The sequence below is a fragment of the Chlamydotis macqueenii genome, chromosome 1 (assembly GCF_036417535.1).
Source record: "Chlamydotis macqueenii isolate bChlMac1 chromosome 1, bChlMac1.mat, whole genome shotgun sequence".
Classification (NCBI taxonomy): domain Eukaryota; kingdom Metazoa; phylum Chordata; class Aves; order Otidiformes; family Otididae; genus Chlamydotis; species Chlamydotis macqueenii.
This window is the reverse complement of record NC_141556.1, coordinates 41,069,475-41,357,832: the sequence shown is the minus strand read 5'-3', so window position 1 is coordinate 41,357,832 and position 288,358 is coordinate 41,069,475. Positions and strand designations below refer to the sequence as shown.

Genomic DNA, 288,358 nt, shown 5'->3' with positions numbered 1-288,358 from the left:
CCCAGTTGTGCACGCACAGCACATGGTTTCCTATTTCCTGAAGGCCTCAGACCCCAAAAGCTACATTTGCGCCTGTACAAACTTATTCTTAGCACAGCTTCTAATTATATCTATATGTGCTTCTGTACGTGTGCAAAACGGAAATACAAAAAGTCACTGTTTTCAGATGAATTCACATCAGCCTGGCTTGCCTAGCAGCCAGTGTCTGAGGTTAAATACCGCTTTCTAATCACAGGGCCTAATTCCAGCAGGCACACAGCCTTCCTTCCCCGAGATGCTCCTGCTGAGCAGTCCCATCTCCGCTTCTCATTCTCCCTCCCCAAATCAGCGGCCTCCATCTAACCCACGTTACAAACTGCCAGGCACACCCTGAGCATGGCAGGGAAGTGGGGATGGAGGTGGTGCTCCCAGCACCTGCAGAGAGGGATGTCTCTGCCTGCTGTCCATAGAGTTCCTGGAGAAGCCCAAAATGTTATGTTTGACACTGACCATATCTTGACGTGGGCATAACTGTGGTGCTGATGCATTGCAAAGCAGGCTGGTGGCCAAACACCTCTGAGGGCAGAGACCTGGTGTCTAGGTGACCCTCAGCTCAGTGGGGACCTGAAATGAGAGTTTCCACAGCTCAGCATCTGGACAGCTGTGGCCTCACTGGACAGTAGAAGCAGGAAGGAGACCGCAGGGTAAAGACTCCAGTCATGTCTATTTAAAACTTGCTTTATATCATCTGTGTTTTACGGCACATTCTTGATCTCACAAACAGCCCACTTTGAGAAGCTAAACAGAAGCTCTGCGAGCACAGATCAATACCTGTGCTGCTGCTTCATATTTTACTGCTCGTGTGTAGTAATTAAATGACTCACCTTAGGTGCTGAGGCAGCCACAGTTTAGGCCAATTCCACTAAACCTTTTTCATTTTTCACTGCTCTTGCAATGGTCTTTTATCCTGACATGCAAAATCTCTCTATCGGGCCAGTCATGGGCTCTGGAAGAGATTTTTTTACCTCTGCCAACCCGCACTCTGACTGCTTATGCATTCTCTCTGCCACAAATTGTGTTTGCATTACAAAGCAGACTTTTCATTTGAAAATGTGTCATCTTCCGTATCCGCAGATGTAGAAGGTATGTTTTAATGAATAATTCAAGCCTACAATGAGGCTGGAGGGAATATACCTTAATAATGTGCATAAGCACAGAGCCCTGAAGCACCCTGAACTTCGTTTTTGGTATTAGAAAAGCAAAGCATTAACCGATTTGACTTTGGTTTGATATTCAGGGAGCATTTTATTTGTTCAAATACTTAGCAAATTCAAAACTCACAGAACCCAAAGCACTTCCCTGCTAGCAGGACTTTGAGCATAAGCCTTCCCCAGGTGCACAGAGCTTACACCGCACAGTTGGGCTGCCAAGAGGGATTTGTGTGACTCAGGCAGCATCAGGAGTAACATCTGGATGCAGAAACAGCTCCTGTCCTTTACAGAAGTTGTTGGCTGTTCGGAAAGCTTCCTTTTGAAGAATATTTTGACCACTTAAACATGTGCCCATTTCAATGGGGTTGAAATGGCACCTTACCTGATGACTATTTCCAGAGCAACATTCTAATTGTTGTTTGCTGTCAAAGCTGGAGGTCATCCTAACTCCTTATGCTATGCTGTAAGACTGAAACATACCCGCTTGCTCATCCTGTTCCCAGATAGCCACACCAGAGATGTTGAGGACAGTCACGACTGTCATGACTAGAGGAAAAACAAGGACATAACCATCATGAAGAGGAGCTTTCTCATTCATCACGAATATTTCAGATAACTTCCTAATACACTTGCCTTTTATCATAGTTTTACCTTTCGTGTTCCATGTTTTGTGCTATTTTTGAAACATTTTTGTTTGGCATAACAAATGTTTACAAAGGTCATTTACTATTCCAAAAATACAGGTCTCTCAGCTCTGCCCTCCTAACCTGAGTTCGCAGTGTCACCAGTTATGCTAGAAGTTATGCGTTCACTCACCTCTTTCATCCGTGTCAAACTTTCATACGTGTCAGCAAGATCTGGGGCATAGTTTGGTAAAAAGAGCTTACAGTTTCTGTGTAGGTGTCAGCTTAGCTGATTTGAGAGGGCACTGGATGCAGACTTCCCAATATTACATAACTTTATTTGTCCTGACCGCCAAGGTCTTCTCAGCAGGGTGCAGGAGACCAGCACAGGGACCTCATATTGTCACATCTTGAATAATTCGTAAATACCATAGGATGAAATTCAAAAGATGAAAACTGCATTGTTCTTTATTAGCATGAGTCTACCACAGCTATTCTTTTTGATTTTATTCGCTTGCTATCCCCTGGAAGTATGATTTATAAAACATTTTAGCAATGCAGAAATATTCATTTTCTCCATAGCCAGAATATTGAAAGCAACAAGCGGAACAGTAGTAGTCATGCCTTCATGAGCATAATAAATCACCATGTAAGCAGCTATCTAACTAGGAGGTTTGAGAATACATTTAAGTTTTGACATTAAATTTAATCACATGTCTTATCCAGCGAGTACTACCTAGAGGATCAGATTTACAGAACATGAAAATCAGTCATTACTGAAAACTGAGAATGAATGCTTGCATCAGAAATCACTTGCTACTCTAGACATGGTGTCTGACTGTGCATTTACACAGTCAAATCAGATTTCTCACCCTTCTTGTTGAACTGAGGAAACGTGCAATTAAGTATTTGTTTAGATACTTCTAAACATACCTAAAACTGTGTACGCAGCTAGCCCATGGAAAGCATCCCAGCCTCACTCTGCCTCTTCCTTTGTGTTGGCCGTGTCTTCGCATCTCTTACTTCTCAACTTAATCTGAAATTGTAATCTTGTAGGTAGGTGATTAACACCTACTGCTTCTAGCACAGTACTCCTGGCATAATTTGGGTCTTTAGGACTATGGGAGCACAAACATTTAAAGGACAAGATCTAATGAGAGATTAAGAGTGCTAGGAAATTATTTCCCCCCTCAAAGATAACTACAGCAAGAAGTAGAAGAGTTTGGCTTTCCCTAGCTAGTCCGACTCCTAAAGAAAAGAGCCTTTCAGGGGAGGAATGTATTTACTCTGCTTTTCCCGGCTGTCCTCTGCTGAGGAAGGTTTTTCCAGTGGCCTTGGAGAAGCAGCTGGTCCCTGCTAAGAACAAGCTCAGGACAACCAGCCTTGAATCGCTGAGCACAATTGCAGTTTGTTAAGATGAGGTTCAGTGAAGCTCTTGCATATCGCTCAAGGTGAATGACATCTTTGGACAACGACATTAGGAACCTAAATAAGTGTGAGATCTTCAAGGCTGCAGGATACCTGCCACTCAGATTAAATTTAGACAGTGTTAGGCAGGCCTTATCATGTCTGAAAATCAAATTTGGGCCCTTGGATATGGTTTAGGGAACTGAAAGGAGGCTCCATGACTTAGAAATGTCCACTCTTCCCTAATTGTGGTTTGTGGAGATGTTTTCAAAAACTCATCAAAATGAATCATAGAATCATAGAATGGTTAGGGTTGGAAAGCCTCTTACAACCAGAAGCGTAGTATTTTTTGCTTGCAAGTGCTTTTGCCTTTTTTCCTTGCATCCATCCACAGCATCAAATTGAAAGCCACTGGACAGCAACTCCAAAATCTGCAAAGCGGTATGACCATATAACAGGTCCAAACCTAGCTGGCTTCCCTCTGAGTGGAGCGCACAGCGTCTGAGAGCAGGGGACCCCCCTTCCTCCGCTATCTCTTCATGTAGGGCTGGCTGATGGGAACAGAGTGCCCTGGGAAGTGTGAGGAGGTTTGACTAATCCATGGCTGTGCCTCTATGTTTCTTGACTGTAGCTAGTGTGGAGCAAGCAAGCTTTCTCAGTCCAGCCAGCAAATGTAATGCCTCCAGAAACTTTCCCCATCTACCCACTATTTTTTTCCCAGTGCAACATAAGCAAGTTGAAGTTTTGGAGAACATGCATGTGTAAGAACTCCTTTACAGAGATACACATGCTATTGCTCTGGCTCCCTGGGCTGCAGTAGCAATTAGGCAATACCAAGTTACATTGCTTATCTCTCAGTTGGGGGAAGGAGCTTCAGAAGCCAGGATATCAATTACACACAGGGATTAAGGACGTGACCCCAAACGAACCCCATTCTTTTTCTTGGCAGCTCAAATGTCATCAGTCTTAAAAATCAATATGTAACACTGAATTATGAATAGTTTTCAGCTGGAAAGTTTGAGAAATATTGATGTGGCTCCTGAGCAGTTGGTACCACAATATTAATGTGAGCTATGAATCTAATTAGAGATACACACAGTAGAAAATTGACAAAGACAAGGTTAAAGTATTGCCTGCTGCCTTTCAGAAAGAACTGGGTGATTTGCTTTAAATTTCAGTTTTTATATTCTCTAGGTAGGTTAAAAATGAAATTACAAAATAAACTAATAAATCTAAAGCTAAAAAGCTGTGTGCAAAGTCTGCACTCTTTTCTTCTCCAGAAGGACAAAGTATTTATATGATTAAATTTGAGTTTTCTTTTCTCTTGATGGTGTCCATGTCCTTCCATCAATTGAAGTAACTTTTATTTTTCATCTCTCTTTTCAGACTTCTGCCTGTTCCCCAATTAAATTTTCTTTTTTTTTCTTTTCAGTCCTAAGTGCATTTATACTGTCCCAGTCTTTCAATATCTCTATGTTGACCACATGTATGTATAGCCCCTCTGTCAAAGAATATATATCATGCCTCTCTACCCTCTTCTAATACAGGAGAGGAGCTTCTTGTTTAAAACACTTTATAACAGAGAAGTAAATGACAAGTAATTGTTGTACTCAGCCCTTTCAGATGCTGGTGAACAGTGGGAGAGGTTTTTCCTGGGAGGCACAATTACTGGCACAACATAGCACGAGTCCTACCAGCTGTGGTGTGGCCCTGCTGCCTTGCGAGAACAAAGATGTAAGCACGCACTGTACATGCCTCAGCCCGTGAATACCTTAGGTTGTTACAGCAGAGGCGATAGGAGGAAATTCGATTATAAATGGAGACTTGTTTTCTTACCATTGCCCACAATAAACATATTTGTAATTCAGCGGTATAAGAAATCGTGGATGCTGAAGAAAAGCCTGTTTGTATCTCAAGCATGGTGGACAATGGGTGAAATTCAGCCCCACGTTGAACGCATTGGAGTCAATGGAGTTTGTTCTTCTTTGGGCTATTATTTAAGGCCAGTTATCTTGTCTTTATCTTCAGATGACTTCTGCGGAGCAGCCTGTGGTGGGAGGGCTGTCAGCTCGGTGGCCATGCTGGTGCTGCTTTGCCTGACATGGCACGGCAGGCAGCACCCACCGCTGTAGGGAAGGACACTCCTGAGACCCCTTAATGACATCTTTCCATGTGATGCTCCCACCTGGCAAGGGCTCACCAGCCTCTGAGGACAGTTTGACTCGGGAGCTGCTAAACATCACCTGGAGGTTCATGCACATGGAAGGGAAGTCCTGTTTTCTGCAACCGCCCAGTGCCCTCGTAGGGCTTATTTGGAAGGAACCAGGCTGTGTTTGTGCCCTGCATGGAATGGAGGAGTAAAAAGTCCTGTATTTGGACTGAACTGGCCACTTTTTCTGCCTAATCCCCCTCCACTCTGGCTGCTGCTTCATCACAGGAGCTGAGCTCTGTCAGAGCTACAAATCACCCTGCAGCCAGTGGAGGGATGTCTTGGCTCGGTTCACAGAAAGACTCAGATGGGCTCACATCCAAGTAACATTCAAGGTGCCTGCAGTTCTACTCTTGGAGCCCCGTCCCCATGCTCTGTCACAGTGGATGTACTGCATCCTTCTGAATGGATGCGGTGCCAGCTGATACCCAGTTTGCAATGCACAGATATTGCCATCATAACAGTGCTCTGTGTCATCCTGTGCAATTTAGCCTGATTCTATTTTGCATTGTACAGATCCACTCTGCCACATTCATTACATGTCTGCATGTCTGTGTACTCGAATACTGGACAGTCAAGTGTCCCGGAGTCATCAGAGGACATAAGCCAGCATGTTCAATAAGATTTTGTTATTTCCTCTTTCAAATATCAGTCTCAAAATTAATGGATCCAATAAGGTTTCTCTTTTTTCTTCTTTTTTTTTTTTTTTAATTGTCCTTATTTTATTTCCCTGCAGCAGAACGCAATATATATGAGGGCATGCAATATCCACTTTCATGGCCACGGAATCACAAAAGGCCGTAACTCTGGGTTTTCAGGTTCACAGAGAGTGCACTTGGGAATTCATAGCTGCCCACAGCTTGGGAGAGTGAGGAGCTGGCAGACAGTGACATTACCAGTCACTACTGAGAAATAATTATTTTAATGAGGTAGAAACACGGCTTTTAAAGTCCAAGAGGAAATATGAATATCTCCAGAGAGAACACAGAGGAAAAATTAAACAGTGGCATTGTGAGTACTGTTGTGCACCTGCTTTGTTCCCCAGTTTATGTTTACCTGAAGTGTGATAAAATATTTCAAAAATCTTGCCTTTGAAAACCAGAGTCCTACATGATTTTCCCCAAGCCAAGCAATGTGAAACGATCTTCACCGCTCAGGCATGCAGCTTTGGTGGGGTTATTACTGAGTTCACAACACAGATGGGCAGTCTCCTTATATAGAGCAAATGGGAATTGTCTTTATTACAGTATTTAATTGTCCATCCCCAGATAATACAAGTTAGGGTAAGGCATGCTTCTGCATAACAAATATTGACATTGGAGAATGATTGCCAAGCTTTCAAAGAGCTGTCCTTTTGTCTGAGGACCGACTTGCATGAACATGCTCCACTCTCATCCTCTGCCTTTTCCAAGGGACCAGCTTCCCCTCCTCTCCCTCTTCCCCTTGCGTGCTTTAATCAGTGTTTGATATCATTGAGCACTAATTCTGCCTAATGCTGAGTGCAGAAAATGCTAGAACTGCCAATAAGCTGTGTGTCAGCATATCAAAAAAGGAAGAGCTTTCACCCAGCTACCTACAGCGCTGTTGCTTTCGGGCCCCTCTCTTCTTCATTCAGCTGAGCTGGCACGGGGGCGCCCCCTCCTCACAACCAGCCCACTGCTGAGCCCCCAGCACAGGCTCTGCTCAAACCCTGCTGTGTCCTGAGCCCCAAATCACTCCTTCCTCCACAGGCAACCTGCTTTCATGGGGAGGACAGAAGGCTCTGTCCAGAGCAGGAGGTCCAGGCAGTCGCATGCGAAGCAGGAGGAGATTTCAATGCTCCCAAGGGAGCGAAGGGAGCTCAACTCATGTGCTTCAGGAGGGAAGCAGGCTGCCCTGCACCAACCAGCTCTGCTGGTTCCCAACACAGGAGCAGTTGCTGGGACTTTCCTTTTTAAAGAAAAAAAAAAAGCTGAGTGCTCAGGGATGCTGGCACTGCCAGCGCTAGGCAGCAGCTGCGCTCTGGCATGGCACTTTTGGATTTCTGTGCCTGCAACTTCCTTGCAGCCCTCAGTTGAGTGCCATGACTGGGGTTTTTGGTTGTTCTCATGCAGTTGCACCCTCTGAGCAACTCGGGATCATCCTTTCAGGCATACCTGCACTTTGTTGTACGTGTCCTTGGCTGAAGGAGTCTGCATAGAGGCATGAGGGAGCCACTGTCTCAGGGAGATACCACTGCTCATTGATTGCTACTGCTGGAGTGCAGCCTGGCAGAATTAACCTAAAAGATCACAAATTATGCACGTTGCAGCTAGGAGTGTAATTGTGCTACTATTATGTACCCAATTTCTGTAAAATAGCATTATTATACTGTTTAGAAAGGTGCCCTTAGCAGCAGCTATAAATATACTTGCATTCCACAACAGGTTAATTAAACATTGAATTAAAATATTTATTGAATAACTTATTAATTGACTATAACTACCATGTTATATGAAAAATTGTTTAGGGATTTGAAATTATATCTTAGACTTGTGTAGATACAACTGATGAAACTGTAATTTTATGTTATGTTGAGAAGAAGCACTCATACACTCTTTTTAAGCCCTGTAATTTTTAAGCCCTCCTACCTTATGAAACACAGCTATTTGTTTAGATAGTATTTTCAAATATAAATTACATTAAAATGCTGCATAAGGATTTTCCAGGTTACACTTTTAAGCAGCAGAGGTGAAGCAGGAGGTGCAGCATCTTGATCTCTGTAACATTACAGCTCCTCATCTGTTTTTGTGGGGGAAGCGTTTGGTATGCACAACGCCCTAAAGAGCAAATGACAAAGAGGAATTCATCTTCCTCTAGAAGGAGGACTCATAAATTATGTTCCCAAACCCCTCCTCTTGGTGACATCCTCACAGTCAAGCTGGCCCTGCCTTCATCGCAGAGGTGGGAAGCATCCTCAGGGCTACACAGCTTTTGGCTGCCAGCCTCTCCCTCCCCTCCCCTCAGCATCCCTCCAGTCTGCCCCTTCCTACCCTCATTTTTCCTGCCTTTCAACTTCTCTCTTTTTTTTTTCCTTTCCATACCACTCACCTAACCAAACTTAACTCAGTGATGATTAAAATTAAAGCAGCAGAAACAAATCCCACCACCCTTGCCAAAGCAGTTGGCAGGTAGCTGGGCCGGTCACTAGCTGCTCCTACTATTCCCCCTGCATCTTTTGGCAGGACTGTATTTTCAGATGTATAACCCATAGGCTATTTGTGAAAAGAAACACAAAAGCAATAAAATCAGTGAATGCTGCTATTCAACAGCCATGCGAGCAATTACTTCTGTAGGCTTACACCTTTTCCTTTCCATCTCCAAGCACAGAATCACCCTGCTCCTGTTGCCGGTCCAGGTTTCTAGATTTTATTTTGAAAGCATTACTGGGAGTTATCTCCTGTAAACGTTGCTGCTTGTCAGCTGCCGCACTTTTAATGGTGAGGGATGTCCACAGGAATTAACACCATTTGCACAGAAGAAGCGTGGGCACTGCGTTTGCAGCTTGCCAAGCTGCACCAGATTGTATGTGAGCGGTGATGTTCTCCAGAGACGCACACACGCTCTCCCTCCTGTAAAAGATGTCAGTACCTCTCCGCACAACTCAAAGCAGAGCATTTTGCTTGCTGCTGGCTTGGGATTCCCCACCCCACCCCCCTCCTCCAATAGCATCAAGACAAACAACAAAATGACCTTTATAATGAGAAAAAAATGACAGGCAATTAGTATTCTAGAAGGGAAAATATGATGCTATTGCTGTTTCTTTCTTGTTATGCTTAATAGATTAACTATGCCTGTAATTTAGTAAAAGGCTGTTTGTGGAGGGCATGTGACAGGGAACAGATGCAGTGAATACCGTTTTTAAATTCTCTGCTTTATTCAGTTACTGAGACTCTGAAAGAGATTTCCCCCCAGACCTCCATGGGTTTGATTACTGCATTCTGGTATTTTCACATACTTTAGGCTGTAATCACACTACCAGGCAGATTTTGGTGAAAATCCCCCTTTTTATGATGCTTTTTCCATTACTTAACATGAAGGACCCCGTTTCTTGTAATGCTTTGTCATAAACTGGGGGCAGAGACGGATTTCCTCATGTCTGGCTTGTAATTCTGTGAGTGTCTCCAGAATATTTAGAAAATTAATTTAGGTAAGTAAGCATCGAACCCCTCAACTTTTATTGAAACCTTGGTGCCTTTGAGATCAATGGAATTCCCCCCCTTCAGCAGGGCCAAGGCTTTCTCCTTAGATCCTTTTGGCTTTCAGGAGGTATGAGGTTGGCTCTTTGGTTTTTTCAACAGTACTTCTTGTGATGAAGGTTTGTGTCTCTCTGATCCCTTGGTACTCATTTCCATTGCAGTAAAATGACTCTCATACAAGCAGCCCACCAAGAGGCTTCACCCCCTGCCCAGTTCCCCCCCACCCCCACCCCCCCTGAAATCACCAGAGGAAGGTATCAGCATGTCTCTAGCTGTTCAGTGGGAAAGAAGGTTTTGGTGTGGGAAATACAGAGAGCCCCTGATGAGTAACCTGATCTTCTTCACACCGGCGCAGGAGAGGAGGAAGGGGGTCATTAGGACTGCAAGCAAGTGCCATTGGTTTAAGCAGTTACTACATGCTACTTGAGCACTGTGAGAAGAAAAGGGCGGCTGCTCTCTGTGCACACATGCGGAATTGCTTGTGAGGGTCCCCACGTGGCACGACTTTGCTCGCGCAGTGCCGCAGTCAGCAAGCAGGCGAGGAGTATTCCATTCCAATGCTGAGCAGCACCCTTGGGAGCCAGCCGGGAAGGAGAAAACTTCTCCAAGCTGCTTCCTCCTGACCTCCTTTCAGCTTTACGATCCGTATGCATGATGGACGGCTTGCAGAAGCCCAGCAGCAGCATTGCAGGGGCTGTGACCAGCAATTTAGATAAAGGAACAGTAACTCCCTTCCTCTTTGGGTGCCTTGTTAGATGGCTCCTGGTCTGAAACAGGCCCTCTGCAATGGTCTTACAGAGCTGGAGGTCCCAGAGGTCACAGCCCACCCACCTGCCATAAGCACGGCTGCCGTCTGGAACGAGGATGCAGCATTCGTACCTATGCCCAACCTGGCTTCATCTGGCTAACCAGGGTACCAACAGCAGGGCAGTGTTGAGCCTCCCTGTGTTTTGCAGGAAAGGGAGAGTTGTCTTTTTGTTCTCTTCCCAGCTAGGGAGAGGAAATCCCTCCTCATCCAAAGGAGCGGTGAAACTGGAGGCTCCCAGGCGTGGAATCCAAGCAGCAATAGCATGGTATGGCTACTTGACCCCTGTTGTGGGACTGGAAGGTAAGAGAGGCCAACTGCTTTCTAGCTCTAGCTTGTGTTCCTCCAGGGTGACATCAACTGGGGGTCTGATGGTCGGCTCTCTCCACGTTGAGCTGAAGAATGCCAAGCTCCCAGCTAAGCTGGCTGGAAGAGAGCATACACCTGCAAAATGTGTGTCTCTGGTTTCTTCCATCTCACTTCCCCCTCATCTCCTGCCTTCCCCACCATGTTTTCAAGCCCCCTTCCAGTAAGGCTCAGCAGCAGTGGGCACATCTAGGCTGGACACAGCGCAGCCCAACAGCGGGTTTGTCTAGATCCCCTCATGAGCAAGAGCAGTATGGCAGTCCTTGAAGACCTTCTGCCAATGTGTTTCCTTTTCAGTACAGCTCTCCTGAGATGGACAATCTGCTAGCTTGGGCCCTGGCTGTTTCCAGCCTGTTCAGGATTTCCCACTTCTGGTTTGTGGGGTCTACAGCACCACGTCATGCAGCATTGCTGCTCTCCCCTGACCTGAGCTTCTGTGCTGGATGCTTCCTCCCAAGTTCTTCCTGCTCTCTGCAGGTATGTGGTTCTCACAGTAAATTAGGAGAAAGGAAAAAACAATTGCCTGTGCCTTCTCTTAAAGATGCTGTTTGACATGACTGTGATACAGCTGGCTGCCTCTCTTAGGAACTGGAAAGAGGAACCATCATTTCAGGATCTCTGTTGTGCTTAGAGCTTGCAGTAACCTCTTCTACTGCTCTGGGATTTTCTTCTGAAAATGAAGCTGATGGTTTCAGGTGATGAAGTTTACTAGCCTCAAGAAAGATCAGATGAAGAAGTATCCAAGCTTTAGGATCAGACAAAAAGCCAGGAAAGGGGCAGAAGGACGTAGCACTGCAGCACCTTCTGTCTCTTTGTTTCAGCTTGATGTGGGACTAGGGGATGCAGTATATAACAGGGCTCTGTCTTTCAGCCCTATGCGGTATCACCTGAAGGACCCCAAGACCAGCAGCTGAGAGTCCTAAGGTGTGCGGTTATCAGCAGAGTGCATCCCGCTCCCGTAAGCACTTCATTAGCCTGGGCTCTGCCCTGCGGCCTCCAGAGAAATTCCAGGTGTGAGGGAAAGAGGGCAAGAGATGGGAGGCAAAGTCAGATTTGGGGAGAGGAGGGGAAGGGATGAGGGGGCAGCGGTGGGACTGCCAGGGAAAGGAGGAGAGGGGTGAGGAGCCCACAAGAGCAAGACTTTCCCTGTGCTCCGGTGTGCTGAACTAAGCATGCCACAGTTTATGCTGGTGGGGTAATGCCAGTTCATTTATAAGATCTGCTGACTGGAGGATTCTGCATGTGCATATATATGTGTGTATATATATATAGCTTTTGGCTTCTGGGGTGTTTTTCCCAAATAGCTGAACAGACAGAAAAGCCCTAACAACAAAGGGGTATTTACACATTCAGATGTGCCCTCTGACAGTTTCCTAATCATAATCTGGCACTCTGCACATTTGTGTAATATTTATGGATAGGAATCAGTTATATTTTGGGAAAAGGGAGCTACTAGAGCAGGAAGAATAACCACAAAACGGTAAAACATGACAGAGAGGGGGAAAAAAGGAGAATGTGAACTGTATTACCACAGTAGCTAACAGCTTTATCACACATGCTGGTAAAAAGAGTTTAAAAAGCAAAACAGCCCCACTGCCAGGGTGATCTGAACCCCTGGTTTAGCTGGGATGGGGCTGGAATACAAGACTGAAAATAGAAACAGGCTGTTTTGTCCCAGACGTCTGTCTTGTCCTCGTGTCCCCCGTCAGGTCACGCCACGTCACCCAGCACAAGCAGCGTGTCCCTGCCACATCCTTCCTCTCTGGTCGCCCCTTCTCATCCTTTCATCTGCATTACCTTCTCCAATCAGCTGGCAATGCTTGGTCTTCTCATCCCACAGGAATTCCTTTCATCTCAGCTTAGGAAAAGAAGCATACATCCTTAAGTAAAGAGATAATGTACTTAAATAATACTGGTATGTTTTAAAAGAAAATTCCAGATGCCAGTCTCGCTCCTCCTGCCCATGTGTTATCTACATCCTGCCTGAATCACACACAGCACAAAAGGGCCCCTGTCTGATTTTCCTCGGCTCTGTCATAATAGAATGTTAATGACAGTGAAAATCATAAACCTAAAAATCCTCCTAGCTAATGACATTTATGTATTTAGCTCAGAAAAATAGCAAGGTACCTTTCCAAGCAAATGCAAATGAGCTTAATTAAAAAATCCTGAAGAAGACTGGTGTATTTGCTCAGGCCAATGAAATTCAAAGTATTGCCATACTACCTGCCTTATACAAATGCATGCATTTCTTCAGCTGTGTGTATTTAAACCTTTCAGCAGTTCTAATGAGCTTTCAGAATGAAGCTACTACAGCAATCAGCTTCTGTGTAACAAGCAACATTTAAATATTAAAAACGTAAATTAGCTAGGCTGGTTAATTACAATTTTCCAAATATTGCAAAAGTGCAAGTAAGACTATTAACCGCTTTGAAATTCAGATATCAGTTCCTCCCACTCAGGGAACATTTAGTTCAGCAGCGAAGATGAAGTTACAGAACAGTCTCCTGAGCTAGCCAAAACAATATCTGCTTACTAGAACTAAAAGCCTCGCATTTCAGATGCCATTCAGAGACGTTAAAGTACACAAAAGGCTTTGAGAAAGGGTTTGGGTTTTTTTTTTTCAGATCACAGTGTACCAGTTTGTGGAAATAAAAGTATCTTCCAGGAAGCATCATTTGTGGTGAAACACAGGCAGATTTCTACCATAAAACCTGGCAAGTTTCTTCCTTGCTCCCTGTGCCCATGCCTGAGGATGCTCTGACGCGGGGCAAGGTGGCTGGCCATGCCAAGAGCTGGACAGGCTGGGTCCCACCTCCGCAGCCTCCCGTGCCTGTGAGGACCTTCCCCTCTCTGAGCACATGGAGAAGCATTTGTGTGGGGTTTCTCCACAGCTAGAAATGTACAGCAGGCAGCATTTGAGCTGTGATGGCTTCTGTCCCAACTTCTTCATAAAAGTGACCCTAGCATCAAGTGTAATATCAGCACAATATTCACAAAAGCCAACTGATGAGGACAATCTCTTCCTTTTCTTTTAGAGAGCATGGATGATTGTAGGCTTCCACTTAATCTCATCCTGGGAACTCATTTCCTTTAGCAGAAAAAAAAAGTAGCCAGAATCCTCTTAGGAATGTCCCCGAAGTCCCAGCCTGGCCCTTAGACCGCCTCTGCTCTGCTTACAGCAGTCAGCCGCTACGCACACCTCCATTGACTGAAACGGGTGCAGGCACAGAGTAAATGGCCTAGCAGGAAGATGACAAATGGATCCAAAACTATAAATGTGCACACCTCTGGGTGTGTTATCTGCTTGTGCTGCTTCGTGCTGGAGAACGAAGAAGAGACGCAGAAAATTCCTTCTCCTCCTCCGTCTTCACTGGAACTGACCGAAACCACAAGCCAGTCATCCCTCTTAAAAGACCTCTGAAAAATATATATTATTTTCTCATTTTTTACTTTATACATTGCTGCAACTCAAACGCTTATAAGAGACAGCATCTCGCAGAAGTGGGGAAAATGTCTGTTTGACTACACTTCTTCACAGGATTGAAGAAATGGGTGGGTTTTGTTGATGCTCAAGGAAACTGCTTTTCAGTGCTAGCTCTGTAGAGATTATGTGAGCATTTATGTTTCCAAGGCATCTCAAGATTTTGCATATTGCCTTCGATTCCTTTGAAGTAATCTGTAATTTTCCATCTGTCTCTGACCCACCCTGGTTTTGGATAAAATCCCGGCTGGCCTGTTCAGCTTTATCTAAGGTGGAAACGAAGCTCCAAGTTATTTCTGGAAGATACTGTGTTTTAGAAGCCATCAACACTTGGTGGTATTTTTTCACCTGTAAACCTCTTTTGGCTTAATTTAGAGTTAACTCCAGGCAGTGAGAAAATAGAAAGGTTTGCTCAACTGACTTTCAACTGCTTAGTAAGAATTGAACTGAGCAACACTTGTGTCATTCAAGCATACTGTAGACTAGGACAATTGTTACCGTTAACATCTAAAAAACACGTAATACTTTGGAACAGCCAACAAAATAGCTGCTTTATATTAGCCTGAGTAATCTTTCAGTGGAATTAATAGCAAGCAATAGCAAAAAGTCATTGCAATGATAATCTCCTATTTTTATTAGCTTAGTGTATGCAGGTTCCCAGTCCTGGAAGACCCCCTGGTTCTCGGCATTGCACATAGTGTAAGAGACTGTCTTCCCAATAAAAGTTATAAACTCTTAGGGACTGAGACAAGTGAAGGAATTAGTATTGTCTCCTTTTCACAGATGGGAAAATTACACTTAATTGTATGAGACCATATTAACAAGAAAGCCTGTATCAGACCTGGAGGCAACCCCGTTCTCTTGAGTCTTACTGTCCTAAACATCTCTCATCTCCTGATATCTGCTAGCCTTTACCTTGTTAATATATGGAAATGAAGATATATTTGAAATGCCATTAAATATTTGTTTTCCCTTAACAATGCTTTTGTCATTATATGTTTTTTGTTGTTCTTGAGCACCTGAGAAAAGAATATCCTGGTTGTAAAATGCCGCTGTTCAGACACCGGATCAGCTTTAATTTTGTGGTGTAAAAATAAGGTTGTTCTAGCCAGTAAAAGGGAATTCAGTGTCTCTCAGCTGCAGAGAAGTGATTTTAAAGGTTATCTTTGTGGTTACTTCAAACCGTGAGGCAAGAAGGCCTGTTACTGAAGTAAAGTTCAAAAGGACTAGACTCAAAAGGGAAATAATTGAGCTCTATAAAAGCAAGAGCTGCAACAATTGTGTTGATTTCTCTGCAGAACAGATTTCATCTAGTCTTCCCTGTCAGTTCCCTTTAAAAGGATAACTTCAAAGATGCTTTCTGCGATAACAGAGCTTCAGTGCCAAACTGCAGCAGCAAGGAGACATCAACAAGTTCTCTATATGCAGCAGCGGTATTAGTATGAAAGCATCCCCCACTCAATGTCTAAGTGAAGCCCTTAAAAAAAACCCACCTCCTTATTTGTACTGAAATGTTAGCTTCCTCATGGTGCTCTTTGTGCCTTAAAATTTTGTAGCAGGCATAAAAGCAACAAAACCTTTAATAAGCCCATCAGTGGGAGGGAGAAATGTAGAGATGGATACTCGATGGCTCTTTGAAGCATTCCATGAGCAAACTAACCTGCTGACCAGTGCCAGTTAAAATTGTTGTGGTTCTCCTTCCCTTCTCTCAACCACTTTCTTTTATTGACTTGACTATGATTTCTTTTTCTAGGACAGACAACTGAGTGGGTCCACAACTACCTGCCATATAAGTCATGTTTGTTCTTCTTAGCCAAGACCAGAATTATGGTTTCTTCCAAAATACCCCCAAGTTTCTTTACAGCTGTATTAGGTTAGATTGTCTTTTACTTTCTGTTTCTGTCTGTGGAAAGCATTTCACGTCTGAAAATTACAAATCAACACAAAGTTCTCTGGGACAATTGCTGCATGATTTTGAGCAGTGAGTACTTTAAGTTCATTTCTTTTGTGAGTGGAGGGGGTAGAGGGGCAATTGCTGGTTCAAAGTCAGAGACGCTTGCTGTAGTTTCTTGTTTACAGCAAAAGTGGGGTTTCTCTGCCCACGACATGTCTCTGTCTGGAGAAGCTATGCTTTGACATACATGCATACGGAATATCACCACTTCAGCAGAACAGCCGCTTTTGAAGGATTTTGTGTTTTCAGAGGGCTGACTGTGTGTAACTAATAACAGCTTTTTAATCAACAGGCCTGTTGACCAGAGCACAAACACTTCAAATCCTATTTGTTAACAGTTTGTCCTCTGTTAGCAATTCCAAGTCAGCAGTCTGCAAGGAGAGCCCTTGTTTTTCCTGAGCCTGATTGATGGCTCACCATCAGTGGGCTCAGGCTGTTTGCATTTTGTTTGCTGTTTAGGTCTTTTGAGTCACCAAGAAGAGTACAGGCTAGCTCCAAAGCCCATCATTTTACGCTCTACTTAAGCCTATGCATACGATACCTGTGCTATCTGTCTTCTCTCTGCTGAGAGAAACCTATTGCTACCGGAATAAGATATTTAAATTACTTTGAATGGGATCAAGCACAGTGTGTATGGCTGATGCCCTGCATCCTGAAAGGAAGAAACCACCCAGCTGGATGGGTGGAAGACACATCCGCAGCATAAGGCTGGCAGAGGACATAGATTAGGGACTCTCAGAGAAAATTATTTCCTCTCTCTTTTCCCATCTTGGGAGGCATGGGAGACCCCTGCAAGTTGGCTGCTTTATCCTCTTTGGGGGGAAGCCTGGCAGTTCCTGTGTTGAAACAAGAATGGAGGGAGAGCGCTGGGGACCTACATCCTCACCAGCATCCTGGGGACCATGGTAGCAGTGTCCATGTGTTCCTCACGATCCCATCCCAGGAAGTGTAGCTGTGCTGCGCAGCTGAGCCGGAGCCCACAGAAGGTGTCCGGCATCACGGTGCAGGCCCAGGTCAGCTCTGCAGTGTGCACAAGCTCTTTTCTCCTCCCCTTGGGACTCCATCATTGTACAAATGGCATCAGTCAAGGGATTAAATGCTTCCAAATCATGTCAGCAGCACCTGACATCGCTTCCCAACCCACAGCAGCACAGTGCTTTCAGAGCACGGGACAAAGGAGAAAATATTCATGACCAGAGTATTAAAAAACTCTGCTACATGATGTTGGGCTGGGCTGGTGTGTGCACTGTGGAAATTATGAGAAGAAAAAATTCAGGAAGGAAAAGGAGGAGAGAAGAGAGAAGAAATTACACTACAATTATCTTCAGCGTTTTTTTAGGACCCAACAGAAGAACTGCGACGTGCTGTAGCATCTGGATCACCAAGGAAATCAATAGGATGCTGAGGAAATATATAATGAGTACAGAGAAGAGGAGAATTGGTCTTGTATGTTGTAGATAAACTTGAATAATAGAGTCACATAATGCAAGCTTTGTAGTCCAATTTCATTTCCTTCACACATGATTCAGTTGTGTAAAACGTATTCATCTAGTTATCTCCTTCTACATTTCCTTCTACTCTGCTGCAGCCGTTGATAGCTTTTATCTCATTACCATATGCTTCTCTCAGTCAGGACCCATCCTGTTGTTACCCTGGTAACAAAACAAAAACTAATAAGAAAGGACAAATACGTATCATTCAACATGGACAAATATAATACTTGATTTTTAAATTATTTTTCCCCCCAGGAACAATTTTCATACTGTACAGTAAACAGTGAGAAGGTAGCTTGAAGTTGGTATTTGTTACATGGTACAAATACTCACAGAAAAAGGTGTATTTGTTTAACTAAGTGCAGGAAACAAAATTTTGACTTTGCTGATGATTTTTCCTTTCTCCCCGTGCATCTTGGTATCAAAGGAATGGTCAAAAAAAGAGACTCCAGGACCAATTCCTGTAACTACACAAACCAGCAAGTTAATGCCACAATCCCTTTTTTATTTTTAGTTTTTTCTGCATAAGACCTGAGTTTATTATGTTACAGTGTGAGGAATGTTGATATTGGTAGCAGTTCTCTGATGAAGGAAAAATATTAGTTCAGTTACAGCCCAGGTAGTAAGTGAAATCTGAATCTGACCTATCCTTGACTAAACATCAATCCTGTCAAAATAAAATATCTTCAAACTTTAGCATAGCCAGCTTTTCAGATAAAAACTGAGGAAATGTCTTGACAGTGTCCTTTTAAACAACCTCCAGAACTGAACTGAGAGTCTATTTAAATTCCTGCAAGCATCTGAGCGAGGAGGGGGAGAGCAGGCAGAGGGACAGATAACAAAAATCAATACAGACTTTTAATAGAGGACAGTGGTAAAGGAGAAAAAACATGAAAAAATATAAGAATGGAGAATTGCTGTAGCCCTGGTAGTATTTCAGTCGCCTTCATCTGGTTCAACCTGCTGTTAAACCTTCCCTAATTAGGGTAGGGGAGTGTTAAACCTCTTTCCAGTCAAGGAAAGGAGTTGAGAGGAGATGAAAGGAGAGAGTGGAAGAAAGCAACCTGCTTTCCTCCATGTGTGTGTGTTTTTTTTAAGCAGAGAATAATTGCATTTAAGCATTTTCTGGCCTTTTCAGGTTTTGAACAGAGGCTTATCAGGAGTGTCCGTGATTCTTGAGCATCTGTAGGCCAGCAGTAAAAAACTGCTGTACGTGTAGAGCAATGCATTCTCTTGTAAGGGTGAAAAATAACCAGTGGCTCCCTGGCATCCTTCATGCCATCATTAATCAGAGCAGCCCTTCTTGTCCAGGACTCCCTGGACACTGACCTCAGAGCTTACGATGAAGGATGCTTGTAGTATTGCATGTTTAGCGCTTGGATAAGAATGAATATGGTTTACACTGAAGTTTTGCAGCTATTTAAGAGTAGGGGTTGCTTTAAATGTAAATAATTTGGTTGTTGGATTCACAGGGATGGCAGCAAAAATGATGAGAGGTGGAACGGTATGTGCGTTAAATAGGGTTGGCAGAAAGGTCGGGAGAGCTTGTGTATTTATTAGCTCAGCTCTGTGGGGAATATGAAGCATAAGAGGTGGTGCTTGAAAGTTACAGACAGGCTCACTTGACGCACTGGTCTCCTCCATTCTCATCAGGGCTCTTACCGATAGCATGTGCTCAAGCACTTTGTCCAGCCCTGTTTCACCTAGGGGACTCCAGGCCTACTGCACCCTGTTCAGTTCATCTTTTCCTTTTTTTTTCCCTTTTTCTGGGATCTGACACATGTGGCTGTGAACCCTGGCTTAGACATTGCTGCCCTTCTGTGTCACTGTATGAACACAGACCAAGCAGGACCAGAAATGTGAGGAAAGTGCAGACGTCTTGGCCTCTGAAAGCGCCCACTGATGAACCTCTGTGCCACTGGCTGCTGTAGCCGTAGGCTGCTGAAGCCCAGCCAAGCCTTGCGTGGGTTCAGGTGTGCATGGAGGAGACCGTAAGTTGCATTTACGCCACTTCAGCCTCCTCCTCATCTTGGAATCAGCTGGAGATGGCCTTAATCCTGGTGCTGCTGGTGAACCAGACCTCCAGATGGCCCGCAGTCAGCCACCACTGCGGAGGTGCTGTGCCAGGCAGCTCCCCATGGAGTAGCCCTGCGTGCTGGGCTGGGACCAGACCATGGACAGAATATGCAGAACCATGCATGCTGCCTGGCTCGAGGTGGGTTTCTGTTCCCTCTTCTCTTGCCAGGTTGGAGCAATAGCTCTGGAGCCTGCTCCTGTGTCCTGCTCAGTGCTGGTGCCTCAGCATCACCGTTGCAGGCTGCACTGGGCTGGTTTCCACTGATGTTTGAAACCAGACGTGTTTCTTTTTCCCTAATAGTTTAAAATCCAGTATAAAATGACGTGTGGAGGCGGGGCAGGAAGGGTGGTCTCCAGGGTTGTGGATTTTGTCTGCATGTGCAAAGAATAAAAGCTTTTTCCTCTATTAGTCATCCCGTAATGAAATGTCTGGCCTCCAGAGGCGTCGAGGATGTCATGATCTCATCGGAGTTGCAAGGTGGGTTTCTCCAAAGACACTTAACAGGATCAGTTAAAGCTTTTAAACCAGCACCAGCTGGAAAAATCTTGCCGTACAGCGGCTCGCCCGAGTGATGTCAGGTGCCATGCGTGTGTGCACCCAGGGGGTAGGAAGGGGAGAGCACAGGCACCACAGAAGCTCACGGGGATGTGATGCACGACTGCTGCCTAAACAGATGATACAAATTGCCCCTAACACTAATCAGCACTTCTGCTCACTGACAGTCAGCCAAACAGAAAAAGAAATAATTGAATTTGGGTGAAGCTGCTCGGTGGGCTGCCGGAACTGCCCTCCGCGCTGCTGGTGGCCATGTCTGGGCGCAGTGAGCCTCTCCATGCTTTCCCAATGCAAGCCCTCAGGAGCAAGGTCCTGCCGACTCCTCTCTCCCCGGCAGGGACTCCCTTTTGGCACACCACAGCAAATTGTGTATTTCTTATCACTATTTTGAGTTATTTTCCCTAACTGTACTGAGAGCTGCAGCTCACGGTGTTCATCCAGATCTGTAAGACTTCCCTTGCCTCCAGCTGGAGGGTCAGCAGGCATCCTAGTTTTTGGGAACCCAGCACAGGGCTCGAGTGATGGCAGCATGGCTGCTTGGCGGCAGAGGGTGAACTGGCTCTTGCTCCCCACTGGGAGAGGTGATAGTCCTCCCGTTGGGTTTTGGTCATGCCTGCTTCATAGGCTCTGTGACAGGAGGGCTGGGCAGTGCTGTGGCGGGTAATATGTCAGGTGCAGGGTGATATCAGGCTGACTGGGGTATCTCCAGCAGGATTTGGCAGGTGATTGCAGTTTGGTACCAACACGGAGATGCTAGGCAGGTCTGCAGTGAGCTGAGCGCACACAGGTGTACCCAAGTCCAATTACGGCATCTAGAGACAAATTACAAGTTTTAAACTGCTCTTTGCAGTTTGGAAAGCCACAATTATAAAGCTAATAGAAGAGTGCCATAAGGATAAGAAGTAAGTAGAAGAAAGTAATTATTAATAAGTGCATGCAATCTCCTTTGCTGCACTTACACTGAAGGGACCATAACAGCGCTTTCCCGTGAAATGTCAGTAAGTGGTCAACATCCCTTGAGGAGCAAAGCAATGCCTTAACATCTTGGCCAGTGATTGCTAGACACTTCTTTGCAATTAAGCGTTCTCATCAGCTAGAATTGATCCTTTGCAGAACTAAACCTAATCTGGACACAGCTTGACACTTTTGCTTATTACCATTTGGTGATAGTATGTAGGTCAGTGGCAACGGACCTGCAGTGTGACAGAAGAAAAATGGGAGAGAAGAGATCCCCAGATAAAGAGCCTGTGCTTGTTCCTGGAATAGAAATATGATCCTTTGCTTCAAAGGAACATGAAATAGGTTTTAAAGCTTGGTCATCTTCCTGAAGGTTGCCAGTGAGGTACAGAGAGGAGACAAGGCAAACAAGGCACAGATAGGGCAGTGGCACACAGCAGTTCACATCACCTGATCGTCTGGCTGATGTCAAAAAACGTGCACTTACTGCAGCCAAGCTCAAATCCAGACATCTGAGGAGACAGGGTGCAGAGCATCCTTCTGGGGGAAAGGCAGTGCTTCCTCCCAGGAAACTGTGACAGACTGGAAAAGAGCTGGAGGCCAAGCTCAACGTGAGCTGCTAACCCAGCCCTTCTGCCAAGTGATTAAAGGCAGGGGAATATTGAGTGGGAGTAAGGAGGATATATTACCTCCATGTTTGGCAGCAGCACACTGCTGCCATGAGTCCATTTCTGGTGTCAGCAATTCAAAGAGGATATTGAAAAATTGGAGGGGATTCAAGTACGAACTACCAGGATGACAAAAAAATGGAAAACATGAGGAAGATTCAAGGAGAGGAGTCTGTTTATCTTATCAAAAACAAGGCTAGTGCAGCCTGTGAATATCTACAGAGAAAACAAAAATTTATTAGCAGATAATCCATCTGCTCAACAGACAAACATATAGCATCATCCATCAAGAAAAGTTGAAGCCAGGAACACTTTAGATTAAAAATAAGGTGCAAGTGTCTAACAATAAGAGTAATTAACAATAAACCTCATTAATAACTATGGTAGAGTGTTTTTTTTTTTCCTGATGAAAGACATGCTCTGGTCCCAACAGGGGTTCACATGGAAGTCTGTGGTCCCTGTTCTGCCAATGTCAAACCAAATGATCTCAGTCAAATCCTCTAGCTCTGTCTCTGAATCTTGTAACATATTGTGTTCCTAATTCAGTATGGGGAAAAAGGTTTTGTTTCAGTGTTTTTAATTTCTACCAAATGCTTTTTGCATTCATCTTCCAGTGTTTTCAATTTCCTGTAATGAAATTTTGGCTGATCTTTAGCTCTGTGTGCATAAACACTGCTGGCAGATAATGGGTAAGGACTTGTTTCACAATCGGGCTGCAATATGCAAAGCTTCATAGGAGCACTCCATAACATAGCAAGCAATTATGAAAATAACTGATTAGATTATGAATCTGCTTCTGTGTCCTGAGGGAATTTCAGCCAAAATCCCACCCTTTTTTAAAAAGAACAATAAGGCCTTTTACCAAGGGCTTGCAAAGAGGGACGGAGGTTGAAAAAACAACTGATTTGAGCCCTATATAGCACCTATAACCATATTTTATTGTAGTTGTACATTGTAGATGTGTATTCAGGAGTACATAATTAAAAAAAAAATATATATCTTTCATTGTTAGTTTGTGTGAGATTTTAGTTTTTCAAAGCCGTTAAGTCCCTTTCTTCCAGTAGTCACGTTGCTACAATGCTGGAAGTTGAACGCATCTTTCAAAAGCTGCGGGATCCAGCCTGGTACCAGGTACTGCAATGAGCCAAAGCAAAAGGGAGCAGTGGGGTGGCATCAGGAGAGAGAGGACCTGAGAAGAGCAAGCCGCGAAGACAGTAACAGCTGTGCTGGATACTGATTTTCCCACTGGAGTACTAGTCCTGTGGGGACTCCACGGAGTGGAGCTGTGATGGTCCCCGTGGCTGCAGAGGTGTGTGACAGCATGCGGCAGGGCTACCTCGCAGCAAAGCTCTGCTCACTCATATGGCATCAAGGCCTGGTGGCATTTTTTGACATGTTGTGACACCTTGTTTAAATGTGGTGCTTGCTGAAATCCGTCTCTCTAACCTGGTTTTGCTTAACTTTGTACACCGTAAAGTCCATGCCAGATGGATGTTAAAAGCTACTGAGCTACAGGATGAATATTTCACATGCATTTTCTGGGGGAGGGAAAGCAGGGCGAGCATCTGAGCTAAAAGATACTTTAAATCAGGCCTTGCTAGGTACAATGACTCAGTTATTCTACTGCTTGACACGTCCTGTCTATGCCTAAAATTTCTTTTTTTTTGAGGGATTTCTGAGTTAGACCATTCATTAGTTTTAGTATATCACTGTCACTGTTTTATTACAATGACACTGGGGTTAGTTCAAGGTGTTGGTTTAAATGTCTGTTCAAGCAATTTGTACAACTCACTTTTCTGCTCGTGACGTGGAGCAGTGAGAAGCTCTTCTAGTTTCCATTTTTTAAATGGCCTGGTACATGCAGACACAGACTGATAACCCAGATCAGGCTGATGAATTGAGGCACTGAACTGAAATGCACGTGTTTTCTCCATGGATTTTGAAGGGGCAGGCACACTTGTTTGATGAGCTAACTTTGTATTTTTTTCAACAGTAGTGGAGGAAGTAGAGGGGAAAATCCAATGCAAACAGCGCAGATTACAGTCTGGACTTCAGGGCACCCATAAAAGGATTTGATATTTACAGGGGTTTAGATTCAGAGTTTTGGTGCTATGAACTCCATTATTAAAGACAAACTTTGTTTTTGGATTTACCATGCACAAATACGCAGTTAGTGCATACCTCTGTGTTTAATTGACAATAATTTGAGGCACCACTAAGCACAGACAAATTCTACTGAATTTCTTTCAGACACTTTTTCCATGCTTACTTTAGAATCACCACAAAGCCTTGGCTCAGACTTGCATTTCTGCTCCTTGGAGAAGTCCAAAACCTCACATATTCAAAACATGCACACCCTAAAATCAGAAGTTGAGGCAAATTTGGTCTACAGACACCTGGGGGCTGAGATTGAGTCTTCTGCTCGCAAAAGATGAATCAGTTTGGTTTTGTTAGGTAAGTAACCAGTCTGGTCTGGGTTTCTCAGTCCTGTCATATGAAGGCAGATGTAGTTTTGTTGTTGCTTCCATTTCCTTATTTTTGTTTCTTTTTTTTCCTTCCTTTTTCGTAAAAGGTGCCTCATGTCCACGGCTGTATTTCAAAGTAACACTCCCCACTACAGGTCAGCAGTGAGAAAGAGGAAGAGCCACGGCCATCCCATGAGGAAGGCAGATCATGATTTGGAGTTTTTAATCAAGTGCTCTTTCCCTCAAGATGACTGACTCATTGGGAACTTAAAATGAAATAACTAAACCAGAAAATTCTGTACTTTTATAAATTCACAAGCAAACCAATTTACTAGTAATGTTTTTCTAGGTCTAACCACTTAAATGTTTTTGAATTTTTGAGACTAAATTAATGCTAAGCTTTGAATGAGCAAGGGTACACTGCAGAATTAACAGGGATAAGGGATAAAGTCAATAACTGTCTGTGTTCATTCTGTAATTTATCAGCTCCTAAATGCTGAGCTCTGCACGAGAAGCTGCTCATACTTCTGAATATTAAAATTTGGGAGGTGTAATTTCATTCTCAGCTTGCCTTCCAGTTGGCTTCACTGCTTCTGGTCCTGGGCAGTCAGCAGCCCTTTCAGTGTCCCCGTTATGGCAGGCGGCTTTATGCCGACTGCTTTTATAATTTTCATAATGCGACCTGCTTCGAATTTGAATGTGTATGAGTCACTAGTTCAAAGCAAAAATGTATTTGGCCCCTTGCATTTGGGGGAAGAAGAAAATGCCGGGATGGTCGTGGCCGTAACTGGCTTTTGTGTGCTCCAGTCACTGAAATGTGAAAGCAGGAAGAACAGCAGAAGTAAGCAAAAATGCCAGCCCAAGAAAGTCTATTCCTAGAAACTCCTACAGATAAAAAATAGGAGTATTAATGAATGCATTTTTGAGGCATGACTTTGCACAGGACTTTGTTCTGCAGGTGTGCAAGTCACTAAAGTTGCTCATATCGAATTTTCCACCAAAGGCGTTGTCATTTACTGTGAGGATACCCACGGGAGGTATTTCAGCCCCTTTTATTCAGCTGTATCTTCCTAAGACTGGTTAATATTTCATATGTACTTAAATATACATATGCTGAAGGTGGGATTATTTCCTCAGGACTACCACTCACCAAAATGTCCTCTATTATTAACTGTAAAAAGTGCATTTAATGCTCCTCGGTACTTCCCAAATCAGTATAGGAGTATGAGAACCAAAATAAAGACATGGTTGAGCATCTGTGTCTGTAAAGACATGGCTAAGCTGCTACTAAGAGGGTTATATCTGTTAAAAACAGACAGAATTCAGAAACATGGCTTTGCTCTGTGTTCATGTTTGTATTGAAGGAGGCTGAGGTAAATCACAAGGAGGCTTCATTTATCCAGTAATGACTCAAGGCAAAAAAAGAATCTTTTAATTACACCCCAGTGACAGAAAAGTATGTAAGCACTGGAGACCGTGTGATATCTTGGTGGCAGTTGTTCTGTTCAAACAAAATCATATAAAGGGAAGTATTTACATTTTGTCTAAATACGGTCTTCCAAGGATTAATATTTACAGGGCATTTGGGAAAAAAATTGGTTTCATATCAATGCAAGTTATTTAAATGAGAAACTGGACATTACAGTAAAGAATAAAGGATCCCAGAAAAAGGTAAAACCAGTGGCCCTGTTTGCTAGCACAGAGAAATGCAGGTGTTGGCCGTCGGTCTGGAAAGCTGACTCTGAGGGGCTGGGTTTTAACCAATGCTGGCGTGGTGAGGATGCAGCTGGGCCATAAGCAAAAGTGGCCAGACCCCAGGGAGATGAGGGGTCATCACTGCTCTCTTTGAAGCAGGACGATACTGGGTTTTTGCTGTTGCTAGTTTGGTGGAGTTGCCCCATTCCTTTGTTTGAGAGAAATGAAGATATTTTGAATGTACGTACCTGAAATCCTGTGGCTCAGAATTGCTGGCCTGGCTGCCAGGGAGCTGCAGCAGCCCACAGAGCTGGGCATTTATTTTGTCACGGGCAGTTTTGTTCATACACAAAGCTGATTTTCATAAGAAAGAGAGGAAAAAAAAATGATAGGTGCTACCTTTTATGTTCTTTACTAGGTTTGCATCATGCCCTGTGGGGGTTTTGCATCTTTTTCTCGGAGGGAGCTAGGACTGGTTACTGCAGCAGGCAGGATGCTGCTCTACAAGGAATACAGTGGTGAGCTATTTTGGTAATTTCCCATATCTAAAATGTATAGGTTTGTCGACATTTTTTTTTTTTTCTAAAGCCAGAGGGAGAGGGAGAGAGACAACGGTAGCCTTTCAAGGAAGGAAGCCCAATGGGAATTTTTGGTGTGCTCCCAAGTCATTAATTAATATCAGCTGATGACTCAGAAAAATGTGGCTGTCTGCTGACTTGCAACGTGTCTCAGTAACAAAACAGGTTCCTGTAGCGGCAGCTCACCGTTACTAATGCAGAGCCAAGCCCTCTGCCAGCCCCACATCCAAATCAAGGGCTGCTTTTTCCCTTCCCCTTCGCTTCTCCGATCTCTTGGTCCCCCTACCGACATCAGCGGGCAGCCTTACCAAAACAGCGCTTCCACAAACACGCAGCACGCTGTATGCAAATATATACACGTTCAGAATGAATCAATAAGGACACCACATTGTGCCATATTCAGTGTTTTTAATAAAATAGCGTTCCCTGTTTTGAAGACTGACTGACCCTCGGCGCTGAAAACTTGCAGGGGATTTGTGAAGCCGTTTCAGGTCGTGCTTGCGGCAAAGCACTTGAGGCAGTTGCTGAAGGCATCCCTGCACGGCGTGCCCCTCAGCAGCCCAGCGCTGCTTCTTGCTGCCCGGAGAAGGCAGCAGCTGCAGCGAGTGGGATACACCGCTGCAGGGACCCGGGGCTGCATCTGCTGCGAGACAATCTGCTCCTCAGGGTCAGCTGTGAAGGAGCGGAACTAGGGAAAGGGAAAGGCAGATGGCACAGGGGATGATCTTGCTCTGAGCAGGGTTGGGCTACAGCAACGACCTGCTGAGAGCTCTTCCTACCTGAATTGCCCTGGCATCCGCTGACCTACCCCAGGATGCCTGGCAGGTCTCAGTCCCCTCATGCCCGTAGGTGGCATGTCCTCCTGAAGCCCATTAGTTTTCAATATGGGAAGTTTTTAATCTGTATTTTAATTATATCCTTTTGGTGATCATCTCAGCCACAGTTTGACAGGGGGAAAAATGGGATTTCAAAATGTTTGCCCACATGGTGTGTCTACAACATCTGTATTTCACACTGGGATTTTGAAATGCAGTGTCCCCAGTCAAACAAAGGCGCTGTAAATCTGTTCACTCTTTCATATAGGATAACAACTGCACGCTAATTATCTACATTAGTTAATAGCTCTCAAACATGTTTATCTGCTGGGCCACAGCACTGTATAAATGATCACTTAGCAAAGGTAGCAGGGTTCCAGGCACCTGCCAGTCATTTCTAATAGTGTTTCAAGACCTAATTGGCTAACAAATTGGTTTTTAAATATGATCTGTTTTTTTTTTTTTTCTTCTCTGATTAGGCTTATTTTCCTCCTGGTGAAATTCTTGCTAGATGAAAAACAGTTAAGCTAAAAATCAGCTTATGAGGCTGTTCTGTTTAGCTTCACAGATTTCTGTCTTGCTTATTTCCAGCTAGTTGCATATTTTTAATCACTCATTTGACAAGCTCGAAGGTAAGGACCTAACTGTCTTTTCTTCACATTCAGCAGAAAGTCAGGCACATCTCAGTTTAATCATGATCATTGAATCTGTTTTTGAGGAAAAAGGCTGCTCACAGTATGTACAGCGTCATGATGCTGTGCACTGTTTCCTGTAAATATAAAGTGAACTAGGGGAGAGGGTAGGAGGGACACCAATGTTTTGATACAAATAAACAGAAGAGCATTTTTTCTAGTAGTTGATTTTCAAAATAGAAATGCTGAGGGATTTCAAAATGGAAATAACTTCTACGTAATTAAATCTTTTGAGAGGTCCACCTGCATGCTTGTCCCTGTTGTGGGACTGGTGCTTTACTGTACATGATTAGGCACAGTTGGTCCCTCCTGCAGCTCCCAGTGAATTGGTGGTACAGTCAGCAGCTCCCAATGTGTTTGTAGGGGATGTGGCTGCAACTCCAAGCCACCACATGCCTGGGAGGGCCTCCAGTTCAAGAGGACTGGATAAAATAATGAGAGAAATAATCACATCCCTCAGGGGCCAGTTTTTCAGAGATAAGCATAAAACTCCCATTTCCAACAGTGTTGCATGTGCAGCCAGTATCGTGCACCCAGTCTTTCAACCTGGAAATACATTATTCAAGTGTAAAGAAAATGGAAATGATGAGCTATTAAAGAGATTTATCCCCCTCTCTGCCTGGACTCAGGATGGGAAAAAAAAAATATGCCTGAAAAGATGAGTAGTACTCTGCACTAAAAATAACAGGGTAGTTTTTGAGCAGACTGCTTTCGTGTGTGGGTGTCTCCTCTTCCTTTCTGCTTTGGTCATTAGGCTCCACGGATTTCTCCACACAGCAGAGAACAACAGCCTGCTATCTTTCGGAGTGCCTCCATGTTTAGGACCTCAGATGCAGGTATCTCAGATACAAATTATCCCAAACACACTGTGCCTGAGCCTGCAGAAGCATTGCAAATGCCCCTGGGATGAGCAGTCAGCGTCAGGGTGATTCAGGAAATCATTTTCTCCCATGGCCAAGGCAACGACTGGCAGGCAGCCCTCATCCCCCGTGCAGGGAGGGGGAACGGGGGTGAGATGCTTACGGAGGGGTGGCAGAACCCTACACAGCCAGCTTCCCGAGCACCCTGGGAAGCACGTGCCCCATGCTGGGAGCCAGGTCAGTGCTTGCACGGAGGCTGGGGAGAGCGGAAGCAGCTCTCCAGCCCAGTGCGCTCTCCTGAGAGAGCCTCAGACCCGGAGCGAGCGGCTTTATTTATACAAAAATATGCAAAGTGCTTCCTAGCATGATGGGCATTGGACCTCCCTCGGTGGAGAAAGAGGGCCCAGATGCCACCAAAGGTGCTGATGTTCACAGAGCTGTGCTGCTGCTGTGGGGTGGATGAACACCAGACAACTATGGCGTTGGAAAGCTCACGGAGGTTTTCCACCATGGGGATGCCCCACAACAGTCCTGCCCCCACCAGGTGTCTTTCCCCGGGGCGGCTCCACCAAGGCAAAGTCCCACCAGCACCACCATGCACTGGCTTTGCCCAGTGCCCGCACAGGCAGGAAGGAGCCGCTTGAGCTCTTTGTGTTAGGGCAGGGCTGATTTTCACTGGTGCCTTTTACATGCTCCAGGAGCTCGGGAGTAACAGATGGCAGCGTTTATTGCGTTGCAGTGGCGTCCCCTGCCAGCTTCGCATTGATCTGAGCCCAGCAGTGCAGGACAATGCCCCTCATTCATAAAACTCTGGGATTTTCATTGTTTCCTTTGCTGCCCTCAGACGTTTGGTTTTTGAATGATACTGATTTATGCCTAGGAACGTCTTAGCGATCTTGTGAAAAATAACATGGTGGTACAGGGTCAGGGGCAGGGAGGTAAAACCATTTTTCTTTTTGCTCCAGTTCTCTCCTAAGCTGAATGTGAGCTATGTCCTTCAGTTAATGATGAAGTGCTGAGGCTGCTGAGGCATTCTGCTTACCCGACAAAAAGAACAAAGCACATCTTTTAGCAAAAAGCAATATTTTTTTTTGTATCTGAAAGACTGATGGCGCTTGCAAAGCACCGAGGCTTTGAAGCTGGTGTTTGGGGGAAGGTTAAGTGCGTGCGGCAGTAAAGCTAACTGACAGCTTTAGAAGGACACCCTAAAAAACCTTCTCAAATAGAACAGCAATGCATAGAAACTGTCCTGGATGGGGCTTTCATCTCTTCATGTGCTATTATTTTACTCTTGTATTTGCATTTCAAGCTTACAAGGAACAAAATAACTTACAAAGAACAAATAACTTCTGCTGCCATTGCTTTTTAAGCAGAAATTAAAGATTATATTAACCATGCGTACAAAGTGTGCAGGCTCTTTTTGAGTGTTTTCTCAGAGATTACTTGAAAGAAAAACATCCTCTTCCATAGTGTGTAGGTCTAACTTCTGCTTGTAGCTGTGGTTACAGCAGAGAGCAAATGACTGTCAGAATAAAACGCTGTTATGGCATGGTGTTTACACAATCCCTTATGCAGCTATAGCACAGTTACAACCTAAACTTCTGGTGATCAGGGACTGTAAATGTCAAGACCAAAACGCTCTTGACAATATAATACAATTTCTCAGTACTAAAGCTGCGAGTCTGCCCAGGATTTCATAAACATATGAATTGGTATCTTCTGATGCTGTAATTCAGAGAAACCCTAGGCCATCAGGCTTCTCAGCCAGTAGCAGTAGCCTTGGATGCAGCCAGTATCCCCTGAAGTGCCCCAGCACCTTGTAGGGAGGGGTGCTTGCTGCCCCCCCCACGCCTCATTCCCCCTCCAGAACTGCCCAGCTCCCAGAGATGGGACAGCTGGGAAAGTTGCTGCCCCCACAACACGCTAAATACCCACATCCTACCCATTCGGCGTCCTGCACGTGGTCCCTGCCACGTCTGTAACTGCGGATCCAACCCTCTGGTAGCCAAGCCCTGTCCTCCTCTGTTCCCCGAGCACGCTGGGTCATAAATTTCATTACATGGCAGATGCAGGGAAGTACATAGCACTGTAACGCCTACCATGGAGGGATAATAAGTAAAATTAAATATGATTTATAATTCATATTGCTTTCCAAATATTACTAAATACAATTTTCAATTTACATATTGACAAACTCGCGTGTTTTTTTTAACTTCACTTTTTTTTTCGTAAAATGAGTATAGATTTGAAATTTAATTCACAGTCACGATGGCTTATTTTAAGGTTATTATAGGATATTAAAATAGCAGAAACTGAATAAACACTGATAGATAATATTCAAACAACACTTGTTTGCTTTCAAAGTCCTTGAGACAGTTGGAGCTCTAGAAGGAGAGTCACAGCTGACCACGTTGAAGCAGGGTTTTACTGAGATGTACCCGCTTTTGGCGGCAGCAGCCTCTTCTCCAGGTACAGACAGAATATCCGTTTTGTTTTCCTTTAGTTGTTTAAAATCCTTGACCATGGATAAGGCTTTCAGTAACCAAGCCATTCATTTCTACTGCGAAATGTAATTTGAGAAGAGTAAATGATACATATGAAACTAATTGACCATAGTTTTCAATTTCTGCGCTTTTATGAAATCCCATTTTCCACCCAGAAACAGCAGGATACAAAAACGAGTTGGCTTTTTCAGTTTTCATTTGTTGTTCTCTGCCAAACAAAATGAAGAACCTAATCAGGGTATGTAAAGTTGTGTAATGGCTTAAATATGTTCTCCATGTGTCCTCCTAGATAGCAAAAACAAATGCAAAATTCTATGCAAAGACCATATACAGCTCCAAATCAACACATCTTTGTCGCTAGTGATCAGCGAAGTCTACCTCTCCCTGGTGAAAGACTCAAAATGAAGAAATGCAGAACAAGATTCAAATCAATTATTTAAAGGAAGATGTCTTGCTGCTAATTTATATTGCAATTAAACCACCAATTGTAACCACTTTGGTTGAAATGAGTCTATTAATATGTCCTGCCGCTGTCTCCCACAGCTAGAAGTCACAGATCTGGCTGGACAGAGACTTTGAGAAAAAAAAACAATTTCCCTTGAACCCTCTGATGCAAGTGGAATAAACCTGAAAGCGAAATCTGAAGCAGGACCTGCTGGATAGGCAGGGCAGACAACCTGGGCTTCATGAGAGGAAATGTTCTTGCTGTAGGGGTGGGCAGGAATAGTCACACTCTCTTCTCCTAGTTTAAGGAGTTGGTATGAAAATGTTCCTGCGCCAAAATGTCCCATTACAATGAATGGCCTGACTTCTCCAAGGCAGAGAAGGAGCTATGGTCCCTCCAGAAGGGATGACAGAAGGCCTACGTAAAATGTCCTTGCTGCTCCTTCTCGTGTGCTACAGGAATTAATCATGAGGTGGAATCTGCTCTAAGGTTCCTCATTCCCCATCGAGAGGTCACAGCCTGCTTGTTACCAAACACAGTCTCATAAATTATAGAGAAGTTTCCTCCTGGATGAGAAGGAATAAATAACACATTGCAGCATTCAAAACATCATAGGAGTCTTTCTAACCATGCAGAGCTTTGTCCAATGGGTAGACGTTGCCTTGCTGAGATTTCACAAAATCCCTTTAGCAACTTGGGGTCCCTTTTCTGACTTGCATTGCTGTATGCAGAAACCAGCCCCAGCCTGCTTCTTTGTTTACCAAAAGACCAAGAGATGCTGAAGTACTCTGGAGACTTTCAAGTGACTGCAGAACACTGCTGGGTCTCAAGCACACCGTGTCACCTGACCTTCTGGTATTTCCCATGGTGTTTATCCCTCTGATTCTGCAGTCACAATGACTCCAGTGCATCACCCAGCGCCTGCCCTGAAACACTATGCTCTTCCGGAGTTTTACCTCAGGCACCGAGAGCTTTACAAATCTGACCCAGCTGTCGGATTCAGCACAAACTGAAACCAGGTGAATTTTGCCTTGGTTTGGGAAGCAGAAGGCTCTGGTGAACATTTGGGATAAGGCTGTCTGTACAAAGCCAAGCTACTGAAGGAGAACTTTTAAAGCTTAATTTTCCCTTTAAAACTGATGAGCTGAAATAGCCATCACTTACCGTTCCTGGTGAACTGCTCCTCTGGATTTTGAGGAAGCAGCAAGAGAGAAACTGCGGGGTTTTGTGACTTAATGCTTGTTTGCTAGCCGTGCATAAAGAGATCCTTAAGATAATGGAAAAGCATCAGCCCCAAAGTGGCACAGTACCTTCCCTGTACCGCAGGGGTTTTGTTTCCCCATCCTTCATCCAGTTCTAAGGATCATCTGATCTAAATAAACAGTTCAAACTCTTTCACATCTTTATCCCATTCCCATTTACTCTCTGGTATAAGACATTTTACACGTTTGAAGTACTTTTTCTCAGTGATGTAGAGTTACTATTTAGCCATTCAGCGCAGATCATCTTTTGACCATCACCCAATTATGGTCTGATTATTAGATTCCTGCAGGGTAGATTTTGCTAAGTGTGCTTGACTTTTCTCATTTGAAAAACAATTCCCTCTGCAATATTATCTTCCTTCTTTCTCTCTTCTTTTTCTTTTTTTTTTTCTTTTCTTTTTTTTTTTTTTTTTTGGTGATGAAGCAGCCTGTGGTGTCAATACGAATGCTGTGACATTTATAGCAGTTCAGCTGGGAACATGCTGCCTGCTTGTTCCTTTTATACCTAATTTGCTGATGATTTCCAACAGTGTAAGAGCACAAGCAAGCACTCTGTTTGATAGCAGTGTCTGCTGGTGCCCTCTTGGGTTTTTTTTTAACCCTTATCTAATTTTGGCAGGTCCACAGTTCCTGCTCTTAACGCTGATAAAAGGATAAGCACGCAGCCCAAACCTAGGCTAAAAGGCTCTGAGACCACTTAGGCAGGATGCCTTGGTCCAGCACATGCTGAAATGGGGTCATCTGACCCGCGCGACTGGCAGTGATCTTGCTGGGTACCCACGGCCCTAATAATCCCAGCATTTACTACTGCTATTGGCACCTCTTGTCTTTCTTGCTGACTCCCTTTGTTTTCACTCTCCTGATTTGAAAACGGTCTCAAATAAGAAATACTGTGTAACCACAGTGATTTACAAGGGTATTTTCTACTCTGTCTGTGGTTTCCACCGCACAGGCCTTAATGTGCAGAGCAACGTGGTGAGAGAACTGGAAGGGTCACGGCTCTGAAGGCAAGAAAGGACCTTTAGATGTGGCACAGTTGCCTGCAGGGAACAGATCATTACATTTTGTTTTCATAGCTGTATATTGAACAAAATAATTTGTGTTAGACTAAAGCAAATCATTCAGAAAGGCACCAGATATTAAGCTGACACCATTTATATCTCAACCCTTTGATAATCATTCTTCTTTTTGAAAAATGTATTTGTGTAAAAATTGCATTTCTTATTACCATTACCTAAAACTGATAATTAATATCTATAGATAATTTCAGTATTACCACCCAAAATCTTTATTTGAATTAATACCTTCTTAATACTAGGTATTCTGAAATCCTACAGGAGCATTCTCTACAGATTCTGACGAACAAATGATATTTTTCTTGGCACTTTTGCCAGTTTTCCTATCTTCTGGTTATTTGGTGGGTCTCTTCTGCAAGTTAATTTTATTCTGCAAGAAATGCAGTCACTGACTTGACATGGGTTTCCAAGATCACCTCACCAATGTTGTATATCAGCATTTGTGTCACTGTGCTGATCTTTTTTTTTTTTGTCCATATACCGTTATATCTTTATGTGCATGTATCACATATATCTTTTTTAATCACACTTTTTTTTGGTCACTTTTTTTTTTTGTTGTTGTGTGCACTTCAGTTGCACTGCTTGTTCTCTTTTAATTCTTAAATGCTACACAGAGCTGTTTCTTTCCAAGGTCCTGTTTCCCACCGTGTGGGTCCAGCAAGCACTCCTCCTTCCTAGATGTGTGGTTTTGCATTGCCTTGTGCTAAAATACTTCTTGTTTGGCCGACTTGAGCTGAGCAAGTGCCCCAGCTCACTCTGCGTGACTGCTGTATCATAGCAGATTTCCTTTGCAACCTGGGCATCTCCCACACATTGGCTTTGCAGTGTTCTTGAAATTGCTTTCAGGTGCTCAACAAAAGCACTGCCTTGGTCCTACACTGATTAAGTCAGAAATCTGGCTGTTCATTTCACGACTGTTCTTCATTTTTAATCAGCAAGGTCTTAATCCACTGGCTCTGGCCTGTATTATGTAGTGGGGATTTTTTGTTGATGTTGGTGGGGTTTTTTTTTGAGATAACACTCAGCTAGCCTGTTATGAGTTAGGAGTCTGTCATGTGTCCACAATTGCCTTTTATCAGCCAAACTTGTAAACCAGAAAAGTGCAAGATATATTAAATAATACCAGTTCTTATAAAACATTGGTGTGAGTGATTAAATGTACATCTTCTTGATCACTGAATTGTGCATCAAGCTTCACCTAGAATGAAAATCAGCCAGCCAGTCTACAGCTTTCAACCACTGAGCTCCTACTTGTCCTGTCCAATTAACACATAATCATCTTGCTTTAAATTTTCTGTAATTCCCCTGGTACTTAAGAAGCTACTGAAAAATAATTCCCTTCTCAGCCAGCTCTTTTGAGACACTTGGGATGCACAAGACGCACTCTGCTTCTGTTACAGGAGCATCTTGCCTCTTCCAAAGGTAGAGAAAAAGCACTTTACTGAATGCTTCTGATCTTTTTTTGTCTCATTTGAAACATTCTTCTATCTCCAGCTACTGGAGGTACTCACTAATTTTCAGTTCTTATTTTGAATATATTTACATTTAATAATTGTCGTAGTTCAGCCCTGATCAGGACCAGACTACGCAATCTCTCTCTCACACCCCCCACCCTCCGAGAGAATAGGGAGAGATAATATAAGAAAAACGGCTTGAGGTTTGAGATAAGGACAGGGAGAAAATCCTTAAAGTTACCGTTATCGGCAAAACAGACTCGACTTGGGGAAAACTATTCATTTATTACTACAAACAGCAGGATAATGAGACAGAGAACAAGATAACCTCCCTCCACCCCTCCCTCTTCCCAAGCTTAACATTATCTCTACTACCTTCCCCCACTGCGAGTGGCACAAGGGGGAAGAGGGAATGGGGGTCACGGTCAGTTCATCACACATTGTTTTACGCCACTGCCTCACAGTCGGGGAAAGCACTCCTCACATTCCTCCCCTGCTCCGTTGCGGGGTCGCCACAGTCCTTCGTGGAACTGCTCCGGCGTGGGTCATCTCTTCCACAGAGTTCAGTCCCTCCAGAACAGCTGCCCCAGCGGGCCTTCCACGGGCCACAGCCTCCTTCAGGTATCCACCTCCCTCGGTGTGGGGTCCTTCACGGGCTCCAAGTGGATCTCTGCTCCTCCGTGGACCTCCATGGGCTGCAGGGGGACAACCTGCTCTATCATGGTTGTCACCACGGGCTGCAGGGGAACCTTGGCCAGGAGCCACATTACTCCTCCCCCTCCTTCTGAACTGACCTTGGCATCTGCAGCCATTCGTCTCACAATAAAAGTTCTTCACAACAGGCTGGCAGACACCTCTCAGAATCTCTTCACATCATCCGTCTCATCTCCTCTCCACTTCTTGCAGTGGGGCCAGGCTGAGTTGGGCCCAGTCGGCTGCCTGGCAAGAGGTCAGAGGGTGAGGTCTGCAAGGCCCGTGAGGCCTGCACCTCCCCCTCTCTGCCTCTGCCCCCGCTCAGCTTCTTCACATCTTCTCTTCTCTTTTCTTTTTTTTTTCTGTTTTCCCCTTCTTAAATACATTATCACAGAGGCGTTATCACGGAACATTCTGCTACCAATCGGCTCGGCCTTGGCCAGCAGCGGGTCCGCCCTAGGCCCGGCCGAGTCCACTAAACAAAGGGGAGCGACTTCTAGCAGTTTCCTACAGAAGCTGCCACCTTAGGCCTCCCTCACTAAACAAAACCACAACAATAATATTCCTTGAACAAATCGTAGATTCCCACAGTAAGAAGATGCATCTCTCCTGCATTGGCCATGAGATGTACCAGAGCTACCAGGACGAGCTGTCGCTCTCTGAGTTTCTGGAAAATCCTAGCACATCACTCATGCAGCTATGGAGTGATGGGGACTAGGACTGTGGTTTTTTGGCATGGGTGCAGCTGTGATGCTCTGTGTGGGAAGCTGTGTAAGGTCACCCCTTCCCTATAACTTGGTGGTTATGCCAAAGGAAGGCTGGAGCCCGGCACTCACTGCCTGCCCCGCGCCTGCCTGCTCACTCTACTTCTTACTTTTCTTTGGAAGCTGCAACGGCCACTTCACGCTTTACAAGTGTGAGTTCATTTGAGAGATTTCCAAAGCATCCCGCAGCTTTTCCAGCCTGCTCAGACTTGGAGTCTCCTTGTATGACAGCCTTTTGAAATGGCCACAAATATGTTTTCTCGCTACCCATTCATGTATTAAATACTCATCTCAATGATGAAATGTTCGCCTGGGTCTCTCTTAATGAGCAAGTGTCAGATGTTTAGCACCAGTAGACTTTACTGTTCAAAGGCACAGGCTTCTTGGAGCTCCTCTCAGTCACTTCCAGCTCCGTCTGACTGAAAGTAAAGGGGAGGGGGGAGAGGGAAAGGAAGAGGCTGTTCCTGTCAATGGGATTCCAGCTGGTTTGTGTATAAAATCTTTCCAGGACACCCAAAATGCTTCATTCACCATTTGGACGTCATATTCTAAATAAAACCAATTATTTGGTTGACATCTACAACCCTGCTGAGGTATGTGATAATGGTGCCCCTTGTCTACTAAGACAAACACATGCATTCTCCCTGCAGCAAGCAGCCAAGCAGCCCTCGCCAGCCTCGCCGGCAGAAGAATGCACCCCTATTCCCCGCCGCTTTCTCTCTCTGCCTGCCCGTCCCGGCGAGCCAACCCATGAGAATACCCTGGCATAACTTCCTGGCAAGAACCATCATTTTTATGTTGCTTTTGGGTAAACTTCAATGACTCATCTTGTATTCATGCTCATCTACAGTTGGCTTTTTTTTTTTTCTTCTAATGTTCTGATCTGCCAAGCTGCAAGCGGTTTGCTTTACAATGTGCAATGCTTGGAGAACAGATGGGCTCTTTTCTCCCTGCCGGTGGCATGCAAAAATGAAATTTTATCAATCAAAATTCAGTCTGTGACATTTCATTCAAAATGGTTGTTTTAACAGCCATTTTTTACTTTGCCACCCACCAGCTCTGTTGTATTTCCTTCTGCATCCGGTACGGCTTTATGACAAACTCAACTTTCAGCAGCCAGCGGTCTGTGTTGCAGCTGTACCTCACACCAGATCATCTCGAATCACCCTCCTGTACAAATGCATACTTTAGAAAAAGTTCCTGCCCTTGAAGATTTACAGTTTAGGCAAGGAAAGTGGTTTGTCAAGCTCAGTGGCAGCTCTGGTAATGGATACCCAGGTCCCTGAGCTCACTGTAGCGTAGACTACACTTTGCCAGGGCTGGTGCAAACTCACTCAACCTTTGCTTCCTACTGTTAGGAAACAAACAGCCCATCACTCAAATGAACACTGAAATATGGAATACTGAGAGGAACAGCAAAAATTTGAGCTAGCCTAGGACATCATGACTACTCAGAAAGTCAGATCTGGGAGTTCTGTGGTGACTGTACTCCATACGCTCAGTCCAAAGCACTCTGGAAGCCTTTATTGCCATCTGTGCAAGAAGAAAGGGTTCGCTCCTCGGTTATCTGAAAGACTTACTTCCCTGCAGGTAAAAGAAAATGGAAGTCACAGCTTGGACATTCCCATACGGGGGTGGTGGAGCTCAGCGTCTTGAAGCTGTTGATGACTGGCACAGTGCTTGCCTAGAGCAAGATCAGTGCATGGACATGCTAGGCTTTTGCAAGCTTTAAAGATGGATTAAAGCGGAATATTCATAAAGGCTAATTAAGCGACAGCAGCTGCTCTTCACAGGTCACTCTGTAGGCAGTGGAGGGAGAGAAGCTCACCCAGGAGTGACTCACAGCATCTCCCTACATTAAACCCTTGCTCCAAATCAACCCCTGGGACAGCCTCTGCTCCCCTCCTGGATGCCCCTCTCTACCATTTCACATCGCTATCCTTTACAGCTGGGTCCCCTGGGCTTCTCTGCCACCACCGGGGATCCGGGCCAGGGGAAATTGCTGTAAAATCCATTGCGGGTGGAAGGATAAGCATGTTGTAAATGACTTCACAGATTCAAATGGGGTTTGATCTTTCCAATTATGAAACACAGCTGGCTAAATTCAGGGTTTTAAAACACGCTGCTAATATTTTAAAGTGAAAAACAATGACCATATGGGATTTAGCAAGTCACAAGCCAGGTTGCAACAAGCTGCTTGGTTTGTCAGTTCCCAGCTGCTACTTTGATAAATCACTGGGGGATTTCCTTCCTGGCTGGGCTGCCGGCTATCCCGGGGTGAATACAGCAAACAAGTAGTTTTGTATTAGATTTTATGGGCTGAAGCCTTCAGCGTGCCGAGTCCCCTCAGAGCCACATGAACGTGAACCAAGGACAAACTGTCTCCGCTGAATCCCTGCATTTATGGAGAGAGCGAGCTCCCCATGGGCTTGAAACCAGTGGAGATACTGTTCCAGCTCTGCATTTCAGACACATGTCCACTGGCACAGAGAGGTAGGAGGAAGGGAGATACGCAGGAACTGGGCTCCTCAGTGCCCCAAGCTCTGCCTGCTGGTTCCCTCTGAGCCTGAGTTACAGCTACAGCAGGAGACAAAAGCTCGTAGCTGCTCTCACCACTCCCAGGGCCAGCTGGCCCTCACCTACGATGCACATAAGCACATTTATTGATACATACATCTAACCAGGACAGGAGCTGAGGACTTACATGCTCTCTGGCATAGAAAGCATGAGAGTGTTTTGAGGATGAGACAGTTGACCATCATTGTGCCCCTCGCCCAAGAGACACCTGTCAGACTTTGCCCCTCGCGGCGCCTGGTGCCATTGGCAGCGGTGAGATTGTCCACAGAGCCTGGCCAGACTCAACGCAAGGAGCAGTTGTGCAGTCGGCTGTATGGAGCTCGGTATCTCAACATTAATTTGCCTGTGGTTCTGCTGACATCTTCTGATTATGCTGCTATCTCAGTGAAATAAAGGGTGTGCTGAAATCAATTCCCCACCCCCAACTCCACTGCAGACAGAAGACAAAAGATATATTGCTAATTAAAATGTTCTTATCTGCTGGAAAGCAGTTTGTGGGATTGATTTGAATAAAACTGATGATGCAGCCTACTCAGAGCACTGGGAAATGACCTCTCTATTATAAAGTCCCAGAATAACATAGCAAAGCAATCTTGATTTCCTAAAATCTATCAAAGGAAGAACTTCTCAGTTAGTTACAGCATATAATATGGATACTCCTGAAATGTCCTCTGCTTAATGAACAGCTGATATTGGCTAACCTCGTAGAAATAAGAGAGAATTAGTACCAGCTGCAAAATGCATTCACTGGATAGTGAAACTGGCAGTTGGTATTATGCCTGCTATAAATATTTTTAATTAAAAATTGTTTTCTGTCTCTTCAATTGGTATAATAGCGATGATGCTTACTGAGAGTTACTGAAGATGTAATAGGATTCCCCTTCGTGTATAGCAGAGCTATTTATTCTGCCGTAATTTTGCTATAGTGGAAATCTGCATAATAACCTCCAGATTCTAGTACAAGAGAAAAAGAAAGCGAGGGCGTGTTTCATCTGTGTGTTTCAGAATAATGCACACAAGCATTTTTGCAAATTTCTAAAGAAAAGCCGTGCTCAAACTCTCGCTGCTCAGGTATGACTTTAAAATGGTTCTAGCAACCTTTATTTGGAAATCCCAGCTTCAATCCACAGCCCTGTGGCACCACATGCCACTGAGAGAGGGTCTGCTCTTTGCAGGTTTACAGGGAGCAGCACAGCAGATGCCCTTGCAGCAGAAGGGAATTTGCCCCTTCTGCTTTCCCAAGCACCCACTACGGAGGGGCCAGGAGCGGTGCCAGCAGAGGAGACCCCCAATGCTGCCCTAGCCCCCCAGGTGATGAGGCACATCTCTTTCTTTGGTATCCAAGAGCCATTAGACCCGCTCTGCCCTGGCAGGCACAGCCCGCGTTAGGCATTTCCTAAATAGGATGGATACTGAGACTGCTGGAGAAATCTCGCTAGCCGTCCCCGCGGGGCCTTTGGGAACATGTGATCACTCTCCACACTATGTGGGAGACTTTCTAAAGCAGACGGGAGCAATCGCTTTCTAATCTCTGCTTGACTCTCATCCTCTCTGAGGCTTTGGACCAATATTCGGATTTAGGCATTTCCTCCCACTGCCTTCCTCAGCCCCCTGCCTTCCTCCTTCACAGCTACCAATACATCTACCCCCGAGCTGCACTCGCCTTCACCATCCCATTTTTATTCTCCCCTGTAGATCTCGGAGGTCCTGGCGCAGCTTGTCATGGTATGGTGTTTGTTTTCTGACAACTCCCAGAGGCTCAAGTCAAGACAGAAGCCTCATTCTGTCAGTCACTGTATGAATACATGACGAGGCACACCCCCTGCTCCAAAGACCTTTTGAGCTAAACCTGCTGCTTTGATTTCATAAGGATAATAAATTCCTTTCACAGTTTGGCTCTTGTCCCTTTCTTGTCCCCAAAGTGACAGCAATTTTAGTGTAGCAAGTCTTTCCCCAAAGTCATTATCTTTTTCATCCATTGGTTCTTACTTCTTATCCTGGGTTCTTCCTCCTGCCACAAATTATCTTTGCTTTGCTTTTCCAGCTAGCCCTTTCAGAGGCTTTTACGGTTTGCAGTCCTCTCATTTTCCAGGTCCTTGTTCCATTCAGGGTTCAGCATGTGTTCTCTTCCCCGCTTTCTTTCAAAAGGAAGCTCTTGCTCTCACAAACTCATCTATCCCTTAGCTGAGCTGAATATATGATGGCCACCGTTCCCTCTTCTTTTTCTTTTCATGTTTAACTTCGCAAGTGTCTTCATAGTAGCTACATCTAAAAGCTTTGCTACAGAGTCGGTGACATTCCTCTCCATTTCTTGCAAAATCTTCCTCCTGTCTTTCCAGCCTCAAAACATGAATAGATATCTGACTGTGTGAGTGCCTGCTTTTTTCTAGGTTTTAATGCCACTAACAATGAAGGTGAGCTGTTATTCGTCCATCGTGTCCTTGTGGTAAGGTGCAGATTTGTTAACTGGTGAAAAGAGAGCTCAAAAGGATGGGAAATAGCATATGGTCCTGTGATTCACTATTTCAACCCTTGCTTGCCTGTTCTTACCTATAAAAACTCTGCCTGCCTGGGGTTTTTCCCAGCTCTCCACGGAGAAGGCAGCAGCACACTGCAGTGTGGTTCTTGCCTGACAAGCTTTGCGATGGGCACCGTCACCTTCATCTGTCGGCACCTCTGCAGATCACTGGATTCAACAGCAAAGACAGGAACAATCCAAAACCAGGGAAGTGACTTACACCACTGCTCAGAGAGAGGAAGGGAGAGCGGAAAGAGAAATAAAGAGCACAACCCCATCTGCCTGAGGGCACAGAGGTCACATTAGCCAGATGGGGAATGAATCAAGAGGGACTTTTCTGGAGGTGGCTGAGGCAGGGGGAGTTTGTTTGATTATTTTAATCCCGCCAGGCTACCTCCCAGCATTGGCTCACTCAGAGATCTAATTTCGTTCCAATAATTTCTTATATATTAACAGAAAAAGGACAGCACATTTGTGTTTTTTTTTCTCTATCCAGTCCAATTAATAGGTTTTGGTGGCCAGTTTGAACTGTATTTTGATCACTTGAGATGTTTTTAATGAAAGAGCTGATACTGTAAGAGCCAGTCACACCAAGAGAAACTCACTTGCCCGTGTGCCTGTTTCCTGCCCTGTTGTAAACTAAAAGAATTAAGAACACCCTAAGCCAAGATAAATTCATAATACAATTCTCCAGTTATTTGAATCAAAAGGCAGTATTGATTATTTAATTATACAGACATGATCCAGATGCTGAGCATTTACTATGGATTAATGACTGTCCCAGAGCAGTTAATGGCCCTTCTCGCTGCCATCAACACAAGCTGTTATTAATCCCTGGAAAATGGCTTGCATAACAGTCATAACCTGCTGTTAAAAGTTTATAAATAGATAAAAGTGTCACATGGATTTACGAGTGCTGAGGCTGAATGGGATCTGCGTGGCATTTCTAGTGAATGAATGCCATGTGCATGAGCTCATCTGATTGCTTGAATTATCACAAAATCCCAAGTTGCTCTTTTGGATTGGAAAACAGCATGCAAGAAAGTGCCAAGTGGCTGGAGTCCTATCTACTGACTGGGAAATAATTACTTTGCTGCATAATAAAGAGGCACCTTCATTCTAACAGCAGTGATCTGCCCTTTATGTCACATAGCCTGAAATGCATGTAAGGGAGGCTGTGCTGTTTCATTCTGTTGCTTTGTTTTTAACAGGAAAAAAAATGCTTGCATGTATACACACGCACAGAGCTGACTCGGGTCTCCCCAAAGCCCAGCGACGGGTTTGGCAAGCAGAGGGGTCTTGCTAGGCTGGGATATGTATTAATTCAGACAAAGGTCTTCAAAGGAGCCCTTTGCACCTAGGTGTCTCCATCTCGTACTGGGCTGTTGTAACAATAAAGATGGTATTTGGTGCCAGCGAAAGCTGCTTGCAGAAAACACGTCGCCCCTTGGTGCTGGCAGAGCTGGGAGGATGCGCAGACCCCGGGGACGGGGGCGGCTGAGGGAAGCAGCGGCGCTGCGGGAGCTCAGCTGCCAAGCCAGCGTGCAGGGGACCCCGCTCCTGCAGGGATGCAGCATCCCCACCATGGTACAGCCCAGCTGGAGTCACCTGGACTTCAGCCCCCCTGTCCCCTCAGCAGCCACTGTCCCCCAGCTCGCTGTCCTCACCCTCCTAAACCCACCAGACAAGCGGTGACTAATAAAAATGATATAAGCATGCTGTTGTCTGGAGCCTGAGAAAGCTCCCTGGAGGAGTGCAGCAGGTCTGTGGGAGCATCCTGTCCCTGCTAGGAATTAGGGAAGTGGCTTCCCCATATCCAAGGTAAAAGGAAAGGTGAGAAATCATTGTCTCCTTCGAAGAATCAGACAGGAGGAGACATGAGGGACCTTCCTGAATCACAGCTTCCAAGTCTGTTAGCATGACTGCCTTTGTTTTCTCTTGTTTTCAGGGGACCTATCTCGATTGGGCAAAGACACGCTTCACTGTGGCGCTGCACCAGAGAGGGCTGTCCATCCTTTGATTCAGAGAAGTTGGGTGCCATGAGGCCCCAGTCCCTTGCCCCCTTACACCGTGCACCACTCCTTCTCCAGCACAGAAGCTTGTGGGGCTCGGTGACCCCCACGCAGCAGCAGCCGGCACAGGGGCAGGGATGCAGGAGAGGAGTGGGAACACGAGTGGGCTGTCGCTGCCACTGCAGAGGTGCGAGACGTATATCCAGAGCAGATGCACCGCCCGAGAGGTCTGCAGGGTGGACAAAAAGGTGTATCTCACCAGAGACCTTTCCTCTGACCTTCAAAACTGCTCATGGCCAGAGAGTGCACTGCTGCAATGATCCTTTCTCCCATCTTTTGCATCGACCGGGTGCCTGCACTTGGGCAGGACCCCCGTCCCGCGCTCGGAGGCTGCGCAGCGCCGAGGGACACCAGCCCGGGACGCAGCCCCAGGGACTTCTGCGCCCGAGAGCTGAGAGAAGCAAGTTTGCCTCCCTGTGCTCACTCGGGGGCACTGCGCCTTTCTCGCAGTCTCGCACAGCATCCAAAGCGCGGTGTCAGGCGAGGCAGGAGCGGGACCCCAGCCTCTCCACGCAAGGCAGGGCTGCGTGGGCCGAAGGAAGCACGTTCCCCATCGCCTCCATCTCTCCCCACCTGCCCCCTTAAGCAGAAACCACAGGGCGGACGGCAGCTCCGATTGGGATGCTTCACTCAGCGCAGCGGTTGCTGTCATCTCGTGAGATCGGGGATGGATAACCAACCACCCCAAATGGACAGAGGGACCCACTAGCACCCCTCTGCTGCAGGGCCTTGCCGATTCCCCTTCTCGCTTTTTGTCCTTTTGTCCTCAGAGCAGAAGGTGAATACTCAATGCGCCGTTTCCGAGCAGAGACGGTGCGCCCCGCCAAGCCCCACGCAGCCCCGCGAAGGAACGCTCTGTCCTTCCCAGGCCCACACACAGTCCCACAGCGACCTCCCTGTTTGAAGGATGTGGACAGAGGGAAATTAAAATAAATTACTAAACCCAAACATCATCAACTCAACAGTAAGCTTGCAGGTGGAAGGGATCCTAATGTCCTGCTCATTTTGGGAGGTGGGGCTGGCGCAGGGCTGGGAGATGGAACAGGCTAGGAAAGACAGCACTCAGGTTCAAATAAAAGTTTTTTTTGGGGATCAAAATTTATTTTTTAATTAATATTTTATTTATGTGTGGATCAGATGATAATATTATCTTTCTCATCATGATAGTAATCAAACACCCCAGAGTGCAGGCTTTTATAAACAGTTCTGACAAACATCTGCCAAGGACAATGCTGTCCTGACTCAGAGATGCTGGTGGTTTTGCTCTTAGAGGTATCTTCCAATTCTTCCCTCCACCGGCTTTTCACGGTCCCCATAAAGGAGAGCGAAGGAGACACGTTCTTCCTTTTTTACTGAAGAAAATACCCAGGTACAGGGAGGGGGAGTGAGGAGGATGCAGAGCATCCCCTAGAAAACCTTAAATTATGTTATTCAGCTGTATAATGAAGTCTCATCAGGAACATGCGTTTGTAGTTACAAGCATGGAAGTATAAGAGAGTATCCTGAGTTAGAAGGGATCTATCAAGGATCCTTGAGTCCAGCCCCATATATGTCTGTATTTTGAGCTGCAGACACTTCAAGTATTTATCACTATACTCCAGTTTACATTTTGATGATACTAGTTCTTTTTTTTTGCTTTGCGTTGCATAACACCGATAGAAAATTCAAAGCCGAAGAACGTGGGTAAAAAGGATGTTTCACATGAAAGAGGAAGGAAGGAAGGCAGGCGCTTGGCATATGCCTGTCACCTCAACCGCAGCGTTAAATTTTTCAGAGCCTGTGCGTGTGGTCAGAAGAGAGGGACAGAGCGGAGAAGGGGCTGCAGAGAGAGGCCTCCAGCAGCGCGGCCGCCCACCAGACCCTGTCGGTTTGAGACAGGCCGCGCTGTGCTGGCAGGGGCGGCTGTCCCCGGGTGCAGACACACCTTGCGACACAGCCACCCCGACGGAGCGCGGCGGGAGCTTTCTGTGCGCGCAGGCTCCAGGGAGACGCTTCGGGCTGGGGCGCGGCCTGCAACGCCCGTGACCCACAGAGCGGAGGCCGGGCCCTGTCCCTCGCTGGGAGGCAGAGCAGCCCATCCCTGCCAGCTCGCTCCGGATTTGTTTTCACCTTTGTGCTCCCAGGGGAAGGGCAGCCCGCTAGGAAAACGCGCATTGTTCTCAACACAAACGATAAACCCGCTCTCGGGGCTCCAGCGGCCGCCACTGACCCCCACCCTGGCACTACCACTCCCGGCGTGCACCGCGCCCACGGCCCCGCCCCCTTCCGGTGCGTGCTGCTTCCGGCGCCGGGTGAGGAGCAGAGGTGTGCGGGCAGAGATGGCGGATGCCTCCGAGGCGGCCGAGGCCGGGGCGCAGCCAAAAGAAAAACAAAAAAACAAGAACAAAAAGAAAGCGGCGACAGGTGCGGGTGGGGTGAGGGTCTATGCAGGGCTGGCCGTCTCTCCGGGAAGCCCTCGGGTTGAGGGTGTCCCCCCCCCACCCCCATCCCGTAGCCGCGGGCCTGGTTCCCGGCGGTGGGGGTCTCTCCGGTTTCCTAACCCAGCCTGGGGCTGAGGGGCTCGGCCGCGGTACCGTGTGCCCGGGGAATGCAGCCTGCTCGCCGGCCTGCGGCGCTGGGCAGGACGGAGGCGGGGGCGGGGTCCGAGGGGCGCGCAGCGCAGGGGCCTTGGCGTGGTGCGCCGGTTCCACGGTGCGCGGGTTGCTCGTCTCAGCCTGCTGTGCCTCGTCCTTGTGTAGTGCCCTGCCCACAACGCGTATCTGGGTTGTGGGTGTTTATTTTTTTAATAAATAACTTCAAACAGTAACTTCTCTAAGGTCAGAAGAGGTGCAAAATGCATTCAGCTGAGCATTAAACTGTATGTCCCTGCTTTCAGTTACTGTATCTTTCATAGTTAAATGGGAAGGAGAAATAATACTGATGAAAGAGGAGAAAAAGAAAACAACTGGGTTTTTTTTTTAAATACCTTTAACAGTTGATGAGTCTGAACTTCTCACGGTGCCAGATGGATGGAAAGAGCCAGCCTTTACAAGAGAAGATAATCCCAAGGGGCTCCTGGAAGAAAGCAGTTTTGCGACACTATTCCCGCAGTACAGAGAAGCGTACTTGAAAGAGTGCTGGCCGCTTGTCCAGAAAGCCTTGGGTGAACATGTATGCGCGCTTCCTGACTGTGATACCATGTTTTTATCTTTTTGGACATCCAGGTGTTACTTAAGCTTGTAGAAATAGTCCAAGTTGCTCTTCTGATACTGTATGTGTGTATATTTCTACTGTGCTTGCATTCAGAAATGGTAGTGTCATTTTTTTTATTGGCATCAAAATCGGTGAAAATCTGCATAGCCACACCTGCAGTTCTTTGCAGATGTTGTCAGCAAAGGTCTTTGCAGCAGCAAGTGTCTTGTCATCCAGGCGCTGACAAATTTGTTGTACCTGGATTCAAGGAGACAAGGGAGGTGGTGTTTTGGGCTTTGTGACACATATATTGAGTCTATTTTGTGCATGTTTGTATGTGAATTTCCTTAAGCTGACAGTTACTTCAGGAATTTTGGAAAATAGATTTGCATTCAGTACGTAGCGTTCTCTTTGTTAACTTCTTACTGACAAAGATGAGTTCTGAGGTCCTTCTTTAGAGATTGGTTCACTATTTCTTTTTAAATATTGCAGTATGTGAACGCAACTCTGGATCTAATTGAAGGAAGCATGACTGTCACTACAACTAAGAAGACTTTTGATCCATATGCAATCATCAGGGCTAGAGATTTAATAAAACTTCTAGCACGAAGCGTTCCATTTGAACAGGTCTGTATTAAATCCTGGAAGTTTGTATGAAATTCTGTGATAATACTTGGGGATTTTCAAGTGAGTCAAGAAATTAAAAAAAAAAAAACATTTAAAGTAAATATATTCACACTGGAAGGGAGGTCCCCATCCAGAGGGACCTTGACAGGCTGGAGAGGTGGGTCTGTGCCAGCCTCATGAAGTTCAGCCAGGCCAAGTGCAAGGTCCTGCACCCAGGTCGTGGCAGTCCCAGGCACAAATACAGGCTGGGCGGAGAATGGATTGAGAGCAGCCCTGAGGAGAAGGACTTGGGGAGGGCTGGTGGACGAGAAGCTCAACATGAGCCAGCAATGTGCTCTTGTGGCCCAGAGAGCCAACCACATCCTGGGCTGCATCAAGAGAAGCGTGGCCAGCAGGTCGAGGAAGGTGATTCTGCCCCTCTGCTCTGCCCTGATGAGACCCCACCTGGAGTACTGGAGTACTGCATCCAGCTCTGGAGCCCCAACATAAGAAGGACATGGACCAGTTGGAGAAGGTCCAGAGGAGGACAGGAAGATGATCAGAGGGCTGGAGCACCTTTCCTATGAGGACAGGCTGAGAGAGTTGGGGCTGTTCAGCCTGGAGAAGAGGAGGCTCTGGGGAGACCTGATAGCAGTCTTCCAGTACTCAAGGGGGCCTACAAGAAAGATGGGGAGAGGCTGTTCAGTAGGGCCTGTTGTGACAGGATAATGGTTTTAAAATAGAGGGAGGTAGATTTAGATTGGATATTAGGAAAAAAATTTTTACAATGTGAGTTGTAGAACACGGGAACAGGTTGCCCAGAGAGGTGGTGGATGCCCCATCCCTGGAAACGTTCAAGGCCAGGCTGGATGAGGCTCTGAGCAACCTGATCTAGTTGGGGATGTCCCTGCTCCTTGCAGGGGGGTTGGACTAGATGACCTTTGAAGGTCCCTTCCAACCCTAACCATTCTAGGATTCTATGATTCTATGAAGCAAGAAGAATAAACTGCAGTATTCTCTTGACTGTTCTGAATAATACATTTGTGTTCAGATAATATTGCCTGCTTCTTGTTTCTGTAGGCAGTCCGTATCCTTCAGGATGATGTTGCATGTGACATCATTAAAATAGGCTCTCTGGTGAGGAAGAGAGACACTTTTATAAAAAGAAGAGGGCGACTTCTTGGGCCAAAAGGATCTACTCTGAAGGTACTTCCGATACGTGTAGTAACCAGAAAATTCTTAGACCCAAATTTGTGTCAGGTCTTCAGTTTACACTTACTTAATTTCTTTTTTTGGTGTAGGCCCTGGAACTGTTAACAAACTGTTATATTATGGTGCAAGGCAACACTGTTTCAGCTCTTGGACCCTTTAGTGGCCTAAAAGAGGTAAGGGAAGGCAGGTGAGCAGTTTGTGTAGCATACTTCTGTGCCCAGCTGGAGGGCACACAAGAGCCAAAAATCTAGCAACCTCAGGACTACCTCCCTGACTTTTCAGCTTTGTGATAGTAAGGTACATTTACGTCAGTGTCCATAGTCTTAGCTACTGAATTTTTTTAGACTGTGAAATCTTTCCATTTGGCAGTAAGAAAATATTTGTAAAATAGTCTTTAGCAAGAATTTTTGTAGTTTTGAATGAGAAAATACTGCAGAGTTAATGATACATAACCTTAAGGAAGATCTAATGCTTTTAGTAACTGTGTAGGAGAAGAGTGCTTGACAAAAGCAAGAGTTTCTCATAACACCATAAAATCCAAGGTAACGTGGAAGCAATGTTTCTGAGGTGTGCTGGAGTGTAGTAGAAACACAGCAATGTTATTTATAGTTCTGAAGTGCTGTATCTTCCAGTTAGCCATGTGTGTCGGCTTTTTAAATCTGCCTACTTTGGGGGGCAGGGGCGGGGAGAGGAAGCATGATAGTATACCTGGTATTTTATTTGATTAGAGTATGAAATACTGGCTGAATTTTCTGTTCTTTTTTTTCTTTTTTATTAAATACAGGTTAGAAAAGTTGTTCTGGACACAATGAAGAATATACATCCCATATATAACATTAAGGTTAGCATGGTCCACTGTGCACCTTTGTTTACAAGAAAGTACTGTTTCTTCTCAGAGAGTTGTATGTTAATAACTTACATGTTTCTGTGTGGTAATCTGTTTTTAAGAATTTCTGTGGTGTGCTTCTTTAAAAGAACCCCGATTCTGGTATCCTCCATTTTACCAGCCTATATTCCCATAATATTATTAACAGTATTTGAGAAAACATCAAAGGAAAAGTGTGTATGAACTGTTGTCCCTTCAGCTGTTTGCTTGATACTTGCTCATTTAAACTGAGACACCTTCTCCAGTGCATTCTGTCCCCCTTTTGAGACATGTATCTTTTTGATCCTACTGTTCATAGTTAAACCCCTCTACTCTTACTGAAGTGAGAGATGGAAGATGTGGATGTAGCATATTCACTGTAAGAAAGTTTAGTAAAACTTGTAGTTTGCAGCTCTTGGCTACTACTGTAATGCTATTTTTTAATAACTTCTTTGTGACACTCTAAAACTGCTGAAGACTTTGATGATCAAAAGGGAGTTATCAAAAGATCCTGAACTGAGGTCACAAAGTTGGGAAAGATTTTTGCCTAAGTTCAAGCGGAAGAACTTGAAAAAACGCAAGGAGCCAAAGAAGAAAAATACTAAGAAGGAGTACACACCGTTCCCACCTCCGCAGCCAGAAAGCCAGGTCAGCTGAAACTTTTATTAGGTTATGCAGGAATATGGCATGAAATCTTGTTCTTGATAACAAGAGGTTGGGGGGCCTTTTCTCTCAAGATCTGATTTCCTGATACTGTACAGCTGGCTTATAATACATACTTACCTAAAGCTTCTGGGTGCTTGTCTTGCGCAGATTGATAAAGAATTGGCAAGTGGTGAATACTTCTTGAAAGACAGACAGAAGAAACGAAAGCGAATGGAAGAGATAAAGGTAAAGTTGTTCTAACCCACTGTTCAGTTAAAAAAAATTGACTGCTGACTTGGATTTTTTTTGTCCCTTTTGCCCTGCTCTACTGATACTTGGCCTTTTTATTGGTAACTGTAGGCAAAGCAAGCAGATGCAGTCAAGAAAAGACAAGAAGAAAGAAATAAAGCTTTTATCCCACCAAAGGAAAAGCCAGTTGTGAAAACAAAGAAAGGTGACCATTTATTTCTCCTGTTCTAAAACTTTATGCTGTTGATTCCTAGGCTGAGTGATTTTGCAGGGGTACAGCTGTAGGAAGTAAGAAAGGTCACGCAAAAAAATCCTAGCGGTTAAATCCATGCCTGCCACCGGACTTGCCAGGGCCGGTGGAAAGATCATGCAGCCCATGATTCTGTACCTGTAAAATGACAGTTCTCTGTGGAACGTTTTCCTGATGGAGATACTGGGATGGCCATCTCAATTGGTTGTGCTGTTTACTTCAGTTTTTGGCTTTCAGCCTTGTAGTGAAGTTGCCATAACTTTTGCACTTAAATGGCTTTCTGTTAAGAAAAAGAAGCCCAGAAGAAATACTTGCTTGGAAACTTAGGCCATGAGTAAGTATTGGAATAAGATGGGATAAAAAGCTTTTCTAAAAGATAAGCCACACTACATGCAGAGTAAGAACTTGTATTCTCAGATGATTTGTTTTTTACACACTAGAGAAACAGGTCTTCTCTTTTCCAGGATTAATTCATTATACTACATATTAATTCATTGTATTATATATGCTATGTACATTTTGTATTAGATACACTACCTGCATGTTATTACACTATATATTGCACAGTTTCTTATGAACTGAAAAGTTTGTGTTTGTTACGCAGCATCAATTTAGTACTTCTTTGTGATGGCAGTAAATTTTCAATAATCCTACTACTGACTGTACTGAACATAAGGAGATTGTTCACGTTGCTCAGCATGAAGTGTTACTTATGTACCCTGGCACTCCCTGTAGAAGTCTCTTATAAAGGTCTTCATGCAGGGATCAGATCAAAGATCTGTATGATACCCCTCAGCCCACCCCATCCTGTTTCCAACAGCAGCTGTTAACGGATGGCCAGGGAAATAATGTAAGAATGGGACAGGCATGTTTGAGATCTTACCACCTTGGTTACATGCAGAAAGACAAAATAGCATGAAAGGTTATCTGGCTGTAAGAACTGATTAATTTCTTCTCTTCTTAAGTGAGACCAATAAGCCCATGTGTGTATGTATTAATTAACCCAAACTATTCTATGATTCTATAAAATGAGTCTTAACCAAGCCACAGGATGCAGCTTACTGTGTTTGCATATTAAGTCATCTTGTAGACTGTTAAAATTCAGAAATAGTAAAATTCATATCTGTTATCTTTGTGTTTTTTACTACGTAGCCTCCACTGAGAAAAAAATTGATATTGAAGCCATCAAGGAAAAGGTAAAGAATGCAAAGAAGAAGAAATTAGGAGCACTTCCTGTGGAAGAAGTCAAGCTAAAAATGGAAGCAGATGAAAAGAAAAAAAAGAAAAAGAAGTAACTCACCATCCGAGATGCTCACTTTTCTCCCACATTAATGAACATTTTCACACTTGGAAGATTTGAGACTTTTTGCTGTCAGTATAATGTGTACAAGAAAAGACTAGGTAGAAAGACATTCTCTTTCCATAAGTACACTTTAATTAGTGGTCCTAAAGCAGCTGTGCAAAATTGCCAAAGTTGGTGAAGAAAATCTGCACTGCTGTGTTGCTTGAGAAAGCAAGAGAGTGTATGTGCATAATACCCAACTGCCTAAAGGGAGGGTTTCATAACAGAAACATTGAGGAGTTTGATGCTGGATGTTAAACATTAGGGTCAGAGAACTCGATGGAGTTCAAGGTAAATCTTCTGTGAAAGACTACCAGACTGTACCCAGTCTCAGTTAGGGTGATAACTTTTGCCAAATGGGCAAGATTTATTACTATGTTACGCTTTTGTTTCTGTTAAAGCTAATTATTTTTGTGTGTCTTGTCTTGGTGTTAATAAACTATTTTAATACATTGTTCTTAAACCCTTTTTTTAGTAATCTGTTGCACAACCTACGTGTTTTCCAGGAAACAAGCTTGCAGAGAATTAGGCAAACCATGATCTTAATTGAATGCCGTTAAATAAACTGTCATGTATTAGCATTATCGTGGAGGTTGTTAGACACAATGTGGTACAAAGCAAGTGTCTTTCTACACGGAATGTACTGCAGGGAAAGCATAAAGTCTTGTTACTTTAAATATGTTCTTACTTTGTTTCTTGCTTGCAAGCAAGTCTTAAGAAATTGTGTGAGGTTTTTTTGGTTTTTTTGGTTTTTTTTTTTTTTGAGGCCCTTCCCCTCTTTTAAAGGAAGTTTAGTGGTTTTTACTTTCCTGAAAATGCAAATTGTGATGAAAATAAAGTTCACCGTAAGAGCAGATGTTGCTTATTTCATACATCTGAGGTTTAAGAATCAAATATGATGATTAGAAGGTGATAGATCCACACCAATTTCATGACTGTGTTGGGGTGCTTTTGCCAGGTTTTGGAATTTTGCTCACCTACACATGCAGTGGAAGCGATTGTGCTAGAACATTGCAACTTGCAGCTCTTGGGTTGGTGACCTTCTATTTGAAACTAGTAAGTGAAAACACAGCTGTTCCCTTTTTTGCATATATAAATAAGAATTCAGAATATATGTGGTTAAATAGTCAGTACATGCGCATTGAGAAATAGCTGATAGCCCTTTGGGCTCAGGGACAGCATTAGCCTAAGCATGCCTTTCACTTATGTGATCGCTTCTTGGCACTTAATTGTTAAGGAAAGAACACTCAATTCTTTTAGGGACTGCCTTGTTCATAAATGGTAGTTTAATTACTTGTGGAATCAATCAGGAAAATGCTACTTCAACAGGTAAGTTCACTGAGAATATGATCTGTAAGTCACAAACACCCGTCTCAAAAATTGTAGTGAGCTGATGGGTTTAGTGATAACAGTGCTGTGAAAAGATTTTTAGGAACACAACTGGTGCTTAGCAGTTGATGCTGTACAGGGGTGACCGAAGTTTAGTACTGGTCAGGTAGTTCAGACCTCATTCAGTGAAAGGACTCATTTCAACAGGAGGCACTGCAATACTTCCATTTAAATGGCTGTTCTCACACCGTGATCCCACGAATCCGTGCTTCAACAGGAAAGTCTGCAGAGCTAGAAGCCAGTGAGGAGAAGTCTGACTGCAGACAGGGAAGGAGCGCGAGTGTATTAGGGGAGGGGGTGTCCTTGGTTCTCATCTGGACTGGAGGAGGCCTCTTTCATTGCAGAGGGCTGGCACAGATATTCCCTTGTTTGTTATTTAAAAAAATAAATGTTGCTCTACACCGATGTTACGGGTTGACGTTTCATTTCAGCACACTACAAAAAAAAGTGTTTTCCAGCTGCATCAGCTAACTGCTTGGTTGCTTGAGTTGCAGTGCAGGAAAACAGAGCACAGCTTGGTGGCAGCCTGGCCTTAAATTATATAAACTTCCATGGAGGCGTGCTTTTTTAATTTAGGACCCACGGCTCAGGCATCTGTATAGCTTTTGCATCAAATCTCTATCCATAGTAAAACTCTGAACAGACTTCAGGGAGCCTTGTCCTTCTGTTGTTATGGGGTGAAAAGGCTTCACATTGTGTTTAATCTTTTTCAGTCGTTATGGTTGACAGATCTCAAGGATTGTTAGTTGGACACTTATTTACTTAAACTGGTAAATGAAGAAAGCCTACTCATATTCCTGTAGGCAAGTTAGACTAAATTATTTGCTTAGAGTCTGTATCTGAATGGTAACTGGCTGCATGGGCTCACTGTTGGTGCTTTTTGCACCTGTTTTCTCAGAGAATAGGGCTGTCCAGTTCTAACACTTGTATAAAAAAATAAAGGATAGAAAACAAAATGGATTTGGAAGGATGAAAAGGTTTTTTTTGGTATTTTCAGAGCAGCTTGAACTATTGCAAATTATCTCATCAAACTGATCTTGGGGTTTACAGACTTGCAAAAAAAGTACCTGAAGGCTGTGTTTATATATCGGTGTTTTACATTTATCATATGGAATTCATGGGCATATGCCCTAAGATAAATGTGGACAACTCAAAGTGGTTTGATCGGCAGGAGTTAAATATCTGGATTTTTGGATGTCCTTAAAATGAGATGCAGTACTTGTTTAGCTTTGACTTCTTGACTTTCAGGCTTTTTTTGTTTGAAAGGTGCCATGTTGTTAAGTTTGACATTTTTTCCCCTAAGCCCCAGTGATTTACAAGTTTTTTAATGAAGCATTTTCTATGATATTTCCTTAGAGTTGCTGAAGTATATAGTTGAATGACAACACTGTGAATGTTTTGAACTTTAAGGGCTCTGTGTTCATTCTGTTTACTCTCCTGGAGACCAAGCATAGATTAAACTAAGCAGGGGAGGATTCCTGCTGAGCTCATTTTTGCTCCCTGGATGCAGCAGCATATGCTCTTCCCTTTCCTGCATTTCTCTTTGCAGCAGTAGGATCTAACTGCACGTGGCTGCAGTGGGGCAGACACCATGCCAGGCTCCGTGCTGGGACGGGAGCCCTATGCATGAAAGCATACACAGAGTACGTCCTGCTGCCCATGTGCCGCTTGCCGTCCCGTTTTCAGATGGGACTTTGCAATACATGGAGCTTGAGGCTTGGGTCTTGCAGAAAAGAGTGGCAAATAGATGAGTGGGGAGGAAAATAGCTGCTCTTTTTAACATAGAGACCCATGGTCTTGCTTTTGTAATGTTTTTTTTAAAAAAACAAAAAACAAAAAACACCACCTTATTCTGCCCACTTTGGAAAACACAACCAAGCTTGGCTCTCTCGCAAGCAGGCCAGCATGGGTACTGGCACCCTGGTCACTGAAGTGTGGAAAACAAACTGCTCATCTTCTGTCTGCAAGTGTGATGTGTTGGCAACAGTTTATAAAGATATATCAAAGTCAAAGTTCTATCAAGGGCAAAAGTTTGGAATTTTGTCCCCAGCCATATTTGCATTTTGAAAAATGATTTATTCAGGGAATGCTGTGATGCTGAGATGATTCGAGTGCAAGCAGTTAACTACCTGGAAGAATAACCTTTGGGTCCCCGCTCCAATGTTTTAAGTTAAGATCCACCACAGCAGTGAGGTCAGGAGAGGGCACTCAGAAACACTGACAGGTACTGCAGAGGCAGCACCCCAGAAATGAAGCGGCGAGGGGAACTTCCTGGCTTCCTTTACGGAGGTACGTGTTTGTGCCCTGCAGCAGGGCATGGTGCAGAGGCACCTAAACCTGTCTCCGAATAGATAGGGATCGCTCGAGCTGAGCGACTGCGGTCGGTAGAGGACGTGCCCAGCTGAACACAGCAGCTGCTCCCCACCGCTTTCTGCCTGCTCCGGATGTGCGGGATACAGGAGACTCATCCCTTGGCAGCTGTTGAACCAAAGGCCTAACTGCAGGCATAGCATGGTTTTATTTGTAGTTTTATGCCACCTTTCCCAGCATTGTATTTCTCAGTGTTGTGCAGGTTGGAGCTGAATGTGGAGGTTTTTTTGTGCACCAGCAGTTAATCTTTAGATCATGTTGCAAATACACGATTGCCATACATGGGATGCAGGATATAACGCTTTATTGTTTGAAACGGCAGTCAAAAACTGAGCTCAGAAAAAAAAAAAGAGAAAAAAACCAACAGACAGGAAAGATTGTGGTGAAACATTATCATGTGCAAACACAGGTGAAACTATGTCTTGGAACAGATAGTGTGTGTTTAAAACCAAATTCTAAGCAAATAGAAGTAGCAGTAGCCCCAGTGCGCTGCAAGACTGGGAAAGGCCCTGCCTGCCTTTGGATGAAAATGCCAGAGCTCAAAAATTCTTAGAACAAAACGTTTAAATGGAAAACCTCTCCAGGCTACTCTGCATCTTGCTAGAGGAGTGTCCAAGGAAAGAGCACAAGAGGAATGAGAGAGGTGTGTGCTCTGCCTGGAGCCGCGGCCGGGGCTCGGGTCAGGCTCCTGGGCTGGGCACCCTCCAGCCCTTCCCAAGCAAGCGTGGTGGGCAGCTGCCTGCGCCTCTGTGTCCTGCCTTACCCACCAGATCCCACTCACACCGCTCCACTGGGAAAAAACACATGGGTCAGGCAAAACCAATTACTGGTTCTGAGCAGTGAAGAAAGCTACTTATTAGCCTTCCTGGCTGCTGCCTGCAATGAATATTTCTGTATTTCTAAATCACCTGTGAGTGCAAACAGTGTCTCTACCAATCTTTGGGCTGCCAGTGACTTACGCGCAGTTGACCGAAGTTGACCAAAGCGCTCTTGTGGTCTTCTGCGCATATGTCACTCGCTGGCGGGTGCTATAGGCCAGCGTTTCGGTAGCAGCCAGGTGGCCAGAACTGTCAGTATAAGGAATAACAGCCTTAAAACGATAACGGTGATGCAGTACTCATCACATGCAGGTCTGTCCCACTCTGGGTACCACTTGGAATCACCTGTGAACAAAACACGTGACTTGTTTTCAGATATAACTGCACCAAGGGCATCAAATGGAAGCAGTAATTCTGGTGGTACTTACTAATGACTTTGTCACGCTCTGCATTTCCTGGAGAGAGAAAAGAAATGAACGTCAGCAGACTTACATGTTATGAACAGTTTGAGTCTAAGCAAAAGGGAACGAAGTGTGAGCCTCACAGTGTGCTCACAGACACGGCTATGGGAGCTGCGTTTCTTGCCAGGAGGAAGCAAAGGCCTGCTGACTTCGGGAGGGCCCTGCAGTGGCTCTCAGGGCTTTGCCAAGGAGCGCTTGATCACGCTGTGTTTACTTGACCCTCCCACCAGTGGTTGGCATAGAGAGACCTCCATCGCCCAGGCGGGCTTCATGAGATCACTTTGGGTTTTGCCCAGTGCCTTGTGTTGAAGATCCTCAGCCTGTAGCTAACATTAAACAGTCCCACGTGTCAGGGGCTCCCTCTCGTTCCCACAGTGCTGCTGTTTTAAGGCCACCTTTCCACTCTGTTAGTTCAATGATGGTCAAGCGCTAGGGAAAAGTGGGACCGTATCCTCAGCTCCCCTTGGGCAGATGTCCACAGCACAGCACCTTGTCCTTCTTACAGGAACTACAGAAGGTTTCCTCCCCTCCTGACTCCATCCAGCCATTGCAAAGCCAAGTGCAGGAGAATCAGGTGGGCTGCTAGGGGCTCAGGCCAAGCACTGCATCCCCATGAAGGGCTCTTGCACGTCAGCCTGGCTCTCTCCCAGTGCTTAGGGGAAAGCAGATGGCCTGGCTGATGTTCAGTGGAGCGAGCAGCTTTGGCAGGGCCAGGGCAGCTCTCCTCCCCTGCAGCGGCACAGTGCTGGGCAAGGCTGCCTTGGACCTGCACCCGCTCAAGCCACAGCTCATGCACCAGGTAATAACCTGAAGCCTCTGGGAGGGAGTGTGTGTCCCCTCCTGTGCTTCCCATTTCTGCAAGCAGTAACTTCTGGCAGGAATAATGACACCTTAAACTGCAGCCACTATATCTCCTGTGTCATACCCTCCAGCACCTGAAGAGCAGACCCCAACCTGGGGAAAAACTCTTCAGCAGGACTTGTTGCAATAGGACGAGGGGTAATGGTTTTAAAATAGGAGGTAAATTCAGACTGGATATAAGGAAGAGATTTTTTACAATGAGGGTGGTGAAGCACAGGAACAGGTTGCCCAGAGAGGTGGTAGATGTCCCATCCCTGGAAACATTCAAGGCCAGGCTCTGAGCAACCTGATCTGGTTGGAGATGTCCCTGCTCCTTGCAGGAGGGTTGGACTAGATGGCCTTTAAAGGTCCCTTCCAACCTAAACCATTCTGTGATACTATAACCTGTCACTCCTAGGGGCAGAAAACAGATTCTTTCCGCCCTCCTCCCCTCTCTTTGTGCATCACCGCTCACTCAGCTTCTGACTGCAGTTTTTCGGACTATGTTTAGGAGCAGGAGAGCGCTGTGCCTGCCTTCTGCCACTATGTTTCATGCGCTTTTTCTCTTTCTATGTGTGCTTTGGGATGAGAGCTGTTGTCTCCTACTTACGACACAGCTGGCTGGCACACTGCTCGCGGTTGCAGTCGCTACACGCTGCTCCCGTCTTGTACGGTTTCCTTCGGTAATTCCCACTGCGAAGGAAAGTAACACTGCTCTCAAACTGCCCTTGTGAGGAGAACGTTAATACCTACCCCTAATTAGTTTTTAACCTGGGTTTTGCTTCACTTGTGTTGATAGGGAGATGGTTTTTGGATGTTCCCTGTCTGAGTGCCCTGTGCCTGAGACACGCAGTGAAGAAGGAGAGGCTAAGTGTAACAGGGCACCCTGTTTAGGAACCTAGCAACAGCAGTATTGCAAACCTGGGAATTAAAAAAGTCTCAATGCTGGATAATTTGTGTATGTGGCAACTGTGGGCTCTTGGGGCTGGCTCTAGCTGTGGGAGTAAAAGCAGATTCAGTTACTGTGTATATGTGTGCCTATTCAACCTTCAAGAAGAATCTCTGGTGCTGGAGAACCTCTCACAGGTAGTCCTTTCATCCATTTGTTGGTAAATATTTTAGGAGTGTTGTGTGTCTCCCCTGCTCCCTCCCTCTGCCTGCGGCATGAGTGACACCAGCTACCTCTGCCCGGGCTCTTGGCTCAGTGTCACCTGCCCACCTCTGATACGGCACCAAATGCATCTCGGTGCTTCGCTTTGCTTGGAGCATGGCCAACGTGTGACTTATGGCGTGCCTCCAACTGCCTGTAAACACGCTGAAAGGGTTTTCATATGCACGCAGTCTCAGCAGTGCTAAATTTCATGGTAAAACCTCATTACTTGCAGCAAGCTGAGGTTTTCATTGCTTGGTCTAAGCCGAAGAAAATCCTTTGGTGTATATTCACTTTAGGAACCAAAATAGTGCATGCATCTTGCTTTGCCCCTTGGCAGAAGGCTGCTCCGCTGGGTGCTGCTGAGGGTAAGGACACCCCTCTCCTTCCCCATGGGACCCCTGCTGACACAGGGCAAGCAATCCAGCATAATTTTTGTCCTCTGCGTGATACAGATACTGGCTAAGGGGCAGAAGGAGGAAGGCTTGGCTCATGTCTTTTGGAGATCCAGCGTTGAGGGACAGAGAGCACCTCTTGGCACCGCTGGGGGCCTGCTTGCCTGCACACAGGGTTTCTGCATCATCTAGCACGATGGGGTGCACAGCAAGTACCAAGAAGGGAAAGGAGAGGCCGCTCTAGGTTATCAGTGGCTTTTGGCTCAAGAACCAGCAGAGGCAATGGTTGCCCAGCATTTTGGGTGTGGGGCTTCTGGGCAGAGCGGTTGTATTGCTTTGGCAGCACAGCAGCTGTATCACTTCAAGGTGTCTGGCCAGGGGTACATATTCTTCCAAGGATGAAGCACAGGCAAGAGGAATGCAAACTTGCTCAAGTTCATGGGCTGCCCTTGGCCCAACACAGTACACGTTGCAAACTTTTAAAGCTATATTTAGACTGTGGTGGCATTAATTAGCTGGAGAAGGGTAAAAAACTTCCATCCTAGCTGGACATCCTACTTACTGTGCATATGAAGGACCTCTGGGTAAAATTTTGCCTTGAACCGCCCCAGCCTCACAAGCAGCCCTCAGCTGCTAGGACTGCAGCTGCAAGCATTGCACACACCAGTATTTGTACAAACCATTGCCCTGCAGGCTTGATTCTGCAGGCACACGTGGAAATATTTTCAGACTTTGGGCTTTCCCCTTGGCAACCATCTGGGGCCACCTTGGCACTCAGGAGCAAGGGATTAATTTTCAAATTATCACTTCAGTATTTTCATGTCAGTGTCTTATATTTTATCCTTTCTACCAGTGCCACTGCTTTTTGGCTACAATACACAGCCCTCATCTAGAAAAAAAAAAAAGCTGGTTGTACAGAGGTATACCTCTTTTTCTGTTTTGGGGACCATTTCCTCCCACAAAATACATGAACAGGTGGACTGATCTAATAAAGTTGTGCATTGCGGGAGGGAAGGGGTAGGACCCAAACCCCGTGAAATGAAAAACCTTACCTTGGCCCGTAGTTGCAGATGAAGTGCGCTGCGTTGGTTATGGAGGAGTACGCCACTCTGCGACAGAAGTGGACAGCACAGCCAATCTTGTAGCTTGCATCCCAAACAATCTGCAAAGACAGACAGGTACACCGGTGACAAAAGCTTTGCTTCAGCATTTGGGGAAGTGGTTGTGGTCACTGCAGTTAATAGTACCCATGGGATACTTTTCCCCACAGCTGGGAAGGAGGGAGAGGAACGAGGGGTTCCCTGAAGGTGCAGACCCAAGGACGCCTCCCAAAGCTGGGCAGACTTGTGGCTTCTAGCTACAGTCACCATCACCACTGACTCCAAGTGAGAGTCATTCTCCCCCATGCAACCGTCTGGGCTGCCCCCTTACAAGCAACGTGGCAAACAGCACTGCGCCTCAGTGCCAGGTAAGGCACGTTCCACCGCAGTTGCCAGATGCTGACTCTTGCTGTGTCCTTGTGAGCGAGGTTAAAAAGCAACACGCTGTCACCTCTCACAGCTCTTGCATCCAAATATTGTCTCTGCAAGCAAGAACCTGCACATGTTGTTCGGACACCTCACCAGCTTCAGCTCATCCCTTCAAGTCCCAAATGCATGTATATCTCCATAGAAAACATTAAATAGCTTCAGGTCAGAATCTAATCTGTAAAGCCACTGTTGGAAGCTGTCCTGCTCTCCCATAGCTGTGGTTAGTGATTGCGGGGTGGCATGGAAGTCGCACTCTTCTCCCTCACTTTGCCCTCTTTCTTTGGGAATCATGATTGGGAAAAATGTTTGCAGAGCTGCAGACATCCCTCTATGTGCCAGTATTTCCCCAGCCCTTCCCGGAGGCTGCTTGGCAGAGCCGGGACCTTGTCCCACCATGCACTGCAGCGCACAGCCATTGCTGTTGCCTGGTTTTTGGCCACTGCTCAGCTAAATCTGACTGCTTGACAGCTGTTCTGCTTTCTTTCTGGAAACAAAATAAAACTGGCATATTTAAAAAAACATAATGCAGTGACTTCCCCTCCCCCCCCAAATGAGCACATGAGAACATCTTGTGCACAAGAAAATAAGAGTACAGCACTTGGAAAACAGTTCATTGAACCTTCAACAGAAATCTAGAGTTTCTGTGTCGAAATGGCAATGCTGGTTCATGGCTTAGATGGAGAAATGCAATGCCTACCTGCCTATAGTGGCCACACGTTCTGCTGCAACTATTGGTGTCATAATTGTAGTTGCTGACCTCCTTGTGCCAAAGGGTGATGGCTCCTTGCACAGTAAAAAGAGAAATTGAGCCAGTCCAGATGTTTTCTCCAATGGCAGTAAATTTGGGGTGAGCTTGCCCCGGATCTCTGAGGTACGTATTATGTTTAAACAGGCATTTCTTTGCCCAAGCTTTCGCGGTCTTTGCCAAATCTGGATCCCAACTCTGCAAAATAAAGATGATGAAAAATCACTTTGGTATCTTAGCAATGCAGTAATTCAGAGCAACTTTCAGGACAAGCTGGGTCTCAGTAGCATGTATGCTTCAGGTTAATTTGTTTTTTGCTTCTACTGAGACTTACAGAGCGACATGGTAAATTGGCTTGTAGGTTTATTTCTGATTTGAACTTAGTCACTTGTTAAAGTTCACAAAGTTTTCGGGGTGGTGGGTGATCTTGGCTGACTGGTTTGTTGGACACCAAGAGTGGCAGGTCAGTCAAATACCGTATTTGGGGCGCAACATGCATTTCCAGGCTGTGCCAACTGTGAGAGAACATTATTGTAATTTAAACAGGGAACTTAGGGGAAATCTGGAGGTTGAGATGTGTGCTTGCCGTACCTGTCAGACTGGAGTCTTGTGCAGCCTCATGCACTAAGACCAGTGCTTGCAGGTCAGTTCACAAGCCTGCTGGGATTTTTGGGACAGTTTAAATTCAACTCCTTGGTTTGCATCTTTGTGTTTGGTGGCTTCAGATGTTAGTGCTGAATTCATATTTGTGGAATCACTCATTCACTTGCAATTCAATCCTACCGAGAGTATTTATTTAAGCAACTGAGTTATATAAATATATTTTGTTTGCACTGGAGGTGGTGTCTGTTTTTGCTGGGTTTTCTTGTGCACACAACTTGATTGAGCAAATACAGTATTGGACCTCCTGGAAAATGCAGAACCATGAATTTATGCCTATAGTTCTAGTTACACTTTATGTCATGTAAATGAAGTTGTTCAACCCTGCTGAACTATTTTCGACTGAGCTTTAAAAAAAAAAACACAACTTTTTTTTTATTTGTCCTTCTCTATATGGATTAAAATATCTCAGTTGCTTCTGCAAACAATAGAAACACTAGAGAAGTTGTTTTGAATGGATCAGTAACAATGACTAAGGAAAAGGTAGTGGTTAGATTTTATGGCTATATTTTACATAATATAACTTTTTTAGCATAGATAACTCTGAAACAATTTATGTATTTTTTATGCTACCATTAAGTAATTAAAAATTGCAAGTTCATACCAAAATAAATCTACAGAGATTAGAAAATATTTTATAACTGATGTCTTCCATTTCTTCCTATGGCTCACACTTCTGGGGGAATGTATTTTCCCACAAAACTAACATAAATAGTTTGTCTAGGAACTCAGTGTATCAAAAAGTAAAGGTAACCTTGGGGCAGGGGGTCTTATTTCAAATGAGCAGTCGATATTTCCTTAGAGGATAACTTTAAGGACAATGAACAAAACCTGGTATTGGGCAGAAGTTATCTACCAGTCCTAGAATTGCTGCAAGTTAGGACAGAGGCTGCAGTTTACATCTTGGCAATGCTTTGAGGTCACATGGAGAAGACCATGATGAAAGATGTATGATAGCGGTAGATGCATCCTAGTGCTTCATAGTCTTGCTTATCACATTCTGCTTTTTAAGCATGTCTTTTCTCCTTCATCCTATAATATTATTGATAATAAGTTGAAAGTTCCATAAAGGTATACATAATAATAAGTGTAAAGGTAAATTAGTAAGTTTAAATGTACTTTCCTTTTTTTTTTGTGTGTGAATGCTTAAACTGGCTGACAGTTGAAAAAGTAATGTGCAGAAACTGATAGTTCAGAATGGTCTTTAGTTTATCTACAGTTATACTCATTATTTTATTATGAAACTGCATTTATTCAAAAAGATGATTGTGCAAAAATGCATGGGTTAAAATGCACAGGACAGGGAGGTTTGCACATAGATATCACTGCTGTTCGAGAAAATAATAATTACAATTTTTTTTCCTGTAAACGATTTCTCCGTTTTGATTTTAAAATTCAGATGAGTTGATTGCTGATTTAGGGAGGGAAAATTGAATGTATGATAAGTGAAAAGTGATGCGATGCAGCAGTAAGTCAAGGGAGACTCTTGTGAAGCCCTGATGAAACTGGTGAGCCTCTTTCTGCTGGTTTTGAGGAGCCTTGGAACAGACCTAAGCAATGCTTTGGATGAATGGGAAAGGGTCACATTTGACAGGTAAAAAGTGTTAGATGAGCATTCTCATTTTATAATAAATGTATTGCAAGTACAGATGGTTGGGCTTTGTTACTTGCAGTTAAAGGAGTTTCTATCTTGTTTGGTTTTTTTTTTTTTTTAAAGCTATTTTTCCAAAAGGTGGAAATGCCCTGAGTTCATAGTCTTCATTTTTACATATCTAGGTGGAAGTTGCCTACAGCAAACAGAAGTTCCCTGAGAAATAAAGAAGTCATCTTATTTTCCTCATTTTTGAAGTGCTAAAGGCCATTCAAAAATGAAGAAATATGCTCTTTTCAATTCCAATGCTTTTACTTTCATAATAGATTTTATCATGTATTGTACTGCTTTCTCCACATTAAATTCTTCCACAGAGAGGTCATACCTAAGACTAGGGTTTTTGCAGTGCTTTAAAAGAAATTTACCATGATTTAGTTCCTGTTTTATCCGTAATAATCTTTATTTGTTTGTTTGTTTCTGGAGCCTTTTTTTTTTTTCAGATTTCAATTATTTAATTTTTCAAAAGGAAAAAACAGATATGATTTAGAAAGATGAATACTGCTCATTTAATACATCATAGCAAGATTTTGTAGTGTAGGCCCAATAAAGCAATGTAGAAAACAGTGTCTGGAGCAATATGTACTGGAAGTTCAGGACGCCTGACTAAGAAAGCTGAAGTAAAAGACAGACCTAGAAGAGAAACTAAATTGTTTCCTGTCAGGCTTGCAAATGGAGCTTTCTCGCTGCATCACTTACCCCTCCCTAATGGGCACTTCTTTAGTGTTTGACAACCAGAAATGGAAAATGAGTTTGCTTTTTCTTTTTTGAACTTTGGTTGGGGTGTTGCTAATTACAGACATGGTTATGTCCTTTTCTGGTGGTGACCATGCAAGATAGTAAGAAAGAGGAGTAAAATTAAAGCGATCAGAATTAGGATGATCGCTATGGTCCGTCTGAGAGATCTGTGGAGATCATGCCAAGAAGAAACATGATATCTCAAGTACTAGCCAGTCAAAGCACAAAAGCTGACAGACATTGCAAGAGACAACTCCTAAGCTACCGGAACTGAACATCTCACAAGTCAGAGATGGGCTTCTCCGCCATAAGCCCAGCTTTGTGCATGCATTTACTTCTTTCTCCTTGCTGGGTTCTCCATGTGCCACCCAGTAGGGAGATAACTGAGGCAGCCACTTTTGGGTATATTTTGAACCATGACAGGCTGTCTTTAGCGCAGTGGCTGTAGATATTGCCCTCTGATGTGGACAGGGAGAAGACAGTGGGACAGAGCGGAGCGGCGCAGTACCTGATGCCTCCAGCACTTACTCCTGCTGCACTTCTTGCTTTTCGGCTTCCCCTGCAGCCCCAGCACCGAGGAACAGCTTCTCTGTTGGCTCAGTTCGTGAGAGCCGTGCAAGGAAAGTTTAGAGAAAGCTCTCCAGCATCATTTGGCAACAGTCTCTGCCCTTGCCGACTCAAGTACGAAAGGTTGTGCTTAGGTCTGCACATAAATCACGCCACGGGCTGTTGAGCTGCGGTACCTTGGAACGAGGAGGCTTTTCACAACACAACACGACAGCGTTAGGTTGAAATCTTGGATTTCAAATGAGGAAATAAAACCATCTGATAATCAGAGCCTTTTTCTCTGCTTTAAAAAGAAATAGCTCTTATCACACCAGGAGGTTGTTTTTTTTTTTCTTTTTTCTTTCCGTTGTAGTTTAGCCTCAGTCGGGGCCAGACTACACACTCTCTGTCTCACTCCCCCCACCCTCCGAGAGAATAGGGAAAGATAATATAAGGAAAAAGGCTCGAGGTTTGAGATAAGGGCTGGGAGAAAATCCTTAAGTTACCATTACGGGCAAAACAGACTTGACTTGGAGAAAAACTATTCATTTATTACTAAAACAAAGCAGGATAATGAGACAGAGAACAAGACAACCTCCCCCCATGCCTCCTTCTTCCCGGGCTTAACATTATCTCTTCTGCCTCCCCCCGACCCGAGCGGCACAGGGGAGAAGATGGAATGGGGGTTATGGTCAGTTCATCACATGTTGTTTTACGCCGCTGCTTCGTTGTCGGGGGAAGAACTCCTCATGTTCCTCCCCGGCTCCAGCATGGGGTCCCTCCCATGGGCCACAGTCCTTCATGAAACTGCTCCGGTGTGGGTCATCTCTTCCACAGGGTGCAGTCCCTCCAGAACGGCTGCCCCAGCGGGCCCTCCATGGTCCACAGCCTCCTTCAGGCCTCCACCTGCCCCGGCGTGGGGTCCTCCACGGGCTGCAGGTGGACCTCTGCTCCTCCATGGAACCCTCCATGGGCTGCAGGGGGCAACCTGCTCCACCATGGTCTTCACCACAGGCTGCAGGGGAAACTTGGCCAGGAGCCGCATTACTGCTACCCCTCCTTCTGAACTGACCTTGGTGTGTACAGCCGTTCCTCTCACAAGAAAACATTCTTCACAACAGGCAGGCAGACGCCTCTCAGGATCTCTTCACATCTCATATCCCCTCCACTTCTTGCAGCCAGGCCTGGCCGAGTCAGCCCCAGTCGGCCGCCCGGTGGGAGGCCAGAGGGTGAGGCCTGCAAGGCCCACACGGCTCGCGCCTTCCCCTCTCTGCCCCCCGCTCAGCTGCTTCACATCTTCTCTTTTTTTTTTTTTTTTTTTTTTTTTTTTTCCCCTTCTTAAATACATTATCGCAGAGGCATTATCATGGAACATTCTGCTACCAATTGGCTCGGCCTTGGCCAGCAGCAGGTCCGCCCTACGCCCGGCCGAGTCCACTGATCAAAGGGGAGCGACTTCTAGCAGTTTCCTACAGAAGCTACCACCTTACGCCTCCCCCCACTAAAAAAAACCCAGAATACTTTATTTTGTATTTGATCAGAAAAACAATCTTTGAGAATCATAAACATCATCACAATGCTACACACTTGCACATAAGTTGTGAAGATCCCCTTACCATGTAGAGCATGTTGCTGGCTGGTGGATTCACTTCAGACCGGAATTTGTTATGGGTTTGCACGCATTCCTCAATAAACTTTGCATCTCCAACATCAGGCAATACCGGTGCTTTGCTGGAATCAGAGGAACGACAAAAGCACAGTAAGGCCAGCACACAAGCAGAAAAGCTGCTTCTCATAATTCTCAGCCTCTGGCCTCCCAGCTTTAGAGCAGAGTGCTGCAGCTGTACCAGGTGGTTTCAGCTCCACCAGCAGTGCCTGGCCTGGACGGCCTGTGGGCCGGACTTACCTCAGCCGTGGCAATCGCATGCAGCACTGGTCACAGGAAATGAATCATATTTCAGGAGCGTTGCTATGAGAATAAGGAAATTAAGCTACAATTTCACATCAGAGCTGCGGCAGCTTTGTCTCTCTCTTTTTCTTCCCCTTTCTTTAATTGTGCTTCTTCTCTCCTGCCCTTTGGGGTTCTTTGTTTTTGTTTCTTTGGCCCCCACCATCCCATCCATAGCAATCACTGTGGATTGCAGTGAAGTTTCGGATAAATGTTCTGCTTTTCATGAAAATAGCAATTGCTGTTAAGGCTGTTACGCTGAGCCAAAATGCTCAGAAAGAATTTATTTGAACTCTGACTTTTACTACAGTATGAACAGTCACTTTGGTTGTACATTTTGTTATCGGAGGGGTAAGTTTGGCTGAGAACTGCAATTTAAATATGCTGCAGTTATTTGATGTGTTTCTCCTGTGATCACATGCTTGTGCTATGTGTTGCTATCAGTTTCTCCTCCGAAGCTTTAGCAATTCCTAATTCATTCTTCGCAACCCAAGCCCCAAGCAGACCTGGGTGCTATGAACGTTGGTGCTGTCTCGTGCCAGGTGCCCAGCACCCACAGTGGGTTTCACAGCCAGAAGTGGGGAGCTGATGTCCCATACACATTGCCTTGGGTGCCCAACACTCCCTGCTCAAACCTACCACCATCACCACCCTCTTTCTCACACTGCCTTTAAATATCACCTGTCTGTCAAGCTCAAGCCCTTTCCCGCAGTCCCAACCCAGACATTTCTGTGGGGATGAGGTTGGGTTTCTTCCCACTCCAGGTTTTGTTTCTGGAATCTGCATCCTTTGAACACCTGGTTGTAGGTCCCAGTTGTCACTTCCACGCATGCAGTCCTACAGGTGTTGGGGCTGCTAGCAAGGCAACATTCAGGCTAGTGGTCCATGGTCACCCTGTCAGCCTGCAACAGCAGCCCCACCAGCACACATTAAGTCCTGTGGGTCACACACCTCCAGATGTTTGTGGGGAGACTGCTTACAGGAGAAAAGGGTCTCTGAGGGAAATACTATGTTCACAGCTCCCTTGCAGACCACTTTTTAGAGCAGAATAATGTGGTAGGTTAACCCCTGCCAGCAGCCAAGCACCCACACAGCTGCTCGCTCACTCCCCCTTCCCCAGCAGGATAGGGGGAGAAAATAGGAAGAAGAAAAGTGAGAAAATTCATGGGTCAGGATAAAGACAGCTTAATATGTGTGGAAAGAGGAAGGGGGTAACAAAGAAACAAAACCCCTAAGTGATGCAAAGGCAATCACTCACCACCCACAGCGGCAAACAGTCTCTGAGCAATGACCACCCTGGAAGCCAGCCCCCCACCTTTCTTCTTCCTCTACTGCATTTTTTTTTTTGCTGAACACGATGTTATATGGTATAGAATATCCCTTTGGTCATTTGGGGTCAGCTGTCCCAGCTATGTCCCCTCCCAAGCACTTGCCCACCCTCAGCCTGCTTGCTGTTGCTATGTATAAAAGATGGCAGCACACAAGAACTGGCAATTGTGAAATTAAATATGTATCTTCTTATATGGTGACATTTTGCAGCGTATGACAAGAGCCCAAATATTTGGGGCTCATTTTTATTCCATGAGATGCCATGCTCCTTCAGAGCTGCCATGTGGCTCAGAATTTGAGTCACTGTGTTCTTAAAACATTAGGACCAAGATAAAGGAGGAGAAACAGCTTTAGATACTGATAGCACTGTTATGCATTGCTAATATCAACCACTATCTCTCAGCTTGAAAGACAGGTTTGTTTCCCTTACTAACAAATTTATATAGGAACAACAGGGGTCAAGGGCTAAAATCTCTAAAACCAAATTGAATCCATCAACATTTTGGGGTTTTTTATAAGGCTGAGATCTTCCATTTCTGAATCAGAATCTGTCCTGGGCCCATTTCATCTTCTCTCTCCTGTTTTTTCTCTCTCTATTCCCCTCCTTCCCTCCCTGTAAGCTCAGGATGGCTGTCATCTACTCTGCATTTCAGATTTTGTTACCATCTCACATCCTAAAATTAAGCTCTCCTCTTTGACACCCCATCTTAATCCTTGCTCTGTCAAATTTCCCCAGTATTCTTCTAGCTATGGAGGACAAAGCTTAACTGGGAGAGGAGGAGAATAAAATAGTACAACTGACAATAGAGTAACTTTAATGGAGACTGATAGATATTGGATAAATATAGTAAAGGACAAGCTTTACTCCTTCCGCTCATAAAAAGTGATACGTACAGTTAAATCTCCATTATCTGGGGAAAACGATGTCTGGGATAATTGAAGGTCATGAAGATGAGTTATTGTTTCTTTTGGATACAGCGTGCTGCTTCAGACATCTTTATGATGCCTCAGCTTTCCAGGAGGCTTCTTAGCATATATAGCAATATACAGTCTATGGGGTCCCTCTAGCAATCTACCCCTGAGCCAGCGCTGAGGCTCGTACAGACATAGAAGCCTGTTGCAGCTACTGCCAATAAATTACACTAACTCTACACACAGCCATTATATCTTGCCTTGAGTGAAGAAGCCTTTTCTATGTTGGATAAACATCACAAGGATAATGGAGAGATGACCAAGTGTTTTTTTAAATGTGTGCAATTCTCTGAGAGTAATACTGCAGTACGATCACTATCAGTATCTTAATTGATCATTACTCATAAAAAAATGTGTGTGGAAACCACCGTTGTACTAAAAGAACAGCAACAATACTCAGTACCAAAAACAGTGGCCTTAAAATTGAAACAGTAAGGCAGTATTGGTCACAAGAGGGACGTGGATGCTCAGCAGGTGGGATGTACGGTGGCGTGGGAGGCCTGGGGGGACGAGGCCGTGGTGGCTGGGGCTGTGTATCCCAGTCTGGATACCAGTTGGTATAATCTAAAAAACAGTGAAGAAACGGGTGTTAAGACACATCAAACTTATCCATACTTATAGGAAAGCAATTGAGAACAATTTGATACGTACTTCTCAGCTTCTCACGTTCTGTATTTTCTGTAAAGAGATCAGAAGAGGAAATAAATGTGAGTATCATTCAGTGGTGGTTCTTAGTGTAAAAAGGTAAGCCGTTGCTGGTGCCTGGCTGATTTCACTGATGATGCCAGTCAGCACCTCAAAAACATCCTGAAAGGGGGAAGCAGGCCAACAAAAGCAGGTTCCCAACTGGCGTGGGGCTCATGTTTTTTATTGTATTGAAAGAGAAGCAGAAAAGCAGCAGCTGTATTAGGAAGAATTTGTGTCATGGTGTCATGGTCTAAACCACGACACATGAGGAGGAGGGAATAGCAAGTAAAAAGAAAACATGGAGATTTGATTGATACACAAACCACATTTAAGTAGTTACAGACAGACAAATGTAACTACTAAATTTATCACAGAAGTACACTTTTACTAAGAGCTTTGATGCATTTGGAGGATTGCCTACGTGCATCCTGGTGGAATGGCTGATTTGCCCTATAGGAGAATATGGTAAAACGGGTTGTAGGATCTAGCGCTTGATGTTTAAAAGCCCTCTTCCTCCTCTCCCTCCCCCTGGTCTTTGAGATGTTGCTAGTTTTCCTGCCATGCATCAGTCTGAGACTTCAAGGTGAGTCAGTCAGGACGTGACAGAAGGAAATAAGAGTACCAAATACTCGATTATATCAACAGCGGAACCTATCCAGACTCTCTCTAGTACAGACCATCCGCATTAAAACCCAGTATAAAATTCAGACAAAATTTAGATTTTGTTGCATGTCCTTTAATCTCTGTTTACTTGAAACACTGTTTCTGACTGATTTGGTACTAGGTGTAATGACATAAAGGTCCACAGCTGCAAACTGCTGTGGAAAAAGAAGCTCTCACTGCTGTACTTCAGAAAATTGTGAAAGTTAGAAACAAGTCTGCTTTTCAGTACAGTCTTATTATTGGTCGAGAACTATAGTTGCCTGGAAATTTTGATACGACATACTAAACAAGCAAGAAACCAGAAGTTAAATGTAGTATTTTTGCTAGGAAAAAACCAGACGGGGAACATTTGTTGGGGCTATAGTCTTAGATTTGACTTCCTGATCAGATAAAAGGTGGAAAGTTGTCTAACTGATACTTCTCTTCATCAGAAACTCTGGCTTCTACCTCTGAGAGCCTTCAACAGCAAAGTATTTCAACTAATTCCTTCTTATACTATTCTTAGCAGGGTTTGGTATTGCTGCTGTGTGGTGGGCTACAGACCCACGATGTACTTAGTGCAAATTGACTCAGTTTTTTATTTCCACTGACGATTATGCCACTTTTTTTTTTTCTATGCAATTTTCTTAGTTGATCAGTTTGGTCTTACCACAGAGGTTGTCTATGCACTTCTCATTACTGCATCCACTGCATGGTTGTCCTGCTTTATATGGTTTTCTCGGGTAATTACCCCTGCAAAGCAGAAGAACAGTATTTTGTTAGGTCAGTTGTTTGTAAAGCAATTTAAATACATGGTTTCATCAAATTTTTAGAATAAATCATCATGAAAAGCTGTTACGGGAGTGAAAATCCCTTTATCCAAAACGTGATCATTGCAATCGTTTGAAATTCCTGTTAGATCAGATTAAAGCTCTTACTGGCATGGGGAGCAGCTACCTGGTGACTCTTGCCACTTGAAATTAATGAGACTTTGCAGGCAGTACTGTATTATTCAGTGTAAGCATACAAGAATCTGCCTCTAGTTCCTCACTACCCACCTGTATTTTAAAAACAAGTCTGTAAAAGGTACGTCCAGAAACTGGACTTACGAAACTATGATGAGAGAAACTAGAGGACTGACTTCCTTTTATTTCTTCAATTAAAATGTCTTGTTTGAAGTTCAGGAGGGGCCATAGAAAGATATAATCTTTCTGAAGTGGAAAGCTTGCACCTTCCCCACTTTTCCTGCAGAGATTAAAGTTAAAACAGATCTTATTCCACCACTATTGGTTATGATGAGTGCTCTCAGCTAGGATCTGCTCACTTTTTACAAAGTGATTTTCTGCAGCTCTGCATATGTCCAGCAGCTTCTCCGCTCAATGGTCAGGGGAAGTTTCCCTTTGAACTGGTGACATGTGGATGTAGCTGCTTCTGAAATTTTTTTACAACTGTTCCCATCATTGTTGGCATCTGATATCAGGACAGTTATAGGATATTTAAAAAATAAAAAAAAAACCAAACCCAAATGCCATAATTAACTTACGCTGGCCCGTAGTCACAAACAAAATGTGCTGCTTTGAAGAGTCCTGGAAAATTTTCAACTGTATTGCAGAAGTGAACTGCGCAGCCAACTTTGTAACTCTCTGCCCAAACAACCTGAAGGGCAAAGGGAAATACGTGACACACCAGCTCAAAGGCTGAAAAAGCAACAGCGTTAAGGGAGGAAGGAGAAGGGAAGGATCTTGTGGAATTTTAAAACAGCTGACACAGGAGCATCCCTGGGGCACAGAATATTTATTTCCAATCTCATGCAGCAATAAACTGGGGGGTAGAAACCCTTGCTGTAATTCCTGTTCCAAAGCGATCTGTTCTGAGCCTGTACTTGGATTTTCTATGAAGCCATGACATTATAAACCATTTGGTGTGTAAGTCTCACCTGGGTGTAGTGACCACAAATGCCAGTACAGCTACGGGTGTTGAAATCATAGCTGCTGACTTCATTAAACCAGTCACTGAGAGCTGCATCCACGGAGAAGATGGTGGCTGTGCCAGTCCAGATGTTTTCCCCAACAGGAGTAAAGGTGGGGTGCACCTTCCCAGGCACTTTAAGGTAGATATTGTGCTTAAACTTGCACTTTTTGGCCCACGCTTTGGCGGTCTTAGCTAAAGCAGCGTCCCAGGACTGTAGAAAAGGAAGAAAACATAATATAACCTGCAGTGCAGTGACTTAGCTGAATTTAAACATTTTTAAACAGAAACTTTTAAGGATTCTTTTCCCTTTTTCTGTTTCCCATCACTGCATTCAGGTTCTTTCTCTGGCTTGACATTTCTACTCCCACAGCAATTGTTTTTTCCTTCTTTCTTTCTTAGATGTTGCAGGACATGTAGTATGTATCCACTGTCCTGTGGCATCTGACTTGTTAAAATATTTAGAGCTGGATTGCAGTCTTTAAGCTGCCAGACCTGAGAGGAGGCAACTGGGTGAAACCCTCAGCCTTAGAGGGGCTTGAGGAAATTTATGCCCAGGAGCTGTTGGCTCTCCAGGGATTTGCAGTTTGCAATTATTCCTGAAGCAGACAGGCATTCTGCTCTGCTAGCTGGGATGGAGAGGAGAAGAGTCACAGCTGCTCCCTTCCCCAGCCCCTTCTACCTCTTTGCTCTTCTTGCTCCTCAGCGTGTGGCCAAAGCAAATAAAAGGCTTGCTCATCTCTGCTGGGCTGAGGAGGAACCATTCCCATCCTGAGTGGCACAAATGATAATTTGAGAAACCCATCTGTGAGACTTGCAGGAAGATTTTATGCCACTGAATGACCAGGCAATAAAATGGCAGGTAAATATAAGTTAAGGAATGTGTTTAAAAAAAAAAACAAACCAACAAACAAAAACCAAGCAATTTTGACTTTGTGTTCATAATGACAAATTTGGAGCTGGCTATTACCACTTGTAAATCAATGTTTAGAACTAGTCTAAAAAGCAAATAACATGTTAGAAATTCCTTGAGAAGGAATGGAGAATACAAGCAGGTATATAATTACACCACTGTAGAAATCCTGTTAAACTCTGTGTGCAGCAGCCCGGCTCGAGAAGGTGACACTAGGCCTGGAAAGGGCAGAGAGAACATGGAGGAAAACGGTCTTCCTCAAGTATGGAGGGCTTTCATAAAGCAACAGAGAGTGCTCTGCAGCTCTGATCAGAGGCAGCTGGACATCTTGTCTGAAGTAGGTAAAAAGCAGTGATGTCTTGCTCCTTCCAGTACAAAGATCAGAGACTATCAAACAAAGCTAGGAATTAACAGATCCAAATCAAACGCAAGGAGATATCTTCACACAGCTTGTGGTTAGGCTGTGCAGCTCTTTGCTACGTGATGCTAGAGATGATAAAAACTTGCATGAGCTCAAAGCTGAAAAAATATCATACAAGAAAAATCCATCAAGAGCTTTTAAATGCTTTTAAAATCCATCAAGAGGTTTCTATATATTGGTCCTGCTGTTATTCTAGGCTTGCTGGATCTTTGGTCTGAGCAGCTAAATTTGCTCTTGTGCACTAGCATTTTATATTAAACATTGTTGTTTTTTTTTTTTTTAATAGCAAGAAATTAAAATCACAAGGAGTCTGAATTTTACTTCTCTGCTATGAACTTCCCTTCATAGAAATGATTCATATTGTGCATGCAGTTATGCATTTAACTTCCTTTCGATCTATGCAGCACTGCTGGAGGGCTCAGAGTCATTAATGAGACAAACTGACTGAGATTTCCTCCCTCAGCTATCCATCTATCTACCTTTTTCCTTATGTATTCCCCCGAACAAGCTGAGACCTATCCATGGCCTGTTGTACTTACTGGAAGCTCTGCTTTCCAGCCCAGATATTAGTATCCCTATTCTTCAAACCCTGCCACAGCAAATGAAGATCAGGTGTCTAAATGGGTGTCCTGGCAAATCCCTTTCTTCAGCACATGTTCTAGGTCGGAAGAAACAAGGGGAGAGGATAGATTTTCAGGAAATCCTGTTGTGCAGATCGCCTATTCAAGAGCTTTTTAATAGCAAACAGCTTTCCTGTATGAAACCTGGACTAACAGAAGAGATTACTATCTGTCTATCTTAGAAAGAGGTAAAATTATTGAAAATTGAATAATTTGAAAATTATTTTTTGCAGTACAGCCCTTTGCTCTGGTTGAAGTTTAGAGTAGCAATCCATCCCTAAACAAGGAATTCCCTTCAGATTATTAAAACTGAACAATACTGTGAAAATTAATGTCTTTTATATTTCCTACAAAGAACTCACATATCTAGTACAGAAAAAAAAATGACAGAAAGGGAAAGAAAAGCACAACTCAAATTAAGAGTAAGATGGGCTAAATCAGCAGCACAATCTCAATTAATTTTCAAATAGATCACAAACACCGCCTTACCATACGAAGCATATTGCTGGCTGGTGGATTTACTTTGGATCGAAACATGTTGTGAGCTCTTACGCAGTCTTCAATGAACTTTGCATCTTCTATGTCAGGCAAGGGATATTGTAGATAAGCATGACAGCAAATGAAGAGATCCAGTAGGAACAATGCAGCAGAAAAAAAAGTGATTTTCATAATTCTTCAGTGCTTTCAGGTCGGGTTTTTTTTAAAAGTTTTTAAAAGAAAAATCTCTTAGGTGAAGATAATACCAGCAAGCAGTTCTTCAGAAGCAGTCGTCTGGGTGTGGAAGGACTTGAAAGTCTCAAAGCAACAGGAAGTGAAATTGCTTAGTAAAGTACAGTTCTATCTGACATCATAGCTGGCTGTCGATGGGTGAACTGTGCAAGAGGCATACGAGCGAGGAGCATCACTCCAGGTACACTTCTGCCTTTTCTCTGAGCTTGCTCCATTCTGGTTGACTGCCAAACCATGCAGCGATTGTAGGTCTTATCTGAAAAGACGTTGCAGAACAGCTTTCCTAAAACCTGCATCAACCATAAAAATCGTAGCTTTGACAAAATACAAATCTGCTGTTCAGGTGATTTTCCTACAGTATTGCTTAGTTATACCAGCTTGGTTACAATTATTATTGTTCAGGACCTTGCTTCCTTTTCAGAATTTGCTCAAGGAATAAATAGAATTAAGAAAACTGCATCTCAGCAGGGGAAAACAAAAAGTTCTTGAACAGCAGCTTGCTGCAGCCCTTCTGGTTTGGTGTGTAACCAAAGTACGATTTGGAAAACCCAAACTTGAGTATGTGTTGATTCTCTGCTTCCTCAGCCATTTGCCATTATCTGATAGCCTGAAATCACTCGAGGACCTTCCTGTGATCTCAGAGAGGGGCTATAGGGTTAGTGCTCCTGGTGTAACATTCCAAGTCTGATCCCTTCTTGGGGCGGTAGGATGGGCTGTGTTGGGATTTGCATTGTCTCACCAAGTACTCTACAAGCTGGTTGAATTTTTTGTCAGACCTAAACCAAATTGTACAAATATGCAAGAACAACCATATGTTTTGAGAGCTAAGGTCTTGTAACTCAGATTTAGATAGAAGTACAGAGAAAATATGTTGTAGATTGTAGATAATGTTCATGGGTCTGATTCCCTGCTCAGTTTTGCTGATCGGGCCTTATCCTGCTGAACATTTGTGGAAATTATCATTCTGGTGTTGCCTTCTCTGTTTGCATGATGGCTTTTCCCTCTTAAATAATACCTTTGATTTGCTTCAGAGACTCCTGTAACAATCTGTACACCTAATGCAGATAGGCTGAAGGAGCTGTAGCCCTCCAGCACCACCACAGCTATACCTATCTAGGCTATTAACAGGAGGCATATAATTAAATATTTGCCTGTGTACATGTGTTTATGGATGTCCATGCATTACTAACTCTCAACAGCCTCCTCTTAGCCCTGCCATGATTTGTTGACCAATGTCATGAAAGTAGGGGCAGCTGTAGGGGGCAAAAAAGCTGGGGAGGGAGCTTCTGGTGTATTTGACTGTTTGGGGAAGAAACAAAAAGAGGGTCTCCAGTGATTCTTGTTGGACAGGCTTAACACAGACCTTACCAGTAAACATCCCTCAGAGTCACAAAAGACCTGGACAGGGAGGGAAGTGGACAAGTATTACAGTTTCTTCCTCTTTTCTTTTACAACAGTTTCCAGTGCTTTGAAACTCCTAGTAAGATCACCAATTTTTTCCTCTAATACATTTTTTGTTTAAAAAAGAGCCAAAGTGGTCAGTGGGAGGAGACTGCCATTTTCTCTGTGGGCACAGCAAGCTGAGTGCAAGATGCTTTTGATCCTGTCCTATCCTTGATTAAAAGATGCATGAGCCACTGCCGATCATCTCAAACTCTCACCTCCCTTGGCAAGTAAAGGGAAGCTGGAAGTGACGCACACACCTGGACACAACCTCGGTCCAAGGTGGTAGTCACACTCGCAGCCCAGCCGTTGCCTTTTAGCTCTCATCACTTTACCTGTTCCTCTACCAGTGGCTGGCTGTGGCTTCATCTGCCTCCAGAACATGCATGTGATGGTCATCACCTCACCTACGTTTACTAGATCCACCTGCTGGCTCTGCCTCCTGGTGCACTGCTAACAGTGCCAAGGTCCCTTCTCTAGCAGACATAGTTTCTATTCTCTTCTGCTGTCATGCTCTGTCCCAGAAACTGTGCCAATGCCTGTGATAGGGCCCTCAGGTGGTCGGACATTTTAAGATATAGGGGAGGATGGCCTCTTGCTGTCATGGTGACTGCTGGGATGGTGAAGGGGACCTTGGGAGGTAGGTTTCTTCCTGTGGGTGCCATTACCTTTTGTCCTACCAGAAGACAGAGGTTGATCTCTCCTGTCAGTTACTTGCTTCTGGGCTACAAGGACCCTCCAGTCCACCATGTGCATTCCTAAAGCCCACAAGATACCATCCAACTGCCACTGGCAGTATGGTGTGTGTGTGGAGCACCAGGTGATAGAGAGATCCTTAGATCAAATTATGACAGTTTAGATCATTATAGTGAATGGGCCTCTCCCCTGCTTCTAAACTGAACATAGAAGGCCCGTCCACTGCTTTGTTCCTTTGAAAATCATATTGCCTCTTTTCTAAACCAGGGCCACCTGAGTTCAGTTTACTGCCAGTTATTCTTCCTCCAGCTGAATATTACTTGGAAACTAGAAAGTAAGTATGTTTTCTCTTTCTTTTTCTTTTCCAATAATACCCACGCAGGCTATGAGACTCTAAAGCCTTTGGTCAACTGGACTTAATGTAAAAGCATGATTATATTACAACTACATGCAATTTGCACAAAAATTATCATCACACCAGAACTGCACCATTAATTTAGCAATGCAGTGATCTTGCAGTTATATATACCTGCAGTTGAAATTCCGTGCTTAGAAACTGAACTGAAATCTTTGAAAAGTAGGAAGTTTTGGCATATCCAGGATAGTCCAGATTGTAAGATGCTTTCCTGCAGAGATGACTCTGGCTCCATCTAGTGATTCTGTCTACAATCAAAGCAGAAGTCCAGCTTACCCTCAAGCATCTATAAATGATGGTTTCACAAAAAGAAAGTTATAATCCTTACCCCACATGAATCAGTGGATCTTGTAAACAAGATGAAAGTTAAGCTTTGGGATTTGGATATCACATTGTATTTGTCTGGACAATACAAGCATTGCCTGTCCCTGCATACATCTCAAGTGAAATCTAGCACAATGACCTGGGTATGGGCGAGAAGCGGCACAGCCCAATGCTTTTGAAAAAAATCCCCATGTTTACATTCCCCTTTCTCACTTTTCACCTGCTTTTAGTTTAAAATGGCTGGAAAAAATAAGACCTCAGGTTCTTAGTTTTTCTCTAATGTACGATTCAGTCAGAGGACTAAAGGCTGGTGCATTACAGACTATTACAGAAATCCAACATGCCTGGGAATCTGTAAAATTACATTTAATTTTTTCCTCAAATCATCAAATTCCCCACAGAGTCCTGTTTTTTGTGTTGGGGAGAGAATCTGTTTGTCCTTGACTTACTAGGTTCAGCTGAACAAACAGGAGTGGATCTGCTGAGTTTTCTCGCTCCGTTCACAGGATTAGGCAGCTGCAAGATCACTTGGCCTTCCAGACCTGTGAATAAACTAATATTCTGACATACGTTGCTACTTCTATTACACAATTTCACCTCAGGGCAGAAAACACATTAATTCAACGGACAGTGGTGGTACTGGATTTTCACAAGGATTATTTGCAATAAATTATTTTGTAATTGTTCATGAGAATTTTTTAAAATCTTGCAATTATTTTTTTAATAATAAGGCTGTAAACAGCCTCACAATTAACAGGGGAGGCCATCAGTACATGGTGGGACTGCAGGTAGGTTTACTGTAGTTCTGGTTAGGGGAATTTGTACAGCGCTGCTTACTGCAACTATGCCACTTGGCCTAACCGAGCAAAATCACAATGCATTGCTTGCAGCATTCTCTGAGCGAAGTACTGGGATGTCATACAGACCAAAGTGCAAGAGGTTGGTAGGTGTTCTTTCCCCTGTGGTGCCTACCTCCTGCCAGTCAAGATGGCCCTTTATCAGGTCTACTTTGCCCCTCAAGGACAGCCTGTTTCAGTCCTTCCTCTCAAGCTAAGGATAAGGGAAGTGTGAAACACTTACCAAAGGCTGGCTCCTCCCTTTGGTGATAGCTCTGCTAAAGATTGTGAAGGGAAGATGGATAGGCAGTGATAATGCTATGGGACACAGTGGTTTCTTGAACCATAGAAATACCTGACGGGAGGGTGTACTGAAGAGCCAAGCTCTTTCCAGTGGTGCACAGTGACAGGACCAGAGGCAATGGGCACAAACTGAAACACAGGAGGTTCTCTCTGGACATCAAGAAACACGTTTTTCCTGTGAGGGTGACTGAACACCAGTACAGGTTGCCCAGGAAGGTTGCAGAGTTTCCATCCTTGGAGATATTCATAAGCCGTCTGGACATGGTCCTGTGCAACCATGTCTAGCTGTTCCTCCTTGAGCAGGGGCGTTAAGAACAGATGACCTCCAGGGGTTCCTTCCAACCTCAACTATTCTGTGGTTCTGTGATTCCTCGGAGGAACCAAAGCTTCAGTAGGTTGTGCAGGATGGAGGATTTAGCATGACAGATAAAGGAAGATACAACATGGGTACTGGAAGCTTGTTACAGAGTACGAGTGTATGCCTAGCTGGACAGGATCTCTGCTAATCTTCCTTGTCCTTCACACATGATCTAAATTTCTTGAACTTAAATTACTACCATTTGTCATATTTTTTTAATTTCTTTTAAAATTCAAGGCATTTGAAAAATGAGAAGGCTTTTTTTTTACTGTCCATCATAAGACTCTTTTCACAGGATAACACCAGAAATGGTTGGTGCACGGCAGCAGGATGGAAGTGTGAAAATTCAAAAACTGCTACAATACTATTGGAATATTACAGAATAATACTCAGGAATCTCCTGAGTGAAGATACAGCGAGACATTACAATCCACATCCATGCTGTTTTTAAAAAGGGGAATCTTGGAATGAACTATCTTCTCAGTCAGTCATAGATTTCCTCCCAAAGACACCAAATAGGGGACAAGGGCGAAATATATGTATTTTGTGTGGCCACCACAAGAACCAGCACTGAGAACACAAACTTTGTATCACAAGTTCAAGAAAGCAGGATGAAAAAATAATTTAATGGATAGAAAACTACTTCATTTATTGAAACAGGATCTGACGGCATCACTATCTGCACATCATTCAGTGTTGCAAATTCCACACTGCTTAGCTCAGGAAAAACACTAAAGCTATGTCTCAGATGAAAGGCCTGCTATCAGCCTGGCATAAATATGGCCAGCAGGAACCATGGTTTTTCTAAACCTCTGGGAGACTGCAGAGCTCTTTTTTGACTTTGCCTTCTCTCCAAGGCATACGCTGATTGTCACAGTCCTAACTGTCATGGCATTACTAAATGACAAGGACAGTTATTCTCAGGGATAGGAATGACTGTGTTCGATAGGAATTTCTTCCAGGCTATGTCACAGCTACAAGTAGGAAAACTTATGTTTTAATAATTGAATGTAAATGAAGGGGTTTGTTTGTAAAAAAGCAGCATCCTAAACCTATGCAATATTAACACTTTAAAACTTGGAAGAGCTTTATTGTAGTATTGAATTTTGTATTTCAGGTACTAAGGAAACTTTTTTTTTTCATTACAGATGTCTGAAATTTAGCATCTAAATAATGATTTTATTTTCAGGTGAATTTTTTTGCTGGTGAATATCAGCAAGTTCCAGGTAAACCAATGGGAATAGCTGCTGCTCAGCAACTTTCATACTGCACAATTTTGCATGCAGGAGTCACTTATTTATGGTTTTAGGTATATGTTATTGGGCTTCTAGATTTGAGAATGTAATCCAACTTTTAAATAATAAAACTTGTATTTGAAAAGTCTGTTCTGTATTTTAGTAATTTTAGAATAGAAAACTTATAGAAGAAATAGCTAACACATGCCTAATTTTAAATTAATCTACAATAAAAGTCTAGCTTATTTTCTTTGAGACTGTTTTATAATAAGTATTTTTTATATAATCAATGGAATTATCAGTATATATTTAGATAATAAATTGGAATGTTTTAGACCTAAATTGTCAATCATACGCAGGGAAAGAAAGTACAAGCAAATTAGTTCCTCAAGTTGAACAACTGAGTTCTGAGCATTAAGAAAATAGCAGAATTTGACTTTGTTTTGTTTTTTATTGTTCATTTTACAATAATGGTGAAACATTACCTAATAATAATGAACTTTCATACAGTCCTATTGGCATTCACTAAACAAGACTAAGATATAATCAGGAAAAAAACTAGTTTGCTATACTGGTAAGAAAAAAAGCTTCAGAATCTTGTATGAATTTGATCTGTCTTTGGAGAAAGTGAAAATAAAGCATATTGAAAGATTTCACATCTTGGATACAGAAGAGTAAAATCTGCATTGATTAAGTGGACTTGAGCAAGTTTCAAGATAAAATAAAATTTATTATTAAAACTTTAGAACATTTACAAAACAGGAAATATGCTATATGTATGTAATGGTACATGTTAAAACAAGGAATAAAAAAAATAAAATTAAGCACAAGGTTTAGAGGGAGTTAGGAAAAAAAATAGTAAATCTAAAGCTTCAGATTTTGAATGAGGAATGATAAATGCATTATCTTATAAATAGCAAGTTGTACTAACTTCACAAACATCAAGATTTCTAAAGAACTACCTTTCTATAAAATCTTCTTACTTTATACGTTTTATTCAGAACATTCTGTTACTCTAGGAAACAGGACTGAGTACATAATATGATGCTAGCTTTCTCTCATCATCTAAATTAAGCAGTTGTCATTTCTAATATTGGCTTAATATAAATTGTAACAGTTGTTTAATTGACACACACTTTTCTCCTTGATTCCAGGAACAGAGCATGTCACAGTTTTGGGAAATTTGATATTTAAAAATAAGGCTCCAAACCGTACCACATACAATTTTTAGCTTAATATTTTCTCAATATGGGTTTTACCCAAATATAATTTAACATTTTTGGTACATTAGCTTTCTCTCAGAAGCATATAATAATAGCAGCACAATTATTTTCAAATAAAGTTTTCTTTAAAGTCATGTCAGTATGACTTTTTTGCTTAATTCACCAGTGAGTATCTTCAGAAGATATTATGTATTTCAAATGCAATTAGGTGGATACATGCATGTTTGGAAAGTGGTTTTTTTTTTTTTTGAAAATAAACAGCTACAAAAGCAAGAAACATCAGCAATGCTCTCAAAACTACAAGTGATACAAGCTTTATTGCATGCAATTCCAAACTCCCAAGAGAGGCGCCATCTTGAATAATCTATAAATAAGCACATAAGATTTACTGGGAGTACATGTATTTAAAGTAACTGAGAAATATAAGTAGCAGTGTAAAATTGTAATTGTACAGGTAATTTTATCACGTTCTGGATATCATGGAAAAAGAGAAAAAATAAACAGTTTTGCCAGCCAGCCATGATTTCTTTCCTTAAATCTTTACTAGCTAGTTAAAACAAACTCATGAGATTTACAGTCCACAGAATTTGAAAAACTCTTGAGAATTCTCATTCATAAACCTTACAAATAAAAGCTAAAATGTTCTGACAAAAACGAAAAGCAATACTTCATAATATTAATGTCTCCATAAAGTTATTATTGTTTATAATAATAACATTGATGGGGAGAGGGATATATTATACAGCCCCTTTATTTTCAGTCTGAACCCTCTCTCCTTTGTCTTTCTCAAAACAATAAGTAAGGTTTAATATTCAGAATATACACATGAACTAATAAATACTATCCAATACAATTTTATGGATGAGAATGGGAGACAGCCAGTTTCCTATGTGGTGCCTAATCCTGGGATTAAATATAACCTGGTGTTCCTTGTATCTATTTTTCAGAGGTGTCTGCTACCTAAAAATTAAGACCTACAGGATTGCTGAATGTTTTTAAAGCTATACTGACATATACATTGAGTAAAGATAATAACTAATTGTTAAAGAGAAACCCCAGTCCTTACTCCCTGTTTGTTAAATGAAACTTAAAAACATATGTCCTAACTTTAGCCACAGGAAACTTCTAGCTTGTGACTTCCCAGTAGGTGGAAGTTGTGAGGTCTAAAGCTTTCTCGAGAGACTACCTACTGTCTCTTGATGTTTCACTCCATCAAAAGACGATGCATACTTAGCAATTCCTGACACTAATTCATTTTCTTGACAGGAATAGAGTTTAAAAGAATTACCCAGTTTAAGGAATGAACCCTGTTCACCATAGAGAAAATACTTTATAGCTAGAGAATTAAATCAATATGCATGATATCTTTTCCCACAGACATAACCAGGCGAGAAAGACAATGTGCCTCTGAGAATAATTTATTTTACAACTTTAACAAGAATTACAGAACCAGAATGACTTTCCCACAGTTACTGTGACTGCTTACAAAGCATGTAAGCATCAGCTATATTGATCCTTGAACGTAATTTTGCTGTGGCTGCACAAAACAGTCACAACAGACTCAGTAACTGCAATTTTAGTATTTTAGTCTAAGTACAACTGATTAGTAGCTTTGCAGTTTCTGAAGGCCTATGAGACTACTCAAGAGCTGCTAAATGCTACTTTGAAAAGTTTGTAGCTAGATGCTGATTTCTTCAGTATGATTAATGAAATCAGGAGAACATCAGAGTGCAATAGAAACAATAACACATTTTACTACAATAATGGATTATACCTGTCTATAATCAAACAGAGACTTCATAATGATCACTGAGGCCCAGATGCAGTAAAATATGAACTATATTTGTTTCCTGAATGGATATGGCCTTAAAAATAGTTTCAAATTACTTGTGAATTGGACTTGAGAGAGCACCATCGAGGAGCAAAACACAGTCTGAAGCATTCTTTATCAAGTAAGTGGTTGTATTTTTTCCTTTTACATATTGCATTTTACATTTGCTTTTACTTACTACACAGTTTATTTTCACAGGTGTCTCCTTTCGCACAATTACTGCATGATTTTCCTTCTATATATGGACGTCTTGGAAAATTATCACTACAAAGGAAAAATAAAAGTTTCATACATAATTTTAAATTATTTGTTAAATTTCTTAAATAATTTGTTGAAGTAAATACACTGAAAATAAAATTAATTGCTGACAATTCCTTTAAAACCTCAGAATAATTTTGAAATATTTAATTTCATTTTAATTGTTCTGTCCCTGTGAAAGAAAAGAGTATTTAAAAGCTGTTATTTTTCTTATGGGAAAATATGCCAGCTTTTTATTCAAAATTTACATTGGTATATGAACTACTAAACCAGAATATTCTGGATGGAGCTTTAGCTCAATTTTAACTTAGGAAAAATGAGGATTTTGGTGTGGAAAATATAAAGCTGACACACTCCCAAATAGCTCAAAACAGAAGTATTTAGAAAAAAAAAAATAAAAATCTTGTGAGCTACTTACTGTTGAATTACAGCCTTGAGAAACAAGACCTTCATTCCACAAGTCTAAGAGTAAGTATGCAGTCTTAGCAAAGACACTGGGATCCATACGTGCTTAAGCACCTCATCCACGCAGAACAGGAGTGGTTTAGTATAGAGAGTGCTATCGTCTAATCCTGCGAACGCAGGGGCAGATTTAGTCCCCTCAAAGGGCTGTGGGCTATTATAATTAATTTGGTTTGTCACTCTACTCAGCTCATAGTGGGCACTGTGGGGATTTTTCCTCAAAGGAGATAATCTGCATCAAGACCTGTGATAATTTCTTCAGGATTCTAAGTCTCTATTTAGACCCTGTATCATCTTCTATATTTATGCACCAAACATAGAGACATAAAAGTTAATATAATGTTGTTGTAGGGGATGGGGGGAGAGGAACACTCCAAAAGATTACCTGCTACTGTTCTTCTCTGAAATGTCTTTTGTATGCATTCGCACACGGATATACTCTCGGCCTGCGTTTTATCCCAGCAGTATCTACAGTGGCATATTGCAACAACATGACCTGACATGGAGTCTAGGCAGTCATAAAACAGAAGTGAGATCTTCTGATCCCAAGAATCAAACACAAGCTTTGAACTTGCCAGTGAAGAGCAGGAAAGAGCGTTGTAAATATATGTATGTATAAATATCTCAGAAATAAAAGTTAGAGGTTAAGTAACATATCTTTGGGGTGATTATCCATATATACACTCACAGCATGAGTGATTCCAAACAGCAGCCCATATGATTATCTTAAAAAGGGTCTCAGAATCCAGAATAAGAAAAACTGAAGGACAAAGCATCGCTTCTAGAAGGTCTGGCAAGAGCATAATGCCTCATAAGGGTGTGAAGACAAACGCACTTGGTGACTGTGCACATTTCAATTGCAAGAATGGAATACAAAGCAGCCACAGATGTTGTCTGAGCTGCAATTCAGCAAGTCTTTCTTGGTATCAAAGGCTTCCACTGTAAGTGATAATTACACTATTACTTCACACAGTTCATAATTCACTGTGAAATCCTGTCTGAAAAGACTCATAGAACTCAGCCACAGATCCAGAGAGATGAAAGGCCTTGCCTTTTTCCCTGAGAAGCCCTGTCTTGTCATTACAAATGAGTAAATCTATCTACCTATCCATGTCTATCTATAGATTGGTTAACACTTAGGTTGCAGAGTGCTGCCTCATTGAGAAGGTGTAAGGAATGGGTAAAAGGCACAAGTTTACTTCTGGAGAGAGAAAAAAAGTCACTCTCACAAGGAACTCGAAGTGGCTTCTGAAGCCTATGTCACTTAAATTAAATAAAATATATGGGAGACTATCACATGGGCTTCAATTTCACTTGTCTTGCTGGTTTAGGGCACATGAACTAAAAGGCTATCTCAATGAAAAGTGTCATTACTGTGTTTTATGTTTTGCTCTCATTACTACTGTTTCATTTGCTTCTAACAGGTAGTGAGTATTGAGCTGACATTTTCCATGGTTTTGTAGGTGACCACCTTTTCCCTCTTTCACTTCATATTTACTTACAGTGATTTTCATTTACCACGTTACTGACTAGCCACTGAGGTCCTCTAACATTGCAACTCCCACAGCTTCTTCAGGAGAAACTGAGTCCTAAAAATGGCAGATACAGCCACCTATTGAGGACTGGATGTCACTTATATTTCTAAAGAGGCGGTGGAGACCTGGAAGGTCATATTCATGGAAAGGTACAATAACAAAAAGGTAATAAGATGTTATTTGTATTCCCAGAAGCACAGAACTATCACAGATCATATTTTTTTCTTACAACATAAGAATTGAGAGGCATCAAATGAAGTTGGGACAAGGAGGTAGTTTTTCCACATCTGTCGAAAGCCATGGGACATCTCATGTTTTGAGGATGCCATGATCTGCTGAACAGGAAAATAGGGATATCCTGTCCCTGCCAATATCCAGGACCTCAATGAATCCTCTTTTGATGTGAAAAGGTGAAGTGACAGCACTTGGATTGACAGCATTTAAAACTCACAAAATACAGATACAGGTACTACCTGTAAGACAGACTTATAGAAATATGAAAGAAGGTATCTTGCTCTTTAAAGGCATCTTATTCTTTTTAACAGCTTTGGGATAACCTCAACCACCATAAATCCTAATCTGAAACTGTAAATGCAGTTGTTCTAGTTCTGTAAGATCTGAATGTGTCACCATCAACTCACAACTGAAAGCAGTTATAAAGTCCTTTGCTCTAAAATAAGTGGAAGCTTACAGCTCCAAAGCCAGGACAGGTTTCTGCTTCTATTACAGCAGACTTAAGATGAAGGTTCCTAAAGAGCAATAAAATAGAAACACAAATAACAGCAACAGTCTGAATTGAACTGAATAAATCTTCTCAATGGCATCTACAGTCCATCTAACTGTGATAGTATTTGGTATTTCTAACCTCACTGTCATATTGTCGTCCTGCTAATTTTGATATACAATTTCCAAATGTGTGAGAGAAAATGGAGCATGAAGATGAAGACTTGCAGCCAGGCTATCTGATTTGCATGTATTAAACTAGTTTCCCTAGAAGCCAATGTACGATTAATCACTGTCTCCTCCTGTGAAAGACAAATGAAATGAACAAACTTTAAACATGAACAGAAAATAATTAGATGAGAGTTTAGAATAGGAAGCAGAGCTGCCACATGCTAGTGTCTAAGAAGGCATTTTTAAGTGTCTCAACAGAGACTTTCTTCATAGTACAGAGTGGAAGCTGTGTGATTTCAAAATTACTTGAATGTTTGTCGTGGTTTTGTTAGTAAGGGGGGGCCTAAGGTAGTAGCTTCTGTAGGAAACTGCTAGAAGTCGCTCCCCTTTGTTCAGGGGACTTGGCCAGGCCTAGGGCGGACCCACTGCTGGCCAAGGCCGAGCCGATTGGTAGCAGAATGTCTCGTGATAACGCCTCTGCGATAACGTATTTAAGAATGGGAAAACAGGAAAAAAAGAGAGAGAAGAGAAGATGTGAAGAAGCTGAGCAGGGGCAGAGGCGCAGAGGGGGAGGCGCAGGCCTCATGGGCCTTGCAGGCCTCACCCTCTGGCCTCTCGCCAGGCAGCCGACTGGGCCCGACTCGGTCCAGCCCGGCTGAAAGAAGTGGAGAGGAGATGAGAAGTGAATAAGATGTAAAAAAGATCCTGAGAGACATCTACCAGCCTGTTGTGAGGAACGGCTGCAGACGCCAAGGTCAGTTCAGAAGGAGGGGGAGGAGTAATGCGGCTCCTGGCCAAGATTCCCCTGCAGCCTGTGGTGACGACCATGGTGGAGCAGGTTGTCCCCCTGCAGCCCATGGAGGTCCACGGAGGAGCAGAGATCCACTTGGAGCCCGTGAAGGACCCCGTACTGGCGGAGGTGGATGCCTGAAGGCAGCTGTGGCCTGTGGAGGGCCCGCTGGGACAGCTGTTCTAGAGGGACTGCACCCCGTGGAAGAGATGACCCACGCCGGAGCAGTTCCACGAAGGACTGTGGCCCGTGGGAGGGACCCCACAACGGAGCGGGGAGGAATGCGAGGAGTTCTTCCCCCAACCATGAAGCAGCGGCGTGAAACAACATGTGATGAACTGACCACAACCCCCATTCCCTCTTCCCCCCTGTGCCGCTCAGAAGGGGAAGGTGGTAGAGATAATGTTAAGCTTGGGAAGAGGGAGGGGTGGGGGGAGGTTATCTTGTTCTCTGACTCATTATCCTGCTGTTTGTAGTAATAAATGAATAGTTTTCCCCAAGTCGAGTCTGTTTTGCCCGTGACGGTAACTTTAAGGATTTCTCCCTGTCCTTATCTCAAACCTCGAGCCGTTTTTCCTTATATTTTCTCTCCCTGTTCTCTCGGAGGGTGGGGGGAGTGAGAGAGAGACTGCGTAGTCTGGTCTGATCGGGGCTGAACTACGACAATGTTATAAATACAGAAATATTGATTAGTTTCAGAACAAGCTGTAACTCAAACAGAGGTCCTCTGCTATGTCTCTATGGGGCTGATGAGTGCAAACCCTACCTGGTACCTTAAAAAAACAATGCTAGCATCCAACGTGAGACACCAGTGTTTCACTGGATCCACTTAATCCAGTTCAGACTGATAGCTTGCCTTGACAGTGCTGTGAAGACTCCAGAAACTGTTAGGAGTTTTCTGACATCCTGTAAATGTCCCAGCACCCTGTATTCACATAATGCATACAATACCTAGTAATTGGGTAGCTGCAACTGATACAGTATCTTGCGAAGTGATAAATCACCACAGTATCTAGCTAGTCTTCCCTTCAGGATTCACCAGGGTGTTTACACTTCTTGCCTTTAGCCATGATTTTCAGAAATTAGACTGAAATGTGAGCGAGTGTTCAGTTTTTCTAATTTGGACTTTTTGCCTATGGTGCAGAAACTGAAGAGCTAAAATAGAAAAAGAAACTAGGTAAATGAAAACAATTAGGAAAATAAATGACTAGTTGGGAAAGCTCACTAGGATGGTTGAGAAGAATGTCCAGTAACATATGTGACATCCTGCTGTAAGCTTAAATCTGAAAGCACTGCACATTTTCAGACTAATCACTGTTATCTGCCATACTTAAGAGAAGATGGGCTACTGTCACAGTTTGAGCATCCTCTGCTTTTTCTTGGAGATTCTTCCTATACTTTCTGCATATGATTAATGTGTATAATAAGCTGTACTGAATTAAGGTAAAAATGTTTAACTATATACATAGAACACCTGGATGATCATACATTCCGCATCCAGAAAGCTTAAAGACATGGTGGATTACTCTCAGTATCTCCCCAGCACGAAGAGCACAGGCCTCAAATTGACAAACGTATTTGAACATCCCCAAAAGTTCCATCTCTTCAACCATAACTGCAAGAAGTGGTTATGTTCAGAAGATATAACCTTTCTTAGAAAAGGATCTTAATGTTTAATCCTTAAAGACTAAGCATTTCAGGGGCCTTTACATAACAGTCTCATGTTTTTTGGAGATTTCTACCATTTTGAGATTTCTGTGCTGTGGTTCTCTTAGCAGATCTACACTGCCTATCCACTGATGATTTGTAAATTTTACTCCTTTTCAATTTTGTGTCTGAGCCTTCAAGATCATGATGGCTTCTGGATCATGCAGGGTCTTTGCGTAGCAGCTCTGAAGAAACATGTACTTTTACATGTTCATTGGTGTTTAGCCCATGTACTCTGCTTGTTTTTCCAGTGATTAGTTTCCTTTGTATTCCTGCCTGAAATACTGTCTGAATACATTAATATTTTGATACAACTTAACTATGTCTAACAAGAAAGAAGCAAGCAATCTTAATCAGGAGAAAGAAAGCTTACAAGTGAACATTGCTCAAAGAGAAATGTGCAAAAACCTCCAGAATTCTACGCAGATAAAAATGAACAGCAAATTTTAAGATGCTAGGAACCACTTTGTTATGTAACTTTTAATAATTTATTATGCCAGAGAAAAAATAAGAAATACTTTATTGAGATATTATCTAGTTCTAATCTTCCAAAGATTTATTGCCCAATAAAAAGCAAAACTTCAGTCTTGCTCTTGAGTTTGTAACAGATAGAACCAGGGGCAGGAAACAAGAATTAACACTGATGAGAAAGTGAGAAAAGACAGAAAAAGAGGTGCAAAAAGTCCCAAACAGAAAGTGCTTTGTAAATTATTCTGGTAACTTGAAGTATATTCATTTTGCAATCCAAAGTCCACTCAAAAAGAACCTCATAGCTACCGTTGTGCCTGGTAACAGTTTCACTGTAAGTATACTGCACAGGATTTTCACCTGTAATTTGCACAGAGAGCAGTCTAAGCATCTTTGAATACTGAGATAATAAATTAAAGAGTCACTTCTACTAGATAAGATCTGACTTGACGTTAAAATCCAACCCTAACCATTCCATGATTCTATGATTCTGTTTTACATCAGTGAAATATTATGTGCTTGGTCATAGATGAAACCAATTCTACTGCAAAGCTTATTTTTTAAACATGGAAAAGAATAAATCAATTTAAAATAATAGGTGTTCAAAGAAACGCTTTACTTTCTTAGCAGAATTAAGTTTGTCAGAATTATCACTGAGAAATCAGAACTGTATCATAAATTGCCTCTTCGGTTGTTGACACTTTTTCCCCTTCCTTTTTTACAAGATTCGTAGAGAATACAATTTACTTTCTCTGGATGTTCTCCTTCTGTTACAATTTCTACAGAGGAGTTCCCACAGACATTCTGCAATTACTGTGATTATTTCAAACAGCATCTCCAAACTTACAGAATTCAGAACACTGTGGCTTTGCAGCTAGAGAACTTGAAATGATTATTTTATAAAGTTCATGTAGTACTGATAGAATGAAATGAGGAGTGAGGCTTTCAGTGAGGCCAATATTATGGACAAGAAGAATGTATTATTACACAAGAGAAAGAGGTGAATGAGTGCAGGGGTAACCAGCAGTACAGTCATTGCTCGAGATTACAGAAGACATTAAGCTGTCAGTCACTACAAACTATACATACAACTCTATTATTTGCAGCCACTACTGATTCACAGGGTAGGCACTATATAGGATATTTTACCAAAGATAACTCTTACCTGAATGCAATGACCACAAACCTTAGTACATTTCTGCACTGTGAAAGTATAGAATCTGACCTCATCATACCACGATTTAATGGCATTAGCAACATAGAACGCTTGACGACTTCCAACACAAATATTCTCTCCAACATATGGGAAATTAGGATGGTACTGATGTTTCTTACTTAGGTATATGTTATGTGCAAAAAATGCATTTATTTGCCCATGCCCTTGCTGTCCTTGCCAAAGCTGCATCCCAAGTCTGCAAAACATGAAAGGTGAAATAGTTGTGCAATGTTGTTACAACCAGATCTTAAACAATCAGATAAAACCAGTCAGGCAATAAAGTACAGACAGATATCACATGCTGAAGTTTCACAAAGAAATACTTTCCCTTATTTAGGTAAGTACCTGTGTTTTATTTTCATTGACTTTTCCTGTTGCAGTACAGAAATATGAATTAATTTCATTAGACAAGGTTTTTCCCTCTTCACTATTGAAAATTAACTTTGCAAGAGCACTTGCTAGCAACTGAAAAGATGTTTGAAATGCACTTTTTATCTTCAGATAAAAAATTACTGTCACATTAATTAATTAAAGATTAAACTTTTTTTTTTGTTTTTTTTTGGTTTTTTTTTTGTTGAACAGGTCATTAAAGTTTTCTATTAGGTACATAAAAACTAATTCAAAGTAAAAATGCACAGCTACTGTTGATCCAGATGTATAAATATTTTAAATACTTCCACGAGAGCCTCCAGAAACAAATCCTTACTCTTCCTACAGTAAAGATTTAAATACACATTGCAGCATTTTATGAAGACAGCTTCACAAGGTAAATATGTCAATGTTTGGCCAGTAACTGCTACTTCTTACTTTGTAGCATGTCATTGCTAACATAACTTCTGATTCCTGAATATGAATGGTCTTTGGTATTTGTCTTCCAGACATAATGGTTTTTCAGCAAGCTGCTTCTATCATTAAAGCACCTACTTTCATGTCTCAGGTAAAAGATCCTGTGTTTTATGGCCTACGTTTATTGATGTTCATACATTTCAGTTCACTCTTAGTCTCTCTGTGGATCTTACAATAACTCCACTGGCTGACGATACTGTTTCCTCACTAAGGCCTTCAGTTTTTTTCTAACCATATTTTTACATGCATACCTTTATTTATATTTTTTCCTGGTTTTCCTATTCCTGAGTACTCAGCCTGGGTATGGTGTCTTTCCCAAGCTTCTTCACTTCCAAGGTTACACCCTCTTATCTGCCATTCTGGCTTCAAATCCACCCAAGCAAATGGCATTCTTTGCCATCAGTATCTGACTATGCGCACGTTCCCAAGACTTCCTCAGGGTACTCATCTTTTAGCTGCTCATTGCTCACAACATCACTTATTGTACAAAGCAGACTAAACATCAAACATACATTTCTTCAGCACCTTCTTTAGTTTTGTTTAACCCTTCCCAGCAAAAAAATTCAGATGTGATTTGTTTCAGTTATGACAAGCAAAGATTCTTCCTTGCCACCAAAAATCCCCTTCAGCTCTGGTATTGCAGTTCATATCCTTGCTTTTGATGGAGAGCTAACTCTTCTGTATCAGTCCTGCTGCTGGACGACTGTTTTTTCCTAAGGGGAAATTCCTTGGGGTGAAATGTGAACACCTTCAGCTCGCCCATGTCATTGCATCCTCATCCTGCATGCCTGTTGTTTCTGGACTCACCTGTCTACAACTGACTCAACTCACTACAGCATTTGCTATCCATAAACGTGATGATATTTGAACACAAAGCAGTGACACCATCCTGGTTGCCTCACTCAGGGACCAGCAAGAGACCCTGATCTGCTGTCCTATCACCCCTGACAGGGCTCTAGAGCCAACAGTGCACCCCCAGGCCTGTCCCTCCCATGTACTGCATATTGCTGCCGGCTGGCTGGACTTGGGTACAGAGGTTGTTGTAGATGCACACAGAGACGTTGATGACACCCCACGTGGGTCGGGCAGTCCCAGGCACAAATACAGGCTGGGCGGAGAATGGATTGAGAGCAGCCCTGAGGAAAAGGATTTGGGAGTGCTGGTGGATGAGAAGCTCAACATGAGCCAGCAATGTGAGCTTTTGGCCCAGAAAGCCAACTGCATCCTGGGCTGCATCAAGAGGAGCACGGCCAGCAGGTCCAGGGAGGTGATTCTGCCCCTCTACTCTGCTCTGTACCTGGAGTACTGCATCCAGCTCTGGAGCCCCCAGCAGAAGGACATGGATGCGTTGGAGTGAGTCCAGAGGAGGGCCACAAAGATGACCAGAGGAGCACCTCTCCTTTAAGGACAGGTTGAGACAGTTGGGTCTGTTCAGCCTGGAGAAGAGAAGGCTCTGAGGAGACCTTATAGTGGTCTTCCAGTACCTAAAGGGGGCTTATAAGAAAGATAGGGAGAAACTCTTCAGCCAGGCCTGTTGTAATAAAACAAGGAGTAATGGTTTTAAAATAGAGGGAGGTAGATTCCGACTTGATATAAGGAAAATATTTTTTACAATGAGCGTGGTGGAACACTGGAACAGGTTGCCCAGAGAGGTGATTGATGCCCCATCCCTGGAAACCTTCAAGGCCAGGTTGGACGGGGCTCTGAGCAACCTGATGTGGTTGGAGATGTCCCTGTTCCTTGCAGGGGGGTTGGACTGGATGATCTTTAAAGGTCCCTTCCAACCCAAACTGTTCTGTGATTTTATGATTCTATGAAGGTCTTGTCCACCATGCTTGGTAAGGCAGGCGACGACCCAGCTGCCGCCCTCAGCACCGGCCACAAGGGCCCCAATTGCCGGGGCCTCGCCTGAGGGCTCCCCGCCCGCCCCAGCCTCTTCCAGAACCTTCTCCGCCATGGAACCCGCCGAGCCCCGGAGCGGCGTGGCGCCACGCCCGGCGCCCGCCGGGGGGCGCTGTGTCGGCGGGAGGGGAGCGGAATCCGCGCGGGCGCCTCTCCTTCGCGCCGGGCGGCGGCTCTTTGGCAGGACGGCGGCGGCGGGGCGGAGCGGGATCGGTTGGCGGCGGCCATGGTGCTGTCCGGGCCGCAGCAGGTGGTGATCTCGGTGGTTCTGGTGCTCTGCGTCTTCATCGTCATGCCCAGGATGTTCGGGGGAGGCGGCGGGCGAGCGGGTCGGTCGCTGCAGGGCGGTAAGGCCGGCCCCGGCCGTTACGACCCCCGTCAACACCGCAGAGGTAGGAGCCGTGGCGGTGCCCGAGGCCGCGCCGCGTTTGGGGCTCTCGGAGGGAGCTGCTGGGAGCCGACCCCAGTTTGGGACGGGCTCGAATGGAGCCCCACCGGAACGGAGAGGGCTGTGCCGCGGCTGCCTGCCTCTGGCGGGAGGCGCCGGGTGTGTACGCGGGCTGTGGGCGGGGAGGCCTCGTCCAGCGGCTCCCAGCCGGCCTGTGTGTGGCCTGAGCTCCTCGCCTTAATCTTTCACAACACTCCTCTCCCTCTTTAATGTTCTGCTTTTCTAGTTCATTGCTGGTTTGATTTTTCTCTGTGTTTTCTTAAGAAAATGACTTTTAAATGCAGATGACACCATGTTACTGGAAGCCAGCCTTATGGGGGCAGTTTAACGAATAATGGCTGCAGGGGCACAGTTAGGTGCGCTAACGTGAGCAGCTGTGAGGGGTCAGAGAAGAAGAAAACCACTGCACGTGTTAGAATCGCAGTAAGGAAGCCGAGTGTTACTGGTCGTAAACATTAGCACAGAATTGTGTGAGATTTGTCAGGTAGTGTATTGGAAAGAGCCTAGGATGCTTGTTTAGGAAAGATACCACTGAATGGGCTAGAGACATTACTGCCTGTTAAAGCCTGAGAGGTGTAAATGTATGTTAAGCAGTGTCAGCTGAGGATTTTACCTCAAGGTCCAAAGGTCCACTTTTGTTTTGGAAAATAACAAAAAGCCTGCTTTCTTGAGGTAGCTCTGTGATTCATTGATGATACCTTCCAACGCATTGTAAACCAAGAGGGTAGGTGGTTGCTGCAATCCTCTAAACTGTGTGTCTGTGCTTTTCCCTGGGAGTACCTTTCGAAGGCAGAAAAAGTGAGACTTGAGCTGCTAACATGTTCCCATCCCAGCAGCTGATGTCAAACTTAGTGTGCTTTGTAAGCTCTAGGCCTGACCTGTTTTGCTTGATAACTTTTAGTTTATATAGTGGCTGTCATTTCCTATAGATCAAATTCTTTTAAAACCAAACCTTAAAAAAAGCAACACTTCACATCCCTCTGATTCTACTGATGTATTGGCCCACCACTGTGTAAAATAAATTTCAGGCAGATCTTCTGTGCTCACCTGCCTGGATTCTTCTTTTCTTTTATTTGGCCAGTATCACTCTGCTGTTTCTTCTGTGGGATAAACCAGGACACTGGACTCCATTAGGATTCCTCTATGCCAGGAAGATGTTGTTTCCCTTGACCACATTCTTATTTGCATGACCTGTGGAAATTTGGTCGTCTGTGCTATTAGATATTTCAGTAAATCTCCTCATTTACATTAAAAATAGAACTGAAAGTAAGGACAAACTTAAAACTAGTAATCAATGGGAAACATTCTGAAAGGAGGAAAACTATATGTGAGATAAAACATGATTTTCTGATTAGTTAGTGCAGTTTTAATAAGTCTAAAACTGCCTGTGTTGAAGGAAGAATGTCTGCCTGAACTTGCATTAAATGATGAAGGTAGCTTGAGTTCTGCCTGTATCAGCTAGGGCATTTAATTTTTTGTTTAACTGTCCAGTTCTGTTTCAAGTTCCAGTGAGGAAACATACAGATAGAAGGTCTGCGCGCATGTTGCAAGCTGATCAATGACGCATGGAAGAGCATGCAGTAATGCCTGGCATGACCTGACTGCAGAGCTGATAGTAGGCATCGCTAGGGTCATCCCTGGAGGTCTGAAAAACTTTCTGGCTAACTCATTTTAGATAATTCTAAAACACTGTTTGAGATCTCTTATCACAAAGTACCAGCTTATGTTAGCAGAATTAGATTCTTTTTTTTGGTCTTATTTGGCTGCAGCTTCTTCCAAATACAGTTGTTTCACTGGGAGTTGTAACTTATGGTAATTTTTTTCTCTACCTGATTGTGGCTGTCTCTTGCACACTCAAGTTATGTTACTGTAAATTCTTGAAACGCCACTGTTTCAGTATTAACTGGCAAGGAGTGATTTGGGTAATCGTCTTTTGTTTAGGAGTTTTTCTGGAATGTGAATCTTGTTTTACCCATACTCAGTTCTGATACATTAAATTATGATGACCTAACTGTTCAAAGGGATTTGAAAATATAAGTCTAGGCAGTCAGTTGAGACATCAGTGTAAAACTTCACACTCCTGCAGTCACCTGCTGTCTGTCTCTGTATCTGCTTTCTTTAGCTGATAGCACTGTTTCTCATGTGCATGTCCCATGAACCACAGATTTAACTACCAAATAAACTAATTCTTAAGTCAAACAGTGCAAGTGGCAGTTCTTTCATCTGGTCCCTGTTCTGGCAGGCAAATTACATGCAAAAATACTTCAGACTTCCAAGGTCGCATCTCTTTGCTATTTCGTAATCTTTTCCTGATTAATATTTGATTTTGCGGAGGTACAGCCCTTCTAAGCCTGTGGGAATATCCACATAACACTGAATTTATTGTCAAAATAACAAAAGCAGCAACACAGCATATATATTTCAGCAAAATGTTTTTTTTTTTTTTCCCTAGGACTAGACAATTCAGTTTCAGTTTAACTCCTTTCTTTGTGTTCTCTGAGTATGTTTTAATTTCAAGATTTAAGTTGTTTCTCGTTACATCTACCTTTCTGTAGTTTGCCATGGGTTTGCCAATATTACTGTAAAGGAAGAAACTTAAAACTTGTATCTTAAAGAAACATAGAAACATAGTCTGACAGTCTCTGCTACCTAGGTATAGCTTTGCATTCTGTTAATGAAAGAGTAATTAAAATACTTTTTTTTTTGTTGTTTCGTAACTTTGGATGCAGAGCTGACCACACCATCTTAGAAGAGTAATGAATAATAACGATCACACAGAAGAAAATTGTTTAATTCCAGATGTGAAACTAATTGGATTCTTAATTTCCTTTCTAACTTTTGTCTTCTTTCTCTCAATTTAATTCTTTAAGGTAGTACTCAGACAGCTCATCAAGTTCCCCTGAATCCAGGAAATTCTGAGAGAACTACTTATCAGAGTATTCAGCAGATGAGAAACGCAATGGAAAAAGAGATAAAGAGTGAGAGAACAAGAGGAAATGGTAGAGAGTTGGCATTCACCCTCATGCCGTTGTATGCTCTTGGAGTGGGAGTGTTTGCAGCATACAAATTTCTTAAGGTAAGCCATAAGAAAAGCATTAAAATTAGTAGGAAATGTCCCTGATTCTGAGCTCCAAAGTTAAAATTACAGCATATCTGATTCTTCCTTGTGAAGGCTTCTGACTTACCTTTTTTTAGACACTTAAAGAAGTGAGAATCCTACACTCCTGCCCCAGCCCCGACCTCAAATAAGAATCTGAGAACCTAAACAGTGCTGTTACCTGAGGCTGTAACTTAAGCCTCATCAGTATTTCACTTCCTTTTCATTCTTCAGAATGAGACTGAGTATGGGAAGGAGATGGATAACCCCTGCAGAGTAGTAGTCTTAGCTTAGCAATTAGACTGGGGAGTAGTCTATTGGTCATGCAGCTGCAACATAGGCTTTTATCCATGAAATGTGATACCTTTTGTACCATTAATAAATTAAGAAAGTGGAACACAGGATTAATTGTTGGTTTTTGTTTTTTTAAATATCAGTCCTGGTATGTATTATAGTAAGAGATATTACAGAACTTGCAATGCTGGGAGTGCACCTGGAAAGTTGTTGCTTGCCTTCAGGGAAAAAAAACCTTAAACCTGAACAGGAGATAGCATCTTCATTTCCATAGTCAGTTTCATATCATCTCCTATGTGAAAAAAAATACAACAGCTTAGCAAGATGAATGTAGAGGCTGACCAGTTTGGTTTTTAAAATAAATGTAATTAGGTTGTAAATAAGATTTAAACATCATGAAAGCATTATTTTGGGCATTACAACTCTTTACGCTTGCACTTGTGGGATTTAAATGTAAGTATTTTTCTAATAGCATCTTTATTACTTTAAGAAAGTTTTTCCTCCTAGTTAATGGTGGGAGACTGGATCCAGTAACATAGAAGGTTCCTTCCTCCTTTTTTGAAAACTGGAGTTGAAATAGCAACTGCTTGTTTTTACAACTTTTGCCAGTCAAGTTGTCATTGCCTCTAATCAGAAGTGTTAGTTTAAGATAGGAAGAAGGCATGTGTCATGGTTTTGTTAGTGAGGGGGGGCCTAAGGTGGTAGCTTCTGTAGGAAACTGCTAGAAGTCTCTCCCCTTTGTTCAGTGGACTCGGCCGGGCCTAGGGCGGACCCGCTGCTGGCCAAGGCCGAGCTGATTGGTAGCAGAATGTCCCGTGATAACGCCTCTGTGATAACATATTTAAGAAGGGGAAAACAGAAAAAAAAAAAAAAGAGAGAAGATGTGAAGAAGCTGAGCGGGGGCAGAGGTGCAGAGGGGGAGGCGCAGGCCTATGGGCCTTGCAGGCCTCACCCTCTGGCCTCTTGCCAGGCAGCCGACTGGGCCCGACTCGGTCCAGCCCGGCTGAAAGAAGTGGAGAGGAGATGAGAAGTGAATAAGATGTAAAAAAGATCCTGAGAGACATCTACCAGCCTGTTGTGAGGAACGGCTGCAGACGCCAAGGTCAGTTCAGAGTGAGGGGGAGGAGTAATGCGGCTCCTGGCCAAGATTCCCCTGCAGCCTGTGGTGAGGACCATGGTGGAGCAGGTTGTCCCCCTGCAGCCCATGGAGGTCCACGGAGGAGCAGAGATCCACTTGGAGCCCGTGAAGGACCCCGTACTGGGGGAGGTGGATGCCTGAAGGCAGCTGTGGCCTGTGGAGGGCCCGCTGGGACAGCTGTTCTAGAGGGACTGCACCCTGTGGAAGAGATGACCCACGCCGGAGCAGTTCCACGAAGGACTGTGGCCCGTGGGAGGGATCCCACGATGGAGCAGGGGAGGAATGTGAGGAGTTCTTCCCCCGACCATGAAGCAGCGGCGTAAAAGAACGTGTGATGAACTGACTGCAACCCCCATTCCCTCTTCCCCGCTGTGCCGCTCGGGGGGGGGGGGGGAGGTAGTAGAGATAATGTTAAGCTTGGGAAGAGGGAGGGGTGGATGGAGGTTATCTTGTTCTCTGTCTCATTATCCTGCTGTTTGTAGTAATAAATGAATAGTTTTCCCCAAGTTGAGTCTGTTTTGCCCGTGACGGTAACTTTAAGGATTTCTCCCTGTCCTTATCTCAAACCTCGAGCCGTTTTTCCTTATATTTTCTCTCCCTGTTCTCTCAGGGGGTGGGGGGATTGAGAGAGAGACTGCGTAGTCTGGTCCTGATCGGGGCTGAGCTACGACAGCATGGCAGAATAAAAGTGTAATTAATGGAGCACATTTTTGTGGTTGCTATTTCAGCAAATTTCTAAATGCATTTTTATTTTTAATATACAAATAGTGATGAAGTCTTTTAACACAATTGTATTTATTAAAGATGAAGTCACATGAAGAAAGTCTATCCAAAAAGGAAAAAAGTACAGAAGACAAGGCAAAAGAAACAGGTAAGAGACCCATTCAAAATGCATATGTTAACCAAAAATGCCTATTTCCTGCTGGACCAAAGCTACATATTTTCGTTGATGCAGTCTAGCTAAATAAGAACAGTCTTTGAAGTTACTTGTTTGCAGTTAGGAATCTGCAAAAAAACACTTTGTTATGTATATTTGAAACACTTGTTAGAGCTTTGTTTGAAAACTCCAGATGGTAATATTCTTTAAAACAGCTATAATATAGTGTAGTATGGTTCTCTGCCTTTTAATATCTGATGGTTTTTTTCACTTAAGACCTGTTCAATTTTCTTCAGTAGAGTAGGATTATTAAATAGGATATAGAATCATAGAACGGACCTTCAAAGGTCATATAGTCCAACCCCCCTGCAAGGAGCAGGGACGTGCCCGACTAGATCAGGTTGCTCAGAGCCTCATCCAGCCTGGCCTTGAACATTTCCAGGGATGGGGCATCCACCACCTCTTGTAGGTCCCCTTGAGGTACTGGAATACCGCTATCAGGTCTCCCTGGAGCCTCCTCTTCTCCAGGCTGAACAGCCCCAACTCTCTCAGCCTGTCCTCACAGGAAAGGTGCTCCAGCCCTCTTATCATCTTCGTGGCTGTCCTCTGGACCTTCTCCAACAGGTCCATGTCCTTCTTATGTTGGGGGCTCCAGAACTGGACACAGTACTCCAGGTGGGGTCTCACCAGGGCAGAGTAGAGGGGGAGAATCACCTCCCTTGACCTGCTGGCCACACTCCTCTTGATGCAGCCCAGGATGCGGTTGGCCTTCTGGGCCTCAGGGGCTCATTGCCGGCTCATGTTGAGCTTCTTGTCCACCAGCACTCCCAAGTCCTTCTCCTCAGGGCTGCTCTCAATCCGTTCCCCGCCCAGCCTGTATTTGTGCCTGGGACTGCCGCGACCTGGGTGCAGGACCTTGCACTTGGCCTGGTTGAACTTCATGAGGTCGGCACGGGCCCCCCTCTCCAGCCTGTCAAGGTCCCTCTAGATGGCATCCCTCCCTTCCAGCGTGTCGACGGCACCACACAGCTTGGTGTCATTGGCAAACTTGCTGAATAGAATTAATAGGGTATTTAAAAAGGATATAATGATCTGCTTTAGAATTCAAGTGTATTGAGAGTGGAACAGTATGGATAAATAGTTATAGAGATTGTTGAATTTTTGGGCCAAGTTAGAGACCTGTCAAAAACATTAAATGTTTATAGAAGAGACAGAATAAATGATACCATCTTTTTCTTCACGATACAGAGTACTCTTGACTGTGTGATTCAGTCTGTTCTGCATGTGCCAAGAAGTGGGCTATCCTTTGGAGAAAAAGTTACAGCACATCAAAGCTGAGCTGTTTCCATACTTTTTTAGCCCCTTGTGTAGACGCATTTTTAGTTAATTAAACAACTAGCAGCCTCTTTTAGTGTCCCTGTACACCAGATCTGTAATCAGGTTCAGCAATGATTTGCTACACTGCCTACTCACCACCCTTGCATGTTGCATTCTTCTTTCATCCAAGTTTAATAGTATTTTAGGAGGAGTTACTCCTCTCAATTCAACAAGTGCCTTAAGTGTTGAATATAGTTGCAAGGTGTGAGTGGGCAAGTTCATGACAGTATATTAAATATAAATACACTACTTATACCTCAGGGAGTCTTGGAAGTGCTTAGTTTTTGGGGCTGGGGAGGTGAGAGACGCATTCTCACTCAGTTTCTACCAAGATATCCTCTGTTTGGGTACTACTGGAGACAGGTTATTAGATGGGAAAGCCTTCTGCTCACACATAGTAAGGCTTCTGCTCTTACCCCCACCACTCCCTACCACTCCCTTTTTCATATGCTAGAATTTTATAGGGAAAAAACCTTCCTATTTTTTCATCTGCCCAACCAAAAATATAAATTACTATCCTTTTGGTATTGTAAGTACATTTCTTACAATGTTCCCTCTCTCCTGCCCCCTCTCCCATTTCTCCTTCCTCTGCTTTTTTCTTTTTTCTTTTTTTTTTTTGTTAGAGCATCAGCTTTTAGAACTGGAGCAGCATCTAGCACAGACAGAGAAAATGTTAAATTCTTTATTGACTCAGTTGGATCCACTGTCAAACTGGTGAGTGTTTGTAAAACATCTCAGCTAGTATTTTTTTTCTGTAAATTGAGATTCTCCAAAATGTTAACAAAGAGTTCTTAAAATGTTCCTTATGTACAGGTAGGAAACAGTGTTTAGGAACCTTCTTTAATTACTTATTATTTCTGTACCTTTTTGGAGGTAATACCTCTTGTGCAGTTGGCAGTCTTTCTGGAGAAACCTCCCGTTTCTTATTGACCAAACATAAATGCAAAAGCTCAGACTTAACAATCACATTACTGTGGCTTAACAAGTTAAATTTTAATATTGACCAAGGAGACTAATACTGAAAAAATACTTAATCCAGTAGCATTTGAAAGTCCTTGTGGGGGTTAGATTTCTGGGAGCAGAAAGAGTTTCTTCCTTTTGATATAATTAGAAGACAAAATTAGTTATCAAGGTATAGCTGCTTCTTTTTGTGTTTTGAAATGAACCTGTTAAATGATTGTGTGTGTTTTGGGGAAATAAAACTTCTCTGTTGTAGTGTAACAAGGGAATAAGTAATACAACCTCCTTGTAATTTTAGAGATGTCCTTTTCTTAAGAAGCTAGGGCCTTAGCCATCTACTGGAAATAAAAATATCCTTGCAGTCTGTTTTGTGTAGACTGATGCCCTTCATGAAGCCTAGTTTAAAACATGCAGAATTTCATGATTGTTCCTTTAGTGTACTTATAATTTTCATATGTGCTGAAACTACTAAGCAGCAAATTCACTGACCAATTTGCCGAACAAATCTCTAGTAGTGAGGGAGGACAGAGAGTAAACAAAATCTGAAATAAATGAGAAAATCCTCTAAACTGTGAAGTTATGTATTAGGCCTTGTACTAAAAGTAAAATTACTTTGGATAATTGTTTCTTACAGTAGTCACTACTCAACCTTGGCCCCTGGGGCTCCAATGTTAGGATTCGGTGACTAGTTTATTCAGTAGGTGTATGTGATGGGCTTCCCACTTCTCAAGAAACTTCTCAAATGAAAACTTGACGTAAATGTGTTGCTAACTTAACTGTGGTATTGATCCATGGGAGGAAATACTGCAATCTTGTGCATTATTATCAAGCAGTCACTCTCAAGATAATCTTTCAGCTGTTGACATCTGTCTTTTTTTCTAGTGTTAATGCTTTAGCTTGTGAGCAGAAAGATGAAATAATGACACAGCTCCAATCAATTAGACGACTGATGAAAGAAAGTGGATTGGATAAATCAGAAAACAAAATGAAAGGTACTTTGATTTCCAGCAGGAAAGATAACGAAGTAGTTTATATTTAAAATAATAAACATATGTTACTGTAACATTGTTCAGCTCCTGCATCTTAAGTAATGTGTGTGTAATTAATTTTATTGTGGAGGAGTACCATTCTTCCTGTTTGAGGTGTATCTAATTTCACATTTTTGATCCATAAAGATGTTTTTTAAGAATAGGTGCTAAAAGGCATTGAACTGGGACAGGACACACAGTCATGTTCTGCCTTGTTAAAATAGGCTTCTTGAAAGTGAGTTCCTGAGCAGTCAGTTAATACTGGACTAACTTCAGCCTGAGGATTCCCAGACAGGGAACTCTGAGGCTATGGGTAATGCTTGCATAATATACTGACCAGCAAATTCTGTATTAGTTTCAGCTGGAGACTTCCAAGAGGTGCATAGGAGTCCAAGAGAAATCATAAATGTTAAGAACGGTTCACTAGAAATTTGGGGAATTTTTGCATTAGTTGAGCCTTAATAAAAGAGAGAAATAAAAATTAAATATTCTACTTCTGAACTGATCCTGAAATGTGAAGCCTTTCTAGTAATTTAAGCTTTCACTTTGATTTTTTTTTTTTTTTTTTTTTTTTTTTTTTTTTGTTCCTGTGAATTACAAGATGTCAGCCACATTTGTAATGAGAAACTTGAAGATCTCATTCAGACATTTGCTGGACACTCTCAAGAGAAAGAAATGGATGACAGAGACGATGACAGTAATGAAGATTTGCTTGAGGATGTTGATAGTGATTACAAAATAGAAGAGCATGAATTATATGATGAATGTGAAGTACATCGGTTTGAGCCAGATGTGGCAGAAGAGCAAGAAATGATAAACAAAGATGCCGTTGAATCAGAAGAGATAGGACTGAGGAGACGGAATAGATGTGAATGAAATCTGCATATGTTGAACTTTCAAAAGCTTATGAACTGTTTTTTTTTTTATATAATGTTGTATGCACTTTAAACTGTTTTGAATGAAGTTATGTGCACTGCTATATGCTTTAAAAATTTGAGGGGTGAAATACTGCCTGTGCTCCTATCTGTGATGGTTCTGTGACTGACTTCAGTGGCAGCAGAATTTCACTCGGGATGTTTACATATTTTTTTTATTTATTTTTTTCCCCTATAAAAATATTTCTGTACTCTGTATATAATGCACTGTAATTATATCTGATGCTTCACTGAAATATTAGAATATCTTGTAATTAAGACTATAAAGAATAGATGTTTTGTAAGTGTTTTGTAACTAGTAAGCATGGTGCCACTGGAACTGTGACTTTCTTGAGTTCATTAAAGAGCATGCACTGATGAATTTAGCTCTTTGTGGAAAACTTTACTTGGGGCGGAATGAAAAGCAGTATGGGTTAAGGCTTAGAGATGCATTCATAGTCAAGTTTATTTGGAGAGAGAAATTTAGCCACAGACACTTTAAAAGTAATTATGAAAGAGTTTGCTGTCTCCATAGGAATGATGAATAGTTTTGTATGTCAATTTTAACCTTAATGCATTACACTGCATCACTTTCTTTCCCACTTGTCACTGGTTAAATTGAACAGCTGCCTAAGAATTGATCGATACCCATTAGTACCGAATCCCTGTTTCATATTGATTTTAACACAACAGAATCTGGCCTTTTGATTCATTGTAATACACTTTTTAATACATCTGTTAATAGTGATGTTAATAGTGATCTGTTAATAGAGAATAATCTGTTAATAGATGTAAGGCTATGTGTCAGTGAAGAACTGTGGGCCTTGCGGGTTTCTTTTTTTCAATGTATTATGCCGAGTTGATAGTGGCTTTTTCAGGCTGGTGTTAAGAAAACAATTGATTTCCTTTGCCAGAATAATTTTTGTCTGTACCTTTCTTTTCTACTCATTTTTTTTTTTGTTTGCTTAACACACATGCCTATGGAACTGCCACACTTTAATGACAGGAATTATATTAGAGGCAGATCTGACAGTACAATGCTGTTAAATTTTCTGTTTTATAATTGCATAGCTTTTAAATAGGCCAGTTATAATGCCTGAACTCTTTTGCCATCTTTTTTTTTTTTTATTACGGGAAAATAACACATGGATTTATTTTTATGGAGGAGATGTAGTGTAGTTAAAGGGACTTAAACTATTACTGTGTCACTCACTGAAACGGAATGAATTGTTCATTATTGTGTAGGAATTGTGATTTTGCCTAACTTTGGAAAACCGACCAAAAAGGCAGGGTTTCTCAAGAGGTGACAGATTTTTTTTTTTTTTCCTCGAAACAGAATGGATGAATTGGAACGGGTGTTTGGGCACAATTTGATTTTTATAAATAACTGGCACTGGAACGGTTTTAAAAAGGCGTTATTGCATAGGGGCTATCCCGTGAGATAATGAATAAGGATAATTAAAGTTAATTGAAACTAATGTCGAAGCCTCTGATCAGAGGGGATGAAGGAACGGGAGCCCCGCGCGGGTGCGGCGGGGCCTGCGGAGCCGGGCCGCCACAGTCGCGGGTGAGCGCGGGGAGGGACGTTCGGCCGCGCAGCCGCACCGCCAACGGGCTGCGTCCTCGGGGCGTGGGGAGCTGGGGAGCACAGGAGATTCCTCCTCCTCTGCGCTCAGCTGAGGCGGCAGCTGGCGAGAGTACCGTGCGCGGCCTGGCTCGGGGCGGTCCCTCCGCGCTGCTGTACCCGGCAAGGCCCCGGAGGCGGTGGCGGGCAGGTAGGGCGGCGGCGGGAACTGCCTCTGCCCGCTAAGGCTGCGGCCGTGGCGGCGGGGTAGGGCGGCCGGCGGGGCGCGGTTACCATGGAGACGCGTGGGGCGGGCCGTTTCCGCTAGCCGTGCGCGGCCTGTACCGTGAGACCGCTCCGGCCACAGAGAGACGCCGCCGGGACCCCGCCCGGGCCTCTCCTGCGGCCTGCCCCGGTGCGCTCCCGGGAGAACGCAGCGCGTGAGCCCGTAACGTTTATTTCTCCCGTTACAGCATTGTTGTTTGCGATAAAGTTATTCCAGCGTGTTAAGGGTTTAATGCAACAGTGCTCTCTTCCCCTCACACCTTTAACTGGGAGGGTACTGCATTTCAGTGAGAGGCTTGAGGGCGTGTGAAGGCAGCAGCTCTTCATTTAAGGGTCCTGAGAGAGGGGGTACGGCTGGAAGGCCCTCCTGTCCGGCCAGCTGCCCTATGGCCACCTCCGACTAGGCCCTTGGTAAAGGAGAGGATACTTGGGCGTTAAAACCCGCTCGGTAGGTGGAAACGGGGTCAGCTTTTGTGGATGGCGAGTTGAAAACGGAATGTCTGATTTCTGGGAAATAAGTGATAGGTTTTTGTTTCAAAACTGGCTGGGTGGAAGGAGGAACATAAGGATAAAACATCGCTCTGGAGCTCTTGGAGGCTGACTGCATGCCTTGCGTCTTCCTGAAAATACCTGGTCCCAGCGCACGATGTAGCTGAGAGCCAGGCAGCAGCTGTAAGTGAAGAGCAGAAAATATTTGATGTTGTCAAGGGGTAGCAAATCAGTAATGCTGGTATGAGGAGGTATCAAGAAAAGTGTAAAGGAAAAAGAAAGAGTTAAATTTGAGGCAAAGATGCAAATTTGAACAGGAACCTGGTTAAGCATTAGTAAAGACTGAAATTAAGAGGTGGTGAAAAAGGGAAGCTAGCAACATTTCATATTTCTAATTCAATAATGTTTATTTGCAGAAGTACTTACATGAAAAACACATTATTTTCTCCATAGCCTTTTCTGTTTCTCAGTTTATTCTGAAGGCTGTCATTGAATTTGCATGGATTTGGAAGTTAAAGGAGTTGCTGCATCCCCTCAAAGGCAGAGTCAGCTGTCATTGAGGGAGAAGAAATGTCAGGTATGTTAACAGAAGGCTTGTGCTTGTTTTCCCTCCTTACTTTGACATTTAGCCAAATATTTAAATCATACTTCAGGAGGTTTTTACATTTCACATTTCTATGTTTTGAGATGTTAGGTGTGCAACCCTCACAAGATCACTGTAGCAGAAACTTTCAGGCTAACTTTCGAAAGTCCGATTAGTACAAATACGATCCTGGATTCTGAGGGCCAGTGTTTTTACTAGAGCTAAGATAAATATTAATATTTTTAATAACAGTTGATTTTTCTCACAGACACTGTGGACTTTATGCCTGTGAAGTAAAGTTAATTCATAATCTTCCCTCAGCCCCCAAGCAGCTGTTTGACTTCCTTATTGGATGATCACATCAGGAATTCTTGCCGTTTGACTGCCAAATTGCTGTTTTCCTTTTTTGTTTGGTTTGGAATGAGGAAGGATCTTTCGTGAACGATATCACATCAATTTTATAATGTTAATTTTTAACCAGTTTTTTGAGAATGAAATACCTATATACAACAACATCACTTGGGGAATTTAGTGTAGGTTGTAAAAGAAAGGAAATGCCCATTTTTCTCTAATCTCTCACTCCTTTTTTTCTTCTCTTTCTCGTGCTCCTCAGTTTCCAAATTTAGACTCCCTAGTGCATCTCATTCTTGGTGGCTTGCAAAAATAAATCATAGATTAAAATTATATTGAAGCTATATGCTTCACCTCGTGAATGCAGACAGTCTTCAGGATGATTTTTGTTTACTTTTTAGTCTTAAGACTAAATTGTGTTAGATCTCTTAACTGTTTTTTACGTATTTGACCACAAGGTGGTGGTGTTTATTATGTGTGACCCTCCTGGAGGGGAACTTTTTTAAAAAAAAAACTTTGTTTTTTTTTTTTTTTTAAGTCACTAGAGGGTAGTGTTGCTGAACTGCGAACTTCTTTTTCACGAGCAGGCTACAGGGGTGTGTGGCAGGAAAAGGGTTACAGTTTTATGACTGCTCTCAAATCAGAAAAGGTGTTAGGTCAGCACTGGAAATAGGATGTCTGCTCAATTCAGACTGTGAGGCTGAGATCTCTGAGCTGAAGAGTGAAAACCAAGATTCTGCCTCTGGTTCACAGCATCCACGCTTTTTTTCAGACTGGGAGACCATTTGGGGGAATTGTTACTATGTGCTTGCCCCAGTCATACAGTCTTTCCTAGGGAGCTGCTGTTGGCCGTTTTCAGAAAGCTGTAGTGGGGTAGATGGAGCTTTGGCTCGAGTCTTTTCTTCTTGCTATGTTCTTGCTTAGTTGAGTTTGGATATCTGTAAACAGTGTGATTGCACAAGCTGCCTAGTCATCATCAGGTGCTGCTATACTAAAAGAAAAAAGCAGAAGTGATAAATTTACACCAAATATCAGGACTTCTTTGGGGTATGAGCTAGCTCCGTGTGAGCCAGCTGGCTGTTGGTATTGTGGTTTTGGTTTAAGGGTTGACTGAGGGGTTGGTTCCCAACCAACAAGGACGATGTGACCTAAAATCTTGTGAGCGGTGACTGTACAAAGTCTCAAAAACATGGATTATTTTTAATGCATTATTAATAGCTGATGTGGATACTATCTGAATTCTGTATTCTTAATGGCTGGAAATCTTTCTGTCATGATGAATATTCAGTCTTTTAGTCTCATGATCTATAAGAATCAACTTTCAATGAAAAGTTTTTGTTTTGTCCTTTTGTTAGTATCATCTCAGTCAAATAAGTCAGACAGATGCTTTGAGGCATTGATTTTAAATATTCCAGGGGAAGTTGAGAGAGAGAACTATGTATTTTAATCCTGATCCCTGTAGGTATGTAATAACGTGTCACTCTTTTAGGGCTGGAGACCAGATACACGGGCTACTCACGGTCCTCGCCCACCAGAGTAAGTCTGCTTCTATTTCTGATCAGTTTGTGTAATTGTGTGTTATTAATGCAATTCATTTGCATTTGTGTTGGTATGCAACTCAGTGTTCCATGAAATTTATCACCATAGGTTTGTTTTCTATGATTTATATTTAAAGTAGAATATTTGAGGCATTATTTACATTTGAATTAATTTGGTCTATATTTGGTTGAGCTTAACAGTATAGTTGTACTTAGAACTTTCGTATTTATACTTAGTCTTTCTTGAATATTTTTAATATAATAGTCTGCAAAAAGAGAAAAACATTTTTTAACTATTGACCTTGTTTGCAGGTGTTACAGTAAAATGAACTGTTGTGAAGGGTTTTTACAAGCAGTGAGAAGTTTTGCACAGTGCTTATAAAATTTAAAACCTTATAGTGACTTCAGCAGATAAGCAACATCTGCTATTCCAAGAACCATGTTTGATAGTTCAGGCTTTTTTGTTTACTAAAATGCCTTACAGCCAATGTATCTTTCTACATTATTTTACAAGTATGTGTGACCATGACCTTGGACTGTTCATATCAAAGTCAAAGAACTTCAGTTTCTGAGTACTGACAGTCATTCTCTAATGAAAAAAAGGTTGGAAATTAAAGAGCTCTTTTATTCCAAGAAGTAATCTTGTTATAATAGGGTTGTTTGGAAATATTGGTGGGAAAATATAAAAAAAAATGTATTCGTGGTGCTCCGGAGTATACCTGGAATAAAGGCAGAAGGCACAGAGAAGCTTTGATGAGTTGGAGATGTTTTCATTTCTTTAAGCAGAATAAAATACTGAGGTGTAGTTAGTTTCCCCTGTGTTAATCTCTTCCAAAAAGTTTGGAGGGTTTGCATCCTCAGGAGCTGTTGCTTCCCTGTTGCCTCTCTGGTGATTGATTATAGAGGGTTGTTGACACCGACTTGCTGTAGAAGCCAGGAATAAGGAATCCCTGATTTATGATCTTGTTGCAGCAGCAGCTCCTTCGGGACTGTCGGGGTACTCTGCAACTGGGGAAGAGAAGAAGCTCACTGGCCAGTTCCTGAGCTGAAGCAAGAAGGGCTAATAGGGATTTGCCAAGTAGACCACATCCAGTTGTAGTGAAACTGTTCATAGCAGGGAATTTTTTTGTGAAGGAATTAATAATAATAGCTAATAGGCAGTTTGCTTTTACTGTAATTGAAAAATGAGAGAATGTATTGCTATTAAAATAATTTTAACTTTCTGCAGGGTGCCATGCCTAGATCTAGGGAGCCTGGGAGATTCTGATGAAGAGGTAATTATAAATTAATTTTGTCTTCAATAGTTTTAAAATTCATAGGTTGCAGGAGTTTATAAAAATTTCACTCTGAATAAAAACCAATTATGATTTCTTGTCCTTTTGTTTTTTCTTTTATTCTCTGTAATTTTAGGATGGGGACTCTTACATACCATACAGTGGAAGCAATCCTCATACACCACCTCTAGATTCATCTTCAAACTGGAGAATGTCATTACCAATGCCATATGCACAGCATCATCAAGCTCAACAGGTCAGTCTGTTGCTACAAATATCTTTAAAATATGCCTCTTTAGCAGTAATTTAGAAAAGCATACTTAGCTTTATTATACAAGTTATCTTTTTTTCTTCTGGTTAAACTCAAATCACCAAGTGCTGTTGGTCCAAAATATTTTTGGCAAAGTACTTTTTACTGGGAAGCCTCTAGAATATTTTAAAAATCCTGTTTTCTTATATACCTTAGCTCTTCTTTGTTTTTTGATACACACTCATCCTTTTCATTGTACTCATTTTGAAGTGATATATTAATAGTTTGATTAACAATTTGTCAAAGCAACTGAACAATGTAATACTTTTGAGGCAGCATGTGACTTTGGTTTGTATTTCTAAACTAAGTGTAACTTACAAATAATAAAGATGGATAGTAGTCAGTAAGTGTATGATTGAAGACAAAACCCAAGGTTACAAAGATGAGTGTTATTTCTATGGAAGAATAGTTGCTTTTGGTGAAAAATAAACTTTTGGAGTTACATGCAGCCATTTCGCAGGATTTTTCTTAAGTCTCTTGTCTTTAAAACAGAACTGTGACATTAACTTTGGAATTATGTGCAATTTGTCAGAGCACGTTTATTGTTAAAATTTTCTGATGACATATCAGCATTATTTTTCCCTGGATGACTAAGAAACTTAATCACCACTAATTTTAGGTGCTTTATAAGGAAAATCAGTAATCCAGATGCTACCGTTCTGGTTTACAGTACAGTACAGCACTGTTCAGTATCAATATCCACTATAACAATTTTAAGAATTAATTTAATTACTCAGTTATTACAGTTTCCTGAATGCAAGAAAAGTTTTCCTTTGAACTGTCATATCTGAATTAAAATTGAACAAATGAATGTGATGATAGTTTTTATTTGATTGTGATACATACTTAATTTCTCTTCTCTTTTAGTTTAAACAGGTGTCTAGAAAATCTTGTCAGAAGAAAATAGAGGTAAAGTAGCTGAAAAAATATGTGCTGACAAAATAACATTAGCAATTCAGTATTAGAGTACTATAGTGTATGGCCTGAAAATGTAATATGTTCCTGTTACAGAAAAGAAGTTAAAACTAGCTTATTGGAGAGACTATCTTTAATCTGCTGTCATTCCATCAGTATTTTGAATGTTTTAAATGTGATAATTAAAGGAAAAATTCTGAAGTACTGCAAACAGTAGTCTTCTGTTTGTAGTCGCTATGTATTCAAGAGATTAGATATCTAGAGCTTTAAACTAATTCAAGAAGAATGCTACCTACATGATTATTTTCTGTCATAACTGTGCACTGTACATAATCATTGTAAAAATCTTCCTAGTAGTGCTATGTTTTTCTTTAGTCGCAGTACAGGAAATATCCCTACTTATCAATGTTACCTCTTTTTGGAAGCACTGGAAGATATATAAAATCTATTATTTTAAAAATATTTAGTTTATGTAAACCTAAGAAATACTCTAATGAGTGTGTTTAAAACAGAAGTGTAGTTAGAGGGAAAAACAATTATTATTTAGTTTGTACATAACTTGTGCCCCTTGAAGCAAATAATATAGCGACTTGTGTGGCAGGACTCCAAACTCACTGAAGCTCAAGGTGAATCTGCCAAGATCATAATTTTATTTATTTCCCTATATAACCAAATGGTTTCTCAACTTAAATTTTTAAAAATGCATTAAAATAAAAACATAAATGGTTAAGGGTTTTTTTGTTTTGTTGTTTGGTTTTTTTTTTTAAAATAATGGACTAGGAATGTACTGCTTCTCAGAATATCTGTGTGCCCAACATAGATATTTACGCACATTTTAATATGTAACTCTAAACATGTAAGTGTGGATAGGTTGTTTTCCCCTGTACTGCATTGTAAGTGTGCAGTGCAAACATATGTGAGTTGCTATACTCTTTTTAGGTCTGAATGCCTATAATTTCACCGCTTGCTTTAGCTTTTTTAAAAAAATATAATGTTCATACATATACTTCTTGTCTAGCTGCAGGAAGGCTAATGGAAGGTTTTGCTTTGTCTGTTTCTCAGGGTCTTTCTCCCTTTCTTTGCTTTCCTTTATCTCTTGTTGCTTCTTTTCTGCCTTCATTATGTCTTAAATACTGAAGTGCTAAATGTGCAGGAGTGTATCTTTTGTTCACTTACCCTCTTTTGCTCTACTTCTCTCTCTTTTTTTGCCTGATTTTTTCCCCTCTCTTCTTTTTTGTGGAGAAGATTTTCAAGCTGTTCTGAAATATTTTAATGTATTCCTCTGAGTGGCCTTTATTTCTGCATTGCTTGCTTCTGGGGCCCTGACTGAGCATTCCTTTAGCAAGATATATTCTGGCTTCTTCAATAACAGACTGTGTAAGTAAATCTTCCCAAAATAGGTCACTTTTGGAAGAATAATTTAAATGTAGTCTTATCATTCAGGATTTAACCAGTGAAGGGATGTGGATCTCTTTTGAAAGGGAAAGCTGCCATTTCTCAAGAACATAAATCTTTTGGGTTTTTGAGAAATGGTTTTCTAGAACAGGACTGTTACACTGCTGAGGCAAGATGAGTCAAGAAGAGATGCTAGATAAGGCCAGCTTAGTTTTGTTAGTGTTGAAGAAATGTCACTTAAACATTGAAGGTGTTAGTTATTCAGGGGGAGAAAGAAGAGTGGAATCTTGGCTTTCTGTTACTGCTGCTGTTTCTACTGATCCAGCATCCGTTGTGTAGAGCACTGAAATGGATGTAAAGTTAGGAAAGTACTTAGCTAGCTTCACAGCCTTTTCAGCTGATGTTGTTCTAGGGAAGTAAGTCCCAGTACTCATCTGCCATCCAAGAATATTAGAACTTTTGGTGAAAAAATCCATCAGCCCATTTTCAGCCATCCAAAATCAAATGTCAGAATTCCCATTTTAATGATCTGTAACATTGTCTTATAGGACAGAACTACTGAATCTTGGATTCTCTCTTTAAAAGTGATGCAAAACCATTTGGCTGTGTACTTTTTAGATTAAAAAATGTCAGAATATGAAGCACTCAGTTAAAATTAAACCTGAATATGCAGTTATATTTGCATTTTTTTTCTTAACATGAAGCATAGTGTCAAGAAGTTTCAGAAGTTATACTGGATGGAAATTATAGTAATGCTATTCTCATTCAGTAGATCAATTGGAGGCTTTTATATTGATCACTCTATTACTCTTTGCTTTTGGATTCTGTTTTGGAGCAGAAGACAATACCAGAAAATCTGCCATCCCCAACAGACAGATATAAACTGAAGTATCGCCAGTATGAAGCAGATGCGAAGGAAGAATATAAACAGTATTCTCAGAGAATTGCTGAAAAGAAAAAAGACCACCTCCAGTGTCCAGAAGCTTCAAGAAAGGTAGCTGGCAAAGAAGTAATTGCATTTTCAAGTAGTAAATGTACGTTGGTATTTCATTACGGTGTTTGGAGTGGTTTGCATGTGTATGTAATAATTTCTTCCATGTTTTTATCATAAAGAAATAAAAACCTGTGTAATTTTGGCATCTAATGTTGAGTAGGAAATAAAATATAGGAAGCTGCTTCAGTTGTTCTAGAGTGAGAAACTGAGGTGCTCTGAAAATCTAAGCATGCTTGTATTCTCTGGTAAAAAATGTTAGTTTTGCCCTCATAGTGCAACTCTAGCCTGAGCATGAAGAGTAGCATGATTGATAGGGAAGAGTTTGCAGCCTAAGAAGATGAGAAACAGTAGGGAGATCTTGGTAAAATGGTATTTTCAAATATAGAAATGCATTCAAGCTTTTTAAAAATTTTTAAAAATATAGAAGTATATTAATTATTATTCAATTATAACTGTACATAGGACTTAAAAGAAGTGAAAGATGTGACCTCTACCTTAGAGAACTATTAACACTGAAAAGGAAAGGGAATATGGGGTTAAAATAATGAAAGATGTTGTCTGCACTTTTTGCTTTGATGTGTAAGATCTAGTACAGTTGGTCTGCAAGCTGTATTAATTCTGCCGGGTTTCTTTTGTGTTTTAAAACTAAAACTAAGATGAAAACAAAGGCAGATCAGTGAAGAGAAACTAGAAAACAAAGAGGTGAAAATAAACCAACACTCCTTTTGTTCTGGAAGAGATAGTAGAGACAGGTGTTTGCACAGAGCAAGATACATCATTGTAGGTGTAAGGAAACAGGAGACAAAAGTAAGCAGCAGCTGTGAGGACTGGTTGAATCCTAGACTGTGCTGAGGGTAGATGACCATTTAAGAATCTTAATGAAAAGTTAAGAATGCAGATGTTGGGGGGACAGATTGTGCTCATTGCTTTTCAGAGAGAAAATTTGTGATGAATAACAAGGAGCTTACTGATTTTACTTGCTTAATGGTCAGTAGAATGAAAAGGGAACGTCTTACATAAGACAAAGATTATGTTTCGCATATTGTTGTTATTGTTTTACCCATATTGCTGGTAGTTTTAAAGGGGCTTTCTCCTCTTATAGTCATGCTCCTAGTGTTCAGATAAAACTTGGAGAACCTGCAGATACCTATAAGTGAGTAAAAGAGTTGAGTTAAAAATCCAATTCTGTTATTTTGTGAAGTTTAGTTTTATGTTTGGTGGCAGTTAAGATTGTCAGTTCTAGGGATTTGTTGTAATACTACTTTTTTTTTTAGATGGTTTCACTATTATGTACTAGTCTCATACCATCATGTCAGCTGTTTTCCATATGCCATACTGCAAGCCCATGAAAAGGGTGTTTACAGGAGCAGCCAAGTTAATCTGAAACTGAAGAAATAGGTGGCAAGTGTATACTGGGAGAGAAAGGAGGACTGGTTTGTTCTGGTGATTTTGGGTTCCAGAAGGATACATGCTAAGCACTGGAAGTTATGTGTGTCAGTTCTTATGACAGATTTTAATATAATGCCTAGCAGAACAATTTTCTGTGTTAGATATTATCACTACCTGATTAAATTAATAAATAAAAACCTCTTTAGATTTCAAGATAATTATTTTATCTGATTAGTGAAACTTCTGATAACTTTTCTTCTCCAAGAAGAAGCTGCTCCTAGAGGAGTATAGCTAACAAAACCTACTCCTGATTTATTTCCCATATTCCCTCCTTCCTGACTTCTGTAAACACAGTCTCCTTTGTCAGTTTTCTTCATATCCTCCATGTAGAAGATATTTCTGTAATACCCTCAAACTGATTTACAAGTCTGTTAGACCCCAGTTCAGCAGTATGCTTTGGCTTTTTCCTGTCTAGACTGTATTTAACTTCTTTGCTGGTCAAAAAGCAGCATCTCTGCAATGTTGAACTTTGAGCTATATGCATAATGGCAAATCTGCTGCTTTTTATTGGCTATTCTTGAGCAGAATGGAAAAGGGATGAGCTCTTGTCTTCTTCGGAGAGGTACTAACAGTCTACCTTCTCTGACTTGCTGCTGCCTTTTCACAGAGCTTGTAGGAACACGGCATTTTTGAGTTTTTTTCATTTCAATATGGTTGAAAGCTGGTAAGTGTTCAAAGGCTATAAGGAAAGACTAGAGAGCAAGATTTGTAAGTTCAGTTTCTGTAAAAAGCTAGGCTTAAAAATTTTTCTAATTAGCATGAAGTGGAAAAAGTAGACACTTCAAAAAATAAAGAAAAAAAGCCTTTAAATTGTTAAGGAAAATGTGTTGTGTGGGGTTTTGTTTGTTTGGTTTTCTTACAATTAATTAAATTTGATTTTATGAAAGAAATGTATTTTTATGTAGGGTACACAGATTGAAGATGGACATAGTGATGATCTTACAGCTCTTGATGTGAAAGCTCTCCTGCAGCAACGCTACACAAGCAAGCCCTATAATATGCAGCACAGTATAAGGAAATCAGAAGCTGTAAGTATTTTGGCTGGTATTATGCCGTTAACTGTCTAGGCTTATAGAATGACTTCCCAGATGTGAACAGAAGTTTGGCTTTTGGTGATTTGGTGCTAGTATGTAATTGCACCCATTGAAATCATGGGGAGTTTAAGCATTTGTTTCAATGAGAGCTGAACCGAGTGATCCAGTGAGACTTTTAAAAAAAATCTTACCTGCAATGCTTGTATTTTATACAGTAACGTATATAAATGAGAATGCGTATTATGAATAATAAATACAAATACATACATACGACTAACGTTAACTGAGTGAGTTGAGCAAACCTGAGCATAGCGTTACATTTCCTCTGGTCTGTAGTTTGAACCTGAGAATGTGTTCAGTGATCCATGGATTCCATGTTTCCCTCAGCTTTTACTCTGGCTTATTTCTAGAATAAACAGGCTGTTTTCCCTCATTAACTCCTGAAATGGAGTACGTGATGAGACCTGGCTTTGTAAGCTGTAGGGCTCTGCTGTGGGTATTAAGATTGGGTCAGCCACGGCTTTGGCTGAGTCTTCAGGCTCCAAGGATGGAGCTTCAACAGCATCTCTAGGCAACATCTTCCTGTGATACACTATTCCCCGTGTGAATTTCTTCCCATTATCCATACCAAGCCTCCCAAGGCTCGGTTTATAACCTTGGCCTCCTGTTATACTGTTGGCCACTATCACAAAAAGTTTGGTTCTGTCATCTTTGCAACTTTCCTTTGATTGTAGGATGTTTTCAGAATGCCTCGTAGCTGCTGCTTCTGCAAACTGAACAAACACAAGCTCCCTTAGCCTTTCCTTTCAGTTGCTTTGGCTCCAATCCTCTGTCACGTTGTTTCCAGGTTCTTCTCATTCCTGTTGATCTTGGGAAGGAGGGAGCCTTGAAAACTGCAAACACATATGGCCTCGCTAGCCTGCATACAGGGGAATTACAACTTTTCTTATATGGGTGTACCCAATACGTTTCTTTAACTTCTTACATAGACATAATTTTTTACTCATTGTAGGACTGAACAACCGCAGACTTGCCCATCTAAGGCTAAGCCTTGAATTCAGGATTATTTACAATTATGAAGAACCTTGAGATTTAATATTGTATTGTTCAGTATTTGCAGATGCAGTGATGGCTTTCAAAACTGTTTTTTGAAGGCATTGTTGAACAGAGTTAGCATTCTAACTTTGTCATGGAATACTAAACCATGAGAAATTTTATAAGACTGTAAAAGTAAATAATAATTTTAATTTATTTTTTTTTGCTCATCACTATGCACTGACTTTTGCATCATTGCAAACACTTATTTGATTTCTAGTCTTGTCAAAGTGAATGTGGATGCTGCACTATTGAGATCACTATTCATTTTTGTGATAAGAAAATATTTCCAGAAAATACTTTTGTGAAGGACTTGAACTACCAGTTTGTTATTTTTAGAATAAAATTAAAAATCTATACTGTAGGGTGAAGATAACAAAAAAAGTTTTGAAGTATCATTAGAATAACTACTTAATGCTAAATCAATAAGAAAAAAAAAGCTAGTTTGGCTCTATAAGCCAGGATCCGTGAAATATGTTGTGTTTTTACAAACACTGCTCTCTGTTATCACTGTGTCCTCCTTTACATAGTACTTCTTAATATGTCTGTTGGACAGTTAAAGGACAAAGATTCAGTGACTCAGAATAAAACATCTGTATTCTGATAGGTGCGAAAATGAAATATGAAAGCAAACTAAAAAGCACTCTATCACCTATACTTCAGGAATCTTTTAAGGTTAAAATCACTTCGAAATAAACACCAGGTGGTCTGATGTTACTTTATTCATTTGGGTTTTTTGGTTGGATGGTTGGTTTTTTTGGTTTGTTTTTTGTGGAACTGGGGATTATCCCTTAGAGTTACCTGGTATCTAGGAACCAACTTTCGTTTCTTCTTCAGCCATGGGAAGGCTTGATATATCTGAAATTTGGGTTGCGCACAGGAGTGGTGTGGGAAAAATAACCAGTCAGAAAAATATCTTAATTCTTCAGTTTCAGAATACCTATCGACTTGTCCAAAAGGTTGCATAAACTTCCTCAGTAATAATAATATCTATTTTCTCATATATAAAATATTTTTGGAGGGAAAAGAGGCAAATTTAAGTACAGTGAAAAAGTTCAAAATCTAGAAGATAAAATGAAGAGAGGTGCTGAAGCCTGGTTGTTGCCAGTGGTCTCCATGCTGTCCCAGTGCATCATCTCGTGTTTTAGTTTCTCTTTCTATGAACAAATGATGATCAGCGCCTGAGCACTTTACAGTGAATGGCACAAGGTTATGGTTCAGTGTTAGTCTAATAAAAAGAATAATATAATCTTAAATCCCCTTCCCCCTTAGGATGATCTTCCCTGAAAAGCCCGTCTCAGCAGAAAATTATTGTGACATGCAGCAAATAAAAATTGTGTTTTGAGATTTAAGTCTTAAAAGAATTTTTTTGACTAAATATTGCTGGAGGAAAAGTTTCGTTTTCTGAGTTGGAATCTGTGTCAGCCATGAAACCTGGAATAGTGTGAGTTTCCTCAGGCTCTGTGGTACTTGCAGGATTTATTGGAAACAATACAGAGATAAGGATGCTGTATGTCAAATCTAGAATTCTCATATTTATTGACAACTGATGTTCACGGACAATTTGAACGTGTAGCAGAGAATACTATTTCTCTATTTGTTATGCAAATAGAAGTCTATTCAAAAAGATGATAAAGATTAATTGTTACATTGGTAAGATTGTGACCTCTGAGTGTTATCTTAAAGGGTAATTTATTATTTGAAGTGTCTGGTGTTATATATTTCATTTGCTCTCAGTTTTTCATTGCAGGAGGATGTTGCTGCAGAGAGGAGAAAACAGGCTGTAGTAGAACAAGTGATGGTGGATCAATTATCTAGGTAAGTGGATTTATAATGTAAAAGTTCAGTTTCCCCTACAGAAGAGTTTAGATCTGTGAGTGTGTGGCTCTTCTTGCCTAGGAGGTGTTTTGATCATCTCGTTCCAAGTCTTATGCGTTCCAAGTCTTGTTATTATTTGCAAAAATTCTTTAAATGAAAGATCTTTTTAATTCAAATTACAAGATCACTTTAAAGAGCTATGTTTAAGATCATTTTTTTTTCTGAGAATAATTTTTATTTTATACTTGAACCTAATTTAAAGGCTTTATAATAGCACTGGTTCTCAGAAATAACCCTCTTACACCTCAGCAAAATATATGGATGCCTGTTGTTATGAATGACACTTGTTCAGTTTTTATTTTCTTTTCTAAGAATCTTGTTAATATTCCCTTATTAATATTGACACAACATCCGTATGGAGTAAAGGAGTATTATACCAGTGTTGGGCAGGTAGGAAAAAAAGCCACAGTGATGAATCAAGTTGATCAAGGTTGTACAGGAAGACTCTCCTAACTTCATTGCTGTCCTGTTAGCTCTGAGAAAGCATTGCTTCTTTGTAGAAAGATCCCGGGGGGGATGGGGGGGTTGGGGGAAGTAAGTTACAGGTAAAGATGAGTATAGTAAAAACATCTTTCCTTATTATTATTCCCATAAACTTGTTCTCAGTTTTAAGCATGCTTTAATAATTCAGAGCTTTATCCAACTTGTCTGATTACAACAATATAGGATGGTGCAAGCTAGTTTAATATAGTTTCACGTTACCTTACACGTGCTAAAAATTATCTGTGTGTAGCTCTACAGTATGTTGCATTCTGTACTTAGTTTACTTTAGTCTCTGTAGTCATCTGTTCTGATGTTATAGCCTATTAGCTCTTAAGACTTTGAGGCTGAAATGTTGCTGTACTTCACCATTTTATTTTTTCTTAGTTTCTATTTCAACTGCAGTTTCAATGACCTATATTGTTTAAAAGTCTATTACTGCTTTTACGGTATTTAAGAGCTGAGATACCAAGGAAGTTGCATGAAGGAAACAAGATTGTACTTAAACACAATGTTAAATTCCAAGTATCATTGTAGCAGGATTAAAAATACAAAAGTGTTCACTGCAGAAACCCCCAGTTTCCAAAGAAATGCTTGTCCCATGTCAAATCTCTACAAAGATGTAGGTAAAGCAGATGATTGCCGAGATTGTCTTAAAAATACACTGATTGTGTTGAAGTGTTTCAAACCTACTGATGCTGGATTAAACATACAGGTTTGTGCATCTTGGATCACAGATGTTCATTCTGTGCTTAACCTCCTTCAGCTGCTTTGCCTTATATTTTCCATCTATTCCTTCTCCTTCTCTGAACCCTTCTGTTGGCAATGTCAAAACAATATTCAGTAGTGCTACAGCTGCACTGGGATGAACTTTTAATTTAAAAAAATCTCTCTGTATATGTTCCAAATATAACTGCCAGTACTGCCAAACAACTTGGTACCAGAGAGCAGCTATGTTAATTGGGGAAGATTAGTTCAAAACTGTTGCATGAAAAAAAGAAAATCTGTTAAAGGAAACACAAAGGTGTTTTGATTTTTTTTTTTTTTTAATAATAGAGCCAGTCTTGCAGTTAACCCAGTTTAACTGATGTGTGTGCAAAGATGGATCTGCATAGATCAGAGAGCAAGTTTACAAAACTATATTAGACATGCAAAATTATTTTTCCCTTCTGATTATGAACCATTTCAATAATGTAAAAGGTATCTAATGTATTTTTAAAGTCTCTTCTTTTTGTTGACTTGTTAAACTGCTACAGAGAATATAAAAATGTTCAGAAACCAGTTCATTTGTTTCTTGTCTGCTTGATGGGACTGTGAGATCCCATGGGCTGTGCAGTCAGTGCTTAGGGAGAGGAAGTGCCAGTGTTTTTGTTGGATGATGTCAGTGGCCAGTACTGCTGTTACTGATTTTGGAGGGTGCCATGGGTAAAGAATATCACTGATAGAATATTTACAGAAATAGTGAAAATGAGAAAAAAACCCCTTAGTAATCCCAAGATTTATTTTATATATACATATATAAAATATACATTAAATAATACATATATACATGTTACTACATGTATGTTAGTGCACTGACAGAATATTACTGCATGTATTTGATTTTGAGTAAGAGTTCAGAATTTGTAAAAACAAACAAAAAAATAAGGCCACAAATTTATGTAAGCTTAATGGACTTAAACTCCAAGATGTTATTGCTATATAATGCTTAGGTGTTTGTTTCCTAACTAAGAATATATAAGATCTGAAATTCAACTTACTAATAGTCAGAGGGCTTTTCGCTGCTCTTTCTGGTCAGAGCTGTTATAAGTGACCCAGAACAATCCACACGTGCTGATGTTTACAAGGAAGCTCATGGACTTCTGGGACTTGGGACAGCACCAATGCGTCTTAGGAAAAGAACACTGCATGAAACTAAGTAAGTTTTCTCCAGCAATCATTTTTTTAGAAATACATTTCTAGCTGTATTTTTATTATTTTGGGCTCTGCGAAGTCTGCTGCCTTTCCAGATGTTTTATTTCTGGTTTAGATCCACCAGCTTCATGTGAGGCCTTTTTTTTGTAGCCTCCTGATGCTTATGATTGCCTGATGGGACCGTTTTATTTGGATTCTCTGTGTGTAATGATTGATTCATAGAATTTATAAAACCTGGGAGAACATTCTTAAGTTTATATCAATATTGTTCATCACAGGGTTTTTGCTGGCTTTTTCTGAGCTGTTGAATGCTTGCAATCATGTCATATCCTTTTAGAGATTCCTATCCTGAGGTGCATAAAATTGCATAAATATGCATCCATAAATGCTGATGTAGATCTTCACAATATAATCACACTTTTATTTCATGTTTTGATTTCTGCTGCAATAATTAACCATCTTGGCATTTAAATGTCATTCCTGTCCTGTAAGCATTGAAATAATAACTCAAAAGGCTTAAGAAAAACTGAGAAAACACTGTGATCAATAAAATGAAATGAACCTGCAGGTCTGAGTTTTGTTCTGTTAATCTTTCTCAACATGCAGGCAAAGATCTCTGCCCATTTTAACATCCTGCTCTGAAGTCTTTCTCAACAGGTGTCATCTTTGTATTCTTAAAAAAAAAGGGGGGGGGGCAACAAAAACCGTCTCAATCTCTTACACCCATCACATGGACAAATCTCCATTTCTAGAACTAGTAATATGGCCAATATAAAATATCTAGGTGGGTAAAGAAGCCTCAACCTGGGTATTTTTGCAAGAAAACACATTGACTCTTGGAAGTATGGTGAGTGGTAGAGGTTTAATTCTTTATATAGGTGAATGTAAACAAAACATCTCATTCATATCTATACCTTCTGTGAATGTACTCTCGTATTATATAATTACAGAATACCTTCCACATTACAACTGAGTTGCTTCCTAATTTAACTACGAGGGATCATCTCCTCAGCCAGTTGCCAAGGATACTGCATTTCACATTTTTTTGCTGTTTTGAAACAGTTGATTTTTATGTAACATTTCTCTGTGAGCACATAGGTATCATTAACATGCTGCATTATTTTCACAGAATAAGGACCAAATCAGGATTAACTGAAAACATGCTCTCTAACAAGCTGCGCTTTGATAGCAGGGTTATATCGAGGTAATAACAAATTTTGTGAAGCTTTTAAAGCCTGTGAATTTATGAATGATGATCTTTATCCTCTTGAAATAATTAATTGCACGGAATGTTTCTGTTCCCTGCATTTAGAAAAAAAGTATGTGCTGTGTGGATATATATATATGCGTAGATGTGTAATACGAATTTTGACATGACTGATGCATAGTGACTTTACAGTCCCATTGTACAGTGTTAAGGTGCGTAAGTAATGTTATGTTATTGCCATACTCGTAGCTCCGTGCTGGACAGTTAGGACAGGGGCTGTATAAAATAATGCTCTTAGTCATTGCACCTCAGCTGATTAAAAATTATTTCAGCCTTGTCTTAGTATGTGGCAACCACTGTGGATAGAACGGATGGCTTTGTGTTTTGTTTGTAGCTGCTCATGTATTAAACTTGCAGATTTAGGACATCTTTGAAACTGTTATGAATTGAGTAGCAGTGTCATAAACACATTCTTCAGCTCTGAAAGTGGCACTTTTCTGAATCAGTGAGCTGTACACTTGTTAGACATAGCTGAGGATTTAGCCACATAGCTTCAGGTACCATGATGAATGCAGTGGTCCAAGTGTAAGTAATCCTTTAGTTAATTAGTAAAAATTACATTGGTATACTAAAACATGAAGCCTTGAAAGGTGTTTTTAACATTATGGAGAATAGAATATTGCATTAAAATAAGTCTCCAAATCCAGAAGTTGAATTCCGTGGTGGTTTAGAGAAAATAATCAGATACTTCTTTCAAATAAAAAGATTGTACAATATGCAACATTGGAAGTAAAATGCATATTTCAAAATCTGAATGTTATTTATGTTTTGATTTAATTTGGTTTATATAAATGCAAAAATGTAAAGGTGTTTTTCAATTTTCCTTCTAGAAATGGTCGTGATGCTTGTAGAGAGTTGATGGGATTTTTTTTTGCGTGTGACAAGTCCCTTACTGTGTACGAATTTCGACAGTTTGGAAAAAATAGGTAGGATAGAGGTTTTGGAAAACATCTTCCACTGAAACTTATATGAATTTAATTGTTTTAATATGAGTTTTTAATTATTTCACAGAAAAAATGCCTTGCCTTTTATTCAGAAGGGTGTTTATCAACATCAGCGTGGACAAAAGAAAGGAAAAGCTTATGATCTTAGTGACTTCTATGTTGTAAGTATTCTTCTGTTGAAATATAATTCAATTTGGTGGTGACTTGGAAGTAATATTTAGATATTCGAATTTAAAATTGTGATCGAGCTTTCAGGGAAGACCAACAGCCTTTCCTTTCAGTAACATTTTTGAATTAACGATTGACAGGGGTCTGGATTATTTTTCTGTCCCACATTTTAGAGATTCCGTTTTTGGTTTTGGATTAAGGTGTAGTTTGTAATTTTCCCACTAGAGGGCACAAGACTGCAGACAGCGTAGCCTTCCTGCAGGCAAGATGGGGAAGGAAAGTCCTGAAGATGAAGTAGACCAAAATACTTGTTAAAAATTAATAATCTTTGCAAGATCTGCTGGCATTTCTGACACGAGGCAACGAGTAAATATTTTTTTAAACATGAGGAAATTGCAGGTTAATTTATTTTAACCTGAAGTTTGAAAATTTTTACCACCAGCTGTTTAGAGATAGCTTTTGAAACAATGGTAAACATCATGTACCAGCTAATCTGATGAGTGACTACAAATCATATTGCATCTTCTATATGTCTGTACTGTGTTAAGTTTTTCTGGTTTATAAATACTTGAGCAGTTTCTCTAGTACTGTGTGTTTTCACCGAATTCTTCGTATCCTCCTGCAAATCTTAAGGTTAGAGCAAAAACTGTGTTTGAACAAAATATTGAAAGTAAAAGAAGACCACATTAGTTTTTAGAATGTTTTGTCTAATTGTCTACCTAATCCTAACTGTTTACATGTGGCTATGATATAAGCACTTCCAAGATGAAATAGATTATTTTCTTTATGGTATGGAGGTTGAAGCTGTTTTTTAGAGATTTTAGAGTTGGTTTTTTTTTTTTTTTAATGGTCATGTGCATCTTTGCAACCTGCAGATGGAAATGTATTCTGAATAAAGATGTGCCTTAAAGCCATCCAGAAAATGTACTGCTACGGAATTCAATAGCTCTTTGGAACAACGACATATCTGTGAATGTCCGTATCTACAAACTGGATTTCTGGGCTGACATTAAGATATACAAATCTCTCACAGAGTCCAAATGGTTGAGACACTTGCATAATAACAGTGTCTTTGTCTCCTTCCTAATCTATGAGTTTTGGAGGCTTTATAACCCAAGACTGCATGGATATTACAGTTGGAGCTATTGCTTTTTTTTATTATTATTATTCTCAGCATTCTTTGCTTTTGGTTTGCTGCTTTTCTTCCTCTCCTGTTCCCTCTTCTCCTAAACTAAAAAGCATGTTTAATTTTGAAGAATACATGAGGTGTGTCCTCGGTCCCCAACTTGCAGGGTAGGGGAATTTGTAATACTGAGAAGAGACTATACTGGGGAATAGAACTCTATGCTACTAATAATATGTTTATATTCAAAATTTATTAGTGAAATGTAGCCATTTTAAAGAATAACTTTATAGTTAAACATCACAGAAATTATTTGAACTTTAGGAAGGGTACTTTTTAGTTGTTTGTTTGTCTCAAGTATGATTTTAGGTTATTGAAGATAACTGTAGCCTGAGAGAACTTTGCTTTCATGTGCTTTCATATGCTTTCATGTGGCACCTTCAGTGGCACCTTCTGTGACTGTCTTCTGTGGTCCAGTGAGTTTTGGATCCCATAAGGATGAAGAGAGAAGAAAAATTGAAAAGTAGAGCCTGGCTGAGGGAACAACAACCTGTAGTCTTATGTTTCTCAGCTGTAAATTTGGCGACAGTAGGCCCTCTTACTAGACAAACCTCTGTGTAGAGGATGCTGTGTCATCTTGGAGCCTGCTGCTGTTTTATTTAGTACTAGAAAGGCTCTGTTAAGTAGATTGACTGACCTTAGCTACACCTTTTCATCAGTTCATGCCAAGGCTTTTAACAATCATACTTCTTGAAAGCCTTGCAGAACATATTTTACAAAATACATGACCTATTTGTAAATCATTGTATGCCTTACCAACAGGGAGCTAACCTAACTTTCCGAAGTGTTGATCATAACCTTCCAGAAAGTATTAAGCAGAACCCAATTCTCACCCTTCGTGTGATAAGTGTTGATGAAGCAGGTATGGATTCTCTGAAGTAAGTGTATCTAACTATTTTTCAAATTACCTTTCCTTCCTTAAGCAAAAAAGTTTGGTTTTTTTTTTGTTAATAAGAGCTTCTAACATCTTATTACTGTATTTAGACTATTGTTAGGAGAAATTAGTAATAAATGTTAGTGAATGTTCTGTAATTCAGTAACTTTCTAGAATAATAAGGAGTAATTTTCAAGTAAGAATGAATTAAATTATGAAACTGTCTTGTTTTGCTTTGTTTGAAGTCAGATGTTTTTATATACAAACCATATACTGAAACTTTTCTTATCTGATGAACTAAAATACTACATTTGGGAAAAACACTTTTTTTGTGTTCAACATTATTATTGAATTTTTTGTGAAGCTTATGTTAAAAACTTGTATCACTTATGATAGTGCAAGTGTTTGAACACAGGTAAGGGAAGGATTGGAGGTTTCTCACACTGTTTTTTCTTTTTTCATTTTCTTTTTCCTTCCTCTTCCTATCCCTTCATTCTTCCAGATATTGTCACATGTTGAAGGCTTCAGGCACTGGGGCAGGATTTCTGCACTTACTTTTTCAAAATAGATTTAAGTAAATTATGTTTTTCCATAGTCTGAAAGATGAGAATTTCTTATAACTTTTTCAAATGGTTAGGTAAATGGTTAATCTTTGAATATGTGTTATTTTTTTAAGGTAGTATTCTCATCTTAATATCTATATGGACCTAAACTGTCTAGGGAATGAAGCATCTTTCTGTGAGGTTTCTGGCTTTTATTGTGAGTATACTTACTCTTAGCACAAATAAAATCTTGGTATAAAATCTACTGCACTGCTGCGTTGCCTGATCATGGAAGTTACTTAACAGTGTTGGAAATATAGTCAGAGTTTGATTACTCAAATTTTGGTGAGGAGTGTTAGCAGATAGCAGCTGTTATAAGGTACAAATTTTCATAAAGTCATGGAGTCATAGAAGGGGACCTCAAGAGGGTCTCTGGTCTGACCCCCATGCTCAGAGCAGGATTTACTACAGCAGGTTGCTCAGGGCTGCATCCAGTTGTGGTTTTTTTTAATATCTCCAAGGATGGAGACTCTGCAACATCTGTGAGCAGCCTGTTCTGGTATTCGATCACCCTCACAGTACAAAAGTGTTTCCCGATGGTCAGAGGGAACCTCCTGTGTGCCCATTGCCCATGTTGTGCCCTTTTGTGCTGTCACTGGGGTCCACTGAGTACAGCCTGACTCAGTCGTCTTTTCTCCCTCCTGTCAGGTATTTATACACACTGATAAGATCCTTTGAGCCTTCTCTTCTCCAGGCTACACAGTTCAAGCTGCCCCAGCCTCTCCCCGTATGTCAGATGCTTCAATTCCTTCTTTACTAGGAACAGCTGTAACAGAATCTCAATTAAATACATTCACTATCTAAAGACTACTTCTGTTAGCACAACTTAACTATTATTTTTATTTCTGCAAATGTTTAGACACACGGAGCTTGTTCTCAGTTATGATAATATTCTCTTTAAGGTCCCTTTACACTGAAAGCTTTGCAAAGGAGCCATGGTACATAAAACAGTAAATTCAAATGTAATTGGTTATAGAAATATGTAGTTGTATGATGCTTAGTGCTAATTGTTCCCTCTCTGCAAAGTTTCCATGAAATAAAACACAATATAGTTTAATTTCAGATAGTTTATGTAAGACATTTTACATCAGAAGCCTATCATTCTGTTAAACAGCTTTTTCTTTCATTTGTTGCTAATCTTATACCTGTGAAATTTGGAGTTGATCCAATGTTATCTCTGAAGGCTCCAGAATGAAGACCTGCTCACTAAATTACAGTTTTGGATTTTCTGCTACCTGTGGTGGAACAGATTGTTTCTTTTTTATACAATCTCTCTCTGTGTGTTCTTTCCACTAGTGACTGCATTTCAGATTGTGACGTCTGTCTTTTTCTTCCATATTGGGAGTGTTATTGAACTCATTATTCTCTTGTGCAGAACTCTTGAATTGACTTCTCTTACCTCAGTTACTCTACTTACAGGGAATACTGCTCAGGTACAGTCCAAAAGGTCTGTTGCAGGTTTTCAGGAGCATCTATGCCCTGCTGTCACAAGCCATGAATATTTTGTTTTACATGTGTTTTAGAGAGAGTATGATGTAGGTGGTTGTTGACTTTCAGGTTTAGGTGGCTTGATATAGACAAGCTTCATGATGGGAAGGGACCCAAAGGGGAGGTGAAAAGTTTCAATAGACAGCAGAGAGGTAAGTCTTTGGCCTTAGAAAGAAGAAGGAATACTCCTCCATGGCAAAGCACTGCTGAGCAAGCAGCTCAAATGCTTTTGCATTTGCCTTCCTAGTCTGATTAAAATAATTATTGGACTTTTATTCATTTATCTATCTATTTATTTATTTATTTATCTTTTCTTCCACAGTCTTTTTTTATCAACCTCTGTAATAATTTCTGATGGGGATTTTTGGGAAGCCCTTCTCAGAAGGGAATCACTTGCCAGACAAAACATGAAATTTAATTATAATTCCTAGATCATACCTATAGTAGGCTGATCTAGCTTTTGATCTACACCATTGTTATTTCTCTTCTAAGGAGAAATTTGTAGTTTCTTCATGTTATTTTCCTGCTCCTAACTAAATGTAGTTACTTTAACAAATTGTTCCAGTGGCCTGAGCTGAAGATTAGGACTGTATTAAAATAAATTTCTGGAGATTTTACACGCAGGAGGAACTATCCACGATTAATTAATTAGTAAAGGACCTGCTGATGGAATACTATCAGAAAGGAATTTCTGCATATCTGCAGCTGTTCAGCAAGGTCTTTTGTGTGTGCCATCTCAAACTCAAGCAATTGGATACTATGCTTATAAGTGTAATATAAAAATTAAATATGAAGTTTAATATGGTTTGGGTTTTTTTACTACAGCTGTTTTGAATTCAGTAATGTTACGTGTAATTTCACCAATCAAGATTAATTTGTATTATTTTAGAGCTGCTTCCGTGGAATTCCGACAAGAGTGTTCCAAGCAATTGGATGATGACAGCGAAGTTTTCAAGAAGGTTCAAGGTTTGTGTCTACTAGAATACATTTAATTGTAATTTCTGTATATCTTTATAGCTCAATGCAAAGAACAATTGTAACATTATAAAGATTTTATTTGTATAAATGAAATTTAACAAAAGTTAGATATTTATCAGAATATTATTATAATCTGATGCCTGAATAATTCATTTATAAGAATACTTTCTCCTCTCTCTTTCTTTAAATAAACAGTCTAGCTAAAGATCATGGAGACAGTACAGAAAAATCGTGACTTCAGTCAATAAAATGTCAACATAATCTCTGAAAAAATGATGAAGCATGATGCTGATTCTATGTTAAACTATCATTAAATTTAAAAAGTTACTGACAAAATGTACAAACACAATCACAATCTAACTTCTTCAGTTACTGTTGTGCTAGATCCTTCTTTGGGCCATTATTTCTATATATTGATAAGTTGTTTTTTGGTAGTCTTCATTATGCTTATTAAAATATGTGAGTACAATTAAGTAGTATATTCTGGAATATGTAATAAAATTTTACCAGGCTCCTACCTGCAGTCTTCAGGACAAAGGTATAGTTTTGTGTTTAAAATTATGGACAGATGTTTATGCAGGGATGTGTGTTATCTTTGTAACCTGTGGTCAACAAAACCAGTTGAACTGAATAGCTTCCAGCTCAGAGAATCTCCCCTATTTACTCTCCTTAGCTAGTGCCTTAAGTAGGCACTCTTTGGTCACTGAAATCTACTTGGACATTTACATTTAGAAAAATTGTTGGAATAATAAATTAGGGATATTTTTTAATCTTCTAGTTATTCTATGTTTCCTCTCACATAATAGACACAAATCGATTTCTCAATTATCTGACTACATCTAAGGTTTGCTGGTGTGCCTTGGAAGAAGGTTACGTTTATACACTTCAAGACATCTTCTAACACGCGTCTGAATTTGAACTAAGAAACTTTCTTTCACCTTTCCCCCCAGTTTTGCTTGATAATTGTAGATAGAAGTAATCTGAAGATATAATATGGTAATAGCAGATGACTTCTGTTAACAGTATGCTGAGAAATTCATGTCCCTAAAGTGAACCTGCTACCTAGAGACTTTGATAAAGCTGTCATTTTTACCATAAGAATAGTTCTCTATATATAAATTTTGTAACGATTTTGCAGAATTACTTATATTTGTTCTTGTTTCTGTATGTATTTGTACAATGAAGGAGCAACTGTGTTTCCCATAATGGAGTGTTCGTATTACCAAAGCAGTGTTCCTAAATTGCTTTGTATGTTGAATCATGAGATGTAATTAGTTCTAGCAGAAGTAAGCAGCTTTATAATCTGAGCACATGAAGGCCAATATCCATTCTTCCTTTCCTTCTGTGATCTCTTTAAATGTTTTGTTAGATGTTGCTGCTGCTTTATATGATTTCTACTCAAATAGATAATTGATAATTTCAGTTGAACTGAAAATTTCATTTTGAACTGGTGTTCTCTCATCAAAAATAAGGGAGCCTGGATGTGTCAGTTTAACCAGTAGTATTATAAGCAGTTGTGTTTTACTTTACTTTTGTATCAATTCCATAGCATTTGGACAACTTCAGCTAAACATTGTGTCCTTTATTTCTCTAAATACTCAGGTATCCTCAGAAAGACACTAAGTAAAAGAGGAGTTCGGGTTATAACAGGCTTAGGAAAGTATTTTCGACACATAGACAAGAACAGAAATGGTTTTCTCTCTCAGTCAGACTTCAAAGAAGCTCTGAAAATATTCCATTTGGAAATACCTGAAGGGGTAAGTCTAGCTGAAACTGTAATCATAGGTATTATCTTACTTTAATTTATGGAATCACTGTCTTTCTTTGCTTAAATCTATCATTTAATAACTATTTTTTTGCAAGTTTTTTTTTTTTTCATATGTGGTATATTGGCATTTCTGCATTCAGTCCTGTGTGAAATTTTTAAACATAAAAAATAATAATAATACATTTTAAAATGTACAATCTTTTTACATCATGAAGAAGCAAGTGGGATTGCAGTCTATTTTTTCTTTTCAAAATAATTTAAGTAAATAGCATCTAAATAATTTTTATATCTTATCTCGGTTTTATATATTATGTTTTTAAAACAACCAACAGCTGTCAAAACTGCAAATGAAGTGAATTATGGTCATCAGCAACAGATGATGACTTGCATTATTTTGATTAATCTTTGAGTCGGTTTTGATTTGGAAGTTGGTTTCTTCTGAGCATACTGTAATTTCCTATTACAGCAATTGTTTCATTCTAAGACACAGTGAAGATCTTTGGCAACATATTTTTAAATTGCAGGACTTTGAATCCTTATGGCTTATTCTTGATGACAGCAAAAGTGATAAGGTTGACTATGGAGAATTTACTCGTGCCATATTTGGAGAAATGAATGAATATCGGAAAGCATTTGTAAGAGAAGTAAGTTTTGTTGCAGATATTGTAGGTGTAGATATTTTACACTCTAACTTTGAAGTTGGTTATTTATCATGCTCTGGTTGTTGGGATTCTTTGTTGTTGTTTTTCCTTAATTGTGCATCTAGTATTGACTTTTTGAACTTTCAGATCAATTTGTGAAAATAAATGTAAACTAGAAGACTTCATGCTGTTCTATTGTTGAATTAATTAATTTTGAACTCTGGAATTAATTCCTTTATTATTTTGAGTTTGCGTATGTGTGCTATGCTTACAGTTCAGTCCAGTGCATAAAGCATCTGGCACCCTGAAACTCTCTCTTCCAGAAGTCTGTTTCCTTATTTTCGTAGATCACTATCTGTGTGCAGATTTTTTTTTTTTCTCCTCCAGGTCTGAAACGGAGGCAATAATACTTGCCTCCTTTGAGACCTACAATTAGAGTCATTATAGTTGTGAGACTTCTTTTTTTTTTTTTTTTTGAAATTCCATTTGTTATATGTCTATAACGTAATGCGGAGCTGTTTGCAATCTGAAACACTGATTACAAACCAGCCAATAGAGTAGTGATTGCATATCAAGATCAAGAAAAATGACACATACTTTCATACTTTTAATCATGGAGAATCCTAGTCTGCGTATCGAGCATGTGTATTTGAGTAAACTGAAATGCAAATGAAGCTGCTGTTAGCAGTGCTGAAGAGGCTGTGTTGAGGCTTGTCAGAATGACGCAGGAATCTTAGTAATTGGAGGAGGCAGAAGAGAAGCAGGTTAACTTCTGGTTCTAAGGATGAGCTACGCATTTTGTAGAGAAGACAAATTTTCTTGAGTTAGTGAGGGGACCACATTTGATGTGAAAGCTGTTGAGATAAAATAATCATGAAAATTCATAATGTAGAATAATTTTCTGGTATCTGATGCCTTACATAAAATAGGCAAGTTGACATAATCCATTGCACAAGATCTACAAATATGAGCTAGGTAGTTAAGTATATTTGATCTTTACATCTTTCGACTTGTTTGTTGTTTTTTTTTTCCTTTTTTCTTATGTGCTTATATGGATTTTCTTTCCCTTTACAGGCTTATATGAAACTAGATTTCAACAAAACTGGGAGTGTTCCTATGGTAGATATCAGAAAATGCTACTGTGCAAAGAAACATCCTCTAGTATTGGCAGGTAATTCACATGAAGGAAAAAAATAATCTGTACTACTGAAGTAATCTTGTTAGCAGAGATGCCAGATCTGGAAACTAGTTGCAAATACAAACTGTTTTCGTATTGGCTTAGACTTGAGCTGTTAAGGAGAACTTTTTTTTTCCTCTGATGACCTATAATGTGTCTATCTGGAACATGACTATACATAGTAATGGAGTTCATATATACAATTTTAATATTTGCTTTTTATCAGGCTGCAAATACTGCATGTATGCAGAGTAGTTCCTTTCCCTGCCTGTGTAGGACTATGTTTAAGCGGTTGTTTCTCAGCTTTGGTGTGCAGATTATCAGCGACACATATGATATGTAATTTTCACTTAGGAGGATGCTCTCATTTTCATATTACTATTTTCTATCAAAATATGCAAGATTTCCAACTGACACTTAAAGAACTCAGCACTTTTGAGGTTCCTTCTGAATAAATTATTCTCTTATTTCTGGGACCGGATTGTCATGCTTTACAGAGGAAGTGTTGATATCTTCATTATTTTTTCAGGATTCTCAAAAATGTTTAAATTTTGCCATTGAAAACATAGGAGTTCAAAAATTTGTATGTCAGTTTCTGAAATAATGTCTCCACATACCAAACTAGTCATTGTGAAAGTCTCCCTAGTTTCCTGACCGTTTCTGTTTTACCTGTAGAAGAGAGGATGGTTTTTTGTATTGCCTGTGATTTTAATGGTGACAGATGAAGACATATGGCAGTACAGGGAAGTTGCACATGCATTTTTTTTCCAGTGCTCTAATGCTGTATTTTTTCCATTTTTTTTTCCTCAGTGCTATGAAATCATCTTGAGTATAGACTTTATTAAGTCAGTATAACACATTTGTCAATTGCAGAGCACTTGTTGAATGCAAGCTTGCATCTTAAGGTTTTCTTAGAGCTTTGAATTTGTATTACATTTAACGTATGCTTTATTACAAGATAACTTCTGCATTACTAAAATTTTAGTTTACAAATACATTATTTAGTTTTTGCAGTCATTTGAAGAAAAAAAAAAATCTTCCTGATCTCATAATTCATTGAAATTGATTGTGGCCTCATGCTTCTGGTGATATTTAATGCTATCATGTGCTATTAAAGTAAGATGATTTCTGCAGCTGGTATTAAGTGAGACTATGACTTCAATCTGAAATCAGAATATTGAATTTGTTCAAGAAAAATATATTTGCGAGCTAAAATAGGAAAGTTTCTTGCCTGAAATATATTAAACACTGTATATTCACTGTTCTTGAAAATGTATTTAATGGAAAAAATATACTTTCACAGGCAAAGCTACAGAAGAAGAAATTCAGTCGTCATTTCTAGAAACATTAGGAGAGTCCTGCAGCAATCCCAATGAAGTGTCCTATTCTGAGTTCGAAGATTACTATGAAGGATTAAGTATTGGAATCATGGATGATGATGCTTTTGTTAATATCTTAAGGAATCCTTGGGGAATTTAGATTGGAAGATGACAAAGATGAAGAAGAGACATTTTCTAAACAAGGAGTGAGCTAAATAACAGAGGATTTAGTCTTGATGTTCATTACTTCATAATTAGTGTCTTAAACTGATTTCAGGGACTGAAAATTTTAGATGCCTTCAGAATAATACATGGCAAATTTCTTAGAGTATCTGTTGAGCTATGCTGTCAGCTTTTTAAATATAAACGCTGTTCATTTCTTTTCGTTGGAAATAATAAAGGCTGCTCCCTACACCAAAAGGAGTAATTGACTTGATATTAGAATGAAGTGGCCTATTTTAAAATAAGAAGGAATTAGAATACTAAAATACATGAAGGAGTATATGCAAGAAAAAATTTAGTTTTATGATGTATTGTGAAAAGCTTTAGATTTTCACAATGGCAGCTTTTCAGTCAGTTTCAGCTTTTCCTCAGAGTTTTCTTCTTAGAAAAATAATATGTTTATTCTTATAACACTCTTTGTCTCATTTCTTGTTTCTTATCCTGATACTTAGCCTGAAAGGGAGCAGATCATCCTTTTCTAATTTTGAGGATGTTTGCAGTACTGAAAGTGCAGAGATGTTCACACCAATTAGCTTTGAACTAGTATGCGGACCATGTTGACTGATCTTATTTTTTCATCTTGGTCAGGTGTCTGAAGCTACGCATTGAATCCCAAAGGTTTTAATAAGCACGCATATATTTCGTAATGCACTTCTTCCTTTCCTATATTTTGCTAAGTGATTTTCAAAACAAATAATTTATATTTAAATATCTGGCATCTGTACTTTATATTGCATTGATTTTTTTTTAACTAAAACTTAGAAATGATATCCTTTGTCAAATTGATATATAGCATTTCCTATCTACTCTGAAAGTATAAAACAGAAAAATGTAAAAATAAAAACAAACCCACCACCTCTGTCATAACAAAAATTAAACCATGAATTAAAATATTCCTTACTACTTCAAATATTCAGCCAGATACATGTTTCAATGTAATACATCTTGTTAGTTCTGTAAAGTTATTTGTGTTAAGAAATAAAAAAAATATTAATTAATATATATATATATAGAGAGAGAGATAGCCTTTGGTTTCAATATACCTATCACCAGAATTAATTGTATATTGAACTGCATTTCTTAAGCCTATGCAATTAAAATATATTAGTTTCCTTTATGCTTGTCTGCCTGGTTTTGAATTTATAGTCTGTGGTTAACAGAACCTTCCTCTGAGACTGAATTTGTGTTTCGTATGAATTTAAGGGCAGTGCTGAAATGAATGCTGAAATGAGGGACTTTGGTCCCTCTGTGGCTGACTGGTTTACTCTAGATATAGCACTTTCTCGTTCTAATAGCTTCTGCATTGTTATGTTTTGATTGTTTGTACCCTGTGTGAGGGACTGACAGCAGTTTCTGCTCTGAATCCTCAAATGAGAGATTTTGGGGATTTGTATTGGGACTGCAAAAGCCTGTACATACTGCTTTACAGAGAATTCTGATGTGGCTCATTATGATTTTCTAACTCTCCATTCCTGCTGGAATTTCTCTTGCTGGAAAGATTTTGTTAATTAGTGTTCTTGGAATTGGTGACTAGAAGGGCAACTTCAGCTAGTTTTACAGGGATCTGCTTGTTAATGTGTCTGCTCAAATAACTGAAAAATACCAAGCAGCATTTTTATTAGTTTTTCCAAGAATCACCTCTGTTTAGACTTGTTCACTTAGGAGAGTTGTACCAACATATAAAACTGTAGCTCAATTTAATAAATGCGAAAGTGATTGTGAAATGAGGTACTGACGTATTTCTTTTCCAGTGCTTAATTTTTTTGGCAGTGCTTTTAGGAAGATTATTCCACGTTACCCTATGTAATGGAAAAATTGATGACAAGTGGATGTATCCTTAGTGGGCCTGCTTATCACCAGAGGCTGTATAGGTCACATCTGCTGCAAATGAAGCATTCATTGTTTTGCTCTTATCACTGAAATGAGGTGCTATTATAAGAACATTATTTCCATAGCTTTGGTAGTCATGCATTATTTCTTTTTCTTAATCTGAAGACAGATCCTTAACAGGGTAATCAATGATAAATTCTAAAGGTCAGAAATTTCCTGAAAGTACAAGTAGGTACTCTGGTAATTATGTAAAACCTGCTAGGTATATCATTTCTATTAACTACGAGGTCAGTTATGCATCAGTGACTGCCTCAAAGCATCAGGTATGATGTCTATGGTGAATTTTTAATGGAGTTCACAAAAGCAGTTTTCCTTCTGCCTGCTGTTTTTGATTGTCTAAACTTAAGATGATAATAAAGAATTTAAGGCAACTTCTACCCAAGGCTGGCCCACTGTGCTTATAATTAGTAGAAGAACACAGAAACTGTGTTTAAACCAGGGTCTGTTGTATCTGACTTCTTTTCATTAACAGTGGTCTCAGTGCCCTGATTAACTACATTCTGATTTGCTCTTATTTACTTGTAAACATTTGATGAACCTGCATCCTTTTATTTTATCAAAGTTCCGTAGCTTTAAAATTTTCTGGAGGCATTTGCTGAGGTTTACTGCCTTTACATGCATTTCAAACAAAACTTCTACATTTGCTGCCTTTCTCAGAATTGCCCATGTTTTCCGAATTAGGATTTGTTCTTAGTTAGAAGTGTTGTTCTCAGAGATGCTGGCTGGCTTCTTTCCGAAACTCACTACTTAATAAAACTAGTTGTCTGCATGCTACCCTGATTTACCCTTCTGCTAAAGAGTCTTAGCAACCTGATGCAGCTGAGAATATCAGAAGTGCATTATGCTACAGACATATTTTGTCCTATTAGATGTGCACGCTCCCAGAAGACAAGTGGAAATTAATGAAGTGATGTAACTCCTCATTCTCAAAGTCTATGACCGCTTCATCAAATGAATACACACTTGCAATGTTAGCTGGAATGTTTGAGAGCATTTTTAAAAAGCAAAACACAGGCACATGTGCAAACCTTCAGTAGCTTCACTTTTTTTGTCAGTTAATGGAAATACAGCATCCTCGCTTGGGATAGCTTTGTTGCTGAGAGGAGGGATTCTTACTGATTCACACCCACAAACTCATTTCTTTTCCATAAGAGTAACTGCCAGCTGATCAAATGTTGTGGGTCTTCAGGGCCAGAAAAACAAAAAGATTAAAAATTTATCTACCACTGTGTGTTTGTATAGAGATGCTGTTCAGTTCTGGGATTTCAGGGGGTTTATTTGGGTTTTCTTTGGCTTGTGGGTATTTGAGGTTTTGGACTTGGTTATTCGATTTGTTGCTTGTGTTTTTTTTAAGCATGCCGTCTCTAGATAGTAAAAGAGGAAACCTAGAGTCGGTCTGGTAAGCCCCTAGAAAAACAAAGCAGGTAAGTTTCTGTGTCAGAAAAAGGCAACATAGAAAATCACGGGGGGGTTTCTGGATGTTACTCTAACACTTAATAATTTATCCTTCCTCTCCTTTATACTCAGGAATTTAGAGAATGAGATAATTCTGTACTTGCTTTTCATGTTGTTAACCATCTTGTCTTTGAGATGCTGTCAGAAGGACTCTGTTGTAATCATAAAGCACCTCTAGTGATGAAAGAGGCAAGTAGTATTTCATTCCAGACTTATTTAGGCTGTTTTTTTCCATGGAGAACTTTTTGAAATATTACCTGAAATGGAAGGAACTCAGGAAAGAAATGTGGCAAGACGGTACATACATGGTGACCCTATGAAATATTTTGGTTGGTGCCTCCTATACTTTTGTTCCACTCCTTTTCATTGTGGGCAACTAGGGGCTTAAATATGTTAGAGAGAGAAAAAAAACCTGTTTATTACAGGTTTCTTTATGTTTATTATGGTATTTCTTGTGCTTACATGGAATTTATAGTATCTGGGTACTTGGTTGTTGGCTTTTTTTTTCTCCTCACTCATGCATTAAAGTTTGGATGGAATTAATGGGATTTGTGCATGGAAACTTCTGTGTTTGTTGCTACCAGCAGAATTTTGTCTCCAACATCCCCAGAGAAGCAGTTTCAAAATCAGTAAAGTAATAGCCATTTCTTTGTGGTTTGATTTTTGCAGGCTGCATCCTCATGTTTAATATTTTAGGATCTTTTGCTAGCTTGTGTATATATATATATTTTTTTTTTTTAATCTCCTGTCTTCTGACCTCTTGCTGTCATTTCTCCTCCCAGTTTTAGGAGAAAAGAGGAACCTGAGTTGCTGGAAAAGGTAGAAAAAATGGTATTTAGAAGGTGTGCTGCCTAAGTATCTTGCTAATGAGGATTCTTCCTGTAGAAACTTGACACTGCTTTCGAACTGCCCTTTTGAGTAGCCTGAAAGGACTTCTTTGGCAAACTCCTTCCTAGTACCAGAAATAATGCTGTGAAGACCTGAGAGGTTCTCCTCTTAGACAGCCAAGGCCAGCAGGCAGCCCCTTACAAGCGCTGGTGAGGAGGGCTAACCTTGTGGCTGGGGGAGGTGAAGGTGCCTCTGTTGGTCCCAGTGCCCATGTCTGCCAGCCTCTTGATGACAGCTGCGGTGATGGACTCCTTTCATAACCCCTGTTGTGAGAGGCTCATGGGAAGGAGACTTCTTGCAGACATCTAGCTACCTACCAACCTGCCAAGCTAGAACCCAAAGGCTGTCCCTCTCATGGCAAAGCTGCTCTTTATAGCAACTTCTCAGAACATCAGATGTTTCATGCTGTCTAGCTGCAGGCAAGGGTAACAGAGAGGGCAGTTGCTGGGCAGAGACAAACAAAAGAGGAGATCTGAAGAAAGGTTGGGCAGAAGACATGAAATGGTAGCCCTTAAGGGCAGTGGGGGAGATGAAAAAGCAGGCAATGGCAAAGAGTTCCTTTTCAGCAGGAAGGTGGCAGGGATCTGGGGATCAGGGATCCTCATCTTTCCCCCATATTTCTATTTTATGCCACATCTCACGTTTGGTTCTAAGTTGGGAATGAAACTCGGCAGGAACTGATTAACTCAGATTCAAAATTACTCTATTCCAAGGATACCTCCTGGTGTTCTGGTGTCTTTTTTAATCTACCCTTTTTCGGGGTGGGGGCGTGGGCGTGTGTTGTTAATTCTGCACATGTTCTTATTTTAAGAGTTTCGGCCAAGGCCCTCACCAACCTCATTTCCGGAGGTGCATGCCATGGGTGATACCTGCTTTACAGTGCTTTGCACTTCACGTGGGGAAACCCCAGGCTATTGTAGGGAAGCACAAGCTAAAAGCATTGGTAGCTAAAATAGCCATTTTGGTGATGTGTCTTAAAGCTGTATTCCCTTTTCTTAAAACCTCTGTCAAGTGAGTGAGTCGACTAGTTCTGGGATCCTATGATTTGTCTTGGCATGAATTAGATCCTGCACTCACACTGGTAAAATTATTCCCTTGAAGTCATTTCTTTTGACAATAGTATTTGCCTTGCAGATGCTAGTGATTAACTGCAGGTTTCAGTTGTAAATACTGCAGTTGTTTTCATCCCGAGGACATTCTTCAATTCTTCTCCTTGCTGTGTTTCATGATCAAAGGGAACAACAGAGGTCAAACCAATGCTACCATTTAACTTTTTTTTTTTTTTTTTCTTTTTCTCCCCTTTAAAACCAGCATTTTGGAAGTGCCTGATACAGCAACACAGTTTAAACCAAGTTACAATAGGCTGCTCTTTACGGGTTGAATACACTTTTGAGATATATCTATTCTAGACATTATTGTTGCGTAGATTCAAGTATCCGTAGGGAAATAAGCAGTCAGAAAAGTGTGTTGTTTGTTTGTTTGCTTATTAAAACCAAGACAGTGAGAAGGGAATCAGTTATCACTGCCTGATAATTAATTTTCCATCTCTCTTGTGTTTCTTTTCTGATACTCTACCCCTTTTTTTTTTTCAGACTATGTGATTTCTAAGCTCTCTTTACAATTTTATCTTGATATGCCTCCAAACTCTCTTCTTTCAGGAGCATCCTTCTTGAAAATGAGCTTCTCCAGTAACAGCAGTAACCCTAAATACTTTTCTGAAATAAGTCAAAATATGTAGTAGCATCTGGGAACAAAAATCCCTGAGGGGGAGGATAGGAGACTGGGCAGATAAAAGCAAACAATAGCTGTGATGACATCACCACTTTTTAATATTTTTTTTTGTTCATTCGTATCTTTTGATTCTTCCCTCTGGAATGCCAGCTGTGAAGAAAAGCTTACCCAGTAGTATAGGTCAGGGAAATACTCTTCCTTTACATACAGTCAGAAGAAATCAGTCTGAAAGAGATTTCATGAGGTTTCCTACTCCATTTTTCCATATTATCTGGAAAAAATATCTCTTCTCCTCTGTGATGGAGACTTCACCATAATCCCAGGTAACCTGTTCTATTACTTCAATGCACTTCACGTTAGAAAAAGTTCCCTACTGATTAACCTGAGTCTTTCTTGCTACAGTTTAAGATGATGACTCTTTCCACTATCCCATCCTTCCCTTACGCAACAGCTTTGAAACCTATTACTACATTCCCTTTGGTCTGAAGTCTGATAAATATATTACTTAGGAAAATTATAGTAACTGGACATATTTAGTCTATTCTCATTATTTTCCCTTAAGTGCCAGTTGGTGCCTTTCTTGCGCTGAAAGTGATGCCCTAAACTAGGCATGAGAAACTGAACTGGAATGTAAGGTGTTTAACAGCAATTCTTTTCAGGCACTGTATGGAAACGGTCTCTTCTTTTGCAAGTAATAAAGGACACATGATATAATAATGTATGCAGATATTTATTAGAATAAGTTTTATCATTGTTTATTTTTGATGGAAAATCTTTTGTCTTAACCGAAACATCTCTTTATTAGCTTTTTGTTATGCGATCCTGTCTGACGCACAGAAGTGCAGGTAGACCGCCTGCAGCCTGCGGATACTTTACTGTAATTCCCAAGCCAAACCTCGCTTCTCTTGACCAATGTTCAAGATGCATGACTTTCATTATTTCCTGCTGCTCTGTTTTTGCTTCTTTCGCTGAAATTAGGCTGTCTCTACCCTGCTGAACTGCGAGGTTTTTGTTCAGTAGACATAGTGAAAGAGCACTGTTACTAGGTGAGATTTTTCTTCAGCCCCCTGGTTAACTTACTACTGTATTCATTTTTGCAGTGCCTTCCCCTCCTCCCCAGTGAATTAACTACCATGAATAATACATAAAATTATGAACTGCCTTTCACCCTGAAGGAGCAGACCACAAGGTTGCTTTAGACACCAGTGAGAATTACATCAAGATTACTAAATTGTTAGTATTCTTTTTGGCTTAATTGCATTTTTTTTCCTCACAAAAAGTAACAGAGCAGTAAAAACAGTAGCTGTTCCAAATAATCATGGACTTCAAACTGTTTCTTTGCACTTTTACTTCAAAGACAGTCTTTTTGATAACTTGTTAGACTGACTTGTGCTCTTGGGCTGTAGAGAGGATTTGATGGCAGTAGTTAATGTAGACTGTGCATTCATAACTCATATTTATGAGCAGTTTAAAGGTAAAGGAATATGGTTCTGACGCTTACAAAACGAACCTAGAGTGATAACAACATAGCAATTCTCAGTTTAGAATCAGTTTTAATTGCCAGTTCCCAACATCTAACCTGACAGAAAATGTTCAGGAGCATCGAACAAAAATTGGCATAGTAGATCTCAATTTAGCGATCTAATAAAATGTAAGTGGAGGCTGGTGACATGTCTTTGTGCTACTGGAAGTGCATTATGTCAGTTCTGTGTTGTGAAGCTGAAAGTCCTGTTGCCAAAAAAGGACGTGGCGATGCTCTTCCTTTGGGAGAGGCGAGTGACCGGAGGCCTTTTTTGCCCATCTGTATTCGTCAACATGTTTTGCCCCAGGGAAGGGCTGGGTGGCTGTGGGACATGAGCTGACACGTGGAACCTCCTAAGCAATTTTCAAAATTAATATTAAAAGCCTAAGCCAAGGAGTTATTAAAAAATGTAAATGAACCTGATAAGTAGTGGCATTTTTTTTCCAAGATTAGTGTAATATTCACATTAATTATGATACTGCTAGCTTTTAAACTACAGCTTTCTTTTCTGGAGGAGGGGTAGCAATCTTTCAGTCACAGCATTGGGAGAAGCTTAAAGGTACACTTAAAATGGCAAATCTGTTCTCAGAGCATCTCTCTTTGCATTTTGATTTCCACTGTGCTTCTCCTTTTGATGCTGAAACTTTTTGAGCTGGGACGCATGTCAGTTACTGTTTCATTAATGTATTTTCTAGCTTTGAAGCTCCTAAAACTGAACTGAGCCACAGGCTGAGCTGGGCACCATGCAAACGATTACGTTGGGATACAATCCTTGCCTCAGAAAACTTAAAATCTGAGTTGGACAAAGTAAAAAAGAGAGAAGAAATGAGGGTGGGAGATGGGGAATATTATGATAATGATACAAGCAGCTGACATTTAATGTAAGCACAAACATCTCAGGTTGCCTCTTGCGTAACAAATATCTATGATAACAATTTGTATAATTAAAAGATTATTGAAAAGTCAGAGCAAATCTCCATCTCTGCATATGTTAGCAGGAACACTAAGGCAGAGCTCCAGGTAGGTAGGGGTTTAAAATATTATGAAGATTTTCTTTATTTAGGCAACTCCCAAGAAGAAGATCTTTAGAATCTGTTATTTTTTAGAAAGTTCCTTTGAATCTCCCATGTGATACTTCTTGGCTGCATAAAGTTTTAGAAAAAATAATCATTACGTGACATGGGAATGCCTCTTCCATTTTGACAGTCAATGTTTACTAAAAAATATAACAGGAAAGATATTGTGGTTTTTGTATTTGTATATGTATTGTTGTTGTTAACCTCCACCTTGAGAAAAGCAGATAGGAATCAGAGTGGAACGAAGTGGCAGTGAGGGACTTCATCATGTACGCCTTGCGAGCAGCTGTCTTGCATACTTAAATGTAGCGTTCCTCACTACGGCAATGGCAGATCGACTTCTGTCTCTCTGCCAGTCCTGCGAACTGCCGAATTACCAGCTAAGGAGAAGAGTGAAGGTTACAAAACTGACACCTTGAATTCCCACCGGAGGCTGGCAGTAAGCTTGTACCCATGCTACGGCGCGCGTGCTGTCATCTTGGAGTGAAAGTGTCTTCTTAAGAGAGGTATAAAACTCTCAGGCCACTTTAGCCTGCTAGCCTTCAAGGTGTAGCGGGATGAAGAAGGTGTTAACGGCAACCCGGTCTAAAGAAACAGAGCCATGGGTGGCTGTGGCAAGGACCAGGTTAGTCAGTAGCAGGAGGGTGCTGCTGAACTTCAGGCAGCTGCTTTAGGCACCTCTGTTGTGCTACTATAGTCTTTAGGCTGTCTGCTTATTCTGCAGAAAAAGGAGGGTCTTTCAGACCTTTAGAATCATGTGTCTTTCTCCTGTTGAATATGTAAAAGCTTAGGGAAATTACCACAGCTAAACTGATGAGCAAAAGTTTGGAGGGTATTCACTCTTCCTATGGGACACAGATGCTAAAAAAATCGATCCCTACTGTAGTTTCTGTGGTTTGGCAGAATCGTATCAGTCCAACTCTGTTCTGAGTTCCTACTGCAAGAGCTATGCGAGGCCTTAGACAAGACTACTGCTGCCCCATCGGCCCCGTTTCCTCTGGTCCAGGCGCATCTCTCCACAGCTCTATTGACATCTCACATGCACGGGTCAAGTACGTGGCCAGGGTTGGTGTCTTGTTGGCTGCGTTGTACCTGCTCTCCCCGATCCCAGGGGTGTCCTTGGCGAGAGGGGCCCTTAGCAGCATCTGCAGCAGCCCCTGAACCCATGCCTCCCCCCACCTGCTCCAAACCAGCCCTAGACCTTTTTTTTAACCTTTAAGGAAGGCATAGAGCAACTAGAGCACTGCAGTTCAAAACAGATTGGGAAAAGCTCTGAAGGGTATGAAATGTTGCTGAAATGTTTACAAGATTAGCACGGACATGGCATGTTCTTGCCAACTCAATATGACAGTTGATGTGACCAATGTGGTTTTATTCTGGTTTTATTCTTATTTATTAAGTACATAAGCTGACTTGTTCAAAGACATGCGAAGACTCAAAAAAAAATCAATTTGCAGTTTTACAACCTTCTTTTTATTTTCCTTATACTGAGACGGGCTGCTCAATTAGAGTTAGCTAGGCTGTTTCTGCCAAGACTTCTCTACCTGAGCATGACCTTGCACAACTCTTCAAGGCGCACTGGCACCTTGCCTCTGAGGAGGAGATGCTGACGGTGCCACCCTCGATGGATCTGCTATGTCCCAGCTGGCTCTCCCCTGCTCGGCAGGGGAATGGTTCAGTTTACAGGTTACAGCAGAAATCTACGCCAGCACCTCTAACTTTTGCAAGCAAGACTGAAGCACAAGTAGAGGAGATGCAGTGTTTATCTCTTGAGAATACTTTCTGTTTCCATGGCAGTAGACAGCTCCGTCCAGATTTGGGCAATCTTGTCTGCAAAGTAGCATGAAAAAAATTAGGAGAGAAAAACTTGACTGCAGCTGAATGGAGGCAGTCAAAATTAATCAAGCTTGCACAGACTGGGATTGGGTCTGCTATATGAGACTGCAGAAGCTATGAAGAAACCTCTTTGCTTCCTGCATAGCTAAGGCATCTGATTTAAAATCTGCCAGCCTCTGTCAGCAAGATTCTGCATGAGACTTCTGCCACTTGCACTCTAGGAGCATCCCTTCTGGCAGGTAAACTATCACCACTCACAATGGGCAGACAAAACCATTGCAAAACGCAATTATTGAACTTTGAATCAATAGTAGAGAATGAACTATTGTTACTAAATCTCTTCTATACGCTGATAGAATGGTCAATTTTAAATGGGTGTTGTTTCAGGGATGCCTCGAGGATCATCAGTGCAAACATCTTCAGAAGATGACCTACTAAAGCACAGCCCTGGCCTTCTTGAGGTAGATATATTATGGTCTCTTACTAAAAATTAATGAAAAACAATGGAGTTTGTTACCCATAGAAAGGAGGAAAATGATAGATGAGGTAGGTTTCCAGTTAAACTTTGGTGGAGTGCAGAAACTAGGTGGAACAATGCCAGAGTTGTCTGAAAACCCTTCTAGTCCTTTTAGTGCATTTTCATTGATTTTGATGGCATGTGAGGGAGGGTTTACTGACTTCTCCAGATAATTCACCATCATATGTGGGTCACAGATCAGATTTGAAGTGATTTCAGAAGAAGATCAGTAAAAGCTAGCATTAAGTGAAACATAAAACTGCTCCCAGAAAATTTTAGTACACGGACCTTTTCTTTTAAAAATGTACACTAGCTGTTCAATAACAGTTTGAGTATCGATTGAGGTAGTAGATAGTGTATGTACTGGATGACAGATAATATAATTTAACAAATTAAGTATGTAAAAGCATCAAATTATGTCTAACTCAATTTGATAACTTCAGAGACTTAGGAATTAAAGATTACTTTAAGTTTCTTTGTAAGGTTGTTTAGTGGTACTTGTACAGTGCCCCTGTAAATTGTCTATTTCTTAATACATTCTTTGCCAATTAAATGAAAATTGCAGATGTTTTGGAGAAAACCATGTTATACAATTGGTTTGGTGGTTTTTTTTTGTTTTTTTTTTTGTGGGTTTCTTTTCTGAAGAGACTGCTAAAACAGATAATAAAGCACCTCTTCTGTTTAGACAGATTTAGTTCTTTCAGGGCATGCCCTTCTGTAGCTGAAAAGAACTATTTGTCCTGTATCTTCTAGGTGACGGTTGATTATTTACACTATGGAAGTGCTTAAGACTTGTTGCAAGATGAGGCCCTCATTATGCTAACAAAAAGTTTTATTATTGATGTATTGTCAAAAAAACTTCAGTCAAAATGAATGAGATGGATAAAGAATAGAAAATTTCAGAAATGTTGGGAGCAGCGTTTCCTAAAATTTTTGTGAACCTTATGCTCCTGCACCAGGAAGCAGAAGCAAGGCCAGTGGAGGCTAGCTCTTCTCTGTGGGCTGAGATAGCCATGCTGTATGAGAAGATACGTAGCTTGGGCACTTCCCCATTTTTCAACCTCTGCACTTTCTGATTACAAACAGAAAGATTTACCCCTTTTGAGTGATGGGAGCTTGTATCCAACAGCTGTAACTAGTTTGGAGGTACTGCATTCATTTCTCTGTCCCTCAGGACTCTCTATGTTTGACTAGGTCATTCCAAGCCTCTTTTTGTTTTATTTTATTTCAATCTCTGTAAATATATAAAGCACCTGGAAGAAGCTCAGCCCACACATTTATATTCTACTTTAACTAAAGAATGAAACACCTGTTGAGGAGCTCTGTGTTGTTCTCACGGTTTAATTAGTCTTCTGTACAAAGCCACTATCTTGCTGGCAGGTGACAGTCCCTTAGAAGTGGCATCATGTGCAGGTAAGTCATGGATGAGAAAGACACACCACTGACCTTTAACTGGAATTGAAGCAAAAAAATTCAGGCTACATCACAAATCCATTCCCACTATTTCGCCACTGGGTGCTGAAAAAATGGAAGTGTGGACAGAGGTGGAGGCAATGCCTCCTTTTATAAACAGAATGTAATATCCTGTGTCTCCTGAGAAAATGTGCATGCCACAAATCTGAATCAGCACTGACAAAGCTCCTTGAATTACAGCAGAAACAGGTGAGTAATCTTTCTTTGCACTGTCTTGCATTGTTAATACCTCTGGCATTAGTAATCAGGGCAGCCAAAGGGCATTCCATCACCAATGAAAAAGACAGTGGCTGTGAGATTCTGGGGTGATGGACGTGTGGGCAAAGGGTGTGTGGGATCCACTCCTGATTTAGAGGAACAGTTCTCACTCTGGAATCGAAAGTGGAGGGTGACAGTTTCCTGCCTGTGAAGGCAGGAATGCTGGGTCTGGAAGTTTATGAGGTTGGCTGGAGGAGCTGATTGAATGGAATGGCTCTACTCACAATACATGTGTTCTTGTAGCATCATGGGCAAAACAGTCATGAGTTGGGGAATGTTCACTTAATTTATTGTCAATTAACACAAACTTCTAAACATGAATTTGGATATTAAGGAAAAAAAAAAAAGCATAAACCATTTTAAAAAACACTTAGAGTAACACCTTTTCTCCGGCTCCCTATAGCCTCGACTTCCCTTGTTTTCATTGCCCCTTACACTCAGACCCTCCAAGCTCCTCTTCTGAGGCAATGGAGAAGGTTGGGGTCAGTTTGAAAGGGCTTCTCTGCTGCTCTTCACTTCTGAGTGTGTGGGCTCCTCTCCTCCTTTGAGCTGCGATTTGTTACTGCCCCAGCATTGTTCCTCCACGGGCTGCAGTCCCTCAGGGGTGTCCTCGCCCTGGCAGGAGTTGCCCATAGCCATAGTCCTTCAGAGGTACCTTCTCTGGCATGAAGTGTCTCGTCCCATGAGTGCATCTCCAGTCAGGACTCCAGTGGGATTGGCACCAGGCAGCTCATGGCTGCCTCCCTGCAGGCACCCTGCGCTCCAGTTGCCCAAACCCTGCTGTTTGCACCCAATACTCTTTGTCAATATGATCGCATTTGAAGGATTGTGGTTTGCCACAGAGGCAACATGAAGCAGGTTACGGAACTAGCAGTGCTAAGGAGAGCTTTGGAGAACAGGGAAAGATTTGGGAGAAGAGGAGAAAAGACATGGAGAAGATGTCTCCAGAGGTGCCTGGGATGTAGAAAAGGGCAGGCACGTGTTCCTCTGCTGGGGGCGGGAATCTGGAGGGACACCCTGTGGAAGGAGCACAGATCCACCTCAGCCCCCAAAAGAGAATTGGCAGATTCTGCACGGGAACTGCCTGAACTTGGAAAGGTCAAATAAAGGTGTAGCTTGTGATACTGGATGCCTGTCAAGAGGCGTGTTGCTTTGAAACCTTTTGAGTACCTGTGGGAGGACTGGAGAACCGAGAGGAGGATGAGAACATACAGGTTGGTGTGCTCCAGAGTCTCAACCGACAGCAGAGGGAAACCACATTTCCCAGCATTTCACAAAGAATTGATGTGGGGTGGGGGAAGCCAGATGAAGCATCCCTGTGTGTAGGCAACACCTCATAGAGGGGACCCCTGCCTGCTTCTGTGGCACTAACAGCAGACCGATTCCATGACACCTTTCACATTTTGTCCATCTGTCTTGTCCAATCTTAGTTTTATCTATATTTTCTACAGTAAGACATTTTTTTTCACCAATTCTGTGTTATTGATCAAGCCAAGTTTATATTTCAATTGCATTAACTAAAAATGCAATCGTGCTCTGGAATTTAAAAATAATGACTACTTGCTGCTGGCTTTGTTTCCAGCCTTGTCAAATTTAACTACACCGTGGCTCCTCACAGTTGTATTTCACAGACAGTTACTTAATCTATTAACTCTTTTTTTTTTTTTTTGTGAGTTCAGAGTAGTGATTCTGACTTATCATCAAGGTACTTCATTATGACATGGCTGTCATGTTCTTCAAGATCTGTAATGAATTAGGATGTGTAATTGTAAATAGTAGAAATGATGATAAATAATGAGGGAGAACAGAAAAATGTGTGAAAGGAACAAGTAGAAGATTAATAAAATATTAATGACAGTGGATATTTAAAATAATTAGTGCATTTACTTAAGCAATTAACCTGATAGAAATTGATCATATTTTGGCTGTGTTGCACTGTCTTCAATTATAATTTTCCATTATAAAATTGATTTTTTTTGTTGTTGTTGTTGTTTCCCAGTTACAACATCATATGAAAAATACGAAATGGTGGCCTGCACTAGAAAAACTTGGTGGTTTCTGCCTCGCATGTCCTCCTCAGGAAGCCAGACAGTAGCTGGGCAGGTTAACCTTCCCAGGGACCCTCCTAGTCAACAGGGACAGAGCTCCTCCAGAAGGTGATTCAGAGCAAAACTGTTGCTGCATTTGTCCTCAAAGCTGTTTTTCACTTCCACAAGTCCTTTCTTCCATTTGCTCTTTTATAGTTAGACAGCTGGTAACCCAGTGACTTCGTGTTGCAGTACTCAAGCTTGCAAGAAGAATGATTGCTGCGAGTAAGTCAAATGCTCATTTGGCTTGGCTTGGCTTTCCGATAGCGGTCTGCACGTCTAATTTTATTGCTTTGTCGGTTAAAGCAATAACATAGGACCTTTCCTTTTGTAATTCCTACCCAGCAGGGAAAATTGGTTGTACATTGCTCAGTGCCACTCAGTTTCTCAAAGAAAGTTCCAAACCCTGAGTTACAGAAATGTTTCCACTTAACTTTTACATGAATATGTTTGAGAGTATGTTGAAATAGTGGTGGTTTTTTTTTTTGTTTGGTTTTTTTTTTTTTTGTTTTTCCATTTGCAGATACATTTTGTGGTAAGGCTCACTCAGGAGCCACATTCCTCTCTTACGTATGTCTCATGCTTCCACTTTTATTGGAAGCACAGAGGAGTGCAAAAATTCAGGTCAGTCTCTTGTAGGAGATAAATTAATTCATAAATGTTACTACAGCAGCCTATGTAGAATACTGTCATTCAGGAAGATGTCGGCTCTGGAAAGCCAATGTCTAATGTAATTTCATCCTTTATTGAGAAGTTTGCCATATGCTGAAAATACAAGGAAGAGTGACACACAGAGAAATTAATAGCATTACATTTAGTAACAGACAAGTTGTAGAATATGGACATTTTGACGTGACTGAAGGACTATTATATTCTGGAAAAGACCATTCCTTTTCTTTCTTAGTTGGGAAATTTATTTCTGTGGCTTATTCCTTCCCATGCAATAAAAAACTCTGTGTTCTTAAGAAGTCTGAAGCGTAAACAGATCTCTCACAATACAGGTATTTTTCATGGCATTGGCATGACGGTGTATGACTGTAAAATTTTTGTTTATGAGATGCCATCCTTGTTAGTCTTAGGTTTCTTAGCTTCTTGGGTGAGTTGTGGGGTTTTTTCTGAGGGGTGGGCTTTGGGGGGGGGGGGGTGTGTTTGGTTTTGTTGTGTTTTGTGGTTTTTTTTTTTTTAGTTTCTGGTGGGTTTTGGGTGGGTTCTTTTTGTTTGTGGTGATTTTTTGGTTTGGTTTTTTGTTTTTTTTTTTTTTTTTTTGGTGGGGAGGGGAGTCTTGTAACTCAAGCACAGATATGGCACTTGAGCAGCCAGTGGCAGTTTGGAGGGAAACCCTGGTATGCTGTGACCATACACTTTGTCTAGCATTTTGGCAGCTACTGCCACTCCATGGTTTTCCATAATGGATGAATGCTGCAGAGCTCTAATACATTGCATTTCTCCAGAAACCTCTTATAGGTCAGAGAGAAGACAATGAATATTTATTGTGGTCTTACTCCCTCCTTCTCTATGTCCCCTTTCCAGAAAAATCCCCTCTGCAAAGAAAAGCAAGTATGGCAGGAGCAGCGTTGCTTTGGTTTAGGAGGGCTGAGTCCTTTCCACAGGATTTACAACTATGCAATTGAATATTAATTTTGGCTCCTGGGAGTTTTCACTGACTGATTATATCTGCTTTGGCAGGATATATTTTGCCTTTTTTTTTTTAGGAACTTTGAAATATACATCTGGATAAAGCTTTTGTCTGCTGCTTAAAGTTAAAGTTGCTGCTGCTTTGCGAGTCTGTGTTTACATCATGGATGCCACAATCAGACAGATCTGGGTTAAAGCAATCTGGTCTAAGCACTGTGTCCTCTGAGCATCGCTTCCAGCAGAGCTTTGCCCTCCCAGCGTCAGCAAGTGCCCAGCTCTGACACGGAAGGGGGACGTTTCAGACACCATTATTACCCTACGTCGTAGAATGGTCTGGGTTGGAAGGGACCTTTAAAGGTCATCTAGTCCAACTGCCCTGCAAGGAGCAGGTACATCTCCAACCAGATCAGGTTGCTCAGAGCCTCATCCAACCTGGCCTTGAATGTTTCCAGGGATGGGGCATCCACCACCTCTCTGGGCAACCCGTTCAGAAAGATTTTTCTTTTGAGGAAGCAGCAAGAGGCATCACCTCTCCTTCTGCAGATCTTCTCTCTGTGGCTGGAAGCTTCTTTTCCCTTTGACCAGGCGTCAGTAAAATGGGCGGTAGAAAATAATTAGAGTGGCTTGGAGGCAAAGACTTCGGCACAGGCTTTGCGCTCCCTTACACGCTATTGGCAACTCGACTCCGCTCGCACCCATCTGCCCGGGGGGCGACCCTCTCCTGGGGGGCTCCGCAGCCCCTCCCTGCGCTCACCTGTAGCTAGGAACCGCATTCCCTGCGTTCCTCCGAAAAACAACTCCCCTTCCCGCCTGTTCGTCTTAAGCGAACCAAATTTACGCGCAGCGGGAGCGGAGGCAGCACTGCTCTTTTTTTTTTTTTTTTTTTTTTTTTTTTCCCCTGGGAGAGACGCTGCATCTTGCTGTTGCTATCGCCTTCCCCGCCCCATAGGGCCGAAGGAGGGGTACGGAGGGACGGCTCCCCCGCCCCGGGGAGGAGCTTCATCCCCCAAACGAGGTGCGTTTCCACCGTCGGGTTCGCCCGCCTGGAGAGGGGGGCTCCGACTATGGGTGTGCTGTCCCGTCGCGGAGGGGCTGCGTCCCTCCCGTCAAATGAGGGGAGCGGAGTCTCCCGGCGGGCGGTGGGGGCCACCGGTACGCCTCTGGGAGTTGAGCAGGGAGGGAGGTAAAACAGCTACCTGAACACGAAAGGAAAAAGGAAAAAAAACCATCAAAAAAAGCCAACAAGTAGTTCTCGCCGGGTAGAGAGCGGCTGGGGATCGGCGCCTACCTCGGAGAAGGGGAGCCTCTTTCCCTCCTCTGGCAAAGGTATGGGAGGGGGCTGGTGTGGGATGGGGGGACGTGGGGAGGGTTGGCAGGAGCAGTGGGGAGAAACCCACGGCAGCGCGGCGTCGCTTCCACCTGCTCCTCCCCGAGATGCGCGCTCGGATGCGCGATTTGTGGGAGAAAGTGGGGAGCCGAGCTCCGCGCAGACAGCTTTTCCACGGGTGTGCCTGCTGCCTGAGCTGCTGGGCTGGGGGACACACACTTGGTCTTTCTCCCCAAAAAGCAATCTCTCCCTCGCAAAATAGAGGCGGGGGGAGAGACAAACCTCTAATCCTGCTTCCCCCCCCACACACCCGTTAAGCTGTTAGGGTAATAAAAGATAGATACCCATTAAATAATTAACCGCACACTTTCTGTTCCATCCGCTGGGTTCGCGCAGCCCCGCGAGGGAGAAACGGGGGTGGGGGCGGCGGCTCCGTCCGCGGGAGAAGCGGCGTTGCCATTTCGGTAGCCAGCTCTCGGGGGACGGTAGCCCCGGGCGGGGTGGGGGCAGGCGGCAGAGCTCCTCCGCGGGGAGAGCTGCGTGGCGGCGGGAGATCGGGGGGATGGAGGGGGCTGGGGCGGGTGGGGAATAGTATAGACCCCCCCTCGCCGCCTCTGGTGAGGCTTCGGGGGGCTTCTCCTCTATTTCTTTTTTCCGTTTGCTTTTAAGGCGGAAGGACCGGCTGCCCCCCCACTCCTCCACCCTCGCTGCCGCCTCCCGCGCCCTCCCCAGTCATGTCCGACCCGGAGCGATGGGGAAGCTCGAGGACAACGAGAGGGTGATCCTCAACGTGGGGGGCACGCGGCACGAGACCTACCGCAGCACCCTGAAGACCCTGCCGGGGACCCGCCTGGCCCTGCTCGCCTCCGAGTCCCAGGGCGAGTCCCCGGGCGGCGAGGAGCCACCGCCGCCGCCTCCGCCTCCCCCCCCACCCAACCCGCCACCACCACCCCCGGCGGTGGGCGGCTGCCCGGACCCCGGCAGCGGCTGCAGCCCCCGAGGTAGCGGCGGAACAACCGCCAGCGAGTTTTTCTTCGACCGGCACCCGGGGGTCTTCGCCTATGTGCTCAACTACTATCGCACCGGCAAGCTGCACTGCCCCGCCGACGTCTGCGGGCCGCTCTTCGAGGAGGAGCTGGCCTTTTGGGGCATCGACGAGACCGACGTGGAGCCCTGCTGCTGGATGACCTACCGCCAGCACCGGGATGCCGAGGAGGCCCTTGACATCTTCGAGGCTCCCGATCTGCTGACCGGCGAGCCCCCCCCCGACGGCGACGACGACGACCTGGCCGCCAAAAGGCTGGGCATCGAGGACGTGGCTGGCACCGCCGAGGGCAAAGGTGGGCGCTGGAGGCGGCTGCAGCCCCGTGTCTGGGCGCTCTTCGAGGACCCCTACTCATCACGGGCTGCCAGGGTGAGTGCTGACCCACGGAAGTACGGTGCGGCCACCTGGGGTGGTTGGGGTGGCCGAAGGGCATACGCCCCAAAAAGCTCACCCCGCTTGAGGTGGGCCTGTGGAGGTGATGCTTTGGTGGGGTGATGTCAGCCCCCGTGGGGCGGTGGTGCTCATCCTCTCTGCATCTGCAGGCAACGAGGGGGTCCTGCTGTGCTGGCATCTCCCCAGGGGAGCGTATGCAAGGTGAGGTGGGAGCTGTGCCCCAAGGAGGCTGCGAGGGAGCCATGGTCAACCCCTTGGCCTGGGTGGGGATATGGAGGTACTGCTGGCTGGGGGACCCGTTGGTGTGGGTGTAAGTTTGGGCAGGAACAGCCCCAAGGTGCCCTCGTCCTTCCTGAGCACATGTGCGGAGGTGCGTTTGGGGGCAGGGCAGTTGACCCCACCAGGAGGCCACCAGCCCCTCCAGCAGTGTCGGGTTTGGGGTGAGGTGGTGACAGCGATGCGGGAGAGCGACATCAGCCCTTTCCCAGCTTCGCTCTGTCTGCGCTGGGAGGTGATCCGAGTTCACCAAAGTAAGTGTGACAGGGGGTCACCCTGGCTCTCCTGCCATTGATTTCTCAGGGTGACCCTCACTGGCTCTGTGACTGAGGGGATGGGTACAAGGCTGTTAACGGTCGTACTAAGTTTCCATTATTTCAATAGGGATTTTAGATTTTGATGCTGACTGCTTTCTACTCTGATGGTTTGGATTTCAGTACCACCTTTCAGTCGCTGTTGTCAGCGGCGATATGGGTTTGCTTTCTAACCCAGGGCTTTGGAGCAAACAGCTGTAATTTCTTTGAGGGAAGTATACAGTGGTGCCTCGAATTTAACAGTGAGAAAAGCAACTACCAGAAAATCCTCCCTGCAATACAAGAACGTGTAATTGGAAATGTTTGATTATAAAATGGCAATAAGTGTTTTGCAGCATGTTTACCAGGATTCCCGTGAAGTATTCAGAGCTAAGCCTCATCCTGCAGAAAGTGCAGTTATGGTGGGTTGTCATCTTCTGATCGGTCCTACTGATTTCACTGGCAACCTCATAGATGTGACCATAAGCCTGTGATTAAGTGACTTTCTGAATCGTACTCTATGGCCCGATGCAGTTTCTGTGAGAGTTAGCAACTCCGGTGAGCTTAGTGAGGTAAGTTAAGCAGAAAGTAAAAGTCCCCGTAGAGATACCGTCACTTGCTGAGTGCCCGTGTTGTTTCAGTTCTTGAAGGTTGCCCGCCAAAATGTTTTCCCTTAATAGCTGGACACTTAAAATATGTTTTTAATACAGGATTGGTTCTGAAGAAAAACTACCAGCAGTGTCTATCTTTGCTCAGCAATGACATGTCCACGTTGCTTGCGTCTTAGCTGTCTGAATCCTAAAGAAAATTTGGCCGTCACTTACCCGACAAAGCAGTAGTGTGCGCGCGTGCGGCGATTGCGCTGCAGGTTGTCTGTCACCTACTCCTTTGTGGAAAGTTGCTGACAGCGCTGAATCTGCCACCACTTTCCTGATAGGGAATCTTTCCACTCGACTTTGCTGGAGAGCAGAGGAGGATGCAGTAACTGTTAAATGGAAGATGCATTTAACATAACTCCAGGAGGAGTAGGAAGGTAGGCATGCTGATTGCAGTTGCGCTCTTGAGTTGTAGCTGTTGCTTGGATTTTCGGTCCACTTCGGTCCACTCTTCCACAGAGCCTGTAGGCACTTGCTTTCCACATTTTCCATGTGTGCTAGACCACCCTGCACTGTCAGTGGCTCGGGTAAAGATGTTTTGAGTTTGCGAACTGAATGCCATAATTAATGCTATGATGGAAAATTGTGACACGACAATATTAATCTCTTAAAAGATAAGATGTTTACCTTTCCGTACCTTAAAAACTATTTTTAGTTATTATATTCTGATTTCAACCCCAGGCAGTCAGAGGAAGGCAGTGTCAGAGCCGTAACAACAATGTCTAAATCAATGTTTTTGTTTTCTTCAAGGCTGCTGCTCTGCACCTTGATTTTTCAGGTTGGGAGGCAACTTCGAGAATTGCTGGCGAGTTTTAAAGCATTAAGTAAACTTGTAATTAAGGACTAGCATGCACTTAGTAAGCACTCATGAACGCCGTAATTTAACGTGGTGGTAACCTTTGTCTGGAACTGAGATGTTCCTATCAATTTCCCATATCTGAAACAAAGACGTTATTTTCTGAGAATTCTGGCAAATGCATTTTTGTTTTGTGTCAGCTGAAATGATGACTAACTCTAAAAGCATTTGGGTGAAATCCTGGCCATACTGAAATCAAGACAAAACTCCGTGAACATCAGTCTTTGCCTCGTAGTGTTCGCTACTGACTCATACACCACTTAGATTATGGTAGGGCTGCTTAGCGGTAAACTTTCTTAATAACAGTGGTAATTATTTTTTTAGCATTCCTGCCTGATTTAACTTCAGCAATGTCTTTTCTGGGAAGTACGATGGAGATAAAAATGGGAAATTTTCTATTAATGAAATGGTACTTGATATTTGTGATTTTCTTTATCCTAAACTGTGATCTCTAAAAATAGAGATTTATAGAAATTCAAATATAAGTTGCCATGGTAACCTATTGGGGGATAGTGCACGCACAAGATTATTCTAGCAAGACCATCTAGTGATGTTATATAAATAGTGGAACTAGTTTGTTGACAAGAAGGTTTGCTTTATTTGAGATTATAAAAGAAAAAATTCAACTTTTAGTGTGTGCCGTTTGATATTCAAATAGTGGCATCTACTAAACCTGGGTTTTGTAAATACAAAATGTAATCAATGTACGTACAATTGCTTTGAAACCTGCAAGACTTTTCTTTGTTTCTCAAGTTCGGGAGTTGCTTCTGAATATTACTTCTGTTTTCACATTATCGTTTTGGATTTCACAGACTGTGAAATGAAATTAAAGAGTACAGCCGTACTCCTTTCACTCCAGGCTTAATAGAGCAATCATTCACAAGCTGCTGTTTGACAGAGTGCTATTATGTAGATATGGAAAGCTAGTATCATAAGATACTGCCATAGGAGGAGAAGCACTGGGCAACTAAATCTCTTTGTACGTTGGTTTAAGCATCTCTGAAACAGACACCTGATTCTTACCTGAATCAAATATGTATTGTGAGTTTGGCTAGTTAATACCTATACATGATTTTGGTATCCTCTGATGGTTCACAAGTGCAAAGGACTCGTTATGCTTTAGTATGGTGCAAAGAGACGTCTGAGTAGTTTGTACAAAAGTACAAGAGGCATAATTAAGCACGGAGTTTAAAAGAGTGTCTGCAGATGCCCAGCAGGACCTAGAAAGTCAGCGTTAGTCTCGGATATCACATTTCAAATGAATTAAGTTTTTAAGGCCCTTTACTTTTGAATAACAGTTGAAACATGATGCTCTTTAAAGAAGTAATTAATATTTGTCATTGATTTTTCCTAAGGATTATGGATTACTCGTCTGCTTAGTGCAGGAACTCAGAAATGGCCCTAGGATTCACAAATTTCAGAGCTATATATCCTTCCCTTTCTGAGAAGACTGTGAATCTGTTCACAGAGAAGGAGACTGCCTGCGGAGTTGAGTAGCTCGGCAATGCGGGAGCCTGTGCGTCCCAGGGCACTTGAGCAGGTGCTGCCTGCAGCACCCTTGTCCCCTGTTTCCAGCGGCCAACGGCAAGTTACACAACCCTGTCTTCATCTATAGGAAAGTTTATAATTACTTTGTTTACAAGGGAAGGATGAAACCTAGTTAGTGAGTATTTGTAAAGTGAATTGTGAGTAAGTATTCGCCAAAATGCAAATAAAACCACAAAAGCCTTCAGTCCAGGCGTTGAGATACTTCCACCGTGCAAGTGTTCTTAAAAATACGGATCTTGTGCTGCTTCGTCGTGATGTGAGGAGCTTCTGTCTGAAAATGATACAAAGTTTGATACAGAAACTGTGAAGAGGGCATTCCTTTTGCCATGTTGGTAATCAAAGTGCTGAATTTATTTTTAAGTGGGAAGAGTCCATTAGATTAAATTGGTGAAAACCAGTCATTCTGCTTGGAGCATTTAGCTTGTGGGAGCTGTCATTTTTAAAGAAACAGCAAGATTTGTTACTAATGACAAAAATGATAATGCGTCACTGTTACAGATATTCACACACTCTGTAGCTGCACGTATACATGGGCTGACTAAATCTCATTGTAAGTAATTTTTGTTAATTTACTTCTGGTATGTTGGTTGTTAAAAGTCTTAACTGGAAATTGTTGCTTAATACATGACGTATGCAAGATAAACTAGCTTGATCTACCTTAAATGTAGATGGTCTCTGATGGCACTGACATATTGGTGAGGTAAAATCAGCACGATTTCTGCCTCCCAAACTTGTGCCTTTTCCTCTACAGCTGTTCTGCCTGATGCTGCTAGTGTTTCCATGGAAACAAGCCAGCTCTTGGCTTCCTTTTCCCATTGAAAACAGCCTTCTCGCTGTCACTTATTCATCTGGGAAAAGCATTTTGTCATGGCTCTGACATGAATGCCACAGAGATGATCTGCCCTATCATTTCAGAAATAGGTGCTATTACGTGTGTGCACGTGCGTACAGCCAGATTTGTCTCCCAATGACTCCGAAATAATTTGATTAATGGACTTAGGCTAAATTTGCTTTGGTGTAACTGCAAGTGTAAATTAGCTTAACATACACAGCCCAAAACAATAACGGTGTGAGAAGTATTTTTGGTTGGGAAAGCTAGCAGACTGTGTTTGCTTCCTTTGTGTGTAGTTAATACGCAATGCGCTATCTGTCACGTTTTATTTTACAGTGGTAAAATTCTTAAATGGTTTACTTTGGGGATGAGACCTTATCTTCAAATAGAGTAAGATGGTGGGAGGAGGAATAGCTCACAACTTCTGGTGAATATTGTACAGATTTCAACGCTACTGTCAGACAGGGTATGACGTTATCATGCCATCACATGATGTGGTCAGCATATGAAAAAAGTGATGTAAGAAAACTGATATGACACACATCCCTGTGTTTTCAAAGTGCCTTACTTTCACTTAGTCCAAGGTAAATGCATCAACACCCTGCAAAAAAGTCAGCGTTTTTGGTTGGTTTGGTGAATTTGTGTTGAGTCATTTCAAGACAGTTTGGAATTCAGGCTAATCCTAAATCCTTGTTTAGTTTCCCTCATTGTAGAAGGTTTAAGATATTTTAAGGGAAGTTTGTGTAAAACTTGCTTGTCCTTTTCTCCCTCAGTGATCATTGACAGAAAGTGACTGTTCTCTTCCCATGAGGTTACCTTGCAATTGGGGTAGAAGGATCAGAGAGGAGGAAAGGCATCCCTATATAAATTTTTAATATTTTAATAATCTCTTAGGAAGTGCTGCTGTCCAGATGGAGGAGATGAGTTCTTCTCATTATGAAGTGCTGTATCAGCGCTGTTCATTTCTGCACAGAGTCCTGCTTGTCCTGTGCTTCAGACTCTTAGCTCATCTTGGGGAAACATGGTTTCCTTCGGCCACAACTGGAAAGAAAGGGTTTATGCTCTTCATATTTAGCACCTGATGGGGATAGTGTGTTGCCTTTTAATTATCTTTACTAAACTCTTCTTTAGACCTTACTTCTGGCAGTGTGATTTACATAAGCTTACTGATTCACTGTCAAAAACTGGGGATTTCTGCAGTTTTCTTCTTATTGTAAATGAACTAGCTAGCTAAATACAAATATAGATATGGTAATATTTGGAATATCAAACTATCGGTTATCATTCTGCTAAGTATATTTCTTACAGTAATACAGTTCCTTTACACAAACTCATTCTTTCACAAGCATACACCCTTTCCAGTATAAATTGCTAGTTGCACAGGAACAAAAATTTGTTTTTAAAGCAATGCTAAGCAAGGCTATTCAAGAATTTCATGTGGAAAGCGAATAGGGGAGCTACGTCTGCTCCTGTTTACGTCTGCTGTTATTTCCAAAGAGCCTTTCTCCCGGTGCGGGGGCTGTAACGTGGGGATTCTTCATGCATCAAAAATAATTTGAAGTGGTGAACACAGTATAGGATTGTGGGAATGTGTGTGGACATACTAAGATAAACCTAGCATTGCAATATTTATCAACATGATAAAAGGGATTCAAGTTGTAGTGATGACCTGGTGCATTTCCTTCCCTGTCACGGCATACACATCTTTATGTTGCTGTAACTTAGTGGTAGTCCTGTCAGAGAGCTGTAGAAACAGCCGTAGAGAACGACCATGAAATCACATGGTTGTTTATTTATTTTTTTTTTCTACAAATGTGTTTAATTAACGTCATTGTTAGTACTTTATGATGACTAAAGGACTTTTGAAGAAAAACTTCACTTCCATCTGTTAATTAGTAGTGTTAAAAATAGAATGCCATCTAATCACATGAAACAATTTCTTGTGATTTGTGATTTACAGAGTTTTTGACTGAAATGGTGACTTGAAGCTTAAAAACAAGTTAGCCTTTTATATATTATAAAGATCTGGGGTTTTTTTCCCTTTGCCTTTAAGTTGAAAATCTGAGATGTTGTTGTGGTTTTGGTCTTTATACCAGTAGGTTAATTATTACAGTGGTGTAATAATTCAGTCCTTTCTTATTACAGACAGCCTTTTGTAGTTTTCTTGTGCTTTTAGGTGAATCTTAGATATCAGATCTTTGATATGCTTCTGAAAAATGCTGTAAATAGGGAACAATCTCTCACCCTAGTGCTGAATAATGTGCTAAAGTTCATTAATATGCATTACATATACCACACAATATCATCTAGTCTTATTTCTGAAATAACTATAGTTTCTTAAGTGTTTACATTTTCATTAGTGTATAACATACAATTTTTTTTTTATTGTGTCTAGTCTTTTAAAAACATGAAACATCCTTTGAAGTTTGTGGGTTTGATTTTCATAATGTGTAGAGTACTAGCTGTATAGCAGTAATCTTCGTAGAATCATAGAATGGTTTGAGTTGGAAGGGACCTTAAAGATCACCTAGTTCCAACCCCCCTGCCCTGGGCAGGGACACCTTCCACTAGACCAGGTCACTCAGTGCCCCATCCAGCCTGGTCTTGAACACTTCCAGGGATGGGGCATCCACAACTTCTCTGGGCAACCTGTTGCAGTGCCTCACCATCCTCACAGTAAATAATGTCTTCCTTAGGTCTAATCTAAATCTACTCTCTTTCAGGTTAAAGCTATTACCTCCTTCCTATCACTACATGCCCTTGTCAAAAGTCCCTCCCCAATTTTATTGTACGCCCCCTTTAGGTACTGGAAGGCTCCTTATAATGTCTCCTCGGAGCCTCCTCTTCTCCAGGCTGAACAGCCCCAACTCTCTCAGCCTGTCCTCATAGGAGAGGTGCTCCAGCCCTTGATCATCTTTGTGGCCTCCTCTGGACTCGTTCCAACAGGTCCATGTCCTTCTTATTTTGGGGGCTCCAGAGCTGGATGTAGTACTGCAAGTGGGGTCTCACCAGAGTGGAGTAGAGGGGCAGAATCACCTCCCTCGACCTGCTGGCCACGCTCCTCTTGATGCAGCTTGGGATGCAGTTGGCTTTCTGAACCGCAAGCGCTCATTGCCAGCTCATGTCGAGCTTCTCATCCACCAGCACTCCCAAGTTCTTCTCCTCAGGGCTACTCTCAATCCATTCTCTGTCCAGCCTGTAAAAATCTTCTTTTTACCTGTTTAATCCTTATCCTAAGATAACATATGCTTCTTTAGGAATTACTTCCACCACACTAAAATTCTTGCTTTGATAAAAGCACAAAGCTACTCCAATACTAGGGGTCTGGTAGTACATGGGGTTTTAAGACAACAGAAATGAAATGCAGAAACTCAATGGCTGAGAAAATTCTCTTTCAGTGAATTGCATTGGAGAAGATGAAGTTCAGTAGAGTGAAAAAAAGGGCTGCAGAATGGCGTGGTGAAATGCTGCGTACACGTCGTTGCGATAGTAAGGAGTATGCGGTGAGTTCCTGATGATTTTGCGAGGGGCCTGTGTTGGTGGCTGCCACAGCGAGTGAGGTGCTTTACCACCCTCAATGGCATCCTGCAGGTGGGTGCTCAGAAGTAGAGGGAAGAGTAATGCCTTCCAATCATATTTCTGTTGGCCTACTTAATTTCACAGATCATAAACATTCACAAAATATGTTAGGCTTTTATACACTGTCGACTATAAGATTGAGGGTAATCAAGTATGCAGTAATTAGTATTTTATATAAAGCCTGTGCAATAACAGAATTTTAATTTTTTTCTTAAAGTATACAAGCATGTGTGTCTAAACTTTCTTCTGTTCTTAGACAATACCAAAGGAGATGTCCTCATTAGTTGTTATTTTCACATAGGTATTAAAAAATTCTTTGTACTTGTCAAGCGAGCTGTCTATTTTATGTTCTTCATTGGCACTTGGTACTCCTTTACCCATATGAATGGCAATTATTTTTAATAATTGGTTTCAGGAGTATCTTAATTTTCACAGGATAATGATTGTTAGGAGCTGAAAAAGTGAACTTAGATATTTCTTTTTATATCATCCCAAGTGTTATGCAGTTTTTTTTCTGTCAGGAATTTTGCCATATTCTAAGTTTAATCCAGATATGGTTTGGAAAAAAATCTTATTTGTCTCTCTGGTTTCTGATCACGTTTGGGAAAGGAGTTTTCTTGCATTTTCATTTCTATTTCTGATGTCTACCTTCAGTTTTCCATTTGAATTTTAGGATTTAATTGATGTGCAAGCACATCTGGATTTTGTCTTGAACATTCTTGCATTAGTCTAGGAACTTATTTAAACAAATTATAAGCAACTCAGTGGGAAGTGAGTTTTGGCGCTCTCGAGAGGGAGGTGCTGATCTCTTCTCCCTGGTATCCAGGGATAGGATGCGTGGGAATGGTTCAAAGCTGCACCAACAAAGGTTTAGACTGGACATGAGGAAGCATTCGTTTACCAAGAAGGTGGTCAAACACTGGAACAGGCTTCCTAGAGAGGTGGTCGATGTCCCAAGCCTGTCAGTGTTTAAGAGGCATTTGGACAACACCCTTAGCAACATGGTTTAACTGTTGGTCAGCTCTGAATTGGCTAGGCAGTTGAACTATATGATCATTGTAGGTCCCTTCCAACTGAAACAGTTCTGTTCTGTTCTGTTCTATTCTATTCTATTCTATTCTATTCTATTCTATTCTATTCTACTCTACTCTACTCTACTCTACTCTATATAAATAAATTCTTTCCCCTTACAATGGAAAGTGAAGTCCTTTTTCTTAATAATTATGGTGTTTCCTATTTTCATGTTTTAAAAAATAAAGTGTATATAGTAAATGACATATAGTAAATAGCATCAGCAGCTTTTTTTTTGGGGGTAGAAATCAAGCAAGGTATGACTTCAGCGCAAATATTGAACATCACCTCTGCTGTATAGCTCACTATCTGTTCATTGTCTGGTAATACTTTATGTTAATTGATTTAAACACCTTAGATATCTTCATCCTTTATCCATCACATTTTATTACTAGCTATATTCAAGTGTATTTGAATATAGTTTTGAATTCAAGGATTGAAACTTTTGATGGCAGGCCAGAGTTATTTTCCTGCTTGCCTAAGTGGTACACCTGTGCAGGCTGGAGATAGAAATGGTGCTGTTTGTAATTTGTCTCCAAAACAGGCATGTGAAGCTGATGTTTTGGTGACCCGTGAAGGGTCAACAAAATTGGTTTGATGCATTGCAGCTACAGGGTCTCCTTGGTTAGTCATTGCATGCTTGAAGTTGGTGCCTCAATAGCAGAACAAATGAGCTGCAGGAATTAAAAAGGAGAAAATATTTGATAAAATTATGTCCTGGTGAAAAATGAGGCATTACAGACTGAAACAAAGAATGTAGTTTCACTATTTTAGTTTCTTACAATGTAGCCAGCCAAGTCTTAAAACTGGCAAAGGCATTTTTTGTTGAAAGTGTGGGTTTTTTGAGTGAAGTTCCTTGCTTTAGGGATGGAAGATGTTGGTTTTCTTTAAACTGCAAGTGTATCTACTTATCCTTCTTTTTGCAGTTGCCACTTCCTTAATCTTAAAGTGAGAAGGGAGCCTTGGTCTTTTCAAATTTACTTCCCTAGTGACTATGTTTATCACATTTTGGAAACAGCTGCTGTAGGTAGGTGCAGTCTTGGAGCAGATCTCTGCCTCAATCCAGGAGCTGTGACAGCTGCAAGCACATCCCAAAACTATCTCTGGAGGCTCTCAGTGTTGGTTCTTAGTTATTTGTTTCCTCGCTCTTCAGCCCCACTATGTTGCATGCAGTATCTTGTGCTGTAACAGAGCCAATGGCTGACTCTACTAATACTTCAGAATCCATGCCTTTTCCAATGCTTTTGTAATAAAATTAACCATTCTGCTACGATTTGAAGTACAGTGATAGCTAGAGGGACCTCTCTACTGTTAATATGAGCTTTAGCAGACATGTTAGCAGCTTTTCTATGAAAGCATGATGTCATGCTTCACTAACTGAAATGAAAACCGAGCAAAATACCAATGATTTTGTATTCTAAACAATTTAAATACATTTGAATGTGATATTTGGTAGCAGAAATGTACCCATTAGTCTCTAGAGAAGTGCAGATGTAGTTCATGTTGGGTTTGTATTTCATTACAGCAACCTACCTTGCACTGCATTCCTGGCAGATTCATGAGATGAAGGGATTCCTCTTTGAAATAATGCCTGCTTTTGTTCAAATGTCAATAGCTAACTTTCTGGAATAGCGTGAGAAAAATTATTAAACTCCTGTCTTGTGCTGCTGCTGGTTGTGTACTCCTTGAAAATACAGATCAGGAAGTGTGTATTAGTAATTATAATGAACAAACTTTGCAAATCTTATTTTGTTTGTTTACTGGCAATGCCATTTTAAAATAATAAGGTAATTGTTACAGTTTCCTAATCATACTGTGAGTAAAATGCTGCCTCCAGAAACCCAAGCCTTGTCTCTGGGTGGGAAAGTCTTGGCGATAGTGGAGGCTAAAGGAAAATGCATGACCTAAATTTTTCATTGCGGTTCTACTGTTCAGGCAAGTACAGTGTGACAACTGTGTGCGCTGCAGAAACAGGGGTGAAATGTGAGTCTGAGACAAGGGAGGAGAACGATTGTGGTCCTAGGGCTTTCAAACTTCAGGTGGAGTTTTTATCCATATATATAGAAATATGGATGCAAATATTTTTGTTATGTATGTATGTATATGCACACACATATGCATTTTTAAACAAATGCATATATTCATGTTCCTCACCTGTAATTATAATAGTCAAGAATATTTTTTTTCTTTTTTTTTCCCCTCATTTGTCCTTGAAGATTTGAATGAAGAAGGCTGCATTCCAGATCTCATGACTTACTTCAGTGTTCTTGCTTTTACTTGTTTAATTCAGCTCCCAGCTATAAGTTCAAGTAGAGTTTTGTGGACTCTGAAAAATCTTGCTTTATTAGGCTATGATAGATCTATGTTACTGAATATAGAATCACAGAATCATAGAACGGTTAGGGTTGGAAGGGACATTCAAAGGCCTTCTAGTCCAACCCCCTTGCAAGGAGCGGGGACATCTTCAACTGGATCAGGTTGCTCAAAGCCATATCATCATCATCATCATCATCAGAGCCTCATATATACATATATATATCTGCATTGGCTTACAATATTTTGTTAATCGTGTTTGATGATAGAAGCAGTGTTCCATTCTTTATAAATTTTATCTTGCTTAAAATGTGAAAAACCCGAAGCAGTTATGTAACTAAAGAATTCTTACTTTCTGTGACTGTATAGCTTATGGGTGATGCTCAGCACCAATTAAACCTATTCCTGCCCTTGGCATATTATGAAGTCTACTCTGAGTGCAGATTTGTTGCTGTCAAAAGGTTCTGAACTCACTTTGCAGCTTTTTCTCACTGAAGGTTTTGGGTCTCTCTGTCTAAATGGACCCCTTATTTTCACAGTCCTGTAGAGATTTAATTGTTTTCAAAATCTTTGTCATTTGGTCTAGCTTTCTTATAAATGGCAAACTGGTTCAGAGTTCTTAGGTGAGGGATCCGTAAGTTTTTTTTTTTTAAAAAAAAAAAAAAAACAAAAACCAAAACAACAAACCAAAACAAGGGAAAATTGCTTTTACTTGGAAGTCCTGACAAATTAGGACATCTTTTCTCAAGAAAGCACTTACATTTACACTTTTTACAAGAGGAAGCATAACTCAGACAAAGTAATTTGAGCTCAGGAACAGGTTAAAAGAATAAGCAGAAGCTGAAGGTCTGTTGTGACTGGGAGGCTGTTTGACTGATGTAAGGAATTCCTTCCACACTTCAGAGCTCTGCCTTTTGTGCAACAAATACTAAATCAAGACAGAAATTGTTTTACAGTGTTTTGTGGAGTCACTACTGCATTATGACATGCAGTAAAAAGTCCTGTGGTGTAGGGATTGTGTTATGATGAACTCATTTGGTCAGAATGGGAGGGACATAGAACCATAGCATCTTTAAGGTTGAAAAATATCTCCAAGATCATCAAGTCCAACCATCAGCCTAGCACCACCATGTCTACTAAACCATGTTCTGGAGTGCCACGTCTACATGTTCTTTGAACACCTCCAGGGATGGTGACTCCACCACTTCCCTGGGTAGCCTGTTCCAATGCCTGACCACTCTTACAGAAAAGTTTTTCCGAATGTCCAACCTAAACCTCCCGTGCTGCAACTTGAGGCCATTTCCTCTTGTCCTGTCACTAGTTATTTGGGAGAAGAGCCCAACACTCACCTCCCTACAACCTCCTTTCAGGTAGCTGTAGAGAGCAATGAGGTCTCCCCTCAGCCTCCTCTTCTCCAGACTAAACAACCCCAGTTCCCTCAGACACTCCTCATAAGACTTGTGCTCCAGACCCTTCACCAGCTTTGTTGCCCTTCTCTGGATGTGCTCCAGCAGCTCAATGTCCCTCTTGTACTGAGGGGCCCTACACTGAACTGAATGGAGAGTGAAGGAGGCTTAATAACTAAAGTGCTAGCAGGGAATTCTTGAGATCCAGGTTTATGTCTTTGCTAGACTGTAATGTCTTCTGTGGTTCACCACAGCACTGTGATTCACCCTGTTTGCAAACTGGGAAGCTACAAATGTTCTCTTACCTTAGAAAATTAAAAAAAAACCAATTATACAGTGCTCAAATAATGCAGTAAAATAAAGGGGAATTACATTTTAATTGGTGACTGTCAAATATAGTGCAAAGGAGAGCTTAGGTACTTTTAAAAAATATTGGGGTTAATTTGCTGTTTTCTGTGCCCAGAGATTTAAGCATACATAATCACATAATCCATGTCATGGTCCTCTTTTTTTTTTTTTTCCTTCAAGACCTTTGCCTTATTCACTTTACAGTGTGGATCTATGCTGGCAGTAAACCGGAACTATGTAGTAATTTGGATAGATGCAGTAATGAGTATGAGAGGAAATCCTCAAAATATATTGATAATTTTATTTACATGGAAGAGCTGGAAGATTGTATTCAGAGAAGGAGGCATATATCCCACACCTGAACAATATGGAAAAAAGAAAACTTTCAATTCAGTGAGAAAACATTGTCCGTTTTGTGAACTGACTGAGGCAGGGTCTACATGGGAAGACTCTTTGATTACATTAGTAAAAATTGTGTTGTAGGATGTGAGCACAAGGAGACTGAATTAAGGTGGAGTTTGGCACAGATACAGTTTGTCAAAGTTTTTCCTCCAAAACTTACTGTTAGCATTGCTGAAATAAAAGGTTTTCTGAATTTAATACACCTAAAAACTGTGTAGTTCTCCATCTTTCTCACAGATTGCTGAACATTTGCGAAGACATTTGGCATTCAGCCTGTGCAGTTAAATTCTGGCACAACAGAGTAGAGAGTCTTAAAATGAGAAATATTGGCCAATCTTTACGGTTGGCTCTGCTGCCAGTTCGATCTGCAGTATATTAGAAAGATTGTTCAATATTTCCAATGATCTCCTGTTGATTCTTAGTTGTGTTTTGCGGTTGCTTTTGAAGCGTGGTGGCTAAGGATCACCATCTCTCTAGATGAGGAGCTTGCAGGTTGTACTGTACTTCTGGGGGGATGTATTTTATCAGATTTCTCCTATTTAAAAAAAAAAAAAGCAGCATGATCCCAGAGGGGTGCTCAGTATGAGCAATGGTAGCACCTAATTTTGTATTTCAGGAGCATTTGTGTTGCTTAGTGAAAGCTAGTTGCTATTCTTTGCTGATTTTTAATATGTTAATTAGTTGTGCTCAACTATATGGGTGATCAGTATTGGCCAAGCACACGGCACTGTTGTAATTGAGTTATTGTAAATTTTGGCAAGAGATTTTTCCAAAGCAGTAGGTAATACCTGTTCCTTCATTCAGAAATAAGACTAATCTTTCTGTCCTGCTTCTCATATTCAAGACTGACTTATACAAGAACTCCAGCTGTGAGTTCTCCCCTTGGAGATGAGTGAATTCTTCCTGGACAGGTGAATGCATTTTCATGAGGAAGACGTTGTTTAATAGTCTATTGTGAATCAAAGCCAAACGTTTTGCTGACTTGATCAGAAACCTGAACTGTTCTGCAAGTGGTGGAAGCCACAGAGAGCAAAAGCATTGCCATCAAAATTGTTGAAGTGTTTTGAAGATCTGCCTTTATAGAAACCTGAAGATACCAACGATGTTTGTTTTGATTTTTCCCTCTTCCTCTACAAACACCTCTTTCCAGTTTAGCACAGGCTGTTCCATTGCTTTTACATATCAGGGAAACTATACTGAATTATTACAGGAAGTCCATTCATTGTTTAACTGCTGTGTTTCTGCGCTGGGAAAAAACCCAATGTCGAGCTATATCTGGCCAAGATTTAGGGATGTGCTTGAAGCACATGATGAGGTTGGCTGAATGAATTCCGAAAGACAGCAGTTGACAAGTGTGAAGTCTGCTCTGATCGTGGTCAGACAAGCAATTTCTTCATTCACTTAATTGCTTTGAAACAAGATGCAGGATAAACAAGTGAGCTCAGTTTCTTTTTCTACCTGAAATGATCATTGCTTATGGCCTTGTCAGGAGAAAGCTGCCTTTTTGAGATTTCTTCTGAGGCTTCAAGGTTTGAAAAATTATTCTCTGGTGTGTTGTTAATAGATGTACTAAACCAGGCTGGATTTCAGCGTTATTCCTTACAGAGAGTAGTATCTAATCTTGAAACAATGTAAAATGTTTTATTTAGAATTGAATGCACATTTCCAGACAATAAACCAACTGTAAAATATTTAGCAACAGAAAATTTATAGAACTACAGCTTTATAAGTCTGCTGCATATGCTTTCTCTGCACATGTACCATGCTGATGTGGTGCAATGTTTGGAATTTGCCAAAGTTGGTTCTGAACCAGGAGTGTAGGACAGATCTTGTTTTCCCATAAACTTTAAAAACCAAACCTTCCATTACACGAGTCTGACATGAAGAAGTAGTTCCATGTATTCCTTGTGGTAATGGCAAATTGTTGGCATGGGTGACTGGTTTGGCCCTGAAAAAGGTATGAGCTGGTAACTGTGATAATGAGCTACAGTGCTTTTTAAACTGAATTTGGCACTAAATGTTGAGAAGGTCCTCCTTCACTGCTGTGATGTTTTTGAGTTGTTATGGTTTAGCCGTAGTCACCACACTGATTCTTGCTCCCCCTCCCCAGCGGGACAGGGGAGAGGATTGGGAAGAAAGGAAAACTCATGGGTTGAGATGAAGACAGTTTACTAGAACAGCAAAGAAAAACTACAGTAATAACAGAATATAAGGATACTAAAATACACAAGATGAACAATGCACGATTTCTTACCACCCGATGTCCCAATGACCGATTGTCGTAGTTCAGCCCCAATCAGGACCAGACTACGCAGTCTCTCACTCCCCCCACCCTCTGAGAGAATGGGGGGAGATGATTTAAGAAAAACAGCTCGAGGTTTGAGATAAGGACAGGGAGAAATCCTTAAAGTTACCGTCACGGGCAAAACAGACTTGACTTGGGGAAAACTATTCATTTATTTCTAAAACTAGCAGGAGAATGAGACAGGGAACAAGAAAACCTCCCCCCACCCCTCCCTCTTCCCAGTCCTAACATTATCTCTACTACCTTCCCCCCCTGAGCAGCACGGCGGGTGAAGAGGGAATGGGGGTTGCGGTCAGTTCATCATGTGTTGTTTTACGCACTGCATCATTGTCGGGGGAAGAACTCCTCACATTCCTCCTCTGCTCCAGTGTGGGGTCCCTCCCACGGGCCACAGTCCTTTGTGAAACTGCTCCGGCGTGGGTCATCTCTTCCATGGGGTGCAGTCCCTCCAGAACAGCTGCCCCAGCTGGCCCTCCATGGGCCACAGCCTCCTTCAGGCCTCCACCTGCTCTGGTGTGGGGTCCTCCACAGGCTGCAGGTGGATCTCTGCCCCTCCGTGGACCTCCATGGGCTGCAGGGGAACAACCTGCTCCACCACGGTCATCACCACAGGCTGCAGAGGAATCTTGGCCAGGAGCCGCATTATTCCTCCCCCTCCTTCTTCACTGACCTTGCTATCTGCAGCTGTTCCTCACAACAGGCTGGCAGACGCCTCTCAGGATCCTTTTTACATCTTATTCATTTCTCATCTCCTCTCCACTTCTTGCAGCCAGGCCGGGCCGAGTTGGGCCCAGTCGGCTGCCCAGTGGGAGGCCAGAGGGTGAGGCCTGCAAGGCCCACAAGGCTCGCGCCTCCTCCTCTCTGCCCCCGTTCAGCTGCTTCACATCTTCTCTGTCCTTTTTTTTCCTGTTTTCCCCTTCTTAAATACGTTATCGCAGAGGCGTTATCATGGGACATTCTGCTACCAATTGGCTTGGCCCTGTTCTGCCCTAGGCCCGGCCGAGTTCACTGAACAAAGGGGAGCGACTTCTAGCAGTTTCCTATAGAAGGTACCACCTTAGGCCCCCCCCTCACCAAACAAAACCAGAACACCGATACAGCGTGTCCTGAGCAGTGATAACAGAAATGAAACCGAGCAGCAAGGAAAGGAGTGAGAGGGAGCCATGTCCCTGCCCTGGGAAACTCCCACTTATACACTGAGCATGACGCTTATGGCATGGAATACTCTCTTTGGCCAGTTTGGGTCAGTTATTCTGTCTGTATCCCTCCCAGCTTCCTGCACCAGCACATTAGCGAGACCTGGGAAGCCGGAAAGTATCCTTGGTCTCATTAGCAACAACTCATAACATCAGGGTGTTTATCAACATTCTTCACATCTGAAATCCAAAACACGTCCTACTGAAAGAGAAGTTAACTCTATACCTGCTGAAATCAGGACGGGAGTGAGAACCTTCATACCTTAACATCTTTTCAAAACTTATCAAGCTAAGTACTCATCTTGCTTTTTGTAAAGGTTGGAGTTCATAGTGCTGTTCTTTCGCATCAAGGATACTTTTGTTTAAAAGGAGGACACCGTGCTTCCCGTACTAGTCTGGCAATCTCTATATCTGAAAAGGATTTCCTAGAATATGTAGGGAATCCTAGAGAAACTGGGCATTGTCAAATTGGTAAGCTAAGTGTGCTGGAGAACTTGAGTGCTCCTATAAATAGGAAACCAATCTGAAAAAGATACATTAAGACCTTGAGGAGAGAGGATCTTAAAGGAAAAATCTAATCAGGAGATGCTGAAGAAAAATGATACATTTTAAATGGCAATTAAATACAAAAGGCTGAGCAGAGAAAAGAAAAGCCCTGTTGGGGAGGTTTTTTTTTATTTGAAGACCACAAAGTGGGTGAGGCTTAGGAAATTAAGGACTGGTGTTGCCCTGAGATGTGGGTTGTGTTGGTTATAGTTGCTTCTGGATTTGTTTTATTCTGTTGCCTAGGGAAGAAGAAATACATGTTAACAGTTTTGTAGGGTGAAAATATTTGCATTTATCACAGTCCTTGGGAATTCTTCGGCTGATTAGAATAAAGTCTTGGCAGGGGGAAGGGAAAGGAGGACAGGGAGAAGCCTCAATGCCCATTTGTATAGAGCTATAGTCTTCTTAGGCAAGATTATTATACACTTGGTTATTTAATTTTGAAAAGCGATACATAAAATCTTTCAGTTTACCATGAATGTCTCTGAAACTGTATCCAAATGGCCAAAAATCAGTGTACCCTCTGTCAGCTTCAGAACGTGATCCTGCATGTGCATTTGCTTTTTATTTTTCTAGACTCTCAGTGGCTCACAGTCTTGACACTGTGCTCGTGCAGAACCTCTCTAACAAAACTGATGCTTGTTCTGTAGTATTTGTAGCTTTTTAGATAGGAGATTTTGAAGTTAAATGCCTGGAAATATGTAACATATGTCATTGAGGTATAACTGCACTAGACAAAACACAGAGTTAAGTATGTACCTATATGTACCAATATTACAAATATTATGATAAGGTGATTTTCAAGAAAACTGAGCACTGGTGGTTGTTTTTTTTTTTTTTTTTTCAGTTCACAGGAAAATGAAAAATAGGTCATGTTAAAGGAAGAAGCTAATAAGATAAGTGTTTAATATTTCAAATTCAGGAAAACCACTAAGTAGCATAGAGCATTTTTTCTCTTTTATTTCTGACTCATTACTTTTTACAAAATAACCTTGAATAAAATTATCCTAAGGGAGGCTATACTATACATTCTGAACTGATGTACTCAAGTCAAGGCATTTTCTCCATCTCAAAACTTTTTTTACGGCTGTTGTTGGAAGAACACTGGTACTGAAAGAGTAAGAAAGAATCTTTGAGGCTTTGAGGAACATGAAATACCAGGTCATTCTTCTACTTTTTTAAAAGTAGAAGATTTTAACATTTTAAGATTTAAGATTTAACATTTTAAAGTTATTGGAGGCTAAGAAAAGTAGGTGAACTGTAGTCCATTGTGGGGTACTCTCCTGCAAAAGTTACATTTATGTGATACCAGCTAGCAGTGGTTTTTACTCTCTTGGGAGAAAACCACAGAATATAATGTCCAGAATGGCTAACATCTTGCTCTGCAGAGAAGAGGTGAAGACAGCTATAAATGATGAGTTGGAACTTTTAAAAGACGTTTTTTTCTACATTTGCCAGTGCAGGGATTATCTCTCTTTTAATAATAGAAAATATGAATGAGTTATAAAATTAATGAACATGTTTCCTAAGCCCGTATTCCTCCTTTGATCATACGTCATGCTTTTCTTTGTTCAAAAGTAATGTTGAGAAGAAACTGTTCAATAAACCGCCCTCTCTCTCTGTCCCCCCCCACTCTTTCTTTTAAAAAAGTTTTCTCTGTAGAATGAAAGTAACTAAATTTTCTCTCAGCTGTTGTCTGGAATACAAGCATGTGATGGCCTATGGAGTTCCAAGCTTGAGCTAATACAAATTCCTGATTTTTAGTATCTTAAGAGCTATCTAAAGCTTTGTAGTAGGTCCTTTTTTATTTTTTTTTTTTTTTTGGTGGTAAATTTATATTATGGCAATAAGAATGTTTTTGAGATATGTAGTGTTTATGATTTATAATGTATTTTTATGCTCAGAGAAATAAAGAATAGGTATTTCGTGCCATCATTCACTTAACGTGCCTCTATGTAATTCTGATACTGGGTAAAGAAGTCATGCTTGCAAGTAATCCAGAACTGGAAATCCTTTGCTTAGCTGTAGGAGTCTTACATTATTTTCCAGGGGAATTTCAGAGTGAACTGTTTCTGCTATGGATTAATACCATAAAAAAGTGTAATGATTGTCCTTGACTGTGTCATCAATTTTCTGTTTTTTTTTTTTTTGAAGATAGCACTGTTAATGCTATTAGCTCGTATTAGTTTGATATGAAGAATGAGAGACAAAAATGAGAAGAAAACCAAGTGACTTGAAATAACATAAAATGCTGTGCTGCTTGACCTCTAGGATACATTTTTATTACTGAGTTTAGAAGGCTTATTATGTATCCATTCAATTAAGGTGGAGACTCAGAAGGGGAGAGGAAGAGCAGTAAAAATTTAAAATGAAGCTTAGAGATTTGTGGTACCCTTTTTCCTGAATTATAAATTATGGAAATTAAAGTGTCAGGCAGTCTTGATAAACTGCTTTATCTGTGTTCGTAATCAGACCACTTTATGAAAATTGGAATTATTTTGGAACAAACATGAAGGAATAGATCAACCAAACATAAGAAAATCGGTATGCAGGAATGACGATTTTATGACTCCTTTCATCAGACGTTCACTTTGGAATACCTTATTGATAATTATGTAGAAACGAAAACTCTGCCTAGATATGCACAGTCAGAGACAGTTCTAGTTCTGCACTAAATTTAGATTTTTCTTAACTTTTTTTTTTTATTCAAGTATATGAATCATCATCATTCTTATTTCGCCAATTTGTTAATTTTCGGAACAAACTAATTTTCTTTTGGCTATTTCCTATTTTTCTAGTTCATTTGGTTTTCCTCTTGATTTTTTCGTCTTTATTTTTTTCTTATAACTTGAGGACTTTCTAAATTTATGTAACCCACTGCTCCTCTGTAGAAAGATTCATCAGCAAGGCTCCATTCTGTAAGTGTGAATCTTTACATTTGTAGGGCTACTGGTACATCTCATGAGCTTAGATACCTGAGCTCTGAAACGGAATACGTGGGCAGAGTACATACTCTCTTTTTTTTTTTCCCTTTTAGTGCATAATGTGGAAAAAAAATAATCCATAGAGTCATGGCTCAGCAATGTTAAATATAATGAACAATAGATTTCTCTTTTCGAACATGGTTAGACTTACAAACTTTAAACTGCAGGAAGAACTGCCTCTGCTTTTTTATCCTATCCACAGGTCCATTATATCACTGTTACAGAATCCTCCACATAATTTCTGCTTTAAAAGTTCTCAAATGTTGTGGTATATAATTTTTCAGCTGGAGGGCCAGGAGTTGCACTTCAGAGCACCTGAAATTAGAAATCTGTTCCCTGTCTTGTTAATAGTTAGAGATACAGGTCCAGATAGTTAAAAATAGTTGAGAGAGAAAGATGCATGCATTTGGATAGAGTAAATCTCATTTGAATGTTTTAAATGTAATTCTGTTGTGTGCATGACTGAACTAGGCATTTGTGCTCTCTATTTCTTTGTGATACATGTGTTTTCACATAAGCTGTACTACTGAGAAATAAATAAGCAATGTGAAAAGTGGAAAAAGAGTGAATCGTATTTGTGGCCTAAATTCAGAATTGGCACAGATTTAACTAAATTGTTTGCAAAAGCTGATTTACCTAAATCAGCGTAGCAAGCTTGTATGACCATGGTTCAATCAGTTTAAGAGTGCCCAGTGCTCATTTAGCTTAGTTTGGCTTCCAAACCGATTTTCTGACACTTAACGGAATGCACCAGAGGCTAGCTCTGATGTAAATAAGTCAATTTGCAAACCAGTTTAACTAAATTGGTGCAATTTCTGTGTGATTCCTGTATAGAACACTTGTGGTACTAAGGTGTTCAGACTCTCATAAGATATTTTAGGAAAACACTGTAGGCTATCAGTTTTGCTCCTGAATGCTTGATATGTCTGAAGTATGCTTGCTTTCAGTATGCAGTGCTTTTCTTGAAATTAAAGTATTTGAGTGAAATTGGATTGAACCAAGGCTTAGCTACACAGATACTTGCTTCGGAGCCACTTACAGCCTGTATTTACTACTTCCCTGCTCCTGCTCCTTGCTTTGGCCTCTTCCAGCTGTAAATTCTGTATAAGCATGGATTGTTGTTTCCGTATGTACAAACGTATTTGGCTTGTGCACATTTTGGATTGCATGGCAGGAGCCCTGGTATCAGTCAGGGCCTTCCCTATTGTTATTGCAATAGAGATATAGTAATGAGTTCCCAATGCAATTCACTGTCAAGTTTGTGACCTCATCAAAGTCAAGTGTAGTTTCAAAGAGCTTGAATGTTGTTTTTTTTTTTTTTCTTCTTTTTTTTTAGGAAGTCAGTCAAATAATCTTAATTGCATTCTAGCGTGTCTTATTAATGTTAATGGGGAAGAACTGTGACAGCTGCCAGCATACCCTATTGCAATTTATAACATCACGTAACCACCAACTGATAATTTCTTTTTTTTTTCATTCTTTGCATTTGTGCTGAATTCTGTCCTTGTTTACCATGCCCCTTAAATGCACAACAGAGCTATGGCATGCTCTTGGGACCCACTGTGTCTGCATGAACCCTGTTGAGGCAGGCCCCTGAATCTGTTATTTCAATGTGAGTGATTTCTGTTGCCCCTCAGCACACGCCCCAGCTTCTGTCCTTCTGAGCTGGGGAGCAGAGGCTGGGATGGCTGCGCTGCACGGGAGGACTGATGTGATGCTGGGATGCGTTTGGAACCAGCAGGGAACTTCTTGTAGTAAATAGTGGGCTTGTGTTTTTGTGATGGGTCACGTGCAGGCGGATGAAAGGATGAGAGCTGGCAGGGAGCTGGCACCCAGAGCTGCTTGGGTGGACCTGTGGAGGTCCATGCAGGTGCAGCCTTGTTTTCATCTTCCAGGCCTTTTTTTTTTTTTTTTTTTTTTTTTTTTTGGCAATAGAATAAGAGACACATCAGAGCAGCAGCAACCTCAAAGACTGTTTTTTGACATGCAGCAATGGACAGCAATTGGAATCAGAATGGCGGCCAGCACGTTTCCATTTTAAGAGGTGTGTGAACAGTCTCTGCTCAAAGGGAGCCTCAGAGGAGGCTGCAGGAGGCACAGGCCTGCTCAGCAGTGCTGAAGTGATGTTCAAATACAAATTCCGTAACTGTAAATTTTAGTTTTGCTGTTTTAATTTTTGATGGGAAAAGAAACTATGGGGGCTGACTCTTGTGTACTGTCTTCTTCTTCATTAAACGTCTCCTTTCCTGTACACCCCTGTTAATTTTGAGGAAATGAACATAGCCCTCTGTGTTGAGTGGGGTAGGAGGCTATATGGTTGCAGCTTTTATATAATTTAGTCTGTGTCTGCGTGGGGAACAGAAACCCCAAATCATCTCAAGATCTTTTCGTCATTGTAGATAATAGACCCAGGCTTTCCTGTATGGGTAATACATTCATACAAGCTATATAGCCTTTAAATGCAGAAATTACAGTAAAAGGCATGTATTAAAATTGTAGTTAGCACTCTGAATTAGGGAATACTAAAATTCAACATTTAGCAGTAACATCATGCTTACATGTGTATTTAAGAAGCAAGATCGTAGTGCTAGGTGATACTGTTCACCTAGTCAACGAGGGCTGTTGCTGCCTCCGCAGTTTGCACACCAAACTCCATCACATGGTATGGACATGCTGGTAGGTAGCTGTTAGTTTGTCATGTCCTTATATTTCCATGTAATAAATTCGGTATCTATAGATCAGACAACCTGTTGTAATCAAAAGCAAGGATCCCAATGTAGGCTGTGAATTGTTTTCATTTGGGACCATTGTTTTCTTTTGTTCTTAAGACTTTCCCTTTCTTTGGATTATAGCTATTCTACCTCTGTGGGAAGTGAAAATATTCTTGTAACTTTGAAAGTCATTGAGAAGGATGTTATTTTTATAGGGTATGTTTGAAAGAAACAGATTCAGAGATTAAATGAAGGGTAACGTGGTGATGCTGTAAAGACTACCTTGGCTTCCTCATGGCATGCCAAGCTGCCTTCTCAACACTGCTGTGGGCATCACTGTGATTTGTATCCATCCAAACTGACTTTTTGTTCAAGATGACAAATGTATACACTGGTCTGAATGGGCAGTTTACTGCAATGTAGTGTTCAGCTGTGGAAAACAGGCTAGGGAACAAATACAGACTTTCTGTCAAAGGCCAAGAACTGCCCTCCAAATATTGCCAGAATAAACAAAGCAGTACAAAAAACTGCTTCTGAAGGACAGCTGCCCATTGCTATTTTGTTTTTCCAGTAGCTGGAAGCCAACTCCATTTGCTCAACTGCAGTTAATGCCTTCACCCATTTCAGAGGAAACTGTCTTGTAGTGCACTAGAAAGAGATTGATTGACTAAATGTCATTGGAAATGTCATAAATATGAAAAAAATATTACTTTAAATTTCAAAGCAACAGGTCTTGCCAGTGGGACTCTAACCTGGTCATGCAATGTATGGCTGCTGGGTATCACTTCAACGTATTTTGTTTCATACTTGTATTATAGTTTCCAGAAAATGAGAAAAGTTGTCAGAACCAGTAGTTTTGCAGTAGTGGATGCTTATGTGGTGTGTTACCTCATACTGATGGATTTCTTTAATTAAGTTTGTTCCTAAATGTAGTAGGATTTATTATATTACCAAATGTTAGTAACTACTGTAGGATCTGACTTATCAGATCAATTAATGTTTCATGATTTTGACCTCTGAGAACATGCAGACTTCTATGGTTGTGCTGTTGCAGAGCTTAGCTTTGATTATGGATCTAAAGTAATGTTTTGCTAGTCTGTAGGTAGGCAAAATAAACAATAATATGAAGAGGCACGAACCTTTACCTCAGTGGATGCTGAAGCCAGGTTCTAACCATATGAGTGCCAACATCATTAATGCTATAACTGATGAACACATTTAAAAAAAAAATCTTATTTTTCTACTTATTTATGTAGTCTTGTAAAAAAAAAATGAAGTCAATTAACTTGAAAAGATTGTAGTTTAAGGATTAAGACTAAAAATAAATATTCGGATAGACTGATGTCATAAAAGATAATGCTTTCATGAATTAGAGTTGTGAAATTTAACACTATGAGGACCATACTGTAGAGCTTGTATGACTTTTGTGTTGTGATTTGCAAGGTTTTGTTGTTTTTCTGTAAAACATGGTCTTAGGCACAAAAGTTGTATGTTCAACAGTTGAACAGTTGTATAAATATTTCCAAATGAGTCCCAACAGGAATAGGTGATGCTGCAGGGCATTTGCCTGAATGAATGGGCCAGGCTTATTGGATCTTCCATTTGCTGCATAAATTCCTGTTGAGTATTATCTTTTCATTGGTCAGTCAAATTCTCAAGTGTCCTTAAACTGCTTTGAATTGATGACTGATAACATGTTTGGGGAAAGATGGAAAAAGAGGAGAGAACATAATGATTTACTGTGATCAAGTCTTCTGGGTATGCGAGTGTAGCTTTTTCCTCATAACCTCTGTTGTTGTAAGCATGAGTTTGTTTTTATTATGGAACAAAGATAGAAAGATGTGGACTGATGGAGACAGTCCAGATCACCAAAGTAGTCAGAAATTTAGAAATGATGGCCTATGAGAAAGAATAAAGGACCTACGATTGTTTGTGTTAGGGAATAGGATAATGTAGAAAGATATAGAGGACTTCAAATAGGCTACTACAAAGAAAAGGGTAAGCTTTTCCAGTGTCCATACCAAAGAGACTAAAACCTAATAGGATTAAATTAGAGGTGGAAAGATTTAGTGTAGATTTAGCTTAGTTTTAGTTAATTCAGTGCTTTGGTTTGGCCAGAAGAGATTCTGATGAGACTGAGCTGAAGCCATAAGCATGGAACATCAAGCCTTACTTTGGTCCTGTCTCCTTGTGTCTTTCCACATTGTATGAAGTTGCAAACAGCCTTTAGGATTTAAAGTTCAAATTGTACTTCTATAGCTGGAGAGTTATAGATGAACAAGCAATTGCCTTTGATGAGATCGTCCATACTTTATTCCCATCCATGCTTGTTTTATGTTTTGTTCTTAATTGCAGTACTACTTTGTAAGAGTTTTAAAAAGTGGTAGAAATAGTTGATATTTAGGACACTATATCTTTCTAGTCACATAAATTTGGGAAATGTGTATTTGCCAGTGGATTGTGAACACAGACTTGTAGAACAAGAAAGTAGTCTCAGATTATAGGTCAAGGTTCTGTGTAGTCCTAATTAATTTTGTTTTGAAGGCATTCTTACTCCGTGTAGTCATTGTGTGTAGCTGCTAAAAGAACCAAGTGGCAAAAGTAGTTCCCTATGACAAGAGTATTGGGAGCTAAGGGAGCTGTGAAGTCAGGCGATGTAGACTGAAGCTATTTTTCATTCATATTTAAATGACTACATAACAATAGTGATGATAAAGAGAGCAGTAGTCCACCAGGAAGAGTTGACTCAACAGTTGCAACATTTTTGCTCTACAGCCTCTATTTATAGTAATGAATTTCTGCTCCACAGTTTCTAGTCATGAAGCAAGCTTTAGGTTTTTTTTTACAAGTAGACGGTGAAAGGTGGTTAAGGAGGTGTCAGATCCTATTATTTTGGCCACATCAAATCCAGAGTCGTCATTTATGATTTCTGTCACACAAATCAAGATTTACAAGCCTCTTCTACATTAGAGAAGATGCCAACCAGTTCCAAAAGTCTTGCTTATACTACTTTATGCCCCTCTACTCCACTCTTGTTGGACCCCACCTGGAGTACTGTGTCCAGCTCTGGAGCCCTCAACATAAGAAGGATGTGGACCAGTTGGAGCGAGTCCAGAGGAGAGCCACAAAGATGATCAGAGGGCTGGAGCAGGACAGGCTGAGAGACTTGGGGCTGTTCAGGCTGGAGAAGAGACGGCTCTGGGAGATTTCATAGTTGCTTTCCAGTACCTAAAGGGGGCCTACAGGAAAGACAGGGAGAAGCTCTTTAGCAGGACCTGTAGTGATAGGACGAAGGGTAATGGTTTTAAAATAGAGGGAAGTAGATTCAGATTAGATATAAGGAAAAAAAAATGTACAATGAGGGTGGTAGAACACTGGAACAGGTTGCCCAGAGAAGTGGTTGATGCCCCATCCCTGGAAACATTCAAGGCCAGGTTGGATGAGGCTCTGAGCAACCTGATCTGGTTGGAGATGTACCTGCTCCTTGCAGGGGGGTGGACTAGATGGCCTTTAAAGGTCCCTTCCAATCCAGAATCATATTCTATGATTCTTTGAATAATCCAGTGAGGTGCCTAAATAAGCACAGGAAAAATAGACACATTTATAGTGCATGCTTGTGCCAACAGTGTGTGCTTATCTTTATTGAGACACCTATCTTTTTCTCATGGAAAAGGGTAGCAAGATTTTTAACCTGAAACAAAATCTGAAAATAGGTTTTGAAAAACTTGAAAATAATAATAAGAAGCTTCTGGAATACCCTTCAAAACCTTGAACTCCAGCAGATGTTATCTTCCATATATTTTATATTAATTCAGCTGTTTCTCCTTCTGAATTTGTCGTGCCTTCTGATGTTGTGCCTTTTCATGTTTCTACTTATGCTGATAAGTGCCTGTTTAATGTACTTACATACTTTTCTGAGTAAGGGTTGTATTATTTTCCTGTAGCATGTGTGTTTCATATGTGTATGACCATTCAAATGCATGAAAGCAGGTAAAATGCTGGGCAGTATTTATTGGCCATTAATAAATTGGTCCAAACTACAACTTTGAGGAGATAGAAACTATTCCTAAACTTTGTTGTTGTTGGATAATTTAGATATAGAGAAGGAGAAATAATGGGAAAGGGCAACATTTTTAAGCTGCTGATTTTTTTTTATTGTCTGTTAATTCTGAAACATCATTTCCAGTAGAAATCTCATTTAAAAATAGAAAATAGAATAAGATAGGTTTAAATATTTCAATGTTGAGAAAAAAAAAAGCCATCCTCCTTAAAAAAAAAAAAAAAAAAAAACACAACAGAAAAATATCTGTTATGGACTGATCTATATTAAGGTTTAGTATTTCAGTGTATTCTTCAAAGTAAGAAGCTCATTATTTTTATCACTCAAGTAACTGTCCCTGGTTAGGCATTTAAGGCTTTCTGGGGAAGTGAGAAGAAAACAGGCAGGATTTAAAGGTCTCTGGAAGAGTCTTACAATAGCAGCATTAATGGGAGAAACACCCTGGATGTCAAAACACCCAAAGCAAAAGTGACAGACTGTTCAGGTCAGTGTCATGTGCTCCAGCTGCCTGAAACACATACTGCTATGTCCAAGCCGTGTGCGCTCTGACAGCAGTTGTCTGCGGAAGGTTCATTAATTTCAGAATAATTGTTATGCTGTGAAAGGAAAAATGGAAGTCACGGCTTAGTATTTCAGCAGAAGAGATGTGCAAGGAGTTAAGAAAGCAAAACCTGATATGCTTGGTCTTGATGGGTTCATTAAATCTCAGGTTTAAGTAGGGGCAAATTTTAGAAAACTATAGTAGATGAGATTTCTTATATAAACATGAATATCTGTTATTAAATGCCTATGTAGATAGAGGTAGTGAGTCTTTATGAACATCTGTTGGCTTTTTAAGAGAGCTCATTATGCAGAAATATGTCTCTTCTGCTCATTTTAAAGTTTGGACATTACACTTAATTGATCCACAAGAAGGCGACATGGGTAATAGGCTGTTATTAATGTGCATGACTTACTAAGGTGAGCTTTGTTCTGCTGAATTAATAAGTGAATTGTAACAGAAATGGCCCAATTACCAGCAGAAATGGAGCAGAATTTCTTTGTAGACAAAGTATAAATATGTATTATCAATTTAGATTACTTTTAAATTTTATTGAAACAAAAAAAGCAAGTGGAGAAGAATGATAGAAGTTTCAACGTGAGAAATCACAACAGTTAACTTTGCTATAGTGGCAACTGTTCTGAACTAATGGAGTATGACTGCATGCAGGCTAGGGAAGGACTTTTAAAGGAAGAAAGAAATATCATCCTTAGATGCACCACTGGAGAAAAAAAAAGAACCTAAAACACTTTAAAAGGCATCTCTGCAAAAGTAATCAGTTGCTTTTGGTCTGCTATTTGGAATGCCTACTCAAAACTTCTTCTGTGCTCCTGTAATTTGTGCCATGATGCATCTTCTTTACACTGTGAGCAAGATGTGCGTGTAAATGTTGCCGTCTGGGTGATGCTGAGCTGTTGTACCAGTGCGTAGGTTTGTCCCTGGCCCTGTGAATGTCAGCTGTCCTGCAGGGGCTGAGCTACGTAGTGCCGGTGGTGTGAGAATCCCACCTGGCCGGTGTGGCACTTGTAGACTTGGCTATGTCTGCATACATGTCAACTTGTCAACTTGCAGACTTGTATGAGTATTTCGCCTCTTCTAGAGAACATTGTATGCCTCCTTGTGTATAGAGAGTGATTTTCCAATAAGTGGGAGAATTGGGAGCTACACCCTATGTGCTCTTTCTCTGCACATAATACGAAATCTTTTGCACAGCACTCAGTTTTGACTTGGCTCTGTTGATGAAGCTCATGTCCCATCCTGTTTGCAAGGTTTAAATGTCTGTTTCACTTTGAAAACTCAAAGCGGGAGAAATGCGATTTCAATAAAATGGTAATTACTTACCAGGATGAAAAAGTTATAAACTGGTCAGAAAGTCAGACCAGAACTGTTCTTGGCAAGAGTAGTAACTGGTTGTAGGAAAATAAGCTTTTGAGGAGAAAAAGTTTGTAGAATTTGCTGGCAGCCTTATACTAGAGGAGCGTACTGCTGCTCTGTGTGTTCCCTGCAGATGCATGAGGAGCACTTTTGCATAATTATGACACAAAGAGTGTGTTGTGTGGAGGAATAGCCACTAAAAAAAATCCTTAATTATACTAAAATTTTGTTCTAGTATTAACAGAATGTTTTTGCAGTCCTTATGTGCACTATGCCCAGTGCTGTTTCCCAGTCACTGTAGGATGAGCAGAAACATGAGTTAACTCAGTTCAGCGATCTGTTTGACGCGATAATGAAGATGGACAGAGTCTGGGGTGAAGACCTTTTGTACAGGAGTGTCAGCAGACACATATGCCCACAGCCTAGGCTGGTTCTGTTATTAATAATTTGGCTCACAGGACTGTGAAGGTTAACTGTCTCCAGCAGATGATTTTCCAGGAGTGCTGAGTTCTTGATGCTGCTGGAAGGTTTTCATCTGGGAGATGCAGCAGTGTGTTTCTCTGGCGCTGGCAATGTAACAGAACAATTTCCTTTCAGAGCAATGCTGCTAAAGGGAGAAAGAAATGCTAAAATAGTGAAAACGTGTATCTTGAATATTTGAGGTTAAAAAGTTCTTTGAATCATCAAAGCGGCAAATAATTTAATCACAAAAAGAGGGGGAAAAAAATCTGAAAATACCAAACCTGCCCTGGAAGCTATGTGACTGGGTATGCTGATTTCTCAAATCAGGCCAGAGTTTGAGCGATGCTGGAATTATTTTGGCCGCTTTGCAGAAATGGGAACCTTGGCTTCAGTGTGGTCATTCAGCTCGTGGTCTTCTGTCTGAAGCTTTGAAACATGGTCCTTATGCCCTCTTCGCTCATTCTTCTGCCTTAGAAATTTATAATTGGCCAGGTAAATCTGGACACTGAATCCATTTGAATGAACAGTAGCGAGCAAGGTGTGGAGTGATCCACACAAGGACCTTTTGAACTGAGTCTCCAGAATATGCATCGTGAGGGGCTTTTTAAGGCAGAGTGAACCTCATGGTTGTGCTCTATGTTAAGGAGAGTTATTTCTTCAGTGGAAGAAGGGCTATAGTAGCTGTGGTGAGGTACAAATGGTAGTTAGATAATACAGATATGTGGCTGAAAGGTCAAAATGGGGCACCTCTGCTCTCCTTCCTGTCTGTCCCCGGAGTAACAAGCAGTTCCAGACAGGTTTGTTAGGAGTGATAGACTAAATGTGCTTCATAATGAACTAGTTCTCTTTTTTTGAAGAACCTGATCAGTGGGTAACTGCTGTGGGTAAAACCAATAGACTTTAGACAATAGGGCAATAGGGTTTTGGGTTTTTTTTTTGTTTTTTGTTTTTTGTTTTTTTTTTGTTTTTTGTTTGTAGTAGAGACGATGTTTTGCTCTGTATGTAATTTCTGCCTGTATCCAAGGTGGCCATTCTTTTGATTGTGACCTACTGGCATTACAACTATTTAAAGAATACCAAGCAGTCTAATGGGCAAGTGGGAGAAGCGCTAGAGAGATCTTCCAGTCCCAGGGAAACCAGGGCAGTCGTCCTGGGAAATGGTTATTTGAAGAAGTCTGCCACAGTAAAGGCATTTCTAGCTTATCTATCTATTTGTGATAGGAAACAGAACTTGAAATAGCATTTTTTAATGTCCATCTGTCCTACATAGAAACTCTACTTGTCATAAAACAATGGAAACTAGAATAAGCTTTTAATTTTTCTTAACATCTGTTATATTTGGGACAGATAGGATAAGGTGAAGAAAACAAAGAGATGCAAAAATGCATTTTTCAAATTCATTGTGTTTATATCTATTTGGCTTTCTATCAATAAAATGTTTGTATGAATAACAGTTTTCTTACCCTGATTGTCAGTGACTTCAAAACAAATTGGCTACTAATAATGGGAATAGGATTTGGCAAATGACTACCCCAACTCAGCAATAACATTTGTTAAATCAGTCGTCTTTTTCTTTTTGCTATAATATAATAGAGCTAGTAATCTGGATATATTCTTTCTTCAATGGAGAGTGATAACTACTATAATTATTAATGCAATGCCAGTCACTTAAACATGTGGTATTCAGTATGAATAATAGTCTTTCTTTTAAAACAATTTTCACTCCTACGGTAAAAATTTCATTACTTCATATCATGTTATTATTAAATGGAGTATACCTAAATGTGCTTCAGAAAAGATATCGCTGACACTTTCAAATGAGTTTTAGGTCTAATTAAACTTCCACCATAACAGATCAGGCACTTGGGGAATTCCAAATTATTTTTTTAAATAGGAGATGAAGTGCCACTGGAACAGAGAGAGATAGAAATGGAGTTGCTGTGACAGGATATATTTGATCAATCACACGGAGCCTTTTTTATTTGTGGAAATGTTAAATGCTGAGTGCCAAGTGTCTTGGGACACAACTGAAAATTAAAAATTGTGATATTTGAATGTGTTGCTGATCAGATGGGATGTCACAGAGGCTGATGAGGCAGAGTAAGCACATCTTATGTGTTGAAGCCTATGGGAGTATTGGAATGGGTAAAAGAGGAGGAGAAACCCTTTGTGTAAATGTGTGATATTAGTCACTGTCTTCAATCCCAGAGCCTGCTAAGTTTCCATTAGCAGGGCAGTAGTGCAATTAGGTCCAGGAGTGCTGAGTGCCTCCTGTTGATGTAGAGGTGAACGGTTTGGTCTTCTTGATAGGCATTTTAAAATTAGTCTTAGGCCTGTGAAATGTGCCAGAAGAATACTACCCCCAGGGAAATTGCAGGAAAGGTCACATTATGATTCGCATGTTTTATTTGCTGGTGTTCTGTTTGCAGTATGACTTTCTGATATGTGGTAGTTGTATTTTTTAGCTCTGGATCAGGTGTATATACTGAGAACAAATTTGCTTTTTTTTGACACTGAAATGTTTGAGAAGGAAACATTTGAGGAGTGAAATTGTGGATCTAGCTGCTCTGGAGTTAAAAGAGTTATTGACTGATTGTCTTCATCCTACATGCAATGAACAAACTGCTATCATGTGAGACTTCCTTTCTTCCAAAAGAAGAATTAAATTATATTCTGGCTTCCTGTTGCTGAAGTTCTCCATGGCTCAGAGCTGCAGTTTTCAAAGGAGAAAAACTATGTGCCAAATTGTATTGCATGCCAATAATGTTTCAACTAGTTAAACCGCTTTGTGAATCCTGGCTGACAGATGTCAGTAGTCAAATATATCACTCATCTTGTAAATTCTGTAAACTGGGTTTAGTGAATGCTGGTGTAGTTCAGTGGAGCAACTCTCGTTTATACCACAACAGAAGCTCACTTTTTTTCTTTGCTGGATGCATCAGAAAACTATTATTACTGGTTCTTGATTTATTTCAGGATGTTTTTCCTCAGTTTCACTGTAATTCACTAAGTACAAAAAAAGCTTCCATTTTTTTTTTGTATGTGAGAATTCCATGGCTTTACTTTTAATATTCACATCCTTTGTTTTCTGCTTGTGGACCAGGCATTGAAAAGTATTTGCTTCTTTTGGCTATTCCATGGAAAATTTGCTTGGGAGAATATTTTAATTTTGTGAGGAAAAAGGAAATTATTATTTTATATTACACCAAAATAAAGTTCATGAGAGGAAGTTCCTTAAGAGTTTGGCATGAGGTTGTGTTGGGCATATAATTTACAAATTAATTTAGTGTGAGAAGGAATCCAAAATGTAATCCTGTTTATGGGACTGTGAACAATTCTAGGTTTAGTATCAACTTCCTGTTAAATGTCACTGCCACAACTGATGGAATTATTTCCTAGACCTGATTAGGATTTTGGTTTCATGCTGTTTTTGTTATCTTGGTAGTTCTTCATATAATTTGATGATACAAAAAGTCTTTTGCCGTACTTACTTTTTTTTTTTTTTCTCCCTAATTATAGTTAGAAGTCCAGGCCACATTTCTTTTCATTTCCCTTGTGTAACAAAGCCCTGTTTACAATTCTGGCCTAGTTGAAAGTGGGACGGTGTTTCTAAGTTGGACTCAAGCCAAAAGGCTTGGTTATTTAGGCTAGAACAAGAGCTGAGGTGATGATGCACATACAGAAGATAATAACATGATATATTAGATCATCAGTGCTCCCAAGAAATTCCAGTAGAATCACAGAACAGTTGAAGTAGGAAGGGGCACCTGGAGATTGTCTAGTCCAACACCCAGCTCAAGCAGGGCCGCCTAGAGCCAGTCTCCAAGGACGGAGACTCCACAGCCTCTTTGGGCAACCTGTGCCAGTGCTTGACAATCCTCACAGCAAAACAAGATATTCTTGCATTGAAATGTCATTTCCTGTATTCTGATTTGTGCCAATTCCTTTTGTCTTGTCTCTAGGCACATCTGAGAAGAGTCTGGCTCTGTCTTCTCCAAGAATAGTTGTGTTGGGAGATTCTTTTGTTTTCACTGGTGCATGGGTGAGCTAAGTCAGCCCTAAACTTGGCTTGAATCATCATAATATACCTGCATCCGATTGTATGGAGAGGCTTAAAGCATTAAAGTACAGATCTTTAAGATTTTTCTAAGACCATATAGGAAACCAATATTCTTAGTATTCCATTTGGTGTGGTTTATTAGTGTTCCATTTTGATGAGTTTTCAGTATTTAAAATAAATTATCGCTCATTTAGTTTAAAAAACAAACAAACAAACAAACAAACTTTGACTATACTGGAAGAAAGGTAAATTTGTTTCAGAGGAAACAGCACCTTCTTATTGCATGTATTCTCTTCTGCTGTCTATCAGAAGAAGTCTTTAGCTCAGTGAATAAAACTAATATTCATTTATAAAACAATGTTCTTTTACAGTGTTACTTTTGTTGACAGAAAAAATTAATATCACAGAATGGGCCCTTAATCATAGAATGATAGAATCATTTAGGTTGGAAAAGACCTTTAAGATCATCGGGTCCAACCATAAACCTTACACTGCCAAGTCTACCACTGAAGTGCCACGTCTACACATTTTTTTTAACACCTGCAGGGATGGTGACTCAGCCACTTCCCTGGGAAGCCTGTTCAAGTGCCTGACCACTCTTTCAGTAAAGAAATTTTTCCTAATATTCTATGGCCCAGTTCCCTCAGCCACTCCTCACAGGACTTGTTCTCCAGACCCTTCACCAGCTTCATTGCCTTTCTTTGGACAGGCTCCAGCAACTCAATGTCTTTCTTGTAGCAAGGGTCTAAATGGTTGCATTGTCATTTACAGGTGAATTTACTGTTTAACAAGACAAGCAGCTGAGTTTGCCAGTGGGAGAACAGGGTATTTCACTTTGCAGCAAGGAAGAAACACAGCATAGAAAAGAAAGAGTCCAGATGTTTACTTCACATGAAGAAGAATCTTACTAGCCTCGCTAAAGGGTGAGACCATTTTTCTCCGTTGAAACTTGTGTAGCCATCATGGGTTCATAACTGCATACTCTCTGAGCAACGCATGTGAAAACTCCCGTTTTGCAGCGGCTAACATTTCAATAAATCTCTGTGAACTATGAGCACAGCAAACTAGCAGTAGAAACCCGACTTGGATTAATAGGAAGTGTTTGTGTTTATAGTCTCTTCAGTGCTGAGACATTTCTCCGTTATGTAGAAAATTTTAACAGCAGTTTGAGGCGGACTGGGCTCAGAGACTGCAAGGGGCAGTTCCCAGCGCTCACATCTGTTGATGACTTGTGTTTGGTGTTCTCTGTGAGCTTTGGAAAATCGTATTGTCTGGACAGCTTTTCCTGTATGGTGTTATTAACTCTTAACCACCACTCTTCATGATTGTTCCTGAAGTAGTAAAGCAGTGCTTGAAAGCACACTTAGCTATCACAGTGCTGCTTGTGGCCTCAAACCACTTAGGATGTGTCAGTGCTTCCATTGCAAGTCATGGTTTTCAGGATGTAACTACGCTAAATACATTCTTTCTGTTCTGAAATACAACCGACAAGGTATGTTAGCAACAAGATTTGATTTTAATTAATTTGCTTTGATGGAAAGCTCTTGAGAGTGAGAGAGATGGCTTTGGCTTCGATACAAAGCCTATGTGCTTCTCACGGATTTCTGTGTCATCTCACCCCAGCCTTCCCAGCGTGGCCTCTCCTCTGGAAGGCTTTGTGTTAGGGTGAAAGGATAAAAGGCTGCTGTGAGGGCTTTTCTCCACTGGGTGCTTAGCGTAAGAGCAGCAGGCCTTAGTTTCATCCGTACTAAATGTCAAATTTGAGTCCTGTTTTGTGGAAAATAAACAGTTCTGTCATTAAGACATTTAAACAAAAGGTTTGCTTCAGCAGTTGTTCCATTAGCTACGTTCTGGTCACTCATGAAACATATCTTTCAAAGAATATTTTTAGTCCTGAGGTAGATCTCTCTCAAAAATGGTAAATCTCTATAAATTAAATTGATTTAATATTCAGTCCTTTTTAAACATTTGCAAATTTACTTTGTGCTAAGGTAGTGCACAAATATTGTACCTTCTCGCTCAGTAAGTCTTTTATTCAAACATATTAACAGATTTCTGTGTTTAATGAGAAATTTTGAACTTCTGTTGCCACTACGTAGACTGCAGCTGTTATGAAGAGTTGATTAATGATTGCTCTTTCATGTATATCAGCGAAGGAATAATTTAACCAAATGGTATTTATCCATTGTCTGTGAGCTATAGGAGTGTTCATCATAGAAATGCATTTTCTCTTTTCAAAAGACATGATAAACTGCTTTAAAATCTTCTGAATGGAGCACTGGTCCAGGCTGTGTTTGGAAATAAAGCTGCCGCCTTCAGAAAGTTTAGAGTATTATCTAATTACCTACCATACTGTCTAACTTGCAACTATAAAACCACTGAAAACCGACATCTTTCATGCTGTCAGAGGCAGCATCATAGTAGCTCTTGGGCTGGAAAAGGAGTGTGCTGTGGTCTGACCTGAATTTGCATGGGTTGTACATGCAAATGTCTTGGGAAGGATCTCGAGACTGGTTGTTCCTTGGGGTAGAGATCAGTCTGGACATTGATGGGATGACCAGTTTATTGAAAATACTTACCGTGTATTATATATTGATAGATGTAGATGGTAAGGTGAGAAGTACAGTTTTCTCCTGTATTCCTTACACAGCTGAAATTCTCATCAAAAGATGAAGATATTTAATTCTGTAAGTTCTGCATTCTAAAGGGTTGCTAAACTTTTCTTCTCAGCTTAAATTTCCAATGTTTTTTTTTTCTTTTACTTTACAGTATTTATTCTCTTTTAAAGTGATGCTTTCTTCAGTTGCATTTTGCTCAGCTGCCTGACATAAATTCTGCCTTTTTAACGGTGTTTCTGCCTGAATTGGAAGAAAAAAAGAGACATTTCTCCAGCTTTCTTTGCCGGTTTTCCATGTGATATAATGCCTTTTGTGAGAGGCTTTGGCAAGGAAGTTGGGTGCATAAAACTGTGAAATACATGAAAATCCTAAAAGCACAATATAAAAAATTGAATGTCTAAATGTATAAAGCTCACACAGCATATCATCCTACTACATATTTAAGAGTTTTCCTGAGAGGTAGGCAGCATGAATATTTTATTCTCTGAGATGAAAAGTACCTATGTAGCAAACATACAAGACCTACATTTTTTATTTTGTTTATTCCTTTTTTTTTTAGTTTTTGTTTTCATATGGGTGAATCAGCCTTTCATCTCCCACAAACCTCCTAAAATTATTCCTATCAACTTAGTACTCATTGCTGACGGCAGACGTCATCAGCTGGAGGTTCCCTTAGTGAAGAAATGAGCTAAGTAGCAGATCATGACTGTTTCTTTAGTCTTGGGGCAGTTTAGGAATAAAAAAAAAAGAAAAGAGGGAAAAAAACCCCAGAGTTCTGAAATTACAATGCCGAATGTCAAAATTAAAATCTATTTTAAATGCTTTCTGATGCTGGGAATTGTAATGTTCTGTAACCTTCTGAACTGAGCACAGAAGCAGAAACATGGGATGTTGACAAATGGGTTTTTGACGGCTGAAGTGAAACCAGCCATCCTAGACGAGATGTTTGTCCAGTTCTGGTAGGCAGGCTGTTGTAGTTCTGCTAGAGTAGAACGGGAAGAGAAATACGATTTATAGGTAGAAATAATACCTTTTCTTAGATCAGAAAGCAGAGATGGAAGAAATAGGCTGAAAAGGCTTTGGCAGTGTAAGCCCTTGTTCAGATGAGAAACAGAAAAACAGAGATAGTACAGATTGAAGACAGTTACTGTGAATTTAATTATGTAGATCATCTGGGCAACTCAGAGAAAATGATTCTTCCTACCTGTGGTGCAGAGTGCACTGTTGTTATGAATCACATTGTTTGATCTGGAGGAGGCAAGCCTTAGGCTGGTAAAACTTGCTGACATACAGATATTCCTTCAAGTCTACAGGTACGTTAGGGGGAACGCATGATCATTTTTGTCTGGGCAATTATTTTGTTGCCATTCTGGAATTTCTTTTACTGCTTGTTGACAGGCATCTGTTCAAATTATTATAATGAGATTTTAAAATATTGTTTTATGGCATTTTTCCCCCCAAGGACTCTTGAGAGTTTCTGTTGACCTCTGCCCTAATTTTTTTTGTAAGGTTTTTTTTTCCTTCCTTTGTTCCCATCATAAATCTGCTTAGCTTGTATCTCACTCTCATTTTTATATGTTAATCGGAGAGTTCTCTTTTCTGTGGCAAGATGTCAGGAAAGTTAAGTGAACATGCCAGTACAAGTTCCCCAGATGCCCTATTGCATGCATGGTATCTAGAACAGAAGTAAAGAAATTATCTATGTGTTGTAGTTGGAGGCAGCAGAAAGGAAAGCCTTCAACAGCTGCCAACATTTATTTAGTACAGCTGCTGAAAGCAGGCAATCGTTCTGCAGCTGTGGTTCCGAGGTGGCCAGGAGATCTTCTGTAAAGGGCCAACAACGGAATAACTGTCTTTTTTAAAAAAATGGAAATGCTGGTAACTGCTCATCAAATTCCAGAATAGTCCCTTGGAGCAGCACACAGAGGCAGTAGGATGGCCAAGAGCACTTGAGCAATTCATGGCCGGTGGGAGGGGGCAGAAACCAATGGAAAAGAGACAGTTTACACCGGATGATTTGTCGTAAGTCTGTATTTTATTTCTCTAAATCCTAAAATGTACAATAGTATTCTAAGTGTATTATCCCTGTAAATCAGAAGAAGGGATAAGCCAGAACGCGTGGAAAACATGTACAATACCCATAGCTCCTCATTTGAAACTGAGGATTTTACTGTATACTTCAGAAAAGTTCATGATAGTTTGTGACTTGTGTGTATTGAAATGTGTATGTTTATACATACAGCAGTTGGAGGAGACAAGAGGTTTTGTCACAGTCCATTGAAGAGATAACACGTTGTTGACCAGTACTGGGACCAGGAAACGCTGCCTTTCTTCCAGTGCACATGGTCTAAAAAGAAGGCTGTACAAATGGGTCTAGGCTTGCCTGCCTTGAAGGGACCTTTGCTTCGCAGATCTATCAATAAAGATGAGCATTGTACTTACAAAGGTGTAAAGTTACTACGTATTCCCCTTTCCACCCCTCCTTTTTATTTTTTTTTTTTTTGTGTGCATACCTTTCTTGCAAGGCTGGTCATGAGGATTAAACACTACGGCATAGCATTGCAAGATGTGCTCGGAGTCTCCAAGTCCTCCTCTGAATTTTCAAGCTGTGATTGCTTTTCTTTTGGCACGCAAGATTGAAACTATCGCAGATCTTCAAAGCTTTTAGGCTTTTCTCTCAGCATATATTTGTACCAGTGGAGTACCACTGAGTATTTGCTACTTCATTACATTCATGCCCTCTAATCAACACTGATTCTGAAGGTAAAACAGATGGAATTTGTTTGCTTATGAATTATGCAAAATTATAGTTTATTAGGTTCCTGCATTTTAAGGGGCAAATGAGCTAATGGCTGTGTGAGCGGGCTGGGTAGTACACAGTGTGTAGCTGCGTAGATGGACTACAATTACTTCAATTTGCTAACTTTGATTTCAAGTACACCTGTTCTCCGTTGTGGTTTTCAGCTGGAAAAATCTGCCATCTGGAATCAGATCAGGTTTTGAACAAAAAAAAAAATGAATGGCTGTAAATTTTGGTCAAAACTCTTTTTTTTTTCTCAGCTAAAAGAATGCACTTTTTCATGGAAATTGATAACAGAAACAACTGTTTGTTGAGAAATGTAAGGATAATTAGAAAGTAAAGAGTTTCATATTGCATGCTAATGGATGATGAAAGCTGAAAATGAGAAAAATACGTGAAGTGTATTGGCACCACTTTAAATTTTGCAGATTGCATTTAATCAGAACCTGATTTGGCTTGAGATGGCTGTTTGCGGAAATTCCATTTTTTGTGTTCTGAGAGACAGAATGTAAAGCTCCAATAACTCTTTTTTTTGATTTAAAGGCAATGAACTGGAAAAGGTAGGAAGCAGCAGATGACAGGTGTATTATTTGGCCATTGCCTAACTTTATTTACATTGCTCACAGACAGGAGATGGGCTTCTCATCTTACTGTTTTTAATAGCTGAACAAAGCTTGACAGAAAATTATTTAAAAAATCCACTTCCATTTTGGTTTTGAAAGACACTATGGCAACCCAATTTCATAATAGCCCAAAAGCACGAGAAACTATATTCCAGTGTAGAAAAAGTCAATAACTAGGGTGGGACAATTAATCTTCATAAATTACTTCTGAGTTTTCTTGTAAGCATGAAGAGTTTGCGGCCATTTAGGTGACTAACTAAGAAGAATCCATATATAAAGAGAAATGAGAGTAGCACGTATTAACAAATCAGTATTTAGGGGTTAATTACTTTTATAGCTCCTCTTCTTCTTGGTGTGGGAGAGTCAAAACCTAAAAAGATGAGCCAAAGCGTGCCTTTATATACACCAGTGCCAATGCCTTGACCTCAGTGTGATTGCAGAGCTGTAACAAATCCTGAAATGTGGCTGTTAGGAGGGAGTCTGAGTGACGGTTTCCATCTCTGCTAAGGGCAAAGGCAAATCCCCTTTTCTGCAGACGTCAAAGATGACGTTACAGCTACCCATTTGTTTTCACCAGGATAGAGGTTATTATGGCCAAAGGATACTAGTCACAAAGAAAACATGTTTATCCATTTGTCATTCAGGTCTTCTAAAATGCTTTAGGAAGGTATTTAGAGCTAAGATAAAAAGGTTTGCTTTGAAATAAAGATGCTTACAGTTGTTTGTTTTTTTTTTCCTGTGGGACTAGTAAGCTGTAGGTGAGGGCAAGTAACAAGCAGCTTGGGGAGGAGCGATAACACTCTGGTAGCTTCTGAAATAGTCAAGGATATCTCTTCCCTAAGTCTCCAGTCAGTACTTTGTGGTGATTACTGTTTCCTCTTGCTATTTTTATGGCAGGGAGATTGATTTTAGGTGTTGATTTTGGTGGTTTGAAAACATTTATTTCCCCCTCACTCCTTCAAAAGGGTGAGTGTTTGACTGCCAATACTGCAGGTTGGATAAATGATGAGCACTGATGACAGCAGCTCCCTCACATTTGTCATCATTATGTAAACCGCCGTCTGTCAGAAATGGGCACCGTCCGAATAAAAAGCAGAAAAGCTCTGCTGAATATCGACTGCTGGGCTGAGCTACGGCAAGACTGTCTGGTCAAAGACTCAATTTCTTCCTGTTGAGTTTCTTATAGTGATTTGCTTTCAAATTAAATTGATGCCCCTTGCCTGGGCGACGTGCGTTCCTCGCTTCTGGTGCAGTGCTCCCAAATAAACATTCAGTAGCGAAGAGCTAATCTAATGATGTGGCTTTTTTATTGTGTTCACTCTGAATGGCAGTGCTGTATTTGAGAGAAGAGTTTGACTACCTGGTTATTGCTTTTCCAACAATACAGCTCTAAAATTCGGCAGCCGACAAGGCTTGGAAACAAGTAATGAAAGACTACTGTGGCCAGAACTGAAGGAAAAGAGTAATGACTGGTCTGAAATAGGATGATAGAACTGTTTTCTGCTTTGCAATATAGCGTTGTTTGGAAACGTCTCTCTGGAGACACAGTATTTTTGTCCTGTTAGAAAGAGACTATGTTTGAGAAAATTCCAGTTAAATGAATGAAAAAACCTAATAATAGTTACTAATTTCTGTACAACTGCTATTCAGGTGGGGTTTTTTTGCAAGTTTATCACCTTATTTTTATGTTACAGCTGAATTAGCACTAGTCTAAACCCAGCACGTAATATTCCATGTTGGCCGGTATGCACCAATATGGTAGTGATCTCCAGCTGAGAGAGCTCCTACCGCAAAAGGGATTTGTTTTGTTCACAGGCTTCATGTTGCTGTAATGTTCAAAATGTTCAGTCAGAATTATTGACAGACTTTGAGTCTTGATTAAAAAAAAAAGAATTATTCAAACGTCCTCTTTTTTTTTTTTTTTTAAGTTCCTCCTGTCCTGTAAATCAGAGTCATCGCAGAATGATGATGCCTGCCTCAAAGGTGCTGTAGTGCTTTGCAGGAACAGGGCAGGAGACAAGCCAGGGCTAAATTTTGTGTACTCTGGAGGTTCACCTCACCATGTGGACAGTGATGCAATATGATACATCCTGCTCTTAATCACAGGCCATTTAAAATGTGATTAGTGTATTTAGTAAAAACTTAAATATAAATAGAAAATAACCATGTTGTGTGTGATTATTTTTTTTTCCCCTGGAGTAATAAATTAGGCAGGAAGAGATTTCATGCAGTTTTGTGATGTTTATTTAGCTACTATGCCACATTGTACTTTAGAAAAAAATTAACTCTTTTCAATTTTGTGAGGCAGTAGAAGAAACTTTATTTGAACAGTTTGTGGACAGATGTCCCAGATGACAGGTGCACGAAACAGTAATTTTAATTTTAATGTGGTTTTAGCCTTACTTCATCAAATACTCAACATATTAGAATGAAAAATGTTTTTTATTGCAGTTTACACTTGACCTCAGTTACCTGAGATTGCAGATTTTGCGCTAAAGAGTTTGGAAGTGCAAGGACAGCAGTGCGAGGTCCATAGAGTTGGCCCTCTGTTGTGTTTTGTATTGGTGCACAAAAAACACTGGCTGGGTAATTCCCAGTATCAACAGACAGCACTCCCAGTTCGTATACTGTGGTCAGTTCTGTATCATGCACCAGCAAACAGCTACAGGTTTTCCCCCAAGCCTGGACTCCTGCTTAACCTTCTCTCTGTTTTTGGACAGTGACACAAAGTCTTCCCTGTTCACTCCTGCATTATTTATGTTTTGCTGTCAAGCCTTTCTTCTGATTCTCCTTAATCCACCTCGAAAATCTACTTTTTCCGTCTTTTGCCTTCACTTAGGAGGAAGAAGGCTAGAAGTCAACTGTGTTTTCTTTCACTATACTTTCTGCAAGTCTCTTTTACTCCTTTTCAAACTCAAGAAACAAGTTTCAGGCATAAAGGCCACCTGCATTTTTGTCTGTTGGTAACTTAACTCTGACACCATCGTACTGGATGTGATGCATTTTTAAGTAATCTATAGCTACTGTGTCTATACTGTCATGCCTGTGCTTTGCAGTCTCTTTAGTTGTGCTAGCTTGGGGCTTAAGTTCATGCTCAGCCTCAAATTTTGTATTGTCTTTGCTTATTCTGTTTGTTTCAAGAGTTGTAGTCCTCTTATCTTGACATGAGAAGACAGCCAAACTCTTGAGTGGTTTTCCCTGGTTGGCGCTGTGTTTGTCTGCTTCATGGAGAACCTTCGACCAAAACATGAGCACAATGATACAGGCTGTGTAAGATCTTCATAAAGTGCCCTTTGGAAGATCTTCATAAAGTGTTTCTAGCCTGTTCAAAGCCTTTTTTTACTTGCTGTTTGCAAGAGATTTAGGATAAAAAGGTGGAAGAAACAGCTGAAACAGATGTGTGAACCATTTGTCATCTGCTAATGTAGTTAGCTGTCCTTGTGTGCCAAATATGCAAGTACCTTAACTCCAAGTGATCTTGTCACATTTGTAGTTAGAAAGAAATTATATTTCCAGTACTTCTCTAGTATTTAAAATGAACCAATAGTGTTTATTCTGTTACAACACTTACAGTGGAGCAGCTTCCTCTTTGGTGTTGATTTTACATAGTTTTATTCTTGTTCTTTTCCCTCTTAATTTTCACCTGTGAACTGATTCATAGGATTTGTTAAATCTTTCTGTTTCTCACATTTGGTCTGATTCTAAGAATTTTTTAATCGTGCTTTTGCTGCTGCTGAGGTAAAATAAGCAAGGGGAAAAATGGAAAACTGCTTTGCGGAGATGAACCTTATTACAGCTTTGAGGAAATGACACTGTAATTAAAGCTGAGACAGTTATTTTATTCAAATCCCTTCTCTTCAGCTGTGCATAGCATATTGAAAATAATCTTGTGATAATTTATCATATTTAAGCTCTTCAATGGACAGTTTGTGGTGAGAATTTGTACTTCATTCTGAGAGAGAAAATAGAGTATTTCTGCTTCCTGTGTTCAGACTTCTGTGAACTTTTGCGCAAAGCAACTTGGAAACTGGCTTTAAACTTCTGTTTTGTGTCAAATTCCATGTGTACTATTTCCATGGATCTTCCTATATGCTGGAATTCTGTGTTTTCCTCTCAAGAGCCAGAACATTGGAGTTTGGATTTTGACATTAATGCATATGATGTTCTGTAATTATTAAGGATTTCTTTTTGCAAGAGTAGATGTAGAAAGGGAACAAACAGAAATAAAAAAAAAATATTGATACAATTGACTAGGTTCTTGCATTGCGCCTGTGACTCTACCATCTGGAGACCTTCCAGATTTGGGAATTTGAAGAGGAAAAAAAAGAAAAGAAAGAAAATAGAAGAATATGAGTAAGTATGAGCATACTTTCTCCTATGTCCTTCCATTTCAGCTGCGATATGTACTGTTGAGCTGGCAAAGTAATGAAATCAGACATTTTTGTTTAGTTTGCCAACATTGGAAGACTTGGAAAGAAGAGTTACTGTCTTCTTTCTTTCCCTTGCAAGTCAGTTCTAATAAGTCAGTTACATGTCAATTCTTATTTTCACAGCATCTCCATGCCTCTCTTAGAAATAGCAATATATATTTTTCAATTAGAAAATAAAAAGATAGAACAGACAGACAAAATACAGAAGACTTGAAGTTTCACCCCGGTACGTTCCGTAATTAGTTCTTCCCCTCGTTCTGGTCAACAACACCTCAAATTATTTAAATCTTTTCTTATTGCAGCCTTTTATAATGACTTCTTTAAATTTAGCAGAGATTATAGTTTCTCTGAACACAGAGAATCAGTTCAATTTCTCTGAACACAGAATCAAAGAAACCCATAGCTGTAACCTGTGGTTGTATCACCTGTCATTTTTCATTACAAATCCATTTTTCCAGTTCCTTATATTTTTGTCAAAATCACTTGATATCAGTATGTATTGATCTAATTTACACTGCACAGAAGGGGAAGTTTATCAAGCAGATCCATTTCCCTAGCAAAGGGGAACTGCATTTTTAAAACACTTATGCTCAAATGAGATGAAAGTTATATGCATGAAATATAAGAAACTTCATATATACATACAAAAAATACAGAATAGTTACAAAGATGCAAATATAAAGCTTTGAAGCATCTAGCTTTTTTTTTTTTTTTTAAGAAGTGTAAATTTTGTGATGGTAAGTAAGAGGTTATTTTTAGACAGGAAAAATAACAATGTCCTGTGTTAGTGTAGGGTCAGGGTTCCCAACTATGGGAAACATAGAACTAGTGGTACAAAACTTTCTTCAAAGTGGCTTGTAAAAGCTGCCTGAGCAGATAAGTGATATCTCATACTAGGTTTGAAAACCTTTGATACAAGCCATGTAGGCTGAACTAAAATCCTTTCCAGTAAGGAGAAGGATAACTTTCTGCCTTGTCTTCTGAATCCATACAGAGGTTAATTATGAGCTTTAAACTGTGAAAAATTGTGGTATATTGTCAAGTAGTATAGGTAAAATACTTTTTTTCCTATGGTAAGCTTTTTTTTTTCCCAAATGTATTTTTGTTAGCAGAAGGAAAAAAAGGCAAAAGAACTACTGCAAAATACTACACAGCTAAACATGCCAACTATGAGGAACACTTTTCTAACAAAACTGCTGTCTGCTTCAGCTTTACACCCCTCTTTGCAAGACTATTTTCACAGATGCTTTTCAAGGAGAGTTTCCCCAGTATGGGTGCTGAGCTGAAGAGGAAGGCTGACCACTTATCTGACTGGCAACTCTGAACAAGCTGAGATAGTTGAAAGGGTGAGCTCTTGTAATCATCTTGATCTGTAAGATTAAATTTGTTGGAGCTCAACAGGTTGTTCTAAAAAAGCCTATGCTTAGCAGCAGATAAGTTATTTTCAGTTTTCAGTGTTGGAGATGCACTGAGATTTCCAAGATCGTTCAGAGGTAACTATTAATAGCACCATGCACAAAGAAGGTCTGCAATGCTTCAAAGGGATGCACAGAGCCTCGGGGGATGCTCAGACTTACTGCTGTGTGTGATTGCAGAAGAAAGTCATGAGGCTTGCGCACTTCAAAAGTTGGGGCATGCAAAAGTTCAAGCAGCCCACCCAAATTCACCTCCCCCCTTCTGCTTGTTCGTTACAGTGCATATAATTGCTCAATCAGTTTCATTTCTTCAGGGCGTTTCCTTTAGCAGTTAAGAGATTTGATGATGTAAGTGTGAATGAAGTTTTTAAATAACTTTTATCGGTATTGAGCTTTTTAGTGAAATAGAAATGCAATCTTTTCATTTTATTGCTGCTGCTTTGCCTTTATAATCCATGTCTTTTTTGACCATGACCTTGTCTGTTAAAGATCTCTCTTGTCTATCAAAGCAAGTCTCTGTTCTCAACTGCCTACACAGTATGTAATTCACCAGAGTTTTGGTCTATGGGTAGCATTTTTATATGCTGCTGTAGCTGAAAGAGAAATTACACGTGAACAGTAACCTGTCTGCCAATATTTAAATATAACTTATGAAAAAGATTTTATTTCCATACAGAAATGAAACATATTTCTTTAAAAACATAGGGCTAAGTTTTAGGGATGGAATCTTAACTCCATGTGTCATGATCCTCCAGTCCAACAAAATGACTCTGGCATGATGCAGACACACAAACCCGGCATTGTTTCAGCTCTCTCTGGAGCCTTTGAGGTGAGGTGAAAATATACTGATGATGACTATGACAGGTTTAAGTTCATGGGTATCAGCTTTTTCTTTGTGTTATGGAGGCTGAGGTATGCATAGTGGTTAGAGCAGCTATGTCCTGCAATGGCTGTTGTAATATGCCCTTTCCCTTGTCTGAGTTAGGCTCTAGCAAGTCTGCAATTAAGCCTTTGTATTATTATTATTATTTTTATTGTTGTTATTAAATAATAATAATCTGGTCTCTGTGTTTTCAGGGAGAACACTCTGTCTCATTTAATACACAGACCAGCCTTTGCCTTTGGTGGTATCAATCCACAACGTGGAAGTGTTCTGGATTTGAAGACTGAAGTCTCTTTTCTCTAACAAAATAAAATTAATCGATTATTAAATGTGACCTCAAAAAGAGGGAATGTACTGCACTGTCTTTAACCGTATGAAGTCAGGTATTTTCAATGTAGTGGCTTCAAATAGGTGCTTTCGAACATTTACGTTTCTTGCAGAGTACTTTATGGGGAAAGGCTGTTTAGTAGGGCCTGTTGCGATAGGACGAGAGGTAATGGTTTTAAAATAGAGGGGGGTAGATTTAGATTAGAAATTAGGGAAAATTTTTTTACAATGCGAGTTATAGAACACTGGAACAGGTTGCCCAGAAAGGTGGTGGAGGCCCCATCTCTGGAAACATTCAAGGCCAGGCTGGATGAGGCTCTGAGCAACCTGACCTAGTCAGGGATGTCCCTGCTCCTTGCAGGGGGGTTGGACTAGATGACCTTTGAAGGTCCCTTCCAACCCTAACCATTCTATGATTCTATGATTCTATGATTCTATATGAAGTGAAAGGCAATAAACTGGTTAAGAATATTACTGTAAAGGATTTTTATGATAAGTTGAAATAATCTAAACAAATTTATAGTGACTCAGTAGATTTTATGCATAAGTAGCAGGTGAAATTTGATGGATTTGACATGTACTAATTGCTTCCAGCATTAGCTATTGCTGACTAACCAGTTAGTAAAGACATACAGTAATGTTAAATCTGCAAGTACAAGCCATATTAAAATACTTGAATTTATGTTCATGAGCTATTCTTTTCCCCTGCATATTGAGCCAATTTACTTCCATTGCCTTTATCACTGAATTGTCAGGTGTTGATGAGACTACTGCACTTTCAGTCTCTTTTTTTTTTTTTCATCAAATAACTGTGTAGGATTTTCCTTGTCTCCCAAAAAGAGAAATGCTAAAGCTTGTGGTGAACTGGAATCTTAACAGCAAATGAGAGATAAGGCAGAACATTTTGAAAATACTGGAGTTTGTATTTATGATAAAGTATTTTAGAGGAAAAGGGAAATGGCTCATAATTAAGGCAAAGAAGTGAGAGTCACCTATGGTCTTTATTTCCAGCTCTGGCAGAAGCTTCAGGCACTCATTTAACCTTTTTGCATGTCTTTGTTTCTGTGTCTGTAAAATGGCATGATAAAGGTGTAGAGGAAAGCTCAGCTAATTCAAGGCTGCAGATTGTTTAGAGACTGGTGGATGTGACAGATGGAAACAACTGAAACTTATTTCAATATGAGAATTTACCTTATTTAAATTAACTTGATTACCATGCTAATTAATTTTTTATCTAGACCATAAAGCACACTATTGAGTAGCTCATGTGTATCAGAGTAATAACTTATTAAAAATGGTGGAAGAGGTAAAAATGAATCTTATTACAACAGAGACCACTTTGATAGTCTCTGTTTAGTTTATTCCCTCTGAAATAATTTTGAATTTCCACAAGGAATATACAACAACAGTAGTTCTCTGGCATTATCTGATGAAAATAATTTATTATAGATTTTCAAATAAAGCAAAATCTGGAAATCCTAATTACTTGAACTCAGCTTATTGGGAAACCCCTGAATTCAACTAACTTGCACAGATTTTTGTGGGATAGTCTGTCCTTTCCTGGCTATCCTACCTATTTGATTTTGGAAATGCTTTTAGACTTGTCCATAGGTCCTGTTTTTTGAGGGAGTAGAGAACTGAAGTTCTTCGGAGGTACTTCGGTTGAGATGGTTGAAACAAAGTGTTTGGCTTTGAAATTTAAATCTGGTTTAATTTCACATTAGAGTGTGAGGTGGCAAGTAAATATTCTTCCATAGAACTGTGTTCAATTAAGTATTTTTTCTATTGAAAAACAACTTCATGTTTTAAAATATCCATCCCATTAGATTGAGCGTACTATTATTTTTTTTTTATTGACTCTGGATTAGAACATTTATTGTCCCATGGTGAAATATTTAAGAGCTAGTCTGTGCAAATGAAACAAACAGCTAAAAATAAGTGAATAATGAATTAATGAGATGCATGTTACTTACTAAAGTGTCTCTAAGGGTTTATTGCATTAGTGAAAAGAAAATGAAATGCTGTGTATATTTTTCTGGTGGAAAATCAGCCAGTAGGAAAATACCGTCTTTGCCATGAGTAACCTCCCAGGGAACAAATGCAAAGGAGAAAAATCTGAAGCCAAATTGGTTCTTCATCTAGGAAAAAATACTGAAAGTATCAGTTTTAACCTTCTTCTAATTAAATGATAAGCTTTTATTGAGTTAGTCAAATAATGTATATTTGAACATTTTATTCCTAACATATGGTTATTATGGTTACTAATTGTGCTATGCTGAGAAATACAGATATGTAAAGCAGGTGAAAGGAGGAAGTTATTTGAGATCCAGAAGGAAGCTCTTTTTAATGTTTCTTTTCAAGTCTGCAAGAACCCAAGGCACTTGATTGCAAGGTAATATATGATAGGGGAATGAGCAAGCTTTCAAAGTGCAGGCCTTCTGAATACAAAATCCTTGTGTAAACTTCAAGAAGAGGCAGTAACCAAATTGGTTCCACCTTTTGATAATCTGCCTTTATACGACAAAGGAAGCCTTCCTCATCCCTGGCAGTAACTTTGAATGAGTTTTAGGTTATATGATCCACACCCGTTGCAATGTATAGAATAGGAATGAATCAGTACAGTGAATTGGCTCAGCCTCATGGTGATTATGCCAATCTTTTAATTTTCATACGAGAAAAGATGATGTGATTTTGAATGTTAGATCTAGGTTTTTTGGGCCAGTAATGTTAGTCCTTCACAAGGCATTCCTACACATTTATAGTTTACTGTGTCTCAACGTTGTCAACTCTCAAAGGAAAAAATGATCAAGTACATCTGAGACTTTTCCCATGCCATTTGTTTTATTAATATCTCACATGCCTTGTTTGTTGGTTCTTAAAGTTTTTGCATTGTAACTTCAAAAGCTGTTTCAGTGTACTGGCCAGATAAAGCAGGTGCTTAATAGATGCAAAAAGCTGTCTTATCAGAGTTGCTCACTTCAACTCAGACAGAATCAAAGAAAGATTCACAGTGTAAATAATGGGCTAAAGATAGTGGTTCAATAAATGTGCAGTATTTCGTACAGTATTTCATTGTCTCTGTTTCTTCAGCTCTTAGAACTATGGATGTTTAATTCATTTGTCTAAAAACTAGTTGAACTAAATGATTTACTTTCTTCTTACATCTTGAAAGCTAACTGTGCAAAAGTCTTAAAAATTTATAGTAGAAGAATTTTAGTTACCTAAACCCTAGCTTTAAAAATGTTTATTTCTGTCTTGTTTAGTAGTGACTTGAAAATCATGGATATTTAATTTGGAGATGAATCAAAACAAGTGAACTTCAAGTTGGCTTTTCAAAATGGGAATTTGAAAAGCTGTAGTTCCTGAAAGAAAAACAAGTATTATTTGCACATAAAGGTCTTTGCACATAAAGGCCTTTGTCTGACTAGAACAGTTTCTAATAGCTAGTAATAGATGTTTTCTTATACTGAACTTATTTTGAAAACAATGACTTAAGGGGAAAATCATGCAAGTTAAAATGTTCTGTGGAGACCCTGTCCTTAAAAATGGTAGTTCTGAAGTGTACGTGAAACTGCACTGATTTTATGTTGTGCTGCATGAATCTGAAGAAGACTATCCAGGCAGAAAGATTTGAAACACCATATGCATCATCTAGGATGAATACGCACAGAAAGTTTGCTGAATTGTAATCTAAACTCATAGGCAGTTACCTATAGCCACAATTTTTGATGCATCTCTAGAGAAATCTAGAAGAAATCCATTGGGGAGGATCCTTCTTATAAAGTTGTGGGGTTTTTTTTTGTTTTGTTTTTGTTTTTTTTTTCTTTTCTTTTGTTCCACACTGTTTAAACAGAAAAATTAAGAGAGGCAGATATCTGGGTGACAGCTGTTGGAAACAGCATGCAAGAATTTTTTATGAATGGGAGTGGGATTATTCTTAGCAATTTATGTCAGGCTTGTAAAACATCTTTCGCCTACTCATCCGGAACTATAATAACAGATTCACACTGAGCTTGAAAGACAACTGGACTTTCAATTATCTTTCTTCCTTTTTGTTCCTAATGGATTGAACAACACCATGACCCTAGCTCAATCAACAGGGTAATTGCTTGTGCTGGAGAGCCAGCGATTTCACCTTGTTTCTATTAACTTCATGGGGAAACTGGATTCATCTGGCTTTTTAAAGTTCTAGCAACCTGGTTTCTAGCAGGAGTTACTAGCTCTCCTGGGTTCTCTACGTTGAAGATTAATTTTAGGAAATAAACTGAAATATGTACTGAATTGTTTTTGATACTTCTGAAACCCATGAAACCTTTCAGAAATAAGTTCCCTGAGAAAGTCCTCTGTTCACATTGAGTAGGGTCCCAGTAGAGACCCATACAGAACATGGTTTAGTTGTGCTTAACCAGCAGGCCAAATGCTAACAGGCTTAGTATTAGAGTCTGTATGTGAGTGGAAAACAACATTTAATCAGGTAGTTGAAATCTGCAGAACCTTACTGATTTTAATCATGGTTCCCAGAAAACAAAATAAGTTGACTTTTATCCTTAAGACCTTTCAATAATTCATGTTCTATCCTCATTGCGACTTCCAGGAGCTATCCCTGAAGCTCTGCACTTGCTTACTTGGCAGAGGTGGGTATGTTCATTGGAATATCACATGCATAAACCTCTTTAAATCCCTTCATGATAGCAGTAGTGTGTTATGATGATGATGCACATACACACAGGTTAGAAACATAATTAAGAAAAGGCAAAATTTCTCTTGCAGATTTTAAACTCCTGGTTTTTCATTTTATGTGACTTGTGGTTGGGGACCTTGCAAAATTGCTTCCTAGAGTGGTCAAAATTGTCTAACGTTCTGGTCATTGGTACTTGTTACTCTTTGTACTTAGCCTGTTGAAGTGCTGATCACATCCAGCAATATGAGAGTGACAGGGTAGTACAGGTTTACAATATCTGGTGGTGGAAATGGTCAATGAGTATACCATTCTTTTTGCCTAGCTTAATCCATCTAAACATTATGTGTCAGTGTTTAGCTATAGTGTCTGCACTCTCACTGTAATCAGTGAAAAGAGTTACCATAGGATAAGACGGATCACCCTCCTGAGATACCCATCTCTCTCCTTAGACTATAGAAGAGTAATTCTACTCTTGGTTCCTGGTAGACACTGTTCTTTCAAAATGAAGCCTATCTGTAGCAAGTAGGCTTTTTCCAGTTGCTTCTCGGCTGCTAGTTCTCCACACTAATTATCTGCTGGATCCTTAGTTATCTGTTAGTCATTCCAGCCTCTGCTAACCCCCTCTTCAGACACTTCCCTTCATCTTTGTAGAACACTGTTTATTTACTGTCTCTTCTCTTGTAACTGCATTGTTCGCATAACAACATTACAAATGTTTTAAAGATCATGGGTGCTCCTAAGGTAACTGCTACCACAATTCTGGGTACTGTAAAAAACTACCAAAATCCTTGATTTTCTTTTTCTTTGTTTTTCGTGCCTTTTCTTGTAGCAAGAACCTTTCAGCAGGTTTTTTTTTTTCCTTGATGAGAACAAGAAGCTCTTTTAAAATACATGAACAATAGGATTCTGGAGAGCTGAAATTACTGCTGCAGAAGAAAAAGGGGATTTTGCATGCTGGGAGTATGATAATTACCGGTGTGGGCAAGTTCTAAATAATTCTTCCTGGCGAGCTGGGTGGGTGCCTCAGGCTATGTCGAGGCTGAATAATTTCTGCCTGAAGTGATCCTGGATCTACCAGGTCCTCCCAGGACTCCCAGCTTTGCATGCCTGGCTTTCCTTCTTGGGGAAACCTTCTGGAGGAGGGAAGAGAGGGAACTGTTGCCTATCTGGGTCTTGGCCACAGCACGGTTTACGGACAGGTCACAACAGATTCCTGGACCCATGAGCTCAGAAGAACTCCAGGCTCCAAGTGCAGCCATAGCTTTAATGTGCAGGAGCCTTTTAATCAGATGGAGAAGAAATCTTCTTTAATATGCTTTTAAGCCTATAAACCAAACTAGATTTTTTTTTTCTTCTGAGAAAAGTTTTAATTAGGATGTATTTTTATGAAACTTTATTGAGGGCTGATATTTAGCTGAACTGCGGTCTACTGAGAAAGGGGACAACTGAGTGCTCTCTTGAAGTCCCTCAAGCAAATGTTAATTGTCTACGTTTGATAAGGACAATAAGTGCTGGAGGGGAAATGCTGCCTGCAATCCTTGTGGTAACAAATGTAAGATTGACTAGAACACAAGGAAGGTAACCTTTGGCTAAAGTTAAACTCAAAGTGAGATGTTGCCTGTGAAAATCTGAGCTTAAAGCAAAAACACACGATGATTGGGGATTTCTGCTAGAAAATCTTTCTAATAAGAAAATGAGGACTGGCATGATAGTGCTACTTTTAGCAGGAATTCTGCTCCAAGGCTCAGGCTATAGTCATACATGGAAGCTGTGACTTTCACTCTCTTCTGTAGATTTTATTTTATTGAGCTGTAAATGTTATGTGTGAATAATCATTTTAATGTTTTAGAGGCTGTTTGCCGTGCCAGATATTTAGTTCCCCCTCAGATAAGCCTGTAGTCTGTTTAAATTGCACAACACACATTTATCTCATCTAAATATCTAAACATTGGTACTGAATTGAGAAGACCTACTACAAACATCTGAATGCAGTCTTTATAATTTGCATTTCAGCTGCTTTTGTTCCTAAGAAAACACTTTATAGACAGATTTCTAGGAATTTTTTAATGAGGATTTATTAGCATCTATGTCATCCTCTCTGCAGGCTCATCCAGTCTCAGGTCTTTGGAAAAGTAATTGGTGTTTAGGAGTGGATTGCTAGTGCAAAACCAAGTACCAGTCAGACAGCCTGCAAAGATGTAGGAATAGATGCAGGAGAAATATATACAATCAATCTGGGAAAATACTTCAGAGATAGTTTTATTCACAGCCCATGAAAATACCAGTTTTGGCTGTGTTGATGTTCCTGGCAGGAGCCGTTAGCAGCATGAGGTTTCCATGGGTCCAACTATTCCTTGTCCAGGGAGAAAAATCACTAAGGAAATACCTAGGGTCTGAGTAATCTTAGTTGAGTTCAGTGATAATGTTTCTGCTCCTGAGGCAAAATCCTGCAGGAATTAGCAAATTATTTCCTCCCCTCACCGCAACTTAAAATGTGTATTATGGAAAAAAGATGGGGCTGTGAGCACTTCCACGTGTTAACAAGTATTTTCTGTTTCTTTTTCAAACAACATGCAGTGTATCTAACAAGAAACTAAACTGGGTCTCTGAGCTCCCGTCTGTACTTCCCCTCTTCAGTATGACATAAGAAAAGAATAAGTGACCTTCAGTCATTTATTTGCAGACTGATAAATGGATGTGGAAACCATGCCATGCTTACCTATTGGTTTTGAGCATTTCACCATGAATCGTAATGCACAATGGCTGTGTATGTTCCTGTCTGCATTGGTCATGCTAAATGGATGAAGTTAAAAGTTTCAATAAATTAATTCTTAAACCTGGTGCGTTATTAAAATGTCTATTGATTTTTTTTTCTTTAAAGTCACATGAAGCAGAGAAGCTTCCGAATGAAAGCTGATTACCTCATGGGCTTTGGAGAAATTCAGGGTCAGCACTGAAGTTTGGGGCATGGGTCCAATGGCAAGTGAGAACTCACAGAAAATTCACAAAAAAAGTGAAAGAAAAAAAGTTGTAACCTTAGAGTAAAAGTTGCATGTGAGCGTCTCTTAGCAACACAGTCCATAAAAGTAAGGAAGCTAATGTTGATATCAGCACCCAAAGTGCCTATCACTCAGATGTCATGGCTGTATAGAATAGTCCCGAAGGCGAATTAAAAGGCAAAATAGTTCCTGTCTTTATTACTTGGTGGCAGGAGAGTTGTGGAATTACCCTCCCTGTTGCACTCCTCTGGTCCTGTCTGGAACACAGCAAGCCCCAGAAGGTCCATCAACTAGAAAATGAAAGGAAATGCTAATACATCCAGTTTCTTTATCATCCACATAATCCTCAGTTCCTTCTAGTAGGTACGTTACCTGGTGGTTGCTGGTATTTGTTTTGCATTTTCCTTTGAGGAGACAGAGAACAACCTCTGCAGCTGATGAAGCTAAACCTCCCTGGACCTAGATCGTGTTTTGCCCTTTCCAGTATTTCTGTGTGTGTGTTTATCTGTGAGTTTTTCCCCTGGAGCCACTTCAGTTTGGTCCCTCACATCGGCTTGTTTTTACACTTATCTTTATGTACCTTTCACATACAGAAGAGGACATCTCCAGCAAAGCTTCCCTCTTCTCCCATCTTTTCTCTGTAGAACTGAGTATGTCAAACAGTTTACGTGTTCTGGAACCATTACCTCATGCCCATCTGGGCTGCAATGGCAGCAGAAAATCTTTACTTTAGGCTGATATACTGTACCTCTTAAGAATGCTTATTTCACTCCACAGCCTATGAAGGGAACCTAGATTTAGAAGCCTATGGTACAGGCATCTACATTTGATCTTTAATGGCAGCATAATGCTGCATATGCTCATTGTCTTCTTTTTGGGTTCCGTATAAACTAGCCCAGTGATCCAGAGAAATTGGGGAATGAGCTGTAAGAATAAAGGAGATAATGATTTTTCCAGATTTACTATTCTAGTATCATTTGATTGGTGAGGTCTAAGGATGAAATGGAAGCAACTGGTTGGCAGAACCTGTTGGTTAAATGCTGTTAAAGCACTATGCAAAGTCTTACTTTACCTGGCTGCAGAGAAAGCCGACTTTTATGTACCTGGGGGGAAGGCGAGTGTCCATAGTGCAAACTTTTGTGTAAACAAGTTCTAGGAATTTGATTTCAGAATCATAGAATAGTTTGGGTTCGAAGGGACATTTAAAGGTCATCTAAAATGAGCATGGAGAACACAAACTTTCATTTTTGTGTGTGTTAGCTGATCGAAACTGCAAGGAACATTGTCCTTATCAATGAGTAAGTGATTGTGTGTGTGTATGTATAAATAAATTCTGTATAATGCATATATTTAGAACACGTAAATTATAATGTATATATACTTACATAGGTAATTTTTATATATATATTTTAGAGGGAGAGAAATAATCAACTACTGTGTACTTGGTTTATTTTCACATAATTTATGCAATCTACTTCCATTCTGCATGAGTAATAAATATTATGTACCTTTTAAGCATACAGCTACAGGGCTTAACAGATTAATTACTGTAATGTAAAATGACTCCACTATCCCTGAAGATCATGGTCTGTCAAAATTGCAACTAATTAAGGCTCATTGGCTATCCAAGTTGATGCAAGTAGAAATAACTATACACAAGCTATATTCTTATAATGAATTAATTAAATAGCGTTTTCACTAAGCTTATTCAGAAATTTCTTCCATGCTTTCATCAGATAGATAGTTATATTCTTACCTAAAATTTTGAAGCAATTAAGCCATTACTGATTTTATGGATTCAAATTATGTTAGAACCTCTCTGGGGCAGGGACTTGTCACTTCAGTGTTTGCAAAATTCTGCTCTCATTGCAATTGAAGGTCTTGGTACTACCACAGTTGAGTTAATAGCAGAAGACAGGAATCTTTTAATTTCATATAGTTAGGATGTACATTAAGTAATCTATGGAGGGTTCTGCTTTGTTTCTTCTGAATAGGACAAACGTTATCACTGCTTTCTCAAAAATGGACATTTTCCTCCTTTTACCTCCACGTGTACTTCACTAACATGACTTGTTAATTTGCATCTCCCTGTGTAATAAAAGGGGGTGTAAAACTGCAAGATTCATACATTTGCTCATTTCTGAAGAAATGTCATTTTCATACAGGCTTATTTTTCTTCTTTATGTGAAATATTTCATGTTTATCAGGGAAATAAAAAGCCTTTTTAAATGCAAGGACAGTATATATTAAAAAAAAAAACAAAACCAAAATGAATTAAATCTAGAAATCATTTCAGTAATCATCTAGGTTTACATATCTTTGTATTTGAATGAGTTCTGGTAGTTATGGAAAGAAAGAACTTGATGTTTAGGTAGCTGAATTGTAGGTTCTGAAGTCTTATATACTGAATTGGGGGCAATTCATAAGTGTATTTAGAGGAACAGATAATTGCAGTATTTATGAGTATTTACAAGTCCTTATTGTCTGCTTAGCAGCAGTCAAATAACAAAATGAACAGCTGTCTCTCCCAAACTTCTTAAAAAGAGCTCAGGAAGAGGGGGAAATGACTTATTAAGCGTAACTAATGATGCACAAACTACCTCTCTTCAGCATAGATCCACATTTGCATGGAGAGGTGATGTGGTTCTTGTTATGAATAAAGCAAACCTGTTCCTGATTGCATCCTGACTGTGGTACATTTATAGTGCTGGCCCTTGGCGTAATCTCTGTGGTGCATGCATGTTTCGGAGAGCTGCATCCATCTGTTCTGTTTCCAGGCTTCCAGGTAACCTTTTCAGGTTATTTGGGGATATGGAGAGGGGAGGCAAAACTGACTCCAGACTGATTGTTGTGGGGCTGCAGAGCATCAGGAACCTTGCAGAGATGAATTATTGCTGGCCTCAGCAGCTCACAAATTTTTAAGGGGCTCAGGGAAGGTTTTCCCACCCTCTTCAGCTCAGCCTCTGTGGTCCAGGAGGTAAGGTGACTTCTGGGGACTGAGTCTCCTGACACGTACCCCAGTCCTCCTTCTCCAGCTGGGTGACTTTTCCTAGTTGCTGATGCAGGCCTGTGATTAAAAGGCATTCTCTCAGAACGTATAGTTTGTTCTAGAGGTTTGTCTAATGCAATTTGTATAACACGTAATCATCCCTGTCTCGCTTATCTAATATGGGTGGAAAATAACTCGAGCTATGAAATTTGCAAAAGAGGCTTGTGGCCGCAGCATTTTGAAAATAAAAATGCTTGATGATTGTTTATGCTTTTGTTCTCCTTTATGCAAATTGGCTGATGATAAATGAATGCAGTATTTTTTCTGTAGGCAAACTGAAAGTGTATAAGATATGAAAACCTCTACCCTACCTAAATCCAGCTCATCAGTAAACCTAACTGAATGTTTGTATCTTTGGTTTCTTTTCTGCAGTTTAGCATGGAGAATGGCAGTAATTGTTACTGCTGAAATAAATCTGTCACTACCTAATCATACTGTGTCAAATATACTGTTAAAGTAATGTTAGAAGTACTTTGGATGTGGGTGCCTATGTTGAAATTCCCACCTCTACCTTTCAGTATGTTTCACCTCCAAGGAGCTCTGTTTCTGCACTGCCTCTCTGAATAGTGCTATGACAGTGTCTTCCTCTGTTTGCCAGGCTTTTTCTGCATTTAGGTTTTCTGGTACATCCCACCTCCTCCCCTGCTGAACAAGCCTTTAAGTTCTGTGCTGGGAATCAGGAAAATCTCCAGCTCCCATGTGGCTGAGCTATGCTACGTGCTGCGGCAGATGCCTTGGGCACTCCCTGTGTGGCACTGGGACCAGAGCTTCTCGTGTGTCTACCTGTCTCACTTCACAGAGGAGCACTATTGCTGCTTCGCATTGATGTGGACATGTGCTTAACACAGGCAGCAAATTTGCTGTTCCCTGTTGACCAAGGCCTCCTTTGGTGACAATGTTGATGCTGTCAAGGAAACAATAGCAATAGTTTACTTCTGTCTCTGTCACAATGTAGGCAGATCATCAGCAGGAATACCAAATGGATCCTGTTTAAAAATGCTGTGCTGCATCAAGTCCTGACTGTTTCTGTTCATCTAGATTATTTGACTAGGTCAAAGTGGTCAATGTTATGTCATTTTATGAGTCTGTGTATAATTTCTGTCCTCATTTCCCGTGACAGTAACAAGAAAATAAGTGAAAACAAAGCTGTTTAATGCGTGTCATTTATGCCATTCAGTGCTACTGCTACACTTTAATTGAGTGTGTTAAAATTGACTGAGTCATCTTGTGAACTGTTCTGTTTCACCATAATGGTGCGCCATCTCATAATTTCTGTATAATGGTCTTACTTCATAATGTTTTAGTTGTTTTTTCCAAAACTTTGCCAGACCAAAGTTAAAGATAACCAATCTTCAAAAGTCACCTGGAAATCTTGTCAGAACTTGTTCTTTTTCAAAATTTCAGTAAGTCTAGAAATAGCATGAGAAACAGGATTGTGTCATCAAGGGCTTTGGTTGAAGGTAGAACACAAGAAGATGAAGGGGAGGGTGGAATAACTGTTGAAGTCCAGCAGTAGTGGGATCAGTTAGGATCCTTTTCAGGAGCACTGCCTTTGCCTTTGGACGAATTCTGGTTTCATAAGTGTTAATGCTACTGGAGATTTGAAAACACAATATCCACTCGTCTGTCAGAGCACTGGATGAGGCAGTACTGTTTCATACTCAGCTTGGTCCTGTGCACTGGATAAAGCTCATACTACAGACAGTGTTGCTAAATCTTTGGTAAAGTTCTGACTAACCACCCTCTTCCAGAAGCAATTGTTACAGGGAAAGCCAGATGACACCACTAGTCATTTATGTTGTTTGTTTTTCAGTTTCTTTTATCCAGTAGATCCTGAATCCTTTAAACTTTCAAGGGAAGTCGCAGTGGAGGATGTGGGAAACAAAGACGTAAAAGAAGATAGTAAGAAGAGAGTAGTTTTGTGAGGAGAAGAAGATAGTTTTGTGTCTACTATCTATGGATACATTACCTACATATCTGGCTCGTTTGAAATAATATGGACATGAGCCGTCAATGTGCGCTCGCAGCCCAGAAGGCCAATCGTATCCTGGGCTGCATCAAAAGAAGTGTGGCCAGCAGGTTGAGGGAGGTGATTCTCCCCCTCTATTCCGCTCTCATGAGACCCCACCTGGAGTACTGCATCCAGCTCTGGAGCCCTCAACATAAGAAGGATGTAGACCTGTTGGAGATGGTCTAGAGGAGGGCCACAAAAAACGATCAGAGGGCTGGAGCACCTCTCTTGTGAAGAAAGGCTGAGAGAGTTGGGGCTGTTTAGCCTGGAGAAGAGAAGGCTCTGGGGAGACCTTAGAGTGGCCTTCCAGTACCTAGAGGTGGCCTACAAGAAAGGCGAGGACAAACTTTTTAGGAGGACCTGTAGGGATAGGCCAAGGGCTAATGGTTTAAAACTAAAAGAGGGTAGATTTAGACTATACATAAGGAAAAAAGTGAGGGTGGTGAACACTGGAACAGGTTGCCCAGAGAGGTGGTAGGTGCCCCATCCCTGGAAACATTCAAGGCCAGGTTGGACAGGGCTCTGAGCAACCTCATCTGGTTGAAGATGTCCCTGCTTCTTGCAGGGGCGTTGGACTAGACGGCATTTGAAGGTCCCTTCCAACCCTAACCATTCTGTTAATCTATGATAATATAATGGATATACAGAAACAAAACAATCACATTGCAGAAGTTGGACAATATTGTTATATGAGAGAACATCTACAGGAAGAGACAAGAAAAGCTGTCAGTCAGTTTCTGAATTATCAATGTTTTTTTTTTTTCAAATCAAAATACTGATATTTTCAGTAGTATCTAAACATTTTATCTGCTTATGTGTGTGTGAATCTAAGTTAGAAGCAAAGCATTTTTTAAACAACTTTCTCCAGTTTTTCAACTACTGGGAAAAAGCCTATATTTCTTTTAAAGGACTATTTAAGTTATTTTCAAATGACAAGAGGTAAAGGAAAGAAGCTATAGCTATTTTTCCAACGAGGTTTTGGTGATTCCATTTAAGAAGTCAGGCAGTGACACATGGAAAGAGAGGCCTGTATACAAATAAATCATTCTTGACATATCCCTTGGGCAGTTGGTTTTCTTATGCTATGCAGTGCACTGGGATGTACTATTATTATTTCCCATGTGATTATATGTGTGCATATGCTGTCACTTTCCATTGCTGGAATAAGCTGTTTGAGCTGAATTGTTTCTGTGTTTAAATATTCTCTCTTTATTCATCAATGAAAAGTTGTTTTGATGTAAATTAAGACCTTACTGAATTTGATGAGCAAGGAAAAACATTTTCTTTCCTCTGTCCCATCTCCAGTTGTACAGCTAAGGGCAGTCAACAATCTCTACAGTGATACCTTAGATACTGGAAATGGTGTGAAGTAAAATGAAAAAGGTGCAGCTTTAGCTGTCCATTTCCAATTTGAAGGCCTCCAATTTTAATGTTTTGAGTGTTGGCAACTAGCATTGAAACCTGAAGGAGCTGTGTGAGTGTTCATTATCTCCACACATCTAGACCTAAGGAAAGATGCCTTACATGAAGCAATGGGAAGGGTAATTGTCTTTTATAAATGGATGTAGGATGCCCTGGGTGGTTTCCAGAGAGATTTTGTCCATGACTTTCTGTCCTTCCATCTCTTCTGCTTAGAGCCTGGCAAGATGATGATGCTTTCACTATATTAAATCAGGACTAAGACCTCGGTGACTCCTGATCATAGTCATATCTGGTTTGTCCTGGAGGGAGGAAGAGTCTGGTTATGTTTGTTTATTCATGAACCCTCTTCTATCGTATTCCTTTTGACAATTATTATTTCTCACTGGCTGTAGGTGCTTGTTGTAGGGGCAAACACAGTGTTTAGCATCCCTGTCAGTATAGGGAATGTAGCGTGCTCCATATTTTGCACAAGGAGTACTAATCATTCTGTGACAGATTGATTATTCCAGTAAATATTACTGCAATGACTGTTCAATTTTTTGTTGTTCGCTGCGTGTTTTGGGATGTGTGTTGCTGTGGAAAGCTGTAGGGATTGTACACATTGGCTGCCGTGAGAGAGGGGCAGGTTCCTAGTGCAGCAGCTCCTGTTTGCCCTGAGGGTGCTGTGTCATTTGCCATCCCTGACCGCTAAGGTGTGGGGTGGGAGAAGACAGGAGATTTATTTCATCACCTGAATTCAGGCATTTCATTAGCCAGCCACAGCCAAGGTTTTATCAGACAAAGCCATATGTGTGATATTGGCCTGTGGTAGTCCTGCTTTGTCACCAACCCGTCACTTCCCCTCCCACATTGCTTCCTTTTCTGTTTTGCCACAAAGCTTTGTGCACCTGTGCTCTGAATTTGATTTGGAAATGTAAGACTTAAAAAGTGTGTGAGCTGGGAAAATTTAAGTCAGAATGACAGTGCTTCTCCTGAAACTACAGCCAAATTCAGAGGATACTCTTCTGAGGAACCTTATGTAGTAAGTGTGGAAAGAGTGACTCCTTGATAGCGCTGCTTTCTCTATGGAGGGAACTGGCTTGAAGTTGACTGGTGTGAAAGTGCCTTATAAAACTACATTTTCAGAGGAACCCCAAGTCTGAATTGCCCTTCTTTGTTTATTTAAATATGGATTTTGTTTTTACGAACCTTGCTATGCTTACAGAATGTGTAGGGTCATGCATTTTGTGCAAACCAGGTTGTTATCAATGGCATGAGCACAAACTGGATGTTTTTCTTGCAGTTATTCATTTTACTTTCAGCGATACCTGCTCTATTTATGCTTTACGAGAGGAAATAATGTGACTTAAAGCTATGTTGTGTTTCTCTTTTAGCAGATCCCCATGCCTGAAACTTCAGAGTTTTTCCTCTTGCCCTGGCACTGATAATGGCTTTTTCTGTCCACAATTAGTAGTCACGGTGCTTTGGCTGCAGCTGCTTCAGAGCCTGCTCAATGAGCCAGAGCTTTGGGCAGAGAAGTGAAAAGCCACAGCCTGAGGGATTGCCTTCAAAATGCACCTTGCACTTGGCTGGTATACTTCAGTCAACTTTACTTCAAAGCTTCTCTGGCTGTTACTAGCTGCACAGGCAGTGATAGTTACCGTGCTGTCAGATGTGCAGGCTGGATCCAACCCATTCCAACCTCAGAAGGTTATTTCAGCCTTCTATTATTAAAGTGTTTAAAAATAAACCATGGCTTTGAGCTGCTGTCCAAGGTGAGGGGATGGTCAATACACCTTTACTTGCTGGAAGCACAGCAGAGAGCCCACAGATTCAGTTTTTCCCATGTTGTCAGAAGGAGGTGAAGAAAACTGTGTGGTTTCCTGTTTCTTTTCTTCTCCATAATCAATCAGGAACTGTATGTGTTGCAGCGCGTACATGGGATCTCTCTAGTAGGTGAAATTATGGGTCTATCTTAGTCAATGTTCTTAGGTAACTTCAAATCAGCCAGCAGTATTTCTTCTTTTGTCTTTACTTTCTCTCCTTTTAACAGTGGGGTCTGTCCCAATACAGTAGAGGCAGAGAGAGAACATTGTTTCATATTTAAAAGGAAACTGATTTATGATTCAGGATTAACTGGTTTTAGGATTAAGAAGGACGTGGATCTATTGGAGTGAGTCCAGAGGAGGCCACGAAGATCATCAGAGAGCTGGAGCACCTTTCCTATGAGGACATGCTGAGAGGGTTGGGGTTGTTCAGCCTGGAAAAGAGAAGGCTCCGGGGACACCTTATAGTGGCCTTCCAGTACCTAAAGGGGACCTACAGAAAAAATGGGAAAAAGCTCTTCAGTAGGGCCTGTTGTGATAGGATAAGGGGTAATGGTTTTAAAACAGAGGGAAGTACATTCAGACTGGACATAAGGAAAAACTTTTTTATAATGAGTGTGGTGGAACACTGGGACAGATTACCCGGAGAGGTGGTTGATGCCCCATCCGTGGAAACATTCAAGGCCAGGCTGGGTGGGGCTCTGAGCAACTTCATCTGATCCTTGCAGGAAGGTTGGACTGGATGACCTTTAAAGATCCCTTCCAACCCAAACTATTCTATGATTCTGTGATTCTATTCTATGATTACAAATATTGCTGTACCAGAACATGTAAAGCAAATTTTCTTAGAAGTGTGAAATATGCATCTGTATGTATCTATATACAGATGGTAATTTGAAATGATTTAGTATATGATGGTATACATACTGTCACTTCAAATACGTGTTACAGAATTTCTATAGAGAGAGTACGGGGAAAGAATAGAGACATACCATTTTAACCCTTGTGGTTTTGTGTGTGTCAATGCATTAACAAACAATTTAAAAGAAATTATTCAACTTTAAATGTAATTCTACCAAAGCCTTCTAAACAGAAAGGTGATTTTATTTTATGTCTAGCCCCAAGTGTGTGTCTTCAGGGACGATTGCAGAAATGTATAACTTTGTATAATTCATTATTTCATAGTTTAATTATTTCATGATGAGTACCATAGTGAGTCAACTGAAGTATGAAAATAGGAAAAGCAACCATTTCAATACCAAAAAGAAAATGCACAATCAAGGCAAGTATTTAAACTTCTTTTATTCTTTGTTTACATGGCAAATGAAGCAATAGATAAGTGATATATCCATAAAAGAGTCAAGTAGGATTAAAGCCGTGTAAACACCATCTGTTGGCATTTGAAGCTCTCTCTAAACAGTATATTGTATGTAACCTTCATAGGCAATGGCAGAAATGTTTCTTTGCCTCCTTTTAAATTTTTCTTTCATCTATGTTGCCCATCTAACAGCTTCAGTTTCAGCCCCTTACTGTTGTTCTAATGACGACCTCCTTACCTCTGTGGTCTTTTGTGTATGGGATTCTGGTTGGTGTCACGATATCATGCCCAGGTCATGTCTATGCTGTGAAGCACCCACTGTGGAGTGCTTCACCCTTAGTGCTGAATTATCTTATTCAACTGTAGTAATGTTCTCTGAAGGCCAGATGCTAGCACGTCATGGGCGTTTATGTAAACACTTTATGGGCTGAAGTGTGGCCCGTATCCTGTGTACTTGTTTCATGGGATGTGCTTTTCACTCCCTGTGCCTGCAGACTTTGCATCGCATGAACTTTCTAAGTGACAGTCACTCATAGACGGCTTGTACTGTTAGTTAGACTCTCCTGCTCCATGACAGTGCCCCTTTTGCTGCATTTTTCCTTGTTCCTGACTTCTCTGACCTTCTTCTACTCTTTGCAGCTCCCCGACCTACCAACCATCCCTGTTTTATTGAGAAGACCTGCAAGGAGAACACGGTCCTGGAGAGGACTGTGTAAAAACCAAGAATTTGCTGAATATCAGGAAAACAGTTCATCTTTCCCTCTTCCCCGCCACCCCACCTCCCCCTATATTTTGAGAAGGAGGTGCCTGAAGGTGAGGAGAAATAGCCTATCTGATGAAAAATAAGTTTTCCCTTCTGACTTGCAGAGGTGAAAAGCTTTCAACAGTGAAGTACAGAGACTCCTCAGCCCTCTTACTGAGTGGTGGCAGATGAAAAAAGGGAAGGAATGCTGTTTTAGCATTACATGATGGGTATAAGAGGTTTAATGGATTCCTTCCTTTCCATTGGCTCCCTGCTGGTTTTGGTGGTCAGTCAGAAACCTTCTGACTACCTTCAAGCCCACAAGCCCTGAGAAGGGTGAGAACAAGTTAATAAAGGGTGTTGCAAATGTGGCAGCTCTTCATGGGGAATTTGAGCGGAACGTTTCTGATCGTATTAGTTCATTTAGCATGCTCAGAAAGCTGCCTTGGTGCATAGTGTCTCAAAGGGCAAGAACACGTTTTGCGTATTTTCTGTTCTGCAGAAAGGAAGGCACCTAGCCTTCTAGTGTCTATCGATTACTGTTAAATATTTGTAAGCAGGTGGAGACAATCTATACAAGGGAGGTAAAGAAAAGCCTCCCTAGAAAGAGAAGGAAATTTCATGGAATTATGATAAATGTATGGGTATTTTACTTTACAGTTAAAATGAAAATTAATGCTGCTGAACTTAAGAACTTTTCAGTATCTGAAAGCAAATTTAGAAGTCAAACCAAACAATGTCACACCACTGCAATACAAAAATATGCCCCCAAAATGAAGTTGCTTCTAGGTCTCTAGAGCAAGCATTTTTACATTGCAAAAGAAAAAGCACTGAACAGAAACATTCTTGCTGTTATTGCCTGCCTGATATTTTCAGATATTATTTCTGAGCACATTTTAGCATCATTAAAGGTATAGATAATTAATCCCCATTTGCCATTTGAAAAGCAAGAAATGAAAGCCATAGCAGTTTAACTCGCACGTAAACCTGCTTGTCAAGACTCAGGCTGTGTTTTAACCTTATTACGTGATGTTCAGGGATGAAGGACAAGGAGAGTAAAGCAACTAAATACTTTAAGAATTCTGAGAACTCCCGAGGTGTTAGTTCGTAAGTCAGACATTCTTTCCCCTTAGGAGGCTTACTGACTGAATTAAATGAAACAGAGTGCTTTCTTCCATGGTGTACTCTTATTTTTGAAGCAATAGGGAAAAGAGTTAATCAGGTACTGAATTTTGCTTTGATTTTCCTCTTTACAGGCAAGCAGTATTTATTGTATTTCTGTTTTACTTTGCTTTGTCTTGCATTGATAACTTCATAGGAAGATGCATTCTGTGTATGTGTAGACTGAGGATGTAAAAATAAAAGTGAGAGTATCACAGATCCTTTTTAATCATATGAAAAACATATTTTAATATTAGAGAACGAAGTTAACTAATGCTTATAAAGGCTGGCAAAAATATATGACTTTAACCTGAATTTTATTATTTAAATGCTTCTAATTGCTAATAATTTCTTAGCTTTGATGATTTAAAGAGCAATCTACAATGCAGTGTTTGCTCCTTTTGAACTTTTATTATTATCATTTTCTTTCATTTGTTCCAGAACAAAAAAGAGAATATAAAGTCTAAAGGTGTATGTGCCAGGCAACATGTCAAAGTTCTTTCTTGTGCTGTAAGCCTAGAGGTATAAATAGATGTAGTTATCAGCAATTTTGAAGGTCAGCAATTTTAATTTTTTTTTTTTTTCTCCATAGGGAGAGTATTTCACCTAATGCCTATACCCGATGGTTATAAATCTACTCATGTTAGTTTATATTGCTCTGCTATTTCTTACATAGGAAGAGTTCACCAAGCAATACAATACTCATCTATCTGTTATGGGTGTATCAAAGAGGTGATGCTTTTCCATTCATCTGTTTATTTTTGCCTTTTTTAGATCCATATAGAGCCCTACTTAACTGAAACAAGAAACACAAAATACTTCACAGTAAAACATATCTAGCTTAGGAAAATGTAGCAATGGTAGCACATCTAGGAAATAGGAGGTTGGTTGTGAATATTATTATCAAGTGTTATGAAGGGGAATATTAACGTGCTGCCTTAGCTAGCCTCTGTGTAGCACAGGTATGTGTATGCATTTTGTGAAACCAGTTCATAAAAACATTGAAGAGTGTGTTTTTTTGTAGGACTACAGTATTGCAGTGATTTATATTTTTTTTCTGAATGAGGTTTTCTATGATAACCTGAATAGCTTGTTTTTAGATATGATAATTGTAATAGCAGCTATGTAGCACTGTATATTTTCAAAGCATTGATGTGATGGAGTAAACATGAAGAAGCTCTTTCAAAAAGACAGTGAGTGTGCAGATTAAGACACTTTCCGTGTTTCTGATGAAGGGATCATTGCCTGAAAAGCCAATCTTGTTGGTAAGTCTCTGGAGAGACCCTTAAAACTCCTGTTCTCTGGATCACGACGTCTAGCTTTAACAATAGCAAGCAAATCCAGGTTTGCATCTGTTAAATAAATTTTTCTAGCGTAACAGGAAATATCACTGGTTCATGGGGTTATAAGCAGTCTTTAAATCATACTATATCAAAGATGTTTTTCTCTTAAACTTTTCTTTGCACTGTTTCTCTAAAGCAAAATAATTCTTAATTTGGATTTTAAATAAAAGGTTTTGTTCATTACAGTGCTTTGTCGCTCTCGTATGGAAGTTAATTTGTATGTTTTCTATTAACTGATTGGTTTTTGTACCCCAGGTTGTATATTTGCATTTTAAATAGAAAGGAGTAAGCGGTCAGTCGTTCAACCAAATAGAGTATATCTGAAGGTCAAATTAAAATGGCACATTTGTTTCATGACCCGATAAAATTGCAGTGTTATTCTTTTGATAAAACTTTATTCTGATTTGGCTTTGACAATACATTGGAAAAAAAAATATTTTAAAACCTGCCCTTAAATTACAATTCCTGTTAATGCCTGACTTAGCAGAATTCTTTCTTTTGACATAATTTTACAACTACAAGTGGCCTGAAATGCAACAAGCAGAAACTATTCTGTTGTGCTTCAGGATCTGAGAAAAACATTTTGAATCGAAAGTAAAAAATTTTAATGAATGTTGAAGGACATCTAAAGAACATGATGCAGTCTAGCCATAATTAAATATTTCAGGGGAGAAACAATCTCCTAACATTGATTTTCTTTTTTTTTTTTAAGTGAAATTTTAGAATGCCATAAACATTCAAAAATTTTGAATTTTCTCTCCAATGTAAAATCTCATATTCAACGTTTCAGGCTTTCCTCATGTAATACAAATTTTACATCTGTGCTTCCCCTCTCCCTCTCCTCAAAATTAGGGTAACTGAAGACTAACAGATCTAACCAGAATTGCTGTCACTATCATATCTGCTATCTTAAGAAATCTACTCTCTGTGTATGAAGTATCTACAAGTTGTTTCACTGGTATTAGTATCCCCAGTGCATTAGAAATGAACATGGGAAGTATCTGTTCAAATGTTGATGTCTGCACAGAAATTCAGTCGTGCAGGTCTCCTTTCATAATCAGCGGAGGCAAACGCCCACTTTCACGTTCTGTGGTTCAGTTCTAAAGGAGACATCTTTACAGGTGGGATGAGTGGTTGCTTAAAATTGCCTTACTCTCTCTGTTGACTATAAAAAGGGACTAGAAGGTAGAAATTCTATGAGGACATGCTATAAATGTGAGAGAATATCTATTTTCTGGAGCCCCAGTCAGCTTAAACAGAACAGAGCCCTTAAAAATTCCCCAAATGGGGCTGTTCTGGGTAATGAGGATATGCACATCTCCTGATGCACAGAAAATTATAATGATAAAATAAGGAGTCAGCTGGTAATTTTGGGCGCCTCCAAGCTCTTAGTGACAGATAAGGAAGCTCTTTCAGATTATAGTTTGGTGGGGTCTGGGACTGTAATTCAGAAGTGGTGTCTAAGACCTCTGTATTTGGCCTCATGAACCTGGAAACCCAAGAAAAGTGGAGTTTATTAGCTGACAAGAAATAGAAAACATATAGGTACCAATTCAGAGAAATTACCAAGTGATAGATTTTCAACACCAGCTTATTTCCCACTGACTTTGATGAGATTTATTAGTCCTACACTAACAGGAACTTACAAGATGTAAGAAAATATCCTTTAATAAGACCTCTTTGAGATAACTTCCAGCCTGGTCAAGGATTTTTCCCATCTTTGAATGGGAATTCAAAGATGATGTGTGCATGTGCATTTTAGGTACAATAATTTTAACAGCAGCTAAGTAGCACTGTATGTTTTCAAAGCATTTCAAAGCACATTTTCATAGTATTATGTATGATTTCAACTACCCTATCTCAGCACTTAAGAAACTTACATCAAAGAGTTTTAAATCCTGCCAATCCTACCAGCTCTGTTTCCTCCTTTCTGCATAATTAAGTTAATCTTTCAAGGCAAGTTGACACATGTAGTCAATTGGTTACAGGGATTTTAAAGATAATATTTCATATTCTTCTAACAGGCTAGTAACTATGGTGAAATCTAAAGCGAAATTTTCTACCTGCATTGACAGTCAGTTCCTTCTTATTAAATTCAAAGTGCATATATGCTGATTGATTTCTGATTAAATCCTTGTCTTCTGGAATGCTTCAGATAATTTATCTAGGCAGTTTCTTTTGTAGTCAGATATTAAGAGAGAATAATTCACTGTTATGTGCAATTATTTGCAATAATAGTGATTTGATCAGTAATATTTCCAGGATTCCAGATGCTGGCAACATAAACTGCAATAAAAAGCGATTATATTTCAGTTTGTTATAATTTTCTTCACATTTAGCTGCTTTTATGCATTGTTAGTTGAGCTGTGAAATTTATAGGCAGCTTGAGAAATAACAGCTAGCTAGTATGGAGCGTGAAACCTGCTTTTAGTGACTGCTGGCGTTTTGACTGATGTGCTATTATGCTGAAAAAGTGGTATATGAACAGTTTACTGATGAAGGAAGAATCTTTAATTGGGAGTTTGACCAAGGCCAACTAGATATTAAGGAGAAGGTCATGTGCAGAAAATTGGTTCACTGATAAATGGCATGATCATCTGCAGAATGCAGTCAGAGACTTTGCATGACTGATTGCCAAAAGGGAGAATGCTGTAAGGGCTACGAGATGAAAGATTTAATATCATCACAGTGAGATGATGGTGGGTCAGATGCCGCTTCTGACACACCACTTTGAATCTGGATTAACTTCTGAGATTGCTGAACCGGCTTGCGTTTCTGTTCCCCCTGTATTTCAGTGTTGCAGAGCTATTTCTGCTCAACACTTTCTGGAGGGCATGTAGTTATCTGTGTTTATCGCCACTTGTTCCTGCATCCCTGTAGGAAAAGCATCCAAGGGAGATGAGCCAGAGGAGGTGGGAGGGATTATGACTAGGACGATTCACTGACCCTTGGCTCGCAGAAGCACCATGAGCAAGCCTTTCCAGCTGGCACCAGGGGAAAAACTACGATGAAGGACAGATGTAGGACTGTTAGATTCAATGGAATTGGTCCAGGCTCACAGTAACTCAAGTGGCCTGTTGACAATGGCACGGCTGTTGTTGCTATGAGAAACCAACCACATATTAGCAAGAGGGAAAAGATTGCAGATTAAATATTTATGCCATGTTTATTTACCTTTTTATTAGGAAAGCAAACAAATTAATTTCCTATGGCATGGTCAGGTTAAAGATACAATGATATATTTTTTTTATTGTTCCTAGTACGTCTCTCTTTAGATGTACTCTTAAAACATCCTAAATAGAGGAACTAGCATACTGTGGAAGTTGCAGAGGAGCCAGTAGCAATGGCATATTTTCAGCTATGTATATTTGCCGGGGAGGGATCCTGTCTTCTAAACAGCAGCTCTTTCTCTCTGTCCTTTGTTGCCGAGTGTACAAGAGCAATTCCCAAAGCTGTTGCACTGACAGAAGGAAACGCTTGTTTCATTTCATGTTTTCCAGCTATGGTAATTGTGATAAGCTCCTTCCTCCCAAATTTGCAGTATTAACTCACCACCTGTGGACATGCAATGTGCGGTGGTACAAGGCTCTGATCTGATGTATGTGCAGGTAGTGGTCTCAGTCTAAACTATGCCTCACATTCTAGATTTTCTGTGGGAGGTGGTAGATGTTTATGGAAAACTTTTTTTTTTTTTATTGTGGCACGAGTGACTGCTGAAACATGTGTGGATGGCTATGATATTAAATAGGTACTGATGATCAGAGCAAATGTTCTGCCCATGCCCTAATTTTCCCCAACCAGGGGAAAATTGATTGAGGAATCAGGATGCTCCTCCCAGGGGAAACACCGTAAATAACCATCTGACTGAAGGTCAGCTCTAAGAAAATGATTTACAGTTATTTGTAGTGTGTTTCTACACTGTTGTGCTAAGAATGGCTTATTTAAAGGTGCACTGCAGCTCCCAATTGTAGATGTTCCCTCAGGTAGACTGAATCCTATTTTTCTGTTCCATTTACAATATCTAGCTTTGCTTTTGAAGATCCTGATGAGTTCTTCCTTCTTCTTTACTTCTTTCTCAATGTACCAAGTTGAGAAAATAAATCATAGAATAATTTGGGTTGGAAGGGACCTTTAAAGGTCATCTGGTTCAACTCCCCTGCAAGGAGCAGGGACATCTTCAAACAGATCAGGTTACTCAGACGCCTGTCCAGCCTGGCCTTGAACTAGTCTATGATTCTATGATTCTATGAATGTTTCCAGAGATGGGGCATCCACCACCGCCCCTCTTTGTGGCCCTCCTCTGGACTCACTCCAACAGGTCCATGTCCTTCTTCAAAATAAACTTTTGGAGCCTGGGGTTTATTTCCTCTTCTAGTGATCTGTTACAGTAGTAAAAATGTGGAATGGGTTATTATATTTTCTCTGAATTTTCTCCTTATTAACAATGTGGGCTGAAAATGTAAAAAATGTAAGAACTGCACAGAATATACAAACATGCCCGAGAACACTTACACACTCTGGACAGAAAGAACTTTAGAAAATTTAAACCTGTGTCTCACAATTTTTGAATCTGACTTAGACCAACTGTCCACATAAGTGCTCCTTCAGTACTGCATGGAGGTAGCAAGCCTCTGAACTAAATTAAACTCCCCTATTTGCAGTAACTTATTTTTTAAAAAATTAATAGAACACTAAATTGGAAAAATGTTTTATTTTTCTGTATTAAGTGTGTGAGCCTTCCTTTCCTCCTAACCTGGGAATTCCTCCTGTCTCCTCCGTGAGCTAGTTAGCACGCATGCGATAAGCAGCTCTCAAATCTAGCCTGAGGTTTAGAGTAAATTCATGCTGAAGATCAAAATGAAGCTTCTAATCAGATGAATGCCATTAGTTCAAAACATTTCTGCTGGCATTTCATCGACTTGGGTTGCATTTAAGATAAGAATATTACCAGAGGTTGCATAAGATTGTGTTTACTTTTTCTTTTGTACTCAGCTACATTATTTGGTGTAATTATTAGTACTGTTCTTAGAGATTAGGAGTCCCTTTATGAAACTAAAATTTGGAAATAACAACAACTGTTTGCAGTTTCCTGTAAGTCATTCCAGCTGGTAATCTTAAAGTGGCAGTGTCGTAGTGTTAGAAGTGCCTTGGGGAGAGCAGGGTAAGTTTTATTTTACCAACGTTCTCTGTTACACCAACCTGCCCACATGTGCCTGGTTTACAGTGACAACTGAGTACTTTCAATTTGGCTGGTTTGGTATATGAAGAGTTTCCAGTGACTTGATGCATGTGTATCATCCAGATTTACTTTAATAAATGTTTTTATCATGCCAGCAGCTTCCTGGAGAAATTTATCAGGGACAGGGGAGAAATGGAGCTTTCTCACGTACACTGTCACCATTTTGAACTTCGTTTCAAGCTTACTTCTGAGGAAAGCATGTAAGAGAACATTAATTAATGATTCATAGACGAGTACCTTGCTGCATGTCTGCGTATCTTACAAACCTATACTGAATACATTTGTTGGGCACTTCTAAATTACATGAGCCTTTCCAGATTTACTTTGAATAAAAGAAAGATCTTAAGGTCCCTGTCATGAGCCGAATCTTGGATCATGTAACAATGGATTTTAGAGTTTCTTTCATTGCTTCGCTATAAATTTACTACACCTAGTAGCAGCAGAACAATACAGCAGCGGTCTGTGCACATTGAGTGAGCTTACACACATGCAGCGGACAGAGAGTCAGCATCACATTACCAAAATCAATATGCTTATTCCTGGGTCAGCAAGATTCTTAAGCACGTGCCCCACTGAAACCTCTGTGTCGTCACATCCACTTCAAAAGAATTGCACAGTCACCATCTTAGATGGTCTGATATTGCCAGGCTAGATTATTTTTTTTTTTGGCTTACTTTTCCATTTCCCCAGTTCTATGAAACTGGGTTTGTTTCTGGTCTCAATTCTAACAGCATGAAACTCCATTGCGTCGTACTTAGTTATTCTGGTATTACACCAGCGCAGCTGCTTTCATAATCAGGTTTCGTACGGTGATGATCAGGCACTGAAGGAGTACAAGGCTGAATCAGCTTATATTTTTGGAAGAGTGTCGTTGTTACCAGCTAGCATTGCAGGCAGCCTGAATCTGAATGAAATGAGGGAAAGATGAGTTTGCCTGCGCAGGCTGTTGCTGCTCTATTACATTGATGGGTGCATGTGTACCACACTAAGTCTTACCTAATGGCCTACTGCCTCCCTAGTGCACCTTGTAAATGCACATTGAACTGATAAATGTTCTTATTTTGTTCTTGCTTGTGCCTTATTGCCTTCTGTTATCTTTCATGGGCCTAAATTTCCAAATGGGTGGCATCTGTTGATGTAGGTAAATCTTATACAACAGTATCTTGCATGAGCCAATTTTATGCATTGTCATTTCTGCAGCCAAAAAAACTCCAATATGTTTTAATATCTGGCTTTATTTACACAGAGTTTTGGCTCATTTTGCTTTCATAAGGGAAGTTTTCCACATACCCTATATTCTTTCCTTGGAAAGTGCGAGAACCTCATGTGCCAAACTGTTACGGCATTGCCCCACTGTGGCCTTTTTAACCTCTTGCAATGTGCATATTTCAGTAACACAGAACTGCAGAAAACAAATATAGTCCTGTTGTCACGTAGCACTATTATCAGATAAGTAAAATGAAATAAGAAAGATCCTTTAACTCAACCAGTATAGGTAGTGACTTTCTATTTTCCTGTTCCAGTTATCCAGTGTGGTCATGGATATGTGACAATGAGTAATGCAATATACCAGCAGTCAGTCCTTCTAGGGTGGGCACAGGCCTATCTACAAATGCACAAAAACTTTTCCAGCTTTCTTCATCCTCATTTTCTAACATCTGAGTATTTGGATCATTAGCCAGCGGTAGAAAGAGATTTGATAACAGACATTTGCATACTTTTTCTGGTCACATCCAGTATAATTTTTCATTCATTTGAAATAAACCGTTAATGAGTATGAAGCTGTGAAACTTAGATTTTCACTCTTGTTCATCACTTCGTATCTGAAGCATTATATCATTTGATAGCGTGCTAGTGGTTGAAATGTTTAATGAAATCCCTACAAGCAACATAGGGACTAAAATTTTCTTTATCTTTTAAACATCGACCTATACTCAGTGAGCAAAATTCCGTCTCAGCTGGCCTGACACAGACTTCAGGTGGAGTCATAAAAACTCTGTTTTTTATGAAAGTACTCTCAAAACCTGTTCCATATTGGTAGTCTTCTAAGAGAAACAGTATTTCTTGCTTCCCGACTTCCTGCTATTCATAATTTCAAGACCTAGCTTTTAGAATATGTTCTCTGGCTAGGATGTCTTTTGAGATTCAGCTGAAATTTCATGGCTGAAATCTGAAAAAAAAAAAGGTGAATAATACATAAATAACTATTTTTTTTTTTTATTTCAGAGGACCTCCCAACCTGTCATTGCAATTATCTGTACCTGAAGGATTATCTCTTTCCTATTCATTTACCTGATGAATAAACTACAGTGAATTTAGGAACATGGAAGGCCCCAGAATAAGGAGACTTGTGTAATGGCAGCTGTTGAACAAGCCCTCTTAATCTTGGTAGTGATTTAACCCCATGTAACATAGAGAATGTTCTGAATCCCCCCCAAAATTTTAAAGATTGGGCCAAAAAAGAAAACTGTAATTGGGTTACTGTAAGAACTTCACTAGGACATGATACAATAAAAAAAAACAACCTGTAGATAAAATGTTAAATCAATTGAAAAAATTCCAGAAAACTATGACAGCAAGGTATGAGCTCTGGAAGCACTAACAAAGTTTGCTATAAATCCCATACAGAAATGGAGATAAAAGCCCAAGAGCTGTCAGATGAAACAGTGTGTACAAACTGAGATTTCTACTGTTTTTATTTTTCATAACGCAAAAGGGCTTTGTCAAATTCCCACATTCATATGTTTCCTACAGGGAGCCTGGGCAAACAGCCCTCACTGGACCAGTCCTGTGCTTTGCTTATCTCTCCCTCTATCAGGTACCCTCGGTTCCCACTGCAGGAGGGGCTCAGTATTTTACAGGGCTGAGCCTGAAAAGCTCCATATATTTGGCTCTGCTTAAGCTCCAGCCTTTTTTTTTTTTTTAAATAGAAATAGTATTGGTGCCAGCTGTAGAAAATGGGAAAAAAACCCCCACCTTTGCTTTGTCTCATTCTGTGTCTGATTTCTTCTGGAGAGAAGCTCTTGTATTCAGTGAGTACGTGGCCAGGCTGTTTGTCTGAAGGCCAGTTTTTGTTCTGGGTTGGCAGTATAGTATTTTTGTGAGCTTCCCCCCTGCTATCACTGCAGCTGCACCTGGCAAGAGGAAGCAACCCACAATCTAAAAAGCTCATCAGAACAATAATGTCTGCTCCTCTCCTGACAAGTTAATTAATTGCGTGCCATTATATTTTGTGTGTCGTTTTGGAAGTTTTTGATACTTTTCTTTCAAGTGCGTTTCCCAGTTGGGTTTGAAGAGGCTGGTGCATTGTCTGCCTGTCTGTCACTTCAGATGGCGTTTGATGCAGAAAGAAGAGATGGAGAGGAAAAGAGGGAGAGAGGTATTACAGCTAGAAAATCTTACCCTCTAGGAACTGGGATAAAATCATGGTTGTGGCTTACTGGAAAACAAAAATTTTGTTTCATGAAATTTTGGGGATATGTAGTCTGTTGCATAGCCCTTTGGAAGGCAAGGAGAAGTGCACATGAGTCCAAGGAGTCCAAGAAGTCCACATGAGTACAAGGCTGTAGTTTGGGGTGTGCATTGACTCCTTAGAGACTTTAACATGGTCTTTCACCTTCCCTGTGAGCATCCTAAACCCCAGCTACTGGCTACTTTGCTGGGAAACTTCTTTTGTGGCAGGGAGACAGGGGAAAGCACAAATTAAATTATCTCCTAGAGAATCTGGAATTCCTAATGAAAATTTTGCAAACAGTTTTTTTTTTTTCTATTAATAGCTGCAGCTTTTTACCTTTTAGACTGCATTATTTTAGAAATTAAAGCAGCAGCATGCAAATGATATGCTAGAACTAAGAGAGTTGACCAGACATTATGATTTTTCAAACTGGAACATTTCCAGAGGTTGTATAACACTTACTTTATGTCCTCCCACCCAAAAATATATTGAGACTTATGGGATGAAGAAGTTTGACAGTTTTCAGTGTTCTTGGAAGATCCACTGCCACAGAAATTTTTAAAAGACGTAAGTGCCATATTGATGTATTAAGACTATCTTGGATAAACAGGGTAACATATCACTGTCCACATTCAGCATAAAGGAAGATATGATTAGAAATGTATAATTCATAGGTAAGTGTGTAGGTTTGGAGGGCATCTGTCGTATAGCCTGAAACAGGATCTTTATCTCCACATGAGCATTTGTCAATGAAGGTGCCATGCACTATGCAGTCCTTCCAAATGCTCTCAGTAATGTGCAAATGTGCTGGAGTTGCTAATGGCTGTGTACTAATTGGGTGCTGCTTTTGTGTACCACTGTATGTGGTACCAATGCAGAAAGCATGCCCTGGCATCAAGGGTTCAATGTCACATGAATGAAACAGGCGCAAATGGGTTTATTTTGGACCAAGAGAAAAAAAAAACAAAAACAAAACAAAGCACAATGGACTTACCCAAACAGCCTAACTTATGACTGGAGTTTCTTTAAACTTAATTTAGCAAGTAACATCTCTTTTAATTGTTTCCCTCTATAGAAGAGGAGGACTGGATTTGCAGACAGTGATCACTACTGCTGTTATGAAATAAGACGACTGTAGTTTCTTGCAATACTGAAAATCCCCATTGTAGCAACATTCTTCCATCTGCTGAGTGGACATGCTGCTCTCAGCCTTGGTACCTCGTGTGAGTCCTGCGTCATGTTCATCTGACACCAGTCACTCGCTGTCTCCTCCGTAGAGACCAAACCCGTAACTGCAGAGAGACATGCACCATAGGTGCCTGTTACAGAACTGCAGGTCAGACAACATGATATATAAGCAATCTGTATTTGAACTGGAAATAACATATATTATAAACATATTTATAAACATAGCGTACATGGTAAACCCTGCTCATGAATGATATTTTTTTGAGCTGTTCATGTGTTGAGGGCAGGGGAAATACCTGACTGTCTGGGATAACATTTATGTTATAGTGTATCCTTTACTAAAGGAAGAAGCAGCCTTTTATTCCTAAAATGGAGCAGAAGGAAGACCTTTCTCTGCCTTGTGCTGCAAACCAGAAAGGGTCCTGTGGTGCATTTAAGTTTGCTTCTCTTTCCCCTCGTCTTCCAGGTTTGTCACATACAGTCTCTTAATGTGTCTCTGCTCTTACTTGGTAAAGTAATTCTGTACACTGCAAGTGATGATAACTTTAGACAATTTTAGTGAGCATCATCTCTCCTAGTAGCTTCAGTCCAAAATACACCCCCCAAAAAAAACCCCACCCCACCAACCCCTATTTGAATAAAGGTTGATGTTTTAATGCAGTTGTTATAATTCTGATCATCTTAAGGGACCAAGAGTCTTAACGCTTAAGAATAATTTGTGAGTAATAGTGTTTTTGTGAGGAATTAGGAGGCTTTAAAGAACACAGTCGCCACTAGCATCCTGCTAATTTTTTGGGTTTGTTTTCAGTTTTCCCAAGAGTTACCAGGGCAAATTTCATTAGACACCAGGGAAATGGGCTTTCATCCAAATCCTGAAGAAGTAAACCATCTGGAAAATTCGTGATGAAATGCCTTATCTTCATTTTCTACATCTCAAACTGCAGAATGGTAAGAGAAGAGTGAGTAGGTGAACTGGTGAAAAAGAGCTGAAGAAACACGGTGAAAATGAAGACTGAGCCTGTCACTACCCTTCTCTGCTTGTATGCTGTTAAATAAAGTTGTTTTTCTTGGCATGCATCATTTTGTCAAGATGTTGTATGACTGTCAGTGATATGTAAACAAAGAGAATTTATTACCCTTCAAATCAGGACTGCAAAGCCCTAAATGAAAAACACAGAGTTCCCCAAAACCCCGTTTGCTACTTCATAAGCACCACCAGTGACCAACCTCTACTGGTATGTCACATGCATATTTCAGCAGCGACAACTCTTGTAATTCCCTGTACAAGTAACGTGCTCCGTATTTAAGAGAAGTATGTGGACAGACGCAACCAGTCTTGAAAGGAACCTGCCAGCAGTAAATATCCATGTAGACTTTAAATTGGAAATGGAAACTGCAAAGTGTGCCTCTCTGCAGCGTTGTGTGCCACTCCTTTTGCAGATTACATTCACGAAGAGTCTCTAGTGAGCAGAGTCTACCTGGTAGCAGCAGTGGTGGCAATCCATTCACCCAGAGTCCTTACTCTGTGCGTTATGAGCTGCAAGATCTCAAGTCATGTCGAAGACCTCGTTTACTGTGTGATTTCCTGACTCTCGTCTTCGCCACAGAAACTCTCTCTAGAGAATTGCATTCCCTTAATGCAAAATTTCCACTGCATGCTACGAAGATTGCCTTTCATTACTGTGAGGATCACTGTAAAGATACCAGCCCAAACTGTAACTAGTGCAGAATTATTTTCCTTCAGACAGCCCCAAATCCTTGTTGCGTGGAGAAAGAACTGCCCCAGCCAACTCAATGGTATGTTGACTCTGATGCCTAAATGATAAGTATTGATACTGCTGGCTGCTTTACTGCCATTGAATTTTAGCCATCCAAATATTTATACTAAGTTTATATTACTTCCCATGTCCCTTTGTGTGCAGAATTTAATAAAAAAGATCCTGGAATGGGTCCACTGTGTATATTCTACTATTGATTTTTTAAAAGTAAGCTATTGTAAGTTAAAAATAAATAAATGAGGTTAGAATCACAAGGAAAAGGATAAAGATACTTATTTTCTGAATAACTGTTATATCTTTGAAAGAGACAAGAGTTGTCATAAAAAGCAAAAGCGCAGCAGACAGACAGTAGCTTTCTCCAGCAAGTTGGGAAGGCTGCTTCTGAAGTCTGCCGGATTGGGTTGGATGCTCTTGTCCATCTCAGCACCTGGTTCTGAAGAAATATGTGATGTGGTGAATTGACGGGTTTGACACAGCAATTCATTCCTCAGTTCTCCTGAGGTCACAAGGCAAGTCCCATGTGGTTCCTTCCCCTTTGCTGCTAGCAAGCTCCCTCTTATCAATAACAAGTTCTTTGAAAAAGAAATCTTCAGCAGGATGATGGTGTGTGCACAATATCGCTGGTATTTGTCATTGTGCTAATTAGTCCAGCCCGGAGTATAAGGATTAGTGTCAGCCCCTAGGGCAAACTGGTGATAAAGCTCTAAGAGAATGTTTAAGCTAAATAAGGCAATGCAGATGCTGTTAAATAATAGCAATGCATTTGAAATGGTGCTGTATGCGGCTTCAGTGCTAATGCTTGCAATGGCAATAGCTTAGAACATAATCTAAGTATTAAATAAATGTGTAAATTGGATTTGGAAATATTCGTGAGGACAGAGGGCTGGAGGAGCCTCTTGGGTCTTTGAGACCAATTCGCTGTTATCACAGGCACAGTGTCATATAATCCCTCTCATAAACTTGTGTAATCTTTTTCATATGCTTAAACATGCTTCTCCCAGGATCTAGAGAAGGGACTTGAACTATCTTTCATCTCAGTTCAAGTGTCTGCTTTGAACAGGGCAGGAATGAAATCTGAACGTCACAGTTGTCTGAGTATGCTAATAACTGTTGTACTGGTAGCTTTTCTCTTTCTTATGTTCCCTTTCTGAATGTAATTCCCTTTCAATTGAACTGTCACTTCTGCATCTCTGGAGATAGGAGTAAATGGAATTTTAATTTATTAAAAACTGCAAGTAAGCTGCATATAGTTGTTTACCTATCTTTGGGAAAACCTTCAATGAGATTCTGGGCAACTGGTTGACCAATGCATTTATTTTTTTTTCTACCATGGAGCCAAAAGATAGATCTGAAAAAACAATGTGTATGTATGAACTAGTGATGTCTGGGGTGATGTGCTCAGTTCCTGAGAGTCCGGATAAGCCTAGCTGACTACTGTTGCAATGAATAATTCGCTGTCTCTAAATTTAGCTTTGATCCATGTGATTGTGTTGTGAGCTTGAAACATGCTCACATATATCATGCACAGGAGCCTTAACAGCCTTACCCTTCCTCCTCTCATAAAAAAGCCCTTCTGACCTCAGAGTCTTCTCCAAGTGCATCACCAGAGCGTGAGGGCGCACAGTTCAACTCAGGTATCTCAAAGAGTATTTAAAAATCTTAAAAGACTTTTCAGAGGCTCCTGTGAGATCATGGAGGAATTCCAAGGACATTGTCTTGTCTGGCCTAGGAAAAGGTTAAAGCTGAGATACTGTTTTTATTTTATAGATTACCCAGTGTTTTGACTATAGAAAGGCATAAATCTTCCTCTGAAGAGGGACTGTTTTGTTTTTATTAGAAGGTTGATTTGTTTAATTAAGGTCAGCATTTATCCTGTGCTCCCTTCTGCTTTCCTGGCATCTAGCTGATGTGGAGGAGGAAGCCTTCAGCCTCAAAGTGAGGCTAGGTTTGGAGGAAGAAATAATATCTTTAATTAGACCAATAATTCGGTTGGCAAAAGCAGATGAGTTTGCAGGCACGTGTGCCCTTCAGATTCAAATATAAAAGTCACAGAAACTGCATAGGGGGAGTATACTGGCATAAAAATCCTGATAAGGTTGTGAGTGGAAGCAGAAAAGATACCTGAGAGTGACTGGACCAGAAGGCCATGGGGTGTTTTCAGTGCTGGAGCAGAAGGAAGATGAAGTTGCTTTTGGAGATGGGAAACAGGAAGGTGGTTGTAATTTATGTCAGAGAAGAAGGACTTGAAGATCCTCCAGAAATCTGGAGGGAGGTAGAAAGATACAGAGATTGAGACTGGGAGGAAAGCAGGGTTGGCTGAGCAAACAGCATGGGACAGAGAGCCAGGGTAGCTTGTGAAATGAAGGCTACGTCTGAAGGAGGACCCTGGAAGAGGAGAGGCTCATCAGCTCTGGAGAAGGAGCTGCATATGAAAATAAGAAGTGACTGGAGACACAGGACATGGATATACAAATAAGGTAAGAACAAGTTGCTCAGAAGAAAAAAGGAGGAAAGTCTGGGATCCAATTGTAAACTTTGAGGAGTAGAGCAAGGGTCGAGAGCAAGAGTGAAGAACAGGGAAGAGAGAATACCAGGGCAGGGGCACACTGGCATCTGAAATGCAGTAAGGAACAAGCTATGGACATATGGGGAAAAAAATCTGTACACCCTAGAGGCTTTTCATATCAGAACCAGGGAGCTTGAGACTGCGAAGTCCCTCCACTGTGTGCTCTACCATGAGTCGGTTAAACTACTCCTGTTGTTGGCTATCCTGCTAATGCAGAGGAGTTTTGTCTGCTGGATTGCAACTGATGGTTCCCATAAGAAGCCATAGGGTGAAGTTTCTGGGTTCATAATTTGCTGTTATTAAATTTAGATTACTCCACAAAATGTGCTGCGTTGGAAGCTCATCATTGAGACTACCTACCAAGCAACTAAGATTTACGCAATGCCATAGTCTAGGTAGTCTATTCATTATGTTTTTGGTTTCTCCTAACTAATTTGCAATCATGAAACAAGGGTACCAGTTAATATCAAGTGTATTGTATTACTGTGGTGTAGGTATGAAAAATTAAACCAATGCTGCTTAATTACTATAAGGAAGAAAGAGCTTCCAGTCAAGGGAAACTTGGTAACCAGCTGTCTGAAGGTTCTGCATACCCTTTTGAGTATCTTGGAAATAGCTCCATCCCTTTAATTTTTAAGAAGTAGTTTCATAATTTCTATTCCAGCAGTTGCAGTAGAATTTTTATTATGTAGTACAGGAAAGATACATGCCTGGAAAACCTGTAAATAATTCCAGTATGGTTTGATTGGATTTGAGATGGCAAAAAAAAAGGTTATATGGTGTGGTTATAAGACTTCTCCGGTGAAAGCTAAGGTGGGCTCTGTTACAAATCTTAATGGATGTCAAGCCTCAAAATCTTAAAATTTTCTAAATTTGCTCAAGTGTAATTTTAAATTAGGCCATCAGACTTGTTTTGAGTGAGAGGAAGAGAAGACATAAATAAGCCTGAGTGCTTAAGTGAGACAGAGATGATAAGGCTGAAAATGTTTCTGTAATTTTAATGGATGTGAGATTTATATACTAGACAAACTACATTATAATAGAATTTTCATGAATTTATCTTCTTAAAAATTTTTCTCTTTTCTCCATTTGACTGCATGTGTGTGAAAGTCTATTAATAATAGATAGTATTATACTGAAGGTTTTTTTTCCAGTTTTGACCCATGGAGTCAAATGAACCCTTGTCACGATAAATCAAGTGCAGAAAGAAAGATACTGCCTGAGTAGTATTTCAAGTTGCCAGGTCCCAGAGCCTAATCTCTGCTGTAATGGTGAGAACAGCGGGTAGTCTGGGGAAGGGAAACAAAGCATACAGAGAGGCTAATTTGACTCAGCATGTAAATTTGGGGTTGGCTGAAATGAGGCCTTCAAAACCTGCCTTCTTCAGCCCTTCAGAGAATTTTAGCTTCTTTTTGGAAGACGTTCTTTTAGTAATAAGAAGCTTTGAATGTCTGATGTCAAACTCAGAATATGGACTGAGAATTCCTCTTTTTCTCACCTTTCCCTTGACTCCAGGGAGAACATCCATTGCATTTTTGCAGCTGCTAGAAATGTTTTTCCTGTTTGAGTGCATAGATTTATGAGTGGCAGTGGTTTGCTTCTCGGGCCACGTAACAATGCAGACCTTTTCAATAAAGCAAGATCAAGGTGAGCCTTGCTGATGCCTTTTTTTTTAAAAAAAAAGATTGCTAGAATGTAAATGCTGAGTCCAGTTAAAAAAAATTGACACAGCTGGCTGTAAAACCTAAAACATTGCTGCAGTAGTCACAGCTCAGAAGGATCACAAGTGAAACAAGCTTGATAAATTCAAGTGGATGGGAAAAGGAAGCCTATGGAAGCAGCTTAATTGCTTTTCAAGTAGTTGTGCTGAGTCTTCAGGAGGAAAAAACAGTCAGTGGGATAGATGTTGTGTGTTGGTATGACATGTTTGACTCAGCTGCTCGGTAGGACAACAAAGTCAGATGATTTTGATTTGCCTAGTGAGAAACAGCACTGGTCATTTTTAGTAATTTTCTTGGATGTAAGGCAACAAGATGGAGTACAAGGAAATGTGCTGGACAGCAGATCTGTCCCATCCTGGGTACTCCCACTGCATGAAGTGTGGCCCTGCCACTGAAACCCATTGTCACATCTTTCCAGTTGCTCAGCAGAGACAAAGTTTTCCATGCTGAGTGGCAGAAAATGTGTCTATATTACGGTAGATTTGTAAATCAGTTTTGAATCCTTCGGGAAAATACTTGTCACTTAAATGCAATTAAAATACAGCATCATTTGTAACTCTGGTTTTCTTTATGATCTGCTTTAAAATGTAGATGTACCTAAGATTTGTTGAGTCAGTTATGTATTTGGGTCAAACGGGTGTCAGACTGCTGATTTACCTGACAGCTGAGTTCGAGTGACTTAATTGTGGACCTGGATTTCTTAATATGAAAAGAGGCATTCGTAACCTTTTTATTTGTGCTCTAGCTGGTAATGAAAGACAACTGCTTTGTAAAACTATAACAAATGGGAAAAGAATGAGCAAGCAAGAGAACATTTGTGTTCCCACTACTACATACAGATGGTAGCCAGTCTGAGCTGTAAATCTGTAAATACTCCCACACTATAAATCTATTCATAGCGTATTACTTATAGGGTGTTCTTAAAGAGTATCAATAAAAGTGTATTGATATATAGATTTTTTCATTCAAGTATAACTATGCATAGAATTGTAGCAGCAGAATGTGACCCATTAAATTGAATGCCAAATAACATTAGCAGGAAAGAGTACAAATGAGAACTGCACTGGGGATTTGAAAAGTGTAGACTTCTCTTTCAGAGGATGAAAACAAATATATTGGCAAGAACTCTGCAAACTGTGGCTTGATGTCGGTTAAGAAATTCTAATGGCTAGAGTTTCCCAATTAGGATGTTAAGGTTGGGCTGTTAAATCTTTATGTAGACATTTAAAAAAAAGTTTAATGCTGACAATCCCCCAGAAGGAGTGCGAGTTACAGATTTTTAGAGACATCAAGTTGGTCTTAGTGCCTGATACTTCATGTATCATGTTTTTGTTTTTCCCTTGAAGATCTATTTAAAATGCTGTGTCTGCATCCATTCCTTAATCTTTGGAAAGTGATAATGTGAGATACTATGATTTATGAGTGGTGAAGCAAACTGATAGTACATTTGCCTTGAGTATGTATTTTAAATGCCAGTAGTTTGGTTAGTAGCTACTGATGGTTTTTGGTTACTTACTCAGTATACCCAGATGCAATGTATTGAAAATGCATTGCACCATAAAAACATAAGCGGACGAAGTGCTCTATAGCCAGATAGGAGCAGCCTCACGGTCACAGGCCCTGGTCCTCATGGGGGACTTCAACCACCCTGACATCTGTTGGAGAGACAACACGGCAGGGCACAGGCAGTCCAGGAGGTTCCTGGAATGCGTGGATGACAACTTCCTCCTGCAGGCGATAGAGGAGCCGACAAGGAGGGGTGCCATGCTCGACCTTGTGCTCACCAACAGGGAGGGGCTGGTCGGGGATATGAAACTAAAGGACAGCCTTGGCTGCAGCGACCATGACATGGTGGAGTTCAAGATCCACGGGGCAGCAAGGAAAATACACGGCAAGCTCTCTGCCCTAGACTTCAGGAAGGTGGACTTCGGCCTCTTCAGGGACCTGATGGGCCAAGTGCCATGGGAGGCGGCCCTGGAGGGAAGAGGGGCCCAGGAAAGTTGGTCCATATTCAAGGAGCACCTCCTCCAAGCTCAGCAGAGGTGCATCCCGATGAAAAACAAGTCGGGCAAAAAGGCCAGGAGGCCGGCGTGGATGAGCAAGGAGCTCCTGGACCAACTGAAAGTGAAAAAGGAAGCCTATAGAGGGTGGAAGTGGGGACAGGTAGCCTGGGAGGACTACAAAGAGGCTGCGCGAGTGGCCAGGGATAAGGTAAGGAAGGCCAAAGCCCTGACAGAACTGAATCTGGCCAGGGATATAAAATGTAACAGGAAGAGCTTTTATAGGTACGTAGGGGACAAAAGAAAGTCCAGGGTAAATGTAGGCCCCCTCCAGAAGGGAACTGGTGTCCTGGTTACCCAGGACATGGAAAAGGCTGAGGTTCTCAATGACTTTTTTGCCTCAGTCTTCACCGACAAGAGTTCCTGTCCCACCGCCCAAGCTGTAGAAGGTGCAAGCAGGGACTGTGAGAATGAAGAACTGCCCATTGTACTCGAAGAGCAGGTTCGGGATCATCTAAGGAACCTGAAGGTGTACAAGTCCATGGGTCCTGATGAGATCCATCCTCGGGTCCTGAGGGAACTGGCGGATGAAGTTGCCAAGCCACTGGCTATCGTATTTGAGAAGTCGTGGCGGTCTGGTGAGGTCCCCGATGACTGGAAGAGGGGGAACATAACCCCAATTTTTAAAAAGGGGACTAAGGAAGACCCAGGTAACTACAGGCCGGTCAGCCTCACCTCTGTGCCTGGCAAGGTCATGGAGCAGATTCTCCTGGAAACCATGCTAAGGCACATGGAGAGCAAGGAGGTGGTTGGTGACAGCCAACATGGCTTCACCAAGGGCAGATCGTGCCTGACCAATTTGGTGGCCTTCTATGACGGGGTGATGGCATCGGTGGACAAGGGACGAGCAACTGACATTATCTACCTGGACTTGTGCAAAGCTTTTGACACTGTCCCGCACGACATCCTTCTCTCTAAACTAGAGAGACATGGGTTTGATGGACAGACCACTCGGTGGATAAGGAGTTGGCTGGATGGCCGCACTCAGAGAGTGGTGGTCAACGGCTCAATGTCCATGTGGAGACCAGTCACGAGGGGGGCCCCTCAGGGGTCCGTGCTGGGCCCGGCCCTGTTCAACATCTTTGTCGGCGACATGGACAGTGGGATAGAGTGCAAGTTTGCTGACGACACCAAGTTGTGTGGTGCCGTCGACACGCTGGAAGGGAGGGATGCCATCCAGAGGGACCTTGACAGGCTGGAGAGGTGGGCCCGTGCCAACCTCATGAAGTTCAACCAGGCCAAGTGCAAGGTCCTGCACCTGGGTCAGGGCAATCCCAGGCACAAATACAGGCTGGGCGGGGAATGGATTGAGAGCAGCTCTGAGGAGAAGGACTTGGGAGTGCTGGTGGATGAGAAGCTTAACATGAGCAGGCAATGCGCCCTTGCGGCCCAGAAGGCCAACCGCATCCTGGGCTGCATCAAGAGAAGCGTGGCCAGCAGGTCGAGGGAGGTGATTCTCCCCCTCTGCTCTGCCCTGGTGAGACCCCACCTGGAGTACTGTGTCCAGTTCTGGAGCCCCCAACACAAGAAGGACATGGACCAGTTGGAGAAGGTCCAGAGGAGGGCCACGAAGATGATAAAAGGGCTGGAGCACCTCTCTTATGAGGACAGGCTGAGAGAGTTGGGGCTGTTCAGCCTGCAGAAGAGGAGGCTCCAGGGAGACCTGATAGCGGTCTTCCAGTACCTCAAGGGGGCCTACAAGAAAGATGGGGAAAGGCTGTTTAGTAGGGCCTGTTGCAATAGGACGAGAGGTAATGGTTTTAAAATAGAGGGGGGTAGATTTAGATTAGAAATTAGGAAAAAAATTTTTACGATGCGAGTTATAGAACACTGGAACAGGTTGCCCAGAAAGGTGGTGGAGGCTCCATCTCTGGAAACGTTCAAGGCCAGGCTGGATGAGGCTCTGAGCAACCTGACCTAGTCAGGGATGTCCCTGCTCCTTGCAGGGGGGTTGTACTAGATGACCTTTGAAGGTCCCTTCCAACCCTAACCATTCTATGATTCTATGATATGTGACTTTTCCTTTTTTTTTTTTAAATTATAATTTTCCAATGGGAGCTTATAGCTGAGGAAGAATAGCAACTTTAAGAACTAGACTCATAAAGACACTGATGATCTGTTTGATGAGATACTTGGGTTTGTGTAAAATGAATGTTAATGTTTAAATTTCAACCCACATCACAAGGTCATCACAAGAGCTCATTCTGAAATCACATTATGATTTTAGCAGTCTCCTGATAGCCAGATGAAATTAAACAGAGGGAAAAAAAAATCTATCGTGTTAAAATCAGAGATGAGGACATTCTGTCAAATCTAAACTCAGAGACAATTCTCTTTAGAGCTGGAAGTGGTACCTAATTCTGTGATTTCATTCCAATGTTAGTTGCTACTCATTAGAGTGAAGCATGATGTGTACTTTACAAATGCAGTTTCTTTTTCTGCTTGAGTAACATTCATAGTCAAGTCATATTTTCATTGAATGCCCAAATCCCTCAAATTTATTGGAATTTTTATAGGACTTTGGTTTTATATGACTAAGCAGCTATAAAGCTGGATTAAAAAGTCAGCATTTCAATTTAGTTGTGAGTGATTTGAAACAGTACTTGAGATTGGCTTTGTTCCCTCTTTGACTGGGTCTCACTCCTACGGAACCAGGGGGATTCCACAAAGTAACTGGGGCTTTGAATTCCTGGAAGAATAAGGAAGGTTTGTGGAGAATATTACGGGACAAATATATGGAAGATTTACAGGAACAGGGACTTTTCTTTCCTGAACCTTGAGAGAAAAAAAAAAAAAGTCAATATTAGATTATAATGTTTATGATGGAAATATTTAATTTTGGTATAACCACTTATAACTGCCTTATTCTAAGAAATAGCATTGATCAATGAGCCTTAGAGTACATGTGAAGAAAAATTGCAAACCACAGTTTTGTAATGAATATATGTGACTAAATTTTGCAATCAATGAGATTGGATGTGTTTAATGCATAGATTAGCTTACTTCTTGTGGTCAGAGGATTAGTAGGAGGGAGAAATCAAATCAGTTATTTTTTTCAAATAATTTGTCATATTCTGAGCTATGAAAGGATGAAGCTTAAACTAACAGATGTGAACAGACAACACTGTAAATAATTTTTAAATCTCCAAAGTATGGGAATTTATTTTTGATTTTTCAAAATGAGCATTATATTAATAATAAATACTGCTTTCCTTTGAAGTAAAGTATTTTGTTATCCAACAGAAAAGTGACTCTGTTTTGAGGGTTCCACTTAGCACAAATGATCTGGTGGGAAGGCAAAGGGCTCCTGCCTGTGGAAACTCCTCTACTCTCGTTTTGGTCAGGAGAAGTTAAGCCATTCAGTAAACTTTTATCTTTTGTCATGAAAGCAGAATTCTGGTTTTAATAGTGAGGAAGCCATCAAAGCTGATTTATTTAAGAAACAAAACACAATCTCTTTTCTGTGACAGTCTCCTTAAAGTTGTATTTTTAGTCTACTAAGTGTGGTGGGGAGAATTATTGTTTTTTTAAAATTGTTTTAAATTCCAGCAACATGCATGTATCAAGTCTCATAATGTGCCTGTGAATATATTGATTTAAAGTAACATTGTAATCTTTTTTCTTTAAAGGCAGTTCTGTACCTGCACTGGAGAATATTAAATGTTGTATTTCCAAGGGCTTATTAAATATTCAGTAGTTTCCTTTTTCTGTAGTCAAGTGTGTCAAGGGCAAGCCTTCTGAGTCCTGAAATGAAACTCAAATGAACTAACCGAACCTTAAAAGCTGCTATTGAATACTCACATAAGAAAATACACGTTACACAGTGAGGGGAACTGAAGGAGGAAGTGTTGAGATCCAGCCCCACAACAAGTTGTATGCAGCTCTTTCTGGGAAAATACTGAAATATTGTGAGAGATTTTATTCAAAACTTAACTGTGAAACAAGAAGTAAGGGTGACTGTGATTGTCAGCAATTAACTGTGCATTAACCTCTTCACTGACTATGATCTTCATCTTGGAATACAAAATAATGTATAGAAATAGCCTGTTTTAAGGATATGGGATGGATAGACAAAGTATATCTTCAGTGTGGAGTAGTATGAGTCTGATTTTATGAATATGAATAACCTGAGTGTGAGGATCGACTTCTACTTCTGTTGCCATTTTATTTGGGCTGTATCTAAGCAGATAACCCTTAGAATGACTGAAGTCAGGCCTGGCTCTATCACAGGCCAATGACAAATTGTGCCATCAGTCCCATATCTGGGTTTGCTTTTGAAAGGAAACTTGGGCAAGTGGGTTATATGTGAGCCACAGCATCCTCTGACCAGGTACCTTTTCCTAGTGTGAAATCCAGACATGGCCTACAAGACTATTGTCAGGTCATTTGCAGCCACAATTTTTAAAGTGACCTTAATTTCTTCAAGGTACTTTAGGAGCTGTGTGCACGGTAAATATGACATTGGGCGCATGGAAGTACTGATAATCTACAGACTGCTCAATTTGCAGTCCTAGAACTGGTTGTCATTTCTGAAATTGCTTTAAATTCTGAGCAACTCAGTTCCCCATGGGACACTGAATTCAAAATAGGAATAAAAGTTTTCTACTTCCAAAAAATTGTGTGCAGGAATCTGACACTCACTTTAGATTTATGTACTTCATTAAAAATCACGTTGTAGATGATTAATCGACTTACTTACCGTGAACATTAGTAGGACTCAGCAGCAGAGCTTGGCTGGTGATCCCATCAACTAGAGGAGTTGGGAGCTGGAATCTGTACCGACATTGTCTGAAATGTGATGCCGACACACATGAACAAATTTGGGTGGACATTGCCTTCACATGTGAGCAGAGGGAATCAGCAGCCTACTGAGAGCTTTGACTACTTAATGAGGAACGTTCAACATGCTGTATATTACATACTGAACATTTTTGTAATTTTTAAGTGCTCTCTTCTGGCAAAAATGGACTAAACTTTTTATTAATTCAGTTTGTACTAATTTCAGTTTTGAAAAAGGTTAGTTTGGTGGCCCTGAAGTGTCTGTACAACCATTCTTTCCCTTAGAAAAGTGTTATTCCTCACAAAAAAGAAAACCTAGATGAAGAAAGATAATTTTGTCTCATCCATTGAAACAAACAAGAGACAACTATTTAAAAAAAAACTTTTAAGAAATGAGGAAAGGATCTTGATTATTTGGAGCTTATTTAAAATTTTTTCTTCAATGTTTTTTTCCAAAGAGTTCCAAGCCGTCTACTTGGGCCACAATCTTTGGTTTGAAAAAGGGAGTTGATTAATCTGTTTTGCTGTATACCAAGACTGAATTTGTCTTGCAACTAGTCAAAAACTGAGTTTTCAGAACTTCTCACAGTGAAAGGTTGCAAATGGTTCACACAAAAAATTATCTCTTGCTGTGACCTTTCTAAATGATGATCAGGCTAACTCCTTTTAGATTTGTGTACTTCTTAAAAAAAAAAAGTTATGTGTGGTACTCCAGTTATTGTGGACGTTAGCAGGACTGAGGAACAGAACTTGGTTGGGCTCATCCACCAGAGAATCTGGGAATTTGGATCTGTACCGAATTTGTCTGAGATGTGGTGCTTGCCCACATGAACAAAAACTGATATATTTTAGAGGCTCATTACCTTCAAAATGAGAGAAGATGGAATTAGGATGAAACAGAAGGAAAGCATAAAGTGAGCATAAAGTGACTTCATTTCTGTCATTACAACTGTGAAAAACATACTAGAGTCTTTCAACACATTGCCTACTGTTATGTAATATAATACTAAGGAAATATATTTGTTAATGTAAAGTTCATCCCTAAGCATTTTTCTTTGACTGATAAGATGTTCCTTCTTCTATTGGCCATTGCATTTTCTCCTTGCCTGTCCTCTGAACCCTCTGACTATGGCAATAATGTTGTAGGTCTTCTTGTGTATGAGGTTTCATTATGCTAGATGCTGTGCAAGCTCTGCTCTGTCCAGAATGTCCTGATCCAAGGAGTTTACAGTTTAAAATAAAACTCAATGAGAGATAAAAGGAATGAGGTCTTTGCTCAAAATCAGTGATGTATGTACTATTGTGTGCATGGTGAAATGTGTAAATCTCATTGTTTTACATTGCTGTGAATGGAAATGGAGGGATTATCAAAAAATCTGTTACCGGATTAGTAGTTTGTTCTTGCCTTTGTTTGTTCTAACCTCTGAAAGATGATTGCCTTTAGGATAACAGAGTAGGATACTCAGCAGATTTTGAAAATGACTGCATATCTTTTTCCTTTAGTGATAATAAAGCGATGTTGAATGTAGGTGCACAGTTAAAAATTTCTATCTGCTTTGCCAAGTGCCGAGTGCCAAGTGCACTGTGGCCTTTCACAGTGTCAATGTTGAGCAAAACAGTAATAAATAGCTTGTCATGCAGTTCTACGTGTAGTTAATCTCTTGGTATTTGAATTTTTTTTAGAAAAGATCTGAACCAGAATGGACTCTCTTTCTGAAATATAGCCCAGAAAAGAGGTTTATACTATTAGATTCAGTGCACTATTGAATGCACAGTCAATCTTTATTATGTCTGAGTAGTTGGTAAATTTTAGTTTGGCTAGGTTGAATGTAATTTTCTGGGTTTTTTTCAGACAAAAAATGTTCATAGTTGTCTGAATCATAAGGTGTTGTTAAAGAGGTTGCCCGATATTTTATTTATTAAAAGTTCCCACTCAGATTGCAAACTACAGTGCTGACTTAACTTCAGTGATCCTCAGTCTCCAGAGATTTGTTTGCTTTTTCCCTCCTTCACTGTGTAGAAAGATGCTCTAGGAGCCTCCCAAGGGTCATTCTTAACCCACCGGTGTCCTAAAGTCTGATAAATTCTCTGTCTATGTTATGGAGAGGTTTTGCAGGATCTACTGAGATTAATTTACTTCAGTTGTAGAAAACTGGTTGTATTTGCTGACTCTAGTTGTCTCACACAAGATTGAGGCTCTTTTTTTTTTTTTGTGTCAGGTGCCAGGAATAAATGAGCTATGAATGTGCAGCAATTTTGTAGTTAAGGCAAAGGCAGAAAAGCCTGTTTGGTGAAAATCAGCCAGACAGTGTAAGATTGTTTGCTTAGCTTGTGACTAGAAGTTTGGACTGGATGATAAGTGTTCAGTTCAGTCCCTGAGTCGGTCCTTTCTGAATGATAACAGATACAGAGCGTTTGTAATTGAGGGGCTTAGTGTAATAATTTTGTTTCATTGATTGAGGAAAGGAAGCCATAAACAAGCTGTAAATCTCTGATATAGGTAGATATATGGGGGTTTTTTGATAGATAGCTAGATATATCTTGTGAGTCTGAATAGAATAAATTTGCCAGGCCTGCATTGCAAATTTAAACTTGTTTCTTAGAATAAAAGCAATTGTCTCTACTGGTTGCAGAGACAGCATTTTGTTGTCTAACTCATGTTCTGTGTTAGAAGAATGCAACCATTCAGTATGGTACCAGCCCAAATGAACTCCCGTGGCACACAGTGCTAAATCTGGGCACTAATACTAAACTCAGTGATTGAGACCCAAAGTACACAAAATCAGTTTTGCTGCAATGTTGCAGCCTGGATTAAAGTGACATAACAGAGGCATCTTTGCTTATGGCTGCTATTCCGTCTGCTGTGTAACTAGATTTTTTTTCAATGAGATTCAAGATTTTGGTGTAGTAGTATACCAGTATCCTGCTGCCACAGTTTCTCTTGACTATACCACTGGAACCTGAACTGTAAGCTGTCCTTTCCGGCAGGGTGGAAGTAGAGAATATGATTTTTTTTTCCTCTACTTTTTGGCCTTCTTTAAGGTACTCAGTTTCAAGTTGGGAATTAACGGATTGAAAGAGTGATACCCTGAGTGATTTGTAAGTAGTATTAAGGGAAACATAAAATGTGTTGTTTATTTACTAAAATAAATAATATTAAAAAGGATGAAGAGCCTGCATCAAGCTCTGAGATCCCTATAATACATTTTTGTTTTACTAAGAAGTAACAGTTTAAAATTACAAAAATTCAAAGACAAAAGAGTTAGTCATTTGCTGCCAGAGATGTGTTTCTTTCTTGATATTATGCAATGGTAAAATTTGAAGCTGCTAGATGTATGAGAAAGCACATAAGCACTAGATATTTTCTGAAAACCTGTTTATGGCATCTTTTTGTCTCTTTGGGCCCCTAACACCTTCAAAAATCTTCATGCCTTCAGAGAGTTTTTTCTAGGATAATACTGGCTATAAAATGTTTATTAAGCTGAAAATCCAGAATAACAAACACTTCGATAACATGTTATAAATCCTGGCTTGGGATTTAAACACATCATCTATTCATGTACCATACCATTGCTATTGGAGGTCTAACATGCTGATAATGTATTGTCACTTAAAATAGGTTAACCACTGTAGCAAAGGATCAGCTACCCTCAAAACACCCTTTTATTTGATGTGTTTTACTGGATATAAGAAAGTATCTCCTCCTCCAGCTGTTTAGCTCAGTGTTAATTTTTATGAGAGCCTGGACATTTTCTTTTCTTCAGTGCTTGACAGTGATGACTGAGTTAAAGATCAGACAGTAAATGCTTTTTTAAGTCAACAATCCTCTGTGAAGGTTGTCTCCAGGTTATTTAACTCTATTTTATCTGTTCATGTGCCTCTACTGGAACTGAGTTTATATTTCCCTGTTTTTTCAGATTGTCCTAGTTACATAACTTTGCTAGCAGGATTGTTGATCTTAACACACCGGCAAAGCTCTGCCACTGCAGTGGAGAGGTTTTGCTAAGTTTACACTTAGTCCTGCCTGAGAGTCTCAGTGATGGATGGCTGCAAACTTAACAGGCTGTGCAACCAACTCTTCCTGTTACATGGAAGGCATTTTATATTAGTAAATATCCTGTGTTTAGTGAATCACTGAAAATCCAAAGGAAACTCGGTGTTTGGATCTGTTCCTAGGACCCTCTGAGGTGCCCTTCAGGCCAGATGTGAATTCCTGAACCATAATCTCAAGACCATTAGGGTCAGCCCCTTTTTCCACTGTGTGAGAGGTGGGCAGCCTTAAATCTTGCTGTAGCTGGTGTGTATGGGAGCTGTTTTTAAGGTACCTTGACAACTGAATGGAATTCGGATGATTTAGCATAGATTACAGAATTTGTTGCCACTTTCTGAATGAGCTGTAGCCTGTCATCGTGTCCATCACCAAGACTTTTCCTGCCCCCAGACCCACATGTGAGCGCTGTCTCCTGCTCTCCTCTGGCCTATGTGCAAAGTTTTACTCACATGAATTTGTGAATCATTTGGTGACAAATCAGTAACAGATTTATAATGATCACTGACATTGTTATTATTAATGTGAAGAGCTGTGTGGTCCTGATTTCTCTTTTCCCTCTTTTTGTTCCAGTTCATCGCCTTTGCATCTTTATTCTTCATCCTAGTTTCAATCACAACCTTTTGCCTGGAAACGCATGAGGCTTTCAATACTATTATAAACAAAACTGAGCAGGTCATCAACGGGACAGAAGCTGTGCTACAGTATGAAATTGAGACAGATCCTGCCCTGACGTACGTGGAAGGAGTCTGTGTGGTATGGTTTACATTTGAATTTTTAGTACGTGTTATTTTTTCCCCCAACAAACTTGAATTCATCAAAAACCTCTTGAATATCATTGACTTTGTGGCCATCCTGCCCTTTTACCTAGAAGTGGGCCTGAGCGGGCTCTCCTCCAAAGCTGCTAAGGACGTGCTTGGTTTCCTCAGGGTGGTAAGGTTCGTGAGGATCCTGCGAATCTTCAAGCTCACCCGGCACTTTGTGGGCCTCAGGGTGCTGGGTCACACTCTGCGAGCCAGCACCAATGAATTTTTGCTGCTGATAATATTCCTGGCACTTGGTGTTTTGATATTTGCCACCATGATCTACTATGCGGAGCGGGTGGGAGCCCAGCCTAATGACCCGTCAGCAAGTGAGCACACACAGTTCAAAAATATCCCTATCGGCTTCTGGTGGGCTGTAGTCACTATGACCACCCTGGGATATGGGGATATGTATCCACGGACTTGGTCAGGCATGCTAGTGGGAGCCCTGTGTGCGCTGGCGGGGGTGCTCACCATAGCCATGCCCGTGCCTGTGATAGTTAACAATTTTGGGATGTACTATTCCTTGGCCATGGCAAAGCAGAAACTGCCGAGGAAGCGGAAGAAGCACATCCCTCCTGCTCCTCAAGCCAGCTCGCCCACCTTCTGCAAGACAGACTTGAACATGGCCTGCAATAGCACCCAGGGTGACATCTGCCTGGGCAAGGACAACCAGCTGATGGAGCACAACAGATCATCAGGTAGGACCCCACTGGAAATGCATGTCCTCTGAAAACACTTTATAGACCAGTATGCTTGGTAAGGATCAGAAAGCAGCCAGTCTTTCTGCCAGGAGAAGACATAGCTCCCGCCCTTCTCCCCTCCAGTGTTTGCGTGTGTCAGTCTCATAGAGGACAAAATAGGTATAGCCATGTTCCCAAACCTCTATGTAGCTGGTCTATACAGTTTTGCTTGCTCTGTTGAGAATGCTTTCCTGCTGATGATATCAACCTTTTCTTTTGCCTGTTGTTTGTTGCGTCATATGGATGTTTGTTGTTTTTCTGCATGACTGTGACTATTTGAGCAGCCACCGTGTCCCACCCTGTTGGACTCCATGGTGTTTTGCCTCAGTGTCTGTCTCTTGTGTCGGCTTTGCCTGTGCCACATCGTGGCCTGTTAAGCAAGATCCTACAAAGAAGCAGTCATTTAAAAGGAGCAGGTGCTTTACATCAAAAGCCCAGCACTCAAAGGAAATAGGAAGAAATTATCTTTCTAGCTTTCTTTGCATTTGGCATTCTGCGTCCCTGGCTAGAAGAACCTCCTTTGTCTGTGTTAGATGAGACATTGCATGATATTTAATATTAATTGAATGATAATAGCATAGCTGATGTAAAGCTTGTCAAGAAACATGAAAGTGACAGCCCCTAGCAACATCATTGTTATTAGTGTTGATTTTTATGATTTATATTACCTTATTTGTTAGAGTTCCAAATATGAATAAGGAGTATTCTGTGCTAATCGCTGTGAAAATACATATCAAATGACAGCCTCTGCCCCTCCAAGCCACTGCTCCATATTCCATGTCTCTTTAAATTAAAGAGTAAATTTTCTCTCTCAGTATAATTAAAACTTTTTTTAGCAGCAAGGATTTTTTTTTTCTTTCATTAATGTATTTATTCTTGAGCCAAGTACAATCTGATTACAAAGCTCACATACCCATCATTTAACTCTTGTAGGAAAGCTGCTAAAGAATAATAAGAGCAAAGCCACCCATGACTGGTGTCGTTCAGTAACTGAAATTTATTTTTTAAAAGAAAAGTCTGGAAAATTGGTCTCTGAACAGTATCCATCTTTGGTCTGTTGCTCTGTTGCTGAATAGCATTTATATTCAAAGAAGCTGAGTTTCAGTCTCTGAGTGAGTGTTCAGAGACAAAGTTAACGCAGCTTTTTGAACATCCTAAATATATTTAAGAGGATGGAAACCCTTGAAAGGACTCACAGTGAGGGTGGAATATAGTTAGTTTTACAGTGCTTTGACTGATACCCACTTCCAGACAACATCTTTAAAGTGTTAACGATAACAGTTTTTTCATGCCATCAGGACCTACTAAAGGTGTTCTGGAATGGAGGAGGCTCAGTGTGATCAGAGCAAGGAGACACTTCTCTGCGTCTGCAGCTTTATTTACAAGGTCTTGCAATCCTTCAGAAAGCAGAGATGCAAAAAGGAGCCATTTTAAAGTGTTAACTTTCTCTTCAGTAGTGCCACCGCTCACATCATGCACTGTAGCTTTATTTCTGGTAGAGAACGTTATTAGAGTCACTAGGAATTCTGTGCAAAACTTCAAGGCTGAATATAGCCCTTTGCATTGCCAGTTCAGAAAAAACACGCTTAGGTTTAAATGCAAAGGTAAAGCTGAAGTCAATAACATGCCATTACCTGTTATGTGCTGTACTGGGCAGAGATTTTTTTTCTTAGAAGTGTGGCCTGAATCTGAAATAGTAGATAATTTTAAAACAGAGTCCTTTGGGAGTTCCAAATCAGGAGAGGTAAGAGTTTTACTGTTTGACAAAATGATCTACCGAGACCAAAGATAGCATTTAATGTTGGGTGCCTATGATGGCAAGCAGTGCAAGTGTGCTAAGTATAGAAATGAAAGCTAAGTGTGTTATTAAACAGGTTTTAGTGCCAAATGTTGAAAAGTTAGCCCTTCTGGGGCCGGGGTTGTCTTTAAAATATGCTAAACAACATATTCTAAGCAAAAATGACTAACATGACCTTTTGTATAGCAAAAAGCATAGCCAAAGCATTAAATACTTGTTTGAAATATCCAAGGCTGACTGTACTCTGAGAAGTTACAGTCCATAATAGGTAACTAACTGAGCTTTGATTTGATTATTTCTTATTTCATGGTAGTTTAGTATAGCTAAGAAGAACAGGAGAGTCAAAAGATCATTTGTTCTTGAATAACAAATATAATTTTTGCCATTTTGTACTGATTAATGGTGAATTGCAATTTTGTTTTCTTCTAATGATTTACCTTATGACTATTTTTTGAGTGATGGGAATATCCAGCATTCAGCATAAGCTCTTTGTGATGTCTCATTTCCTCATTCATTATTGTCTGTAAATGGGCATGGTGCTTTAACCAGTGTTATCAGGTGAAGACAGTGCAGGAAGTGAGCAGCCACTCTCACCTGGTGAAAGGCTCCCTCCCATCAGACGCTCTAGTACAAGAGACAAAAACAGAAGAGGGGGAACATGTTTCCTACTGACAACAGGGGATTACACGTGTGCTACTGATGGAGGGATCAGGAAAGGTATGGACTTCTTTCATTAGATCATAAAAGGTTACTCAGCAATGTGCTTGTGACAAGCAATCTTAGAGTAAAATGATGTGCACAATGCTTTTAGAGGAAAGACTGTACTCACAATGTACCTTTTTTCTTTATTCCCAGTCATTCTTTTCCTGCTTTCCTCCTAGAAACACTCATCTCCTTTAGCCTTCACAAAATGTGCTTGATGTTGGACCCTCATTTCACTTGTGTCTTCATTTGTCTGTTATCTTCAATGGAAAAGCCTGCAATTCAGACCTTGCTCATTCAACCACTCATCATTCAATACCATTTGTCATTCTAAAAGACAAAGTAATTATTAAATAACTTTAGTCTACACTTAATAACTTAGTATAAATTATAGCTGAACGAATTACACTTAAATTCTTAAGTTGAATTAAGGTTAAAATGTCAGAAGTAAGCAGCATTTTTGTTCTGAACACAACAAAGCCTATCATATGAGATGCTATTTGGATTTCTTTCAAAGAAAGGTTTGAGTTTATAATGCTACAGAGTGTTTCCTTTTTGTAATACACCACCGATGCTAAAATGTGTCTGTCTACCCCAACCAAAATTCAATTACAGTAAACAGTGTTTGATCTTGCAAGGTGCTAAAAATGCCTTTGTGGTTATGCAGCCTCTTCAAGTCTGATTACTCACTCTTTAGTAGGATTGGGTTCCCCAGGCAAAGTTTCAAAACTTTCTGTCGTTGTATGTACCACCCATGTGACTGATGGTGTGGCTACCTCATCAGGCCACTGCTGGCTGTGGCTGCAAACCTTAACCTCAGGGCATAGGTGAGGTGAGGTGAGCAATGCCAGTGATAGTCTTACCATTTCCTTAGATCAGAATTGATTTGGTTTCTTGGCAAATTCTATCATTCCAATAGGTTTCACGTTCCTGAGTGCTGATGTGCAGTTGTTCACCTCAGAGTTCATCTGCAGTAGCCACGTGACACTGGACAGACATTTTTGGCTGAGATTTTTCTGCTCTCTCCACCCCTCTTTTTTCTTTTTTACTTACTTTCTGTACAGCAAACGTAGCTGTCCCAGCCAGCCATAGATCCTAAAAGAATTGTCTTGGGTTATTCTGCAAACGCTCTTTTTACGTTTCAAAAGCATAAACTCTGTAAGTTAAATCTGTGAAGGGAGATATGCAACCAGAGTTCAATGTGTATGGTAGTTGTAAAGAGTATGATTGTCTCTATGCTCCTGCATTTTACATATTCCTATATATAATGTTTAGATTAAATGTGACTTGATTGCAAACAGGTTTTTGCACAGATTTAGCATGCTTTCCACTGAGCATATGTCTTGCACTGTCTTCTCAACAACTAGGATTATGTAAAAGATCTCTAATGGTAAGAGTCCCGTCTTTGAGGAAGTCAGGAACACCTGAACAAGGCATATTGCCACAGCATCTTGCAAGATAAGGTTCTTGACTTTTAGGAATGTTAGTGTAAACATTTGAGTGCTGTTCACTTGGCAGTAACTGTAATTAGAATGGATCAGAAATAATAACATAAGTTAACCCATCAGCTACTAAAGACATAACAATAAAACATGATTTATACTGGGACCACATGAACATTTTCATTTAAAAATCTAGACTCAAGAGAAAATTATTCCGTAATTTTTACTAGAAAAATGAGACTTGAGTTCAGAACTGACCATTTCTCTTTGACTGGCTCTGATGATAACCTTAGTCTAGGCTGAAATGTGTTAGCCACTGACTTTCAAGTTTATTTTACAAAGAGTAGGGAAGTTAGCTCATAAGCAGAAAACATCTTCAAGTAGCATCTAGATGGTTTTGAATACTGGAATTTAATTCACACATCAAGTCTACTACTTTTTCATTTTATTTTTTCCCTTTCTTTCTTTTGGTGTATCCTTCTTGTTTGGTTAGTTCCTGGGTTGGTTCTTGGTTGTGTTCAATGATCATTTATTCTGAGCTTTTTTACATTAACACCATATCTCTGTCTCTAAGATGACACTGATTCAGAGCTGATCCAAACCCCACTAAAATACCTGGAAAGTACTGATTTTGGATCATGTTTCTATGTCTGTTCATCTTGTATATCTGGTTTTCATTTTCCAGGTGTTCCTGTTTTCTTTATCATCTTTACCATCTTCCTCTATCAGTTCTTTGCTTTTATCATTAGAAAAGAAGCAGGAAAAATATTTTTAAAAAATAGTTTCCTAGTTTCTGTTTTTTAAAAAAAAGGCTACCTGAAACTTTTGATTTTTTTTTTTGTAAGCTTTATGTTTACAGGGAAGGTTAAATATATACACTAGCATTGTATTTCCCTTCTATTCCCCTTTCAAATATGATTCTTTCTAATCTGTGTAAATACTGACAGAACCTCAGAAACTGGAGGCTGTTTTTGAAATGTATCAGAAGTCTGTGAAGCATCACAGTCTAGGCTGCCTTTGCAATCTGGAGATAACATTGTACAAAGTTGTAGCAGACATGAGGTTGTACATTTGCTTTAAGTATAGTTTTACAGTGTGCAATTCTCAGTTGGTAAGAAATGTGTTAGTTGTTGTTACGGGAGAACCTAAGATGATTTTTCCTGAAGATGCTAACAACTGACTGTTACCTGGAGGTCTGGAGTTTGAGCCACTAACAGTTTCAATAAGAAAAAAAATGTCTGATGACTTCCAGTGTCATGTTTAGCTGTATTGTCATTGACATTTATAGTTTCTGTGGAAAAGTCTCGGTATTTCACTCTAAGCAATTTTTACCTGAATTTCTTAACCTGATGAATGCTTATGTGCATACTTGTCTTCAAGGGACTAGGCAGTGCCATTGAAATCAATGGTACTTCTCATGCTTGCAGTGAAGCACGTATCTGTGCGCTTGAGGAGCAAGGTCCTGTCCAGCTTCATCTTCATTGTATTTCCTTTTTGATACCTCTCTCCAGACCGATTGGCTGATCCTTTTCTTTATAAGCAGGATTATTCAGGTGCTATTGAAAATACTTGAGTATGAAGATAGTGAGGCAGTGAATAGCAATGCTTTTCCAATGTTTTACATCATAGCCTCTACACTGCGAGAACAATCTCTATGTAGCAAAAAGTAGGTAGCTAGAGCTCACAGTGGATTTGAACAGAAATGTCTGCAAGTGCAATGTTCCCTCCAAATTGTGAAGCATTGTGTGGTTGCCTCGTTTAATGATTAATTATTTAGTATTTGCTTATGTGAATTAATACCGTTTATTTCATTTGAGTCAGCTGAAGAATAAGGACAAATATGGTGTTTTAAATTTGCCAATCCAAAGGCATTTACAAATATGTCAGACTCTGCTATCTTGTTATACTTTAATGTTAGACACAAAGTCTTAGGGTTAATATTTCTGAAGATGGAGCTTCTTTCCCGTAGTATCATTCAATCTGCTGCAGAAGTGATTTACAGCTACTGTATGCAATTTTATCTGGTTTTCATTTTATTTATTTTTAAAGAAAAATCACTCTTTATTAGAAATTTGGTTTAGCAGAGATCATATAATTCTAACAGTTTTTATAGTCTGTCTTAATGGGTTTTTGATTATGCCTAGCCAGATAGCTGACCCAGTCACCCCATTGGGATCCTTTATCTTGCACTCCGTCCAACCCTGCTAAAGCCAACAGAGGGGCACTGAGTGCAAGATGGGATGTGGAAGAGCAGGTCAGACCTCTTGTGTGACGGTCTGTTTAATTTTCTGGGAAAGAATAGCTACGTTCTTTTGTAAATAATTTTATTTATTAATCTATTTTGGTAGTAATGTGTTTCAGCATTGGGTTCTTTTGCAGGCAGATTCCCTCTGAGTCCCAGATAGCTCCTTGGATTACATTACATTGTATTGTTTGTCTTTGTCTATTTTTTTTGGCTGAATTCAACTGATGTCTGTGCATTTTCTCATACAAGGCTACGAAAAATCTCGAAGCTTAAACAACATAGCTGGCTTGACAGGCAATGCTCTGCGACTGTCTCCAGTAACATCACCCTACAGCTCACCTTGTCCTCTAAGGCGCTCTCGGTCTCCCATCCCTTCCATCTTGTAAACCAGATGGCATCAATCGGCTACATAGTATTAATTAAAATACTGTTTACCACGTATGGGAAATAAATGTAGCATTAACTATAGGCTCCACAAATACGGTGTAACTCGTGCATGATGTAACTGTCAGTAGTAAGAAATGCCACTTGGGTAGCTGAAGATTTTTATCTTGGCTTCTAAAGATTACCTAAGGTAGCGCTTCTCCTTTGATCTACCATATTGTCCTACTTTCCTGTGGCAATAAAAGGGCAGGTAGTGGATGCCATTGGCCAGTATATTCAATAAATAAGCATATTTTCAGGGAGATTTACTTAAAATAGTGTGCTTCCAACTAATTGTCAGTCACTCCATTGAACCTCCATTTCTTGTGACTCTAATCCATTCTGAAGATGTCTGGAATCGTGTCTTGGTTGCACACAATGTGACTTGGGTCTGCTCATTTGCATGGACCATCCTGTCTCCATCACCTGACAAGCAGTGTTGCCGGTCGTGGAAACCACAGAGGGCTCTGGATGTTTGTTCTCGCATTGTATCATCCTGCTGAAATGAAAGCACTGATAAACTGGTCTGCATGTGGGATTGTTTTTCTTTGTTTAACCTTTTCCTTTGTTTTTTTTTTAATGATCTCTACTTGTTTATAAATGGCTTTACTTTGTGATTAACTTGCTTTGGGACTGGATTGCTGTATCAGAGTTCTGAATGTCTCCGGTTGTTTGCACACAGATAACTGCAAAGAGGTTGTCATTACTGGTTACACGCAAGCAGAAGCCAGATCTCTTTCTTAATGGCTTGGGGAAGGCACAAAACATGCAAGAAAGGTAAACGCCATCCAGACTTGCAATTTTAAGCTAGCAAGTGCTGCTTGGTACTGTAGTCATTTCTCTGCTCCAGGGTTCTTCAGCATTTTCAGAGGCTGAGTACCAAGTAAAATCAAGAAGATTACTGGGGGCTTTTTTTTTGTACCACTGTAAAAGGGTAGCAGTTCTCAAGTTGGGTTTTTGACCAGCCTTATACCTCTGGCTCACGAGCTTCAAAAATTTCTTCAGTCAATGTTTTTTGAAGTGCTTTGTCCTGTATGTTGTTTGTCTGTCTGTTTTGCAACCTGTCTACTGTATTCTCCATCTGTCTCCATAAAGCACAGAGATACTGTTAAAATGCCCCCCCTCTTTTAAGGTTAACTAAGGACATTTTTCTCCTTTTCTCTTTTTTTTTTTTTTCGTATGGACTATACTTATGTGTATAGATACAAATATATATATTTTTCAAGTGCAAGTTAGTATCGTCTAGACTAACTCGTGTGAGCACTCTGAAGATTTTTCAAGTGGGATTTAGTATCGGCTTTACAGTACTGACTGGTTGCCTATTGCATCAATCTTCCTCCTAGCAACCGGCATTCATTACAATTTTGAAAGTTTATCTCTTCTAGTGGCTTTTTCATTCAATATTAACTTCTGTTTATGCAACAGGACAAATGCAATAGCAGAATTCATGTTCTGGGCTGGTGAGGAAAAATTGCACTAAAATGTAGAGTTTTAGAACTACATGGGGAAGACTATAACAACCCAAATCTTAAGAGATCCTTGATATTTTTGAATAATCCTTGATTGTCATGTTTTATTTTTTGTTAGGAAAAGAAATATAACTTATTGTTGACCATGTAACATGTTCTTCTGTACATAGCCTAGCCCAATAGCATGATCTGCATGTCAGTATTCTTGTACAATAATGTATTTATCAAAATATAAATTTCTGATATTTAGAGATGTACATTGATTTAGTTTTGGTAAAATATTGTCAATAGAGAGATAATTGCAAACAGCTTTTAGCAAAGGAATTAATATAATATCTGGTGCTGCTGTTATATTAACTACAGTGTTGTACAGAATTTATCATGGATTTTTGACTGCTGAAAAAGGGACAATGGAATTTAGCCATACCAAGGACTGTACTGGAAAGAGACTGCTGCTGCTGAATGGGCCCTGATAAACAACTCACGCCTTGAGGAGGTCACTGAGACTTTACATGGGAAGTAGAGCTTGTTAAAGAAGATTAAAGACTGCTTGTAATTACTGCTGCCAGGGGAAGGGGTGACTAGTCACTGTTGATGAGTCAGCTGTAAATAAAACGTATGTGCATGGAATATCAGTTTTTATCTATATCAAGGAAAGCTGAATTCAAGTCATCATTGCTAAGGCTCCATGCAAAGACCCACACCCCTGTGTGTATTCTTCCTGGTTCCTGCAGTAAGTTGTGCTGTGGATCATTCAAAGACACACACTTAATAATGATAGTGATGTAAACTACATCTGTCTTGACTTCTATCATAATAATAGTATATTTTGCAAAGGTCACAAATATGAACAGAGTAGGTTTGCATAAGTCCTTGCTTTCTCAGTTTGCCATGACCTATATTTGTATGAATTCTAGAGTACATGCCAAGTCTAAAGTTTACTTTTCACTTTGATAACTGAAATGTGACTGCAGACAGACATCACTGACTTTGTTCACAGCACACAGTCTTTCATTGTTACCTCAAACTATAAGTATTATGAGAAATAAAATTCTGGCAGCAAGACTATTTTGTTTTTTTTTTTTTCAGTGTTGCAAACTCAACATCAATAAGTATAAAAGTTGTATTAAAATTATATCCTACAAATGTATATTTTACATAAAAGAGATATTCTTTGATCAGTTACTTTCTGTGATTTTTGTGGTAGATGGATCTAGTCTATTCTATGTTTATGAGGCATTGTAGTGCTACGATGTGGTAATTATGTTCTCTCCATCCTATTCAGTGGGAAATTCTCCAGAACTGTTTTGTCACCCTGGTGTCCCGATTGTAGGGACCTGTCCCAGTTGTGAAACTCTGTATCGTGGAACTTCTGTGAACATGTCAAGGTGCATGCACAATCCTGGTGGAAACCAGTGGAAATGTAATACCTGAATTGGAGAATAAAAGGCAAAAGACCTGGGGAGGAACTTGGAATATATCTTCTGAAGTGGCTCATGCGCTTTCTTTAGCTGTATCGGTCCCCTGCCTGCCACTGGCCATCTCACTTCTCAAACCAGTTTCCTGGGGTACATGAGGAGCTAATTCAAAGATTAGCATGAGCTGGCTTCTAAAACAATTTAAAATCTTCCTTCTCGTTAATGACCCCATGCCTCGTGCGAAAGTTGTAATTGAGACAGATATTATCAGACTCAAGGTAGTTTTATTGCATCCTGGTGTGAAGTTAACCTAAAAAGGAGGTGATAAGTGGTTGATTAAAATTCCTAATCCAATCCTGTATTTGGGGCAACCACTGAAAGTTCCAAATACATGAGCAGAATTTCTGAGGGGTGAGGGAGCTGGTACAGCTGTACATGTGATCTGAGAGGCTGTTACCATGGTATTTTGGAATAGGTGCTTGAATGTAAGAAAGGTTCCAGAAAACAGGACAAAGAGCTGTTCAAGTTTTGGAAAATGTGTTATAGTGACTTACCATAAAAGCTCAATGTGCTGAGTTTGCCCAAAGGTTAAAAGTTGACTGGACTGTAACCTGTGAGCAGCACCCACATGAAGAAGAGGCGTAGTGGTTAACTAGGACAAGGCTCACAGCCAGCTCCAGTCACACAGGTCTGATGTCTGCTCTCAGGCACCTAGAGAGAGGTGTCTGGCTTTCCCCAGTGCTGTATGGGAATGGTGAGGAGCCCCAGACAGGCTGCAGACAAGGTAGTGTGTTGTACTGGGCAAGAATGCAGAAAACACTGCTGGCCAGATGGTGTCTGACATCTACTGTTTCCGGATGGTAAGGTGCTAAAGCCTGGATGGACCTCCACTGACACAAGAGCCCAGAATATCCTGATTGCAGCTACTTATTTTTCCCCTACAGAACCAAACCCATGTTTCTTTTACAACACACCTGGAGGACAAGCTGATGGTGAGTCTGTTAACTATTTGTTTGTCTTGGGACTACAACCCAAATCTGACTGTGCTAAGAGGAAGAGCTGGCTCAGCCACCAGCCCTCAAAGCCCTCTCCTGTTCTTCCCCTGCTTCTGGGCCCAGGAAAGGTGAGGAAAGTGCATTTTCGTGGGAGGTAGGCCACCAAGGTTTAACTTTCTCTAACTGAGGAAGGCTTTGAATCTTGACTTCACTGCTTCAGGGTAATGCAGTTCTTATGTCTCAGATACTTTGTAAAGGATGGGCAGCACGTTTACATTCACTTCCTCTTTTGGCCATCCTTTAAAAATAAATAGGTACAATGATCTTTTGTAAAGGACATCCTCACAGTGCAATGTGCTTATGCAGAGCAGATCTATCCGATCTCTCAGAGGCCTCCAGCCCTGCAAAAGCATAACTGTTCCTGAGGAAAGGAGTTTTGGGTCAAGCAAGAAGATGCTGTGTGAGTGTGAGTATCCTGTGGATCAAATACTCACCAAGGGCCAGTTCTGGGAATTTCCAGGCCTGCTTTAAGAGTTCAAAAGCTTACTTAATCCTCATATAACTCAGACTTGAGGGTTAAAAGTCAAAACTAGATAGAGCTGAACAACAATGAGTTTAGAAGCCATACATCCATTAAGACAATTTCCAAAGGCTGTTGCTCATTCACCTTCTATAATTGTGAAGTCAAAATGTCAAAAATGAGCATCTTTGTGAAAGCTAAACCAGTGAAACTGCAGGGTTGGAGCAGAGATCAAAAGCTGTGATGTATTATGGAGAAGAGCAGATTATGGGACCTTCAGATGCCAAATGCAGTTGTTGTTTTTATGGGGCCTCATCCAGCACTGAGAAAACATTACTGTTTCAGTGAATGCTGAGATGCTATATTATGAGTATTATAGATGTGTACTGTAAACTGGTGCCAGGATTGCTAAGAAGCATGCAGCTAATGATAATTAATATCATGCTGTGTGTCAGGGGGCTTTTTCATCTGTGAAAAAATTATTGTTCCTAAAAGTTCTCTTACAAAAAGGTCTGGATTAAATTAAAACTGTTAAACGAGGAGGAAATTTAAGGAAGCCTCTGTTCAGATGGGTTACTGAAAACTAGAGGGGAAGGGACCAATCTGACATGAGCAAACTTGCCTGCTTATTTAATGTAAAGATAAGAATTTTAAAAGTCATGAATGAATTAAACTATATGAAAGAGGAGGGTGTTTTATCATCAGAATAAATCATGCAGAAGTCAGATAAAGGAAATTGGAATGGAAAACTGCTACTAGAAAGAGAAAATGAATATATTAATATGCTGTACTACAAGCAGTGGCTTGAATGATTCCATAATAGAGCCTTTGAATACTAACTCAGTGAGAAGAAATTACCAAAAAAAAAAAAAAGGAAAGGTTTCTATCAAGTTAAAGTTATCAGAAATATTAATATTTTTATAATACATTATTTTCCCCTTGGAGACACTTGTTATTTATTTAATTTCTAAAGAGACAAGTTATTTTAAAAATAGTTTTAAAGTTGAGAGCTGGCTCATGAGCAAATATTGAGATCTTTGTGTTGGTGTTGGGTACCTAGCTGGTGTGCCAATACTAGCATTTCCCTCCTGCTTAACTGAATATCCCTGGGACATGTTGAAATGGCAGAGGTACTTGATTACTGGCCCCGGAGACACAGGTCTCTCACACACCATCTCCGTGGAAACTCAGGGGTGCACTCCAGCCAGATGTGATTGGTTCAGAGCTCCTCGCTCTGTGGCACAGACTGCAGAAGCACCCCGAGCCATGGTCTACATGTGGCTTCTGATTGCCTTCTGGCAAAATACGCATGCTTCCCCCGCCCTCTGCAACCTCCTCCCTAAAACCCAACCTTCTGTCGCTTGCATTTTTTTCTAAGGAGCATGTTGATGAACAGCTGACAGATTTCAGACTCATACTTTCACAGCTTCACATTCACAGATGGCAATAATCTAGCATATTTTTTAAAAAGAATTTGGAGGTGGACACTTTTTGAGAATTTGGCACCAAAATGTTATGCGTTTCATTTAACATCTCCTGTATTATTTGCAGGTGGAAGACTGGAGATCAATTTAAGACCAGGGTCATAGCTAGGCTGTACTGAAACTTTCAGGATGTGTTCATTTTATATTCTGCATCTGGTTAGAGCATCACTGCATTTTACTGTCACGTGAAGCTTTCAGTTTTCTCCCCACATGGGATTTAGAGATAAGATGCCAGGGCAAGTCTTACTGTTTTAAGTTAAATGTTTTCTCTATAGAATGGTTGTGACTCCTATAGGACGGTAAAGGTGAATTGTAATATGAAGAAAAAGATACCACTTGGGAAATACTGAGGATGGCTGTAATCCATCTTTCTCTTGCAGAATGGTACAGGTACCCTTTCTTTAAAACACGGAAAGCAGACGATTTTGTGTCGGCCTCCTCAGAGCAGCATTAGACCTGCTTAAGATAATGAACTACTAAAAGAAGAAAGTGGAAGTTGTTGCCCTTGACCTTAACACAGCTTACTTGCAAAAGCAGCAAGATCAGACTTATTTAAGAAGCTTGGCCTTTGCAGTGAAACAATGAAAAGCTCCATCAGTCTGAAGAATAGCAAACCATAGCCACTTTATCCTATTAGGCTGATGCTAAATGTAGAATGGATTTTCAGTTTCTTACAGGGATTTCCTTGCTTTGTAACTAAATGCAGCACCAGGGTTTTATGAAAATCTTATTTTCTTCCTGCCTATGAAAATTGTTGGTACAATGCAGTGTTTGGCACTCTGAAAGTCTTAAAATGATGCTATTGTTTAGTAGTACTTTTTGCATTTTGCTGGCATGAAAAATCAGGTTCCTTCTGAACTGGAACACCGGAAAGGGGGTTAGAGGGAGCACTGAAGGACCATGATTTTCTTGAACTCTTATGAAATCTGCCACATGTAACTGTGACCACACAGAAGTGAAAATATGCACCTTTCCCTGTGTCAGTGTCTTGACACTGACTGTAACTTTTCCCGTCCTGAAACTCCTCTTCTTAGTTTTGGCTGGAACTCATAGCAACAAAATTAATTTAGTTACTTCTGTTTATAACCTCTACTTAACCCTTAATAAGTTTGCTTTAAATATGTGAATAATGGAGCAATTATAGAGCTTAGCAGCACTAGGACTGAGCTCGGAGAAGAACTTATGCCCAAACTTAATAAGTTCCCCTGTAATTATTGAAGAATATTGAAGAATTATTGTATTGAGAAGAGTTTTCTCAGTACAGGACATGATCAGAACAAGCTCCCAGCATGAAATGGCCTCACTGAAATAAATGGCAAAATTGTCCTTGGCTTGCTTAAGGGAGACTAGGTCTTGGGAAGAAACTGGTTTATGTCATGGACATTTATCACTAACATCTTAGTATTCAAACATATTTCCACTGAAGTAATAGTGATAATAATTAATTAAGTGCCTGTGCTTTGTCTCGGTGGTCACTGTTTCTGATTTGAGTACAAGTAGCTGGAAGGTCCAACCTCCCTGCCCACCAATGCAGGAGCGAGGAGGAGAAGGCGATTGTCACCTCCCCACCCAACTCACCCACAGGGTGAGCAGCAACACCTGTCCTGTCCATGCCTGGTGCCTACTCCAGGCAAGATTCTTGGCTTTCGCCAGAGCTAATGAAGACAGATCAAGCACCTCCAGAAAGTAGTTTTACCCATATCTTAGATAGCTCTTTCAGCATGGGTCAAATTGATCTCTGTGAGAGCCTGGTGACAGAATAAGTAGCCGGACCTTTCTCCATCCTGTTCCAGAGGCAGAGGCTCAGAGCGGAGGAAAGGTGCCTCTGCTCCAGTGCCTGCCCCTCCTGGTGCTTTGCCTGCTCTCCCAGATCTGTGATGCTGAGACTGCTTCATGAACATTTCTCCATCCACTGCCCCAGAAATAGTTTCTTTGTCAGCACTTGCGTTCTTCCCGGAAGAGGAAGGGAGTGTGCAATCAGAGCCTGCCCAGGAGGCAGCTCATGATCAGGTGTGTATGGGACTAATGTGTTCCCACACTGATGCCTAAGCTTTCTTCCTTTTTTTTTTTTTTTGTTGCCATAAATATGTCTCTGACTGAAGCCATATTATCACATGAGCTCTGGATGTACTTCAAAACACTTATTGGCAGAGCATTTGGCTATCTGTGAAGCTTAAATAGAGTTTGTATTACTTGTTTGCTTTTTTTTTCCTTCTGCAGTCTCCTGAACCCACTGTGTAGATTACACTTCTTGTTTTCTTTGCACATGCCTTCACTGCTCTCCACCATCTGCAGCTCTCCTAGCTTCAACTCTGCCCATCCTGTATTCAGGACTTACCCACATGCCTCCTTTGCCTGCCTCTTCGTTACGGTACAGCTGTAGCCTGCCTGATTGCTTCTGGGAAGGGAAAAGGTAAGTGAATTTGGACCTTAATCACAAGGGTAGAGGAGTACAGGACTGAGTCTTCTCGTGAAGCTGACTGAAACATGTTGGAGATGTCACCTTATGCAGTTTGGTCCAGCCCAGCTTGGAATTAATTTACAGTTCTCTGCAGCTCCTTTTGTATGGCCACCACAGTCAGGAACATTAAATTCTGGAACCACAAAGTGCTGTCTAAAAGCAGCACAGCTGTCAAGGAAGAGCAGTCTTCAACTGGTATATGGCCAGTGCCAGGGACACTGCAGAGGGACATGCCAAAAAACAGATAAGAGATGATTGCTTAGAAACCAAATTCAGAAATTAGATTTTCCAACCACATATTCACTGAACTATTGATTTACCAATCAATATAATAGTACTGAGCAGAATGATTGGAGTGCTGAATATATTGTCATTTATCAAAAATAATGTCAAATACTGACATAATTCTTTCTGCCCTTTTTTAAGGCTTCCTGTAATACTGAATTTCCTTCAGGCCTGAAGGTAAATACAATGAAAATACGTGCATTAGCTAAATTAATGTCAGGGAATAAACATCCCTCAAAGGTAACTATAAGAATTTACTTTAAGAAACATTCTCATATGCTAGTCCTAGACAAAAGCTGTTAATTAAGTTTTATTCATAGTCCTCATTACCCTTCAAATAGGGAATAATTTCTAGACTTCTACTGTCTTTTATTACTGGGAAGTCTGTTTTATTTATCTGTAACTGGTAAGTTTTTGATTCAGTCATTCCTGTATTGCCTGCATCTATTTAAAATTACTAGACAACCTGTGTTATGTACTTCCCCAAGTTTTCAGATGAGATGTTTTGTACATGACTGGCAGGGCAGGCAGACATGCTTAGCAACAGAGATGCTCCAGGTTAATGGTCTGTAGTTCTGTCCTGGTTTCAGCAGGGATGGAGTTAATTTTCCTCTCAGTAGCCAGTGTGTTTTGGATTTCGGATGTGAAGAATGTTGATAAACACACTGATGATGTGAGTTGTTGCTAATGAGACCAAGGACACTGTCTGGCTTTCCGGGCCTCACTAATGTGCAGGTGCAGGAAGCTGGAAGAGATACAGATAGAATAATTGACCCAAACTGGCCAAAGAGAGTATTCCATGCCATAAACGTCATGCTCAGTATATAGGTGGGGATTGCCCAGGGTGGGGCATATCTCTCTTTCTCTCTCTCCCTCTTGCTCCTTTCCTTGCTTCTTGGTTTTTCATTTCCACGATCACTGCTTGGGACAGGCTGTATCGGTCATTGGGACATCAGGTGGTGAGAAATCGTGCCTTGTTCATTTTGTATATATTAATATCCTTCTGTTATTTTTGTAGTTTTCCTTTGCTATTCTAGTAAACTGTCTTCATCTAAACATACGAGTTTTCCTTTCTTCCCAGTTCTCTCCCCCATCCTGCTGGGGAGCGGGAAGGTGAGCAAGAAACTGTGTGGTGACCAGGGCCAAACCACTATAGTATTTTTGGCACCCAGCGGCGGGCACGAAGGAGCCCAGCTAGATCAGCTGGGAGATCATTACACTTAAATCGGAGGATCCAAGTTTTGAGCACCCGGTCAGGCCCGAAGGGTTGAGATAAGGACAGATTTGAACACAGTGGATTGAAACAGATTTGTTACAAGCATTCATTATGCTGGTTTGGTCATCACTGGCCACAATGGTGTTTTATTTGATCTCAGAGTTGGTTTTAGAGCTGTATTGGGCAGCACCTTACTTGCTGCTGTTTGTTGGTGTTCATGCATAGCTTATCTATTCTGGGATTAAAGGTATCATTCTGCTGTGTGTGTGGCACTGACTGGTTTGATGAGATCACTGGTAGTGGGACTGGTTTCATACTTGCATTCAATGGTGGTGGGTGAAGCGACTCCTGTCAGGCATGAAGGACAGGTATTTCTTCAAGGAAGATATTATATGCCACCCAAGCAAGTGGACCACCATGGAGAGAGGTATCCAGTTTTTGAGGGAATTAGCTGTTTGGGAGCTGATTTATTGTAACCTAGATGACCCATGGACATCGGTAGATCCAGATGAAATCAAATGTTCCCGACGCATGTGGCAGAAGTTTGTACAGAGTGCACCATCATCATATGTCAATTCCTTGGCAACAATGAGTTGGGAAGATGGTGAAGCACCACCAACCACCAGAGTGGCTAACCAACTCCAACAATATGAGGACAATCTCTCTTCCCTACTACAGACCTGTGTCTCGGCTGCGGAAAGACTGACTGAAAGATCTGAAAGTCTGTTCAAAGAATTGTTTCAGAAACTCAAAGAGGATTGGTCTTACTCCCCACCTGCATGGACAGTATGTCAGCTATTAGAAGAAGATCTCACCCTGCTCAAGAAAAATGGTACACACAACAAGATACCCTGTGTGACCAAGGAGAGGACATGAGGAAGTGGGATGGAAAACCTACCTTGGGGTAGATTTTCCCTTGGGGAAAAACAATCTCAAATAGAGGTTCTCCCAGGAAAACTGCTGCTCCAGTCTCCAGTGGGCAGTTCCCCAGGTAGCGTAGAAGGGCTGATCTCACCTCTAATCCTATGGAAGGGACTTCTGATTCATATTAAGAAAAGGTGAGTAGAAAATACTATAAATGGGATTAGAGGGGCCCTGCTTTTAGCCGGGTGGAGGAGAGGGACAACAGAGTTTACTGTATAGATTCAATGGCCTGGCACATGAGACCCACAAGAGTATAAGGCTCTAGTAGACACTGGTGCACAGTGTACCCTAACACCATCAAGCTATAAAGGGGCAGAACCCATTTGTATTTCTGGAGTGACAGGAGAATCCCAACAGCTGACTGTACTGGAGGCCGAATTGAGTGTGACTGGGAATGAGTGGCAAAAGCACCCCACAGTGGCTGTCCCAGATGCTCTGTGCATCCTTGGTATAGACTACCTTAGAAGTGGGTATTTCAAGGACCCAAAAGGGCACTGGTGGGCTTTTGGTTTAGGCACAATGGAGATGGAGGAAATTAAATGTCTGTCTGCCTCGCCTGGTCTCTCGGAGGACCCTTCTCTTGTGGGGATGCTGAGGGTCAAAGAACAACAGGTACCAATTGCTACCACCACTGTGCAGTAGCAACAGTATCACACCTCTGTGGTATGGAGGATGATGGCTGAAATATAAATATGGAGAGGTCTAGCAGATTGATTACATCACACTCCCATAAACCCGCTAAGGCAAGCACGATGTGCTTACAATGGTGGAAGAAACCACTGGGTGGGGGTGGCTAGAGACGTATCTTCTACCCCAAAACACCATCCTAGGCCTTGAAAAGCAAGTTCTTTAGTGACATGGCACTCCAGAAATAACTGAGTCAGACAACAGGACTCTTTTCCAAAACAACCTCAGACACCTGGGCCAAAGAGCACGGCATTCAGTGGGTATATCACATCCCGTATCGCGCACAGCCTCTGGAAAAATCGAATGGTACAATGGACTGCTGAAAACTACACTGAGAGCAGTGGTTGGTGGAACATTCAAAAATTGAGATAAACATTTAGCAAAAGCCACCTGGTTAGTCAACACTTGGGGATCCACCAGTCAAGCTGGCCCGGCCCAATCAGAACTTTTACATACTGTAGAAGGGGATAAAGTCCCCTGGTAAAGCCACTCATGGGATTGCTTTTGCCCAAGGACTTGGGTGTACTTGGTGGGTGATGCAGGAGGATGGGGAAGTTCAATGTGTACCTCAAGGAAATTTGAGTTTAGGTGAAAATACTTAATAATCTGAACTGTATGTCATAATTTCTATAGTTTTTCTATGTCATGTCAAAGGTATTGCAGCAAGAATCACCCTGATCAGTGAAGAATGAACTTTAATGAAACTGAGCGAGGTGTAGGGGTGATGGAACCAGAACTGGCACCCAAAAACTTCCTCAAGATCAACAACTTCAACTTGCAGACCATGACCATGATACACCAGATGTACCAGATGCAGCATGCACCAACCCCAGACTGCATACCATCTCTCCTATCCTGAGAGACTGTTATGATAGATGGAGCCCAAAGCTGTGGACTAAATGAACTCAACAGACTTTGGAGGGATGGCCCATAGATTGAGGGAGTGTTATCTGTGTGTGTTTATATATATATAAGCATGACGTAGATGGTATGGGATAAGAGGTGGATACACATTGGCTACTGAGAGGAAAATTAACTCCATCCCTGCCAAAACCAGGACAAGTTCACTGCAGTTTGTTGGGGTGATTTGTGGGGCTGATTTTGCCTCAGTGGGGCTGTTACTACCATGTCTAGCCTAAGGGAAGGGGCTAGGACTGCAGCTGTCTGACTCCCCATAAAGGTTTCAGCAGGCAGAGCTGAGAGGTGCCAGCATGGACATCCTCTGCAGGGCACAGCTCTGGTGTTACACCTTCATGGCCAACAGCATTGCCAACACCCTTTCAGGTCCTGGATCTGGTTTCACGCCTGCAGCCGGCCGCCTTGTTTGGGTCCCAGCAGCGGTGTGCGGGGTAAGCACAACAGCATTCAAACCTTAACACTAAACTCTGCAATCCCAGGGAGAAGTTTTAGTGAGTCAACTGGAACATAGTGTCTGCCCAAGAAGCAGTGTTATGTGACAGCCATAACATGGCTGCAGGGTGGGTCTCTGTCCTCTTCTCCTAAGGATTTAATGAGGGTGTTTTTCTCCTGTGTGGTGGGCTTTGCTCAGGGAGCTGCTGGTGGGGAAGCAGAGCTGTGCAGCAAGCGCTCAACATGTTGCAGCGCTCTCATTTTTCCCCTCCACCTCCACTACTTCACAGGAAAGTTGCATCATCACAAAAATGTTTGAATAATGCCACATCTTGGTGTTCTGCAGTATCATGTGCTCGCTGTAAACTGTAAATTGTACCACATGGCACAAGGCAGTGGGAGGCAGAGGATCTTCTCCAAATCTCTCTGTAGGAGTATGCCTTTGGGAGCTCAGGTCTAAATTATTTTTTTTTCAGAGATAGAAAAGGAGTTTGTGTTTTTCCCCACTGGGGAGGTGGGTGGATTTGGAGGGTCATGCAGGTCCAGGTGGGCCTGAGAGGGGGACAGATGTGCACTGGATTATTCCTGTGTCCATGCATTGGCCTGCCTGCACCAACATCCAAGGGGCACCAACATCCAAGGACATGGAAGTGGACCATGCTGTGAGTGGTCCAAATCCGTCTCAGTGACCAAATCCCGTTGTTCCTCATCTGCCAGGCCTCTGTGTGTGGGCAGGAGGTGAGTGAGCTGTGCTGCACAAGGAGGTAGGCAGCCACAGAGGCTGCAGGTTGGTGGGGAGAGCTGCTGCCAGGACCTGAGTGCAGGTAAGGGGCAGTCCGGAGGGATACAGCATCACCACCCACTGCATGTCAGCTCCTGCTCACAGCCAGAAAGCTGTACCTCACTCCTCTCCAGTCCTCATGTTTTCTCTGTTAGGGCTGTATCAGGCTCCTACAGACCAAGGGAAAGCACAGAGCGTCCCCCAGGATGGAGGCACAGAGAAATATTTACTCCTTGGGTACCCTGGGTATGGGGAGATCCCCCTCTCCTGGTCAGCATCCAGCCATCAGCTACTCTCCTTCCTGCCGCATCTTGCCCCCATGCATCTCCAGCAGCTGGAAAATGAGAAACCACTGTGCATTTCTGGTCCTAATGAAGTTCTTTCTTCCTTCCCTGATATTTTATGCAATGCAGTGTCACCATGAAGGTGACACCAAGTACATTTGTCACCACAACCAGCCAAAAACAGTGTGGTCAAGCATAAGGCAAGGTTTGTTACATGGCTCCGTGGGCTAGATCTGGATTCTAGACCCCTAGAAATGCAGTTATTACGCATTTTGCACAAGGGATTGTGCTGGTTTTGGCTGGGATAGAGTTAATTTTCTTCATAAGAGCTAGTATGAGCTATTTTTTTTTTATTTGAGACCAAAACAGTGTTGATAACACACCCTTGTTTCGGTTGTTGATGAGCAGTGCTTGCAGAGCATCAAGGCCTTTTCTGCCTCTCACACCATCCCACCAGCGAGCAGGCTAGGGGTGCACAAGAGCTGGTAGGGGACACAGCTGGGACAGCTGAACCCAACTGACCAAAGGGATGTCCCACACCATATGATGTCATGCTCAGCAGAAAAAGCTTGAGGGGAGAGATTGCTGAGGCTGCAGTTGCTCGGGGACTGGCTGGGCATCAGTCAGCTGGTGGTGAGCAATTTTTGTGGGGGAGTTTTGTGCCACTTGGTTTTCCTGGTTTTGCTTTTATTTTGTGGGTTTTTTTTTTTTATTTTACTTGTTAAGCTGTCTTTGTCTCAAACCATGAGTTTTCCCACTTTTACATATTCTCCCAGAACTTGCTTTTGTTTGTGTTTGAGGTGATAGCAGGATTTGTTTGCTTGCTTGGATGTTTCTGCCTCCAATTAGTCAGGCTTAAATATCCAATTTAGCTCCTACACAGGAAATGTCTTTTTTTTTTTTTTAACATTTGTTCTTTCAAGACCAACTTGAGGCAGTTTAAGGAGACATCAAAAGCATGGCAGCTGGAGTAGAAATGCAAGTGCTGGCTCACAGTTTCGCAGCTGCGTGTGGTCTTGCCTCATCAGGATTACAAGGCTAACAGTGTTTCCAAATTAATTTTACATAACTTCAAATGGGTTTCTGTTAAAAAGCATATTAAAATAATACAAGTGACCACGTCTCCCCTCAAAGGATTTAAACAAAAAATGAACAAGGGAGGAATTATTTCCTTTCATTTGCACTGTGAATCTCAGGTAAGGGGTTTTATGGACAACAGACTTATTGTCAAACATCTAAGGAAGGAGCCTAGGTGCTCTCCCTCCTGTCAGTGTCTGACTTCTTTTTTCTTTTGCTTCAGAAGTCTTGAGTCCCCAGAGAAAGGCAGTGCCTGGCTATAGTGGGGGTTTTGAGCATGGGCGCTCTGGTCCTACAAGGTTCTGCCCTGCTGCTGGTCTACATAAGCTCCCTTGGGTGAAAACATCAGGCCATTCTGTTCTTTAGCCAGGGAAAAACAAACAGCACAGAGCAATGGATAAAAGCCAAGAGCCTAGCAATTAAGAGCTTGGGATTCACTGAAATCAATATTTGTTGTTTTTTTTTTTTAAAAAAAAAAGAACTTTTAGAAAAGACTAAATTTTTTTTATTACTCATCCACCGTATCTCAGACTCACATTGATCCTGGGGGTAAAAGAGGATAAGATGTAGTTGGAAAAAGCCCTTCCTTGTATGCACATCAAACACAACTGCTGTGAAGAAGCTGCTAGTCTCTTTGGTCACAGGTCACTCGGGAGGGTGGCTGATAACCTCTCCGATGTTGCCGCACACCGAGCTGCAGATGAGAAGGCCGCAGCGGGGCTGTGAGTGCTCAGGCACTGCCAGGGCTCGGGAGCTCCAGGGACTGCTAATTCCTCTGTCATGCTGTGCTAGCACGCAATAAAATTAAACTCTGTCCCCTCGAAAAAGGAAATTTTATCCTTCTCATCAGACAATGCAGCAAGTAGCACTTGTGAGTGTGAGTGCAGTGAGCAAAACATATGCAAATGGACTGCACATTTCAGAGCTTAGTTTGTTGTGCCAGGGGTTTCCATCACATCGTACACAGCTGCCGGGAAAGCACAGGGAAGGCACAACCCTGCCTGGCAGCTGACACCACTGGATTAGGCTAGTTGGTGCCCCAAATCAGCAAAGCCATGGCAGGAGACATCCCCTTCCTCTGGGGAAAGGCGTTTGCAGTTCAGGACAGGCTCTCTCAACACATTGGCTCTTAATCCCCACAGATTCCCTTCCCTCAGCATATGGGCAATTCACAACCTGCCACCAGCTTTAATTCGGACAAACTCATTCATTTTGCCTTTGGAAGCTGGCCTTGGTTTTTTTTTGGGGGGGAGCAAGGATGAAGAAAAGCTACAGCTGCAAAGCAGTACTGTGTAGCTTTGGAACACTGTTTGATATAACAGTTGTTCAAAAATTGTATTGACAAGGAAATCCCAGAAAAAATAACTTAAGGAAGCAAAATTCCTGTAATCTAATGGATGCTCATTAGTGCACTTCCTTAGTTTTCATCTCCTGAGTCTTTCAACAGAAAGATTCCTATTTACTGTTTATAAACAATCAAACTACAGTAATAACAAAAGTAGCCCTTTTCAATAATAATCACAAATGACTGATACTGTCTTTTTGTCATCTTGATCACACTGAGTTAATTTTTTCCCATCTAAATAAAAACTAGAAAAATAATTCATTTTTACTTTCTTTTAATATTTGACACTATCAAAATATACATCTTTCTCTTGTGGAGTAAAGAAACGGCTATACACTGGGGAGATACATATTTTCCCAACACTAATTTTTAACTGCTGGCATGTAAAGAAACGATAACACAATGTATTACTGGGCAATAATGAAAGAGGCAGCAACCGTGTTGTGTGGATGGTGTCCAGTGCTAAGAGTTCTTAACCTTTTTGCTTTCCTCTTTTGTGTATAAAACACTTAGTGAAAGTCATTCTAAGGTGATATTAACGTGAACTATTTTTAACAAGCTATGATATCAAGCTGAAAGTAGTCCATTGCATAAAAAGTCTTCATTGAACTTCCATTTCAACAAAGTTATTTTTGGATGCCGTATGTATTAGCCCTTTCCATTGAGGCTGCATTCAGCTGTCATTAATATCACTAAACATTTGCTGAATCTGCTTTAGCTTCTGAGTAAGCTGTTTCTGATCTAGTAGCTTTGACTCATTGGTCGTTCTGAAGAGGAACGGCACAGTGCTCCGTACATCGGTTCTATTTTAACCATGCAGAGGTTAACACGCTCCTCCTTGTCACGCCGACTCTCAGCACAGGCTGAATCTGAGCAGACAATGAGTGCTGCAGAGAGATGAGCTCTTCTGTTGCAAGTGTGTGATACACACCAACATTTTCACCAAAAAAAAAAAAAACAAAGTAGTTATTAAAATATTCAAACAACCCTAACTGGTATAAACTATATTGAAACACTCCTAATTGACATGAATACTGAATTTCTCTTCTATTCTTCTGTTCACATCATAGCCAACCTTGGCAGGGCAGAATAAGGAGCCCAAATCAGCCATCTGTGAGGCTGCTCCCCGGTCAGGGCATTATGGAGCAATGTCAAGAAACCTGCCTATATACTCTGGGGGAAAAAGAAAAAAAGAAAAAGCAAAAACCTAGCTCTCCACCTATGAAAAAGATTGGAAAGATTAGCTTTTCTGTCAGCCTTGCCCAAACCTCAGTGCAGCTTGTTCTCAGAACTTTATAAACAATCTCTCACGCAAATTGGCTACATCAAGAGTTTGTTTACAGTTTGACAAAAAGAAAACCTAGTGGATCACGGCCAGTGGAGAGAGCTGATACTAGTCCACTGACTGCAAAACTTGGGGATCAGTATAACATACATCAGATCAAGGTCCACCCAGACAGCGTCCCTGCTTTTGATGTGGGATGCGCATGGTTCACTTCTCTCTTTGGCCTCTAACTGTGGGTGTGAGAAGATCCAGATTGTTGCCATCATACACAGTTTATGTGTTTTTATCTCTCACTCTGCCTCTCAGCATGGAAACCTTATATAAATAAGATATAAAGCATATATATACTTTATACACAGCCTTTGATTTTCTGCCCACATTTCACGTACTACTCACCAGCAGCAAGCTAAGTTTAGAAGTAGGACTTTTCCAGAACACTCAAAAGAAAATGCACACTAGCTTGCAGGTTGGACTCAGGCACGTTTTTGTTCTTTTCCTCAAAACAGCACCAAAATAGCAGCTGCTTCCAGATTGTCAAACCAGAGTAGCCCAGTGCAATTTTCTTTTGAAATTGCAAAGATATGAAGAGCACTAATGCAAGAACAAGTAAATATCTATTACTTGTAATAGAAGACTGGAGCTAAAGATTAAGAAAAATAGAATTGCAGGAAAAAGCATTAGTGAATGCTGTCACGTGCAGACATCAGAAGCCAGTAACGCACAGTGTGCCAAAAGCATGCATCTTTGAAGTATGAAAGTATCTTTGTGCAGAGCAGGAAAAAAACAGCAAAGATACAAGAGAAAAAGAACATGCTGTGTCAAAGTTTTACTGTAACCCACTCATCCAGAGCGTGTCCCTGAAAAGATTAATGTCCTAGAAATGCAACCATGAAAGGAAATATAGATTACCAGTCTAACTCTGAAAGTGAAAAACAGTAAAGGAGTAAATGAAAAGCTAATAATTCAAGACTAAAACTTCAACTTGAAAGTTTAGCCTTTCTTATTGCTTTTGAGGATATAAACAGATACAGAAAATGATTTCCTGGAGTGGATCTGGGGTAAAAATTATAGATACATATATTTTAATGTATTTAAAGTCTATGGATGAAATCTTAGGCATATATTCTGGACCAAATTCTTATTCTCCTCTTCTTATAAGATTGCTTCTGCTCAAAAAAATGTTCTTATTGTTAGCATTTGGGAATACTGTCTAACGTAAGAAAACAGACCTGAATGTGGCTAATTGTGAGTGTGGAGCTTATTGTGAGTGATCCATGTTCCGTGTGTCTGTGGTTAGCTGCGACTGATTATAACAATCACATCCCTCAGTGGACTAGCATTTCTGGAATAAACAGTATATGTGAATTAAAAGTTCGTTTTTGTACAGTCATGTGCATTCATTGCATTTTGCTTCAAAGTCCAGTGCAGTAAATATTCACTATTGTAAAACTTGCTTGTTCCTATTGTGATGATTGAAATAGAACATTGAATTCATATTGTAGTCTGCACAAAGATGAGTTTCACTCAAATTAAACTGAGAAGCCAGTAAGATTCAATGATACAAGTATTTCTTTAAAGCAAATAATAAAAAAAAACTCTTATGGGTATGACTCTAATAAATGCATTATAAAATAAGTGATGACTCATGTGAAATATTTTACAGCATACATCCAGATCTAGAAAGGAGATTCTGCTAGTTTTTAAAAATACACCTAAACAAGAAGTATTTTTTTCACCAAGCTAAACAAACCAATGCTTGCTTTGCTCCAGGCAGCAATTTTTTCCCCTTTCTGTACCAACAACATGAGCTGTTTCACTTGACTTATCTTGTATTTTGGCACATGTGACAAACCTTTAGACTTTCCATAATGCCACAGTTCATCTGAGGTCATCTAAAATGTCTCTGGTTCCCTTCTGAAATTTTTTCAATCCCTGAATGATCCTCACACAGCCTTTTAAATGCATTATTCTACAAACATTTGGAATGATCTACCATTCTGTTTCTAGAAAAAAAAAAATCTTAAAATTCCACTACCAAGTGGTCGGCCTCTCACTGATGCAAGGGAGTGAGAACATGCCCAAGGTAGCATTTAATGGGGATGATAATTGCTTGCATTTCCTTCTGCCAGGCTGCTATTGGGCTTAGCACTCACACCTGTCTGGAGATGCAAGAGTTGGTCCTATCCTTTGTAAGTGGAAATGCTTTGGTCATTTCATGGTAATACTGGTCTCCTCAAAAGTGCCTCAGCGTTTTTAATATGATCAGTAAAGGCCTTCATTATCTGTATGTTAAAGCACCTGTGAGGATGCTGATCTCAGCATTGTTTTACTCACAATGTTGTGAAAGTCGCCCATTTCTACTGTCTATATATGTCTCTGTAGGTACACTCTTTGCAACAACACATGTTGTTGTTAAAGGGTCTATCTGGCACTCACAAGATCAAATAAAATCAGTCAGCATGGGCTGATTAGCCTGTTCAGGGGACTTGCATAATCACAGAATCCCAGAATGGTTGGGTTGGAAGGGACCTTCAAAGGTCATCTAGTCCAACTCCCCTGCAAGAAGCAGGGACATCCTCAACCAGATGAGGTTGCTCAGAGCCCTGTCCAACCTGGCTTTGAATGTTTCCAGGGATGGGGCATCTACCACGTCTCTGGGCAACCTGTGCCAGTATTTCACCACCCTCACAGTAAAGAATTTATTCCTTATATCTAGTCTAAATCTACCATTTTTTAATTTAAAACCATGACCCCTTATCACAATGGGCCCTGCTAAAAAGTCTGTCCCCATCTTTCTTATATTCCCCCTTTAAGTCCTGTAAAGCTGCAAAAAGTTCTTCCTGGAGCCTCCTCTTCTCCATGCTGAACAGCTTCAGCTCTCTCAGCCTGTCCTCACAGGAGGGGTGCTCCAGCCTTCTGATCATCTTTGTGGCTGGCCCTCCTCTGGACCTGCTCCAACTGGTCCATGTCTTTCCTATGCTGGGGGCTCCAGAGCAGGATGCAGTCCTCCACACGGGGTTTCACCAGAGTGGAGTAGAGGGGTAGAATAATCTCCTTTGACCTGCTGGCCACGCTTCTTTTGATGCAGCCCAGGATACGATTGGCCCTCTGGGCTGTGAGTGCACATTGATGGCTCATGTCCAGCTTTTCATCCACCAGTACCTCAAGTATTTCTCAGCAGGGCTGCACTCAATCCCTTCATCCTCCAGCCTATATTAATATTGAGGGTTGCCCTGACCCACGTGCAGGACCTTGCCCTTTGTCTTATTGAACCTCATGAAGTTCACATGGGCCCACTTCTTGAGCTTGTCCACGTCCCTCTGGACGGCATCCCATCCCTCAGACATCAACTGCATCACTCAGTTACATTTCCTCCAGCACTTTATATAATTTTTACAGCCTCTTAGTATGGCTTCTTGTGCCATGATAATTGTCATAAAACTTCAGGACTCCTTCAGCTTCTTGAGGTCTTGCTTGGATTTTCATCCTAAGTCCACTGAAAGCCTCTGCCTAGTAATTGCTTTTATGCTGGCTATCTGAGCAAGATGATCAGCCTGAGAAGACTCAGTTCTCAGTTTAGGGTCTTTGTCATCCTTCCTTACCTGGGCAACATCCACTCTAGTGAGGGCACCAGAGATTTTAATCTTTCAGGGCAATTTTTACCTCTGCATTTTTCCACTAAGGATTTTGTCTTTGTCCACAGCTCTCCTGACCCTATGTTGTTCATCAGTTACTCACACTTAAGGCATCTGAAAGTTGTCTGCTTCATCCTTTATATTAAAATTTTGGCATGTCTATCATTTAACTAGCTCTGACTTGAGGCAAACTGTTTCTGAGATTGAGTGTGTAAGTCCTTTATACAGTGCATGTTTCTGCCAGAAATGCTTGGTCATGATTGCAGACCCTCCAGATGCATGTCAGGACTAATATCTAAAATCTTCATTCTGAGAAATTATCCCTTTCCAGCAGAATAGTTAGGTATACTTGAATGCATGCACTTATGAAAGGCCCATTGACTTTAAATGTACTTAAAACACGTATTTAAGCATCTTAGTGAATCACCATTATGATAAAAATCTAGACTGCAAAATAATGCCCTTTGAGCAGTTAAAGATCTTGTAAGGTATTTCTGTGAGATATTGCTTAAATATTGCTTCCTTTTCTAATTTTTCAATAAGGTGACTCAGCTTCTCTTGATCATTCACAAAAATCTGCTGTAAATGTTTAATCAGTTCAGGAAAATTCTGGCAGCTTCAAACCGAATCTCTCTTTCAAGGGCGACTGTCGCTTCTGCTTACTAATAATCTGACAGCAGGAAAAAAAAAAAAAGCCAAGCATAAATTAACCTGGAAATAGCAACATTAAATGTTTAATGGCTCTGGAGACTGCACATCTTTGGGTTATTCATTAACATAATTATATGCACTGTTTTGTCCAACAAGACTTTTACTTGGGAAATCTCATACCTTTGTCTGTGATTTATAAACCCCACTGCTCTGGGGTGTTGTTCCATACTCCTTTCGAGTCTCACCTTTAGCACAGTGTATGAAAGGACTTGGGCACTCCCCTGACTTGCCCCCTCCACTATTAGTGCTTGCATCCAACACCCAGAGCCTCCAAGACACTGTTTAGTGGGGCCTAACCCCCAAAAGGGTCTTATTTTCCAGCACCAGCAGTAAATCCTCACAGCTGCCTCGGGCATGCCAGCTGCTTTCCCTGTCTTGGGTGGATCAGCAGCTGGGAGATTACAGCCCTTCCCCAGTTTTGCAGTGATGGCTTCATGCGCTCAGAGTTGAAGATGGAGGCACAGTTGTCAAATCCTGAGGGCAATAAGATGTCTCTGTACGCGTGGAAGTGGGTCAACTGCGTCCTTGAGCCCCAATCCCCTTGGCCTTCCCTGAGCTTCCTTGTCCCCAAATTACGGTCTCTAAAGCAGGGCCTTGCAAGCTCTGTATGCTTTGATCTTAAACCCTTGGTATGGGTGTAGCACAGAGAAAAGCCAGTAAGGTAATATTTTAGCAACCACATTAATCAAATATTTATAAACTACAATATAATTCCTTAGGATATCACAGAGCTATTTCACACAAATGGAGCATTGGTAAATTTTTAAAACACTCAGACCACTCTGAACTACAAATTTAATAGGAACACCTGAGTGACAGCTGGCTTTCATGAAGAGAAATTCAGCTCAGAGAAAAGAAGTGATCAGCAGGCTGGCCTATTTTGGGGAATGGCTGGCTGTCTGGCACAAGGGATTCGCAGGCATGGAAAGCACATAACTCTCAAACAGGCATAAGGGAAACTCATAGGGTCTCAGGGTTGCTGCTGTGATCACTGATCCATCTCTTCCCTTATAAACTTCATTTCTACAGCAGCTAAGAGCTGCTGCTGTGCTTTCTCCACCTTGTACAGAGTGCCCTTCTGAATTAAACGCTGTTCATGGAATACAGACCCTTAAAATTTACTCTTTTTCCAGCATTTATCAAATCTCTGTTGACCAAGACCTGCTTTCCTGTATACTCCTTCTCAGTCCACTGTGGTAAAGAATGTGTTATCATCTTGCTGATAGCGAGAACTGATGTTCCCTCCTTTCTCTGGTTTCTGGGCTTGCAGTGTGCTTCGCAACACCCTGGGATATACTGCAGAGATGGCAACATAGGTCTTCAGAAGGGGAGATATGGCCTGATGCAAAGGAAGACTGCAAGTTGGAGCACTTGAATTGCCTTCCCAGGTTTGCTTCTGACTTGCTGGGAGATGTTAGGCTCAGCCTGTTCCCCAGTTCTTATAGCTGCATTAATATTGTAATATGCACTGAGGTCTTTATTAAAGTGAGTTTTATGAATGTCAGGATGATGATTATTTGGCTGAGCCGCATTGCTCTGAAATGCTTACTCACATGAAAGATTTTTGTTCTTTTCAGAAGTTTGAAAGATAATTTGGCTAGATTGTTCCTTTCAAGTAAAGCAATCTCACATTTGCCATGGTTGGATGCGAAGTTGCTCAGTAGTATCATTGCATTACTAGCTTGCCATTCATGTTCTCAAAGAACTTCAAAAAGGATGCCTTGATGTAGGTATGGATTTCTTCCAGCTGGTGTATAGCACATAGTGTCTGTGCTTCTGTGGCAAATCATAACTTGACTTGTGGGATTTTTAGTATTTTACTGACTGCCTGGGGAGGTATGCCGAGGGATGCCTTTTGAACAACATGCAGGAGCTACATAACAAGATGACAGTCATAAATGGAGTATTTCTGACAGCAAAATACCCTGTGCTCCTGGAAAGGGCTAACCACTTCTAAAATCTACACTTCCCTGTAGTTCCTCTCTAGATTTCTGCAAAGAGAAGTGACTATGTGGCATCCGAGTTGCTTCTGGCTTCATTTTCCTCTGTTTCTCAGCTTCCCAAAGAGGCTTGTTGAAATCCCACTGATCAGCATGTGGATCTGAGCTTAACGGTCCCGCTGGCTCTGCATGCCCAGTGGCACAGTTGTTATCCCCACGAGGTGGTAAAGGCATTATTAAAACTCCTCTCCACAAGAACAAATTGGTAGTGCTGAAAAGGGACCCAAGGAGCTTTAGAAACAATTTTGACTAGTGAGAAAAAGCTTTCTTTTTCCAGCCAAAATGGTCTGATGCTGGCTTATCAGATGAAAGACACTTGAGGACCGGTATTACCCTGGTGCAGCCTGGCAGTTGCTCTGTCCCTATGAGATGGTGCTCCACTGTCTGAAAGAGGGATGTAGGCAAGGTGCTAACGATGCCCTGCATCTCTCCTGGGGTTGTATATGGAATGGGGCACTGTGTCATTGCAGGATCCCTCACCTGTGGATTTCCCCCAGTCTCTCATGGCCGTTGGTTAACCTGAAGCTAAATGCTAACATGTGAGCAGTACACAGTTGACTTGCTGCTCCATGAGTCCTGCACTGCAGCAAGGCCCAGGGTACCATTGCTGTAGCTCAATGTGAAAACGAGATTACGTCACAGGATTTGTAGCTAGTTGCTAGACTTCAATCTTTATTTTGAACCTGGGCCCAGAATATCTGAAAAATGTCCTAACATGCCAGAATCAAGACCAAAGCTGATAACTGCCAAGTGGCGACTGGTGCTTTCTCTATCACAGAGGTGAGGCTTGTCTGTTGTGGGCGTGGACCTTTTTTGATGGCTGAGCTGAAACCATGAAACTAATTGTGCAGGAACTGGCCATCATGTACTCTGATGGTAAGAGCCATTGCTTTGACTCGCTCAAATACAAACATGTTAAAAAAAAAAAAAAAACATTTCAGATCAAACTAAATTAAACCCCTATCAAAACTTAATGTTCCACATGGTCCGAACTTCTACTTCTGGGGCAAAGCTGAGAAGCTAAACAGTGTGAGACCAATTTTTAAGTCCATTGCTTAATGCACTGTGAGTCTGTTGCTCAGATACTATGGTGATGAACATGTTATAAGAGCTGACACAGAATAGAATGAGTATGAAAAAATTCAGACATCATGTTGAATTTGCGATTCAGATTGAAGTGCATTAATAATAAATTTAACACATGTATTATATATGGAGGTTCCTATTGAAACATTTCTTGAGGGCAGCTGAATTTTAGTGCCGTAGCAGAATGATAATAGTTTTAGAGGAAATGTAGATTACTGTCATTTCTCATGTAAATTGTGTTGAGCAATAATTATGTACAATGACAGGTTTCACAAATGGTGTATCACAGGAAACTCAACCTACTGTTAAACTCAGCATTCCCACCTCTGGCCACAGAGTCAGATCTTACCAATCTCTTTGCTGAGGAAAGAATGAAAAATATGCTGCAGGTCACAGGTTCAAAAAGCACAAGGAGGACATCCAATGATTTTAAAGGAAAATCTGTTGATGCTGGAATTAAAGACGTCTAATTGAAGTCACATTGTTCCCAGAAACCCAATCCATTCAACTTATAAAAAATACATTAAATAGTGGAAGCTTTCTGAATACTCATTTATGAACTTAAGGATGATGGGTTGCAAGCTGTATCCAGAGGGATTTCTCAAAATCCCTCCCTCCTCCATGAGAAGGCAGAGAGAGGTATACCAAGGGTGTAGTCACAACAGCATGTGACCTGATCCCCTCTGACCCTTCAGATATCCCTCTGTCCAAAACCCTCCATACAACCCCTCTCCTGTTCAAGACAGACGGAGGTGGTTTTAATGTGCTCTGCCTGTCCCCTGGAAACAGTGGAATTGGTAGCAGGGGGACATCTGGTACTCAAGAGGGAAAGGGGAGATTTGCTTAAGCTGGAGGGCAAACACTGCTAGCTTCTTAGCTAAATTTAAAATCTCCCTCTGAGTACAAAACCTTTTTGCTCCTCCCCAGACCTTGTAATTCAGCTCAGGAGCAAGTCAAGTGGCCCTAGGGCTTCTGGGTAGCAGAGCTGCCTCTTCAAAAGATAAAGGTGCCTATTTCCCCTGTGAAAGGTATAGTAGAGGTCCTCTCTCCCTCCGGAGAGATAAGAGAAGCTTTGCAGTGCCTTTTACTACTGAACCCAAACTCTGGTCCTTTTCTTTCCACACACAGACTTTTCTGTTGAGAGAGTGCTTGGAGGCCCTCAAGGACTGTGTTTGGCCTTGAACATCCCTTATGTCAAGTGCGAATACTTCATGCTGGCAAGACGTCCCTTTCTTGCTTACTACCTAGGTCATGGTGGTGGATTTGGGCCCTTAGAAATTACTGGAATGCCTGCCCAAACTTCAGTGCCTTTCTGCTACCCTAAGTTTAGAGCAGAGAGGAGCAAAAACCAAGGGAAGGGCAACTCCCCCATGTCTCAGAGAGTCCCTTGAGGTATTGAGCATTGGGAGCACCAGCAGCCTCAAACAGGACATCCTCATTCAACTATGGTTTTCCCTCCTTAAGCTGCTGCTGTTGCAACGGTAAGAATTTTGCTCACTCTTTCTTGGACACTTCAGCTCTGCCTTAGTGTTGCTGACTATGTCCACTCTGGGCTCTTCACTTTGGAGCTGAAATGGTTGAGCAGGGAGGATGCTTTCCCAATTATAAGGGTCAATTTTTGTTTTCAGAAATGCTTCTCATATGCAGGAGCTGGATGCAGGAGAGACAGGATGATGCCTTCTCTCTTTTTGGTGTTCTCTCTAGCTGGAGATTTGACTTGCCTTTGCCCCCATTTGGACTCCTGCATTGATTACATTGGGATTATGTGTCCAAACTCTTTCTCTTGAACCTGTGATGACTAAAACACTTTTTGTGTATTTGCTTTTTTTTAAAAAAAAAAAAAAAAATATATATATATAATGAAAGTTGTGATCCTGATGTAATCTGAGGATTCAGAATCAGAGATCAAGAACAGAGCATGAGTCCTGAATTCTCAGATGTACTTAGCTGCATAAATTCTTAGGGGGCCTGGAACTTAGCACTTATGCCAATAACACGCCCTGCTTTCATGGTCATCTGTTTCCAGGTCTTTCACTGCTAACAGACAGTAAGGACAGTCAAGGAAGAAAACATTGCTTCCAAATTAAGGAAAGTAAATGACTTAGCTGAAAACCAAACCAAAGAACTTGCTGAACATTTGCAGTTTGTCAGGAGAAAACCACTCAACTTGGAGGTAGAAGAGACCATCAACACTAACACCTCTTGGCTCTGCCTCAGCCCTAGTTTTCCAATTGCAGTGAAACAATCCCAGTTCCTGTATTCAGTACACTGCCATGGAGCTAAGACTTCATGTCAGGATGGGCAAAAATTGTCATATGGATCCCATGCTGCATTTCCTTCAGTGTTTCAAACAAAGACTTAGGCACTAGTGTAGACAATAGCATCCTGACTCAGGAACAGGGGATGGAAAGGAGCCTCATAAACTTACTGAATGTGGAACAGAAAAAACCCAACCTCATACAGACACTGAGAAGATTTTTATCTTTTCATCTGAAAAAGAAAAGGTGGAATTTCAAAGCATTAGAGTTGGAAAGCTGACTTTCATAGCTCAGCAGAAGATGTAGACCTCTTGAACCAAGAGACCAGGAGAGACAACCTTTATATGGGAGGAAAATGTGGAGACTTTGTAAGTGAAGTCCTAGCAAGCTATAGGCACAGCTTCTAATAGCTTCTAACAGCTCCTATTAACATTTGGAAGAAATATTTGGAAGGAGTTTGAAATTTCTTTCAAAATAAAGCAGTCCTATTTGACTGTTACCTAGCAGACCAGAATAGTTTAAACAAAGTCCAAGTATGTGGCTCAGAAAAGATAACAGAGAGGGAGAGTTAGACAAGGCTGAAGAAAGCTGGGTTTTGTGTGGCATTTGCATATTAGCAGAGTGCTGGGACTCCTGTGCTAGTTGATTGAGAGCTAGTCAGCAGTTAGTGGAGCCTATAGAATGATTCAGTTCCCTCCAAAGGAAACCAAGGGCATGATTCAGATGTCATTTACAATGCTTTTGAGGAATTTAGACATCTCCATGGGGCTGTCAGATATGTTGCAGGATCTACAGGGGACCTCAGGTCTCCTGTAGTGGCTGGTAGAGGCAAGATAGGGCATCTCAGATGGCATCAGAAGGCTAACTTGAAGCAGCTAAATCCATCTGAAAAGGTGGCTTCTATGATTCTATGACTGTCTTTTCTTCACCGGCTATATTGGGAGCTAAGGTACCCAACTTGCACCTAGACACCTGCATTTATATGCCTAGAGCTGAATCTTGCCAGAAAAGCCTGGCTAAGAAAGGGAAGGGATTTGTCCTTACCCAAGAGGGTCTCTACAACCTAAAATATGCAGCAGAACTTGCAGTGTTAATAGAAAAATAAAGGCCAGGGTGATGAAGGTGCACTGTGCTCTCCATGGCAGGGCAGAGCTGAGGGCAGAGCGTGTGGGGCAGGCAGTACTCTGGGTGCATGCTGAAACCATAAGGCAGAACCAAGAAGCCCCAGGTCATGGAGTTACGACTTTTAATCAAGCTCGTGCTTCGTCCACTGGAAGTTGTGACTCTCCCAGCCCCGGAGAGTGCCAGGTAGTTAAGCTGTTTTATCAGGCGTGGCAATGCCTGTGGACAGAGTTTGGACAGATATAGTGCCTCAGGTGAGAGGTGTGTATTTCCATCCACAGGGTGGTAATTTGTAACATTATTAACTCTGTTTTTCAGGTTTGGCTAACCAGATTTGAATGCTCAGGAAGTTTGGGTCAGCCTTGGTAACTTATGCCTTAATTTTCTATATCTGTAAAAATATGGATACTGATCCTGGTCTCCTTTGTAAATTGCTTTAGGGTGTCATGAGGAAAACTTCTATGTAAAATTCATGGGTAAAAAAAGAGCTAATACTGGTTAATGTTGGGTCAAATGCAAACTTACAAAAAAATTGCAAAAAAATGGTGAGTTACTGCCTTGTGAGAGCACTGCCAGGGGTCCTCAGCTTCACTATCTTGAAGATGTCAGCACAGGGACCCCTTAGATAATAGCATAACTTCTGCAACCATTTGATTTAGGAAACCATGAACTAATGTTATTTGAATTTCTTTACAAGTAGAAGAAGTTGGGCTTAAAATTGAGCTTCGTATTAGATCTATAGTTTCTAATTTTACAGCAAGACTGTTGGGATCACTTAAAGAAGAAAATTCACAGAAAAAAAACCCTCTTTTTCTTCATGTCTAGATGGGGAGCCCTCATCTGGGTACCATTAGGCAGAAGACAGACTGTAATGATAAACAACCCATGTTAAAATTTTATGTTATGAAGAAGGAGTATCACACATTATTTCACTGGCAAGTCACAGCAAGCCAGTGGGTTTCAAAAGAAAAATTATGGTGTCCGGTTGAAAACAAATTAGTTGAACTTTTCAAAGCTTATATCTTTCAAGATGGAATCATAACTATAAAACAAAAATAGCAAAACTAGACTTAGTAAAATGAATTACCTTTAACTCCTAAAAAACTCAACAAGTTTTATTTTATAGCTGACAGCCACTATTGGTTTTCAAGCACACATCAGAGAGAGCACTGTTGGAGAGCTCATAAACCTTATGAGGAGTCATAGCTGATTCCTGTACATTTCGGTTACACTATTTGGGGATCAAGGAAATGTAATGGATATATTAGTAATTTAGGAGGTCATTTTTCCATCAAGCTTACCTGCCCAGTAAAATTCCAATTGGGAGAATTTGTCCTTTTGCACCAAACTCCAAGTGTGTGCCCAGTTTTCAACTAGGTACCATTATCCAAAACTGGGAGCTGTTTCAACATGAAGAGAAGCCAAGCCACAGCATGTCAGGACTAAGGTTTATAAGGTGGAGCACCCACGAGATGGGAGCAAGCAAAGCTATAGTCACTGTGATGGTTACTGTGCTGGTCAGCTGTCCTGGCCAGAGGGCTCTTCTCTGTTTGGGGTCTGCAGATCTCCCGTCTCACAAGCTGCTTCTTATTGTAGAGAGGACACAGACAAAGACCTTCACTTGTACTTCTGTACTTAGACTTTCTTTTGCATAGACCCTTTTTTCAATACATACATTAATGCCAGACCGTTATCCAGCTGATGACCTTTTAGCCAGCTTTGCTAAACACATACATAAGCTGTAGCAATTTATCTGGGAGAGGAAATCCCAAGTTAGCTAGGGTGAAAAGAAGCATTTATGAGGGCTGAAGAGAAGATAAGGAGGGAGTTGCAAGTGTTTTGTATATAGCTTATACTTGCAACCTACAGAAAATAAATTGATTATGAGAATGTACTAAGTGAAGTCTAAACTGGAGTGGCTACAAGGTAAATCTTCTCCTTCATTACTCTTCAAACATTCATCATGCTTATGAAGTCCCAGCAAAAATGTCTATGACAAGAGGGAATGTGACAGATTATTTCTGCAGTTTACCAAATTTCAAGTCATGCTGTGAAATGATGCTCTTCATTTTAAACCTATGTCAGACTCGGACAGGTGGCTGAGGTATGGTTCTTGAAACGTGACAGTGTTGCAGAACTGTTCTTCTGTATGACAGAATAAGAGAGAGTTTGCAATTCTTATTTTGAACTTTCTAATGCTAACTTTTGTATTAGTTTTCATCTCACTGTTAAACTGATGATTACAGTCAAGCATTCCTTTCACCTGTTTCCTCATTCCCTTAGTAAGTTTTATTTAGCCTTGATCTAAAATCAAGATAATAATAATACATAGATAATAATAGTGCTCACACAGCAATGAAATTCAACTAATTACAGCCATTTTTCAGTCTCTGTATTTTCAGCAGCCTCTTAAGTTACATTTCATTGCTATCTATTAGACAAAGTGTTTCCCATTATTGGAGGACATAATTACATTCAATTTCAGCAAAATTTAACTGTGAATTTCCAAAGTCAAGCCACCATAAATATGTTCCTTTGAAAAAGAACCCAAAACAAGTCACCAAGCCTGAACATTCAAAAACAAGCAAGTAAACCAATCAATAATGATGAATTAAACAATACTAGACAATAAGAAAGAAAGCGTAATGTCTAGTCCGCTTATCAAGACTTTCCTTAGAGGCAACGGAGAGAGATACACACCTCCTGCAGGCGATTCATGCCATCCCTAAGATAAGAGTCTAAGCTAAGTGAGATGACCTGCTTTCAGATGTCATTTTATTGACTTTGGAGAGCAGGAATGCGTACCTTAGACCAGATGCCTGCCTTTTAGATGGTGACAGTTAGGTGTCCAGCCCTATCAACCATCATACAGTTCATTACATTCACAGGAAACACTTCAAGCCAGAGTCAGCCACTGACCGCTTATGGCAGTGATGCTGAAGACAAGTAGATATTGGCAAATAATTTCTCATACCCACTGTACACAATTTTAATCCTATCATGGATGCCA

General features: G+C 41.0%; 6 protein-coding genes across 16 annotated transcripts; 4 read left to right on the top strand and 2 right to left on the bottom strand.

Annotated features, from left to right (window-relative positions):
* The first annotated feature begins 46,776 nt into the window (after positions 1 to 46,776).
* On the top strand, positions 46,777 to 53,272 carry KRR1 (KRR1 small subunit processome component). The gene is made up of 10 exons (XM_086749527.1): positions 46,777 to 46,878; positions 47,450 to 47,625; positions 48,139 to 48,273; positions 49,333 to 49,458; positions 49,554 to 49,637; positions 50,249 to 50,305; positions 50,807 to 50,977; positions 51,143 to 51,220; positions 51,335 to 51,428; positions 52,626 to 53,272. Exons 1-10 carry the CDS (start codon positions 46,794 to 46,796, stop codon positions 52,766 to 52,768), a joined length of 1,149 nt encoding a protein of 382 aa, XP_086605653.1. The 5' UTR covers positions 46,777 to 46,793; the 3' UTR covers positions 52,769 to 53,272.
* Positions 53,273 to 56,856: 3,584 nt separating this feature from the next.
* Positions 56,857 to 67,959, bottom strand: LOC104484892 (glioma pathogenesis-related protein 1). The gene is made up of 6 exons (XM_086740044.1): positions 67,721 to 67,959; positions 62,465 to 62,710; positions 61,291 to 61,400; positions 59,304 to 59,386; positions 57,821 to 57,847; positions 56,857 to 57,737 (listed from the first exon to the last, which is right to left on the bottom strand). Exons 1-6 carry the CDS (start codon positions 67,898 to 67,900, stop codon positions 57,586 to 57,588), a joined length of 798 nt encoding a protein of 265 aa, XP_086596170.1. The 5' UTR covers positions 67,901 to 67,959; the 3' UTR covers positions 56,857 to 57,585.
* A 2,240-nt stretch (positions 67,960 to 70,199) lies between these two features.
* Positions 70,200 to 76,380, bottom strand: LOC104482673 (glioma pathogenesis-related protein 1). The gene is made up of 6 exons (XM_010124206.2): positions 76,094 to 76,380; positions 73,619 to 73,864; positions 73,226 to 73,338; positions 72,353 to 72,435; positions 71,005 to 71,031; positions 70,200 to 70,917 (listed from the first exon to the last, which is right to left on the bottom strand). The coding sequence occupies exons 1-6, from the start codon at positions 76,271 to 76,273 to the stop codon at positions 70,691 to 70,693; spliced, it is 876 nt and encodes a 291-aa protein (XP_010122508.1). The 5' UTR covers positions 76,274 to 76,380; the 3' UTR covers positions 70,200 to 70,690.
* Positions 76,381 to 95,250: 18,870 nt separating this feature from the next.
* CCDC107 (coiled-coil domain containing 107) lies at positions 95,251 to 105,590 on the top strand. Its single transcript, XM_086749516.1, has 6 exons — positions 95,251 to 95,467; positions 98,394 to 98,599; positions 100,857 to 100,923; positions 102,930 to 103,020; positions 104,149 to 104,258; positions 104,896 to 105,590. Exons 1-6 carry the CDS (start codon positions 95,302 to 95,304, stop codon positions 105,168 to 105,170), a joined length of 915 nt encoding a protein of 304 aa, XP_086605642.1. The 5' UTR covers positions 95,251 to 95,301; the 3' UTR covers positions 105,171 to 105,590.
* A 1,286-nt stretch (positions 105,591 to 106,876) lies between these two features.
* On the top strand, positions 106,877 to 136,504 carry CAPS2 (calcyphosine 2). 2 transcript variants are annotated; one of them, XM_086740043.1, is made up of 19 exons: positions 106,877 to 106,983; positions 108,029 to 108,123; positions 109,970 to 110,016; positions 111,247 to 111,292; positions 111,429 to 111,548; positions 112,470 to 112,511; positions 114,751 to 114,906; positions 117,261 to 117,383; positions 120,235 to 120,302; positions 122,641 to 122,760; positions 123,886 to 123,960; positions 124,854 to 124,949; positions 125,035 to 125,128; positions 127,081 to 127,196; positions 130,172 to 130,248; positions 131,863 to 132,017; positions 132,553 to 132,672; positions 133,744 to 133,840; positions 135,150 to 136,504. In XM_086740043.1, the coding sequence occupies exons 2-19, from the start codon at positions 108,046 to 108,048 to the stop codon at positions 135,323 to 135,325; spliced, it is 1,806 nt and encodes a 601-aa protein (XP_086596169.1). In that variant the 5' UTR covers positions 106,877 to 106,983; positions 108,029 to 108,045; the 3' UTR covers positions 135,326 to 136,504. The 2 variants fall into 2 exon arrangements, with proteins under 2 accessions (XP_086596169.1, XP_086596168.1); XM_086740042.1 differs by having other exon boundaries at positions 107,963 to 108,123.
* A 16,253-nt stretch (positions 136,505 to 152,757) lies between these two features.
* Positions 152,758 to 259,904, top strand: KCNC2 (potassium voltage-gated channel subfamily C member 2). Of its 10 annotated transcripts, XM_086749450.1 has the most exons (7): positions 152,758 to 153,081; positions 153,752 to 154,496; positions 249,373 to 250,303; positions 250,630 to 250,761; positions 252,693 to 252,860; positions 257,638 to 257,732; positions 258,788 to 258,921. In XM_086749450.1, exons 2-6 carry the CDS (start codon positions 153,834 to 153,836, stop codon positions 257,697 to 257,699), a joined length of 1,956 nt encoding a protein of 651 aa, XP_086605576.1. In that variant the 5' UTR covers positions 152,758 to 153,081; positions 153,752 to 153,833; the 3' UTR covers positions 257,700 to 257,732; positions 258,788 to 258,921. The 10 variants fall into 10 exon arrangements, with proteins under 10 accessions (XP_086605576.1, XP_086605572.1, XP_086605604.1 ...); XM_086749446.1 differs by lacking the exon at positions 257,638 to 257,732 and having other exon boundaries at positions 258,788 to 259,904; XM_086749478.1 differs by lacking the exon at positions 250,630 to 250,761.
* Positions 259,905 to 288,358: the final 28,454 nt, after the last annotated feature.

Coding starts and splice junctions, on each gene's coding strand:
- KRR1 (XM_086749527.1), top strand. CDS start 46,794: ATGGCGGATGCCTCCGAGGCGGCCGAGGCCGGGGCGCAGCCAAAAGAA. Junction 46,879..47,449: donor CAAAAAGAAAGCGGCGACAG/GTGCGGGTGGGG, acceptor TACCTTTAACAG/TTGATGAGTCTGAACTTCTC. Junction 49,459..49,553: donor CAAAAGGATCTACTCTGAAG/GTACTTCCGATA, acceptor TTTTTGGTGTAG/GCCCTGGAACTGTTAACAAA.
- LOC104484892 (XM_086740044.1), bottom strand. CDS start 67,900: ATGAGAAGCAGCTTTTCTGCTTGTGTGCTGGCCTTACTGTGCTTTTGT. Junction 62,711..67,720: donor CCAGCAACATGCTCTACATG/GTAAGGGGATCT, acceptor TTTATTTTGCAG/AGTTGGGATCCAGATTTGGC. Junction 59,387..61,290: donor ATCTGCAACTACGGGCCAAG/GTAAGGTTTTTC, acceptor TTTCCTTCGCAG/TGGGAATTACCGAAGGAAAC.
- LOC104482673 (XM_010124206.2), bottom strand. CDS start 76,273: ATGAAAATCACTTTTTTTTCTGCTGCATTGTTCCTACTGGATCTCTTC. Junction 73,865..76,093: donor CCAGCAATATGCTTCGTATG/GTAAGGCGGTGT, acceptor CCTTTTCTACAG/TCCTGGGACGCTGCTTTAGC. Junction 70,918..71,004: donor AGAACGTGAGAAGCTGAGAA/GTACGTATCAAA, acceptor ACTGTTTTTTAG/ATTATACCAACTGGTATCCA.
- CCDC107 (XM_086749516.1), top strand. CDS start 95,302: ATGGTGCTGTCCGGGCCGCAGCAGGTGGTGATCTCGGTGGTTCTGGTG. Junction 98,600..100,856: donor CAGCATACAAATTTCTTAAG/GTAAGCCATAAG, acceptor TATTTATTAAAG/ATGAAGTCACATGAAGAAAG. Junction 104,259..104,895: donor ATCAGAAAACAAAATGAAAG/GTACTTTGATTT, acceptor GTGAATTACAAG/ATGTCAGCCACATTTGTAAT.
- CAPS2 (XM_086740043.1), top strand. CDS start 108,046: ATGGATTTGGAAGTTAAAGGAGTTGCTGCATCCCCTCAAAGGCAGAGT. Junction 114,907..117,260: donor GTCCAGAAGCTTCAAGAAAG/GTAGCTGGCAAA, acceptor ATTTTTATGTAG/GGTACACAGATTGAAGATGG. Junction 125,129..127,080: donor ATCTTAGTGACTTCTATGTT/GTAAGTATTCTT, acceptor CCTTACCAACAG/GGAGCTAACCTAACTTTCCG.
- KCNC2 (XM_086749436.1), top strand. CDS start 153,834: ATGGGGAAGCTCGAGGACAACGAGAGGGTGATCCTCAACGTGGGGGGC. Junction 250,762..252,692: donor CAGTCATTTAAAAGGAGCAG/GTGCTTTACATC, acceptor TGCTTTAACCAG/TGTTATCAGGTGAAGACAGT. Junction 252,861..256,781: donor TGATGGAGGGATCAGGAAAG/GTATGGACTTCT, acceptor TTCTCATACAAG/GCTACGAAAAATCTCGAAGC.